We start from the raw sequence: 276,488 nt of genomic DNA on the forward strand, positions 1-276,488 counted from the left end.
AATTTCCTTCTATGACTTTGTTAAAAATATTTTCTGTACTTTTGACCTGTTTCTCCTTTTTTCTGTACTTATTTTTTCCTTCTTTTTAATGAATTAAATTTATCCGTTATTTTACATTCTGACTGCAGTTTTCTCTCCCTCCTCTCATCTCAGTCCCTCCCGGCCACCCCCCCCCCATCCACTCCTCTGTTTCTCTTCAGAAAGGGGCAGGCCTCCCATGGGTGTCAACTAAACATGGCATAGCAAGTTGAGGTAGGACTAAGCTCCTTCCCTCGTATTAAGGCTTGGTAAGGCAACCCAATAAGAGGAAAAGGTGCCTAAAATCCCTGTGCAAGATCATTTAATGATCCCAAACTCATACTAGCTATAGATTACCAATGAGTTTATCATCTAAAACATTGTGAGGCTACCAAAGAAGATGAGTTTCTGTATGGGAATCACCCACAGCAAGAATCATTCTTGTTTACAGACACCACGTTCTTCCTACTCCGAGACTCGGAAAACAGGAAATTCAGTTAAATAAGATCTTTGTATTCCCAAGAGGAAATGACCAAGTGGGTGACTTTTATTTTCAATTGAGGTAGGCTTGTTACGAGTGCGGTTCCTGTCGTCTGTCTTCTAACCAGTTCTAGAGCACTGCACACAAGTAGTTTTCAGAGCAGGACTGTGGGCCACCGTGGTTTGTTTGTTTGTTTGTTTGTTTGTTTTTTGTTTTTTCGAGACAGGGTTTCTCTGTGGCTTTGGAGCCTGTCCTGGAACTAGCTCTTGTAGACCAGGCTGGTCTCGAACTCACAGAGATCCGCCTGCCTCTGCCTCCCGAGTGCTGGGATTAAAGGCGTGCGCCACCACCACCCGGCTGCCACCGTGGTTTGTAAGTTGCTCTAAAACACGCTTTTGTTTAGGAAAGCTTCCTCACAGACACAGAAAAGAAAAAAAAACACAGTTGTCTGGAGGAAGAAATGTTTGCTTCACCAAACTATCACAAGAGAAAATTCACTGACTATGAAATAAACTACCAATAAACCTGTGAAAATGCTCGATAAACATGAAAGATATTTGCTAGAAATCTGAAAAGCAAATTAAAGCCACGTTAGTTACACTATTTCTTCTCTATCAAGTTGGCAAAATTTAAACTGTCTGACAATACCAATAACAGCGGCACATGCAATTCTTATAGAGTGAACTGCATGATTTTATTTTTTGTAAGAAATAGTGTATTGTGTAAGCCTCAGGCCAGAAAGAGCCTAAACAAATGCTTCATGAGATCAACAAGCTGATTCAGCCAGAGAGGGAGCAAGGGACGTGCAACTGAGGGCCAGAGCACAGGGGGTTTGCTGTGTGTGTGCTGGGGTTTGGAAATGCCTTAGGTAAGTAGAACACACATGGCTAGCCTGTATTAAATCTTTTTTGCCTGTGTTCTTTCATAATAAATGTTTTTGGTTGTTGGTTTCTTTTTTCTGATTTTACTAGTGGAAATTCATTGTCAGTTTGGGGCAAACTTAGCTGCTAGATAATATGTAACGTTCATCTCTTCGTTAAATATCTATCACACATATTCCATGTCGGCTGCTGTATTAATGTGCTAGGGTCATCATAACAGTGCCAACAGACAGAGCAGCTTCAACGTATGCTGTTTTCCCCTTGTTCTGGAGGGTAGACATCCAAAGTTAGGGTGTCCAGGGTTGATTTCCTCTGGGGTCTTTCGCAGGTGGTCTTGTCCTTGTGGCTGTGTGTGATTCTGTGCTCCAATGCACTCACTGAACACAAATCATATTGGTTAGGGCTGCTCTGATGACTGCATCCGAATTTGTCTCTTTTAAAGACTCCAGCCCCAAATACACCTACTGTCTAAGCATTGGGATTTTATTAGGAAAATAAATTACCCCATAGCAGATGTTGATGAACCCCTGCATCCCTGGATGGTACCCAACAGTACAGAAGCAGCTAGAGGAGGCACCAGAAGTCTCTGAGACACTGATGACAGAATTATTTCATTTTCTAAACCCCCAATTTAAATAAGAACTTGTGGGCACACTTCTGTCCTTTGTTTTTTATTGATTGCTTTTTTGTTTGTTTGTTTTTAGTTTTTCAAGACAGGGTTTTTCTGTGTAACAGCTCTAGCTATCCTAGTACTCTCTTTGTAGACCAGGCTGGCCTGAACTTACAGAGGTCCACCTGCCTCTGCCTCCCGAGTGCTGAGATTAAAGGCGTGCGCCACCACCGTCCAGCTGATTTGTTTGTTTTTGAGAGAGGGTTTTCTTTGTAGCCCTGGCTCTGCTGGAACTCACAGTTCCATCAGACATTTAAATATCACACCAGTTTGCAGATGAACGCAGCACCTAGTGTCATATTTCCTGTAATTAAACCCCAGTGTGTTTAAATAGTTCCTCAAGCACTCCCGTATTGAAGAAAATTACCCAGGGATCATGTTAATGCAAATCTCCGATTCAGTGGTTCTGCAAACTCTTGTATTTGTTACAAACTCCCAGGAATTCTGGTCCCCATGTTTCATGAACTACATTCTGGGTAGCGATAGACAGCCAAGATCATCTGGGTGAAGGAACTCCGCAGCAGTAAATGAGGTTTGCTCTCTTCCCTAGTTCGAACACTATTCTTTACTTCTACCTAACCTTCCTCCGGACTCACTTCTGCTCCCAGCTATTCTGAGGAACGGGCAGACTGTGCGTCACAGGTCTGTTCATCGCTCCCTGCCCGAGGTAAGATAGTCGGTGCTGAGCTGCACTGCTAGCGGTCAGTAAGTCTCCTGCTTACTCAAACTCATGACCTTTGCATGGTTTTTGCACTTTAGCAAGGATTAGTAAATTCAATGTATAAAGCAGTACGATAATGAAAAGTGTTATCTTCCTGACAATACCTTGTAATATCAAGGCACTAAGTTGGCAAGATGGCCCACTGGGTAAGGGCATTTGCTGCCAAGCCTGACAACTGTGTTCCATCCCTGGGACCCAGAAGGCCAGAGGAGAGAACCGACTCCTCACAGGGTGCCCTACACATGAATCATGCACACACAGGTGCATAAGCAAGCACACACTCATAAATGCACAGACCTACCACACATACTTGTACACACTTGTATACTCACTAGCACATACACTAAACAATAGTTTTAAAAGATGCAGAGTTTTTGAAATCATAAGCAAGAACTGTACTTCCTGGTTAAAGACACATATGTACTACTGAGAAAGGAAAGGTTCTTTGGGTCTTTTCATTCTGGAATACTTGGTGTTGCTACCCTAAGCATGGATTTTCTGTGTAATGTTATCACGTAGACTCTTTCCAGAAGCATGAGTGGATGGAGAAGGCATTTGATTCTTGGACGGTCACTCACTGATCAACTCGACTTTCTGAAAAGAGGGAAATTTGGAAAGCTTGAGTTATACATTTTAGGAAACTATTACATTTCAGCTTAGTATTTTGGAATAGTTTCAGACAGGAAGTTGTAAAAATAGAGACTTCTCTTGCAGCTTTTACTGAACTTCCCCAAATTTATCATTTCATGGACATGCTGGTGCGTAGTACCTAAACCAAAGCCAAGCGATTAACAGTAAAATCCCATGAACCAAATGACAGACTTCTTTCAAATGGCAGCTAGCAGCTTCTTAGTTAATAACCTTTAACTTTTTTCGAGTTCTGTGTTGCACCTGGCTGTCACATCTTCCCATTTTTCCAGTCTGTGACAGTTCAGGCTTTGATGGCTGATGGTTTTGAAGAGAGCTGGAAGCTGCTTTGTAAAAATCTCTCAATAAAGTTTAAGCTACTGCTTTATTTTTTTTAATATTTATTTATTGTGTATACAATATTCTGTCTGTATGCCTGAAGGCCAGAAGAGGGCGCCAGACCTCTTTACAGATGGTTGTGAGCCACCATGTGGTTGCTGGGAATTGAACTCAGGACCTTTGGAAGAGCAGGCAATGCTCTTAACCACTGAGCCATCTCTCCAGCCCAAGCTACTGCTTTATTATGGTTAAGTTGAGACTTTGGATTCTGGTAGGATGATCACAGAGTTCAGCACAGGGGACTCACTGTCTGTATCACTCATCGCCTTCAGAAACTTCAGTCACTTAGACAGTATCTGCCTGATTGTTTTTTCCTTGTAGTTAATATCCAATGAAGAAGAACACTCACTGAGATTATGAAAATACACTGTTTCTCATCACAATCTCACCAGTTAGTTTTTCTCAGCAACATTCAGGTTTTGTGTGTAACACATGATTCTTATTTAATTTTTTTCCTGTTGGGGCTAAGGTTTTACTGTGGAGGCCAAGTTGGCCTCTTAAATCCATTCCTCTGGCCTCCGCCTCCAGAGTTAGTGTTGGGATTATGCACAAGCACCACTATACCCAGCTATTTTTCCTCATTTTTTTCATTTATTTGTTGAAATTATTCTATAATGATGACTTTTTCTTCCTTCAACATCATTTATTTACTTGTGTAATATCAGTATAGACTCATGTGTACTCTGAAATATAGGAATACTGTAACACAGAGGTTAAAACTCTAGAATCAGCTTGGCATGGTGTTACACTTGGAAGGAAGAGGCAGGTGGAACTCTATGAGTTCAAGGCCAGCCTGGTCTACTTAGTGAGTTCCAGACCACCCATAGCTACTGAGTAAGACACTATCTCAAAACAAACAAACAAAAAAATCAAGACTCTAGAATCAGCTGTCCTGGATTAAATCTGCTGTTCACCAGCTGTGTGGACTTGCCCAGTTCCACAGCCTCTTCGTACCTCAGTGCTCTCATTTGTAAATGGAGAAAATAACAGCTACCTTAGATTAGAGGGGGAATTAAATAATGCAATCACTAGCCAAGCTTTAATTAATTTTTCTTAGCACATAGTTTATGCCATGACCAGTTTTATTATTTGCAAGCAAAGCATGTTGGTTACATTTTTAATTCCCGGAGAAGTTAATAAAATTTATAACATGAATTCTTAATTTTTAATTTATGCATATTGGTGTTTTGCTTGCATGCTTGTCTTGTATCACTTTCGTGCCTAGTGCCCATGGAGGCCAGAAAAGGGCATCAGATCCCCTGGGACTGGAGTTGACAGTAATGGCTATGCTTAGGGTGGCGGGAACCTGGGAAGAGCAGCCAGTGCTCTGAGAAGCTCATCCATCTCTCCAGCCCCTCTTAAGATGAATTTTAAATACCTTCCAGTGTTAAGGTCCTACATGAAAGTTCTTTATTTTTTAATGCATTTTATTTATTCTTTGAGAATTTCATGTGTTGAATTCTTATTTCTTAAAACCAATCAAATCATATTACTGCTGAGATCTCTTTTATGAATATAATTTTGTTCTTGAGCTGCTCATAGTATTAGATATTAGATGATCATAAATGTGATTAAATTATTCTTAATGTCTTAGACAATGCATCACAAAAAAATAGACAAACCATATGGCATATCAGAAAATTCATAGTCCTAAAGCTAATTAAATCTTGTTAGGTATAAAGGAGTCTAGACTATATTATTTTTATGTTGATAATGCTTCTTCAGGAATGACTCATTAGTGACTTGATCAATCATTTGATAAAGATCAGGTTTTTCTTTAGGCTGGAGCATATTATATTTCATGTTGTAAAAATTAGATGCAAAGAATTTTATCTACACTCTAAGTGAATGAAATGTCTTTTCTGTAGGATATTGTCACCTGAAATCCCCCTCAACAGCCCCCTTGGGATCTACGATTGTACCCCCTTTGCAACCTTTCGTGAGGTCACTGCAGCTCCCCTGAGGCTGGGAGGAGTTGAATTACCTTCCCTGAAGCGCAGGAAGCAGCGACTGGGGTGGGGGGAGACGGGATGGACACGGATGTGACACACTGCTCCTCCAGTGGGTGACTTACTATCTGGTTTTATCTTGTGTGTGTGCACATCCCTTTTACGCATTCCCTTTTAGACACTACATTGTCACTTCTTTGAGCACAGAGGTTTTATCCAGACTTTCCTCTTAGAGCTGTGTCCTGCCCTTAGAAGAGAGCCAATAAATATTTGATGTTGGTGAAACTCATTACTGGACACACTGCTACCACGGAATGTTAAATAAAGTATAGTTTTACACGGGCACAACAAGCAAAGAGATCAGCATAGTTATCTGAGTGGCTCGGGGCAATTATTGGAGAATATAGAATGCATTCTGAGGAAAATAAGGAACTTCTCTGCAAACCCCCAGGTAATCAACAGAGACGCTGATTTGATTGCTTCTGGGGTCTTGTTTGAGGCGATATATATATATTCCTGACCAACCTCTGGACGGATCCCAGAAGCTGTTGAGTAAGAATTTCCGTGAGGGCTGGTGGGATGGCTCCTCTGTTAGGGGTCTCGCTGCATCTCTTTGTTCTGCCTGTGTACAACTATACTTCTATCCCTGGGTCCCACCTGGTAGAAGGCGAGACCCGATTCCTGCAAGCTAGCCTCTGGTCCCCACGTGTGTACAATGGAACAAATACATTAGTACCGGCGCCCCCAGTAGATAAAATGTGTGTGTATGTGTGTGTGTGTGCGTGTGTGTGTGTGTGTGTGTGTGTGTGTGTTTGAGAAAACATCCGCTCTCTTTAACTTTGGATTTCTTTCAATACTCAGACAGAGGGCGCCCTTGGACTACAAAGAAGATAATAACAGAACTGGGTGCCCTCCCGTGACCCGTGCTCACATGAATGAAGGAAAGGCATTGTTTTAGTCAGAGTAGATTACATAAAGCTTGTAATATAATCTGTCTCTTGTTTTGCTCTTGCTCTTAGTCTTTACTACATTGCCCAGCCTGAATTTAAACTCTGGGGTTTAAATGATCTTCTAGCCTTAGCTACAGATGAGATGGGATTATAGCGTGACCTGCTCTGCCCACCTTCATCTGTTTGTAGCTTTGAATCCTATTGCTTTTTTTTGTTTTTGTTTTTGTTTTTTGCATTTATTGACGGCTATATATATTTTAGTTTCCTAAATGTTGGATAAAATAATTTCTGCGAGATTCTATCTAACCTAGAAGCGTTCTAGTTGGGAAGCTCTGTTTGATGAGGCCCATCTGAGAGACAGCAAGGGGCAGGCTGGTATCATTTCTGTTGTCCCTGGCTGCACTCGCTGCCCGCGTATCTCAGTGTGAAACTGTGTTGCTTAGATCTTCGCTAACTTGACCCAAACTAGAGTCATCTGGGAGGAGGGACTTTCGATTTAGAAGGTGTCTCCATCAGATTGGTTTACAGGCAAGTCTGTGGGGCATTTTCCTGATTGATGATTGATGGAAGAGGACTCAGCCCACTGTGGGAGGGGCCATCCCTGAGCAGGTGGTCCTGGGTTCAAACCAGCAAGGCAGCAAGCACCTTTCCTCCACGGTCTGTCTCTGCGTCAGTTCCTGCCTCCTCCATGTTTTTTCTTTGAATTCCTGCTCTGATTTTCCGTCCTGATGGACTGAGGGCTGTAAGTTAAACTAAACCTTTCCTTTTGGTCATGGTGTTTATCACAGTAACGAAAGCAAACAAGGAGACCTTACCAGGCCCTTTCCTAAGCACCTCAGACTTAAGTGGTCCCTTTACCATCTCCCGCCTCCCCTTTTTGTTTTTGAGACAGGGCCCCTCTATGTAGTCCTGGCTGGCCCGGATCGTTTTAGTTAGACTAAGCTGGCCTTGAACTCAAAAAGATCTACCTGCCTCTGCCTCCAAAACGCTGGAATTTAAGGTGTGTCCCCCCTGTACACCGAGATCCCCTTTTGTTTTTAAAATTTTTTCCTTATTTTTAGTTGACAAAATTATATGTATTTATTACATACAACCTTTTGTTTTGAAAATATATAGTTTTCTTTTTTAAGAAATGAAAAAATCGAAATGATGGAAAATAAAACAAAAATATATTGTATGAAAGTTTCAAATAATTAATAAAATTTTTATATTAAAAATGAGAATAGATGCTTGGACCAGCTAAGATGAAACTGAATTTTATTTATTTATTTATTTATTTTGGTTTTTCAAGACAGGGTTTCTCTATGTAAAAGCCCTAGCTTGTCTTGGGCTTTTTTGTAGGTCAGGCTGTCCTCACACTCACAGAGATCTGCCTACCCCTGCCTCCCTATTGCTGGGATTAAAGGCGTGCACCACCGTGCCCGGAGAAACTGGATTTTTCACCTGATACCAGAACTCTTAGGAATACCTGAGCGATTTTACTGCGAATGGCAGCTTCCTCTGTTCATGGTACAAACAGTGAATCTGAGTTTCTCTCCTTTCAAACTTTCAGTTACTGTTGAACGTACAAAGCAACGTTCAAGCTCGCCACGTTTGAGTTTAGGAAGGCTATTGGGAAATCAGACTTAATCCCCTGGTGAAGTGAGCCTGGGTGCTGGGTGTAGACTGCCCCCGCTCTGGTTGTGAGAGCACATTTATCATGATAGGGTGAAAAAAGGCTGAGCTGGGAGGTGGCCTGATGGATGGTCCATTCTGCGGCCATGTCTGTACCAGCTTTAGAGGAATTTATCTCGGTAGGCCTTTGCTGTTATTTAATTGCTTTAAAGTTGTGTGTGTGTGTGTGTGTGCGTGCGCGCGCGCGCGCTCACGCGCGTATTTGCATCTGCGTGCCTGTAGATGTCAGAAGAAGCCAAAGGCATTAGGTTCCCTTGAGCTTGAGTTACAAGGGATTTTGAACTGCCCAAGATGGGTGCTTGGAATCAAACCTACCCTTCAGAAGAGCAGCCAGTGCTCTCAACCACTGAGCTTCTCTCCAGCTCCTCTTCTTCTCTAATTCCTAGTGGAACTCATCATCTTCTTTTAGGGCTTTATGTAACCCAGGCTGGCCTCAGACTTACTAGCTGAGGAGGACCTTAAACTGAGAGTCTTCTGCATCTGCTTACTAAATACTAGGGCTATCCGCGTGTGCCACCGTGCCCGGTTTATGTGGTGCTGGGGACACAACCTGGGACCTTGGGCACGGTACCCTGGTAAGCTAGCATTCTCCCAACTGATCCCCGGCCCCAGCCCGAGTTTGTAGACTGCATGACTGTAGGACGGTGCATCTCCACTAGAGGCATATGGGGATTGCCTCTGCAGTTCAAGTTGGGGCAGGAAGACTTCAGCGAGTAAGGAACTGAAGAGCCGGGTTTGCTGATTCTTACACAAATGTTTAATTAAGTGCCACTACTTTTAATTAAACGAAGATGCGTAAACTGAGAGGAATTTTTTCTTTTCTGTTCTATTCCTTACATGCTTGTGTTACCTTGTGTTACTGTTGACAATGATTACCGGATTTGCAGAGGACGCTCGTTTATTCAGTAAGCATTGCTGAACACTGTGTGTGCTAGCAGCCATGGGAGTCTAACTGCGAACAAAATACAGACATGCCTAGCCCCACACAACTCCGTCTTGTGGGGGAAAGCAGATGATAAATAAAATATGTGCTAATTATATGGCGATAAATTCTCAGAAGGAAGCAGATTCATGGAGGGACATGGAGAGAGTATTGAATGAACACAGTTCCCAGGTATAAATAGGGTATTCAGTGCTGCCCAGGGCTATGGGGCTGCAGTTTGAGCTTAGGAGCCTGAAGCGGGGAAATGGCCTGAGCCCAAGAATTCCAGACTGTCTGGTAGCAACATAAGGGAGCCCTGTCTTGAAAAAAAAATTAATGAATTAAGCAAGTATTCACAAAGTCATTTGAAGCTATGTGGGCAATACCTACGTGGGTTCCAGATGGAAGCTTGCCGTGGTTGGTGGCTGGAGCAGTGAGCGGCTCTGTGGCTAAGAGCTCTTGCTGCTCTTGAAAATGACCCAGGTTGTTCTCGGCACCACACAGCGGCTCACAATCACCTGTAATGCCAATTTCAGGGGGTCCCATCCCCTCTTTTGACCTCAGCAGGTAATGCATGTATGTGGTGCAAAGACATACATACAGGCAAAACAACAATACGCTTAAAAACTAAAAATTAAAAAGCGAAAAGCATTCTGGGTGATCGGGTAGCCCCTAAAAAAATCCCTGCGGTGGGTGGTGTGGGCTGTTCGCAGGCCAGGAAAGTGGCCAGGACAGCTGCAGCTGAGTCCTCCAGAGCAGTAGAGGGAGTCCTCCAGAGCAGCAGAGAGGACACACCGGACTGTGCGAGGCTTCTGTGCGCGCGTTCGGGTTCAGAGAGAGTGACAGTGGAAGTCAGCGGCGGGGCTGAGCTGAGGGTGCGGGAAAAGCCGCAGACTTTACCGTGCTCTCAGTGGGAGATGGAAGGGTTAGCAGGCCTTTGGAGGCCGTGAGTAGGCAGATGTCACCGGAGGCTGTGACAGTTGGCAGAAAGGCAAGTTGTCTGGGGGAGACTGCCTTTCCCCTTCAGTGTTACTGTGAACTACTAATATATCACCCGGATGCCACCTGGCTGCAACTTTGAAAAGGCCAGTTTTCTAATTAATGATTTTTATCTTTTGAAATTAAAATATAATTGCATCATTTCTTTCCCTTCCCTCCTTCCAATCCCTCCCTCGTACCCTCTCTTGTTTTCTCTCAAATTTATGGCCTCTTTTCTTTCGTTGTGTACACACACACACACACACACACACTCCTAATTTATGAGTACAATATGCTCAGCGTGTATAACGTTACTTGCTTGTATGTTTTCAGGGCCAATCACTTGATGATATTGGATAGGACATTTGGGATCGCTTCTATAGGGAAGCCTATTGCTCCGGCTCCTAGAATTCCTTAGCTGCCTAAAGTTCTTAGTCTGGAGAACACAACTCCTGTATCTAAGGCTCAGAGAACATCAGACTGCAGGAGATGCCCCAAAAGACTAAGATCCAGAGGAACAGAGAGTCACTGTGAGATTGTGTCGGGGAAGCTACTTCTGTGAAGTCTCACCAACATGGCTGCCTAAATACGACCTGAAAGCTGAGGGGTGGCTGGATTTTAATTGTTTCCTTTTCTAATCTAGTCAGACCAATTGTTTAGAGAAGGACGGGAGAGGAGGGGCCGCAAGTATGAAAACCAGAGCAATCCAGGCTGACCTGGACTTTGGAGTTTATTGCTTGTGAGACAAGAATCTACTATGGTGGCCCAGCCTGGCCTTGAACTTGTGATCCCCCTCCTGCCTTTGTCTTCCAAGGGCTAGGTTTATAGGCTTGTGCCCTATTTAAATTTTTTTTTAAGTTTTGGAGGGGAGGGGTTGAGGTAGAATCTCTCCATGTAGCCCAGACAGACTATAGTTCACAGTCCTCTTGTCCTAGCTTCCCAAGTGTTAGGATTACAGGAATGCTCACAAAGCCGAGCTTAAAATTTTAGATTAAGGACAAATAAATGTTAACTCTTTTAAAACTGGGATTTGAAATCTGAACCTGGTAATACTTGATTTTGCATTAATCAGTTTTTTTATTTATGTAACAAAAGTCGGAGAGGATCAACTTAAAAATGAGAAAGGTGATGTTGACTCACAGTTCTGTAGGCTTCTGTCAAGGCTGTGAGCCTGTTAGCAATCCTCCTGCCTCTGTCCCTCCCCAGTGCTGGATTACAGGCCTGCCTCATGACTGGCTTACCTTGCTTCATATTTTAAACTCATCTCTCCCCTTGTGGAAAGAAGTATATGGAGTATATTTTAGAAGGCATATATTGTGTCATTGCCGTTTTCCTTGCCCACGTGTCCTTGAATTTCAAATAAGCAATGGATAAGTTTATTTTGTCATTGCAAACCTAACTTTCCTAAGACTTCTGTATTTTCAGCTCTTAGAGAGTAAGCCATCTAGGTGCAGAGACATTTGCTAAAATAAACTTTAATAGCTCTTAAGCTTGAAAAAATATGATTTTGCATACATTTTGTTAAATCATGAGTTATATCTGAGTCCTAGTATTACTATTCATAACTGTCGCTAAGCTCGTGCGTCTAAAATGACAGCATTTTAAGAGTGCTGAAGGTTGGAGGATAATATCGAGTCTAATATCTAATATCTAGCCTCACATATGCATCCCTTCTTAACACATCTGGTGAAATCACCTGGCCTCTGCTGGACTGTGTTGTGATAGTGCTGAATTCAGTAGCTGACAGGAAGCTTGTTCTGATTTGGAAGACCTAAAGTTGTTGGAAATTGATTTCTTACTTTAGAGCTGTTGTGCTTTCCTGTCGCTTTAAGGGACAAGCCACGCCCACTCCCATTACCTCTGACCTGCCCGCCGCCATCTTGGGCCCTTTTTTGCTTCCTTGATGTGCGTGTTTTTTTTTTTTTTTTTTTTTTTTTGAGACAGGGTTTCTCCGTAGCTTTTTGGTTCCTGTCCTGGAACTAGCTCTGTAGACCAGGCTGGCCTCGAACTCACAGAGATCCACCTGCCTCTGCCTCCCGAGTGCTGGGATTAAAGGCGTGCGCCACCACCGCCCCGTGCTTTTTATTATAAGGAAGACCTGGGAATGTTATGGTTTTGGTCCCTTTATGAGACAAGCCGCGTCCACTCCCTCCCCCATCCGCTGAGGCAGGCTGATCTTCAGCTTCCGGCCTGAGCTCACTTCTCTTTTCCATCTTCCTCTCGGAGAGGCAGCTTCGGTTCTGCCTCTCTGCCCACTTCTCTGCTTCCCCCCCTTCTCGGTCTCTCTCTCTCCCTCTCTGCCCCCCCTTCACCCTTCCTCCTCCATAACCCCCTGAATAAACATTCAACCTCACCCTGCATGTCGTGTCTATCCATGTTTCTGTCTTCTGCCTGCCTGCCATGTGTCTCCCTGCCTGGAACCAGCCATTGCTGGGGACCAGCAGCCGTCTCTGCCTGGGGCCCACTGCCTGCTGCCACATGGCCCGCCACCACTGCTCTGAGACCAGCAGCCATCTCTGCCTGGGACTGGCTGCTTCCAGGGCCCTCTGCCTGCCACCATATGGCCCGCCGCCACCCTTTGGGACCTACAGCATTTCTGCTGCCTACTGCCGCAGGAATCTTGCAGCATTTTTTAAAAAGAATAACAAGAGCCAAAGTTAATCTCTAGTTTTTTTTTTTTAACTCTTTGACCACACCATTTAAGAACTTTACTGACTAAATTGGGAGAATATTTTTACAAGAGTAGTTCCCTCATGTTTTGCCCACTAAGTCCTCTTTGTCAGCTTGTGTAGACTCTCACTAGCAATTGGACCCAGGAACTCAAGCATAAAAAGCAAAATTCTGCACTGGAGAGAGGGTTCAGTGGTTAAGAACGCTGACTGCTCTCTCATACAGAGGACCAGGGTTTGATTCCCAGCACACACCTGGCAGCTCATAGCAATCCATAACTCCAGTCCCAGAGGATCTGACACCCTATACTGGTCCCCACAGGCACCAGGCTTACATGCAATGTATATACATTAAATGCAGGCAAAACATTCATACACATAAATAAAACATAAATAAACTTAAAATATCCACAAGTTTTGTTTATTTTTTTGATTTATTTATTATGTGTACAGCCTTCCATGTGTGCCCGCATGCCAGAAGGGGGCGCCAGGTCTCATTATAGATGGCTGTGAGCCACCATGTGGTTGCTGGGAATTGAACTCAGGACCTCTTGGAAGAGCAATCAGTGCTCTTAACCACTGAGCCATCTCTCCAGCCCCACAAGTTTTATTATTGAACTGTACCTTCACCCCCAATACAGAATTCTTTTTCATTAATATTAAAAAAAAAACAATTCTTTTGAGAATTTTGTAGAATGTATTTAGATAATGATCAGCCTTTCCCCAGCTCCTCTCAGGCCACCCCTTCCCTTCTTACCCAATTTTATGTCCTTTCTCTTTTCTTTCCTTCTCCTTTTCTTCTTTCTCTCTCACATTCATCCATCCATCCATTCATTCATTCATTCAAGGAGGTCATTAAGTCCAACTTGTGCTACTCTTGGCTGCATGATCATAAGAAACGGCTGAATGCTCAGCCCTAAATGGGACATGTGTGCCACACCCCTCCTCTCAAGGCTCAGGGATCACTGTGGGAGAAGGGGCGAAAAGAATGTGGCAGATGACTAACAAGGAAACAATGACAGCATGCAGGAGACTGAGGCATGCTCAAGCCAGACAAATCCACCCAGGGTTTGTTTGCGTCTGTGCCCTTTCAATGCAGTTGGCTTCCTCTGACCATAACTGAAGCTTATCAGTGTGTCATTTAGCAGAGCTGTTATTGCATAGTACTAGAATGGACTTATCTTGGGGGTGCTTGTTAAAAATAGATGTCTCTGACCCCTGCTCCTAGATTTTCTGGCATAATAGATTTTCAGATGGTTCTAAAGAGCACGACTTTTATTAATACCACCGGTGTGCTCACTGGACCTCCCTTGGAAAACTATTGTTTCAAAATACCAGGATAACAGGTCTCCAAATGTCTTTTAAGGCATCAGCTGAGCAGGAAGGGCAAATGTGTAAAATGACCTTTACAAGACAGGGCGGTGTGAAATGAGTATCCAGAGATCAGCAATTGGGCAGGCGTGCTGAGCCTCAGCTCAGGAGAGGCAGGCAGGCTCTAGAGTGTGAGGGAAGAGGGTGGGGATGCATAGAGCTGCAAGAGGAAATAGAGCTCCTTAGGTTAAAGGCTGGCTGAAAATTAAAGCTGAAGACAACACTGAAGACATAACAAAACAGAATCTTTCAGCATATAGGAAGTGGCATAGCTGGGCAGTGGTGGCACACGCCTTTATTCCCAGCACTCAGGAGGCAGAGGCAGTTTGAGGCCAGCGTGGTCTACAGAGCTAGTTCCAGGACAGGCTCCAAAGCTACAGAGAAACCCTATCTCGAAAACAAACAAACAAAAAACAAACAAAACAAAACAAACAAACACACAAAAAAGTGGCATTTAAAAACAAAACAAGGACCAGTTAGGTGGTTCTGCAGGTAAAGGTGCTTGCCACCAAGCATGACCACCTGGGTTTGATACCTGGAACCCACCTAGTGGAAGGAGAGAACTAACTCCTAAAAGTTGCCCTCTGACCTTGACAAGCTTGCTGTGGCATGTCTGTGCCCCTTCACCTCACAATAAATAAGTGTAATAAATGGTAAATAAATAAAAATATGGGGGCTGGAGAGATGCACCCAGGAGCATGAAAGGCTGAAAAATCAATAAGGCAGATATTAAATCCAATAAGCTAGGCAAAAATAATCAATCAAGCAAACAAACAAAACCAAGCAACAAACAAAAACCAAAACCTGCCAAACTCCCTGGAAAAGAAAGGGTGACATAGCCTTATAACTTCAGGACTTTGTGGGCCAGTGTGTGTGGGGGGGGTGCTGGAAGGAGGAGCTTGAGTTTGAGGCCAATCTTGGTTACAAATCAGACATAGTCTCAAAAAAATAAAACAACAAAACAAACAAAAAACCCACTCCCCAAACCCCGGAAGTGTGTGTGTGTGTGTGTGTGTGTGTGTACGCATGTGTGCTTTACTACCTTATAGCAATACATTTAAAATCTAGCTGAAAGAAGAATTTACAGAGGAATACAAACCAAACTGAAAAAGAGGTAGAGAATCTAATGATCCAATAGATAGAGAAGCAGCTGAAAAGGCAGTACAATATGTTATTAAAATAAGGATGACAACAATATGGATATAGAGAATGACTGTGCGCTGTGCACCGAAAGGGGCTGACGTCACTGGCAGAGTGAGTGTGTCATCTGCACAAACTGCGGGGTTCAATCTCGGGATCTCCCACTTCAAAGATGGGAAATTTGGTGGCAGTTTTTCTTGAACCACACTCATTTTTTCTAAGGATTTTATTTTATTTTCAACTCTGTGTGTGTGTGTGTGTGTGTGTGTGTGTGTGTGCACGCACATTGGTTTGTTCAGAGCTGAAGTTACAGATGCCTGTGAGCCCTGAGACATGGTGCCGGGAACCAAACTCAGGGTTTTTGCAAGAACACTAAGAAACTGCTAAACTATCTCTCCAGCCCCTACTTAAAAACTGCTTTTTGTTTTTTTTTGTTTTTTTCAATACAGGGTTTTTCTGTATAGCTTTGGAGCCTGTCCTGAAACTTGCTCTGTAGATCTGGCTGGCCTTGAGCTCAGAGAGATCCACCTGCCTCAGCCTCCAGAGTGCTGGGATTAAAGGTGTGCGCCACCACTGCCAGGTCATACTTAAAAACTTTTTAAAGACATTTGGCCCAGGCTGGCCTCAAACTTACTTTGTAGTTGTGGATGACCTGGAATCTCTGATCCTCCCGACCTTACTTACCCCCAAGTACTGGGATTATAGGAGTATGCCATGACACACAGCTAAACTTTCGCTGCTACTGCTGCGAAATAATATTATTTATTAAAGTAAGGAAAAGAAGGGTTCCAAGGTCTAAATGATTTTTACGAATACATTATAGAAAACCTCTAGGGAAAAGATAGATTTCTCTGGGGACGTCGCACAATTAATGGTGTAGAACTGGTGTGGTGTAGCTCCTCCAGTCCTAGCCCTGAGGAGGTGGAGCAGGAGAGTCAGAAGTTCAAGGTTATAGCTGGCTTTACCTGTGCAGAGACTCAAAAATAAAAAACCAAAAAAGATAAAATCATTTGTTATGTGTCTATGTTTATAGCATAGAAAGTAATTAAATGCTCTCTTTATTTATAGTTACACTAACATTGAAAAGAAAGCAACAAATATAGCATGGAGAGAAAAACAAGTCAGCCTCAGTTATGAAGGTAAATATTCTGCGATGAATGGAAGAACGGTAGACCAAAGCTTATCTTTGGAGCCACTGCCAGCTCCCTAACACACGGCAGCTGTCAAGAAAGATGTCAATGATGGTACATGCATGTTTGTTGAACTAATTTTAATTATTTAGTTAGTTAAGCAGGAATAATAGCAGAAAGGTTAAGTGTGACTGAAATTAGGGATTATGTTCTCTAAACTGAGAAAGAGAGAGACAGAAAGAAACCGAGAACATATTGTAAAGATAATACAATAAATATTAAACTTGTATAAAAAGTAAAAGAGTAAAAAAAACTCATAAATATGGAAAATTCACAGAGTCTGGATTGTATATATTATTATGTTATCTTTTAATTTTTTTGACTACAGAGACATTTGAATCTGGGGACTGCTAAGCTAAGCCAACATATATTTATATATTTTAAAGATATCTTGAATTCAAAATTTGAGTCTAAGAATATGTAGCTTTGGAAAAGAGGTTCTTCTTTTGTTTACACAGAGGATGAGAACCTATGGATTCATTCCAGGCTAATGTGGTTTGATGGACCAAGAGTCCCTAAAAGGTTGCCTTGAACACCCCTCAAAAATTACTTCACCCAATAAACAGCAGGAAGACATTTGGAGAAGAACTATGCCCATATTCCCAAATATTGCCTATAAATATTTCTTTATGTTTAAAGGGTGATATGATATGGATTTACTATAGAGATGGATACTTTGCACTATTGGATATTGCACTATTGAACAAATTTAAGATTAATTTTGTTATATATGTTTCTGCTCTTGATTAAGGTATTGTGTTTGTGCAGCTTATTTAAAAATGTAATGTATAATTAAGGAATATAAGTTAACAGATAATCATTTATAATAGTCAAACATATAGTCATTAGTTAGGTTTTCTAGATATATAATTCAGTTAGATAAGTATCCTTCAAATCTTTCAGAGACCTTCAGAATATAGCATTTAAAATGTTTTAAGAAGTTAGGACTTTTCATGAAAGTGATACACATCTGCTCCTGGCAGCGCCAGTCTACTTCAAGAGGAAGATGGGCATTGAAGAGGCTCTTTATGGAGTTGGTTAGCCATTTGGGCAAGAAACTGCTCTTGCCTGGACTGCTTGATGAATTGGACATGCAGGAAATGACTGCTGAACTTGCCTAAAAGTAGGATGATCCTTCAGGTTCCTGCTTCACGAAAGAGTCTGCCAGACATTCTGCGGGACACAGAAGAAAGTGACTGACAAACTGCCAATATAGGCAGAACTGTCTTTGAAATTTCCTGCTTCATGGAAAAGTCTGCTGGATACTATGGTACTGTAGGCTGAAGATGGATGCCCCAATGGTACAGAAGAACTTTGGGTGACTGTCCAGGCAGCAAGATGTCTTTGTCAATTCTAGAGTTTTGGAAGTTACTTACAATAAATTTATTGTTTACTTAGGTAATATTATATTCTTCTGGTGTCTTTGATGGAGTTGAAGAATTTATAGTTATAATTTTCCTTAGTTATGAAAAAAGATAAAGTAGATACAAATATTGTAACTGTAATTCTTGCTTGATACCTGTTTTGGTATATGTAATTTTACTATGTTAAAGTTAAAACCTTACTTTTTATTTAAACACAAATGGGAGGTGATGTGAGATTTTTTTTCTTCTGTATGCTGTGATTATCATTAATGAATAAAGAAACTGTGTTGGACCTATAGCAGAGCAAAACTTAGGTAGGCAGGGAAAACTAAACTGAATCCTGGGAGAAAGAAGGGCAGAGTAAGAGAAAAGCCATGGAGCCGCCATGCTGGAGACAGACACGCTGAAACTTTGCTGGTACACCACAACCTCATGGTGATGCACAGATTAATGGAGATGGGTTAAATTAAGATGTAAGAGTTAGCAAATAAGAAGCTACAGCTAATTGGCCAAGCAGTGTTTTAATTAATACAGTTTCTGTGTGATTATTTCGGGGCTAAGTGACTGGGAACTAACTAGCGGCCTCCTTACAACAGGCAATTTTAAAAAAAGATGAAATTTAACTTATATCTCAATAAAAGCTATTGTAGCAGACTAAGGATGTTTCCTTAATTTGCTGAAGGCCATTTATTAAAAACTTTTCTCAAAAACCAGGTGCGGCGGCACATGTCTTCAATCCCAGCATTCAGGAGGCAGAGGCAGGAAGATCTCTGTGAGTTTGAGGTCAGCCTGGTGTACATAGGGACTTCCAGGACAACCAGGGCTACATAGTAAGATTCTCCAGTCTCAAAACAGAAACAACGAAATAACAACAAACAAACCAAACACAAATACAAAACCAGCAAAGCTTCCTTTAAATTTTCTTTCAGTTGTACACGTGTGTGTGTGTGTGTGTGTGTGTGTGTGTGTGTGTGTGTGCAGGTACCCTCAGAGGCCAGAAGAGGGTGTTGTATCTCCAGGAACTGGAGTTACAGGCAGTCATGACCTACTTGAGGTAGGTGCTGGGAAGTGAACTCAGGCCCACTGGAAAAGTAGAATGCACTCTTAAACTCTGATCCAGCACTCCAGTCCTATTTATTAAAAATGTAAATGTCATATTTGATTTTAAAACATTAGGCCAGGCTAAGACAAAAGTACCTGCTGTACCTGCTGCTGGCTAGAGGAGCTGTGGAGGCTGGGGGAAGGAAACAAAGCAGAGGCCATTTCAATCACAGCAAGAGAAGAACAATATTTCATACCACAAGGACACGTGCTCAGCTATGTTCATAGCGACATTATCTGTAATAGCCAGAACCTGGAAACAACCTAGATGCCCCTTGACCAAAGAACGCATAAAGAAAATGTGGTTCAGCCGGGCGGTGGTGGCGCACGCCTTTAATCCCAGCACTCGGGAGACAGAGACAGGTGGATCTCTGTGAGTTCGAGGCCAGCCTGGTCTACAAAAGCTAGTTCCAGGACAGGAACCAAAAAGCTATGGAGAAACCCTGTCTTGAAAAATCAAAAAAAGAAAGAAAGAAAGAAAGGAAGGAAGAAAATGTGGTTCATTTACACAATGGAAATAGAGTATTACTCAGCAGTAAAAAATAATGACATCTTGAAATTTGCAGGCAAATGGATGGATCTAGAAAACATCATATTGAGTGAGGTAACCCAGACCCAGAAAGACTAACATAATATGTACTCACTCATAAGTGGCTTTTAGACATAAAGCAAAGAAAAACAAGCCTACAATCCACAGTCCCAGAGAACCTAGATATCAAAGAGGACCCTAAGAGAGACATATATGGGAAGTAGAAAAAGACAAGATCTCCCTGAGTAAATTGGGAGCATGGGGGTCATGGAAGAGGGTAGAAAGGGAGAGGGGAGGAAGGGAGGGGGAGTGGAGAAAATGTATAGCTCAATAAAAATAATAAAAATAATGAAAAAAAGAAAGAAGAATGATATTACAACTGTCCTATCTGGATGGTAACAATGGTCTCATTCTCATAATTAGTACACTTTCTGCATTTTAATCTTTTGTATCTTCTTAATTAAAAGAACAGTATAATGAGGCTTGAATTTGAATGGTGAGGTAGCCTCTGTTAAAATAGAGATTCTTGGTCAAGCAGTGGTGACATGCGCCTTTAATCCCAGCACTCAGGAGGCAGAAGCAGGCAGATCTCTGGGAGTTCGAGGCCAGCCTGGCCAATAGAGTGAGTTCCAGGACAGGCTCCATAGCTACTGAGAAGCCCTGTCTCAAAAAAAACCAAAATACATAAATAAATAAGTAAAAATAAAAAAGGAAAACAGATTCTTGGGGGCTGGAGAGAGAGCTCAGTGGTCAAGAACACTGGCTGCCCTTCTAGAGGACCAGGTTTGGTTCCTAGCACCCACATGATAGCACACAACCGTCTATGATTCCAGTTCCAGGGAACCTGACAGCCTCTGCAGGCCTCTCTTGGCGCCAAGCAATGCATCATTCATGCATGCTTGCAGGCAAACACTCATACATGCACTCAAAAAAAAAATTAAAAGAAGGATGGAAGCCTACAGGAGGCCCACGGAGACGTGAAGCTGAGCGCGCAGCACGGTGTCATACTGCTCTTCTCTTTTCAGTTCTATGCTAGCGGCCATTAAGTGTTTTAAATGTCCTAATTTTGCTGGGGTATTCGTGCCACCTACACCCCTATCTTGTATTTCCTCCCTGTCCCTTAGCTCATCTGGCTGTCCACTCCCTCCTCATGCTCAGTTCATGTTGCTCATTAGAAAATCTTCAAGTACTAGGAGACGTCGAGAGTATAGTTTATGAAGAAAGCCACTCAAATTATTTATGCAATGAATTTTACTGTTACAAAATGCACTGACATTTCCTTAAAAATCCATTGCTAATTATAAAATAAAAACCGCGATATCCAAAGTGTATTATTTTGGAAAAATCAAGACACACTAATATATTCATATTTTTTGGCTTAATTTAACTACTAGAACAACAACTCAAAAAGCAACTAAAAACTCAGGCACTTCTATTTTAGCATTGGGAAAGAGATTTCTAGATTATTCTGACAGAGTCCTATCTGCCAACAGCCAGAGAGGGACGAGCCTTCAAATGGGTTTGCAGAAATGATTTCCTTTTTTAAAGTAGCTCTGTCAGCTGGGAGCAACAGCAGAAAAAGGCCAAGCTGGCTGAATGAGCGTGTGCTGGAGCCGTCCAGAGCCGGCCAGAGAGGCCGGCACAGCTCTGTGATTGGCATTCCTGCTCCAGCCAAAAAGCCTAAGCGAGCAGAAAATCTATAGTATTGTCATGTACATCTAGCTCAAAGTGCTTAGCGAAGCAATTTTACGTTCTAACGGCCTGTAGGGTACTGGTTCTGCCCTTAGTAGGATGCAGTGGGCTCCTGGTTTCGGTCTTTGTAATTTCCACAGTCTCTGGGAGCTTTGCTGCAGAGACCTAATCTATGAATTGGTTACAGTACTTCTTCATTATACACACAGACTTCTCAGGGGGCTAACCTAGTCTATATGGAGGCCTTTTGATAAACTGAAGTGCTAACTAAAGAAACGACCCAGCAGTTAATAACCTCTGCTGCTCTTGCAGAGGGTCCCAGTTGGTTCCCCAGCATGGCAGCTCACAACTGTCTGCAGTTCCAGTACCAGGGGATTAAAGCCCCTTTCTGGCTCCTTGACTACCAAGCATACACATGATGCGTATACACATACATACATTCAGGCAAAATATCCACACTCATAAAATTATTTAGAAATTTTTTTTTTCTTTTTGGTTTTTTGAGACAGGGTTTCTCTGTAGCTTTGGAGCCTGTCCTGGAACTAGCTCTTGTAGACCAGGCTGGCCTCGAACTCACAGAGATCTGCCTGTCTCTGCCTCCCCAGTGCTGGGATTAAAGGCGTGCGCCACCACTGCCCGGCTAGAAATCTTGAAAAACTGAAACACTAAATGAAAATGCCAAACAAAAGAGAATTAGAGGTACCTAGTATTGTGCTTTTAGCTTTCAAACCTGGGCTTGAATTTTGGCTCTTTTGCTTATGGTTATATATCTTCACACAATATTTTCCTCTTCTTCCCTCTTCTTTCTCCTTCCCCCCATCCTCTCTTCTTCCCTTCCTTTCTTCCTTTGATCGAGTCTCATCATTTTTCCTGGGCCAGCCTTGACATCCTCTCTCTGCCTCCTCAAGTGCTGAGATGACAGGTGTGCACTGCCGTATCCAGTTTTCCACAAACATCTTGAATGCATCTGATCCTCGGCTTTGTCCAATCTCATACTGACAGTAATGTTGATCTTACGAGGGACGCTGAGGGCGCAGCGAGCTCTAGGTGATACCTTCTGGTGTAACTACAATGGCAGTTAGATGCATGCTAACTTTGTATTTCAATGGCAGAGGTTAGCAGAGACTAAAGCTATTCAGTATCTTAGTTACTGTCAATAGTATGTTTGAGTCATGGAGATAGATACTTGGATAATCCTGGATGTCACCGAAGAACAGGCTTAAGATTCCGGGCTGGAGAGATGACTCAGTGGTTAAGAGCACTAGCTACTCTTGAAGAGGACCTGGGTTCAATTTTGGGTACCCATAAAGCAATTCCAAACCACATGTAACTTCAGTTACAAGATATCTGATGCCCTCTTCTGGACTCCTTGGGCCCCAGCCACATGACATGTGATGTACATACATACATACATATAACATAACATTTTAAAAAAGAATGTTCTTCCATGCATGATAGTGAATTAGATCACTTAAATGTCCAACAATAGAGAGCGGCTGAGAATAAGGGCTGGGGGTGGTAGAGGCGGGGAGTTGGTCCAGCCGTTAAATGCAGGTATTGATCTTTCAAGTGACCAGCATTTGGTTTCCAGCACCCAGATTGGGTGACTCCCACCTGCCAGTGACTCCAGCCGCAGAGGATCCCGTGCACTCTCCGCCTCTCAGGGCACCTGCATTGGTGTACATATGCTCACACGTAGACACACGGGCATACATACAATTAAAAATAAATCTTAAAAAAGGAAAGGAAAAGGAGTAGGGATGCACATTAATAGCCAAGTGGTAGATCACTCGCCTGGTGTGGTGAAGGCTCTGGGCTGATTCCCAGCAACACATGAATAAATGGGGGAGGGGAATGAAGAGGGGGATAAAAAAAAAAGAAAAAGAAAAGGGGAGGAAAAAGTAATACACAATGATTAAAAATCATGTTTGAGGCCGGGCGGTGGTGGCGCACGCCTTTAATCCAGCACTCAGGAGGCTGAGGCAGGCGGATCTCTGTGAGTTCGAGGCCAGCCCGGTTTACAAAGTGAGTTCCAGGACAGTCAGGGCTACACAGAAAAACCCTGTCTCGAAAAAAAAAAAATCATGTTTGATTGTAAAGAGACCGCAAAGGCCTTCAGGTGATTATCAAGTACACTAAATGATGGCACTGGGTAGGGGGGACTGTGATTGGCTGGAGAGCTTATGCCCCTCCCTCACTGAGGGCATTAAAGTTGAAATTCTAAATGGCAATGCAGTGCCAAGAAAAGTTGCAGTTAGAATTTTGCTTACATGGGTACTGTTGAAGATAAAATGCGGAAGGATGCTTACGGCGCATTTTTAAGTGATAAGAGCATGTAAGAAAGCTAGAACTTGGACCTAGGGATCCTGGTCGAGGGTGGAGCCTTCCTTGTCCAGTGTGCTTGGGGCCCTGGGCTCCGTATGGGTGGCACACAGAGAAAAGAAGGTGTAGGTGCAGAATTATCCCAGGGCTTTAATTTTTCATTATTTTATGTGTATGAGTGTTTTACTTGCATATATGTCTGTGCACATGTGTGTTCCTGGTGCCTGTGGAAGCCAGAAGAGAGTATTAGATGCTCCGGAACTCGATTTACAGGCTGTCATGAGCCAGCATGTGGGTGTCAGGAATCAAAGCCCGGTTCTCTGGAAGAGCAAGAAGAGCAACCAGTGCTCTTAACAGCTGAACTCCAGCCCCCAAAAGGAGTCATTTTTATATACAGAAATTGAAATAGATATTTATGTATGTATATATGCATATATACAGATATATGATATAATAACCATTTCTCTAGTACCATTTGCAATAAGTTCTAAAAGTATGTTTATAGGTAGAACCATTTTCTGCCCATTGATCAGTCTGTCTTAACTATCTGGAAGACTATTTGTTAAAATAATAATAGAAAATACAGAGACTTTACCACAGTCAAGGGTTGCTTTTGAGCGTGTATACTAATTAAATCTATATAGAACTAATAGGTATCATACTGTCCTTGTTTCTCCAGTGGTAGAGCCAAGACAGAGAGATTAAATAACTTCCCTAGGGCCAAGTGACTAAGAAGTGACGAGGTGAGACTCAGGCGTAGGCAGTAGGGACTGGCTCTGGACTGCTGCTATGCCATGTTAAAACAAAAATGTCATGATTTATGGCCCAGCTGGGGTTTGTGTGTGCCTTTTATTCTTCTTGTGGATTCTGGTGCTTCATTTTTCTGTGATAAGCAAGTCTCTTATGATCAGGCAAAGCACAATATTTTGTTTAAAAAATCCACATTTATTGTCCGTGCGTGTGCTGCTTTGGGCCCCTCTAATTGCTGTTCTCTGTTAATGAGAATAGTTTCTATGATTTGCTGCCTGAAAGCTCAGGCCCCGGAGGGATGAAAAATAGGACAGGTGAGTTTTATGGAGGTAGAGGGAGACGGACAGGAGTATCCAGGCCCGCAGAATCAGCAAGCGTAAGTTAACGAGCACAGTGTCAGGGCTGTCACTGAGAAAAGTCTGGAGTGGGCCTGGTGCCATGCACCTAAAATAGGGTGGCAGGTCGCTCTTTCAAGTCATTTGGAATTTTCTTTAGTTTATTTAATAACTATCCTTTGGATTCCCCCTGGCCCAGTGAAGCATACAATAATTTAATAAGGGAGGCAATAAAGAAATATAATAATTAACGATAAAAAGCTTTGAAAGGTTGAAGTAGCGAGAGCTTGTTCATCTAATTGGTGGAGGGGTGGAGTGGGAGACGTGATGAGGCAGAGTCTCACGACGTTGCCCTGGCTGCCCTGAACTCCTCAGTGTATACCAACATGGCCTCTGCCTGGTGATGATGCCGCTGACGGCTGGGAGTCCAGGCATGGCTATCACATACAGCATATCCTGTATCCTTACAGACACTGAGAAGCTCAAATGATGAGGCAGACACAGCTCCTACCTTTAGACAGTTTGTATTCTAAAAATCAAGACAACAAAACAATTAGGACTTAGCCGAGAAAAGGAAAATAACTCCCCGGGTCAGTTTACAACCAGATGAAGCCAGGATACTCACACTACACAAAATAACACCCCAAAAGAATATGATAGACAGTTCTTTCTTATGAATGCAAACACCAAGTCTTAAATATTACTATCACGTAAAAATAAAACCAGCAGCTCAGTGAAAGAATGACCCATTGTGACCAAGTAGGATTCATTCTCTGTTTTTAGAAATGTCTTTATATTAATCTTAGAAAGAATATAAAGAAAATTCAAAATTCACTAGATCCTTTATATAGTAGAGGAGGCAAGATACACAATCTTCTAAACAGAGGCATTAAAACAGGTTTGAATCTGGCTCTGATGGATCATGCCTGTAATTCCTGAACTGAGGAGGTGAATATGCAAGCATCATGGCTGTCAGGGAAACCAACCACATGAGGCAAGAAGGAAACTTAGTTCGACATGACTTAGTTAGCAGGTGTCTGTTCAAACTTCTGGCATCTGACACTGGCAGTTTATTTTAGATGTATTTAACTACAATAACAGTAATCCCAATCCCAAGAGCACAATAAAGCTTAAGGTATGACTGTATTAAGGTCACCAGGTAATTAACAGTATCCACTCCCAGTCTCTAGATGGCCAACAGGCATCCACCTCCATTATGGAGACAGCCCTGCTGAATAGCATCCGGGTTTTTCCAGTGCTTATCAGCCCAGTGCTTATCAGCGAGCACTCATGCCCTCTGCAAATGGACGCAGGGGACTCAGGATCAGGAGTTCAGGGTCAGAACCCACAAAGTAGCAAGTTGAAGGCCTGAGGAACCCAATACCCTGCCTCAAAAACAAGCCCAGTGCTGGGTGTGGTGTCACACGCCTTCGAGCCCAACACTTGGGAGTCAATGTGACAACATAGAGTGCACACACCGGAAACAAAAATGTCTATTTGAAAATGACATAATGAGGAGAAAGAGCGGCTAAGAGCACTGGCCGCTCTTCCAGAGGACCCAGGTTCAATTCCCAGCACTCATGTGGTGGCTCACAACTGTCTATAGCTCCAATATCTGACACCCTCACACAGACATATATGCAGGCAAAACACCAATGCACATAAAATTAAAAATAAATAAATAATAAAAGAAAAATAGCATGATCTACATGAAAAGAAAACTGATGAGCAAATAATTGAAGCCAATCAGAGTAGGATGACATAACAAAAATTAAATTTTTGTCTTTACTGTTCATATATGTACATAATATGGTTGGCTCAAATCTGCTCCCCATTCCTGTTCCTTCAATTCTTCCCTTATCTGCTACCACTTTCCCCTCTCACCTTCATGTTTTCTCTCTCTCCTTATCCCCCACTAAGTATATTTAATGTTCCCTGAATATACTTATTCAGAATATACTAATTATCAGTATGTGTCTGAATGTGGGACTGAAATTTTTTATTACATTGGATTGATTGTGTGTGTGTATGCATGTGTTTGCGTGTGCATGTGCGCATATGTGTGCATGTGTGTGTATGCGTGTGTGTGTGTGTATGCGTGTGTGTGTGTGCGTATGTTGTTTGAGGAGTCAAAGGGCAGCTTGCAGGAGTCAGTTCTCTTTCTCTGCCATATGGGTAGAGAGGTCACCAGGTCACCATGTTTGGTGAGATGTACGTTTACTCCCTGAGCTATCTCACTTGCCCCAAAATGTTCTGCTATACAGCAACTACTGTAAGCAGGAAACCACTCTTTGCTTTAGGTGACCCTCATGCCAACCAAATTGAAGAAGATCCAGAAACTTTGGGGCCACATAAGCTATGACCAGGGCAGCATTGGTGAACATTGGTTGCATCCAGAAGGCGGGATAGTGCCGGCTGCATGCTCCACCCACAGGGTCAACTTCAACAAATACTACTGGGTCGGTCACTCGGGGAAAGCTGACATGAGGCATTACCACTTAACTGCCAACCTGGATAAATCGAGGACTCTGGTCAGTGAGCAGACACTGGTAAGTGCCTCTGAAGAGGAGATCGATGCACAAACAGTTCGACTGTGGGGTCTGAAGCTAAAAGACAGATGTGGAGAACGTGAGCATTAAGACCGACGCAGTTATAGGAGACAGACAGTTACTGGTTACGGCTCTCGGGAGTTTAAGATTTCAGAGATGACAACAAGCTGAAACAGAACCTAGGCTTTCCAGACCCCATGCAGTTTTCCTGCAACGTGACCCGGGCTGAGTCACCTAAATCTTTCTGATTGTTCTCCTTGCATGGAAGATGGGAGACCAGGAGGAAGCTACCACAGTTGTCTGTCCTGAGGGCTATGGAACCTGAGAAAGTGAATGACGTCTAAAGGAGGCAGTTGCAGATGGATGTTCCGAGAGCTCTGAGTTAGACCTCGGGACTTCTACTGGACTCCGCAGGTGGTTCATTCTTGTTCTACTGGTAGTTCATGTCTAAAATGTCTGGAAGCCACGGAGTTCCTGCACACAGCAACCTGCTGGTGTCAGACCCTGGGCAGTGGGTTGAACAGCTTTTGCTGGATGATTCTAATGAACCAAGCTGGCTGCTGTTGTTTTTATCACTGAGAGTTCTCCTTTTCCTTACTTCCTCCTCCTTTTCTTCCTTCTCCTCCATCACATCCTCCTCACACTCTTCTTTGTCTTCTTTTATGGTGGTGGTTGTTGCTGAGCCCAGAACCCAGGGTCTTGTGCATGTAACAAAAGCGTTTTACCCGTGATGCAACCCTAGCCCATTAAAAGTCTTTTTATTAAACTAATAATAATGATCTGATCATCTGCATAAGCAAATATATTCTTTCTGACACCTTTGCCTATGTGTGTTTGTATGTGTATACAGGACAGAAGTCTACCTCAAAGTGCTGTGCCTAAGAACGTCTATCTTGTTTGTGACTTTTGTTGTTGTTACTGTTTATATGTTTTGTAGGGGGTGTCTTACATTTAAAAAGTGTTTCTTTATAAAAAAATTTTTATTTGCCAAGAGGTGGTAGTGCACACCTTTAATCCTAGCACTCAAGAGGCTGAGGCTTATGGATCTCAGTGAGTTCAAGGCCAGCCTGGTCTACAAGAGCTAGATAGTTCCAGGACAGGCTCCAAAGTTACAGAGAAAACTCTGTCTTTAAAAAAAAAAAAGTTTATTTATATATTATTTTGTATGTGCTGAGTGTTTTGCCTGCATGTATGTCTGTGCAGCGTGAGCATGCCTGGACAGTCAGAAGAGGGCATCAGAATCTCTGGAACTGGGATTATAGTCATAAATTGTCTTATGGGTGCTGGGACTTGAACCTGGGTCTTCTTCATGAGCATCAAATGTTGAGCCATGGCTCCAGCCATGTTTTTGAGATAGGAGCTCTCTCTGGTTTGGAGTGTGATGATTCATCTATGTTAAATGGGCATGAGTCCTAGAGCTCTATCTCTGCCTCCCCAGCTCCAGGATTTCAAATCAATGTCCCCACGCCCAGGCTTTTTCTGTGGAAGCAAACTTGGGTCCCCATGTTCCTGCAGTAAGTACTTTACAGCTACGTGTTCTCCCCAGTCCTCTGTCCATATCTTCCTGAGGCTCAGAACAAAGCTGAGCTCTTTAGCTTACCATCGATGCAAACATTTTTCTAACATTATTACAGAATAGCTAGTGCTAGAGGTAACTCGTCATAAAACAGTAGAGTTCCCTGAGTGTGTGCTGGCCGATGGACGGATAAGCATCTCCACGACAGATGGAGATGTCTCCGTGCCACCCATTATTATTGTTGTTGTCACTTGGCCTAGAAGAGGGAGGACAACACATACCCCCCCCCCAGGTTGATACACCGGAGGAAACAATATGATGAGGAAACAATACAGTCACAAAAAAAGGCAAACACTGTATGTGAGGAACTCAAGCCCTAAAGACCACGGTGACAGAAAGAAAAAGACATGGTGAAGGGTGCAGGGGATCCTGGGAACACTTGAGTCCTCGGCGACAGTCTTTCCTGAGATTTGTCCTATGTTTATCCTTCTTTTTTTATTGGTTTTTGTTTGTTTGTTTGTTTTTGTTTTTTGAGACAGGGTTTCTCTGTAGCTTTGGAACCTATCCTGGAACTAGCTCTTGTAGACCAGTCTGGCCTTGAACTCATGGAGATCCGCCTGCTTCTGCCTCTGAGTACTGGGATTAAAGGTGTGCACCACCACCCTGGCTTTCCTTTTTTAAAATGTATAGCCCAGGTTGGTCTCGTGATCTTCCTGCCTCTGCCTCCTTCAGCAAATCCTACTGGCATGTGCCACCACAACTGGCGTGTTTAGCCTTTTTAAAATTCAGCTAAGACCAGGTTGTGGAGGTTACACAACTTCTAAAGACTTAGGTTTAAAGAAGAGCTGTCAAGGAGATCAAGTGGAAGAAAGATCGTCCATCCTTCTTTTCATACAGCCTGTAGCATACTCTGTTAATACACACCTGGTAGCTGTTGATGCTTACTTCTATTTGAAGTTTTACTTGTTTATATTTCTACATGTATGTATAAGTGTCTGCATGTGTGTAACTGCACCAACCATGAGCCTGCAGTGTCCGCAGAGGCCAGAAGAGGGCGTTGGGCTTCCTAGGACTGGAGTTAGATCATTTTAAGTTGCCACGTGGGAGCTGATAATTGAATTCCAGTCTTCTGCAAGAGCAACAAATGTTCTTAGCCACTGAGCCCCTCTCCAGTCTCTATTCCCATGCGATTGTTGCAGTGAGGCTTTTGCTCTCAAACCTCTATGCCTGTGTTTATAATTCTTTTTTTTTTTTTTTTTTGGTTTTTCGAGACAGGGTTTTTCTGTGGTTTTGGAGCCTGTCCTGGAACTAGCTCTTGTAGACCAGGCTGGTCTCGAACTCACAGAGATCCGCCTGCCTCTGCCTCCCGAGTGCTGGGATTAAAGGCGTGCACCACCACCGCCCGGCCTGTGTTTATAATTCTTGTCACATATCTTAAGCTCAGCTTTTAAAAAGTCAGGAATAAGTTCTGTAGTCTTTGAGAACATTGAGGGTTGAGTCCAGAGGGACAGTGTTCCCTTGGTTAGCTTCTTCTGCACGCCATCTGTTCCCAGCCTTTATCACCTTATCATCCCTAAACCCATTATCCTCTTTACTGTTCTTCCTATTAGCGATAATGTCCCCTCATAAGTCTGTGGCAGCCTTTGTTCCCCAGAATGCAGAGGCAGTAAACAGGGTCACACTCCTGCCAGGAAAAATGGTTGCTGTGTTTTATTACATTATTGTTATTGTTATTATTATTATTATTCCTGGCCTCAGGAAAAAAAATGAAATGGCTCTATTGGAGAAGATTCAGAGTTTGTCATGTGTGATAGAACGCAGGTTCTTGTAAAGGAGAAGCAGGCGCTAGGCTTGACTTGTAGAAGGGAACGCTTATTTTGTTGTGCTGGGCGGTAAGTCCTTGCAATCCAGCGAAATAGCTGTCTATTCCATTTTAGCATCACCACAAGCTGCAGCATCACAGAGAGGAGGAAATAAAAGCCAGCTCTACTGAAGCAGTTAAATCCTGCCGCCACTCACTAACACGTAGAAGAGGAAACAAGAAGTGTTGATGGCACCATTAGATCACTACACTTTAAATATTTTTAGTTGAGGGCTGGAGAGATGGCTCAGAGGTTAAGAGCACTGACTGCTCTTCCAGAGGTCCTGAGTTCAATTCCCAGCAACCACATGGTGGCTCACAGTCATCTATAATGAGATCTGGTGCCCTCTTCTGGCATGCAAGCATACACGGAAGGAATGTTGTATATATAATAAATAAATAAATCTTTAAAAAAAATATTTTTAGTTGACAGAGAGTGTGTATCTATATGTATGGGGACCATGAGATAGTTTGATATTTGTGCTCACGCTAGAAAGACTGACTCAAACTGATGACACACATCTCACATCTTTACCACAGCTTTGTGGCAAGGGTGTGCAGCATCTGTTCTCTGAGCAATGACGTACAGGGACATCAAGCATGGCCATCGTGCTGAGCCGATCTCCGGAACTCATCCAACCCATCCTGGAGTAGAAACTTCTCACCTTCTCACCAAGTTGCTACTCTTGTCTCGGTTACCATGGATTCGGCCTTTCCAGACTGTAGAGTGAGGTCATACATTGTTGTCTTTCTGTATCCGACTTATTTCACACTTCACTCAGCACAACATGAGGCAGCTGCTCCCATGCACAAGTGACAGAATCCCCTCCTTTGAAAAGGTTGTATAGAAGTTTTACATAAGGGCAGGATCTGTATTGTTAAAAATAATTAAAGTAAAGAATTGTAAATGCTGTTCAGAGTTCAACACAGCGTACACCAGGAATCCTAGCACTCAGGAATCCCAGGCAGGAGAACTGACTTAGAGGTCACAATTAGCCTCTAATCCTGACATTATTCCAAAAACAAACAAAACAAAACAAAATAAAAACAACAACAAAAAAACCAAGCAAACAGTCTGGAGAGATGGCTCAGCGGTTAAGAGCACCTGCTGCCCTTGCAGAGGCTCTGAATTTGGTTTCCAGCACCAACATGGCGGTAACCATCTCCAGTTTCAGAGGATCTGGGCTCCAGGGACACTGCATGCATATTGTGTACAGACATACATGTAGGCAAAAACCACCCACATGCAGGAGAAGAAGATATACAAATCTTTAAAACAAACAAATAACCTCCAAATTAAAACCAAACCAAACCAAAAGCCAACCAAACAAAAATACCTAACACCCTAAATAAAGAAAAGGCTGTAAGGGCTGGAGACATAGCCCAGCAGTGGAACCCCTGCCTAGCATCCCGGGCTCTGAGTCTCCCTCAAGAACTAAGAATAGAGAAAGGTTATATAGTATTTCATTATGTATATAACCCATATTTTTCAAAGCATTTCATACATTGAAGGATAAGTAGTTTCTGTACTGTGACTTTGGGAACAGTGCTAAAATGATCATCTATTTGATGTACTGATTTATTTTTTGGATATACACAAATAGGATTGCTGATTATATGGTGATTCTATTTTAGGTTTTTGGGAAAGTTACATATTGTTTTCCAAAGTGGCCATACTAATTTACACCCCGTCGGCAGCATCCGCATGCCCACCAGTGCTGGCTAATCTTCCATCCTTTTGATAACAGCCATTTGGCTTGGTCTAGGGACTAAGTGTCCACACTTGTGTCTCTGTGTGTTCGAAATGATGACTTCTTGAGTCTGCTTGCAGAAAGCTGACCAGGTCAAAGGGATTCTCTACTTGTCTACTACCCTGTTCTCCACCGCCAGTCTGCATCTAATTGTGATCAACTTCTTGTCACAGCGTTGACAAACAATAGTGTCGTTGTGATGCTAATTCTGTTTGGTGCTGCTAGGCAGAGACTCTTTGGACTTTTTTGTTTGTTTGTTTTTCGAGGCAGGGTTTCTCTGTGTAGCTTTGGAGCCTGTCCTGGAACTCTCTCTGTCTGTCTCTGTCTCTCTCTCTCGACCAGGCTGACTCACAGAGATCCACCTGCTTATACTTCCCACATGCTGGGACTAAAGGTGTGCACCACTGCTGCCCAGCTATGTGTTTCTTTAATGGAATGAGGGTGAATGGCTACAAACTGCTTTGCCCAGAGGGGAAACTCCTGTGAGAAGCCAGCAGTGTGCAGAACATTGTTTGGAAACAGCACTGAGGTGTCTTCGTAGGCCTCTGGCGTCTGCGCCCGTATGTCTGCTGTCTTGTCTAGGGAGTTTTCACACAGCTGGGCTTCACACTCTGGAGTCCACGAGTTGTGAGCTTTTCAGCTCTGGAGGCAAGAGATGGTAGGGTGTTTTCACGGGTGACAGCTGAGGAACTAACAGCGGACAGATCATATTCCTACAGAGAGGGTACGTAGCTAGAGATGGTAGGGTGTTTTCACGGTGACAGCTGAGGAACTAACAGCGGACAGATCATGTTCCTACAGAGAGGGTACGTAGCTAGAGATGGTAGGGTGTTTTCACGGGTGACAGCTGAGGAACTAACAGCGGACAGATCATGTTCCTACAGAGAGGGTACGTAGCTAGAGATGGTAGGGTGTTTTCACGGGTGACAGCGGAGGAACTAACAGCGGACAGATCATGTTCCTACAGAGAGGGTACGTAGCTAGAGATGGTAGGGTGTTTTCATGGGTGACAGCTGAGGAACTAACAGGAACAGATCATGTTCCTACGGAGAGGGTACGTAGCTCTCCACAAGGAGAGAAAAAAAGCCTCTGTTTTTATTTATTTATTTTGAGAGATAGGGAAAAAGTTTGCTATTAAAGTTATTCCCCAATGACAGAAAAATCTTTCAAACTATATACTTAGAAACACATTGCTTTTGTGGGGACTGGAGATGGTTCAGTTGGGAAGTCTTCGCTGTGTGAACATGAAGAGCTGAATTCAGATTTCCAATACTCTTGTCAAAACTGGGCATTGTATACCTGTCGTCAGTGCTCAGATGGTGGAAACCGGAAGGTGCTCGGGGCTTGCTGCCCAGGTAGTCTAACCATACTGTGGTCTCCCAAATCAGAGCAAGCCGTTGTTTCAAAACTTAAGGTAAACAGGCCAGCAGGTAAAGATGCTTGCTGCTAAGCCTGATGACACGGGCTTGATCCCTGAAATCCACAGAATAGAAGGAGATTGTCTCTAACGTCCACATGCTGTGGTACATGCGTACACACACAACAAATCAATGTAAAAGAAATGATGTGGAGAGAAAGACTCAAAGTAGACCATTGGTGTTCACATATATGCACTCACATGTGAACATGTAGACACACATACAAATACACACACAATATATTCACACATATATTTATGCACATATATGTGCATTTTTGCTTTAGTCTGGATAGTGTAAATTAGGGAGAAGGAGAGCGAGGCCAAGCAGAGCAGAGACAGGGCAGGTTGCCTCAGCGCGGAGCACCATGTACTAGAGAGGCCCCTATGGCAGGGAGGCAGGGGTGAGGGTGTGGTGGGGTAGGATCTAACCTTTTGTTTGGGAACCAGGAAAGCAGCAAGGCTCACAATTATTTGGTTACAGCAAAACTTTTGGGGAAACGTGTAATTTTGTACACAGCTGTGATAGGGGTCTACTTCAAGAAAAATTTTAAGATAAATTAATAAACTTAAATAAATATTTAAGTTTTAACAAACTTTTAATAAATTGTAGGGTAACATTTTACTGTTAAGTAAGTAATTATCTAATCCTAAGCACTTTTTTTTTGTTTTAAAAAAGTCTACTCTCAACTTCTGTGGGTCTTGGGACAAGAGTAGAGGCCCATATATTATATATTTAAGTATTTGAAAGTTATACCCAAAATTAATAAGTTTTGTTAGATGGAGTATGTTCTGTCCTCTTACCGTGACAAATATTTCTCCATAACAACTTGTAAAGTAGAATTACTAGACCCCCAGAATACAGCAGTGCGGGCATACTATCTCATCAGTGTGGACACACCTTCTCACCAGCGAGGACACACCTTCTCACCAGCGAGGACACACCTTCTCACCAGCGAGGGCACACTTTCTCACCAGCGCGGGCACACTTTCTCACCAGTGTGGGCACACTATCTCATCAGTGTGGGCACACCTTCTCACCAGTGCGGGCACACTTTCTCACCAGCGTGGGCACACCTTCTCACCAGCGCGGGCACACCTTCTCACCAGCGCGGGCACACCTTCTCACCAGCGCGGGCACACCTTCTCACCAGCGCGGGCACACCATCTCACCAGCGCGGCACACCTTCTCACCAGTGTGGGCACACCTTCTCAACAGCGCGGGCACACCTTCTCACCAGCGCGGGCACGCCTTCTCACCAGCGCGGGCACACCATCTCACCAGCGAGGGCACACCATCTCACCAGCGCGGGCACACCATCTCAACAGTGTGGGCACACTATCTCATCAGTGTGGGCACACCTTCTCACCAGCGCGGGCACACCTTCTCACCAGTGCGCACACCTTCTCACCAGCGCGGGCACACCTTCTCACCAGCGTGGGCACACCTTCTCACCAGCGCGGGCACACTTTCTCACCAGTGCGCACACCATCTCACCAGCGCGGGCACACCTTCTCACCAGCGTGGGCACACCTTCTCACCAGCGTGGGCACACCATCTCACCAGTGCACACACCATCTCACCAGCGCGGGCACACCTTCTCACCAGCATGGGCACACCTTCTCACCAGCGCGGGCACACCTTCTCACCAGCGTGGGCACACCTTCTCACCAGCACGGGCACACCTTCTCACCAGTGTGGGCACACCATCTCACCAGCGCGGGCACACCTTCTCACCAGTGTGAGCTCATCCCTGGTAGTAAGGGCCTAGGGACCAGACTTGAAAAGGTGCTCCAAGCATGCTTTGGCTTTAGGGTTGGGGTCTCCAGACTCCTGGGCCCTCACAGTCTTGAGCTTCCTCATTCATGGGAAAGTGTGCAGCTGGGAAAGGCTTGGAATGAGAGCTTTTCAAGTGCAGGGTTCAGGGCAGGGAGGACCTTCCTGGAGGACCTCGGGTGGGCCCTGGGTTGTCACCTGGGACTTGGGCTTTATTATCTGAAGTCCACTACTAATCTGCCCTTATCCTTTGCCTTATTCTGTTTTCCCTCAGACCTCAGGAAGGCCACCTGTTGTCCTGCTGAGATACTAGTTTTAATAAATAGGACACCATGATTATGTCTCCCATTATTTCTTCTTTGGATCCAATTATTTCTACTAATTATGTGGAATCTTATTAGCAAAGTTTACTCACGGGAGGCCCGTCAGTGAAGAGTGGGGAGGCAATCAGGCTGGGAACAGACAGGTGTTTACTTCAGTGAGAACAAGGCTGTTCAGAGGGTTCACCCAAATTCCACCCTGTGGACAGTGGAACCTGACTTTGAGGAGCATTTGCACAGAAAAGGAAGAAACCCTGCTTACTGACCACAGCTGGCGAGGAGCAGAAATCCCAAGACCCAACAGACCTCTGACAAGACCATCGAAATGGGAAGTGAATGACGACATGCCTCTAGGTAAGGGTTAGTCTTCTAGGCAATGGTGGGAAATGGACCCCTCACAGGGCTCCCACGGTTTTCTCAGGACACGTGAGCAAAACAAAGAAGTCCCCACTCCTCATCCAGGTGGAGCCCATTCCTGTGAAGGAACTAAATGCTTTGAGATCCGGAGAAAGTTGCCTTAAACCTGCTACCTTGCCTGAGACAAGACTGTCCCTGTTGTGCTTTTCTGTCCCTTTAAGGGACAAGCCACGCCCACTCCCATTACCTCTGACCTGCCCTCCGCCATCTTGGGCCCTTCCTTTTCTGCTTCCTTGATGTGTGTGCTTTTTATTATAAGGAAGACCTGGGAATGTTATGGTTTTGGTCCCTTTAAGAGACAAGCCACACCCATTCCCCTCCCCATCCGCTGAGGCAGGCTGATCTTCAGCTTCCAGCCTGAGCTCGCTCTCTTTTCCATCTTCCTCTTGGAGAGGCAGCTTCGCTTCTGCCTCCCCACTTCTCTGCTTCCCCCCTTCTCTGTCTCTTTCTCCTCTTCTCTCTCTCTCTCTCTTTCTCTCTCTCTCCCTGTCCTCCTCTTCATCCTTCCTCCTCCATAACTCCCTGAATAAACATTCAACCTCACCCTGCATGTCGTGTCTATCCATGTTTCTGTCTTCTGCCCACCCGCCATGTGTCTCCCCGCCTGGGACCAGCCATTGCTCAGGGACCAGCAGCTGTCTCTGCCTGGGGCCCACTGCCTGCTGCCACATGGCCCGCCACCACCACCGCTTGGGCTGCCGCTCTGGGACCGGCAGCCATTTCTGCCTGGGACTGGCTGCTCCCAGAGCCTGCTGCCTGCCACCACATGGCCCGCTACCACCATTTGGGACCTACAGCATTTCTGCTGCCTACTGCCACAGGGGATCTTGCAGCATTTTTTAAAAAAGAACAACATTTTGGTGCCGTGACTCGGATTCGAACCGAGGGAATTGAGGGGGATGTATCTGACCTGTTTAAGGTGGATTCTTTAATTCAGCTCCTTGGAACTCACAAGAACTCCTTGGGTTTGTGAAAACAGAAGTTTTAGACATATAATGACTGTGGCATAAGAGATAAATTTGATTTGAAATTTGTTTGGTGAGGTCACCTTGAAAACCTCACCAGTTTAAAATATATGTATTATTATGTATAGAAAGAGTGAATAGGAATTGGGCAATGTGGATGACTCTGATGGGCCCTATCAGAGACATGCCATTGCTCAAAACACATGTAACAGAGTTAGCATGAGGAGTTTAGTGAAAACTGAATGAGAAGGCAGGGTAAAACCAGGAGAGTGTGGTCACGTGACCTGGCTCTCAGCCAAGATGGCGAAAAGGTCACATGTTGTCTGCTCTGTTGGTGAGCCGCCATGCCATAACAGAAGCCGCAGCGGGGAAGGGCAAAAGGCTGGAACTGAAAAATGGCCGTGTATAGTTTTAATGGGGCCATTTATTTGGACAGAGACGGATAAGTGTAAGGCATTAAAGCATGAGGCCGGAGTGATAGGTCTGGATGGCTTGGCTCCCATGGTCAAGGCCATGAAAACACCCGCAAAAACCATGGCACCTCAAGCCTACAATGAGAACGGCTCCCCGTTAAGGCAAGATGCAGATGGCACGAACACCCAGGCCCTGTGAACAGGCATCCGAGCTCACAGGGCGGGGTGTGTGCTATAACCTGGCTGAATCGACTCGAGTCTCCGACGGGAGAGGGATTCCCGGGCAGGAGGGATTCAGCCAAGGTCAGGCTGCACCGTAGTGGCGTGCTGCACCGTAGCAGCAGTTACGACGAAAAGAAGGAAGAAAAGGAATGAAAAAAGAAAAAGAGGGAGAACTGGAGACCCCGGGCCTCCAGGCGCGGGTGAGCTGAGGGGCTGGCTAAGGCCAGCCATCTCAGGCACAGGCTTAGCACAGGAGACAAGCTGAATTGAATGCCAGCGAAGGGAACAACCAAGGCCCTGAAAGCCCGCCGTTGGAGGTCCCCCATCCCTAAAAGCCGTGAAGTGTTGCTGGGAGCTCAACAGTCAATCCCTTGGGTTAAAAGAGATGGTTAAGCTGGCCGAGATGGGGACACTCATGATTAGTTGATTTGTTGTGTCCAGGCAGATGGAACAGTGGGTTGTTGTAGAGAAGGTCCTCGAGTCCTGATTCTGCCCCAGGAGGGAGCTCAGGGTCCCCGATGGCGCCTAAAGCCAGAACTCCGGCCCCGGGTAGAAGTTCGGGGCGCACAAATCATCCGAGTCACGGCACCAAAATGTTGTTCTTTTTTAAAAAATGCTGCAAGATCCCCTGTGGCAGTAGGCAGCAGAAATGCTGTAGGTCCCAAATGGTGGTAGCGGGCCATGTGGTGGCAGGCAGCAGGCTCTGGGAGCAGCCAGTCCCAGGCAGAAATGGCTGCCGGTCCCAGAGCGGCAGCCCAAGCGGTGGTGGTGGTGGCGGGCCATGTGGCAGCAGGCAGTGGGCCCCAGGCAGAGACAGCTGCTGGTCCCTGAGCAATGGCTGGTCCCAGGCGGGGAGACACATGGCGGGTGGGCAGAAGACAGAAACATGGATAGACATGACGTGCAGGGTGAGGTTGAATGTTTATTCAGGGAGTTATGGAGGAGGAAGGGTGAAGAGGAGGACAGGGAGAGAGAGAGAAAGAGAGAAAGAGAGAGAGAGAGAAGAGGAGAAAGAGACAGAGAAGGGGGGAAGCAGAGAAGTGGGGAGGCAGAAGCGAAGCTGCCTCTCCAAGAGGAAGATGGAAAAGAGAGCGAGCTCAGGCTGGAAGCTGAAGATCAGCCTGCCTCAGCGGATGGGGAGGGGAATGGGTGTGGCTTGTTTCTTAAAGGAACCAAAACCATAACAGTCCCCATCTCCAGGGATCCTGGCACTGAGGGTGGGCTGTGCACTTGCTCTGTTCCTGACTAGCCTCGTGAGTGGGCTCTACTGTGGCTGATATGTTGTCCTCATTCCGCCGGGTTGCACTGAGAGGGGACACCGCTTCACAGAAGATGTTTGCATGCATGTGTAGCTCTGCTCGAGGTTTGGAGGGGAATGGCGACACCTCATATTGCCATTTTTTGACCCGTTCTCTTCCTTTAATGGCTCCTCATCTTTCCATGTGGCTCCCATTTTTAATGTGCTTTGCTATGATAGTCAGGTATTATTTATTAAGTCTTGCTAGGTAATGAGAAGAACCAGTAGAGGCTTGCCAATGGCCGCCATTTTCTTCCAATTCTTTCACCTAAAGGAGGCAGTGTTGAGTCTTTTTTTTTTTTTTTTTTTTTTGTCTATACGGATCATGCCTTCTTCCTCATGGGTCAGTATTGATGTTGCTTTTCTTGTTCTACCACACATTGTAATCTATGCTGGGCTCCAATTTGAATTCTTCTGTCTCAGCCTCCTAAAGATTTAGATACAAGCCTAAGATGCAACGCCTGGTGACTTTGATTTTAAATATCCCAGTTACATGGAGATTCCAAGACAATATATCAGTCCCCTGAATTCATTTCATTCCTGAGATGGATAATGTCAATTATAATAACTATAACAGACATGATGATATTACTATTATTATTGGCAGGAGATAAATGTCTCTTCAAGGATAATTGAAGGCTTTTGAACATAGGAATGATATGACCAGATCAGGGTTTCCATCAGAGTAGATGAGAAAAGACCATCTCAGAGCAAGAGGCCCATTAGGAAGGTGGGAGGTCGTAAGCTAGGATGTGACACTGAGAATTGTGAGGAGGGCGGAGATGTGAGGGTTCAGGGCAGAGGCACTGACATTAGATTCAAACACTGAAAGCAGATGCTAATCTAAGGCAGGGACACAGGTACCAACTGTGTGCTGGGTAGATGTGAATATGGCTGGTGCTGGGAACCCTGCAGGAGTGGCAGGCATCACTCAAGGTTAGCCGCTGTATTCTCTTGCTAAGTATTAGAAGCTGTTTAAGGCTTGAGGGCATACAACAGGTACCAGTTATCTGTATAAAGAGAGGAAAAAGACTCGGGATCTAGTGGAACATCTCACGGGAAGCAGGAAGTCAAGTACAAGGGACTGACTGGGTGGGCAGCAAAGGCAGAACAAACATCTACAGTCACAGGATGCAGTGTGGCCGTGCAATCCACACCATTCCCCTGCACCCATAGGAGATGAAGGACATATGTCAGGCAGAAAAGAATTTTACTTCCAATTCCTGGGTTGGCCATGAAAGCTCTGTGAGAGTAGTGATGGATCTTTGCCTGTCGGACACATGGTGGGCACGGGAACGGCAACAACAATCAAATATGCCGCATCAATCTGCATGCTGTTGAGTACTTACTGTTTATGTAGAGGGTCTAGACCAAGGGGTAGATAGGCTGATCCTTGATTCAGCATCATTTATTGGCAGTAAAAGTGGAGCTGCCGCGCTTGGATTACCTGTGGCCCAAGGAGAGGAGTCCACAGGTGTAAGGCTGGCATTCCTGACTAGCACTTGGCGCCTCCTTCTCTCAGTCATCTGTCCATCCGTCCGTCCGTCTGTGTCCTCCCCCCACCCATGATAGTCACTGCTTTCCCATCCAATTGTCCTCCGTTCTTATCTATCTCTGGTCCTCCTACCTGTGGCGCCTCCTCTAGCTGGTGGTTTTATTCCATTAGTTTCTTCTGACCTGAGAATTTTATTTCTTCTTATGCTAGGAATGTTACCTAAATAATTTCTCATGTTCAGATCCTTATCTTTTTCTCTTTTTCCAACTGACAAGCAGCTCCCATTTCTTACTTCTCTGAGTGTTGGTAATGGTGTGCAGGCTTCTCTGCAGACCACCCGCAGCTTGGGACTAGCCATGATGCTTCAGTACAGAATCTGGAAAGTCACCGTCATATCCCCAAGACAGTACAGAAGGTGCCACCTAGATACAGTTCCTGTGCAGAAAACAAGGACCTGTTTACAATTTGGGAACACAATCTTAGTGTGCAGGGGCTTAACATCAACCACTAGTGACCTTTAAAAGGGAAAAGGGAACAGGAATGGGGGCTCAAGCAAGCACCCGGAAGCAGTAATCAGAGCTTGGCGTAGTCATCTGTCCTCTCCACCCCGAATGGGCTTGAATTTGGCTTGCTTCCCAGTGCTGACCTAGTTGGGGGCTGCCATTCCATTCCCAGGCCTCTCCTCATTGTCTTGGCTGATGTGTTCGCTGACTTAATTATTTGTTTCCTCCAAGCCTGAGGGGTGTGTCACCTGCGAGGTGGAGCTGGAGGTGACCCACCTGGTTGGCATTCCAATCAGGTAAGGCAGCACTTACTCTCCTCACAGCCTCAGGAACCGGCTTCCCTTCTCTACCAACCTGTTGGCCTCTTCCGGCCTTAAGAAGCCATCCTAATATCCTCAGGGGATTTGTCAGGCCCAGGATAAGAACACACCCAACTCTGCCAAGGGCTCTTCAGTTAATGTCCTCTCAAGGCTCACCCAGGGATTGTGCGAGCTGTAGCTGGCAGCTAACTTGAGTCTTATTTGCAATAAAGTACCCCCAGTTCATCTCGGGCCCTGGCAGGGCAGAGATGTCCTTCTTAGGGATTCCCCTAATGCTTAATCCTAGGAAGTCTTTAGAAGAACACATAGGTAATCTAGTGCCACTCATTGGCTCACTAGCAAACGCTTCTTTTTGTATTTTATTTCTTTTTTAAGAGTCAATTAAGCAGTCAGCTATGAACTAACCTTTGTGGAAATGAGCAATTCAAGGCGATTGTAAACTCCAATTGATGGGTGAAGACATTCATAATTTGGAGCATCACATAAAGGTTTTTAAAGGGAGTGATAGCGTTTACCTTGAGCTCTACATAGAGAAGGAAGAGGAGGAAGTTGCGAGTTACAGGGTCGGGCTAAGGCCACATCAAGCTGTCTCTTTTCCCAACTCCTTATTCAGTAAGTACCGTTATAATAGGAAATCATTGGTGCATAAGTTCACCATGGGAACTGACCAGCGCTACCAACCATAGCCTTTTCCCCTCTGGAAAGCCAGTTAATACTCACTAGCACTCCATGGGTGGCAAAAGACATTAGAACACAGAGGTAGAGGTAGGAAATAACAAGCTCCCTATTCGGGGGCTAGAACCAGACTAAGGTAAGGCTGTGTACGAAGGAGCTTGTAAAGGGAACTAAGAAGTTTGCATTTTTTTTTATTATACCAGGGAACTATTGCCATTTGATTTGTTGAGATGCTTTGGCTACAAGTCATAGAAAGTTTCATTCAAATGGCTTAAACAATAAGTAAGATGTATTAGCTTATGTAACAAGAACTTCCAGTGGGGCCATGCCAGTATTGGTTAAATCAGTCATTTACCAAGGGTCCAGATTCTTTTAATTGTTTTTCATCTGCTATCTTCTGGATATCAACTAGTCTTCCAGCTAGCATAACAGTTCAAAATCAACATTCAAACAACAGGAAAAAAATACTTTATTTTTTCTTCTTGTCTCTTTGTAAGAACGAAGACAACCAGCATGGCCCCCAAAAAGCCTCCAGCATATTTCTTTGCATTTCATATTGGTCTGAATTCTACTACCTGACTAAACAAAGCTGAAGAAAGGGGTAATGGAATTTGATGATCATCTGTGTTTCACCAGTGTTTCCCCCACCCACCTCCCTGGAACCAGCCTCCTCTGAGCCACACAGAGAAGGTTTGCTATTGAATGTAAAACCAAGGCTCTATAAGCAAAGAGGAAGGACGTGGACATTGGACAAGAGTCCTAGTTTGCTTTCTGTTGCCATGAGAAACACCATGACCGAAAACAACTTAGAAGAAAGGAGTTTATTTTAGTTTATAAACTATAGCCTATCCTCAGGAGAAGTCGGGGCGGGAGCTCAAGCAGAACCTGGAGGCAGGAACTGAGGCAGAGGAGTGCTGCTTACTGGTTTGCTCTGTTTCTGCTCAGTTAACTTCCTTATACAATTCAGGCCCACCCGCACCAGGATGGCCTGCCTACAGGGGGCTAGGTCCTCCTCCATCAGTCAGCAGTAACAAGCAAACAAAACATTGACTCCAAAGACATGATCTGGTGGAGACAGATCCTCTTTGAGGTTCCCTCCCCCCACATGTATCGAATTGACAACCACGAATAACTACCTTGCCGTATGTCCGGACTGCTTTGGTGAAGAGAAGTCATTGGCGTACATTAGGAGATAGAATCTAGCAATGATAGGGAAGCAGAAGAAGGTCTGGGAGTAAAGACAAACAATAATATTTTATGATGATGATGACAATGGGGACGACAACAGGGTCTTATTTTGTAGTTCAGGCTGGCTTTGAACTTGACATCCTTGGCCTCCTATGTACCGGGAATTAGTCATGAACCATAGTTCCTGGCTCCTGTTACACTTCTTATAACGACAAGTTGCCAAACCAATGGTTCTCAATGGCCAATTTGCTACCAAATTCAACTAATAGTGAATGAATGACTATCATAGGCCAAATATTGTCATTGTTATTATACTTAAAAATGGTGTGTTTACCTCATGGAGCTTTAGAATCTATGGGTAAAGCACAAATCAGATGGCTCACAAATAACATAAAGTTATAGCCCGTTTCAGCATCACGAAGGAGCCTGGAGTTCCTCGTCTTTCTTTACAGTAACGAATCCACCTCCAGGAAATCTCAAGTGCACAATGAGACCAGATGGGGCTGGAGCAATGGCTCAGCACTTAGAGCACAGGTCGCTCTTCCAGAGCACCCAGGTTCAGTTCCGTTGCCAGCATCTAGGGTGGCCCACGACCATTTTTAACTCCTGTTCTAGGGGACATACTACCCTCATCTGGCCTGCATGGGAAACAGGCGCATGGTGCATGGATATCCACGCAGGGAATATACACAAACATGTAAAGTAATAACTTAAAATTAAGACAAAAACCTCAAGTGACAGAGACATGTAACAGCTACTTTTAGTACGAACAGAATATTCCATCACGTTAGAAGATCCTTTTGTGTCTCTCTGCATTTAATTTTCTTTTCCTTGGCCTTGGCTGATACCTACTATTGTGTATTTCTGCCTGTCCTAAAATTCGAGTTTCATATAAATGAATGTTTCCCCCAACAAATTGTGTGTGTGTGCCCTCTCACAGTGCTGGGTTTCAAATCCAGGGCCTTGTGGATCCTAGACGAGGGCTCTACAATTGAGCAAACATCAATAGTCAAAAGTTTTTGAAGGGCTATAGGGAAGAATCAGTGGTTAATAGGACTTGCAGGGGATCCAGGTTCAGTTCCTAGCACTAGCATCTCACAACCATCTATAACTCCAGCTTCTGGGGATCTGACATCCTCTTCTGGCCTCCGTGAACATTGCACAAACATGGTGTACATGCATGCATGCAGGCATATTCAAATGCATAAAGTAAGATAAATCTTTTAAAAAGATGATTTTGAGTTTAATTGATATTATTGTGCTTAAAGGTAGTTTATATATTTTTTAAAAAAATTCTGTAGTAGACAATATAGATGTCCATTTTTAAATTGATTTATTGAGCTATACATTTTTCTCTGCTCACCTACCTTTCTCTCCCCTCCTCTTTAACCCTCTCCCTGGTTCCCATACTCTCGATTTACTCAGGAGATCTTGTCTTTTTCTACTTCCCATGTAGATTAGATATATGTGTGTCTCTCTTAGGATCCTTTTAGTTGTCTAGGTTCTCTGGGATTGTGATTTGTAGGTTGGTTTTCTTTGCTTTATGTTTTAAAACCACTTATGAGTGAGTACATATGATAATTGTCTTTCTGGGTCTGGTTACCTCACTCAATATATTTTCTAGCTCCATCCATTTGCCTGCAAATTTCAAGATGTTGTTATTTTTTCTGCTGTGTCGTACTCCACTGTGTAAATGTGCCATATTTTCCTTATCCATTATTTGGTCGAGGGGCTTTTAGGTTGTTTCCAGGTTCTAGCTATGACAAACAATGCTGCTGTGAACATAGTTGAGCATATGTCCTTGTGGTACAATTGAGCATCTTTTGGATATATACCCAAAAGTGATATTGCTGGGTTTAGATGTCCATTTCTGAAATCATGGTTATTTGAAAGGTTTCCATTGGGTGGCTATGAAAAATGAAGTCATTATGAACATTCATACGTAAACTCTTTGTAGACACATGTTTTCTTTTCTAGTAGGTAAACATCCAGGAGTAGAATTTCTGGGTGAGAGGGCAGGAATGGATTTAACTTAGAAAAAGTCCTGGATATTTTTCTTTTTCTTTTCTTTTTTCTTTTTTTAAAGATTTGTTTATTAAGCATACAATGTACTGCTGGCAAGGAAGGCACTAGGTCTTGATGGAGATATGAATAATTTGCATTGGTATGGATTTGACTTTACTGATATAAATTTAAGGTCAATCTTGTTATATGTATATGTATTTCTGGTATTGATTAAGGTATTGTGATTGTGTAGTTCATGTAAAAATGTAATGTATATAGGTTGTTAATAGATAATCATTAATAATAATCAAACTTGTAGTCATGTTAATTAGATTTTCTAGATGTGCATAGATATATTTTAGATAGACATTCTTCATATCTTTCAAAGACTACAGAATATGACATTTAATGTTTTAATAACTTAGGACTTTTCATGACAATGAGACACGTCTGCTCCTGGCAGCACCAATCTACTTCAAAAGGAAGATGGGCATCGAAGAGGCTCCTTATCGAGTTTGATAGCCAATTAGGCAAGAAACTGCTCTTGCCTGGACTATTGCATAAACTGGACACAGAGAACCCTCAGAGAGAGGACTGCTGAACTTGCCTAAAGGTGAGATGATCTTTCGGGGTTCCTGATTCATGAAAGAGTCTGCGAGACATTCTGCAGGACACAGCAGGTAGTGACTGAACTGCCTTTGAAATTTCCTGCTTCATGGAAATGTCTCTGGATACTATGGGCCTGTAGGCCGAAGATGGATGCCCCAGCTGCACAGAGGAACTTTGGGTGACTGTCCAGGCAGCGAGATGTCTCTGTGATTTCTAGAGTTTTGTAAGTTGCTTACTTCTCATTTACTTAGGTAATATTATATACTTCTGGAGTCTTTGATGGAGTTGAAAAATAGATAGATAGTTATAGTTGTTTTTCTTTGTTATGATAAAAGATAAAATAGATATAAATATTGTAACTGTAATTCTTACTTGATAACTGTTTTGTTATATGTAATTTTGCTATGTTAAAGTTAAAGCCTTCTTTTTTTTGTTTAAACAGAAAAAGGGGAAATGATGTGGGAGTGTCATATATCAACCTGTTGATTTCATTGGTTAATTAATAAAGAAACTCCTTGGCCTGATAGGTTAGAACATAGGTGGGTGGAGTAAACAGAACAGGATGCTGGGTAGAAGGAAGTGAGGTCAGACGCCATGCCTCTCCTCTCCAGGGCAGACGCAATGAAGCAAGCCGCCAGGTCAGACATGCTGAATCTTTTCCAGTAAGAGTGGTGCTACACAGATTACTAAATATGGGTTAGGCAAGATGTGAGAATTAGCCATTAAGAGGCTAGAACTAATGGGCCAAGCAGTGTTTAAAAGAATACAGTTTCCGTGTAATTATTTTGGGGCATAAGCTAGCCAGGTGGCAGGAACGCAGCCCACAGCTCCTTCAATAAGGTCTCATTACATTACAGATGGTTGTGAGCCACCATGTGGTTGCTGGGAATCGAACTCAGGACCTCTGGAAGAGCAGATAGTGCCCTTAGCCTCTGAGCCATCTCTCCAGTCCCCCTGGATATTTTTCTTAAAGATATATATTTTGGCCGCGCGGTGGTGGCACAGACCTTTAATCCTAGCACTTGAGAGGCAGAAGCAGGTGAAGTAAACAGGCAGCCTGGTCTACAAAGTAAGTTCCAGGACTGTCAGGACTGTTACACAGAGAAACCCTGACTCGAAAAACCAATATATAAATATATATTTATATATTATATTTTATAAATATAAGCTTATATATTTATATTTATATAGCCTTCAGCATCAAGAATTCTGAACTAGCCTAACATCCCTAAGCATGTACAGTACATAGTATTAAACGAATCCTAGAACCACTGGCCTAAATTATAGTATGGTAGTAGAGAGGAAGTCATTTTGGTTTGGTTTTGTTTTCTACCACAAAAACATATAAATGCAAATAATTTCTCCTTTTTTTTCCTGGTTAGCTGCAAAGCAGCATTCTCTGACTATTTCCCCTGCACCATACCCGCCAGCCACATGCCGGGTCTCCTTTGAGGCGCTCTGGTGAAATGCAAGTTCAAGCTCTGGGAGCTTCTAGAAGCTTGGAATCACTAAGACAAGGAAACAGGCAGTTGTTAGGGTGGAAAAAAACATCGAAGGGAGTAGCAGACAAGGGGCGTGGCCTTGTGTACACTGGTGGGGTTTCTTCGATGCCTTTCCATCGGTTCCTTACTATTCTACCTAGGAAGAAAAAAAAAGTCTCAGCTGTCCTCAGGCTGCTGTGACTGTTCACTATGAGATGGTCGCTTCTGAGCATCGGACACAGTGACAGTCAGAATGGCTGCACCCCACAAGAGCAGAGGCTCCTACTTTATAGTTTATAGGCAGAGAAACCGACAGCATAGGAATGGGAAGGGAGACACTTAATGGATCAGGGGCTGGCTGAGCGGGGACCAGAACCCAGGTGGCCTGGCTTCCAGCCCAGCTGACCACACTGCTACCCACACACAGGCAGAGCTGGCCAAAGACAAGCAGCCCATTGAGCAGTCGCACAAACAACAATGACTGATGGGCAGTCAGGGTAAGAAACAAAGCAACAGCAACCCCACCACTTCCTGATCCCTCAATTTTCAGGCAGGCCTACAGTGTGTGGTCACTTGCTCGACGCTGACCAGCAACTTGGCTCAGCTTTTGAATCAGGACCCCTTTTTGTGGTCCCTGCCAAAAGAAAAAGTCTGCTCAAGGTGGAGAGAACCTTTGGGCTCCAGACCTGGTCCCAGAGAGTCGGTGAGAGTGATGAGCAGAACAGACATCGTTGAGATGAGCGCCAGTGGGTCCTGAATTCCTTGGTGAAAACAGCCTTCAGTTTTGCACAGTTCTGCCTTCCTGCCTCAGACCTAGCTGTCAAGGTCTGGTAGGATCTACGGAATTCAATTAGAATCAACAGAAGTGACCAGATCTCATCCTGTTCTTTTCAAATTTGTCACTAAGTTGTAGCCACAGTCTGCAGTCCCTGAATCTTTGAAGCTCTGGCCCTAACATCTCTTCTTGTTGAGTTGTAAGTTCTGGTATGTTCCATGCAAGGCACCTTGCTCTGCTTGGCTGAGGTACATACGCATGGCTCTAGGTCCAGCCCTAAACCTTCAACTCTAAACTTAAGGGGATCTCTCAAGAGACAGAGCTGTCCAGCAGGTTTCATGTTTCAGGTGTCAGTTTGCTCGTCTGGAGGACTCTGTGCTCCATCCCTCCCTCCCCTTTAGAAACCAAAAGCCCCAGAGGGGAGTGAGGAAAATGAAAAGCTGACTGTAGGGTGGTGTACTGTCACATAAGCCCAAAGAACATAATTTTGACAATAAACCCTGCTTTGAATATGTACACTGGGCACCACGATGTTAAGTGTCTGAACTTAAATCTAGGATTCTTTAGGTTAGCGTGTAGCAGAGGCTGGCCCCATTTTGTGTTTGCAATCAATTGGTTCTTGTGGAAGCAGTCCATATTCTTTTACAGATACTGAAGGTTGAGACGGCTCGTCTATGCCCTCTCTGGGCACAGCTCACTGTAACCTACATGGCACATGTTTGTCTTGCCTTGCCTAAAAGTACGTTAATGCATTTTATTAATACTAAATTGTAAGACCGTTGATGCTTGGAATTGGTGTTCTTTGACTTTTCTATTTCCAGTATTACGGAGTGCAAGTGCCTTTACATAGTAGGGCTTCAATAAATTCTGGCGTCTAATTATGCTGTAACGTTGTAAAAACACATTAACCATCAAAAGTACTACATAACTTTTACCGACAGCGCTAGGTCTGCGGCCAAGGTGTCATTAGGGAGTCATTGTTATGCAAGTAAATACTGTACAGCAAAGGGTACGGCCAAGTGAAGGAACAAGGGGAACGCATAACTGGGCGGGACTGGTTTGTAAGAAGCGCTGTTTATTTTCCTCTGGTCGGTCCAGAAGGACTGCTTGGAGTAACTAGAATTTCAGCCCTCTTCTCAAATATTTTCATCCTTCTCACCTTTCGAGAACTACTCCTCCCGTTTCTATTTCTTCCCAAAGGGCCGGCGCCAACTGAGACGACCCCAAAGTCCTAAGAGTCCTCGCCGGGCTCCCAGCTCCCGGCTCAAAACTGCTTCAGCCTGGGGGCTCGGGCACGCGAGCCAAGAACGCGCGGGGTCACGCGCCGGGCAAGCGCCAAACTGGCCGCGGCCCCAGAACGGCCCTGAGGGCGGGGCTGCTGCGGGGCGGGGCGGGGCGGGACGGGGCGGGGCCGGCCGCGCCGGGCGGGAGGAGGCCCGGGGGCGGCTAGGGTGTCACCGCCAACCCGCTCCGGCCGGAAACGGGCTCTTGTTTCCGGCCGGACGGTCGAGACCCACCGATCCTGAACCAGCCGCTGGAGTCGGAGTGGCGACCCGGTGTGGAGCCGGCGGAAAGCCACTGGGGAGAGGCCAGTCTCGGCCAGTTCCCGGCTTGGCTCCGGCTCCAGTTCCTGTGGAGAGCAACAGTCGCGGTCGCAGTGTCCGCCTCCGCCTCCATCGTCGTCGGGGGAGGGGCCGCTCGGACCCCGGGGTCACTGCCGAGGAATGAGGAGAGGCGGCCGGGCCCCGCGCTCCGCCCCGGCCTAGAGCCTTGCCCTGAGAGTCGCGAGGGTAACGGAGCCCCCAGCCCTGACAACCCTCCCCGTCCTCCCCCGCCCCTCCCGCCTCTCCAGCGTCCCAAACTCTGCGCCTCGGAGCTCCACTGCTCCCTCTTTCTGACCAGACTTTACCTGAAGCCATCTCCCTTGAGCACCCGCTCCTCGCCTCGCCGTTCCCTGCTTGGTCCCCACCTTCCCTCTTCACGCCAGTCTTTTCACCTGCGTCCCGCGCTCCCAGCCCTGCCTGGCGGTTCCTGTCCTCTCCCGAGCTGTGCTGGGCAGTTTGGATGGTCCCCTCTTGTCCGCTAGGCTTTTGGGGAGGGATGGCGGAGTTTTAGGGGGGTCAAGATGCCGCTGACGGGCCCCCTCAAGCCAGTGGGATAAAGTTCTTTTGAAGTCATTATAAAAGTAAAATGAAAAGACAAGTTTGTGCTGCTTCTCGATAGCCAAAGGGAGGTGCGACCAGTGATGGAGGAAGGGTGAGGGGAGGGGGGAAGAAGGGAGGGAAGGAGGGAGAGAGAGAGAGAGAAAGAGGGAGGGAGGGAGGGAGAGAGAGAGAGAGAGAGGCTGTAAGTGTAGGTGTAGAAATTCTAGGGCAGGCTTATGGACTTTAGAAAAAAAGAAAAGTTGCTCTGAGCCGATGGAAACTTTCGAAGCTGCTGCTGAGTAAGCCGGGGGCTGCGTGATCTCACTCTTCTCATAATTACTAGGTTAACGGTGTGGCTCCTGTCGAGATGGAATGGGATTTGTTTACTGGGCCGGCGTATTTTTAGCCTGTCGGCTCACAAGGACCAGCCCTTAGAGTCTGTCTCTCCTCCCTGGTGATAGAGTGTCTATCTAACGTAGGTATCTTTTTCTGAGCGCAAGGCACATGTAAAAATGGGGAAATTGAAAGAAGTGGACGGATGAAATTTGATCTAAGAGGTTATCCCCTACCAAACACACACACACACACACACACTTCTAAGGGAATTTTCATGACTTGCAAAGCTAACTCGACTTTGGCATTTTCTTTCCTTATCTTTTGTGAGTACTACAGAAGATGTTTTATTTAGGAAACTAGAAGCTGGTAATTTGTCCGTCTTTGGCTTTTCCTACTATATACTTAGGAGGTCTTTCAGAAGGCAGGATCCCTTTGTCTCAAAACCTGTTTCAGAGGTGGAAAAGCAAAATAAGAAGTAGTAGTGGTGAGATGAATCCAAAAGAATAACTTATTTTAATTTTAGAAAATATGTTTCTTAATAAATGAGATTGTGTTCCTGAAGGGATGGAGAGCCAGACTTGTAGTTAAATGCTGGCCGTGCATAGCCGACAAATGAACACGCTCTAGGTAAACAATGAGGAATTAATTATGTTCTTTGCCCTCATTGTTTTCAGGCAGGTCTTTTCCGCTTACTAACCTGCTGTACTAGTCTATTGATATTTTGAAGACTGAGCAGAACTGCAAGATAAAAGAAATTGGCTGTTCCTCATGTGCAGAGCTGAATAGCAGTCTGTTCTAACTTCACTAGTGAGCTGGCATCTTCAGAACGCCTTCCTAACAGGCCAGTTTCTGTGTACTTAGAGACTGAACATGAACACAAATATTAGCTCATGCTACGAATAATTGAGAAGGCAAATATGCTGAAAAACATATATTCCAAAACCAAAATAGATTCTTTTTCGATTTTTCCCTCTCACTTTGGATTATCAGCACCTTTTGGCCAGTCATTATCCATTACCGTGAATAATTTAGAATTGAATAGATGTCTGCTTTGGACATTACACATTCAAATAGGAGGTAAAGATGGAAGTTTGTTTCCAAACTACTACTGATTTGTTTGTTTATTTTTGGTGGTCTGATTTGTCTTATTCCTTTCCTTTAGTACCAGGGACGATATCTGTGGAGGAGAAAAGAGTAAAACTTTGCCAAAGAAAACAGGCCTGTGCGCTGTATAAGGCAGGGTGGCAGCAGTGGGTTCTGGTGTGCTGTAGAAAGACAGACGACCAGCATGCACCGTGTTAGGTGCTCTGTGGTGGAGTTATATCACTAGTCTGAAAACTTCCTTGGCATAATCATTGCTTTATCTTTCTTTTCCTCTCCTACCCATTAGTGGAAAAATATCTCAATTGGAGTCTAAAATTGGATTAATAATCACATATATTCACTTGGAGTCTTGACTGTTAATAGATGTTTTAATCCTTGTGAATTGACTGGTGCCAATAGTAGTTATGACATATGGGTGATTTCTGTTTATAGCTGACTTCCTTTTGTTGAACTGTGTATATTATTCCACAGGGTGGGGAGTGAAGAGTTTGTAGAAACCTAGAAATAAGTGTAAAGCAAGCAGCCCAATAGATCCTCCACTATTCTTAGTTCTCAGAAGGCATTTTTAGAAATTTGAGGTACAGTGTGAGGTACATTGTGTAGCAGCCAAGTGAGCTATGATGGGACAATTTAGTATCACAAATGAATGTTCACATTGTTATGGGAGCATTGTATTGCTTGTGTTTCTGGACTCCCAGATGCCTCGAGTATTCTAACAGTACTGACTGAGACTATGAGAGAGAGAGAGAGAGAGAGAGAGAGAGAGAGAGAGAGAGAGAAAGTGTATGTCTGTGTCCGTGTCCTCCTTAGCACAAACACTTATCCCACCCAAGGGAAAAATCAGTCCTTGGGAATGTGATCTCAGTGATGTTTCCTATGTGGAATGGTGACTGGAATCTTAGTAGTGTCTGATAGATTCAGACAATTAAAATTCTGTGCAGGGCAGTTTTATCATGAACTGCTCAATTCACTTGGCTTTTTAAGATAATAGAAGAGAGGACTTAAACATTCCTTGCTGAATAATATTTGAGCACCCCTATGGATGAAGCAACCTGCAAACTCCAGTGGCAGCCTTTGGGGAGATAGATGTGAAACAGGTGACTTTTCCCTCGGAGTGGGAGGTGAGGGGTCAGGAGGTAATATATGGAACACAGAGCAGGGCGAAGGAGGATGGTGACATACATGGGAAGAGGCTTTAGTGTTTAAACACTTTAAAATGTCAGAAACTGTCTAAACAGTTATACTGGCATGTGGATGGGCTGGAGAAAACTTGAAGTAAGAAGGAATTAGTGAGATTAGACAGAGCTTTCTGAATCAGTATGTTGTGAAATGGACTTGGGAGATTATGGATTAGTCATATAAAACTATGGACTCTGGTTCTTCTTTATGACATGACCTTGCCCAGATCATTACCTATATAAGTGTGCACATTAAAGTCAATAAAAATCTTTTCTGTGTTAGGAATAAAAGAAAAAGATTTTCTGAGGGGCTGGGGGCTGTTGTCAGCCCTGCATAGATCGGTTGTGGTGGTGCATCTATGTGATCCCTGTACTTGGGAGGTTGAGGCAGGAGGATCAGAGGTTTCTGGGCACCCTTCCTTAGATGTGTAGTCAATTCAGACCCAGCCTGGGACACATGAAACCCAGTATCAAAAACCCAACAAAATCATTTTCCAAATAAAATATAGCATATACAGTGTGCAGCGATGGTCTGTATGAATGACTAAGTTATGTGTGAGAGTGACTGGGTAGAGTGTGGGCTGGTCAAGTCATGGGGAGTAAGAGGGTGGAAGGGACTGAGAGGCCAAACTGTTGGATGTGGATAGAAGGGTCAATAGAGTCATTGTAGGTCCTTGAACAAAGGATGGATTTAATGAGAAATATTGAGCCCTTTGGTCCAGGAACTCAGGGACAAGGAGTCAGGCAGGCGCCGGTACATTGTGACTCTTCTGCTTCTTTTCTGTACCATTCTGGCCCAAAGATATATAGCCAGTAGATGAACGATTCCATATAGAAGTTTTTGTATTTGTGTACCTTGCTGTCTGAGCTCTGCTTGTCCCTGTCCCATAATGCACCAGCCTGTGGAGAAATCGCAGGACTATGGCGGGGTTCTGCTCCAAAGCTTGTGGTAAGGATGACATCATATTTCCAGGGCATTTAGCTCTGCTAATGTTGAGCGTACTGGCATAAGAATGCAACGCTTTTTGAACAAATTTATTATTTTAAAAATGCATTATTTTGCTTGGTGGTGGTGGCACATGCCTTTAATTCCAGCGCTTGGAAGACAGAGGCAGGTGAATTTCTGTTTCAGGCCAGCCTGGTCTACAGAGCTAGTTCTAGGACAGCCTCGACTATCGAAGAAACCCTGCCTCGTAACCCCCACCCTGCCAAAAAAAAATTATTTTTAAAGCCAGACTTACTCTTTTGGGGGTTATACTGATGTTGAATTTACATTTCTAAACCTATATTATCTGATAGCAAGGAAAAGTCTGTAGGAATTTTACAATTGTAGAAGTACAATTGTACAGTTTGTACAATTTTGGCTTAAATATTTGGTTTTAGAAATCCACAAAATTGAAAGTCCATTTATAGGTAATTAAAACTAGACTATACTAAGTATCTTAATGTAGGCTAATTTAAAAAACTAAAGGTGAATGTGGCCTCTCAGGCTTTCTCCCTCATGCATAAGAACAGTTGGTCGATGATGTCTGTGTTCCAGCTAGACTGGATCTTCTTTCATCCTGTCTGGAGAACCCACTGCATTGTTAAAGACTAAGGTAGCTTTCTTGAAGGTCTTGGGCACTGAAAAACCTTCTCCAGCTATCTTAAAGGAAAATTCTCCGGTAATATGGCTAATTTAAAAAAGGGTGTGTATGAAAGAAAGGTCTCCATGTAACAGAAGCACACAGCTGTTCTTTAGTGGACTTGCCACTTGCCTTCATTCCTGCCAGCCGCCACCTTCTTGTAGTTATTACAAAACTATGCGTTTGTGATGTCATGAGCACAGGGTATTGCTGACCTCCAGTCAGGTAGTTGTACTTCTGAGTTGGAAACCAGAGGCAGCAAAGACAAGAATTTTATCATCTCTAGCTAGGTTGGGATTAAGTTCAACTGTGTTGTTTAGTGATATCTTATTCCTTTATTTCTTCTGAGAAATAGTTTGAAGTGAAAGGAGTTGGTTAAACTTGTTTTTATTCAGTTCTGTGCTAAGTGCTTGAATGAAGGACCAGGACAACATGCAGCTTCGTGTTCTTGAGTTTCGAGTTCGGCTGGAAGTCAGAGAAACGTTTGGATATTTTTTGAGCCTGTATTTACATGCGAGACACACTTTTAAATTGAAAGTATATTATGAATTGCATGGCCCAGGTCTTATGCCATAGACACTTTAGGAGAACAGTACTCTGGTAACTATGGAAGGTACACACAGGAATTATAAAGCATTTCAGATACTTTATAAAAGCACATTAGGGGAGCCAGGTATAGTGACACACACCTGTAATCCAAATCCTAGCACATGAGAGGCTGAAGACCAAAGATTGTGGGTTTCAGATCAATTGTAGCAGCATAGCAAACCATACACATGCACACACACACACATACACACACACACACCCCAAACGGAGGTGGCACACGCCTTTAATCCTAGCCCTTGGGAGGAAGAAGCAGGCAGATCTCTGTGAGTTCTAAGACAGCTACATAGAGAAAAACTAAAAACCAAACAAAAACCAAGACAGAACAACAGCAACAAAAACCAAGAAATCAAAGGGACCAAACAAAGTCCTAGAAACAAAATAGTATTCAAAATATTCTAGGAACGTTGATTAGATTGCCTGGAGTAGTAATGAAATGAGCATTATTTGGGGCTGTGTTTACAGGAAAAGGGAGTCTTAAAAGCTAGGCTAGTAAATTTATGTGTTAAAAGATAAAAAATAGGGAAAAGGGAACCTATTAAGTTTTTTTTTTTAATTAAAATCGTGATTGTTTTAAAGGGAATAGAGATTGATATCTGGAGTCTGAAGTGACGAGGCCTGAGAGTAATTTTGAAGGTTAAATACAGAAAAGAGTAGAAATGAGATAGTGAAAGACAAGTTGAGAACTGGGTGAGGGAGACCCAGGAGACGAGGAGTCAGATAGGACTTGTCAGGCCTGGGCTATAGGAGACACTGGCTGAGATAAAGTCATTAAGAAGATTTCTTTATTTTTACTTTTTAAAAATTTTTGTATGTATGTGATGTATATGGCAGGTCCTGCATGCATGTATATGTACCGTGGAAATTACTCTCTTGGCCAGGTTAGGGTGCCAGATTCCCTAAACCGTAGTTACAGTTGGTTGTGAGCTACCTAATGTGGGTGCTGGGTCCGCAACCCTGCTCCTCGGAGAAGAGCAGCAAGTGCTCTTAAATGCATAACCATCTCTGCAGCCTCATATTGCCTTATTTTTAAGGAAAACATGATGAGTTCAATTTGGGGTATACTTGATTTCAAATGGCACATGTTCGATGAAAGCTGATTTGGTTGCCAGAGTTGGGGTGGGGCAGTGGATAACAGGGTTATCACAAATATGCAATAGCTGTAGTTGTGTGAGGATGGGTTCAGAGAAAGCAGCACAGTGGATACTGGCAGGAATCCCGAGTGTTAGCATTTCTTCCTTTCGAGCCATCCCAGTTGCTTCTTCTTTCTCCTTTCCTGTTTATTTGGTTCTGTTTTCTAGTCTTTGCCCCGCCCAGTGTCTATTGGAGTCTCGCATCTTACAAACTTCTGTCCTAGGTGCTGGAGAGGTGGGAATGGGTCAGGAAAAATCTCTGCTCATAAGAAGCATAAGGGTCTAATTTAGTGGTTCTCAACCTGGTGGATCACGACCCCTTTTGGGGTTGCATAAATAGATATTTATAGTACTATTCATAACAGTAGCAAAATAAAAGTTATGCAAAAGCAAAAAGTTATGAAGTAGCAACAAAACAATATTTTGATGGGGGTCGCCGCAACATGAACTGTAGTAAAGGGTCACAGCATTAGGAAGGTGGAGAACAACGGGTCTAATTGAGAGATAGTAAATATATAGATGAAGTGTGGTAAAAGCTGTAATAAAGTTATGGGGTAGAGAACGGAGGCCCACACGTCATTTCTGCCATGGGTCTGCAACCACAGGACAAACAATTGGCCTCCCAGAGGATGACATTGGAAGGGAAGGTTGAGCTAAGCATGCAGCCTACAGGAGGCTGAGAGTAGCACACTGTATGCCGAGACTATAGCTTGAATAAAAAAGTAAAGGAATGAAACAGATTTATGTAGTGTCTAAGAAATTATGGATGGCAGACAAAATTGGGCAAGGCTGGATCATGTGGAGCTTTATCTCCTGTCAGTATGTCCATCCATCCATCCATCCATTATTTATTGAGATGGAGTTTCATGCTGTAACCTAGGCAGGCCTGGAATTTAACTACGTAACTCAGGCTGGTCTTGAACTTATGGCTGTTTCTTTGCCAGCCTCATAAGTGTTCCTAAGTACAGTTGTGAACCTCCATGCCTGACTTGTGTTTATTTTGTGGTGCTGAGAATTGAACTCAGTTTCGTGCTAGGTATGTGCTCTACCACTGGCGTGCTTTAACTGGTAGTGCCGTAAATGGGGGCGATAATAAGGATTATAAGCATATGGTGATAAGTTTCAAATCCAAGAAAGGTTATTTCAGTGGTGTCTAAAGTGTATTTGAAATGAACAAGGCAAAGGGCCTTTTGGTACTTTTCTGTTTAACCAGAGCATTTTTGTTGATGGAATTTATGGAGCTAGAGAATTGGAGGGATTACTATATTTTATTAATTTTCAAATTGAATACCTGAGGATTTAATCAGAATCACAGAGTAGTTTTAGTAGGTCAGTCTAGGATTCAGTCTTGTGACTGACCTTTGGCAGGTGATTAATAAATGTGAGGTCACCACACTGTTCGCCCTCTCTGCTGTCCTGTTTCAGTGTTTGTTTCATTCTCCCTCCTTGTGTTGTGCTACAAGACAGAAGGGCTTATTATTACCCCCATCCCACTGTCATTTTTAACCAAAGGGAACAATGATATTTCCCAAGATTTGATTGAGAAAATCCTGCTTTGAAAGTACTACTTAGGAGGGACTTTTGACTGGGTCAATTAGGTGTCTAGAAGGTATTATTAGGATATCTTTTAATTGTGGAAGGAGATTGGTTTTAATGGGAGTTTATGTGTCATTTTTTGCTGGGAAAAACAGGATCAGATAGGGAACGTTTTCAGTTTCCTGATTCCCTTGAGGAAGTTAAGACTCTGGGGAGTGTGGAAGGATGGGTACCTTCTGATGGCCTTCCTCAGATCTTGACTGACTTGCGATTTTCTTCTGTTTTCTGAGCTGTGTCAACATCTTCCCCAGAAAAGGGCTTTGGTTTGGAAGCTGTCCACTTCAGCAGATCTGCCAATTCTTGATTCTTTCTCAAGTGGGCAAGGGTACATTTTGTTTTTGTTTATGAGTGTTGGGGGAGGGGAGAAAGGAGGTACAGAAGAACTACTCACAGCCAGTCCTTGTCTGGATTCCTCTGTAGCTGGAAGTTTCCTTGGCTTTGTTTTGGGGGAGATGACTTTGCTCCACCGGCATTTAAGTTATTTGGGAAGGTGGTTCTCACTCCCCTCAGCTATCTGATTTGGGATGGCAATATAAAAACTTCATTCTTAACCAGTTTGTCAACCCTACTCCGCCCTGTTCTAGACGCTTCTTGTGTGTACTGTGTGAAGTATTTATGACTCCAGCCTAAAATGAAACCGATCACGTGTTCTCTCGAAACAGCAGTTCTTAACATGTGGGTCGCAACCCCTTTGGGGGTTGTTGAAGGACCCTTTCACAGGGGTTGATCAGATATCCTACATATCAGATGTTTACATTACAATTCATATCAGTAGCAAAATTACAATTATCAAGTAGCAACAAAATTTTATGGTTTGTTGGGGGTCACCATCACATGGTGGTGTATTATAGAGGAAGATTTGTATTAAAGAGTTACAGCATTAGGATGGTTGAAAACTACTGCCTTAAAAGTTTAGAGGAACTATCCCGCTTCTGAGTGTTACTATTGCATTAATGGCCCTTATTTCTGGCTTTCCTCTGTTGTGCGAGGCATCAGCCCCAGGGTCACCTTTGCATGTTAGGCGTGTGCTCTGCTGCTGAGCTCTATTCCCCAACCCATGATTCCCGGAGTTTGCCAGCTGCCTACCCATCCTTTTCAATTTTTTTTTTAATTTTATTTTGAGACATGGTTTCTCTTTATAACCCTGGCTTTCCTGGAATTCACTATATAGACCAGGCTGTTCTGGAATTTAGAGATCCACCTGCCTCTGCCTCCTGTGTGCTGGGATTAAAGGCGTGTACCACCACTGCCTGGCTGCTTTTCAGTTTTTCATGAGGAGCTATTTTAAACATTTAGGAAGTTTTAGGGAAAAAGCCCTAACATAATTTTGAGTCCACAACTCAAATCTAAAGAATATTACTATTTTATCATATTTGTTTTAGATGTCTTACACTCTTTAAAATATTTTACAAATATAGCTGAAGTCTAACCTACATCCATCCCCCTTCCTCTTTTCAAGAAGAGACTGTGGGCCTGATCATTTCATTTTAGAGTTTATAATTTTTTTCCTACATATTGTATATTCATAAACATGTTTATGTATATTGTATAAATCTTATGTAAGTAGTCTTACTATTGTCAACAGATGATACAGTGTTTGCAGTGTTCTCAAAATCGCTTTCTCAGATGTGTCTAGATGTGGATCTAGTTCATGCTGCCACTTAATCTTTAAGTTTACTTCCTCTTTCCACTGCTAAAGAGCCCCGACAGCCGTTAAGATCTGGGTTCAGTCTTTCACAGCATCTTTCTTGTTTTGTCTCCCAGTAGGATGCGACCGACTGTAGCACTGCTGATCTGTACTGTGTTATTGGTACTTGTCATATAGTATTTGTATGTTCTCATCCTTTGGCTTATTTGTGCCATTGGTATACCTCTTCTAAGCACGGTAAGTGCCTTAAAAACAGACAAGTAGTCCCTTATTTTTGTTTTCCTTGTGGGTCTTACCACAGTAAGCATTTAGTAACAATTAGTCATGATTAGTGATTAAATGGTCAGATTAATAAAAAATAAGGGTCTGTTGAGTTAGTGAACTCTTATTTTAATTTAAAAATTGGAGATGTCCCTATAAAAGTAAAATTTACAAAGAAACATCCTGCAATAAAAGTATATTGAAATATACATAAAGTACACTCAAGACTAATTTCCTGCAGGGAGTCAGAGCACAGTCCTTGGAAGTTGTATCAGAAATGGATAGGTGATATCATCGCAGTGGGGAAACTCTTGGGAATTGATCCTGGTGACTTTTGATCATTGTGTGCTCCTGTGGCCAGACTCACTTCAATAGCTATCAGATTCTGCTTTTGTCATCAAGGTCTTGATATCCTCATTAGAGATGAATATTCACACACACACACACACACACACACACACACACACCAACCTCTGTTTACTTACTAAATGCTGCTGAAGACCAGGAAATTTTGACCTAAAGAAGAAAACGTGGTACACACATTCCTACATACACATGTGTACAAGTATTTTTAACCATGTCTCCCACCTCCAGCACACATTCTTTTTTATTTATTTATTTATTTGTTTGTTTGTTTAGGTTTTCGAGACAGGGTTTCTCTGTGTAGCTTTAGAGCCTGTTCTGGAACTAGCTCTTGTAGACCAGGCTGGCCTCGAACTCACAGAGATCTGCCTGCCTCTGCCTCCCGAGTGCTGGGATTAAAGGAGTACGCCACCACCACCCGGCCAGCACACATTCTTACATACATGTGTGCATGTACTTTTAGCCATGTCTCCTCCCACATCCCGCTTCTCAACTTTTTTTTTTTTTTTTTTTTTGAGATGAGGTCTAACTATGTAGCTCACACTGGCCTGTTCCAGAATTCACAGTCCTGCCTCAGCCTACGCACTGTGGGATTACCAGAATTATTTTTGTTGTTTTTTGAGACAGGGTTTCTCTGTGTAGGCCTGGCTGTCCTGTAGACCAGGCTAGCTACTAACTCAGAGATTCACCTGCCTCTGCCTCTGGGATTAAAATCATGCCCCACCACTGCCCAACTCGCTCGCTTCCTTTCTCCCTCCCATCCTTTTTTTTTTTTTTTTTTTAAATTGAGGAGGCCTAGGTTGTTGGTTGGTTACACATCTTTAATCCCAGCACTCAGGAGGCAGAGGCAGAGAGACAGGTGAATCTCTTGAGTTCTTGTTTAGCCTGAACTACAAAGTGAGTTCCAGGACAGCCAGGGCTACACAGAAAAACTCTGTCTTAACAAACAAACAAATGAACAAACAAAATTGAAGGCAGGATGTTTCAAAAGCTACAGATGATTGTTTTAAAAGCTTCAAAAGCTACAGATGATTGTTTTAAAAGCTTCAAAGTCATACTAGTTCTGCAGCCTAAAGCCCTAACAAAACATTGTTTGGACCTCAGTGATTTGCCTAACCCCAAGTAAGAGTTAACTATTAAGCCGGGCGGTGGTAGCGCACGCCTTTCATCCCAGCACTTGGGAGGCAGAGGCAGGAGGATCTCTGTGAGTCCGAGGCCAGCCTGGTCTACAAGAGCTAGTTCCAGGACAGGAACCAAAAGTCACGGAGAAACCCTGTCTCGAAAAATCCAAAAAATAAAAAATAAATAAAAAAAATAAAAAGAGTTAACTATTAAGGTAACTGTATGAACAGTCAAATATTAGTAATTTTATCTACTTAAGTTTGTATGTTTAACATAAAGTTTAATTTCCTCTTGGAGTTCCGAAGCATAATATCATGAAGTTTTTGAAGTAGATAATCCCAAATTCAATTATATTTCTGAAATGTACTTCTGAATTTTACTTCAACTACTTTTTTTTACAGTTATCGTTAGGTCAAATTTTGGTGGAGTGTCTCTTTTGGATCACATGAAGGTTGTAAGGGAATGTGTGGGGCTAGAGTGGCTTCTATTAATGTCGTCAGAATTAAGATGTTAATAATTAGGGCTACAGAGATAGCTCAGTCGGTAACTTAGCTTTGGCCAAGAAGCCTAAGAGGTGCCGGGCATGGTGGTGCACGCCTTTAATCCTAACACATGGGAAGCAGAGGGAGGTGGATCTCTGTGAGTTTGAGGGCAACCTGGTCTACAAAGCGAGTTCCAGTACAGCCAGGGCTACACAGAGAAACCCTGTCTCAAAAAACAAAAACATAAACAAAACAAAACAAAAAGCCTGAGATGAAAAATATGCTGTGAGCTGGGCGGTGGTGGCGCACGCCTTTAATCCCAGCACTCGGGAGGCAGAGGCAGGCGGATCTCTGTGAGTTCGAGACCAGCCTGGTCTACAAGAGCTAGTTCCAGGACAGGCTCCAAAGCTACAGAGAAACCCTGTCTCGAAAAACTACAAAAAAAAAAAAGAAAAATATGCTGTGACTATATACATGTAATTGTGTTGGTTTAATAAGTTTACATAGTCCATAAATGATACCCGCCCCCTTTGACTGTCTCCATAGGGAGATTTGGTGTTGGAGAAAATTGCCTGTGGCCTAGACTTTATTTAGGAACTTGGGGAAGGAAGAGGGAAGGAGCTCTAGCCCCAGACTATTCTACTACCTTGTGGTTCCCAGAGTATTCTTAGGTTGGGAAGATGCTGAAGTCAGGGAAAGAGCAAAGAAGCAGAGGTTAGATATTGCAGAATAGGACTATGGACAGGAGCATAGCATCTTTCCCTAACTCTTCAAAACCTGGTGGAGGGTGTTATGGAAGTCTTGTAATTTAACTATCTCCAGGCTGTATACTAACAGTTAATTGGATAACATTATATGAAAAATATATCTGGAAAGGTCAATTTTGTGTTCTTTAGTAGGATTTCTTCCCTTCCCCTCTCTCTCTCTCTCTCGCTCTTTTTTTTTGATTTCTCGAGACAGGGTTTCTCTGTAGCTTTGGAGCCTGTCCTGGAACTAGCTCTTCTAAACCAGGCTGGCCTCGAACTCACAGAGATCCACCTGCCTCTGCCTCCCGAGTGCTGGGATTAAAGGCGTGCGCCACCACCGCCCGGCCCTCCCTCTCTCTTTCCTTCGGTCAAAGCTATTTTAAATGCGTTAATCCTTTTGTGCATTCTAAAAGTATTTTTATTTTATTTATTTATTTTATGTGCATTGGTGTTTTGCTTGCATGCATGTCTGTGAGAGGGTGTTAGATCCCCTGGAGCTGGAGTTACAGACAGTTGTGAGCTGCCATGTACTCGATGGGAATTGAACCTGGGTTCTCTGAAGAACAGCCAGCGCTCCTAACCACTGAACCATCTCTCCAGCCCCTTTTTTGTGCCTTTTGAATCATTAGCAGCTAAGAGCAAAGGAAAAGGAGCTTTCTTCTTTGAGACCATGATGTTAGTAAAGCTTGCTGTTCTGTGGAGCTGGTCTCCGTGGAGGAGCTGAGGTCCAGACGTGGGGAAATGTGTGTTGACAGCTACACGTGTTAGGCAGCAAGTTCTTGTCTGCTGTTAGAGCCCGCTGTGAACACCTGCTTCTGTTTCTTTTGATTTACCATCACTTACTAAGGGACAAGTCTCTGATGTCCTTTGTTCTTGCCTGCTATTGTTTACCTACTGACCAGAGATAGAGATTCCCCATTACTTTTCTCAGAATCCTGAAAAAGATATTGAAAATTAGACTTAAGTGTTGCCGTATCCTAGCTTCTTTCACATCATCTTTGTAATTTTTTTATAATATACTTGTTCATCATGGAAATTAAGATTGTGTAAATTTCCTTTGGTGTTTGCTGACTGGTGAAGATGATACATTCCTGTCTCCTGAGCACTGTCTGTGTACTCGGCTCTGGGCAGATGCACCAGAGTGATGCTAAGAAGGTGTTGTCCAGTAAATAAGAGTAAGAGGATAGGTCCTGTGGGAATCCACATTCTGGGTTAGATAGGACTCTCTCTCTCTCTCTCTCTCTCTCTCTCTTTCACACACACACACACACACACACACACACACATACACACACACACACACTGAGAAACAAATGCAGACTTTGTAGCATATATAGCATCATACAGCATTTTAGACCTAAAGGAACTTTACATGTTACTATCATTTTCTAGCTGAGGAAAACAAGGACCAGAAAATTTGAATTACTTGTCCAAGATGGTAATTAACAACAAACATTGTTTGTATATTTGCTTTCTGAAAAGTTGGGCCTCCGGTATAGAGTTATATGCATCAAGAAATTAATAATTAGGACTTGGGAGATAGCTCAGTTCTTAAAGTTCTTGTCAATCACAAGCATGAGGACGTTAGTTTGATCTCTGTTACCCATATAGCCAAGCTGTCTGTGGTGTTGGTGGTAATGCTGGTAATCCCTGAACTAGGGAGGGGGAGACAGGCAGGTCCCTGGGTTTCAGTGGCCAGTCAGACTAACATACAAGATGTGCTCCAAGCTAGTGAGAGATCCTGCCTCAAATAAATAAACAGTTGTAAGTGAACAAATAATAGTAAAAGTGAACTAACACCTAATACAATTCTCTGGCCTCCATGTACAAACCACATGTGCACCCACATTGTCTGTCTGTCCACAGTGTGCACGTGCGTACACATGAACATTTTGAGTACTAAGTATTTGCAAACATGGGGCCTGGAGAGATGGCTCAGTGGTTAAAAGCACTGCCTGCTTTTCTAAAGGTTCTGAGTTCAATTCCCAGCATCCACATGGTGGCTCACAACCATCTGTAATGAGATCTGGTGCTCCCTTCTGGCCTGTAGGCATGTATGCAGGCAGAATACTATAAGCACAACAAATAAATCTTTAAAAAAAATAAATATTTGCAAACAAGATAAATATTAATGCAAAGTCATGAACACTAAATATTAAGTGCGGAATCAATTCATGTAGCATTCTGTATAAGTATGGAAGGTAGAGGTAAAAATTTCCACTAATGAATAGTGAGGAATCTGAGTGATTTGGAGAGAAATACAATTTAGTAATTCTTATTGTGGGAAAGGGGTAGATAATAATGTGCATATTTTCAAATAGTTTAGGGCAATAGGAAAGCTTCGTTAGGTTGGTTTGGGATATTTTTCTTGGGAAGATTTCCCTCATGGGAACCTTTGGAAAACACTGGTTCTAGCCAGAAGCTTTCAGCTAATACTGAATTGAGAATTGAAGTCACTAGTTTGTTTGCTTCCAGTGAGCAATGGAGCTCAGCCTGGAGCTCTCTCGACTGTCTGTTCTTCAATGTTCTCTCTTACCGTATCATATTGCTTAGGAGGAGGTAGGTCGTGGCTAAAAGTGCAGATCAGAAGCCTGGGAAATGGAATGGGAAGTTAAAGACCACATTATGATGAGGTCTAACCACAGGCTGTTTCAGTTCTGGATAGGTTTTCTGTGCACTTAAACACTACTGTGTACTCACAGCTGTCATGCTCAACATGCACTACAACAAGTAATTAGTGTTGTCTTCTTTTGAGGCTCAGCTCTTTGTATTCAAAGGGAAAGATTCTTTTGGAATTTGGACTTAAATGTATATTCTTTCTCTCAGTTTTAAAGATGAAATAATTTTTCCCTTGCAAGTAGAATGGCTGCTTGGGTTAGCAAGCTGTAAGTAATGTCTTTTTGGAGGACGTGAGTCTGAAGTCAGCTCTTGCTGGTTTATGTTGTCAGCGATTGACAACTTACATAGGTGTTCTTCCCTACAGGGAGGTGAGTACCGTGAAGCTGTTAGTACTTTTACTAACAGATAAGAGGCTTGTATGTGTCTTTAAAATATGTAACCAGACTCATTAAGGTAGTGCTCCTTCTCACCTTCTTTTCTTTTTGGCCATGATTTTATCTACGTATTGACAGATGCCCAACGATTCAGAGTAACATTTTCTGTATCACCATTTGTTATTCTTCAACTGTAAAGGCCTAGCACTGCTCTTAATTTCATCTACGTTTGCTGGGGTTTGTGGCCAGATTTCTAGTAGTAAACAGCTTCCAGCACTTGGTTTCTAGGGCCCATACCCCATTTTGTTCTCTGCCAGGGTCTCTGTCATAACTTGTGACCTAGCTGGAGAAAAAAAGGAAGACGGTACTACTGTTTGATTGTAGATCCTATCCTGACTTCCACCTGGCACTTTATATCTCATTTAGTACAGCAGTCCCTTAAGGTAGCTATTCTTACACACAATGACAGATGAATTATTTAAAATAGTCATTGCTGTTGCTGAGGCACTGCGCTGAGTACTAAACACTAAGGCACTGAGCACTAAAGTGCTGAGAATACTGTAGTGAATGTCACAGGAGGTCTCTGCCAGGGTTACAAAGAGGCTGAACAACTTACCCAAGGTTACAAGAAGAAGAGGGATAGAGCTAGGATTTAGATAGAGCTTTGGTGGACTTCAGAGATAATGTCTGCAACCTTTATTACATTAGACTGTCATTTACATATATTGTATATAAATGACAATCTTTAAATACATAAGTAAGAGAAGTATGAAAATAGCTGGAATCCTGTGAATTCCTCTGTTTCAAAGGCTCTTGAATACAAGAAATGTGTCTGCGCTGACAGCCCACCTGCCCATAATACCTTTTCTTTTTCCCCCCTACTTATACCCGGGCATAAACTGGACACTGTGGCCTGCTTTAGACCACGTGCTTTGAAGACTGGGAAGAATTAGCATCCTAGGCTTCCTGAACGTTCCATGCACAGTCTCATGTTCTCACTTTTCACTTGGTGGTGAGTAATGCATTAACAGTGTCATGTAGTTATTCCAGTTGGGACATTTTTCTTTTACCTAGTTCTTCCTTTTGAATATGTGACCAGGAACACTTTGGTTAGATTTACCTTCTGCAGCTCATTCAATTAGAAAATGTTTTCTGTATTATAATTCTAGGAAAGAGTTTTGAGATGGGAAGAACATAAAGAATTGGGTATCCTTTGCCTAGCCATGTATCAGTTTTATTTGTATTCTAAGTTGATTCTTTAGCTCATGTTATAAAAGAGAGTACTCATTGTAGTTGTTATTATTATTATTATTATTGGTTTTTTTCTGGGGGGAGGGGACAGGGGTTCTCATGTAATAGCCCTGGCTGTTCTGGGCTGGCTTTGTAGAGCAGGTTGCCCTCGAACTCATAAAGATCAGTCTGCCTCAACCTTTTGAGTGTGGGATTAAAAGTGTGCACCACTACATGGCTTGAGAGTATTATTATTTTTTGAGAGTATTATTTTTAAATTATGGCCATTGTTACCATGTGTCAATACCTGGGATAAGTGATATTCAACAGTTTCAAAATAGGCACAAAGATTTCTTTTAGAAATTACTAGAAAGCATTACAGATGCTTAAGACTCAGAATCTGAATTCCATTTGTGTTCTAGAGTTTAGGTAGGACCAAAGTTATAGGTATTAGAAGTATTTAGTATTGAGGATGCTGTCAGTTTTATACTGGGTGTTGTATATAGCTTCTGCTGCTTTCCATGACTGAAGCTAAAATCCAATTGGAACTGTGCTCAGGTTGCTTTTGTCATAGCCACCAGCTGTAGCCTTCTGAATAACTGGTGACTTGTAACAGGAAGGACAGTAGTGGGGCACACAGCTGTCTAGCCTGTCCTACAAGGAGCTTAGCCTGCTCCTGAACCTCCTGCTCTTGAACCTCTCCATCCCAGTTCTATATAACACTCTTCATCAGGTTATACAGAAGACAGACAGCTTAGGCAGGACGGGACATGAAAATCTGCCAATATCCCAAGAATGCCTGTAGCTTTATATTTACAAGCAGGGGCTTTTGTAGGATTTTGTCAGTAACATTGTCAAGTATAATATGCATCTTACAGCTGTGCCCAGACCTTGCTTTTTGTGCAGACTGAGCCCCATCCACATACACATGTGTCTGTTATGACTTTCCAGATCTGCAAAACACTCAGGTTAGCATTATGTTATCTATATAACAAAACCTTTTCCAGAGGACGGGCAGGGCAAGGCATCCTGAACCACCGTTCCATAATAAATTGTGGGGTTACAAAGATACTTCAGTGGAGCACTCTGAAAGTCTGTTGTCATGGATTCTGAGCAAGTGGCAAGGTGATCCCAGAAGTTTACTACTAAGATACTAAAGGCACATATCAGTGAGGTCTAATATAGCACGGAAACGTTCCATCTATTTGTATCATTTTTTTCCTCCATAGATCAAGGGTGGGTACAAAGCATGGATGGGAGGTGCTAACTTAATTAGCTCCCTGTAGCCCTCAACTATTCTGCGCCATTACATCTCCATATCCTGGAGCTCTTCCATGAAGCCTCCTTACATCTCTCCACACCTGATGAATTCAGTGGGCCTGACTTTATCTGCTCAGACCTCCTACCCAGGACCACAGGGGAACATGGTCTTGCTGTACCTGCAGGCTTCCTGGGTCAGACAGGCCCTGTGTTGACACTGTACCTGCTGTTGAGGGAGTTCCTGGCTGGTCTTTTGTTGGAGGAAAACATGCTCTCCTCAATCTAGGGGATAATTACCCACTCCCGGGACAGGCTTGATGGTTTTTAACCTGTGTTCTACAGCAGATGTCTTCAGTGAACTGCTCTTTGGGCTTTAAAGCCGCCCAGAAAGCACTTTAGCACACAATTTGACTTTCTGTGAACTCTTTCCTTACAGACTCCAGCTCAACACAAATCTTGCCACATTTGTCTTTGAGTAATCCAGACAGACCTCTTCCTCTGCTTTTTTTCTTTCTTTCTTCCTTTCTTCCTTCCTTCCTTCCTTTCCTTTTTTAAGTATTTTTATTTTATGTACATTGGTGTTTTGCTTGTATGTATGTCTATCTGTGTGAGGATGTCTGATCCCCTGGAATTAGAGTTACTGACAGTTGTGAGCTGTCATGTGGGTGCTGGGAATTGAACTTGGGTTTTCTAGAAGAGCAACCAGTGCTCTTAACTGCTGAGTACTTTTTGAAGATCTAACATAAAGTAGAGTGGGCACAGGGGCGAATTCCTTTAACACCAGCACTGTGAAGGCTGGGAAGGAAGTTGAGTCCAAGGTGAGCCATCTCTCTAGCCCTCTCTGGTCTACTTTTTTGTTTGCTTGTTTTTGTTTTTCAGAATTGTTTCTCTCTGTAGCCCTGGCTGTCCAGGAACTCACCCTGTAGACCAGGCTGGTCTCATACTCAGAGGGATCCACTTGCCTCCGACTCCCAAGTACTGGGATTAAAGGCATGTTCCACCACCATCTGGCTCTGCTTTTTTGTTACCTAATTTAAGTTGTTCTCTCCCTTTAGGGTCTCTTTACATGCTGGGATAGAATGTTTCAATCTCCAAGGAGACTATTACCCAACACTGGGTACTAAGAAAATCTGAATATATCCTGTGAGATTAATGGGATAGTTGATGTGGGTGTGTCTGACCTGTAAGTAATGTGTGATATTTGGTAGGAGCATAGTCAGCGAGATAGTCTCCCGGTTCTTGTAGCCGTGGCTCACCTTGGACTGTGACTTCCTTCCCCAGCCTTCACAGTGCTGGTGTTACAGGCATGTGCCCCTGTGCCCACTCTGTGTTAAATATTCAAAAAGTACTCAGGTGCTGTGCTTTACCAGTGCCTTCTTCAGACATTTCAGTCTTTCTTCTTTGGAAAGTTATGTCCTGGGGCCGGTGAGATGGGTCAGTGAGCAAAGGCATTTGCACCACTTGTGCTGACCTGAGTTTGTTACTTCAAATGCACGTGGTGGAAGGAGAGAACTGACTCTCACATGTCGTCGTATGACCTCTGTATGTGCATTGTGGAGCAGGCCCCCTCCACTAACTGTAATCCTAAGCATTTACCTGTGTAGGTAAGCTTTTGAGGAAAGGGCGCAGTGACACAGTTCTGTGGTTTCAGGTTCTCACTGCGGGTCTGAGCCTAACACTTGCCGACTGGGTCAGTTTGGCCTATTAAGTGCATAATTTAAGGGGAAATGTGTGATTTTTATTTTGCTTGAGTTAGTCCTCCAGTTTTTTGATAGAAGTAACTTATTGGCCATCTAGTAGAATTGAGAGTACTTATTTGCTTTTGAATTCTCATTAAAACTAGGTTTGGTTTTTGAGATAATTTTCTATCGTTCCTTTTATGTCTTTTCTATTTTTAAAGCCAGTAATTATTACTACCAACACTACTACCACTGAAAACAATAATGGATAATAACTCATTCTTAAGATAGTTTTAGGTAAGAGTCAGAGGCCAGTGACTCAAATGCTGGGGTGATAGGCAGACACCACCACACTGACCTTAGACATTTTCAATATGTTCTTCTGAAAGCATTCATCTACATAGGAAACAGCTTATCCTGAGTTGGAAGTAAGATCAACCACTTTCTTCTAATATGGATCCTGTATAATAGATAGCAAACATTTTGGTCCAGATCAGTGTCTGTTTGACTCCCAAAGTAGTGAGATTGAGTAAACAATGTCTTTGACTGAGTATTTGATTAGGTATTCCATCAAAGGACTTCATAGATAGCTTCAAATGATTGGCATTCTTGAAGAGAAACTTGACTGTAATAATAATAAAAAAGCAATTTGTTCAGTAGATATTGAAGATCTTTCCCCCTTTTGTGGTTTCTTTTGTCTTTGTCTCAAATTTCTGATACTTGGTATATATTTATTCAGTAAAGGAAGTTAACTGATATCTTCCTGTAGGTGGAGTTTTCCTGTGCAGGGAGCTGCTCCTAAATAATCACTCAGAAACTTAATATTAATTGTAAAGGCGTGGCCAGTAGCTTAGGCTTGTTACTAGCTAATGCTTACATTTAAATTAACTCATTTCTTAACTACCCTTTGCCCCATGACTTGGTACCTTCTCTCAACATGGTATTTTGTTTAGGCTTTCCACTCAGGTAAACAGGAAATGTGTTAAAGTTGGTATTTTGTTTAGGCTTTCCACTCAGGTAAATAGGAAATGTGTTAAAGTTGGTATTTTGTTTGTTTCTGTTCAAAACTCAACAGTGATATTTAATTAGTACAAGAGAAGTTTTATTCAATAAAAATAAGTTTATTATGAAAAAGTAATCTAGCTTTAAACCGTCAATATAAAAGTAAAAAGAAAATATCTCTGTGATTCATAATTTTATCCCACCGTCTTGCTTTAGGTCTTAGGCATATGATGTTCCAAGTAGGATTTCTCTCTTAGTGTTGATTGGCACACAGAAGTGATTTTGCTCTGTTGCTCTGATATCTTTACAGGTGATTTCTTTTCCTGAATGGAGATTGCTTAAGGGTTGACTTTTAAAGTGCACATCTTTTTCTTTGGTTCACAGATGTTGAAGATGTTGTAGATGTTGTAGATTTAGCTGGGTACTGGAGGAAACTGAAAGTTAATGATATGTGATGTCAGGTAACAGCTACTGGAATCACTAGATTTATGATTTTTTGTTTGTTTTTTTTTTTTGAGGCAGAATTTCTCTGTAGCTTGGAGCCTATCCTGGAACTAGCTCTTGTAGACCAGGCTGGCCTTGAACTCACAGAGATCCGCCTGCCTCTGCCTCCTGAGTGCTGGGATTAAAGGTGTGAGCCACCATCACCCGGCTAGATTTATGATCTTGGAACTAGTTTTATCACTAGTTAGCTCTGTGTCTTTGGACAGGTGATTAAACCTCACTCACTTGGCTCTGAGTTCTTGTCATCTGTAACTTGAAGTATGCAATAAACTGGTCTCTGATAAAGCCAGGTGTGGTGGTGCATGCCTTTAATCCCAGCACTCAGGAGGTGGATGCAGGTGGATCTCTGTGAGTTGAGGCCAGCCTGGTCTACAAAGTGAGTTACAGGACAGCCAGGGCTGTTACAGAGAGAACCCTGTCTCAAAAAAGTCTCTGATATTTCTAAAAGTTCGTGACTCTAAAGTGTGACACAGGAAAACACTAACTTTCTGCGCCTCCCTACCTCTGTCCACATAGGATGTTAATTATGTGAATGACGAAAGCATGGAGTGCACTGCCCTAGACTAGAGCCATCAGAGTGTGTCGTATACTCATACCTAATCTTATGTACATAAGTGCAAGAGACTTATTTTTTAAGGTTTATTAATGTATGTATGTAGACCATGTACATGCCTGGTGTCTGGTGCAGATCAGAAGAGGATATCAGAACCCCTGGAACTGAAGTAACAGGTGGTTGTAAGCCAACATGTGAATGTTGAGAGCCGAACTGAACTCCTATGCAAGAGCAGGAAGGACTCTTTAACTGTTGGGCCATCTCTCTAACTCCCCAATTTGTAAAAATTTTGTCTACATGTATGACTGTGTGGTTTGTACGTGCCTGGTACCAGCAGAGGCCAGAAAAGGGTGTTGGATTCCCTAGAACTGGAATTATAGGTATCAATGTGGGTGTTGGGAATCAATCCCAAGTCCTCTAGAAGGGCAACCAGTACTTAACTCCTGAGCATTCCTCCAGCCCCAATTTGCTACTAAAAGTGAAACAAATACTGCAAGAGGGAGCAGCCTATTTAAGTGAAAGAAGTCCAAAGAGTGCTGGAGACAACCCGTATTAGAGTGTGCACTTCTAACTCCATCTGGGATACGTGTGACTGTGTGACTGTGTAGTTACTGGGAGGGATAGTAACAGCTGGGACAGTATCAATAAGGATGGATAGTTTTTGTTTTTTTTTTTTTTTTTTTTTTTTTTTTGTTTTTCGAGACAGGGTTTCTCTGTGGCTTTGGAGCCTGTCCTGGAACTAGCTCTGTAGACCAGGCTGGTCTTGAACTCACAGAGATCCGCCTGCCTCTGCCTCCCGAGTGCTGGGATTAAAGGTATGCGCCACCACCGCCCGGCTTAAGCTTTTAAAGTATAAAATAATAATAATAATGCTGACATCAAGGATATCCACCAAAATGCAATCTTCTCCTCTCGCCTCCTGCTGTTCTTAAAGATTCCACTTCCTAACTCTTGTAGGTAAAATAGTTGCTCTGTGTTTCCTACACTAGTGACACTAACAGGTGTACACTCCTCATCCAGCTCAAATGCCTTGAAGGTGGAATGGTGTCTCCTCTTCATCGTTTGTATCCCAGCCCTTAAGTCGGTATCTAGAAGACGGTAGTTCAGGTTGGCAGATCTTGAATGAATGACTGATAGTCAAGTTGAAGTTAGGATGGAAGTGTCTAAAAGACCAACTAATAACAATGGCAGGTGCTTTTTATAGAGCCTATAGTAGCTAAATGAGTTTTAGAGATGACCAGAAAAGATAGATGCAGAACTAAAAAGAAGAAAGTGATGAAAATCTTTGAGCTGAAGTATCTAATTTGTTGTTTTGTTGTTTGAAATAGTATCTCACTATGTAACCTTGGCTAACCTGGTACTCTGTAGCTTAGGGTGGCCTTCAACTCAGGCCAGTCCTGCTTCAGCCGTCTGAGTGCTGAGATTACAGGTACACACCAGTGTGCCTGGTTTTTAGGTATCTAATTTTATAAAAGGAAAACTTCTTTGTCTAATGAAGGCTAAAAACTATTAACTGTATGTGGAAGGAAATTAATTACCAAAAGAGATTTAAAATGAATTAATCTTATATGGATAACTAACACAGATAGTACAGTAGTTTTATTTTTCCCCTTCTATCTGATTTCTCCACCGACTAGATATTTCATAATCGATAAAGTAATGACCAATAATTATGAACCAAGTAGGGGAGAGGGTTGGTTGTTACTAAAAGTTAGAGAGTTGACTTTTGAGAGCTATTATGTTTTGCATTTAGTGTGGGCTGTTGATTTGTTGTTATTGTTAGTAGTGGTATATATATAAGGAATTCAATAGTCAGTCTTTAAAGAGCTCAAGTAGAACTTTTATTTTTGTAGGCTATTTTAAAAATTAACTTTATTGAAAATACAATCTTGGCTGAGTGTGATGGTGCATGCCTTTAATCCCAGCACTCAGGAGGCAGAGGCAGACAGATCTCTGTGAGTTCGAGGCTAGCCTCATCTACATAGTGAGTTCCAAGACAGCCAGAGCTATGTAGAGAGAATTCAAAAGACAAAGCAAAATGTAACAACAACTAAAACCTAAGAAAAGAAAACCCATGGGGACTGGAGAGATGGCTCAGCGGTTAAGAGCATTACCTGCTCTTCCAAAGGTCCTGAGTTCAATTCCCAGCAATCACATGGTGGCTCACAACTATATGTAATGAGGTCTGGTGCCCTCTTCTGGCCTTCAGGTATACACGCAGAGGGAATATTGTATACATAATAAATAAATATTTAAAAATAAAAAAAGAAAACCCAGCCCTATCTGAAAGGAAAAAGAAGAAAAGTATATAAATTACACATACCGTCTAAGTCTAAAACAATAGCAACAATAACAACCAAAAAACCCCCAATGCTTTAGGCACAGTAGTGCAGGCCTATAATTGCAGCTACTTGGGAAGCTTGGGAAGCTGTGACAGAAGGATTGCAAATTCAGTGCGTATTTGGGTTACAGAGTGAGTTCAAGGTTAACTTGGGCCATACAACGAGATCTGTCTTAAAAAACCAAACAACAAATCCCCAAGCAAAAATGAGCTGAGCTGGAAATGTGTCTCATTTGGTAGAATGCTTGCCTAACATGCATGAAGATCTGTGTTGGATTCCCAACATCACATAAACAGGCGGCATGGATGTGTTCTCAGTACTTGTCAGATAGAAGCAGGAAGATAAGCAGTTGAAGGCCATTGGCCACACAGAATTCAAGGCCTGGGCTATATGAAATCTTTTCTTAAAACACAAAACAACACCCCCCACAAAGCAAACAAATAAAAAAAACTTGAAAAAACAAGAGAAGATTTGTAGGACTCTTGGAGGGGTTGGTTTGAGAAGAGAGAACTTTGGAAGAAATAATATAGGCAGCTGTGTTGGGTACTGGTGGAATTAGTATTGTGATAAGGATTTGGGCACAAAGACAGCTGGCATTTCTCAAAGATCTATATTAGGTATTACTTTAAAGATTGTAGTTCAATTCCCAGCAACCACATGGTGGCTCACAACCATCTGTAATGAGGTCTGGTGCTCTCTTCTGGCCTGCAGGCATACACACACACAGAATATTGTATACATAATAAATAAATAAATATTTAAAAAAAGATTGTAAATATTTGTAATACAAACAAGATATCTGAACTGTGTATTTTCCTTTTTATATATTAGGTACAGAATAGTTGTATTCCCATGGTTCCCTAAAGTGTTAGGTTAGGGATTTGTAACAAGATGCATCTGAACCTAGAGTTGATTATTTGAATGTGGAGTTGAGAGGGTTAAGCAGTGAGTGTAGACTTTGTATGAATGGGTTGCCCATTTTCTTCCATCTTCTGCAGACACAGTGCGGTATAGAATAAGGACCAGGTCTCTGGCGTGCTGTGGGTTGACTTGTAAACATCTTTGTTCTGCTAGTTAGTTCTTGAGTAACATTGATGAATCACCTAACTTCTTTGAGGTTATTTGTCATTTTCATGTGTAACAGAAGGTTAGTGATACAAATCTCATCTCTTAGAGTTTGGAAATTTAAGATAATGTCCAAGCTTAGGCAAAAAAGGAAAAGAAAAATCTGGTAAGACTGGAGTTAAACTGGGGGCCATGTTCCAGCCCCAACAAGCATCAGGGCTTGAAAGCTTTGGCCGTGTGGTTCTGGCTTTAGAATTAAAGGTGGAGCCGGGCGATGGTGGCGTGCAGAGAAACCCTGTCTCGAAAAAGAAAAAAAAAAAAGAATTAAAGGTGGAAGAAATGGATTATAGAAGTTTCCTCCATACTTTAGAACAGCCAGTGAGACCAGGGATGTGTCAGGGGTGTCCCTGAATGGAGTCCTTAGAGAGGCCATTGTGTTAAAGTGTGAAGTTGAAGCCTGGATTGCTTTGGAGACCCCAAGATGTTAGAGATGCCAGAGTCATGGGATAGCTATGGAGGAGAGCTGCTAACAGGGAGTGAAGCAGCCCAAGAAAAAGAAGTGTGCTGCAGTCAGCAAAGCTGAATAGAGCTGGAGATGTGCAGAGTGTTTTGACATCAGACATGGAGATGCAGAGTCTAGAGTTTGCCAAGCTGATTTTGGTCTTGCTTTGGTCCAGTATCTCCTCACTATGCTCCCTTCCCTGTGTGTTGGAGTGCCATTATATGTTGGAAGTATGTAATCTGCTTTTTGATTTTGATTTTTATAGGTGATTGCAGTTAAGAAATTGCCATTCATCTCAAAAGAGACTAGACTTTCAAACATGTTTGAGACTGTAAGAAACTATCGGGACTTTTGAAGTTGGACTGAATGCATTTTTCCATTATGATACGGCTATAAGCCTTTGGGGTCTAGGCAGTAGAATGTGGTGGTTTGAAAGAAAATGGTCCCCAAAGGGAGTGGCACTGTTAGGAGGTATAGTCTTGTTGGAGGAACTGTGTCACTGTGGGGGCAGGCTTTGAGGTCTCTTTTCTTAAGCTGCACTTAATGTGAGTCAGTCAACTTCTTGTTGTTTGCAAGATGTAGGACTCTCAGCTCCAACACCATGTCTGCCTGCATGCTGCCATGCTCCCCTTCATGATCATAATGAACTAAACTTCTGAAAATGTAAGAGAATCACCACCAATTAAATATTTTCTTTATGAGATTTGCCGTAGTCATGGTATCCCTTTACAGCAATAAGAATCCAAACTAAGACAGACCAGATGGTGATAGATGTGGAGGGCAAAGTTCGGTTGGCACGCCAAGGGGAAAGTGAACTCCAGACAATACTTTGCAAATGAGGAAAGAGCTCACCTGCTGGACCAGCAATTCTTTGCAAAATGATTGAGGATGACAGAGTCATGATGTTGGGCCACAACAAGTATTTATGTGAAGTAATGATTTAATATTTTCCATTGAAAAAAAATCCATCATTCTCAGGAGTTAATTTTGTTCTATAGGACAGAATAAGAACCATTATGTGAACAGTACTGGGGGAGGGATCTGGTGATAGACTTGGTTTTTGTTTAGAAGAAAACAGTTTATAACAGTTGGAGCTGAAAGCATTGAGCTCCCTATCAAAGCTTGTATTCACTCGGGAACTAGATGACCTGCTAGAGATGTAATAGAGGAGTCCTTGCACTGGTCTGAGTAGTTGGTGATGGCCCCTTTACTAGGAAACTGGTTGATTTTGACGTTTGAATCTGTCTATACATATAATCAACAAAGATTTGAGTGCTGCCTCCCTTTATTTGAAAAGTTGAAGGTTAGTGTTTTGTTTTCTTGTTTGGGTTTTTCCTTCCTGTGTGCTGAGGCAGAGTCTTTGCCGTTGGCTTCGATATCCCCATGGAATTTGAGAACCTTTAGCCAGGTGTGGTGATGTAACAAGAGCTGCTGTCCTTACCTGTTGGGCAAAGGGCACAGTCCATGCCATGTACCTGGAGAATCAAATACAAGAATGTGCTGCCAAGAAGCTTGCTTTAGTGCTTCACATTTTTGCTGAAGAGCCAGTCTTTCCAGATATGAGTTATTTGTTTATCTTAGATGTTTGGAAATGAATGACCTACCTTCTGTTACCATGTAAGATCTCAGATGCCATAGCACCAATAGTTTTCATTTGCTTCTCGTGCTCAGGAGCCTGAATCTGGCTGGAAATTGTCTGCGTGCCTGTGGCTTAGTCAGGTCTTCTCCTTTCTGTTGAGTGCTGTTTCTGTTTTTCCCCCATATCCTCTCAGAAGGTTGTTAAAGTGGCTTGCTTTGTTTTGTTTCTTTACTTTTCTTGTCTGTCTATCAAGACAGGGTCTCATAGCTCTCATAGCTCTGAGCTCTCACTCTGTAGACCAAGCTGGCCTTTCCTCACAGAGCTCTGCCCTCTTCTACTTCTGAGTGTGGGATTGAAGGCCTGAGCCACCACACTCATCAGTCCTGTTTTATCTTTTGTTTTAATATTTATTTTTATTATTTATTATGTATACAATAGTCTGTGTGTATGCGGAAGGCCAGAAGAGGGCACCAGACCTTATTACAGATGGTTGTGAGCCACCATGTGGTTGCTGGGAATTGAACTCAGGACCTTTGGAAGAGCAGGCAATGCTCTTAACCACTGAGCCATCTCTCCAGCCCTCCTGTTTTATCTTTTAAGAACAGAGATTAAAGTTCATTTTGGAGCTAGGTTCTTGATTTTGCATTGTTTAATTATATGTTGTTACTGGGCAGTGCCCATGTCCTGTGACCAAAGTGCTGAACACCGTGGGCTTTGGACAGAATTCTCATGTGCGCTAGGAGATGAAAAGCCTTTCATTCATCTATGATTTCTGAAAGCATTTACTTTTTAATATTTTTTGAGATAGGGTCTTTCTTTGTAGCCTTGAATTCTCAATCCTCCTGCCTCTGCCTCTTGGGTGCTGGTATTATAGACATTACCACTTGCCTGCCTTGAAGTTAAGTTCTTAAGCACAGACTTCAAGGGGATTGATTGGGTCACTGTTTAGAAAGCTTGGTCAGAAGTTCTTCATGCAGTTCTGGGTTAGAGGGAGGTTAATAACCTCAGAGGAATGTTGACTTGGTGCTTAGTATGTTGAGGCAGATGAAGACGAGACATTTGTTTACACTGAGTTTATTCAGCAGGTATTTATTACTCCTGAAATATTGTAGATACCTTGCTAAATGTTGGCCTGGGATAAAATAAATCATGTCCTGTATCCACTGACTTCTTGTGTTGTTAGAGCACTAAAAGAAATAATAGTTTCTCTTTCTCAAAAAAAAAAAATATCAAAAGAGCTACCTACCACCACCAAGACAATGAGTTATCAGGTTAGAGAGTTAGAATTTTTATAACCCACAAATATTTCTTATTTGCCTTACAATATTCAAGGAATGAAGAAAATTGGGATCAGATCATACCACTAAACAAGTTGTATCCTGGGACAGAAGCGGGATGAAAAAAAAATGCTTGGGAGTCATCCTTAGGCTTTAGGTGTAGGAAGACTGTTCTGTCTGAGTCACCTGTTGTTTTCAAGAATTCTAGTTTTGGCTTTTCCAAAAAGATGGAATTAGTGGGTGTAGTGGGCAGTGGGTACCTGGGCACTTTATGAATGAGCCACCTTCTCTAGACCTGGTGAATTTGGTCAGAGGTTGTTCTCCATCCTATTTTTGCTTTCTCAACTGGGTCTGTTAACCACAGAGGAATGTTGGCTTGGTGCCAGTTGGTCAGGTCAGAGACATAGTTTCTGCTAAAGTCAAGTCTGAAAGAAAGGATTTTTTTTTTTCAGGTAAACTTACCTAGTACTCATCTATCCTGGAAGGAGAAAAGCATTTCTGATTCTGCCTGTTTCCTGAACTCCTGAAGTTGCTTTTATGATGAGCCTTTGGGCTCTACTCAGATGTGTAGAATAGTTTGCTGTTTTATTTTCAGTAGTTCTCAGTTTTTACTTTACACTTCCTGTCTACTCAGCCAGCAAGGGAATATTATTCAACCCTGAACTCCTCTGCTGTGTAGTACTCATTTGTTTAATAAGAGTCTGCTAAGGGCCAGTGTGCCATGTGTGTCAAGTGATTTGTTCTGCTGATACATCAGGAAAGAACACACACAACTTCCTATTTCCCAAAACTTGGCGTATGAAAATCAAGAGAGGTTAGACAGGGAATGATTAAATTAACTTCAGAGGAAACCCAGGGCATGATGGCATTCAAGATGCTGAGGCAAGAAGACTGCAGAATAAAGCATTGTCTCCAAAAATAAACTAAAACCCTTAATAATAAATATGTTTCAGGAAAGAAATGAACATGGGGCTATGTTAGGAAACATTGCAGGCTGGGGAGCTTTATTGGGCAGCATTCTACTGCCTCCTTTCTTTCAACTGGAGAAGCAGACTTGACGCTGGGGTGGGTATAGAGCACTTGCGCAGCATATACAAGCCCTAGGTTTAATACCTAGTGCCTCTTTCAAACAAGCAAATAAAATAAATAAATAAATAAATAGCGGAGAGAAAGCTTTGTTCACAGTGGTTTGTGGTTATTGTAGGCAATAAGACATTATTGTTAATGAGGAAATTAAGTGTGATTCTTTTTTTTTTTTTTTTTTTTTTTTTGGTTTTTTGAGACAGGGTTTCTCTGTAGCTTTGGTGCCTGTCCTGGAACTAGCTCTTGTAGACCAGGCTGGCCTCGAACTCACAGAGATCCGCCTGCCTCTGCCTCCCGAGTGCTGGGATTAAAGGCGTGCGCCACCACCGCCCGGCAAGTGTGATTCTTCAAATAATTTTAAACTTCTTTATTTCAAACTTCAACTAGAATGAAGGAACCAGAATAGTTTCCCATTTAGATAAACCTGTTGGAATTGGGCTGGGATGATGTTGTTCTAGGTACTTACTTGAGCCTTGTGTGATTATCTCCTTTTCAGGTTCAAGCCTGGATTTTGATCTATGTTCTGCTCACATCCTGCTGCCTGAGAGAACCTGATGATCCCATGACCCTGGACATGGATGCTGTCCTGTCGGATTTTGTCCGTTCTACAGGTGCAGAGCCAGGGCTGGCCCGAGATCTTCTGGAAGGTAAGGAGAGAGTGAGAAAAGAAAGCAAAATGCGATATTTACTAGGAATATTTAAGGTGATCAGAAAAGTATTCTGTATACCATAGACCTCCATTTAAGTTGCTTCTTATTACCTGCTTGGTGTGCCCAACTAGTTTTAAAATCCAAAATCCCTTCACCTTGTATGTTTTCAGAGCTTTCTTCATGAGTTTATATTCAGATAATCCAAGAAGAAAGTTAAATTAGCTCACTAAAATCATAATCATAAGTAAAAACACTTGATCTTGAGCTCTAGCCTCTACACACTTGTATATACACACCACACATATATACCACACACATGCTTTAACCTCTATACACACTTGTATGCACACACCACACACACATATACTACACGCAGCGCAACAACACACTCAAAATTAAGAAAAAAATTAAAAATGAAATCATCTTCTTATAAAATGTGCAGTGTGCCTAGCATATGCCAGGTACTTGAGATGTATTTTCTCAACTACCATGCTATAACTTTGAAACTGAGGTTTAGTGAAGCTACATAGGATTTGAACCTTTGACAATTTTTTATAATGTGTCTCTTAATGATTATGTTACAAATTACTTCTTATATGTTATAAACACTCATGTTATATATAAAAAAAAAGCTGAGCGTGCTATGAGAATGAAGATGGAAATCTGGTTCAGCTCTAGAGTTTGGAAGGCCTACCCAGGAGAAGTAGTTACAGACAACCCTAAGAGTAGAGAGAGATGGATGTAATGTAAAGAGAAATAGTGAGAGAGATGAGAGAATGATTGGGAGCTGGTTAGGTGGACAAGAAGCAGAATATGGGGCCTTTGTTGGCCATAGTAAGGGACTTCTATGTTCATTGGAAGTGAAGTTTTTAATAGAATAAGAATAGTTTTTCCAGTTTCAGTGTTCAAGCTATTCCAATAGGATTGTATTGGAAGTGGCCAATGATAAAACCAGCTAAGAATTGCCATAGTTCAGGTGAGAGATGATGGTGACTTAGACCACAGTGTGGGTGAGAGGGAGAGAAGTTGATGGATTTAAATATAAATTAGTGGCTAGAGAGATAATTCAGTAGTTGAGCATTTGCTGCTCTTACAGAGAACCTGAGTTCAGTTCCCAGTACTCACATAGTGGCTCATAGCTTTATGCAACTTCAGTTGGCTTACTTGAACACCAGGGAAGCATGTGATACACACACATACATGCAGACTAAACATTTATACACATAAAATAAAAAAATAAGTGACTTTTTAAAAAGGTACAATTTAGAAAAGAAATAAAGAACTTTGATGTTGTCTCCTTCTTTCTCATGCTGTTTTTCTTTAAAAGTTAACTCTTTCCGAGGCATAATGTCACATAATCACAGCACTCAGGAAAGGCAGGCGGATCTCTGTGAATTTGAGACTAGCCTTGTTCTCAAATCAAAACAACAAAACATTAACTTTGGTTGTAGTACAAAGAATAAATTAGAAAAAAGATTAGGAGCAGAGAGACTTAGAAAGTCTTATTAGAGAGTCTCCCTTTCAAAACACCAAAGACTAGGTAAGTATTATGAGGATTTGAGTCAGGGCAGAGATAATAAAAATAGACAAGAAGGAATGGATGTGAGAGATATTTAGACCCTGAGGATTAACTGCGATAGTGAGGGAGAAGAGAGTGTGAGGAGCTGAAACTGAAGGCTTGGGACTTTCAGGGATTGTGATTCTATTACTGATTTAGGGGTCACATGAGGAAGAGAGGGCACACGTGTTTTGGGGTGGAGATGGTTGGCATTCCGTGTTGGCCTGATGGTTTTAAGGTACTTTCCTGACAGTTGGAGATCCTGTTCTTAAAACAGGCTATAGATTAATAGATGAATCGATTTAGGGAAAATACTCTCCATTTATTCAGCAAATATTTATTGAGTCTCTTCTAGATGCTAGGTATTATTTTGGATGCTTGTGCCAAAGTTCCTATCCTGATGTTGCAGTAGGATAAACAGTAAACAAGTATGGTAGAGATACACATTGTAAAGTATGTTCTAGGGTATGGAGTGCATTTGGGAAACTGAGCAGAGTGATGGAATGCATGTGATTTTAAACTGGGAAGCCAGCGTAGGACTGACTAAGAATGTGATATTTGAACAGATACTTTAAGTTTACAAAGATTCACATATGTAGATACACTGGAGAAAAGTCTTCTATGCAGTAGAATAGGCAAGAGAGGCCTTGGTGGGAGCAGTCTTGGTGTGATCTAGGAACAGCAAGGAGACCAGAACACGAGAGGAGACTAGAACAAAGAGTGAAGAAAGAGAGTTGAAGAGTATTAGAATTAAGTCAGCAAGCATGGGTTAGGAGAGATGGCTCAGAGGTTAAGAGCATTGCCTGCTCTTCCAAAGGTCCTGAGTTCAATTCCCGGCAACCACATGGTGGCTCACAACCATCTGTAATGAGGTCTGGTGTCCTCTTCTGGCCTGCAGGCATACATGCAGACAGAATATTGTATACATAATAAGTAAATAAATAAATATTTTAAAAAAAAAGAACAGAGACTGTGGCAGCAGTAGTAAATGCATGTGGAAATCTGCATACAAGATACTGTTGTACGTGCTTTCGACTCGCTTAACCTTCAGAACAGCACTGTGCTTCAGGCACAGCATTGCATGATTTTTTTCTGGGGAAGGATATTTCTATCCATCCCTGATAGAGGGAGCAGATTATAAAAGCTACCTCAACCAAAATTAGCCTGCTGAACCAGAACTTATTGAGGTTACTTTAGGAGCATGGGTAGCATGCCAAGCATGTGGAAAACTGGACAGCTATACCACCAAAAAGTCTGTCTTTGAACCATTTCTTAAATTTTTATATATCCTTGAGCAAAGGAGGGACCTAATGAACGTCATTAATCTCATTACCATCTACCTACTAAGGGGGATTAAAAAAAAATTGGTCTTATTTTATGTCTGTGTGTGAGTGCCTGACATGTATGTATACTATGTGCATGCCTAGTATCTAAGAAGGCCAGAAGAGGGTGTCAGATGGCAATGATCATATCCAACCTGGAAGAAATGGCTACACAGCATGCTAGTATTATTATCTACATTTTCATAAATAAGTAAATTATAGCACAGAGAAAAGGCTAGGAAATAGGAGAGGTCATAGAAAGTCTCAAATAATGGGCAAAGGATTAGTGATGAGCCATTACATAAAGAATTTGAACAGAGCTAAAATGGTTAGAACGGTGCTTTAGAAAAACAAATCTCATGGGATTTCTTGGGTAGATTGGAGGTATAGGGTACTCGGTGAGAAGCTAACCCAAGGCTGCAGCAGCTAGAGTGCACAGGTGCAAACAGCCAACATGTATGAAATAATTTAGCTGCAGAAAACTGCGATCGAGTCTTTGAGATAGAGAGCTGTTTGTAAAGCAGGAGCAGTGCAGCTCCTTTTGGTGCTGTGATACCTAGAAACTCTTCACTGGAGAGTTTCACCGTTAGGTGGCTTTCAGACATCCTAGAATCTACCTCAGCTAATGAGCCCGGTGCAAACTAACTGTGACTTTGAACAAGTCATGGTACTTCTGTAAGCTCTGTCTCATTTATCTGTAAAAGGAGTTTCATTTTAGTGACTAAGTCTCTGAAGAGCCCTTTGAGTTTAGAGACAAAGTATCATTATATAGTTTACATAGGAAATAGACAATAAAGAAAATCAGTGCTTCAGATTGAAGAAAATTAAAGTAGTTGGATAAGAAAGTTGATAGAATTGTGGTGTGCATTATTAGTATGTTCTTACTTGGCTCATTTATTTGTTTGTTCATCTATAACTATATCTATCACCTAATCTATCTATCTATCTATCTATCTATCTATCTATCTATCTATCTGCTTTTTCGAGACAGGGTTTCTCTGTATAGCTTTGGCTGTCCTGTATAGACCAGGCTAGCCTCTCACTCCAAGATCCGCCTGCTTCTGCCTCCCAAGTGCTGGGATTAAAGGCATCTGCCACCACTGCCTGGCATTACTAGGTTTATTTTTGATATGAGGTGTTTTTAAACTGAGTCTGAGGTAGACCAGACTGGCTTTAAATTCTTTGATCCTCCTGTCTCACCCTCTCGAGTTCTAGCATTGTAAGCTTGTGCTGCCATACTTGGCCTGCTTGGTTGTGCTAGGGTGGTTAGAATGGTCTTCCTATGTCTCTCTCCAGTTTCATAATACTCTGGGTCTAAAATGGTATTTTTTTTCTTTTTTTTTTTTGTATTTTTTTTTCTATTAGGAAAGAACTGGGATGTGAGTGCTGCCCTCAGTGATTTTGAACAGCTACGCCAAGTCCATGCTGGGAACCTGTCTCCACCCTTTAGTGGAGGGAGTAGTTGTTCTAAGACCCCTGAAAAAGGGTGTTCTGATAGAGAACCCACTCGCCCTTCTCGACCAATCCTACAGAGACAGGATGACATCGTTCAAGGTATTGCTTGAACTGAGGACAAAGCTTTTGCATGTGGATTAGGAAGAGTTTGTGTGCTCCTTTAAAGGTGTTTTCATTCCTTAACTCTCTTCCCACCAAATTCAGCTGGTAATTTGTAGCTAGCTATACAATGGGCTGAGACAGTTCTTGCTTGCTTCACATCAACAACTGCATAGCATTAGAGCTCCCATCCCCTGTGATAATCACCCATGTACTTCAAGCTGTGCAAATACATAATATTATACTGACACATTTTGCTCATAATGTCACATGGGCTGGGGCATTGCAGGTGCCATGTACTTAAAACATATGAAATGAGCCGGGCGGTGGTGGCGCACGCCTTTAATCCCAGCACTCGGGAGGCAGAGGCAGGAGGATCTCTGTGAGTTCGAGACCAGCCTGGTCTACAAGAGCTAGTTCCAGGACAGGCTTCAAAACCACAGAGAAACCCTGTCTCGAAAAAAAAAACCAAAAAAAAAAAAAAAAACATATGAAATGATTTGGGGATGCAGTTTACATTACTGTTTTGCTCTCTGGCATATTAAAATTTGACTGTCTCTGTAAATTTATGATAAATATGAATACTAATAAAAGTTATAGTAAATAATATAGATGTTGGTGATGACATTGTCACTTTCTTTTCTATAATGGAAATCTTTTCTACATCCTCTAAGATGTAGGATTTACTAGAGTCATTATTTGGCTAAATCCAACCAAATGAAAGCCCATTTCTCTTACTTGTTCTTCTTCCCACTAGAAAAATGACCTAGTTGCTAAGTGAATGACTCACACTCATGTTGAAAAATGGGAGTCAAAGATGAGGTCATAGGAAAAGGAAAGTCAGGGAAACCTCAACAAGGTTAGGTGCATGTGTTTTTGTACTACTCTAAGTATCTACAAAAATACCATTTTGTATATTCTCCCCTTTGTATTTGGCTTAAGAAAAGAAATACCATGAGGTTCAGAAGTAGCTGGTTAGGTAGTTTTTCCTTGACTGGAAACGGTCAAGTGCTCTTACCTCCTTCATCTGTGGAGAGTTCTCAAAATGGGTTGCATATATTCTAAGGTGACTCCATTTCTCATTGCAGAAAAACGCCTGTCTAGGGGCATCTCCCACGCCAGTTCCAGCATTGTTTCCCTGGCCCGGTCCCATGTCTCCTCCAATGGTGGGGGTGGGGGGAGCAGTGAGCACCCCCTGGAAATGCCCATCTGTGCCTTCCAGCTTCCAGATCTCACTGTGTACAAAGAAGACTTCCGAAGCTTCATAGAGAGGGATCTCATTGAACAGTCCATGCTGGTCGCCTTGGAACAGGCAGGTCAGTGGGTGTTTCCTCTTCAGCGATGCCTCCTCTAGTCTCTGCCTGCAGCCACAGAAAGGGGCCAGTCTTCGTCAGCAACCTCTTTTTTAAGTGTGTTATCTGATAGCTGTCACAGATAGGGGTCAGTCAGATACGTGTCCTGAGATAATGAATGAAAATTAGCCAGGTGTGTGGTGAGGGGCAGGAATAAACATTAGATACTTTGGAAAGTTCCTATTTAATAGAAGGGAAACCAGATATATATGTGAAGGGTTTAGTAATTGATGCCCCCAAATCAACACATGAACAAATATGACTGATTATAATTGGCCATGGAGCACCTTTGCAAACACAGAGGACCAAGGCTATAGATGATGCACTGAGAGTCACATCTATGACTTTTATTTACATTTATTTACCTTTACAATTGAGTTCATTTTAAATTAGCATTAAAATTAGTTTGAGTCAGCAAGATAGCTCAGTGGATAAAGACATCTGCCACCAAGGCTTGATGACTTACTTTTGATCCTTGGGACTCACACTGTGAAGAAGAAAACTGACTCCCACCGGTTGTCCTCTCACTTCCACACAGGTGCTGTGACATGCACACATGTGCCATTGCTTACACACTCACACGCTAAGTGTAATTTTTAAAAAATTAGCTACTGTAAAACAGTATGGTAGTTGGCGGTTCTGGGAAGAACTTATGTGTTAGAATATCCTCATGGTGGTTGTGGAAATTGAAAAAGGCCAGGCTTAGTGGTGTGTTCTTTTATTTAATCTCAGCATTCTAGAGACAGAAGAGGCCCATCTGATCTACCTGGTCTACACAGCAAGCTCCAGGCTAGCTATCACTACCTATTGAGACCCTTCTCAAAAATGGAAAAAAAAATCCCCAAGGGGGCTAGAGATATGGCTCAGAATCTGTTCTTTCAGGGACACAGGTTTTGTTTCAGTACTCACATGTAAGCCTGAAGTTGTCTATAACTCTACTTGCAGGAGAGCCAGTGCCCTCTTCTGACCTCTGAGGGCACCAGGCATTCTTGTGGGACATAGACATACATGCAGATAAAACACTCATACACGTAACTTAAATATTAAAAAAGATTTTCAGTTCTAATGGAAGGAAAATTGGAGGTTGGAAGTGGGGACATGGAAAGGGAGTTTTTTCATTTCATATCCATCTATCTTAACTTTAACTTTCTTCAGAAGCTAGCAAGTTATCTAGTGAAATTATAAGCCGTTTTACCTTTTGTAAACTTTTAATTGCTCAAGGAAACACAATTTTAAGGGTCGTTTGTAAACTAGCTCCCTCCTGTAAGGCCTGACTTGGCAATTGTGAGATTGCCATTCACAGTTGAGTCTGATTTACTTGGATGCTTTATGTACTTTTTCTTTTTGATTATAACTTTAATGTCACACTGCATACCTGCAGAGTGCTGAATGATACAGACATATACCATACATAGTTTTTCTTTTGTTTATGATTCAGTTAAGTTGAGCTTTGCTTCCAGTGTATTTACCAGTCTTTTTGCCAGAGTGAAGGATTCAAACAAAGTAGCTAACAGTTTCAGTCTGAGCAATATTGACTTTTGGTGCCAGATTAATTCTTTATTGTACATGCTACCTTTAGCATTATTTTATGTTTATAATATAATATAATGTTCTCTCTGGTCTCTGTGTGCTAGATACCAGAAGTATGTACCTCTCTACCAATTGTGACAAACAGACATATCTTCATACATTGGCTAATGATCCCATGAGACAAAACAGTCCTTCCTTAAGACCACTGATCTAACCAGTCATCCCTATACATTCTAACTGTAAGAAAGACTATATAGAGAGTCACAGAGGCTGGACTTAATGTTGTGTTCCTATAATCTCAGCACTAAGGATGCAGAGGCAGATATATCAGTAGTTCAAGGCCCGTCATGTTTCATGAGATCATGTTTCAAAATCATAATAATAAATAATAACAACAACAGTAATACAGAGCATGCAGTATCTCTATTGGGAGGCTTAGGCAGAAGGGTCATGTGTAACAAGACACCCATCTCAAGGGGAAAAAGAGTAGTTTTATTCCGGGCTGTCTTCTTAATCCACTTCTCTCCTTTTCTCCTACTGTCATGTCTGTAGGGCGTTTGAATTGGTGGGTCAGTGTGGACTCCACCTGTCAGAGGCTGCTTCCTTTAGCAACTACTGGAGATGGGAACTGCCTCCTGCATGCAGCCTCTCTTGGTGAGTCTTAAAAATGGTCTTCCCTCCCCTGTAGAGAGAAAGCAGTTGAGCCAAACATCACGTGTAGGATTTCATCTCAGGTCAAGTGAGGCCTCACAGCAGACTTAGAGAGATGGGCAAGCCTTGACTTGGCTTGTTGTCCTTAGAGATAGACAAGCACAGGGCTGGTTTAGGCTCCATTCTGAGCTGAGCTCTAGGAGTAATGAGCATAGTAAGCAAAGTTTGTGTGGTTATATACATGTGTAGTGGCAACATTATACTTGATTATTCTTCTACTTGGTTCTTGTGACATTGACTTTGGACTCACAACTCCATATATTTGTTCTTAGCTTTGGAAGGGGTCCCCATTTTCTAGCTCTTTCATGAGCTCTGATACTGATAGTCGTGGTGCCATACCAGTCTTACTGGCTGTTGTGTTTGGTTTGTTAGATTTGCTGAGGAGTAAGGGCTTCCTTTCAGGAGTTTGGGGAATGTATTCTATCCTCCCCGTCCTTTTTTGAGGCCCTGGGTTTGATCCCTGTCATCACAAAACAAAGGCTGGATTAGTAAGTGGAGCTGAATTAATACAGTGTCCTGTGCCTTGCTTTCTCCCCACAGGGATGTGGGGTTTCCATGATAGAGACTTGGTGCTGAGGAAAGCTTTGTATGCACTAATGGAGAAGGGTATCGAGAAGGAAGCATTGAGAAGACGCTGGAGGTGGCAGCAAACACAGCAGAATAAAGAGGTGGGTGAGCTTGGGTGGGAGAACCCTGTTTCCAAAGTCTCCTAGTGCTGGATTGTGTCTTCCTGTGTACTTCTGAAACTCACAGAAAATGCAGGAAATGCCACAGGACAAGTGCCTTCTTATCTACTAAGATCAGCTAATCGAGGCCTGTACCTGCGAGAGAAACCTGTGGTTTCTAACATTGTGCCTTTTACAGATACTCAGTAGTTCTTAGTGGAAGGGTTTTTGTTTTGCTTTGTTGTTTTAATGCACTATGATAATTTCATAGGATTTTTTTTTTGAGACAGGGTTTCTCTGTAGCTTTGGAGCCTGTGTTGGAACTAGCTCTTGTAGACCAGGCTGGCCTCAAACTCACAGAGATCTTCCTGCCTCTGCCTCCCGAGTGCTGGGATTAAAGGCGTGTTCCACCACCACCTGGCTTCAATTTCATAGGATTTTTGTACTTCATTTTGTATTATTAGGCTAGATTATCCATCCATCCATCCATCCATCCATCCATCCATTTGTTGGGGGGCTGCATACATTACTACAATGTGTATGTGGAGGTCAGAGGACAACTTGTGGGAGTTGGTTCTCTCCTTCCACTGTGTGGATTCCAGGGATCAAAACTCAAATAATTAAGCTTGGTGGTAAGTGCCTCTATCTATGGAGTTATCTCACCTGCCCTAGATTAATTTTGAATCCTTCTTCTTTTCCCTTCCTTTTCCCTCCCCTCTCTTCCTTCACCTCCTGTTCTTCCCTTCTCACACTTCTCCTTTTTCCCCCCTCTTTCCTCTTCCCTTTTCTCCTTAGCCAGGCTCTTACTCTGGTAACCCAGGCTAGCCTGGGACTCACTACTTAGTCCAGGCTGGCATTGAATTTGCAGCAGTTCTTCTCCCTCAGCTTCCCAATTGCTAGGATATGGGTAAATCACTATTTTCAGCTTCTTCTTAATTCTTAAAAAAAAAAAAAAATGCCGGGCGGTGGTGGCGCACGCCTTTAATCCCAGCACTCGGGAGGCAGAGGCAGGCGGATCTCTGTGAGTTCGAGGCCAGCCTGGTCTACAAGAGCTAGTGCCAGGACAGGCTCCAAAGCTACAGAGAAACCCTGTCTCGAAAAACTAAACTAAAAAAAAAAAAAAAAATGTTTATTATATGTGAATGTGTGCATGCCATGCCACACATGTGGAAGTCAGAAGACAACTTGTATGAAACAAATTGCTCCCACAGTGTGGGGTCTGGAGATTGAACAGGTTTTCAGGGTTGGTAGCAAGTACCCTTAACTGCTTGCCACCCATGTTTTTAATTCTTGTGTAAATGCTTGAATGTTTTTAATAGTCTACAACTTTGTTCTTCATATACTTAGCTTTGGTTTGATTAAAACATGTAAAAAGATACTTGTTAAGTTGAATTTAAATATTACTGTTCAGAGATTTGGCTGATATTGTAATTACTTTTATATAAGAAATTAATGTTGGATTTTTGTTTTGTTTTTTGAGACAGGGATTCTCTATTTAACAACCCTGGCTGTCCTGGAACTTGCTGTGTAGATCTCAATTATGACTATTAAACCTATTATAGTTACTTTAAAGATAGAGTTAGATTCTGGAACTGTTTATTCAGGAGAAGCAGAAGTAGCTAAGTTCCTTTCTATGTTTTCTGCTCTTCCTTTTGGGGCATATGTGCATAGACTAGAGGCTAGTGAAGGAGCAATCCTTTTATTCATACTTTGGTGGCATAACGAAAGTCTCCCACTGGAAATGTGTCATTCATGATTGTCTTGCTTGAACTTTGATGACTTTATCCCTTACCTTGAGAGCAGGAAGGAGATGACCTGAGATACTTGAGTTTTAAGATACTCATTATTTCCTGTTTCTTCTTATATTGTGTTGAAATTGATGGTAAAACTTGTTGGGAGCGTCTGCCACCTAGTGGCTGTGTGTATTGAAACAGGAAGCCTAGGGGCTGGAGAGGAGCTCAGCTGTTAAGGGCACTTGCTCTTGTGGAAGAGCTCTGCTGACTCACAGCTGTCCATAACTCCAGTTCCAGGGAAACAGTGCCCTCCTCTGACCTCACTGATCACCAGCAAGCATGTGGTGCACGTACATACATGCAGGCAAAGTACATGCATAAAATAATTTATATATATATAATATTATATATAATTATAATTATATATATAATATATATAATAATATATAATATAATATATATTATATTATATATTATTATATATATTATATTATATATTAATATATATTATATTATATATATAATATAATATATATAATATATAATATAATATTATATATAATATAATAATTATATATATATATAATTATATATAATAATATATAATATAATATTATATATAATATTATATATATTATATAATATTATATATATATATATATATATATATATATATATATATATATATATATTGGTTTTTCGAAACAGGGTTTCTCTGTAGCTTTGGTGCCCATCCCGGAACTAGTTCTTGTAGACCAGGCTGGCATCGAACTCCCAGAGATCCGCCTGCCTCTGCCTCCCGAGTGCTGGGATTAAAGGCGTGCGCCACCACCGCCCGGCTAGTAATTAATATTTTAAAAAAGAAAAGCCAGACAATGGTGGCGCACATCTTTGATACCAGCACTCAGGAGGCAGAGGCCAGCCTGGTCTACAGGGTGAGTTCCAGGATAGCCAGGGCTACAGAGAAAGCCTGTCTCAGAAAGCCCAGAACCAGCAGAACTAGGTGATAGGGAGAGGAGGAATCAGAGCAGGTCCTCCTGGATGTGTATGAAAATGGCATGAGCATTCCATATATAACTTCTGTATTGTCCTCTTTATTTTCATCTGAAGTCTGTGGTAGTATTTTACAGTTTGCAAATTACTTTGCATTTTTATTAAAGTATTGTCAGCATAGCTCTAGCCCTCATTCCATTTGTTCTGGTGCTGCTCATGTGCCCACGGTGGCCGCATATGTGCTGTCAGGATGTAGCTGAGCAGTGAACTCAGTTTTTTCTCTTTATTTTATTTTATTTTATCTTTTTAATTGTTTTTATTGAGCTATATACTTTTCTCCGCTTTCCTCCCCACTCTCCTCTTACCCTCTCCCATGGTTCCCAATTTACTCAGGAGATCTTGTCTTTTTCTACTTCCCATGTAGATTAGATCCATGTATGTCTCCCTCTTAGGGTCCTATTTGTGGTCTAGCTTCTCTGGGATTGTGGATTGTAGGCTGGTTTTTCTTTGCTTTATGTCTAAAAGCCACTTATGAGTGAGTACATATGATATTTGCCTTTTCTGCGTCTGGGTTACCTCACACAATACAATGTTTTCTAGATCCATCCATTTGCCCACAAATTTCAAGATGTCATTATTTTTCCCCACTGTGTAGTACTCCATTGTGTAAATGTACCACATTTTCCTTATTCATTCTTTGGTCGAAGGGCATTTAGGTGGTTTCTAGGTTCTGGCTATGACAAATAATGCTGCTATGAACATAGTTGAGCACATGTCCTTGTGGCACAATTGAGCATCCTTTGGGTATATACCCAAAAGTAGTATTTCTGGGTCTTGAAGTAAGTTGTTTCCTAATTTTCTGAGAAATTGCCACACTGACATCCAAAGGGGCTGTACCAGCTTACACTCCCACCAGCAATGCAGGAGTGTTCCTTTTGTCCCCATCCTCTCCAGCATAAATTGTCATCAGTGTTTTTGATCTTGGCCATTCTTACAGGTGTAAGATGGGATTTAAGAGTTCTTTTAATCTGCATTTCTCTGGCTGAGGATGTTGAGCATTTCCTTAAGTTTCTTTCAGCCATTTTAGATTCATCTGGTGAAATTCAGTTTTAATGCGAAACAAAATATACTGATAAGATAAACTTAATCTCTCAAAATCAAATCATCACATGTCCTAAAACCTTTTCTTCTGTTTCTCTCTCTCTCTCTCTCTCTCTCTCTCTCTCTCTCTCTCTCTCATCAATACGGAGTCTCAATTAGCCCAGTCTGGCCTCCAACTTACTTTGTAGCTGAGAATGACCTTAAACTTCTCATCATCCTCTGAGTGCCAGGATTGTCCATAATTATTGGAGTATACCACTATACCCAGTTTGATACTGCAAATAAAAATCAGGGCTTCGTTAATGCTAGGCAAGCACTCTGCCACCTAAGCTGCATTCCCAACCCCTAAAGCCAATATATCTTAAAGTCATTTGGCTAGATGTTGAGGCATGTCTGTCAGGAGGTTTGCTGTGAGTTACCCAGTGAGACCTTGTTCAAAACCAAGAAAACAAAGCAAATTATTTGTATTGCTATACATAATCCTTTAATAAAAATTATAACTTCACTTAGCATGGATTTATTGATTATTGATCATATAATAGGCCCTGGGCCGTGTTGCATAAAACATGATTCTTTCTTGTAGAGCACTAGAATAAAATGGACATTTAAAGATATAGAGCAAAAGAGACATAGTGTAGTGTCTTGTTTCCTGTTGATTTTTCAGTCTCACTGGTAGCCTCAGTTGGTTTGGCACCCTCAGGGATCTGCCTGTCTCTTCTTCCTGCAGGTGGAGGTGTGCGCCACTACACCTGACTCAGACATGGTGTCTCTAATAGAGTTCTGTAGAACAGGTGAGGAGAGATCCACAGGAAGGAGGGACTGTCCTGGGGAAGACTCAGAGGAGAGCTTTGCTATGAAGGGTGAAGAATTGTTCACCAGGCACACTGGAAGTGGTCATTACAGGCAGGAGGAATACCTATGGTAAACAATCAGAGTGAGAAGCAGTGCTCTTCAGGAGCAGCCCTGATAGAGGGGAGCCTGTAGCTGGAGACTGTCTCTACCCAGTCCCTCTGGACTGATCCCCACAGCCACTTAGGAAATAATCATTCTGAGGCTTAATAGTAATTATAATTGGCCAATGGCTCAGGCTTCTTACTGACTAGCTCTACATAAAAATTAACCCATTTCTAGTAATCTGTGTATTGCTACCTGCCCCGTGGCTTACTAATAATGTTTTGGCATCTTACTCCTCCAGCAACTGCTGGCATCTCTCTGACTCCATCTTCTTTCTCCCTCTCTCTCTGCTTGGATTTCCTGCCTACCTATATTCTCCTCTGCCATAGGCCAGAGCAGCTTCTTTATTAACCAGTGGTAATAAAATAAAACATATTCACAATATACAGAGGGGCATCCCATATCATCTCCCTTTTCTATCTAATTAAAAAGGAAGGTTTTAACTTTAATATAGTAAAATTACATATAACAAAACAGTTATCAAGCAAGAATTGCAGTTAAAATATTTAGTCTATTTGTATTTGACAAAATTAAATACTCCATCATCTGTTTTATCTTTGTGAGTCTAAAGTTTTATATTTATCTTTTATCTTAACCAAGGAAAACTGTAATTATAACTGTTTAGTCTTCAACTCAATCAAAGACCCCAGAAGGATCTAATTTACCTAATCAAACAGGAAGTGCATTGTAAGCATTTTCCAAAACTCTAGAAATGACAGAGACTTCATGGACAGTTGTCCAAAGTTCTTCTGCAATGTTGGGGCCTCCATCTTCAGCCTATAGGCCTCGAGTATCTGGCAGATTTCTCAGTGAAGCAGGAAATTTGAAGGACTGTCCTGCTTATTTTTGCAAAATTCATCAGTCACTTTCTTCTGTGTCTTGTAGAATGTCTGGCAGACTCTTTTATGAAGCAGGAACCCTGAAGGACTGTCCCACCTTGTCTTGGCAAGTTCAGCAGTCATTTTCCTATGGGTCCTGCATGTTCAATTTATATAGCATCTTGTTAAACAGTCCAGTAAAGAGCAGTTTCTTGCCCAAATGTCTTGTCTCACCACATTGAAAGCAAACTCCATAAGGAACAGATGTTTCACATCCTAAGAATTCTAAGTTTATTAAAACATTTTAAATGCCATATTCTATAGGTCTTTGAAGTGTTTGAAGATTACCTATCTCTCCATCTCTAGAAAACCTGACTAATGTGACGTTTGACTATGATAGATGACTATTCATTTGTATTTTTTACCTATACATTATATTTTAAATGAACTACATAAACATAATACTTTAAACGAGAATAGAAATATACATGTAGAAATAAAGAAAATTGACCTTAAATTTATACCAGTAAACCAAAATATATACCAATGTAAAGTATTTTGAGGTTAACAGTTGTTTTTGTATTAAAGTAGATTTAATAATCTACCTTTTTAAAAATTGTTTTCATATCATATTCTCCTTTTTTTCTCTAGAAAGAGATTGACTATGATCGTTAATAACCAACCCCCTTTAAATGAAAACAAACTCATAAATAACATTTTGGGAATTTAGGCGTAGTTTTTTATACTACTTCTGGCTGATTGGGGGTGTTGGTAATCTCATGGGATACTTGAGAAAATTTAGAATACCCTGACTGGGGTATTTTGTGTGGTTGGTCCATCTCAGCCAGCAGCTTGGAAACTGTTTTGGATATTGGATCACCTGGGCCATCACTCCCATTGGAGACCTCTTGGGAGGTCTTGCTCAATCAAACCATGATAACTTGAAAGAAATCCACAGCCTCTTGTCACCTGTGGAAACAAAAGCACAACGTCTTTTCCCATATTTTGAAGTCAAGATATCTGCATGTTGCTTTAGCTTAGCAGCCCCCACAATCAAATGTCTCTCTGTAGTTAGCTCATTAACAGCCAAAATTTCAAATAAAATGTAATAGTATACATAATCCAGATCCTCTGTGATTTTCCATCTTTTTTTTTTTTTTGGTGTACTGAACTCAAAGATTTTCTTTTAAATTCGAGAGACAACAACATGTGGCAACATCAGAAACGGCATCTCTGACCAGACAGTGCTGACAGAGCAGAGTTCATCACCCATGGAAATATATGGCCATCCGGGTTCAGTCTCTGAGCTGATTGAAGCTCCGCTGCTTGGTGATTTTCCATCTTTATGTGGTTTATTTTTCTTTATATTATTTTTTACTGTCTCTTTAAAGACTTTAATTTTATTTTTTTGTTTTATTTTATTTTTTTTCGAGACAGGGTTTCTCTGTGGCTTTGGAGCCTGTCCTAGAACTAGCTCTTGTAGACCAGGCTGGCCTCGAACTCACAGAGATCCGCCTGCCTCTGCCTCCCGAGTGCTGGGATTAAAGGCATGCGCCACCACCACCCGGCTTTTAATTTTATTTTTTAAAATTATAACTGTCCCCATTTTCTTTCTTTCTTAAGCCTGTGTACATTGTTTAAACATGTTGTGACCTATTTAGAGGGTTTTTTTTTTTCTTTCTTTCCCTGAATCTGTTTTTATTGTGTATCTGTAATCATTTTCTACCTGGAGAATTTTTAAAATACTAAGCAGGCATGGCTAGGATCAACATGACAGCTTAGACTGTTGGCTCTGCCCTATTGGCTTTCCAACATGGCGGAGGTAAGGTCACCGCCAGTTCTGGGAGCCATGGTCACTGCCCGTGGGAAGCAGCAGGTCCATGCCACCATCAGGCAGCCTGTAGCATGCTGGCCATAAACATTTTGTCTGTATGAGTAAAAGCTAATTTCACCATGCAGTGCTCTCCGTGGCTTGGAGACACCTTTGTGTACTGTGGTGGGAATCTGCCATGCTGTGTTCCAGCCTGAATGCTGTGCTGTCTCTGCATCATGGCCTGCCTGCATGAGAGACACAAAGTCTATGCGTTTCAACCCCCCCCCCCCCCCAAGCTTTCTCAGGTCTTATGTGGAAACTTGAGAATTCCACGTTGGTACAACAAATATAGTTTTCCTTGTTAACAAATTCAGAAAAGAAACTTACAAATGAGGTGTTAAGTATATAAGGTTGAAAGATATAAAAAGATAACTTTGGGTTGGTAATACAAGTTAGGATAGATAGTGAATTAAGTACAACCGTTTGGACTCACCAAGATAGGATAGTTATGGAGTATTTTCTCTCAATTTGTCAATTGCTAATGGATCAGACATTGTTGTTATTGCCTGTATATATTGTATATAGTTATTATACTTATTGTATATAGTTTTTCTTATATTAGTTATAACCTTTTTATTTTAGACAAAAAGGGGAAATATGGTGATATTTTGTTTGTGCGCTAACAAATAAAACTTGCTTGAAGATCAGAGGACAACGCTAGCCACTAGTTAACCACAGAGGTCTGGAGGTCTGTACAGACAGACAGGAAGTGTTATGGCTGGACAGAGAGAGAAGTATAAGGTGGGAGGGGACAGGAGCTTGGCCTTTTTTGGCTGAGGAGTTAGCAAAGTAAGTGTTGGCTGTGGTTTGCTCCTTTGTTTCTCTGATCTTTCAACATTTGCCCCATATCTGACTCTGGGTTTTGATTATTAAGACCAATTAGACTTCATGCAACAGAAGACCCGTGCAGAGAAGGGGCAGGTACAGGAGGTAGGCTTTGTATACCACGGGCAGTAAAGATTCTTAGAATGTCTTCTCAGGAAACAAGGCATTAGATTTTGATCACTGGGGGGAAATGCAGTAGCCTAATAAGAATGGATCTGAAGAATTCAGAAAAGCAGAGAGCGCCGCATTGCACGGCGTGCTTAGTAAGTGTTGACAGAGGCATGCAGGTGTGAGGTGAGTGAAGGAAGAGGAACCTCAGCCTACTCTCTGGGTCTTAGTCTGGGTATCTGGGTGATAGTTGGTACTGTTCAATAGGTAGAAATATCGGAAGAAGGGCTGGAGAAGATGGCTCAGCCGCTAAGAGCACTGACTGCTCTTCCAGAGGACCTGGGTTCAATTCCCAGCACCCACATGGCAGCTCACAACTGTCTGAAAATGCAGTTCCACGAGATCTGACACCTTCACACCAATGCATGTAAAATAAAGTTAAATCATTTAAAAAAAATAAAAGAAATATCGGAAGAAGAATGAGTATGTGAGGAGACAGGACTTTAATTTAAATTCTAAAATAATAGAATTTAAAGTTGCTTTGGATAGGTTGCATTTTTTTTGTAGACAGGTATAGAACAAAAAATGAAAAGGATTTGGGAGAGGGCTGACTCTGGAGTCCTGAGCACCTAAGTGGAGTCATCAGAGGAAAGCAAGGCTCATATGGTTACCCAAACCCCAGTTTTGTGGTAAGGAGAGTTCAGAGAATAAGAGAAGGCAGTGGTGTGGAAGCTAAACTAGAACACTCAAAGAGGAAAGTACTCAGAGACTGAAAAGAGAGCCAGAGTCCACTGACTGTCAGTTTAGTCAGCCAGGTGATGTACCTTGTGTGGACAGGGTAGTAGCAGAGAGAGCAGAACTAGGAGTCAGATCGCAACACGTGAGAAAGGAACAGAAGATTAAGAAATGTGAGATTACTAGACATGGCAGCATGTGCCTCTAATCCCAGCATTTGGGAGACAGGTGCAGGAGGACCAGAATTGTAAGGCCAGCCTCAATATACAGCTAATTCAATGACAATACAAAAGATTCTGTTTCAGAAAGAAATGAGATAGGGCATGGTGACGTGCCTATAGTCCCAGCATTGCAGAGGCCGAGGCAGGCCAGCTTGGTCTACATAGGGAGTTCCAGGACAGCCAGAACTATACAGTGAGACCTTGTCTCAAAACCAGCCAACCGATTTTATGGGTCTTGACTCTGAAAAGGAGAAGAAATTTGCCTCTGTGTAAGTGTAAACCAAGTGCTCAGAGAATAGAGAGTGGATGTCACGCTGGGAGGGTTGGGATGGCTATTGCCTTTCGAACCTAACCTCTGCTTGCCCGGTGTGCCTTCATTACTGTACGATTTCTTTCATAGTCAGGACTGGTGTATACTGAAGATGAATGGCAGAAGGAATGGAATGAGTTGATCAAGCTTGCCTCAAGTGAACCCAGAATGCATCTAGGTACCAATGGAACCAGTGGTGGTGGGTAAGTGTTTGCAATACTCCAGGCCAGGAGTGTGGGAATACAATGGTAGGTAGACATGCAGGAGCTGCAAGAGCCACACAGGAGATGGAGTTGATCCAGCCAGTGAATAGGTGAAGCTAAGTAATAACAAGAACACATTTTATAAACTTTAGTTAAGCTGCCGAGTAGATGGAGGTCTCTCCTATGACGTGTCTGCTGTGTGGATTGTGGTGGTCAGGAAAGCAGGATGGAGCTGTGAGTTTATGTACTGGATCTTGGATAGAGAGACATGGGAGTTGAATATTAAGGGTGAGTATTAAGAGATGGGGATCACTTCCAGATTTTTGAATGTTTATTTATTTTGTATGTGTGTGCGTGGGTGGAGGAGTGGTGAGTGCTTACGTGCATCACAGCACAGAGGTCAGAACACGGTACCAGGAGCCAGCACTTTCCACTGTCTGCAGTGTGAGTCTCAGAGATTGAATTAGGTCGTTAGGCATGATGGCAAGCTCCTTTATCCTTGTCACCAGCCCCTTACTTCCAGACTGGTAACACCATTTGAACCCCATGCCTTTTTCTTGGACTTCCTGATTGGTAAAGTGGGAGTAGATTCAACCATGTGCCCCAACATAATCTGCAGGGCATTCCTTCCCCTCTTTTGGAGCTGGTCTCACGACTCTTGTTTCTTCTTCTCCCTTCTGCTGTGCCTCCTCCATTCTCATCTCCTGTAACTGTAGAGTGGAGAGTTCAGAGGAGCCAGTATATGAGAGCCTAGAGGAATTCCATGTCTTTGTTCTTGCTCATGTGCTCAAGAGGCCTATAGTGGTCGTGGCAGACACCATGCTGAGGGACTCCGGCGGGGAAGGTGAGTCAGCCGGCCAGTCCTGTCATTCTGCCTCCAGACTGTCCCGTTTACAGAGACTTTGGCTGGACAGAACAGAAAGACAGACAAGGAGATATTCAGACCTTTGGGGTGGGTGGGGGCTTAAAATAGTGGAAAATCCTTAAGAGATTCAAATGAAAGCTGTTGGGATTGGGATGGGTGCTCAATTCAAATATGGGATTGAGGGACTAGAGAGATGACTCCACAGTTACGAGCTTGAACTGCTTGTGGGGACCCACGTTGGGCATCTCCAGGGGACCTAGCATTCACTACAGTTGTGTGCATGCCCCCACACAGACACACAGGAAGTGGGGTAGAGAGACAACTGCACAAGGGCCTAACCTTAGTGACAACCTCCGTGGTTTCCTGCAGCATTTGCCCCTATTCCATTTGGAGGGATCTATCTCCCCTTGGAGGTCCCAGCCAGCCAGTGTCACCGATCTCCTCTGGTGCTCGCCTATGACCAGGCCCATTTTTCTGCACTTGTGTCGATGGAGCAGAAGGACAGTGCCAAGGAACAAGGTGAGGGTCCGGTTCTGTCTTGGTTTTGCTCTGTGTTATTTTTACTCAAAAGTGAAAATAGTAGCTAAGAAGGAGGAAACAAGTCCAGACAGTGCCAGCTTTTGTTTTTTAAACCAAGCTATACAATATTGCCAAGAGTTTTTAGCTTTAAAAAGTGGGGGTGGTTTGGTGAAAAGGTGTGTCTGTCCCTGTTCTGGAGTAAAGGTCTGTTCTAAGGCCTACATTGCTGCACCTGTCTGCAGAAAGTAGTCTGGTGCTCTGGCAGAAGTCCAGGAGATTAATAGGCTAAATTGTGTACTGAGTGGTGAGGGGAAGTCCTTCGGTGAGGGGAATGTACTTCACTTCTAAGGGTTGAGGGTGGATGAAATACAGTCTGTCACAGGCCTACATATGAGTCAGTGAAGTCAATGCGTGCTCATTTGCCTTCTGTGCTTCTCAGAAAGACTTCTTGACATGTGTTTTTCCCTCCCCAGCTGTGATCCCGCTCACAGATTCAGAGCATAAGCTGCTGCCCCTGCACTTTGCTGTGGACCCAGGAAAAGGCTGGGAGTGGGGCAAAGATGACAATGACAATGTCCGATTGGCCAGGTGAGGCGAGTTTAGCCTTTCCGTGTGCATTGTAGCTGCGCTTTCTTCCACGTGCAGTGGCCATGTACAACGCTAGGACAGTCACATCCTTGGTCTGGGCTTACTGGGAAGGGGGAGAGAAGACGGAAGGCATGCCGGGCATTGGTTCACTGGGCTTTTGCAGCTGCTTTTTCTTCCTTTTCTTAGAGCAGGACAGATGTTCCTGCTGATACATCCCAGAATCCTCAAACAGTGCTCAGAAAAGCAAGACACCCAAATTCCATTTGATTCTCCTCCCCACTTCGGTTTTTTGAGACAGGGTTTCTCTGTAGCTTTGGAACCTGTCCTGGAACTAGCTCTGTAGACCAGGCTGGCCTCAAACCCACAGAGATCCGCCTGCCTCTGCCTCCCAAGTGCTGGGTTTAAGGCAGGTGCCACCACTGCCCAGCTAATTCCTTTTGATTCTAAGCCAAAGCAGAGGAATTTTAAACAAGTGACCAAAATAGTCTGCTCCTAAATTTCTTTTTGGTGTTTAGATAGCAAGGAAGATGTGTTCTTTCTCATCTGCTTCTCAAAGCTGCCTCCTTGTGGTCTGGTAGCATCTTTTCCCACTTCCCTCCACACCTGCAGAGATGTGGCTGTAAACACAGGTCCCTTACATCTTACCCAGTGCCTCCCTTTGGGAGCTGCCTGGGAGGGTTTGATTTTAATTTCTAGTACTTTATTTTTTTTAAAAGATTTATTTATTTATTCTGTGTACAGTATTCTCAGTATTCTGCCTGCAGGCCAGAAGAGGGCACCAGATCTCATTACAGATGGTTGTGAGCCACCATGTGGTTGCTGGGAATTGAACTCAGAACCTTTGGAAGATCAGGCAGTCTTAACTGCTGAGCCATCTCTCCAGCCCCCAAGTCTAGTACTTAAAAAAAAAAGTTCTTAGAACTGAGCATTGTGCGTGGGCCATATCCCACATGGCACTCAGGAGGTTGAGGCAGGGGAATCACTGCAAGTTCAAGGCCAGCCCAGACTACATGAGTCCCTTCCGTTAAAACAAAAGGAAAACCAAAAGCTATAGTCCTCACTTGATTGTCAGAATCTGCCAAATGATGTCACAGCAGTGACAATGACTGCTGTCTGGTATCTGGACACTGTTGAGTCCTTTCCAAAGGACTGCTTGCCTTTGAAGTAATAGCTGTTTAATTTTCTTCCCTCCTTTTCACAGTATAATTCTGTCCCTGGAGGTCAAATTACATCTGCTGCATAGCTATATGAATGTGAAGTGGATCCCACTGTCATCTGATGCACAGGTGAAGGCTGCTCCCACCCATACCCTTTGTGTCCTCACTGTCAGTGACAGGAAGAACAAGGAGAGCCCGTGAGCTCAGTTAGAATCTGTTGTAGTACAGTTGATGATGACGTCAGAGCATGCCCTTCTCCTCTCTGTCTTCAGTCACTCTCTGCTTCCTTATTTACTTTACTCTTTGACTCCGTGGAGATTGAACCCAGGACCTCTACCTGCTGGTGTGTGCTTCACCACTGAGTGACATGCCTGGCTCCAGACTCTGCTTCCTAATACTAACCTACACTCCTTAAGAAACCTTTCTTCTTTTTCCTCTAAATAACTTGAGATTGTCATTTCTGTGTCCTGCCCCTCACTCCTTGGATAGATCTTTTTTGGGCACCAGAAAGAGAGCCAAAGATTCCTGGTCACAAGTTCAGGAGCAGAGGCAAAGCTGTGAACTCCGCAGATGGAATCTACAAAAGCAGTGCTCAGGCCTGGGCATTTGTGCTTGGCTAAGGCTTCCTTGAAACGAATTCTGAACAGAATTGGACATAGACAGACTTGTAATAATGAGCATACTGGTATCTGCAAAAAAAAATTTCCAGCTAGGCAAAGTAGCAGATACCCTTAGTCCCGGTGTTTTGGGAAACTGAGGCAAGGGGATTATGAGTTCTAGGCTACTCTGGATGGTGTAACAAGACCCCATCTCAAATGAAAGAAAGAAGTAAAGAGAGAGGAAGGAAGGAAGGAAGGAAGGAAAAAAAGGAAGGAAGGAAGGAAAGGAAGAGAAAAGGAAGAGAGGAAAAGGAGGAAGGAAGAAAACGCCCCTGCTCACCCAGAGGCCATGCATTACAGTGCCTCACTGCTGTGAAACACTCAGGTTCCCTCTTGAATCTCCTCATTACAGAAGGAAATCAGACTTCAGTGAGTGATGGAAAGTTAGATAGTAGATAAATATCTTTTCTTGGCCCATGACCATCTGGCTGAAGCCAGAAAAGACAGTGGCTTCTTGAGTGAACTTTGTCATACTAGTAACCTTCTCTGGAGCTAGACAGATGGGGTTCATGGTGCACTTGCCACCTGTTCTAGTTTGCTACCTGTTGCTGTGGTAAAGATCATGACCAAAAAGTTGATGCGGGGAGGAAAGAGTTTATTTGATGTATGTGTTCTGATAGCACTCCAGCATTGTTGTAAGCCAGGGCAGGAACATAGAGGCAGGCACTGAAGCGGAGGTCATGGAGGAACGCTGTTTACTAGCCTGCTTTCCTGACTTCTCTTACACAACCCAAGACTACTACTCAGAAGCAGTACCACCCACCGTGAGCTGGGCCCTCCAACATCAGTCACTAATCAAGAAAAGGCTCCTCAGACTTGCCAGCTTGCCAGAATGATGGGGCAGCTCTTTAACTAACATTCCTTCTTCCTGGATGACCCTAACTAATATCAAAGTGATAAAGGCACTAATCAGGATAGTACCCTTTTTTGTGTGTGGCCAATAGCAGAGGTGACAGGGAGCCCTGTAAACTGTTAGATAGGTTCCGTGCCTGTGGGAACTTACCCACACCAACCAGTGAGGTAACTGTCAATGGTGCTCTCTGTTACAGGCTCCTCTGGCCCAGCCAGAGTCCCCCACAGCCTCAGCTGGAGACGAGCCCAGATCCACTCCTGAGTCTGGAGAATCAGACAAGGAGTCAGTTGGCAGCAGTTCTACTGGCAATGAGGGCAGCAGACGGAAGGAGAAGTCGAAGCGAGACCGGGAGAAGGACAAGAAGAGAGCAGATTCTGTGGCTAACAAACTGGGCAGCTTTGGCAAGACCTTGGGCAGCAAGCTTAAGAAGAACATGGGGGGCCTGATGCATAGCAAGGGCCCTAAGCCTGGAGGACTGGGGAGTGGGTCTGGAATAAGCAGTGGTACCGAGACACTAGAGAAGAAGAAGAAGAACAACTCATTGAAGAGCTGGAAGGGTGGCAAGGAGGATGCAGCTGGGGATGGGCCTGTGTCAGAGAAACCCTCGTCTGAGTCTGCTGGCAATGGAGGGAGCAAGTATAGCCAGGAAGTGATGCAAAGCTTGAGCATTATGAGGATTGCAATGCAAGGGGAGGGCAAATTTATTTTTGTTGGAACTCTGAAGATGGGCCACCGGCACCAATATCAGGAGGAGATGATCCAGCGCTACCTTGCAGATGCTGAGGAGAGATTCCTGGCAGAACAGAAGCAGAAGGAAGCTGAGAGGAAGATCATGAATGGAGGGTTAGTTAGTGGGCCTCCTCCAGCCAAAAAGCCAGAGCCAGATGGTGGGGAGGTCCCCCCCAGTGACCCCCCAGCAGAGTCGAAGGCACTGGCATTCTCTGCTGGTTACCCTGGGGGCTTTACTATCCCGCGACCTTCTGGGGGTGGAGTCCACTGCCAGGAGCCCCGCCGGCAGTTGGCAGGGGGCCCATGTGTAGGTGGCCTTCCACCATATGCCACCTTTCCCAGACAGTACCCTCCTGGGCGACCCTACCCCCACCAGGACAACATCCCATCTCTGGAGCCAGGCAAAGATGGAGTTCACAGGGGTGCCTTGTTACCACCCCAGTTCCGTGTGGCTGATTCCTATAGCAATGGCTACAGAGAGCCTCCTGAGCCAGATGGATGGGCTGGAGGTCCCCAGGGCATTCCCCCAACCCAGACCAAATGCAAACAACCGAACTGCAGCTTCTATGGACACCCGGAGACAAACAACTTCTGCTCTTGCTGTTACAGGGAAGAACTGAGGAGGGGGGAACTGCTGGCGCATAGGTTCTGAATGGGTGGGACCTGGCGGGAAGGGGCTAAACAAAGAAAAGTTAAGCTCAGCTCTGGCTCATCAAGACCCGGCCCCTGTGTTGATGGGGCAAGTGCAGAGTGTTTGTGGGAGCTGGAGTGCTGGCAGGCTGGCGAGAGCAGGACAGGGCTAGTCCTACCTCAAGGGCTGTACTACTCTTACGCAGTTTGGCTTGAGACTGCAAGACAGAAGGGGAAGACTATCTCATAACCTCTTGCCCTATTCCAGGGCCCAAGGGAAAGTGGGGAAATAATTGGTGTGTGTGGGTGGGAGGTGGGTGGACATCTTGTGGGAGGAACCTGGAAAGAAGGTTTTCAGTCAGTTAAGGAAAAATAGACCAAAGTTCATTGACTTTAGAAAAAAAGCACATGATGATGGAATTGGGAGCATAGGGCGAACCTGAGAACAAGTTTGATCCTGGTCTAAATTAGGTAGATGTCAGGCATGTGTGCTTGGCCTACTTAGAAAGGGTATTTAAATCCCAGTGAGTGGAAATAGGAACCTTCAAGGGGGATTCTTTGCCTCGTAAGTGTTATGTTCTTCTAGATAGTCATCTGTCATCCGTTCTAGTTTTAGGGGAGATTGTCTATTGCCCCCATCTTTTCCTCATCCATTTTGAGGACTAAGTTCAGCTAAGTTTTAAGAAGTTGTGATTAAAAAAAAAAAAGTTTTTATTTTAAAAGCAAGTCCCTTTAGGGGGAGAGGAGGGTGGTAAGAGCAGCCTTGTGTGTGGGCTTCTCTTCAGGTGGGTGGGTACAGAGGAATCTATTTTTAACTACTTAGCAATAACTATATGTGGGGTTTGAGTGCACTGAGGAAGGCGGAGGAAGGCCAGACGCTCGGCCAGACTGTTTGAAACAATACCAAAACCCTATACAGAGTTCTCGTCCTCTGCGGCTGCCTTTCTAGAGAAAGCAGCTTAGTGTACTAATTTTTTAAAGAAAAAGAAATAAGATCCTGACAAAAAAAGAATTAAAAATTACTTACTCCCTATCCCCATTTAAGCGATTTTTTTTCTCCTTCCTGTCTATTGCTGGAGAATGAACTTAACATCCTGGCTTCTTTTGTTAAGCCATAGCTGACCTTAATCTATGGTTAGTTTATTAAAATAATAAAAATACTTTGTAAGAAGAATATTTTTGATATTAGGGCTGGTATTGAAGTGTGGGAAAGGGCCTTTTATAAAGGTAGCTAGAGAAATATATTTTAGTGAACCGTAGCCACAGGCCCAGATTAGCCCAGTGAGCGGATCTGCCTTTGGATTTCTCCCTTTTCCTGAGCCAACCCTGTTCTCCAGAGGGGTGGAGTGGCCCCAGTGGTGAGAGCGCCCTTGCAGTTTGCACAAAGCACAAGTCTGGACAGCTTATGCTCTGACCAGAGCCATTTCTAAGAGCTTTAAACCAGAAGACTATCTTTCACCAATTGTCCTTTTTCCTTATATTTTTTTTCTGGGGGAAAAATCATCTATGCAATTGTGTACACTTGTGGCTGCATATGACAAAGAGGTGTGTCCGGAGTGTTAACTGGACTGTGCTCTGGGCTTTGATTTCTTTGCTGAGTGAGGGATGTCATCACCCACTAATGGAATGTAATTCTCACATTTGATCTAAGTCACAAATGGCTCTGTGTGTGTGTGTGTGTGTGTGTGTGTGTGTGTGTGTGTGTGTGCGTGCGTGCGTGCATGCTTGAGGAACCCTTGTCTACATGCTTCTTCTGCCTGGTTAGGAAAATGGTCACACCTCGCCTTGATAACGAAGCTAGTCAAAAATTTCTCAGTGAAATTATTTAGTTTTTCCCCTCCAAAAATTTGAAAGTCACTCACTTCCATATCTACCATATCTGTTGATTTAATAATTTCCTATCGTTATTTTTAGGCAATTTTTTGTTTGTTTCTTTGATACTTAGTCCTGGCTGGCCAGCCTGGTACTTGCTACATAGACCAGGCTAGCCTTCAATGCATAGCCATCCTCCTGCCTCAGTCTTCTGAATTGTAGGATCTAGGCATGAGCCACCACGCCCAGGTTTCTTTAAGCTGGAACCTAATATAGGACAAGCATTTCTGACTGGTGTATAATTTAAAGGTCTATTCAAAAATTGAGGGGTTTTTGTTTTTTTTTGTTTGTTTGTTTTTTGATAGGGTCCTACTCTGTAGCCTAGGCTGGCCTCAAATGTATGACTCTCTTGCTTCAGCTTCCCAAGTGCTAGGGTCACACCGTCAAGTATAGAAACACAATATAAAACCCAGATTGACCAAAACATCAAAATCTTGGGATATAACAGGAATTGGTATTAAGGTAAAGAAGTGAGCCCTGAACTGAACAACTATGAGGACAAATCCTATTTAAATTTTGATACGTTCATAAAGTTTGTTCTTTTTAAACATTTTTTGATTTTTTAAAAAATATTGCATCAAGATAGTATTTATCTTGATTCCTGGGTTTTAAGCACTCCTTCAGTTTTTCTCCCAAGGTGAATGAATGCCTGTGCCTTGTTCTCATCCTTTTAGACTTGTCCCGGTTCCTGGAGTTTGAATGACACTGGTGAAGCCTTCACCAGATGAGCCTCTCCCTTCTGACACTACAGACACCATGGTGTCCACTGCTCAGTCATTCTCCCATACCCTGCATAGATGCCTGCCTAAGTGGATAGGAACAGAGAGCCTGGCAGGGGTTTTCCTATCAAGTAAAACAGGGGAGTTGCTCTCCTTGGACTGCTGTGTTTGGACTTGATCTGTTATTAGATTGTATTTACCACTCTTGTTTTTAAAAACTGAGGACAAATGAAGAGAAACAGAAACCTTGTATCATGTTTGTTTTTATTCATATGGTACCCAATCTTAATTGTTTGCCTTTCCAAAGCAAAAATAAAAGGAAGTTCCAGGGAAAGGGAAGGGTGTTCTAAGATGGTGTGGAAAATGGGTCTTAGGCCCTTTAACTTCTTGTTAAATCTGTTTCAATTGGGAGGATGACACCAAAAGGCCTCTCCATTCTCTGAAACATTCTTTTTTAAAATAAGGAGTGGTGGACTTTATTTTTCATTCTTTTTGGGGGTGAAGGAGGGGTTGAGTAGGATGGAATTAATAATGTCTAGAAAACAAAACCGATACGGACCGGCCTGTCTTTTGGGATAGACGAGCCCATGCAATTGCTGTGGTGGGGAAAAGGGAGGGAGGGCCATGTGGGGGCTTTCAAGTGAGTAGAACCTCCCTTGTTTAGGAGGTCACATGAGTGACGGAAGGCAGACCCTGTATCCTTAGATGAGGCATGGCCTCATCTCTCAGGCTTCCATTTAAGTGCAATTATTCCTGTCAATCCAGGGCATCTGGGCTTCTGCTGAAGTGGGATGCAGAGAGGAGATCTTCAGGGTTCTTATTTTTCTCCTTTCACTTAACATGGTTGCACTCTCCACCCTACATTCTGTGTTCTCAGCTTACAGCAAATACACCAGAGGGCCATCCTCCACATCCTTCCTCTTAACTCATGCTGGCTTAATTGAGAATTGCAAAAGATTTCCTCATACTGTTTTATAAATAATATAAATCGTATCTTTTTATTTAGTTTTTAAGATGCAATTTCTAAGAGTGACGGATGGTGTTAAGTTCCCTGCTGTGCCTTAAAGTAGAAGTACCTTCCTCGCTATAGGCTTCCAAAGGCCACAGACCAATAAAGCAAAAATTAGCATGATTTTATATTGTACACTTGGGAGGTGATCCTGAGCCCAGAGAATGGAGCTGGTTCTCTGAGATCTGGCTCTTGCCTTTCTTCCTTCAGTCACATGCCCAAGGTTCCAGGCACTTTGTTTTTCCTTCAATAAAGGAGCATTTGGAAATAATTGTGAGTTACTCAGACACCTCTGGACTGTGCCCTCATTTTCCAAGGAGGCAGTATCAGCCATATAGCCATAGGTGAATTGGAAGCCATTTTCTGGCTTAGAAACACATGTACCCCAGAGTCTCATAATTTTCTTCTTTCCCTCCATCTCCAGTTGCTGATTCAATGAGTCATGGAGGCACTCTGTCTCTTTTAATGTTTTGCAGACTTAAGCTGATTAACTACCACGCTTCCCTGTAGAATTCCTGTGTCTGCTTCCTCCATTGGCTGTCTGGGTTGGGGGCAGCAGAAGTGATGGAAGCTGTCTAAGGAGTGGGGTGGGAAGGACCTTGGCCTCTTTCTGTGTTTATAACTGGATCTGTGATTCATCCTCTGAGTCACTCAGCTCCACCTCCCTCCTCCGGCTGCCCCTCCCAACAGCCCTTGCTCCTGGCACAAACGTGTAACCAAAATAGGGGTCTGAAAATGAAAAACTGATAGAGCTCTTTGCCCCTCTCTGCCCTTTCCATCCCATGGGCTTCTGGGTTTGTGCTGCAATCTTCCGTTACCTAACCCACGGCTGCTACCCCTTTCGCATTTCTGGTTAGGTGATGATCCAAATCACCCAATTTATTTATGGTTTCTCCCAGTTCTGACTATTCCTTCCTCTGTATTCTGCTGCTCCCATACCTTGAGGTATTAAAAAATAGAATGAGGCTCTCTGAAGGAAGAAGGTGGGGTGAGGAAAAGTGGATCGTGGGATTTTAAACCATGGGGGTGGGGCACACCTCTCTACCTGCTGCTTCCCTCTTACAGCCCGTACTGTATTCCACAAGACATTGAGGTGTGGGGCGGGGTGGGGGTGGTGGTCAGCGGCCTTTTGGATTCCTACAGTCGGGCTTCTGGGGCTCTTGCTAGCAAGTACATACCTGTTTGTTCCAGACTGACTCTGCTCGGGCTACCTTCACTATTTCCACAGTTGCTGCCAACCCTGGGAACTTGGGAAGCTGAGGCTGGAAGGATGTGTGCTGTGGGGAGGGGAGTATTGGGTGTCACGGCCCCCACCTTAGGATTGCTGCCTCTGTACAGACTCAGAAACAATAAAACAGCAGCTCATTAACATCAATTTTGTGTTCATTTCCTGTCTTTTCCGTGTTAAACATGCTGCCCTCGAATTGCCTTCCCCACCTCCATCTCTGTTCCGCGTCTCCTAGCACCCCACCCCCATCTTTGCTCCTTGAGTTAAGGAAGGAGGGGGCTATGTGATCCTGGAGCTGAAAGAAGGTTTCCAACCCTTAGCTTTCAAAGTCCAGAACATGAATCATTCATTAGGAGATCTGGTGACTGGGTTGGGAGGGGAGGAGGCAGGGCTTTCCAGGGGAATAGGTGAAGGCGGGAACAGGGAGGTGCGCTTGCTGTGCGTAAAGGCTGGATTAGATACTATGAGTTTTTCCTGTGCTTTCTACCCGCCTCCCCCCTCCTCCGCCCCACTGCCGAGATTTGCACGCCAAAATACCTGTACTACGTCTGCATCCTAGACGCACCAACTTCCGCCCACTCCACTTGCCCCTCGGCCTGTCACGCTCTCCGGAAAGGACACAAGGTCCTGTTCCCATTTACATCCTCTTCTCAAGCCCTGTCGTTAGCTTGTCGGTGAAGGTTGAAAATCAAAACACAGGCCAAAATAACATAATCACAAACCCATAAATAAACCAAACAAAACACTTGAGTTTCCTAGTGTTTCGTTTCCACTGAAACAGTAGAGCTAGCACAAAATGTTTCTATCTAATAATTGTATTACTGCCTCCACACTTCTAATATTCATGAACAGAAAAGGGACTAAAGGGACTAGAATGTGGGATTGGGTGAAGGGAATTTGGGTATTCCCCAGTTACCCCATTTCTCCCATCTTTCTTAAGGTCCTCCATTTCCTTTCTACTTTCCAAAAAATTGTGCGTATTCTCCTTTAAGGGGTTGGGCATCTCGCCTGTCCTCTTTAGACTCACCGAAGTTTCCAAAGAGCCTCCCGTGTCTGGGCAGGACACACCTTTCAAGTAAGACCACCGGAACTGTGCTCTTGGCATCCCAAAGGCTGTTTCCCCTGAGTCCTCCCTGGCCTCTTTCTCCCCACCTCTAGGATTTAGCCTCTCTCCAGAGAGTGAGCATCTTTGAGAACTCCCACCCTTAGCTGCTCCACTCCCGGATGGAGCCAGGGAAATGTGGTGGGGGGGCCGGGGCCAGAGTTTCAACATTGCCCCCCGGAAGGAGGAGCCAGAGATGGTAAGGAGAAGGAATGGGGGGAGGGGGTGGCAAGACGGTATGAATAGGGATGCTGTGGAAATTAAGAGGGAAGCAAAGGGTCCAGAGGAGGAGGGTGTATCTTTTTATCAACTGCCATGGAGCTTGCTCTGCACTTTTCAGTCTCGAGTTGTCTCATTATCCATTAACTAGCCCCTCCCTGTCCTGTCTGCCAGTCCCAGGCCTGAGCTCCTGGCAGTCACTGGTCTCAGTTTCCCTGAGAGGGAGAGGCTCAGTGTGGGTCCCTGCCAGCAGCTGCTGAAGAAATCCCAGATCCTGAGGTTGGGAAGTCCCAGATTAACTCTCCCCTTCTCAGCTCTCTGGACCCAAGTCTGGCGGAGGCAACAGGATGCCGGAGCCCAGCAGTCATCAGCTTGGCGGTTGCCTGGCCTCTGGGTGTCTCCCAGGTAATAATTTGACTTCCCAAGACTCCATCAGGATTCCTCCTACCCCAGCCTTCGTATGTTCTCACCAGACATAGCTCTGGATTCCTTTCGTCGGAGTTGTTCTGCCTGAGGCTTGCTCTCCTGTCTCCCCAGAGCTGCTGGGGAACCTTAATGTTCCCTCTTGTTTTCTTGCCTTGGTTAGCCCTTTTCTTATTAACTAGTCCATGATCATTGCGTGTCTACTATGTGCCCTGTTTTGTACACTGAGTTTTTAGAGGTTAAAAAATGCAAACCATAGCCAGGTGGTGATGGCAGTGCACGCCTTTAATCCCAGCACTTGGGACACAGAGGCAGGTGGATTTCTGTGAGTTTGAGGCCAGCCTGGAGCCTGGTCTACAAAGTGAGTTCCAGAATAGCCAGGACTGAGGACACAGAGAAACCCTGTCTGGAGAGAGAGAGGGGAAAAAAAAAGCAAATCATTTCCCTTCTATCTTCCATTCTAGAAAGAGGAGTAGAGATGTAGACATGTGGGCAGCATAGGGAACAGTTAGAACTTTGCTTCCTTTTTTCCCTTTTAGGGGAGAAGATCCTAGCATGGGCACCAGGGCTGAGGAAGGGGCAAGAATTGGAACTGCCTGGAACTCTGATCTGCACTAACTTTAGGGTCACCTTCCAACCTTGTGGATGGCAGCGAAATCAGGTGAGATGGTTAGGATAATAGACAAGACAGAAGCTGGGCATGGTGGCAGTGACCTGTGACCCCCCCCCCCGGAGGCTGAGACAGGAAGACCATGAGTGTTCCAGGCTAGCCTAGGCTACATAGCAATACTCTTGTTACTGGACAAAATAAAGGACAGCTAGAGTGAACAGCAAGGGAATCTGGATTCGGACAAACAGGATTAGGGGTTTTCTTTTGGATGTATCATTGATAGTAGGAATTATTTCTAGGGAAGTAAGTTGCCTTCTACTGGGGAGGGGAGAGAAGAGTCACCAAGGTGGGACAATGATGGCTGTCCGAGGTCAATAACACCAGTCTTGGCTTGGCTTCCTTTAGGACACTCCCCTGAGCAGTGAATATGATTTTGCCCTGGTCAACATTGGGCGTTTAGAGGCTGGTAAGCCTGAGGGTTTTATAAAAGGGGCGGGGCAGGCTGGACTGCAGGGAGTCCTCCCAGAGTGACCCATAGCTATCCTACTTGGACTCTCGCTTCAGTGAGCGGCTTGTCCAGAGTGCAGCTCCTCCGTCCGGGGTCCCAGCTTAAGTTCATCCCAGAGGAGATTCTCATTCATGGCCGAGACTTCCGTCTGCTTCGAGTTGGTTTTGAGGCTGGAGGGCTAGAGCCTCAGGCCTTTCAGGTAAGAACCCTTTCATTTGAAGAACTCTTTTCACCTTAGGAACCCAGCCTCTTCTCCATGCTCCAAGCTCTCTCATCAGTCCACTCCACTCTAGAAGCTAAAAGACTGGAGTGATAGTCTCATGAGTGGGAGGGGCCTGAACTGTAGTTTGCCTCTGTCGGTTGCGGGCAGTAACTATGGGTAAGTTTTTACCTCTGAAAATTGTGGAGAGTTGGATAATAGTCCCAAGGTTCCTCCCCCAAATTAATGTTCTGAGTCTGTGGTTCTAAGCTTGTCCCTCTGGTCCCAGTACCCACTTGTGGAGGCCCCCTTCTCTGGGGCCTGCCTTAGCTTCTCTGCGCTATTGGTGGTAAAGATGGTGGAGCAACATGTGCTCCGTTTCATTCTTTTTCCTTTCGTCTGGGGCTAAAGGATGGAATATGTTTTCCTCTCCAGGTAACCGTGGCCATCGTTCAAGCCCGAGCTCAGAGTAGTCAAATGCAGCACTACAGAGGAGTAACCCTGAGCAAAGTTGGTGAGTGAGGCCTTAGCTTAAGGAGATGGGAAGAGTTTGAAACGGAAGGGGCTAGTTGGATAAAATATTTCTTCTTCCTCTGTGTCTCACTCCTGCTCCAGGCAAGGTTACTGGCTCCAGAAAACCACCTATTCTTCTCTTGGAGACTTTAGAAGACTGGGAAGCTGAGCGGAAGAAGCAGGGGGCCAGAGGCTGGAGGGTTAGCACAGTCAACGAGAGGTTCGACATGGCTACCAGGTGATGTCCCCATCCACCCACTCCTGCTGCCTTCCAGGTCTTCCCAGAGTCCCTTGATCCTCTAAGCCAGAACTTCCCATAAACTCCAGGCTCTGTTACCTCTGTTTTTAAAACCTGAGATCCCTTGGAATGGTCTTTCCAAAATAACTTCCTTGTCATACTAGCTCCTATTAGCAGAGGTCACTGACAGGCTGTGACATCACTCTTTGTTTTGTCATACTAGCTCCTATTAGCAGAGGTCACTGACAAGCTGTGACATCACTCTTTATTTTGTCATACTAGCTCCTATTAGCAGAGGTCACTGACAAGCTGTGACATCACTCTTTATTTTGTCATACTAGCTCCTATTAGCAGAGGTCACTGACAGGCTGTGACATCACTCTTTGTTTTGTCATACTAGCTCCTATTAGCAGAGGTCACTGACAAGCTGTGACATCACTCTTTATTTTGTCATACTAGCTCCTATTAGCAGAGGTCACTGACAGGCTGTGACATCACTCTTTGTTTTGTCATACTAGCTCCTATTAGCAGAGGTCACTGACAGGCTGTGACGTCACTCTTTATTTTGTAATACTAGCTCCTATTAGCAGAGGTCACTGACAAGCTCTGACGTCACTCTCTGTTTTGCAGCCTCTCGGGTTACTTCTGGGTCCCTAATCGAATTCTGGACAGTGAGGTCAGAAGAGCATTTGCCCACTTCCAGCAGGGCCGTGGACCGGTTAGTCTGAGATTAGAGGGTCAGGGGAAAAGGGATTGGAGGGCTTCCTGTGAGGTCATTGTCGGGACAAGGGCAGCTTAAGAATAGTTCTTCTACAATGACCCTCTTCTCACCCTTATGAAGCGCTTGTCCTGGCACCACCCTGGCGGCAGTGACCTTCTCCGATGTGGAGGCTTCTATGTAGCCAGCGACCCTAACAAAGAAGATGTCAGGTGAGGAGTTGTGATGACACTTGGGGCTAGGTATTCTTAGGAGATGCCTTGCCGTAATTCCTGACTCCTTTCCTTCCCTGCAGAGCAGTGGAGTCCATGCTACAGGCTGGGCACCCTGATGTTGTCTTGGTAGATTCTATGGACGAGATGCCCAGTCTTGCTGATATCCAGCTTGCCCACGTGAAGCTGAGGGCCCTTTGCCTGCCTGGTGAGAATAACCTGTGAGCCCCCAATTCTACCCTGGTTTACTATTTTGTATATTATAGATGAATGGCCCTTTAGCCCATGAACCTTCACTTTTCTATCCCATCTTCATCACTTACAGATTACCAATAGCCTGTTTTCCCCCAAATCTTTTTTGTTTTGATTTCTTATTCTTTAAGACAGAGTCTCACACGTAGCCCAGGCTGATCTGCAGCTCACTATGTAGACCAGGCTGGCCTCAAACTCACTGACCCACCTGCCTGCCTCTGTCTCATGAGTGCTGGGATTAAAGGCATGCACCACCACACTCTGCTCCCCAACTTTAAAAACAAAACTCCACTGCTGGCTGAATATGGGTCCAGTGGCACACACACATACCTGCATGGGCTCTGAGACACTATCTCAGAACAAAAATGAAAAAAAAATCTTTATGAAATTCACTCTACCCATCTTAAGTATACAGTGAATTTTATTTACTATATTGTATACTCAAAAACCTTTTTTAAACGCTCAGGATCAAACCCAAGGCCTTCCTTTATATTTAATCATGTGTACACATGTGTCTGTATGCCGTGTATTTAGGGGTGCCTGTGGAGGCCAATGGAGGTAACCCTAGATCTGGAGTTACAGGTGGCTCTGAGAATCAGTCATCAGGAAGAGTGATGTGCACTCTTAACACCAAGTATTCTATCTAGCCCCCACTACTAAACCATTTTATTTTGTTTTGCTTTTTTGAGACAGGGTCTTATTGTGTAGCCCTGACTGTTCTGGAACTCATGCTGTAGACCAGGCTGGCCTTGAACTCATAGACGTCTGTCTGCCTCTGCCTCCCAGGTGCTGGGATTAAAGGAGTGATACCCTTTATGTGCATTGGTGTGAGGATGTCAGATCTCTGGAACTTGAGTTATAGCTGTGAGCTGCCATGTGGGTGCTGGGAATTGAACCTGGGTCCAATGCTCTCAACCACTGAGCCATCTCTTTCGCCCTCTCTATCAGACTTTAACCCATTAGGGTATAGACCTGGATCCTTATCTCTTTGCCTTTCTTGATCCCTCTCTGCTAGATTCTTCTGTAGCTGAAGATAAGTGGCTCTCAGCCTTGGAAGGAACACGATGGTTGGACTATGTCAGGTATGCTCAACTTTCTAATTTTGATTAATAATTCCAACCTGTAGCCGAATGTAATGGTGCATACCTTTAATCCCAGCACTCAAGGCAGCAGCAGAGGTAGAGGGTAGAGGCAGGTGGATGTCTATGAGTTCAAGTCCAACCCGGCCAAGTTTCAGGATAGCCAGGGATACTAGTAAGACTCTGTCTTGAAACAAACAAAATATTCTCCAGCCTTCTCTTGACTTGGACTTTCCAATGGCCTTCCATAAATTATCCCCTCAGTTTCCCAAGAAGACTGTACTACTGTTTCTTAGAAGGATCAGGTGTTTGGAAATCTGCCTCTCTCCTAATCTATTACTCCCTTCCTCATATGCCCCTCCAGGTCTTGTCTTCGAAAGGCCAGTGACATCTCAGTATTAGTGACATCTCGGGTCCGTTCTGTAGTACTTCAAGGTGAGTTCCTTGGGTCAGCTCCTTGCAGTCCTGACCTTTTCCTTCATGTGAGTGGAAGATCTGTAGAGCTTCCTTACGCCCTTAAATTCTAGCATCTTTGTGCTCAAGGAAGCAGTTGTGCCAAGGCATCCTTCAGAGCTATGTAGTCTCCCTGCTGTAATAAGATGCTCTTAGTCCCTCTGGCCCCTTCATCAGTGGATGGGGACCTGTCCCCATGCAGGTCCCCAGGAAGCGTGGCTCTGCTTCCTCTGTGACACTGGATGTTTCTAGAAGGGAAGTCTATAAAGTGATTCATTTGAGCTTTGTTTTCTCTTCACTTCTCTGTGTCCTTTCAATCCTGCTTTCTCTTCCTTTCCTTTCCGTGTGCCTTCTGTCCTCTCTCATGTTTCCTCTTCTCATTCCCTCCTGCCCTAGTTTCTCGGACCCCCTTTTTTGTTCCTTCTTCATCGCCCAGAGCGTGGGGATCGTGATTTCAATGGCCTCCTCTCTTCACTCGTCCAGCTGCTTTTGGCCCCAGAAGCCCGGACATTGTTTGGTTTCCAGTCACTAGTGCAACGAGAGTGGGTGGCAGCTGGACACCCTTTCCTGACCAGGCTTGGGGAAACTGGGGGCAGTGAGGAGGTGAGAACACTTTAGGTTTTGTTTTGGGGGGGGGCAGTCATTCCAAAGAAAACGAGAGAGAATGGCAGAGGCTGACCCACTGGAAGTGAACACAGTCTGAGTGGACACTCAGATGGCCAGGCTCACATCCTGGTGCTCTTAATTCTGACCTCCTTAGTATCCTGCTCCTGGGCCCTTTGTTCTTGTATTTTGCTATCCCCTTCTTTAGATCCCTGTAGACTCTCCAACCTCTTTTTCCTGTTTTAGGCCCCAGTGTTTCCTCTCTTCCTTGACTGTGCCTGGCAGCTTCTCCAGCAGTTTCCAGCTGAATTTGAGTTCTCTGAGTTTTTCCTTCTTGCTCTGCACGACAGCATCTGGGTTCCTGACACCCTCACCTTCCTGAAAGACACTCCCTGGGAGCGTGGGAAGAAGAGTGGGCAGGTCAGTGACCTCTATAGTTTTGGTTTTTCTTCCCCTGGTAGAGTATTCAAACTTTGAGATTTGGTCTTGATTTATAAAAATTGAGGTATATGGAAGGGGTTGGGGGAGCTCCCTCTTGAGATTAGACTTTTGTTCTATATATGATGCCTGAAATAGGAAGTAAGGGGGTTTGTAGATGTAGGACAGGTGGATACACACACACTGGTTTAACAATCCGTTTAAAATTTGTGTGCGTGCGTGCACGTTTATGTGTGTGAATGTGGATGTGTGCATGCCATAGGAGTCCTGCGGTGGTCGGAGGGCAAGCTCCGGCGTCAGTCTTCACCTTCCTCCTACTGCTTGTCTGCTGCATACTCCAGCCTTGCTGGACCTGCGCTCTCAGGGACTCTCTTGTGTCTGCCTCTCGTCTTCCTGTGGAAGCACTGAGGTCGCCGACCCTGAGCTGTGTGTCTGGCCTTGTGTGGGTTCTGGGCATTCAAATTCACATGGCAACTGCTTTTCTCCACGAAGCCACTTCCTGAGCTCTAACCAACCCCTTTTCTTGCTTCCGTTGTCCAGTTCAACTCCTATACACAAATTTACCCCCCTGAGGACTCCCAGTCCGTAGCTGGGAGCTCTGCTAATCTACATCTGTCTGTCTGGGACTGGGATTTACGCTACAGCAAGGAACAGATATCACAATTCCTTAATCCTGGCTACAGTCCGGAGCACTGCCCAGATTCCTGGCTCCCCAGACAACAGGTAAAATGCCTACCCTTCAATTTCCCTGACTTTCTCAGGCTCACACTACTAGACGATGTAGAAAGACAGGATATCAGAGATCCTCAGAGAAAGCTGCCATGTCTTTCAAAGCTGTCACGTGTAGCCTGTCTTCAGCAAGACCGCTATCCCAGAATAGCAGACAGCATCCTTTTTGTCTTCATTTCTGCTTGCTAGTCCTCTTGTTTCATGTCCATATATTACAAGCTTCTCTAAAAATGAACCTAGCCAGCGGTGGTGGCGCACGCCTTTAATCCCAGCATTCAGGAGGCAGAGGCAGGTGGATCTCTGTGAGTTCGAGGCCAGCCTGGACTACAAGAGCTAGTTCCAGGACAGGAACCAAAAAAAAGCTACAGAGAAACCCTGTCTCGAAAATAAAAAAAAATAAAAAAAAATAAAAATGAACCTAATAACCCTGAAGCCCTAAGCCTAGTGAGATGGGAGCTCAGAGGCGGCTTGGTGTTTCGCCCACGAGTGGGCGGCAGCTGGATACCCTCCCACTTCAGAAAGCAGTTGTTTTCTCGGTTGTCTGTTGACTTCACTTTCTTTTTTAGAAAAGCTTCATGGTTCCTGGACCCCCCAGTTCTGTGTGGCTGTTCTCTCGAGGGGCCCTGACACCCCTAAATCAGCTCTGTCCTTGGCAAGACAGTCCCTCCTTGCTGGCAGTCTCTTCTCATTGGCTCCCTCGACCTGCTAGATCCTCCGAAAGCCTAGCTGATCAAGAATGGGGGCTCCCCTCACATTGGGGAGCTTGCCCTTTACCTCCTGGGCTACTGCTGCCTGGGTATCTGGGACCTCAGATCAGATTCTGGAAACGTTGTTACCTGAGGGGAAGGCCTCAGGTCCAGGTGAGAAGGGAAGACAGACAGGAGGGGGAGAAAGAGCTGGAAAGGCAACAGGCTGGAGGAACTGGGGGTACTCTATCTATCAAGCTGGGATACTGTTTATCTACTTGGGCTAATCGGTGGTGGGAAACTGCCTCTGGCTTGAGTCATGTAGAATGTAGGGCACGGGCAGAAGAGGAAGGAGCATTTAAGACTCTAGAAGTAGCAAGGATCTTAAAAACAGATACTACTCCTTTGCCAGGCAGTGGGGCCCATGCCTGTGTGCAGACCAGGTTAGCCTGGTTTACAAAGTGAGTTTCAAGACAGCCAAGGCTACACAGAGAAACCATGTCTTGAAAAACACAAAACAAAAAAAAGCAAGCAAACCAGCGAGACTTGCAACAATATACCTTTGTGCCCTTCTTTCTCTCCTCCCCAGATGGGCTCCTCAGCAGTTACAGTCTCTGGCCTCCAGGAAGAGCTCTCTTGTCTCCAGGAACTATTAAGAAAATTGACACCAAGAGTATCTCCTGAGGATCACTGCAAGAAAAGAGATCCAAATACCATGCTCTCTCAGATCCGTTGAAACTGCTAGCATTCTGGAAGGCAGGGCAGAGGGGACGGAGGGGGCGGTTCTGCCAAGCTTTCTTTGTATCTGACTTTGGTGCTCAGTTTTCACATCCCAGCCAATAAAGGAGCTAACTCCCTGCGTGAGTCTCTGTAGCAGAGGCGGGCGCTTCCAACCTCCAGCTCCCTCCAGCTTGCATGTCGTTTGGTTACTAGAGCTATTTTTGTTTCTCTTGATTTGAAGAATAAGAAACAAAACCAGTTCAGAATGTGGTTGCCTTCCCCCACCCAGCCCCGCCCCCGAGGTAATTCCATACCTTTTAGATCACAAACAGTCAAAACTGTGAGATCAGTCCCTAGATGTCCTAGAGACCTCATTCTCAAGCCTCGCCGCGGCTTTGAAACCCGGTCTTTTAGTCTTCTACCGGAACGAGGTGAATAAGGGAGACACCCTCCCCTCCCACTGTGTATTTTTGTAGTGGTATTTCTATTTAAGGAATTCATTAAAGTACAGTACTTCTACGCACTGCTGGTAGCATTTCTTGTGTTGAATGATGATCTCAGAAAAGCGGTTGGAAGAAAAGTATGAACTGAGAGAATAGCACTCATGTTATTGATAAGGAAATAAAGGGCACAAGTCAGGTGGGGCTGGGCTGAATTCACGTGAAATGTGGGGACAGAAGGGTGCCCCCCCTTTACTTTTTTCCTTTTTTTTTTTGGAGACAGGTCTCTCAGTGTAGTCCTGGCTGTCCTGAAACCTCTGTTTTGTTTTGTTTTTCTAGACAGGGTTTGTGTGTGTAGCCCTAGCTGTCCCGGGACTAGCTCTGTAGACCAGGCTGGCCTCAAGACCCACCGGCCTGAGTGCTGAGATTAACAGGTGCCATCACACCCACCACGCCCAGGGAAAGGTTCTCTTTGTGTCTCTTATATAGGCGATGGGACAAGAGCGTGAAGCTGCTGAGACCAGAGTGTGTTGTGGAAAGCTTCAATACTGGCTTTGGGTCTCTGATTTCCCAAACATTAGTGGAGCTCAGACACTTCAGGCGCAGAAAACAATCTACCTGGAGCTCAAGCCAGGGCTGAGGGCGGATCTGCACGAGGGGCGTGGACTGAGGTCCTAGGCTGCTTCCGAAGGCAGACCTGAGGGAGACCCCGTCCCCCCAGCACACTTCTCTGCGTCACGGAACATATAAAGCTCGGCTTAGCACTTGAGTTTGCACTTGGGGAGCAGTGTGATCCTCTGACAGTCGAGAACTACATCAAGAGGGGCTGAGTGCGTCTGTTCCTCCCCGGTGTTGTAACAGCTCCAGAGCATCTTCCTAGACAATCCGACTCCTAAAATGGCCGCGATCGCTTCCGGTTCCTCCCCTGCCGCCGGCCCCGCCCAATGTGAGCCTTGGCCCGGAAGTGGAAGTAGTAACTGAGGTCAGAGGGCGGTGCTGCTGCTTAGAGACGGCGGGAGCCTTTTCGCCATGGCTGCCGGACCGATCTCCGAACGGAATCAGGGTAATTGAGAGAGAAGAGCCCAACATGGGCGCAGGGGAGGCGGAGGGCGGATTAGTGCCAGAAGCGTGTCTGCCAGGGTGGGGGACTAGATTCTCCCGGTGTGAGGCCAGCCTCTGGGTGCTGGGTCTGGAGGCCGGGTGCAGGCCGAGGCCTGTAAGGGGTGATGCTTCTAGATCCAGTCCCTTCGGCACTGCCATCCCCAAACAGACGGAAGCCCACCAGGAAAGAGCACTGAATTAGACTTCAGCGGACTTTCTCGACTAGGCAGGCAGAGGGAGGCTTCAGCGCTTTAGGTAGCGTTTTTCATTTTTGTTTTCCTTCTCTAACTCCTGACCTTGCCTTTACCTTCTGCTCCCTCGCTTTAGATGCCACGGTGTACGTGGGCGGTCTAGACGAGAAAGTAAGCGAACCTCTGCTGTGGGAACTCTTTCTCCAGGCAGGGCCAGTGGTCAACACCCACATGCCAAAGGACAGAGTCACTGGCCAGCACCAAGGTGAGTGGATGGCAAGAAGGAACTCCACGTAGGGTTAACGGCCCCTGAAGAGTCTCAACCCTAGTAATCCCAACTGTTTTGGAACCCTAAAGATTTCTTTTCCTTAGGCTTCAGTTCGTAGTTTGTTTCTGGAGTATTCTCTTAGCTTTAGTTTGAAGTTACTGGAATTGTTCTCAGCTAAAGCGAGATTTCCCCTTCCGTCCTGGTCCTTGTTTGGAGGCTGGTGAGTTAATGTTCGCTTCCCTTCACCTGAGTAGTCAGTAGTCCCTTCTCTGCTCCATTTCTACAGGCTATGGCTTCGTTGAGTTCTTGAGCGAGGAGGATGCCGACTATGCCATTAAGATCATGAATATGATCAAGCTCTATGGGAAGCCGATCCGGGTGAACAAGGCTTCCGCTCACAACAAAAACCTGGACGTAGGGGCCAACATTTTCATTGGGAACCTGGACCCCGAAATCGATGAGAAGTTGCTCTATGATACTTTCAGCGCCTTTGGGGTCATCTTACAAACCCCCAAGATCATGCGGGACCCGGACACGGGCAACTCCAAGGGCTATGCCTTCATTAACTTCGCTTCATTTGACGCTTCGGACGCAGCAATCGAGGCCATGAATGGGCAGTACCTGTGTAACCGTCCTATCACTGTGTCCTACGCCTTCAAGAAGGACTCGAAGGGCGAGCGCCATGGCTCAGCAGCTGAGCGACTTCTGGCAGCCCAGAACCCTCTGTCCCAGGCTGACCGCCCTCATCAGCTGTTTGCCGACGCACCCCCTCCACCTTCTGCCCCCAACCCTGTGGTTTCATCCCTGGGTTCTGGACTTCCTCCACCAGGTAAAGCTTTTAGTTCAAACTACACCAGGGAGGCCCATAGGAGGGGGAGGGTCAGGGGGCAGAAAAGGCCCTGAAGTAGTGAGCCATTAAATCAGTGGGCAGTGAGAATAGGGAGCGGTGGTGGAAGGGACGAAGTTGTTGGGTGTCTTCAGGAGGCTGGAGTTCAGTGTGCTGGGAGGAGGCTGGACACTAGCACTAACTCTCCCTTCTTACATAGGCATGCCTCCTCCTGGCTCCTTCCCACCTCCGGTGCCACCTCCTGGAGCCCTGCCTCCCGGGATACCCCCAGCCATGCCCCCGCCCCCGATGCCACCTGGGGCTGGAGGACATGGCCCCCCAGCAGCAGGAACTCCAGGAGCTGGACATCCTGGTCACGGACATTCACATCCTCACCCGTTCCCCCCAGGTGGGATGCCCCATCCAGGTGAGTGCTCTTTGCTGGGAAGAGGAGCTGAGCTTGTGAGACTGCCTTGGTCATTGCCCGGCCGCTGCTCTTTGTCTTGGGAGGAAGTAGTCCAGGGTCCCCCTTTCCGTCAGAAAACAATACTTCTATACGCTCCCACTTCATCTCCAGCTTTTCATTTTCTGCAGAATAGGCTGTACTTGCTGTTGTTTTTACTCTTAGCCTCCTCCCATTCCCAGGTAGTAACTCAGTTGCCAAATCTAGGTGATGTTTCTGCTTCCTTTTTTTGTTTGATTTTGTTTTGTTTTGGGAACTTGCATTGTAGACCAGGCATGCCTTAAGAGATCTGCCTGTCTGCCTCCCAAGTGCTGGGATTAAAGATGGTGCCACCACCAACCAGCCGTTTCAGCTTCTCAACCACTGCTATGCATGTGACTAGCCATGTCTTCCTGTTTGAAATTATTGTGTTTTTCTGTTTTTCTTTATTCTCCATGTGACTTATCAGCCTTAGCAACCTGGACCAGCCCTCCCCCCCTTTCTTTCTGTGTAGACTTTATGTTTGGTTCTCTTTTCAATGTTTATCTGTAGTGCTAAATGTGCAGGTACTGATTCCTTCTAGGACTCTGGTCCATGGATCTTGATGACAGGCTAGACAAGGCTGCTCCTCAGCCCACAGGTTGCTTTTCTTTCCTTCCTGAGCCTTCTTCCACAGCCCTTGTTTGTAGCCGCTAAGTTCACAGCTCTGGGAGTTTGTCTGTTCTGTCATCCACTTGCGAATCTAATGCGTGTTCTGCCCTTGGCCACAAGCCGGCACCCTGCTCTCCTGCACCTGTAATGACTGCTGATCTCCTGTCTCTTTGGCTCTAATTTTCTCTGTCTTTGATCTACTTTTTCCTGAGTGATTTTTCTAGGATGTTCATAGACGTGTCCTTAAAATTCTTCTGTTCCTGTCACTTATGAAATTGCCATAGCACTCCGTACTCAGGTTCTCCTGATGGCCTAGTTATTAGTATTTCCGTGTTTGCCGTTTGGCGATTTGCGCGCGCCAGACTTTCTGCCGGGAGCCGTTGATGTCCACTCTGCTGTCCTCTTAAGGAACCTTTTTTCAGTGCTGGTGGTGGCTTTACAGTATATTTCTGGCTGGCCTGGAACACTGTAGAGCAGGCTAGCCTAAACGCAACAGATCTGCCTGTTTCTGCCTCCCTTGTGCTGGGATTTAAAGTGTGCATTACTATGGCAAGAAAAAAGTTTATTTTATTTTTTGGTTTTTCGAGACAGGGTTTCTTGGTGTCCTGGAACTATCTCTGTAGACCAGATCCGCCTGCCTCTATTTCTCAAGTTCTGGGGTTAAAGGCGTGCACCACCACCCACAGGCATTTATTTTATTTTTTATAATTTAGTTTCTATTGTTTTTTGAGCCAGAGTCTTATGTTGCCCAAACTGGTCTCGACTTTGCTAGGTAGCTAAGGTTGTTCTTCATCTGCTACTGATCCTCCTGCCTCAGCCTTCAACATGCTGGAGAATGCAGGTGTGAGCTTCCTGAGTCAAGGTTTCTCTGTGTATAGCTCTGGCTGTCCTGGAACTAGTCCTTGTAGACCAGGCTGGCCTCGAACTCAGTGTGTGGCATCACCTTGCTGCTGGGAGATATCATTGGCCTTGTAGAATGAAGCCTTTGCCCTGGGGTATGACTGCCACCATCCCAAGTCCTGTCTTAGAGCAAACATTCTGCTGTTGTATACGTGCTGTCACCGTCCCTGTGCTTGAGTCATAGAAGAAAAACGAGTGCACATTTCATTGTCTTTTTTCTTCACATCAAGAGAAAAGATATTTCTGATGTGCTAAATAAACTTGGAGGTAAATTAGCAGCGTGGCTACTTTGACCACTGCTGTCAGTCACCTTCAGACAAGTATTGATATAAAAATAAAATCATAGAAGGAAAGTGAAGAGCCTACAGAACTGGTTGAGCCTTACTGTTGACAGGTGAAGGACAGTGGTAGCCCTGTTTTAATATTCTCCGTGTCACTCTTGTCATTTTGTTCTTTCTTTGCGCTTTGTTCCTTTTGTCTCCTTTTCCTTTGTTTTATTTTCATAGGGATGTCCCAGATGCAGCTGGCCCACCATGGCCCCCATGGCCTAGGACACCCCCATGCTGGGCCTCCAGGCTCTGGAGGACAACCACCACCCCGGCCACCTCCTGGAATGCCGCATCCTGGACCTCCTCCCATGGGCATGCCCCCCCGAGGGCCTCCTTTTGGATCTCCCATGGGTGAGTGGGCGCTAGCCCCTTTATCCATCCTCACATACATTTCTCTGTGTGTGAGAGAGACAGGCTCTACCCCCCTGGGTAGCCTTGGCTCCTCCTCCTGCCTCGGTGCTGGGGTTATGGGGCCTGTGTGGCCGAGCTGGCAGTTCTGCGTGTCCTCTTACAGCATTTTGTCACTGCCCTGTCCCCTGTGGCTTCTCGCATTTCTTCTGTTCCGTCAGCATCAACTGCTACTTGTTTTCATTTTTATTAACTTTTCTTTTCTCTTTCTGCAGGTCATCCAGGCCCCATGCCTCCGCACGGTATGCGCGGGCCTCCTCCATTGATGCCTCCTCATGGATACACTGGTCCTCCAAGGCCCCCTCCCTACGGCTACCAGCGGGGGCCCCTCCCTCCACCCAGACCCACTCCACGGCCCCCAGTTCCCCCTCGTGGTCCACTTCGGGGCCCACTTCCTCAGTAAATTGCCATCCTTTGTTTCCCTCTTACACCCTCCCAGTACCGCCATTTCTTGGACCAATCAGAGTTGCTACAGCTTGTCAGGGCTAGTGCACTGCCCCTCAGCAACTCTGTCCCTGTTTCAGTGTCATTTTTCCGCAGGGGGGGGTTTTTCATTTCTGTTTCAAAATGTTGGTCCTAATTGTTTTACAGATGTATAGAGAAAATAAAAATATACTTCTTACTCTTTGGTGAAGTAACTTTTTTTTTTTTTAAATATTTTATTTATTTATTATGTATACAATTTTCTGTCTGTGTGTATGTCTGCAGGCCAGAAGAGGGCGCCAGACCTCTTTACAGGTGGTTGTGAGCCACCATGTGGTTGCTGGGAATCGAACTCGGGTCCTTTGGAAGAGCAGGCAATGCTCTTAACCACTGAGCCATCTCTCCAGCCCGGTGAAGTAACTTTTAAGAGCGGTCGGGGTACTGTGGGGGAGTGGTACAGAAAGAGGGCGTTCCCCTTGTAGAGGTCATGTGTGCCGCTGCTAGATTACAGTGGCTCAACCACCAGACGCCTGTACCAGAGCAGTTGTTCTGGAGTAGACCTTAGCCTCTGGCTCATGATGGGGACATTAGCAGCAGAAATAACATGGTGATATATCACCTTTAATCCCAGCACTCGGGAGGCAGAGGCAGGCGGATCTCTGTGAGTTTGAGGCCAGCCTGGTCTACAAGAGCTAGTTCCAGGACAAGCTCCAAAGCTAAGAGAAACCCTGTCTCAAAAAACTGAGGGAAAAAGAAAGTAACATGCAGAAAAGTATCCATTGTAAGGCTATATGGAGTTGAGTTGGAAAGTCAGTAAGGGACTGGGCACGGAAAAGCCACACACTAGAGCGCTGTGACTGAGTGGTGGAGTGTAAGTTATAGTAAATGAAATTACACATGCCGTGTATTATGTATTAATACAATTTGCCTATATATGATGTGCTGCTACCTTATCTAAGGGGTAGCACGTATGTGTGTGTTTGCTTTTATTGGAAAAATAGATAACCAATGGAAATTATCACTGGGAAGGTAGGGAATATGGAGGAAACTTCTTTCCTTTTTTTAATATGGAGATGGTCTTTGTAGCCCTGACTGTCCTGGAACTCATGTAGATATGTAGACCAGGCTTGTCAGCAACTCACAGAACTCTTGCCTCTCTGGGATTAAAGGCATACGCTACCATGCTTAGCTGAAGCTTTGTTTACCGAGTGTACTGTTAACATGGCTTTTCATTTGGAGCAATATAAACGTCTTAATTGCTAGACAAAATGAGTAAGGACAATATAACATTTCCACGGTTCCTCCAGAGCCTCTGCTAGTGGTGAGGATGCAAGCTCAACGGGTAACTGCTGTCAGAACTGGCACAGCACAGTACCGAAACACGCTTTGGGATAGGACAAAAGATGCCTAGCTTAGTCTGGAAGTTCAGGAAGACTTTCCTAGAAAAATACTGACGTCTGAATGTAGTCTTTTTTTTTGTCAAAGATGGTCTTACTAGCCAGGCATGGTGGCACATGCCTTTAATCCCAGCACTCAGGGGGTAGAGGCAGGTGGATCTCTGTAAATTCAAAGCCAGCCTGTTCTATACCATGAGTTCTAGGACAGCCAGGGCCATATAGGACTTGTTTGTCTCAATAAAAAAAATGGTTTATCCCTAGCCTAGCCTCAACCTGCCTTGTCTTTCTGCCTTTACCAGTAGGATGCTGGCATTATGGGGTTTCCACAGCTCCTGGCTGAACGGTAACTTGAAAGGTGGGATCGCCGTGCAGAGGGGTGGATACTGCACTAGAGCTGGGCTGTTGGGCGCTGGCTGAGGTCAGAGTTAGGTGTGGAGACTCGTGGAGGCATTAGTGCTTCTCAGCTCTTTTCACTTGGTGACCACAGAGCCCTTCAGAACAGCATTGGGTAAAAGGGAGGATGCTACTGCAGCTCTAGGCTCAGGAATTCCAGCTGCCCCGTGACTGTTTATCAGACATCAAAGGTGGTCGTGTTGACTCGGCGCTGGATTGGAGATGTAAATGTGGGATCACCTACGCAGACACAGTAGCAAGAGAATGAGTGAGAAGGAGCTGGAAGGGCCTGGTACCCAACTGAAGAAGCTGGAGTTGATGAATCCAGTTCAGGGAACTCGGGAAGTGTAGGCGGTGAAGTGCGTGATTGAAGTCTTCCCTCGGAATCTAAAGAGAAACTTCATTTCCCTGTTTCATTTGCTTGTAGTACTGGGGATCGAATGTCCCGGGCCCTTTTTACCGTTTTTATTTTGATACAGGGTCTTACTAAGGTGCCCTTAAACTCATTTTGTAGCCCAGGCAGGCGTGTGACTTGTGATCCTCCTGCCTCAGCTCCCTGACTAGCAAGGACTACAGGCTTGTAGCACTCTTGGCTGGCGAGTACAGTATTTCTTCTGGGAGGCTAACATGTCATGCAGAGTGTGCAGAATTGCTTGAAAGAGAAGCAGCTTCCTGCTGGCCAGCATTGGCTATAACCGAAGATGGGAAATAATGTATTTAAATTAAAAGATGTATTGACCTTAAGAAGTTTCATCAATGAAAGTCCAGGAGAGGGCGAGTTCCTGAGGCCCACGTGGGCGGCGCTGTTGCCTGTGCCATCCTGGAAGGAGTCCTCCAGCCAGCAGATTTAGAGTACTTCTAGAGCATTGGCAAGGCTTCCCGAGAGGTGGGGCAGAGGACTGGTGCCAGGTGTTGTTGGATTCATTGGCATCCTACAGGGCATGGCCAGATGCCATTAAAGATACAAACCCTCTTGTTCAGTATTGCCACTGTGCAACTATGCAGTGACATGGTTGTGATTTGGCTTTTGGGGGAGATGCACAGGACACAAGCATTTTCAGGCTGGGTAAGAGTAAACTTTTAGGGTAAACTGGTGTCTATTGTGACTTTCACTAAACTGTGAAACTTAGGTCCCCGTTCCTCGCCTAGTAAATTTAACAGGTCCAAGCAGATCTGGAAATCTCTCAGTACACAGACCTCTGGCCTTTGGTATTTAATAGAGCTCAACATTCTGAACCCACATTTAACCAAGCAGACTCATACAGTATTGCATCTAAAAACGACTTGATGTAGTACCCAGTCCAAAACACTCCACTTTCTAAACAAGAAACTTGAGGTTTACGGAGGCCGGGGGCTTGGCTAAAAGCCAACAGAATGTCAGAAGAGGACATCTGAGCCAGATTTTGGATTGTGCTCTGTGCAGACAGTCCCATGGGCTTGCTGGAGTAGACTGGTTCAGGGTGTGCACCTTCAAAACACCTGACTTCTGGAGCAAAGCCACACCAAGTGATGTGTGCCACCAAGTGATGGCTTTTGGATTTGTCAGGGTCCAGGTCATCTGACAATGACATGGGGAGAGACACAAGAAGAGCCCAAGCCAGTTCATGCCCTCCTCTGGAAGAGGTTTTTTTTTTTAATTTTTTTTTTTTAAGTCACTGGAGAGAGTGGAAATAATGGAAAATGTCCATCTAGTCAGACTTGCAAACAAACAAATCCCTTCTCCAGCACTGGCTTCTGCTCCCAGCAATCGAGTGGAGAAGGAAGGGAGGAGGTCCGCCTTGTGGTAAACAGTCTGGACTGGTTTTGGAGGAGACAGATGACAGGGACCCAGGAGTCACCGACTCTGGCTCCTGGGTACTGAAACCAAGAGTTATCTCTTGATATGAGTTATCTCTGCTTTCACGTAGTCAGGTGAACCTGGGCTCTAAGCTGTGTGGCCTTGGGTGGGTTCTTAATTCCAGAGAGCAGCAGAAAAGGAAAGCAAGAGCGTCTGGGGCTGGGAGTCTTGGGCTCTGTCATCCTGGCTTGGGTGCTAAGGAAAGGGCTGCTTCATTCATCACCGCCTTTCTGTCTCCCCATTTGCTCTGCTAACCACTCTTAGCGTCTTCCCTTAGTTCATCTCGTGCTAGGAGGAAGGGACTGAGAAAGACTGTCATTTCCCGCTGTCGCCCTGACAATCCCCTCCAGTGCCTTCATCATCTTTTTTTTTTTTTCTGTGTCCTAAGTCCCCTCCCCATCCTCTTTTCTTTCGCCACCCCCCCCCAACAATGGTCTCTCCCGTTGCTCACTGGAGCGGGGGAGGGGGGCGGGAGGCGGGGCCGGAGCGCGTGCGGGGGGCAGGTCTGCAGTGCTGCTTCCCCTGGTAGAGGAGCAGTCGCTGCTGCTGCCTCAGCCCTGCGGCTGGACCCCTCCCTCACCCGGGGACTCCTTGACCCCGGGAACCCAGCTCAGGTGAGACCCCTCTCCTCTCACCTCCACCCCGCCCAAGGCAGAAGCATCCTTGCCTAGCCTTGCAGCCATTTTATTTCTGATGCTTTGCTTATGAGGAGGGTGACTGTCCCTGCTGTAGGGGTGAGGGTGGTGGTGGTATCGGTTTGGGGACTGGGTCATTTATTTCAGTTGCTTTGAGAATATACTTGAATAAGTAAATATATATGTGCATATACACATATATGTAAATGTATGTATATACACACATACATACATGCACACATATTTTTGAGGATTTTTTTTCCTACCTTAGCCTAAGTCCCTGTTACACTCTTTGGAGATAAACCTGGTGAGGTTTAAGCTGGGGTTCCCTCAGACTCCAGTCCCCTCCTCGCCTTGATGTATGCCCCCCCCCCCCAGTCCCATGATAAATGACCTTGGCTGGGGCCTGAGAATGGGTGCTGTCTCTCCTGCCTGGGCTGGGGTGGCTTAGGGGCAGAGGGGCAGGGTTGGTGAAGGATGGAAGGGAGGCAAGACTGGAGAGACAGTGATGGGAAGCACCCAGGTGGGGGGCTTGGGGCTGGAGGCAGTTGCTGAGGGGGGCAGGAGAGGACCGCAGAATGACAGTGGGCACTTGTCCAGCAGCAGGACCAGGGATGGGGGTAGCAGTGGAGTCACCCCTAGGGCCTCGTGCCTTGTGCCAGAGCTGAGGCTAGGTGAGGTTGGGGGGTCTCCGCAATCCTGGAAGAGGCAGCCTCTAAACCTGTGCATGCCGGGAACCTTCTCTCTGCATCCCTGTCCTCTCTGTGAGCATTCTTAGCCGACACTGGATGCTCCCATCTCCCGAACCCAGGGGTAGATTGTAGGGGTGAGGCTCAGCCTTGCTGGTCCTGCGGAGGAGTAGGAGGGTCAGTTATCCAGCTGGATGTGGAAGGGTGCTCTGGAACCCCCACACCCTACCTTCTCTGTCCCTTGTCCTTTGCCATGAGACCCTTTTGATAAATGACTGCTTGCTGACGACCTTGTCACTTCCCAATGACCCGGGATAGGATGGGCTGACCTCGCTAGCCCCCAAATCAAAGGTTTTGATGAGGGGCCTGGTCTGGACCTGAACAGTTGTCCTGAAAGGAATGGTTTGCTTCTGAAGTCCTTTCCATATGCCCTTTGCACCCTCTGCAGAAAATCTGGACCCGTTTCTTCCGGTCAGGTGAAGCCAGTCAGCCTTAAAGGACTCGGTGAATCCCAGTCTGTTCGCCTTTAACTCCACCTCTCCCGGTGCTGTCTCTCTTCCTCAGGCTCAGCCACTCCGTGCTGCTCTGCAGGCTAAATATAGCACCACTTCCTCACCAGCTCAAAGAATTTGTCTTCTTTCCCTCTCTCCTGGGTCTGCTGGCCGGGTGGGGAGGGGGCTGGCTGTTGAGCCTCTGTCTAGTGTTGTGGGAGCCTTCCCTACCCCCACAGTCACCTGTGAGGGACAAACAGTGTCAACAGGCACGGGAACAGCTCTTGCTGGGTCCAAATGCTTCCTTCAGGCTTTGAGGGGAGACCGTGGTTGGGAAAGAAAGCAAGGGGTGGAAATTACCTGCACTGAGGACGGTTGGTCCCTGAGCTGTGAAGAAAAGGTGACACAGGGGTCACTGCTCTGGTCACTGTTGGACAGCCGCTTACATCTGTCCTTGCCAGTGCTTCATCTGTGAATGACATAGCACTCCTTACCTTTCTCCACTAGCACACGCACGTGTGTGTGTGTGTGTGTGTGTGTGTGTGTGTGAGAGAGAGAGAGAGAGAGAGAGAGAGAGAGAGAGAGAGATTAGTCAAGGCTCCGGCTGGGTGGGAGCAGTGGCTTATTTTAGGGGAATGATCTTGCTCAGAGTCTAGGCCTGTGTCCTCCGTTGCCACGAAGGAGGTTATCTTCTACCTCGCTTTATGGGGTGTCTTTTTTAAGGGGAAGTCCTAGGCCCCCTTCATTTCCCACCAGCTGCCTACGCAATGCGGTATTTGTGGACTCTTTCTGTCACCGACTCAGGAAGGATCCGAGGAATTAAGGGGGATTAGGAAGGGAGACCCTGGAGGAGCACGGCACCACTATAGACCTTAGACACTCACTAGAACTGTGACCTCCCACCCCACAGGCAAAAGGGGGCCTATATGTGACATTCTGAAGGAAGGAGATAGCAGCTGTGTCTTCTTAGCTCATGATTTCCCTTTTTGTCCCTTCTACCCAGGTTCCAAGTCTCCCTTTTGGGATCCTTATCCTGTTGGTCTACAGAGGCTCTAATCATTCCAGCTGCTGGAATTAGTTTAAACACAGAGTTCTGGGGAGGCTCCTGGGCATCAGCAGCCGAGTATGGACCTCTGCTGACTGCACCTCCCTGCTTTGTTTGCGCCTTCTCACTATAATAGGGATGGCGGCAAGCTAATATTCATAGGCTATACTGTGAGGTTTAAGTTTTTCAACTCTGAGAAATGGATTTTCCCAAGTTAATTATCAGCAAGTTAAATATAAGGACATTGAGGTTCAGGTGAACTGGGGCAACCCGCCTGCCCATCTGCAGTTAGCGAGTAGGGGACTGGGGACTTCAGATGCCACGTGCTTTAGTTCCGGCCAGCATTCTTCTTGATGATGTACCTTTCTGCTGTTCACCCTACAGAACATGCAGAGGTGGCTCAGCTGAGGATTGCAGGGCGTCCCCCTGGGTGCCTTTTATCTCGGCGACACTAGAGCTAACATGTTCCCTCTGCCAGGGCCTGAGGTCAGCACATCTGCACTGAGCTGCTAAACCCTTACTTTCCCCATTTAAGTAAGAGAGAGCCCAGGCTTGGGTGCTCGGAGACAAGTCATACTCGTGTAATCCATGCCAAACCCAAGTCTCTCCTACTCTGGAGGCTGAGCTTTACTACTAGGCTAAGTTGGGGGAAATCCCTCCTGAGGAGACCTCCAGGGAAGAACTGTGGAGGACCCACCTGCAGAGCCACCAGTGGCATGAGCAACCTGGGAGGAGGGCTTGTCCGTCCGCACTTTATCCTAAGATCTGTCTCAAAGGGAACCTCTCATCAGACCAGAGCAGGGAATTCTAGTTTCTCCTGAGTTTTCTTTGCAGAGGGTCTGAACTGAGTGTGGGCAGAGGTTAGGCAAAGGCTGATTCCGGAGCAATTCTGTAGAGCTACCCTTCAAGGTCAAAGTCAAGGGGCTTGTCTGTTGGGTGGCCCACAGTTGGCTCATCCAATCATCTCTTTGATGGCTGGTGGCCAGAGGTAGAGGCATTTCCTGTTCCTCATGGTCTACGTCAGTTTCTGGGTTGAAAGGGGTTCCATATTGGCCTTCCTTCACTAGCCTAGTGAACTTCCTTTTCCTCTCTTTTTTCTAGGTCTCCAGAGGCTCCAGGAGGAGAAGTAGGCAGCCCTCTCTGAGATATCTTGGCTCCTCAGTTTAGCCTCTCCAACCCGGCTCCCCCTTCCCATCCCCCCCCCTGCTTCCCCGTCCCTCCCCTACTCCCCCTATTGAACTGGGTGCAGAACCAAACTCTCCCTTTCCTGCACCTTTGATGTCACTGGCCAGGCCCAACTTCCTCTTGTTCTGAGCCCAAAGATACCAGATCACATTTCTTCTGGGGAGAGGGTCTTCTTGACCCCTCAAGTCGTTAAACAAAAGGCTGTAAAAGAAGCTGCGAGGGAGGTAGATCAAGTGAGGTGCGCCCAAGCCCCATCATGGAAGAAGGCTTCCGAGATCGGGCAGCGTTCATCCGCGGGGCCAAAGACATCGCCAAAGAAGTCAAGAAGCACGCGACCAAGAAGGTGGTGAAAGGCCTGGACAGGGTCCAGGATGAGTATTCTCGAAGGTCTTACTCCCGATTTGAGGAGGAAGATGATGACGATGACTTCCCTGCCCCTGCTGATGGCTATTACCGCGGAGAAGGGGCCCAGGATGAGGAGGAAGGCGGCGCTTCCAGTGATGCCACCGAGGGCCACGACGAGGATGATGAGATCTACGAGGGGGAATATCAGGGCATTCCCAGGGCAGACTCTGGGGGCAAAGGCGAACGGATGGCAGACGGGGCACCCGTGGCTGGAGTGAGAGGGGGCTTGAGTGATGGGGAGGGGCCTCCTGGGGGTCGCGGGGAGGCCCAGCGGCGGAAAGACCGGGAAGAACTGGCTCAGCAGTATGAAACCATCCTCCGGGAGTGTGGCCATGGCCGCTTCCAGTGGACACTCTACTTCGTGCTGGGTCTGGCGCTGATGGCAGATGGCGTCGAGGTCTTTGTGGTGGGCTTCGTGCTGCCCAGTGCTGAGAAAGATATGTGCCTGTCTGACTCCAACAAAGGCATGCTAGGTAAGAGCCCTGTGCACACCCTGCAGCTGGGGACTGCCCAGTTCTTCCCAGTAAGCTGGACATGATACACCTAGAGGACCCACTGACCCTCCGCACCTCCCCCCCCCCCCACACCTTCTTCTGGAGGTTGAGCAAATGAAGTTGTGTGTGGAAGAGAGGGATTGTAGCTGGGTTGGGGCTTTCACTAATAGTGCCTGAGTGGGTGGTAGTTTGCCTAACTGCTGGATCTGGCCATAGTGGGCGGGGCTACTGTGCAGTGTATTTTCAAAGCCTTCTACCCTGGTACTGAGTTGGCTTTCCCTGCTGCAGAGCAAGAACAACAGCTTTGAAACGCGTTGATATCCACGGGAAGGGTCTGTTTGGAGTGGTGCAGGAAGGGACATCTCAGACATAGGTGTGTCTAGGGACGGGAATGTCTCCGACGGCCTTTCCTGACAGGGATCTAGAAGAAGGAATCCCATCGGCTCGCTGAGAAATTATAAAGGGCTGGCTTTGCCATGAACAGGACTCTCTCTTGGGGCTTGGTTTGGGCATTGATAAAATGCAAAATTTGGAGATGATTTAAAAAATAAATTCCAATGTTTTTTGGAAAGAAACAATAAACTGGGGGAATCTTAGGACCCCAAGTATTGGGGCTAGAAGGATAAAGGAGAAACGCTGTATTGAAACCCCTTTTCCAAGGAACAAGAAATCTCTTTGAGGGCATCACAACTGGGTTGCGGGGAAGGGAGGCCCCAGGGGCGATGCATATGAACCCCATTAGTCCCTGCACTCAAGGAGGCAGAGGCTTGTAGATCTATGAGTTCCAGGTAGCCTGGTCTACATGGTGAGTTCTGGGACAGCCAGGGCTACAGAGTGAGACACCATCTAAAAAAACAAACAAACAAACAAACAAACAAAAAACAACCCACAATTTAAAAAAAAATCAAACATACTGGGAGGGTAGAGTGGATGGGGACGCGTCTAGAAATCTAGGCAGATCCATTTTACTTCTAGGTGAGCTGGGGGGTGAGTGTTCTGTGTGATAGAGGAGAGAGAGGAAGGGGATTAGGAGGGGGAAGGGGAGGAAAGTGAGGGAAGGTTTTTCTTAAATATTTGCCTTTTTGCCTTTGAACCCTGGTCTGCAGTAATGACGATCCGTCTTTGTTCACCCATCTCTCCCAACACCCCTATCTTTGAGTAGACTTAGCTTCTAGAAGGCTCTTCAGAGTTTCTGCTCCAGGAGTTTTAACCCCTACAGTGCTCAGCTGATGGGAGAGCCGAGGCATATGGACTCATGTCCCTCCTGGTTCTTCCTCTCCACAGGTCTCATCGTATACCTAGGCATGATGGTGGGAGCCTTCCTCTGGGGCGGCCTGGCTGACCGGCTGGGTCGGAGGCAGTGTCTGCTCATCTCGCTCTCAGTCAACAGTGTCTTCGCCTTCTTCTCGTCCTTCGTCCAGGGTTATGGTACTTTCCTCTTCTGCCGCCTCCTTTCTGGGGTTGGGTGAGTGTCCGCATCCTAAACCCTTAAAGACGCTGCTGTAATATACACTTAGTATGGTGTTAGGCATATGTGTGAATTGAGGAAATGAACCCCTTTCCCACTCCCCACCCCATCTTCAGGCCAGCTCTGTCTGCCCAAGGCCTGTCTGGTAACATGCAGAATCCTATGCCTGGCCCATCCCTGAGTCCTCCAACTTACCTTTAACTCTGTCTCTGAGTTCCAGTGGGCCTCAGCTTTGCCCTCTCCCGAGTCTTGGCCACCTTCAAGGCTTAATGCTTGCTCTTTTCTTGCCCTGAGACCTGCTTGCCTGTTTCCTGCCATCCCAAGAATGGTGACTTGGTGGCAAGAAGAGTTTGTAGGACATAATGTCTGAGGTGGAGATGAGGGGATGGGACTGAGGGCCCAGAGTGCTGGGATAGGGGCTGGGATGATGGCTGTTTTCTAATATTAATTTCTGAACTGGACAGGATTGGCGGTTCCATCCCCATTGTCTTCTCCTATTTTTCGGAGTTTCTGGCCCAGGAGAAACGTGGGGAACATTTGAGCTGGCTCTGTATGTTCTGGATGATCGGTGGAGTGTATGCGGCTGCGATGGCCTGGGCCATCATCCCCCACTATGGTAAGCAGGAGTCCCCCAGAGTCTCCATCCTCCCACCTCTGCTGTGCTCCCCATGATGGGAGCACTCAGCTTCCTGCTTCTCTGCTGATTCTGTGACTGTCTGCCAGGGTGGAGTTTCCAGATGGGCTCGGCTTATCAGTTCCATAGCTGGAGGGTCTTCGTCCTCGTCTGTGCCTTTCCCTCTGTGTTTGCCATCGGGGCTCTGACTACTCAGCCAGAGAGTCCCCGCTTCTTCCTAGAGGTGAATGGATTGCTTTGGTGGTGTGGGGAGGGGATAAAGATGCTAGCTGTGGGGTTGCTTCATTCGTGGGACCGCTTCCTCCTTTGTGTGCCCATGACTCTAGGGGACCTTATCTTGCTTCCTTTGACTTAAACTGAGTCTCCAGAGTGGTTTGGAGAGGTCAGGAAACCTGCCCATCTATGGGTGGCTTAAGATTCTGCAGGCTCAGGATGGGATCCACCCCCCCCCCCCCCCAACTGCACCTGTCTCTAGTACAGATTGGGATGTGGCTCCGTCTTGGGCCATATACTCAACCATCATTTTCCACATTGTAGGTTTTCCCTTTCTGTTTTACTGAAGAAATACTTAGGACCTATGCTGGCATCTGTTCCCTTGCAAACCCCCACCCCAACTCTCGCCTGAGTCTGACCATACCTTGCTGTACCCCAGCTCGGGCTGATGTGTATCCCCATAGGTTAGGGTTGCAGGGGAGCTGGGAGTCTTTTTGCATCTTGGGATCCTAGAAGACGGACTGGAGGGATAGGCTCTGAAACACTGCATCTGGGAGCCCTGAAGGGCATGTTGGGAATCACACTTGTGGTTCTAGAATGGGCTCTGGGAGCCCTGAAGGGCATGTTGGGAATCACACTTGTGGTTCTAGAATGGGTTCTGGGAGCCCTGAAGGGCATGTTGGGAATCACACTTGTGGTTCTAGAATGGGTTCTGGGAGCCCTGAAGGGCATGTTGGGAATCACACTTGTGGTTCTAGAATGGGAAGCATGACGAGGCCTGGATGGTACTGAAGCAGGTTCACGACACCAACATGCGAGCCAAGGGCCATCCCGAGCGGGTCTTCTCAGTAAGTGCTGCTCTTCCCGCTGTCCTGACTACAAGCCCCTCTCAGACCCTTTCTGGATGTCCGTTTTCAGTCTCAGCCCGCACTGTAGTGCAGCGATACCCCCACCCGTGGGCATTATGTCACTCCCTGCCTCTCACTTTGCTTCTGCGAGAGACCCGCGGAGTGGGGTGGGAAACAGTGTATGATAACTCACTTCTTTTCTTGACCCAGGTCACCCACATTAAAACGATTCATCAGGAGGACGAATTGATTGAGATTCAGTCTGACACAGGGACCTGGTACCAGCGCTGGGGAGTCCGGGCTTTGAGCCTCGGGGGTCAGGTAATGGCGGATTGAATGGTGGAGGAAGATAAGGGAGTGGGAGAAATGGAGGGCGGAGGACTTGGCCGTGCGATGGTGAAAGTGGGCTGATGAAAAATGGGGGTCTGTGAGACGAGATGGCAGTGTGGTCACCCTCGGCGCTCCCTGTGTCCCTTGTAGGTGTGGGGAAACTTCCTCTCCTGCTTCAGTCCGGAGTACCGGCGGATCACGCTGATGATGATGGGTGTGTGGTTCACCATGTCCTTCAGGTGAGAGGGCTGTGTGTGGACCGGAGAGCCAGGAGACTGGAAATGAAGGACAGATAATGAGGGGAAGATGCTGTCTGTCTGCATCCTCGCCATGCCTTATCCAGGTTCCCCCTTAACGAATTCATCAAGCTTGTAATTCAAGCTGGCAGGTATCCATTTTTATCCCGTGCGGACAATGCAGTAGGATGAGTCGATGTGCCACTCCAGTCCTTATAGTTTATGTTCTAGATAAAGCTAGCTCTTGAGTCTGTGCGGTGGTGCCGGACGCAGCGAGGTGGGGCATTGCATTGTGGAGACACGTGGGACTGGGTGGCTGGGGATCTAAACCCTCAGAGAGACTGGGAATAAGACAAGCTGAGGGGCTGGAGGTGGCAGAGGAAGAGGGAATACCTGGGAAGCAGACCTTAAAGCCCCCAGAACCACAGTCCTGGAAGGGGTGTGTGGGGGTGAGGCTGGGGGTAAGCACACAGGTGAAGGTGAAGTGTCCATCCCTCCCTCTGATAGGGCTCTTATCTGTCCTGTCTGACTCCAGAACCACAGTCCACAGGGGTGTGTGGGGGTGAGGAGGGGGTAAGCACACAGGTGAAGTAAGTGTCCATCCCTCCCTCTGATGATAGGGCTCTTATCTGTCCTGTCTGACTCCACGCCTTTGACTCCCCAGCTACTACGGGCTGACTGTCTGGTTCCCTGACATGATCCGCCATCTCCAGGCTGTGGACTATGCGGCTCGAACCAAAGTGTTTCCAGGGGAGCGCGTCGAGCACGTGACATTTAACTTCACACTGGAGAACCAGATCCACCGAGGGGGGCAGTACTTCAATGACAAGTACGCGGGGTTTCCAACGCCTCTCTTCCCTGTCCCTGTTACTTCTGTCACTGTGACGAGTCTGAGCCCAGGCAAAGCCTGTGTCTTCTCAGTGCTGATGATCTCTGTGGGGGAGTAAAGTCAGTGAGGGGCTGAGGGTGAAGGGGCGGGTCTCATCATATTGGTCCCGCAGGTTCATCGGGCTGCGTCTGAAGTCAGTGTCCTTTGAGGATTCCCTCTTTGAGGAGTGTTACTTTGAAGACGTCACGTCCAGCAACACGTTCTTCCGCAACTGCACGTTCATCAACACCGTGTTCTATAACACTGGTAAGGTGGCCAGCAGGTGTCAGCCCAAGGACTGGGACCTGGATGAAGGGAGAAGGAGGCTTCCTTAACCTGTAGTTTACAGTTGTCAATCTGAAAGTCCCCTGGAGCCTTGGAGTCGCTTACTGGCTACCATCAGTGATTTAGACATATAATGAACATTGGGTATTTTGATCGACTATCTGAGGAAAATGTCACAATTCTTTACCTTTAGCCGTGATTATAAAAGTTCAGTGAGGTATTGTTAATGGGAGTATGAAGGGGGTAAACTGGGTTATTGGGAAAAGGGAAGACAATGAAAAGGGATTTTCAATAAGGAAGAGACTGGGGATCAGGGCATCCATCTCTTTCTTAGCCCAGCTAGCACCACAGGCCTGTAATCCCCCTCTGTAGAAGGCCGAGGCAGGATGATTGAAAGTTGCCTGGGCGACACAGAGAGTTTAAGGCCAGCCCACACCTTTATAAGATCCTGTCTCAGAATGAAAACAGATAAAAGGGCCGAGAATGTGGCTGAGTGGTGGGTGGAGCACTTGCCCAGCTAGTGTGATGCTCTCTGGTTCCAGTCCCTAGAGAGAAACAAACAATCAAAACAGCCAAGCTGAGGATGGGGGTGCACCCTAGGGGTGGAGGCAGGAGGATCAGGAGTGCAAGATTACTAAATAGTGATTTTAAGACCAGGCCAGGTTACCTGAGACCTTGTTTCAAAACCAAATCTTTAAGCGTGCTGGAGAGATGGCTTAGCAGTTAAGAGCACTTGGTCTGGTGGAGGATCCAAGTTTGGTTCCCAGAACCCACATCACGCAGCTCACACGTGCCTGTAACTCTTGTTCTAGAGATGTCACATTGTCTTCTTGCCTCTGAGAGCTCATGGCACACACACACACACACACACACACACACACACACACACTAAGATAAATCTTTTAAACATATGTAAGAAAAAAAACCCTCCGAATCTACTTTTTAAACAATGGTCTTAGCTAGATGGCTGTTTTGTGTGGTAGCTTTGTGAGATTGAAGCATCTCACCTCAAAATAGAGTACTGTGCAAGTTTTCCCCACCTTTCAGAGAAAGAGAAAGAGAGAGAGGGTAGGACTTTAAAATTCATGTCTAATGTTTTCTTTTGAAGCAGTTCCTAGGCCAGCAGCAGGGCTCCTGTTTGTAGCCAGCTCAGGTACACAAAAGGGACAAGCAAGAAACAAAGACTAGCAAAGCCTCAAACATGCCATGCTTCTTGAGTACGGTCTGCTGAAAAATTGCTAGTTTCCATGGTGATCTTATTTGATGCTTTGCCATGGGTGCCAGGGATAATGCTGAGAGCCCCTGACTTCTAACTTCCACAAATGCAGCAGATCCCTAAGCCATCAGTGGGAGCTGCTTCCACCTCACCATCTGCTGTGTCTTGACCTCCTAGACCTGTTTAAGTACAAGTTCGTGAACAGTCGTCTGGTGAACAGTACATTCCTGCACAATAAGGAAGGTTGCCCACTCGATGTGACAGGAACGGGTGAAGGTGCCTACATGGTGTACTTTGTCAGCTTCTTGGGGACGTTGGCTGTGCTTCCTGGCAATATCGTGTCTGCCCTACTCATGGACAAGATTGGCAGGCTCAGAATGCTTGGTAAGGCGATGAGAGCTGGGTGCTGATCAGCATGGAGGCCGCTGGGGCGGGCTCTCAGTAGGCTTCTCACCTCCTGCTGCAGAAGAGATCTCATGTTTTGTTTAGGGGTGCTGCAAAGTGGGGGCGGATCTTGCCTAGAAGTTACTCTAGGGGGTTAAACAGAATGTCAGGAAGATTTTGAGGTTATAGGTTGGAGATTCAGCTCTGCCACTTACCTTGGGCAGGCTTGCACCACCCTGGGTGAGCTTGCACCAGCAATGTAGGAAAGGAAAATAGACCTCTCTCAGAGGGCTGTTGTCTCAGGTAGGTACATCTGAGTCCTCCAGTTACTTGTCTCTAAATTGGTATTGAATAAATGGCTGTCACTGTTACCGGTAGTAACACAGGGGTTGAGGACTACCCTGGAAACAGTTCCCTGGAGGTGTCACAAAGCAAGCTGATGGTAAGCTGGACCACGGCTGGGTCTCATTGCCTCCCTTCTGGTTCCAGCCGGTTCCAGTGTGATGTCCTGTGTTTCCTGCTTCTTCCTCTCTTTTGGGAACAGCGAGTCAGCCATGATCGCTCTGCTCTGCCTTTTTGGGGGGGTCAGCATTGCATCCTGGAGCGCGCTGGACGTGCTGACTGTTGAACTCTACCCTTCGGACAAGAGGTAGTGTGCTGGGGGTAGGGGAGGAAGCTTAGGAGCTGCAGGATGGGGGAAGTAGGGTAAAGTGGGGGACTGAATGGGAAGAATATCATTAGGGACAGGACACACATCCCTGCTGAGCTTTCCCCTAACAGTTGGGAGCTTCTCTGTTCATTCCTTGTACTCCTAACTACTAACATCATGCTTCTGTCTCCTTCTCTGTCTCCCGGTTTGTCTGCCTTCCCACCTTCTCCCCTCATTCCTCCATCCTTTCTCCCCTCTCCTGAACGCTGTTGGCCATCTTTCCTGGCTTCACACTTCCACCTGCCTGTCTTCCTTCTTCTGGGCCCTGATGGCCATGTGGCTCGGCAATGGGGCCTCCTGAGCAGGACCACCGCCTTTGGCTTCCTCAATGCCCTGTGCAAGCTGGCAGCAGTTCTGGGGATCAGCATCTTCACATCCTTTGTGGGAATCACCAAGGCTGCTCCTATCCTCTTTGCCTCCGCTGCCCTTGCCCTTGGTAGCTCTCTGGCCCTGAAGCTGCCGGAGACCCGGGGGCAGGTACTGCAGTGAGGAGAAGGGCTCAGGACTTTAGGGACGGCAGGCACACTGTGAGACCAATAATTCCTTTGATCCCTTCCCTGCCCTGCCGTCCTGGTCCTCACTCCCCTGTGTTTGGTGTCTTAGCTGTGTGTGCCAGTGTGCATGTGTGTGACCCTGATGGGCAGGGACTACAGGGAAGGTCCCTTCATCCCACTTTTGGGAGGAGGCACCCCCCCACACCTGCTGCCACCCTTGACTTTGCACCGGAGAAGGTTGGGTTGCATCCTTCTCTCCCCCAGTGTTAGTGGGGAGCCCTTGTTTCCCTGCTCTAGGGGTTCCAGAACTTCTGCCTTCCCCTTCATCCCCTCTGCCTAGGCCCTGGTGAACCACAGGTATGGAGTTATGTTGGGGGCTGAGGCTTGGACCAAAAGGACTCCTTGAGTGGGGAGGGCCTTGGGTGCCGTCTAACCTCCCAAGGACGCTGGGGCGTAGCAATAAACCTCAGCCCTCTGGCCTCCATTTTCACCTCAATTCAGGCTACAAATGTGAAGCCTGGATTTTACGGAATTAGTTTTCTGATTCTTATTTATATATAAGTTCTGAGGCAGCTTAGCAGGACTCTGTATGTGTGCATATATATATATATATGTGTGTGTGTGTGTATGTGTGTGTGTGTGTGAATGTGTGTATATGCCATGGGGCAGGGGTACCACTATACTGTTCACATATAAGCCAAGGGTGATAGTGTCAGTGAACACACACACACACACACACACACACACACACACACACACAACACTGTTCTTCTCTATTACCTCCCAGAGTCTTCTGTGTTGGAGCTGGGGGGTGGGGAGGAGGGAGAAGCACTAGCCAGGCTGGAATGAGAGTCCTGCGATCTAGGGAGACCTGGGGGCATCTGACAAGGCCTCACTCTCCTTCCTTCTCTAGAGAGGTTCCAGCCACTAGCCACAGCCCTCCCACCTGACCTGTCCTCCTAGGCCGGGGACCAGAGGAAAGAAAGGGAAAATAACCAGGTATAAGGTCAAACCAGCAGATCCAAAAGCACAAGGAGTTGGGGCAGGGGCAGGAAACAGGGGTCCTCCCCTCGACCCTTCTTAAAGAGGTTGGGCAGTGATGGACCCCCTAATGCAGGGACCAGAAGCCTCAGTTCCCCCATCTCGCCCTTCTACAGAACAGCCTCCGTAGGTAGAGCTGCCTCTCTATTCCTCCCAACCCCGTGTGGCTGCTTTCTTTGGTATCCCCCTCTCCCACGCCCCCTCTGTAGCTGTGCTGTGTTCGAGTTTTTAGCTGTTTGTACAATGTTAAAAAGCTAACAGGAAGTTAAAATAACCACAACAAAGAAAATCCAAACGCGCCCTCCTCACGCTTCGTCTGGTGCCCTCGCCCCCAAGGCCATTCCCTGATTTTGTAACACTGAACCAGGTGGGTGACTGTTTAACTCTGGTGTCTGCTCAGAGGACTGCCTTCTTCCTCCAGTGCCCAGTGTACGTGTGCCCCTTCTCTCACCATTCCGTTGCTGGACGTAGCCCTCTCCCGTACAGCCCCAGGGGAGACACATCCACTTTCTCGTCTCCTGGGGAACCCTAAACCTGATTCATTGATGTGAAAAACAAAATGAAAAATACTGCTGAAAAATAAAGGGTACAAATCCTTAAAACTCCAAGTGGCTCTGTCAGCTTCTTGGCCTCTCCACTCACGTTTGACTGCTCCCGGACAGTCTGGGGAAGGTAAAGTAGTGTTGGTGAAACTATTCCTTCTCCAAAGCCAAAATAAACAAACCCCTCTATCATTAGTCATGACTTGTGGAATAGGGTACCTCAAATCTACATTTTGTTTGTTTAAAAAAACATTTATTTATGGTGGCTGGAAAGGTGACTCTAGGGCTGGAGAGATGGCTCAGAGGTTAAGAGCATTGCCTGCTCTTCCAAAGGTCCTGAGTTCAATTCCCGGCAACCACACGGTGGCTCACAACCATCTGTAATGAGGTCTGGTGCCCTCTTCTGGCCTGCAGACATGCACACAGACAGAATATTGTATACATAATAAATAAATAAATAATAAAGATCCCTAAGCTGTTCTTTTTTTTTTTTTAAAGGCGACCCTATGGGTTAAGAGCCCTTGTTATTCTTGCAAAAAGTAACACAAACATACATCTATGTGCTCAAGTGTTTTGCTTGCACATATGTATATGCACACGTGCCTGGTACCCATCAAGGCCAGAAGGGGGCATTAGATACCCTGCGATTGCAGTTGTTAGGTGGGTTGTGGGTACTGGGAAGCAAACCTGGATTCTTGAAAGAGCAGAAAGTGCTCCAAAGTGCTGACCTAGCTCTCTAGCCCCCAGATTTAAGCTGTCTTTCGGGAATTCCTACTCCCTGCAGCTTGCTCCTGTTTCCTTTACTCTAGTCCATTGCAACTTTAATCAAACCACATAATGTTTTGTTTCTTTTTTTGAGGCAAGCCTCACTATTTAGCCCTGACTGCCTTGAATTCAAGGCGATCTGCCTGCTTCTGCTCATCATACTGGGACTGAAGGCGTGCACCACTACATGGGGCTCTGAAACCTTTAATAACTGCCCCCAATAGGTCCAATCTAGATAAGTGCTTATAGTTAGAAATGGTCAAATTATATACTCAGACACATCATACACATCTGCTTTGCTGGGATTAAACCCAAGGCTTCAGAGGAGCTAGTCATGTGCTCTGCCACTGAGCCTCATTCTCGGTCCAAGCTATGGTCAGCAACACCTTTCTCTGACAATGTCCACATACAGGGCATTGAAAGGCTGCTTCTAAGCATCGTCTGAACTTCCCATGAAAAACCAGGTTGTGTTTGTTTCGGTTCTTTTCCTGCTTCAGATGCAGGGATTTCTTTCTTTCTGGTTTAATCTTTGTATCCTTGTTTTTTTTCCCTCGAGACAGGGTTTCTCTGTAGCTTTGGAGCCTGTCCTGGCACTAGCTCTTGTAGACCAGGCTGGCCTCGAACTCACAGAGATCTGCCTGCCTCTGCCTCCCGAGTGCTGGGATTAAAGGCGTACGCCACCACTACCCGGCCTCTTGGTATCCTTGTAAAAACCAAATACTTCACTTCTTCATGAATCCCTTCTCTAGTCTACACGTAATTTTCTTCTCACAAAAACACCTGAAGGGGCCTAACAGCTGTATAAAACTGATGACCTCAATTCCCCAGACTCCCAAGAGTTGTCCTCTGACCTCTGCATGAGGGCCCTGGTGTCATGTACTCCATGACGTACACTACAACAACAGATATCAAGAACATGGCTTTGACCCTGCGAGGCAGCTTCTCTTTTATTTTCATGGCCCTTTCCGACTCATCAGACCGGGCAGCCCTTCTTGACTAGCCCAAACAAGGGCAGTTGTGAGTAGCTACTCTCTCTAGCTTAGCTTTCGCTGGCCAGGAGCTTCTTTACCCCTGCATGGTGTATGTTAGCAGAAAGGGTAGCGGTCCATACAAATCAAGGTATGAGGTAGTAGTGATTTAGTGGTTTATTTTCATTCGGCCCATTCGGATGGTTGTTCTCCCAATCTGGTATTAGGAGGTCCCTCGAGTTTTCTTGCTTCCACCTAGGCAGGGGGGGCTAGTGTCCAACTGTGGGTTCTCCCTCCACTGGGCGGGGGTCTTCGCCTGGATGGCCAGTGCGTGTACCGGCCCAGCCAGTTCCTCCGACAGCGCCGCGTGAACCAACCGGTGCCGTTGCAGGGGGCTCAGACCCTCAAACTGAGAGCTCACCACCGCCACACGGAAATGCGTCTCGCTGCCTGCCGGGACGGCGTGACCGCCGCTCTCGTTGCGCAGCTCCAGTACCTCGGGGCTCAGGGCTTGCTCCAACTTGGCGCGGATGGCGGCCTCCACTGGCCCGCCAGCCGCCGATCCCGTGCTGCCCCGCGACACACACGCGCGCGTGGCCATGGAGACCATGCACCGGGCCAGCTGCGCCCTCAGCATCCGCTGCGGAGAGACCAAGGGCGCAGGGCCGAGAGCTGGGTCCACACACCCTCCCCACGCACCCCAGATGGGCACATCCCAAAACCGCCTCTGCACTGCGTGGCGGGTTAACGCGGCTTCTACGCCGGCAGCGGAGGGACAGGGGCGATTGTTCTAACGACCGGAGCGATGGGCACTAAGGGTACTGGGAAGGCATGGCTAGGAGCTGCAAAAATGGAGGATGTGCAACCTCATCCTTTTGGCTGAGTCAGAGCCCTAACACCCACTTCAGACCCTAGGGCGGGGGGGTGGGGGGGTACCTTTGTACTCGCTGCGGAGCCTGCGTTACCTCAGTTTTACGAAGCGTCGGAAAGGTAGCTAGGAAATGCTGTACCGGTTACGTACGGCGGGAGTTACGTAGTACCCAGATGATTCATGGGAATTGTAGTCCTTTCTCCTCCCAGCAGGCCAAGTCCTGCGATGTCTGGAATTTGAGCAAAGCAATGCAAACACAAGGATAAAAGGATTTCCAGCAAATTTGGGATCGTTGCATCGAATTTGTTGTTTCTTGGTTTTGTAACTCAAATAGTTTTATTCCTTTATAATTGATTATTTAAAAACAAGGTCTCATGCAGCCCAGGTTGGCCTCCACCTCTCCAGAATGCCCGTTATTTCCGGATCCTCCTGCGTCTACCTCCTACATGCTGGGATTACTGTCCCGTGTCAATGATAGAGTGCCTCCAAAGTAAAAAACAGGATTCCTATGCGATGACATCTGACTTTGCTCAACAGGTCAGTCACAACTCAGAGGCTATGTCTGCTGGGACAGCCTCTTTTCCATGGTAATCTGTCTTGCTTGAAGTAAGCAAGTCCAGGAAGAAGAAACTGAAGACCCTCACGTAGCCCCCTACAGCTACATCAACTTCCTCATTCCAAAACCTCTCAGTCACCCCTATACAGAGACCCAAGCAGCATTTTTTTTCTCTCGCAGACCCCTTCATACCTGAGAGAGATAGGAATCTCTCTCGGCGTGCACTGATAAAGAGGCTCACCTGTTGAGGTCAGTTTCCGGTCTCGTTCTGCCTTCTGTCTCTGTACTTCTAAATCTAACAGTCACACCCGTGGGTCCCAATCATTTATTAGACATATAAGGAAATGGAAGCCCGTTCTATATCTTAAGCACAGAATCATGTGCCAGACCAGTGCCGGAGGCTGGAGAATAAAGACAAGCCCTGCTCTCAGAGTTTACAGAGCACTGGGGAAATAGTGAGAGGGACACCGTGGGTGTCTTAGTTAGGGTTTTTTTTTTTTTAATATTTATTTATTATGTGTACAGCATTCCTTCCATGTATGCCCACAAGCCAGAAGGGGGCGCCAGGTCTCATTATAGATGGCTGTGAGCCACCATGTGGTTGCTGGGAATTGAACTCAGGACCTCTGGAAGAGCAGTCAGTGCTCTTAACCACTGAGCCATCCTCCAGCCCCTTAGTTACGGTTTCTACTGCTGTGAAGAGACACCATGAGCATGATAACTCTTAGGAACACATTTAATTGGAGTGGCTTACTGCTGTAAGAAATCCTGCAGCCAGTAGCCTTTAAGTTACCCGCCCACTTGGGTGTGGTCTTATACTATAAATGCCGATGTAAAAACAATAAAAAAAAAAAAACAAAAATGTGCGTTCCCTCTCTCTTCCGGCTGCAGGAATCGGTGGGATTCGGTTGCTGTTACCCATTCGAGCAGAGGACTATGAGCCTACCCCTAAATAAATGACTCTTTATTACACTCAATTCTGAACTAGTGTGGGATGTCTTTTTAGTGTCCATCTTCAGCTTATGGTTCAAAGAGGTTTAGTCCATTATCATCATGGTGGGGGGCATGGTGGCATACAGGCAGACATGGTGATGGAGAAGGAGCTATGGTGTGGGAAGTCCTTCTGTCTATGTGTTGCTTTTATTGGTTACTGAATAAAGAAAGCAGACTTGAGCCTCTAGCAGGGCAGAACAGAGATAGGCGGGAAAAACTAAACTGAATGCTGGGAGAAAGAAGGCTGAGTAGAGAGAAGACATGTAGCCCCGCTGGAGATAGATGCTGGAACTTTATCTGGTAAGCCACAGCCACATGGCTATGTTAGCCAATAAGAAGCCAAAGCTAATGGGCCAAGCAGTGATTTAATTAATACAGTTTCTGTGTGGTTATTTTGGTAGTCTGGGTGGCTGGGAACACACAAGTGGCCTCATACAACAAATTGGTGCCCAACATGGGGTGCCAATCTGAGGTGCCTTTTAGCATACCAAAGCTCACGCTGGCCTCCAGGCTCCCTCCAAGTTAGCATCCCAAGTCTTCTAACCTCCCCACTACCCTAAACTCCCTCCAGCTGGGGACTTCCCTCCCCCCAACAGCTACTCATTCTCTTTGTTGATATCTCTCTGCTCTCTCATCTCCTCCTCCTCTCTCTGCTCTGCTCCGGCTTCTCTCATTGCCAGGACCACTCTGTTGGCCGTGTTCAGTCTACTTCTCCCTTTGTCCTGGACTCTTCCCGTTGGCCTGGCTGTTCTTTCTCATGTCTCTAATAAAAACCTCCCCCTAAACCATTCCATGGAGCAGTCATGGTGTCAGTTTGTACACCAACACAACCTCATGGCTACTAGTCGGGACCGTCCTGGGTGTGGTTATTAATTTAAAAATGGCAGAGGAGAGAGTCACGCCATCCAGGAGGGCTCACATGGGAGGTTTATTGGAAGAGGAGAGAAAAGGGGGAAAAAGGGGACAGAGAAGAGGCATAGACTGGTCCCTGGGGACAAGAATGGTGAGAAGGAGGGGGGGAGAGAGAGAGGGAGAGAGAGAGAGAGAGAGAGAGAGAGAGAGAGAGAGAGAGATGGGAGGTGGGCAGGGCCCTTTTAAAAGGGAACGTAGTGACTGTGCACCGGAGGAGCTCTAAGTGGCTGCAGATGAGGATGTATCCTGTCAGGACCCCAAGAGCAGGCCAGTACAGATGCCTGAATACTAACACTGGTGTGTGTGTGTGTGTGTGTGTGTGTGTGTGTGTTGGAGGTAGAGGAAGGAAATATATATCATCTCATTAAAGAGACAGTTATTCCACCTATCTCTTTAAGAAGGCTTAAGGTGAACCTGACTTTTTTGTTTGTTTGTTTGTTTGAGACAGGGTTTCTCTGTGTATCACTGCCTGTCCTGGAACTCACTCTGTAGACAAGGCTGGCCTTGAACTAAGAGACCTCTCTCTGCCTCCCGAGTGCTTGGGCTAGCATTGCCCAGCTGAGCCTGGCTTTCTAAGGGTGGTTCTGCCTCCCCAGGATCCACTGACCAGGTGGTGGAATAGCCTAACCGGATTCTCAGTTCATGTCTGAGTAGTTCAGAACGTTGGGGCTCCACCCAAGACACAGGTTCCATCTTCGTGACCAGAGGTGCCAATTTTTCCTTGATGGGCCTTACTGTTGCTGTACCGTTTGAGTGAGTGTAAAGAGCCCAGAATATAAAATTACAAGCCTTAACATATTTTGGGGAATTGAAGCTGACAGGTACTGTTAACTTTTAACAATCGTTTTCCGCCTTAAAGGCAGACATCCTGGGATGCACAGTGGTGGCGCACGCCTTTAGTCTCAGCACGCGGGAGGCAGAGGCAGGTGGATCTCTGTGAGTGATTTTTATTATAAGAAGAGGCTCAAAACCTGTTTCCATTGTCACAGTGTCAGAAGCCCGAACTCTGACCTGTGCCCACAGCGAACTGGAAGTTTCTTGTTCCCCATGGTGATTGGAATAAAGTTTGCTTCTGGTTTCTAGACTCCTGTGGTCTGCTCCCCATTATTTGCACGCCCTATGGGACGCAACAAGTGGGAGTAGTGGGGAGAAGAGGCAGGGGTCAGGTCCTGCTAGATGCCTTTCCTAGGGTGCTTTTATCTCTTCAGCCCCTAGGTGGCAGTTGAGAGCTAGTGGTTTTAGTTAGAAATGTAACAAGGTGTTACTTTTTCAATATGCTATATAATTTAAGCTTATTTTATGTCATACAGATGACATAAATAGATGACCTAAAATATATAATTGAAAGACCCCAGTGCTGGGCAGTCTTTCAGGCTGAGGAGACCCTCCCAAGGAACAGCGAGTCACTCTTCGGATGCAAATAGCAAGAGGCTTTATTTAATACACAGGTACCTGGGGCGGCTTAGTCTCTCGGAAGACAAGCGCGCGCCTGCAGACTGGGGGAAGGTCTTTTTATAGGAAAGAGGGCAGCAGAAGCAGATTACAGAAGCAAATGCATCGTTAGTGGTCAGTTGGAATGGGGCAAGGGGCACAGGGGGTTTTTCCTCTCCCAGCACAGATGTATGGGAACAGACATCCTGTTAATTGATGTCCTGTCCTAATCTATGGATATAAAGATCCTGTTTTGCAGCCAGGGACCCTGACCTTACTCTGCACTTACAGTCGTTCGTCAAAAGCTTTGTGAAATGACGTTACAGCAGATAAGCTGGGATCTTTCATAGGGGGAGTTGTCTTCTTCTGTGAATTACTGACATTCTAAGTTGGGCACATGTGCTGACTATAGGCATCCCGTTTCCCTAAGCAAACGGGATGTTCTCATTAGAGCAGGCCAGCTGCGGGTTCCTTATCGCTTGGGGCCAGGTGGCTGACCGGCTGACCGCAGATATCTCGCCTGGCTTCTCCGCCCTTGCTTTTAAGTCGAACTTCCCTGCTCTAATTACTTGCGTTGCTCCAAAGTTTAAGCCTTGCAAAATGGCATTACTGCTGCTTAGTGAGTGGGGGTCTTTCATAATAATATTTAGAATATATATATATATATTTTCCATTTTGAAAAATTTCAGTCCTAGGCCTGGAAAGCAGCTCAATGGTTAAGAGCACTTTCTGCTTCCAGGGGACCTGGTCCTGTACCCAGCCCACAGCAGGCAGCTCATGGCCACTGCTTCTGGCCTTTGCAGGCACCTTCATTTACATAACCCACCCCAGACACATAATAATGATAAAAAACAAAAGCAGATGAGAGAGAAGGTAGGGAGAGGGAGGTATGAGTCCTAAGGGGGAGGGTCAGGAGATGGGAAGATAGAGAACACAGGAAGCTAGGATTAGGTGGTCGTGCACAGACCAGGTCTCATGCCAAGCCAGGTCATTAAGAAATACAGCATCTGTTTGCAGAAGAAAATGGCCAAGGCCAGCAGAGAGCTAAGTCAGACAACGTTGGCTAAAGAACACAGGATACTTCAGACTCATCTGCCTCAGGACGATAACCACTGCTCTCGGTGGGGTGGGGCTGGGAGGAGCCGTTTTTCCCAGGAACTGAAACTAACTCCTTTGAGACCCTGGCTCCGGTCTAGATCAGACCTTGACAAGTCTGCCCCTCGGCAACACAACTTCTGTTTCCCTTTGCCTTTCATCTGGGCCTTCGAGAAAACCCTGGATCAGTCTGCTTTCCAGCCCAAGAAGCAATGCCTTCGTTTTACTAGATTTGCTTTTTGTTGTTGTTTTGTTTGTTTTGTGGATTTCTGTGCAGTCTGAGCTGGGTGTGCTGGGGGCCTGGAGCCTGATACTTATAAAATAACCACAGGTGGCTGGCTGGGTTTGAACTCACAATCTCCTTCCTCACCTTCCTTGGATGGGTTGACAGGCATGTGCCTCCATGCTCAGAGCCACTATGCGGCCTTAGACTTGCCGTTTCTTACATTTGTACACGTACACATGCATTTACATGTTTACGTACTTTAGGTGCACCTCAGACATGTTTTTATAAATTTGTTTTGCTAAAGTCATTTGAAAAAAAAATTTACAGACCTGATGTGGTCTAGCCTGGGTGTCCTGAGGGCACCAACATTCCGCTATATAATCATATTGCTGCTTGTTAGACTCACAATATTTAACACGTAATAACATTTTCCCTAGCCTCTGAGACAGTTAAAACTTTTAGAAAAATTACAGTACTGGCATAGTAGCAGACAATATCTCTACCTTTTACCTAGGTCCACTGATCTTTTATCCCCACCGACTGCGCCCCATACACCCTTTGGAGACAGTCTCACTATGCAGTCTTGACTGGCCTGGAACTCTGCATAGACCAGGCTGGCCTTCAATTCACAGACATCCTCCTGCCTCTGCCTTTTAAGTGCTGGGTTTATAGGTCTGAGGCACCACACCTTGTTTTTTTTTTTTTTACCAGCAACATTTTGCTAGAATTGTTTCATATCTCTCTTTGAATGTGTGTATTATGATGATAAAATAATTATTTTTGCTGAATCACTTCCATTGCAAAAAAAGTTTTTTTGTTTTTTTTTTTAAATTTATGTGTACAAGTGTTTGCTGAATATGTGTAAGTGCCTGGTGCCTGAGAAGCCTAGGAGAAGCTGGTGGAATCTTGCAAGCTAACGTGTGTGCTGGCAACTAAAGCCAGATCCTTCACAAGAGCAGTACTAACTCTTAACTACTGAGTCATCCACCTCTCCAGCCTCTGGGTGTAAACTATTTTCACCTGTAAGTGCTGTAAATATACCCACTTGTCCTCTAAGAACCAGGTGCCATCCTAAAATACTGCTATCACGGTTCCCGCAATGAAGATTCGTACAGCCTGTCTATCTAGTACCCAGCTGGTGGTCTGGGTTACCAGTCCCTCACCAGTGTTTGCCATGCTTTCACTGTGCCCTCAACACTCGTGTGGTATCTTAACGTTTGTTGTAGTAGTGACCCTGGGTGGGGCTTTAGGAATGGTGAGGCCAAGATGGCATTGCTCTCAGAATGGACTAGTGCCCTAGAAATGGGCTTGAGGAAGCAAGGCTACTCCCTTATCCCTTCTGCAAAGATATCTGGACAGCGTCATCTCTGAGAACTGGCCTTCACCAGACTTAAGTCCATTGGCAATTTGATCTTGATCTTCTGTCTCTAGAACTTAAAAAAAAAAAGTTCTTTCTACATTCCCTAGTCAGTGCTATTTTGGTGTGGCAGTACAAACAGACGAAGACAGCGTCCCTGCAATGCTGAGTCTGTGGAAATGCGGCCAAGGATCGTGCGGTAGGTACACTTACTGGGCTCCAGATCCCCATTCTGTGGAGATCACTGTGTAAAAAATGGATTGCAAGAGAGGCAAGAAATGAAAGTGGGAGGCCAGCGGGGAGGTTAATGCAGCTGCCCTTGTGAGAGAGATGGCCTTGTCAGGGAGCGTGGGCACGGCCTCTGCTGCCTTCTTTTCAGGACCCTTCCCTCCGATTCAGCTGGGATTCTTCTGTGCCTCCACAGACAAGAACTTCAGGGTGAGCTAGTCTGAGGGGAGTCGGAGTTCTAAAGGAAGAGCTTTGACACAGCTTCTCAACATCTGTCTCTTCCGTCTAAAAGGAATGTTGATCCACGTAGGCGACCTCCTCACCTGCTCAGAGACTTCTGACTCCTCCTCCTCCTCCTTCTTTTTGGTTTTTTGAAATAGGGTTTCTCTGTAGCTTTTGGAGCCTGTCCTGGCACTCACTCTGTAGACCAGGCTGGCCTCAAACTCACAGAGATCCACCTGCCTCTGCCTCAGTGTTGGGATTAAAGGCATGCGCCACCGCCACCCGGGCCTCCTTTTCCTTCTTACGTCCCCTGAATTTTCCCTTTTTTACCTGCCCTATCTCAGCCTGGGCCCAGGTGGTGGTAGAAATGGAGAGACACTGTGAGCCCCAGCCATCCCAAGGGGAAGACACACCCGCTGTGACGATGGCCTGTGAGATGGAAGTGTTACAGGGATTCCCGTCTGTGCACCTGCAGTTACAATCCCTGTATGTCCCCTACCCTGCCATTTCTCTCTCTCTCTCTCTCTCTCTCTCTCTCTCGGTTCTATTTTTCTGGAGGTTCTAGGGTTTTACCAATACATTTAAAAACCCAGACATTTTGGTACACAACAACCAGAAGGAAAATGATTAGACAGAGTCCCACAATCCTTACCCCCTACCAGCAGTTGCTCTGCTGTTGTTTCTTTCTCTTCAATATTCCGAACTGGTCCTTCAGCTTAGTCTTTGAGAGCATGACTATTTTCCTTGAGCTGGAGCTTTGGGTTGCTGCTCAGGCTAGTATCAAACTCCTGAGCTCAGAGCAATCCTGTTTCAGCCTTCTGAGTGGCTGGGACTGTCAGTGGGAGCTGGAGACCCAGCCTTATGTTGCCACCTGGAGTGGTCTGGGGAGTTCTAACTTTTACTCATGTTTGTTTGGTTGGAAGTGTCACCCCACCCCCTGGCACCCCTATATCCAGAGTCTGAAATGTTTGGTCCAGGTGTCACCCCAGCTCCCTGGCACCCCTATATCCAAGGAGTCTAGGATGTTTGGTTGGAAGTTTTACCCCAGACTCTGGTATCCATTCTAAAATGTTTGGGTGGGGGGCTGGAGAGATGGCTCAGAGGTTAAGAGCACTGCCTGCTCTTCCAGAGGTCCTGAGTTCAATTCCTGGCAACCACATGGTGGCTCATAACCATCTGTAATGAGGTCTGGTGCCCTCTTCTGGTCTGCAGACATACACAGAGACAGAATATTGTATACATAATAAATAAATATTAAAAAATTAATAAAAAATAAAAAAATAAAAAGGTTTGGATGGAACTTTCTACCCCAAGCCTGCAGTCTAGACTCTACCTCCGAGAAAGCCTGCCAAAGGGTGACCCCTCCCCAGAGTAGTCTTGACCGACTACTCCCATAGGCTATTTAAACTGCCCCCCGAGAACAAACACATGGTCTTCCTGGTTATCCTTTTCCCTCTCCATGTTTTCCTGGTCTTGGCCCAGGAGCGCTGCCATCCATTAAACCTGGGCTTTTTCTAATTTGGTTTGATTTGTTCTGATTTGGATATTGCGTCGGCAGAGAGGTTTATCAGGGCATAAAAACCTTTCAATGTTAAATTAGGATATTTGATTTATGCTGTAGAAAAGAATTTTGGGACCAGTCAGAAAGAAACAAAAGTTGAACTTTATTCAAGAAAGGCTCTGTGTGTGTGTATAAGGCTGGGTATGGTGGCAGACCTTTAATGCCAGCACTGGGTAGGCAGAGGCAGGTAGATCTCTGTTAGTTCAGGGCCAGTTACCCTGGTCTATGTTACAAGTTCCAGGCCAGCCAGGGCTATACAGTGAGACAGTGAGAGACTTTTCCTCTGTGTAACCTTGACTGTCCTGGAACTTGCTAAGTAGACCAGGCTGGCCTTGAACAGAGATCAACCTGCCTCTGCCTTCCCAGTTGTGGATTAAAGATGTGCGCTACCATATCCTGGCAGTGAGAGACTTTGTCTTGAAAACAAGCGAACAAGCAAACAAACAAAAACCCAGACAAACTAAAAACTATATTCATATTGACCAGTTACAGATTTTTTTTCTTCTCCAAGCAACATAGTATAACAGCAGTTTCCATGACACTTACGTAGTATTAGGCATTGTAAGTAATTTAGAGATGACTTAAAGTAAACAGATTGCATCTAAATCTGAGAACTGGGCCTGGTGACTCAGGCCTAGAATCCCAGCTACTCAAGAGGTTGAGGCAGGAGGATCTCAAATTCAAGGCTTGCCTGACTTACATACTGATTTCAAGCCCAGCCTGGGCAACTAAGGAGTTCCTGTCTTAAAAATAACAAAAAGGGTTAGTAATACAGGTCAGCTTAAAGTGCTTGGTTAGCTGCTCTGTGACAGGCTTCTCCTGCCATAGCGGGGGCTTCTCCTGCCTTAGCGGGGTGTCTTAGTCAGGGTTACTAGTGCCGTGATGAAACACATGGCCCAAGTAACTTGGGAGGAAAGGGTTTATTTGGCTCTTGCTTCCACATCAGTGTTCATCATCAAAGGAAGTCAGGATGGGAACTCGAACAGGGCAGGACCCTGGAGACAGAAGCTGGCGCAGAGGTGGCGGAGGAGCGCTGTTGACTGGCTTGCTTGCTTCTCATGGCTTGTTCAACCTGCTTTCTTACAGAACCCAGGACCACCAGCATGAGGATGGCACCACCCATAATGGACTGGACCCTTCCCCATCCATCACTAATTAAGAAAACGCCCTACCTGCTTGCCTGTAGCCCAGTCTTACGAGGCATTTTCTCAACTGGAGCTCCCTCCTCTCTGATGGATGACTCTAGCCTGTGTTAAGATGACATAGAAAGTTAGAGTTGAGAACAAACCAATCCCACGGCTGTCTGATAAAAGCAAGCCACATTTAAAGGTGCACAAGGGACTGGTCACATGACTGCCTCCCCCTAAGTCCAGATTTCAGAGTACAGCCCTTCCCTGGCTTTTGAGGTCCCTTTTATGAGGAAGAGTTAAGGTTGACAGACAACAGCTGTCCAGATATTTGGCTGTTAGCACCTGGACAGAAGAGTGGGGGGACTCAGGGCTCAAGGCTGCCTGTGGGGCAGATAAGGGGGATAGAGAACAGGTACAGGGATCGTTGGTTAGAAGGGAGACAATAAAAATGAGTGCAGAGGGCTGGAGAGATGGCTCAGTGGTTAAGAGCACCGCCTGCTCTTCCAAAGGTCCTGAGTTCAATTCCCAACAACCACATGGTGGCTCACAGCCATCTGTAGTGAGGTCTGGTGCCCTCTTCTGGCCTGCAGGCACACATGCAGACAGAATACTGAGAATATACATAATAAATAAATAAATTTAAAAAAATGAGTGCAGAAAGATGGTGGTTATTGCGCATGCCTTTAATCTTAGCATTTGGGAGGCAGAGGCAAGCGGATCTCTATGAGTTCAAGGGCAGCCTGGTCTACAGGGCTACACAGAGACACCTTTTGCCTGAGGGGGCAGCTTCCAGCAGCACAGGACTCAAAAGGCCTTTTTAAAGGGAGGGTGTAAGGGAAAGGACACTCACACACTCTCTGGATGGTTTCATTCTTCTGCGGTCTTTATTCTGTGTTCTGTATTCTATTTTTCCTCTACAATTTATATACCCCAACAATTTCTTTCAGGCAATATGGAAATTACAGTGTGGTACATTCTATTTTTCAAGTGAATGATTACAATGAATACACGGTTTCGTTTCCCTTACATGATTTAACATTTTATGTAGTACAAGCTAAAAACAAGTTGTCCTAGGAACCCACAAACACACTCAAGCAACTTGTTTAGATTAACAGAATGTAAGCAAGCAAGATATTCTTTTACTGGCAGGCTGTGTTTTTATGGTTACAAAAAAAGGATCAATCATCTTATTGTTTATCTTGAAAGATAATCTTATAGGGAATCTTTTAAAATTAATTAATTAATTGATTGATTATATTGTTTTATTGAGCTATATATATTTTTTCTCCATTCTCCTCCCTTCTTTCCCTCTCCCCCTCTCTCCTCTCACATGATTCCCCATGCTCCCAATTTACTCAGGAGATCTTGCCTTTTTGTACTTCTTATAAGGAATCTTAAAGGAATCACAGACCTATTTTTTTTCTTAAAAAATTTATTTCTTACATATACAGTGTTGTGCCCATATGTGTACCTGCAGACCAGAAGAGGGCGCCAGACCTCATTACAGATGGTTGTGAGCCACCATGTGGTTGCTGGGAATTGAACTCAGGACCTCTGGAAGAGCAGGCAGTGCTCTTAACCACTGAGCCATCTCTCCAGCCCCAAACCCACATTTTGTCAATGAGAAACAATCAGCTCTGCTCTACGTCTTTAGCGTGCACACCCACTCGTCATTGGTTTTTATGTCAGGAGACTGAGGACAGAAATGGGTACAAGGAATTATTCACCATCTTTTTCGCCCCCTAGATAGGGTTTCTCTGTAGTTTTTTGGAGCCTGCCCTGGAATTAGCTCTTGTAGACCAACCAGTCTGGCCTCGAACTCACAGAGACCCGCCTGCCTCTGCCTCCCGAGTGCTGGGATTAAAGGCGTGTGCCACCACCACCCAGCATAATCATCATCTTTGATTAACGAATACTCTCAAGGAAAGTACTCCAGCTAGTAATAATTGGGCTGCTTTGCTTTTTAATCCCTAACCTCAAAACTATTATCAAAAAAATACTTTTTTTCTATACAGGGTTTCTCTGTGTAGCTTTGGAGCCTGTCCAAATATCTTAATCTAACCTGAGGTCGTTCTAAGGCTTTGTTTCAGCTGTGATGTACACCCAAACCCATGAATACATCTTTCAACATAAAGATTAAAAGAGTTCGACCCAGCCTGGCTCCTAGGACTCAACTCTTTTCCTTAATATTAACCCGAACTGCCATCTATCCAGCTCCTTAGGTGAACTCATAGGCCCAGCTGTATGACACTTCCCTGCATTTATTTTCAATCAGGGAGCCCAAGACAGACCAATGTGGTGATATCACCAAAGTACAACTTAGTGAACCAATGAGTTTTATTGGGGTTACTTATAGGAATGTGGGTGAGGAGTTACTTACATGAGCAGAGATGACTAAAGACAGCTTCATCACCCAAGCCGCCCCAGCATGAATGACAGCTCAGAAAGCGGGGACCTGGAGCACATGCACAGCTTATAGGAAGTCCAAGAGGTTGGAGCATCTTTTCCAAGTGACTCCGTTGTCTACACTTCTTCCAGGCAGCTTGGCCAGTTTCTGCCTCTTCCAGCGATGTTTCAGGTTTCGTAGCTGGGCATCTCTGAGAGTCCACTCTGCAGTCTTGCAGTGTTGGTACCCACACGGGAACCCATCCCTTGAGGGATGACTGGGTACAGAGGGTTTGCATTATCTGAGGTCGCAGGTATCAGCTGAGTATCTTGGGATGCTTTTCTTTTAGGCTAGGAAGGACCACTGTATTTTGAGTGTAAGCAATGCTTTTGTTTCTCATTAAAGTTTTGTCCACTAATTTTAGCACTTGGGAAGTATACTGGAGGTGTCTCTTAGCCAGGGGTTATTGAAGATGAAACACAATTACTGGGATAGGTGAGTGTGCATGGGGTGTGTGTGAAGTCACACGAAGAGAAAGCATATGGTTAAAAAGGAATTGTGATGCCAACTTTAAAACTACTGTGCTTAAGAGACCTATAAAGCAAAACTGGAACTTTCTAAATGCTAAGGGCTGCTAAGGGTTGTTTCTGTATTTGTCTGGACTTGTAATAAGGTTAACTATGGTTTCTGCTTCTGTAAACAAAAGCTTGTTTTGTTCCAGATAACCAAGACCTTGCAAATCAGAATGCAACCTTCTGCTTGCATGTAACCAGAATGTAACATTATGTTCTTTGATTATATATGTAGTTGAAATTTTCTTTGGGCTGCCAACCAGCTCCCAAATAAAGACGTGGAGACGACTTATTAATTATGAATTCTCAGCCTTAGCTTAGGCTTGTCCCACTAGCTCTTTTAGCTTAATTTAACCTGTTTATATTCATCTGCATTTTGCCTTGGGACTTTTTACCTTTCTCTGATTCTGCATGCTCCACTCTCCTGCTTCTTCCCTCATTGGCTGGCCGGCCCCTGGCATCTCCCTGGCATCTCTTTTTCTTTCTTCCCTCAAGCCTAAATTCCTCCTACTTACTCTCCCCATCCAGAAGTCCCTCCCATACCTCCTCCTTCGCTATTAGCCATTCAACTTTTTATTAGACCAGTCAGGTACCTTAGGCAGGCAAGGTAAATATCAACACATCTTTACATAGTTAAACAAATATTCCACAGCATAAACAAATGCAACACATCTTTTCATTGTCCAACAAAGGCAACACATCTTTGCATAGTTAAACAAATACTCTGTAACATCTATAAAGCCCTGACTAAAGTGGCTTTATAAAGTCCTGGGTGTAGACTTGGTGCAAATATTTGAATAAAAGCATTTTTTTTTTGTCAAAATTTATTAACGGTCAGACTGGTCAATCTCTGGATGACCCCAGACTTATAACAGAATCACAAAGAGGAAAATAAAAAAAGAATGAAAATATTTACTTCAGTGACAACTCTAGCTTGTGTGTGAGGAGTGTATTTGAAGCCACAGAGGACAAGAGGAGCCTTTGTCCATATTGTGGGTGAAAAGGACGGGAGTGAAGGCCGGACACACTCTAGGTTGTCATGGAATCAAGGCTCATGGGTCATGGCCTGGAGACTTGCTAATCCACTGTGTTGGGGAATATTGGGAAGCTGTGTCCTGAAGAGATGGCGTTCAGTGATCTGAATGGGTGCAGGTAATTAACCCGTGGAAAGAGGCTTCCAGGCAGAGGGCATGGCGTTTACTGTATTCTAAATGTGTGAGGCCAAGTTCATGGTGAATACTCAGCTGTTCAGGGGCTGGAGAGCTGGCTCAGAGGTTAAGAGCATTGCCTGCTCTTCCAAAGCTCCTGAGTTCAATTCCCAGAAACCACATGGTGGTTCACAACCATCTGTAATGGGGTCTGGTGCCCTCTGCTGGCCTGCAGGCATACACACAGACAGAATATTGTATACATAATAAATAAATAAATAAATATTTAAAAAAATACTCAGCTGTTCAGTACGATGTATTAGATGGAATGTCTAGGGCATGGAGGTACCTCTCTATGATTCTAATGAGTAAGAAAGGCAGGGGTAAGACCGGGCAATACAGTAAGGTCTGTATTAAGAACCAAAAATTGCATTGGGTGGATAAACAAACCACAGTATGATGGGAAGAGGCCAACATTATTATTACATCTGCAAAGAGAGTTTTGTGGAGCTTCTACAGTGCTTTTCATGTCTGAAGGCTTAAGATACGGATCATTTTAGCACTTTAAAAGGTCAACTTAACTTTTAGGATGACCACAAATAAAAATAAATGAGTAAAAGAAACATATTAAGGTAAGTTAACTAGAACACAAAGATGTATCAAATATGTCCAAAGATGAACCCTCAGCTACTCATGGTCACCACGTACACATAAAGAGACTGAACTTGACAAGCAAAAATTGTTATTTTTATTTTTTGTTTATTCATTCCTTTTAGAAGAGAAAATTTATGTGTAAGCTGTATATAGTTAGCTATTTTATTTTCAATAAAATCATAGTTGCAATAATATCTCTTATGTGTTGAAGGGTCTATCTTGGGCAGATCCAGATTTTTGAGGCATTAAGTCCTGAGAAATTATGGTGGCCCCGTTGTGTGGCCACAACACAAAATAACACCTGTAACTGAGGGCCGGGTTGCCCAACGAGCCTCTCGCTCTCACCCCATGGTGTGACGTCACTTTATTGTTTGTCCACTGACCTCTGTGTTCATTGAGGTATAAGTCACACACACAGAATTTAGGCATCTTAACTGCGCAGCTTAGTTTTGTGCGAATGCACCCATATAAAGAGAGAGGAAATTTCTCTGCTTCAGAAGGCACCCTGGGGAGTCGATACTACTGACCCACAGGTAACTTATTCAAATCTTTCTTTTGTAAATGTTTATTCTGGTTCAAATCTTTCTTACTATTTTTTCTTGTCTTTTTTTTTTTCTTTTTGTGACCCACTGAGTTTAATTATTATGGGTGAGGGGTTATTTGCAGGAAAATGAGACTTACCAGTGGCTTCAGACTAAAGAAAATATCTCTCCCCCATCAACCTTTAAATAATTACAGATTTTTTAGGGCAGGGCGACTTTCATTAGCCCCCACCTCCAATATTTGTTTTAGAGACAAGAGTCTCATCTATCTCAGGCTGGCTTCACACTTGCTTTGCAGCCAAGGACGACCCTGAACTCCTGATCATCTGCTGCCATCTCCTAATTTGCTACGACTGCAGGAATGAACCCCATGCCCGTTTTATGGAGTGCTGGAGATCCAGCCCAGTGCCTTGCACATGCTAGGCGAGCATTCTACCAGCAGAGCAATAGTCCAGCATTTGGAGGCTCTTGGAAAGTGTTGTGGAGTAACACAAATAACCATAGAAAAAAACCTCATGAATTCTCTCAAAGTATTGTTTAATTAATTTATATCCAAATAGTTACCGACTATAAGCCAGGTAGAAGGAATCACTATCGTCACAAATCTAAAGAGGACTTGAAGGTGAAATAAGCATTAATAAAAGGTGGGGGCAAATGCTGCCAGCAGGATGTGAACGGAGCTGTGTAGACACTGCCGTGCGGAAGTGGGGAACCCCTCACAAAGGATGTGGGGCTGAAACTGGAAAGGCGAGAACTCGCTGGCCCAAGAGGAGAGGAAGCACACAGCCAGGCACCTGGAGGCTCCGTGAGGAGAGCTGTGGAGAGTCCTGGCTCATCTCCCGAAGGGACTGGCATGCAGTAGGGAGAGCGGGGGAGGAAAGGGAAGGGGAAGGGACTATGGTTGGAATAAAGGCAGAGCACAAAATAAATGTTTGCTTAATTAAATTGTCTGGGAAGGAACTCAGCGGCCTTCGGCAAATAATCCCAGAGGCATCAAAAGAAACAGTCGGCAGCCCGTGAGCGATGGTGTGTACTTAGCAAATGTTCCAGGCAGACTTGGACTGGGAGGGGAGTTCTAGAAGGCAATAAACAGATACCTCCTGGCCTTTGTAGACTTATCTAAGAAAGTTTTGTATGAAATTTAAAATAAAATATTCTCTTTTTTTAAAATATTCATTTATTTACTTATTATGTATACAATATTCTGTCTGTGAGTATGCTTGCAGGCCAGAAGAGGGCACCAGACCTCTTTACAGATGGTTGTGAGGCACTATGTGGTTGCTGGGAATTGAACTCAGGCAATGCTCTTAACCTCTGAGCCATCTCTCCAGCCCTAAAATACTCTCTTTCATACAGGAGGGAAGTAATGGCAGACAAGTGCCTTCTGTAAGTCCCTTGAGGCACACAAGTGGCCAGCCCCTCCCCTCCAGGACCTCTAACTGCCAGGTTCCACCCAAGAATACTCTAACTACCCTAACTGCTGAACCCTTGTCCTATTTTACAGAGTAAAAAAAAATCCAATCTCTGGACATGAAATCCCACCAAGCGCCACCCTGGAAAGCATCACCCCGAAAAGTTCCACCCCTTCCCTGGAAACTCCATATAAGCCCTGTATCCAGTTCAGTTTCCTGCTGTTTCTCACGGGAGCAGAGGCAGCCAACCTCCTGGTTTTATCCCTCCCAATAAATCTCTTGTGTGGGGTTGTTGTGCCGTGTGACTTAGTGGGATTCCTTGGGCTCTCAGCCGCCAGGACACCTTTCCATCCGAGCTGTAACGCTGACAACATTCTGTCCAGGGTCTGGTGAGTGAAAGATTATGAAGCCATGAGGAGCATGCTCTTCGAGTCAGAAAAGCTTGGGTTAGTGAATAACTAATGTGACCTGCAGCGAGTGCCTAAATCCCCAAGCCCCATTTTCTTTATCTGTGAAACATTAAGTTATACCCATGTTGTAGGTAGCCTCTAGCATGGGACTCATCGGGTTCAGCTTTCCCTTTAGCCTTCTTCATAACACAGGTCACTGAAAAGAAATCCAGAGGTCCAAGGAATGGGGTTCACTGGCCCATCAAGCAGGGCCTTATAAGGTACCAGGGCTCTGCGGCGTTCCCTTTATCTAGGTTTTGTTCTTAGCCCCCAGTGTCTTAAAAGTTGATACTGTTAGAACTTGCATAGTGAAATGGTTTTCTATGCTAACAAAATACTCCGGAAATTTATGAACAGTTTGGAAAGAAAGCATGACCCCAGCATTAGGTACATTCCCATAGCAGGCTCTCCTTTCTCAACCTCTGAGTTCCACTTTCCTGAGACAAGGTCTCTCTGTGTAGACCAGGCTGGCCTGAAACTCATCCTGAGATCCACCTGCCTCTTAAGGGCATGCATCCCACTGCCCAGTGATTTGTTTATTGTGTAGACTGTTTTGTTTGCTTGAATGTATCTCTTGGTGCCCACAGTCAGAAGAGGGGTGTGTGGATCCCCTGGTACTCGAGTTACACATGGTTGCAAGTCACTGTGTGGGTGCTTGGAACTGAACCCAATTCTTCTCCAAGAGCAGCGAGTGCTCTTTCTATATATTCTTTCTTTTTTATTAGATTTTTAAATTGATTTCATTGAGCTCTACATTTTTCTCTGCTCCCACCCTGCCTCTGCCGCCGCTTCAACCCTCTCCCATGGTCCCCATGCTCCCCATTTACTCATGAGATCTTGTCTTTTTCTACTTCCCATGTAGATTAGATCCATGTATGTCTCTCTTAGGATTCTCATTGTTGTCTAAGTTCTCTGGGATTGTGAATTGTAGGCTGGTTTTCTTTATGTCTAAAAGCCATGTGTGAATGAGTACATATGATATTTGTCTTTCTGGGCTCTCTATATATTCTTAATGTTGGAGAAATACAACATATTCCCATCATAAATGCCACCTGCAAATTCTGTGAACTCATTCACTTTCTAAAATGAAATGAAATCATAAAAAAAAGGGTTAGGATTATTTTCTGAATTATGTTACATTTCACTTACTGAGGAAACACCTTCATTGACTTTTTTTTTTTTAATTTTGTGGTTGGGTGGTGGTGGCACCCTTTAATCCCAGCACTCGGGAGGCAGGGGCAGGTGGATCTCTGTGAGTTTGAGACTAGCCTGGTATACAGAGTGAGATCCAGGACAACCAGAGCTGTTATGCAGAGAAACCCTGCCTTTTGTTTTCTTTGCTTGTTTGTGATTAGATTTGGTCATTCCTCAAGTATGTGACATCTTCCCTAGGACTAATTTCTGTATATAGCTAACATTAACTGACTTAATTCGCATAATTAACGAGCCCGCTGCCATTTCTAGACATTTCATTTGTACTAGTGTTAATGACCAGTATCGTTCATTGGCCAGTGGCGCACATTCAATAAACACCAGTGAGGGGCTGGAGAGGTGGCTCAGCAGTCACTGAGAACACTGCCTAGTCCTCCAGAGGACTTAGCTTCCATGCTCATCACCCACAAGATAGCTAACAGCAGTCTGCAATTCTAGTTCCAGGAGATTCGAGGCCTTGCCCATCACTAGCACCAGGTACAGACAAAACACCCACACACATAAAATAAAAATAAATAACCCTCCCCAAAAAACAAGGATGAAAATGAATATTAGAAGAGCGCTAAAAAGGTAGAATTGAACTCTATTGTTTTCTTCATAAGCATACCATCTTCACAGTGTTATCAAGAAAAGGGCAAGGTTTTGCTAGGTAGGGGCTGGAGGAGACACTAAGAAGAAAGAAACAGAGGGTTTCCAAAGAGTTTAAAGGAAAAGTGCTGGGGTAGAGGTGGGGATGGGGACGATTGTTCAAGCCAGAGTCTGCAGACAAAACTATTCATTCGGGCTTGTCGCTGGAATCCTAGGGAGGAAAACGAAGTGGAAAAGGGTGGATTGATGTTAAGGAAGTAAATGACAGGATACAGTGTTGTGACAAAGACAAGATCAGAGTCTATCATAATACCTGAAAGTCTGTGCGTGCAATTCTTGGGGAAGGGCAAAATAAGTGGAGTTCACGTTCAGATGCCATAAGATGCTCGTTGAGACAAACGGGCTAAATAATGGTAAGCGTTGATTGATACAGCCGTCTGAGGTAAACGAGTCTGGATTAGCAGGAAGCTTGTCAGCCTTCTTTCTCAGAGTTAAGAGCTGGGGATAGGATAGTCCTGCTAAACTCGTGAATTTAGACGAGGGGAGAGAACAGGAGCAGGGTAAAGAAAATGGGATTAGAGATCAAAAGAGGGAGACATCTTGAAAACTGGGGGAAACAAGTCTGGTGGCGACAGACGCCTCCTAGAGGTCAAAGAGAATGGCAATCTCGTGTAATCCTCGGTCAAACGATTCAGAGCAAAGAGATGGGGACTGGGTAGCCACAGACAAGGCTAAGGAAGGGGAGGGAGGCAACTTCGTTAGTTCTTTTACGGAGCCTGCCTATGAGAGACAGGGAAGAGTAATTTAAAGCTGAAGGGGGAAAAATCCAATATTTTCGAGGGGAGTGGCTTTCTGTGCTCTTGAAGGGTGATGGTGGTGGTTTCTCTAAACCTTTATAAGTGACCACACTAAAATAAACAGCTCCGCGAAAGCCTTCTGCCTTTAAAAATTCTTTGGTGTAAATAGGGAGCTTTAATGTGGCGTTCATCGATTGGTAAATTAAAAAAAATCCGTCATTTCCGGTACTGCAGGATGTAAAGCATGGAGCCTACCTTCTGCTCTCCCATTGGCTATTGGAGGCAGCTCTGCTTTCAGCCAATCAAACTACTTTTCCTTCACCCCTCCCGACACATCTTATAAATTACCCCAAATTGCTTCACCTTTCCTTATCCTTTTCTTGAAAAAGCAGCAGTTATTGCTTATTCCGCCATAATGTCTGGCCGCGGTAAGCAAGGAGGCAAGGCCCGCGCCAAGGCCAAGTCGCGGTCGTCCCGCGCTGGCCTGCAGTTCCCGGTGGGGCGCGTGCACCGGCTGCTGCGCAAGGGCAACTACGCGGAGCGCGTGGGTGCGGGCGCGCCCGTGTACATGGCTGCCGTGCTGGAGTATCTGACGGCCGAGATCCTGGAGCTGGCGGGCAACGCGGCCCGCGACAACAAGAAGACGCGCATCATCCCGCGCCACTTGCAGCTGGCTGTGAGGAACGACGAGGAGCTCAACAAGCTGCTAGGAGGGGTCACCATCGCCCAGGGCGGCGTCCTGCCCAACATCCAGGCTGTTTTATTACCAAAGAAAACGGAGAGCCATAAGCCCGGCAAGAACAAATAATTCGTTCAATATCCCTTCCTACGCAAAAAGGCTCTTTTAAGAGCCACCAAAGAGTCAACTAAAAGAGCTGATCACGAACTAGCGCATTAGCTCATTTTAATGAAGAGTTGGTGGCTCTAAAAAGAGCCTTTTTTGTATTGACGTCAGTTTCACTTGCTCTTAGTCTTGTGGCTCTCGGTCTTCTTGGGCAGCAGCACGGCCTGGATGTTGGGCAGGACGCCGCCCTGCGCGATCGTCACTTTGCCCAGCAGCTTGTTGAGCTCCTCGTCGTTGCGGATGGCCAGCTGCAGGTGGCGCGGGATGATGCGCGTCTTCTTGTTGTCGCGGGCCGCGTTGCCCGCCAGCTCCAGGATCTCGGCCGTCAGGTACTCCAGCACGGCAGCCATGTACACGGGCGCGCCCGCACCCACGCGCTCCGCGTAGTTGCCCTTGCGCAGCAGCCGGTGCACGCGCCCCACCGGGAACTGCAGGCCGGCGCGGGACGACCGCGACTTGGCCTTGGCGCGGGCCTTGCCTCCTTGCTTACCGCGGCCAGACATGACTTTACAGTAAAACTAACTTTTACAGACTTTACTACAAAACTAGGTTTTGGCGTCTTAAGGCCTTTATACGCTTTCCTAGGGGTGGGGTCAGGAGCCAGCTTTTCATTGGTCGTAATTTGGTCGCCGAGAAGTCCAATGAAATCTGAAATTTAGAGTCTTTGTTACGTAGGCTTGTACTGAAAACACAAGCTTCATGTATGAACCAATGGAAATAAAAAGTATTTTGAGGCCTAATTTACATAAGGTGGTTATAAAAGGCTCAGGTCCTCGGGAGTGTAGCTTATTTTCTCACTTACTAGGCAACTCTCCTGTGTTTTGCAATCATGCCTGAGCCGGCTAAATCCGCCCCGGCTCCCAAGAAAGGTTCCAAGAAGGCAGTCACCAAGGCGCAAAAGAAAGACGGCAAGAAGCGCAAGCGCAGTCGCAAGGAGAGTTACTCCATCTACGTGTACAAAGTGTTGAAGCAGGTGCACCCCGACACTGGCATTTCGTCCAAGGCCATGGGCATCATGAACTCATTTGTCAATGACATCTTCGAACGCATCGCAGGCGAAGCTTCGCGCCTGGCGCATTACAACAAGCGCTCTACCATCACATCCCGGGAGATCCAGACGGCCGTGCGCCTGCTGCTGCCGGGGGAGCTGGCTAAACACGCCGTGTCGGAGGGCACCAAGGCGGTCACCAAGTACACCAGCGCCAAGTAGAGGATGAGGCACTCGCTGCCCCCTTTGCTCTTGCAGAACCACCCGCTTAAATCAGGAAAGAGCTTTGTCCACTCGCATTAGTTTCTAGTTCCTATTCCAAAGTTAAACTTTAAGGGTCTTGGAGAAGGTTCACTTCACAGTTTTAAGCATTTGTAATTGTGAGGTTCTCTGAGCTGGTTTGTAGTTGGCTGTTGAGCTCCTCGCACCCATTTAGCTCCTAGGAGTTACTTTTAAACTAGGGTAATGGAGGTTGGCCTCTCGGCTGGGTTTCTTCCGTGTTCTAGACTGTGTTCGGGCACTTTATCGACCTAAAGTGAGATGACTGACTTGATTACTTTGGCAGTTAGAGGGCTCCAGGACACACCTAAACCTGTGGCGACGAATGCTGTGTACCACTCAAAAACTGAAGTCGCTCGGTTCAGTTATATTATGTGTCCTGGGTACAGGCGGTTTCCGGTAGTTGAGGGCGGTGTCCTCGCCTGTAACTGATTAATTTACCAACACGAACGTGCGGCGTTGCTGCGAATTTGGTAGAAGACGGTTGGGGTTCTCACTCAAGCTTTAGATCCCTCCCTGTTCGTGGTTTGTGATTACCCCCTCCCTCACCCCTAATTTATGGTGTCCTTGCCCTTAACTGATTGGTTTACCAATGCGAACGTTCAGCGTTGCTGCGGCTTTGGTAGAAGTCTGTTGGGGTTCTCCCTCAAGCTTTAGATTCCTGTCCATGGCTTATGATTTTCTTTTTTTTTTTTCTCCCCCGTTTAATACTTTGCTGTGCTTTAGTACCGCCGCGGTGCCGGGTTGCCGCAAAGATTGCTCATTTCCGCTCTGGACCATGAAGCGATCTAATTCACCAATCCAAGGAATTAACTTCTTCCTGGTTGTCACGTCTACACTGTCTGAAGTTTGCTTTCCTGTTTACACTGTGGTCAAGCCGGCCAGATGTTCTGATAAGTCCAGAGCCCGCAAATGCCTGACATATTCCAAATGCTCAAGTATTTATTACTGAATTAATTTTCGTATCATTGCTTTTGTAATTGCTTCCGTGGCTTGGGAGGGGGACGCGGTGTCTGTTCGATGCAACAGAAGTGTTTGAAGATTCTTTCTCCCAATTCGTCCTTATAATTAATGCGGTGGCTGTTCTTGGTTGTCAACTTGACTGGAAATAACTGAAACGGAAGTGACACTACACCTGTGCGGGTTTTTTTTTTTTTTTCTGAAATAATTTGAAATGAGAAGAAGCACTTTTAGTCTGAATCTTTTGAGATGGGAAGACCCACCTTTAGTCTGGGTCACACCTTCTGCTGGCAGCCTGTATAAAGGACTAGAAAGAAGGAAGCTTGCTCTCTCTGGCTGGTCTCTTCCTTCATTGGCGTTAGAGCCTACTTCTGGATTCTGGCATATACTGAAGAGGAGCCATCCAGCCTGGTGGACCCAACAGCTACTGGATTCATGGGCCTTCTGTTGGGAGGCTGCCACTGTTTGTTGGACTAGATGGACCCCAGCCTGTAAGCCATATATTTATGAAAAAAGTACATATATATTTCACTCTGTAAGTTCTGTTCCTTGAGAACCCTGGTTAATACAATTACCTTAGTGTAATTGAGGCAGAGCCAGAGGTGTTAAGTCTGTATGTGTGTATGTGTGTGTGTGTGTTTGCCAGGGGCTGGCCATAGTAGGTTCCTTATTTTTTTTCCAATTTAGAGCAAACTCTTGGATTTTCATTAAATTGAGGGCACTGGGCTTTGGGGAAAAGCCTCCTTCTACCTCCGCCAACATCCCCATTCCTAATTCTTCTATTCCCTACTGAGATGAACTTTCAGTTTACACTCTTCCCTCTCTTTTACCTTTCAGAGGGTTCTGTAAGATGGGCCCCAGAGTTACTAGTGAAACCGATGGAAGCTAGGTGGTTGGCCCCAGGGCCATGCCCAACACTGTTCACTTTCGTCTCTGTCTGAAGTCAGCTGCCTGCTTGCTTTTGTGAAGTTTCCCCCCACAGTCTTGATTTTGCTGGTGAGGGCACTCGATGCTCTCTGATTGCTTTCTCGGTTCTGTGTTAGGCTAAGGGTTTCTGGAGCTGACTAAGGAGCTTTGTGAATCCAGAATGAGCTCCAGACATTGGCAGAGATTGACCAAGTCCTGCTTACCGCCTGATCATTTTTAAGTGCGCAGACGCTGTTATTATTAAATCATATTACCAATTAGTTTCAAATTTTTGTTGGATTGTTTTATGTGCAACCCATTTTCTCAAAAAATAAAATGAACAGATAGAACTGTTTGTGGTTGGCGCTGTGGAAAAGCTGGGGGTGCCTCGGGTTTGAAACATTTCTAAGCCATTAGCCAGGGCTTAGGGGTGTAGTTCAGAAGGTTTGCCCAAAATGCAGTGAGGCCCTAGTTTCAAAAACACACGCACAGGCACACACACACACACACACAGACACATTCATGCTCGTGCATGCACACACACCCTCCTCCAGCCAAACTTCTTCCTCAGAGGTGCATTGGGGTTGAAATACCCTACAACAAGGCCATTGCTGATGCCTAGTGGTTGAGAAACATATGACCATGTATAAAAGGTATTATAAACAGGATGCGTGAAATAAAACCCCTGTTAAAGTTTAGCTAAAACCTGCAGAATCCATGGATGGGATGTACTAGGGAGTATTCTATGCTCTTTGTATATACTGGCTTATTTTATCTTCACAGAGAACTTTAGGCAGCTGGTCCCCTTATCATCTCCCATTTTACAGCTATGGAAACAGAAGACCAGCGCTGCCATTCCTCACAAACTGTCGGAGGTCAAGTCTCCAGTTTAGTTTTATGGGACTTGAGAAAGTTGGACTACTCCCTAAAAATCTGGGCATTTGGGAAAACGCTCTGCATTTGGGAAGAGGGATTGAAATTTCCATACTTAATATTCAACTCCCCCATCCCCTTCCGAATGCATCCTGCATCGAAATCCAGAAGGGTGGTGGCTAACCTTGGGAATGGAATTGAGAGACTGACTTTCCATCCCGGAAGTCATAGCTCCAGCCAATTTAGCTTGTCCCGGCAGGAGGAAGGGGTTGTGGGGGCATTTGGGGGAAGGGTTTTACCAACTCACATCCTTTCACCAGCATAAGAGACCTAGTAGCTTGTTTGGGGCACCCCCAAGCCCCCGACCCTAGGCTCTTCTGATAGTCTTGCAGTAGACACAGATGAAGAAGGAAGTGGTAATAGAACCCGGTACTTTAACCCCGAGGGGAAATTAGTGCAGCGAGATTAACCTTGCATTAAACTCCTGTTCATTTGTTTACTTTAGGTTAATAATAATTGCTGCAAAAATAATTGTTGCTTCTACTTACTGATCACTTGACTGCTCACCAGGTTCTCTGCTTAGGGGTTTACACATGTCATGTCACTATTTATTATTATTATTATATAATGTTATTATTATTATTACTCTTCACAGTCACTGTTAAAGGTACATTTCAGTATCGTTGTCTTTATGCAATAGATCATGGGGAAAGCCTTAGAAAGCTTAAATGACTCGCCTGGGATCATTGAACAAGTTGTAGAACTACAGCCCAGCGCACACCTCTTTGTTATTGTGAGGTCTCACTGTGTAACCCAGGCTGGTACCGATTCTGCAGGGATCCCTCCTTCTCAGACATCCGAGTGCTGGGCTGCAGAAGGGAGCCACCACACCTGACTTTGACATATTAGAAATCTGTTCACCTTGGTGCACACATATCAGTATTTTTTTGACTACAATGTAATTATTAGTCCACTTACCTGTTAATGTACAATGGATTGCCCTAGTCCTTACCCCTCTCTTGTATTTTTTCACGCCTTTTCCTTCCCCTACTTTTTGAATGTTCTCCAGCTTTGGGCCATGATGATTCCATAGAGAAGCACAGTAAAAGTCCCCCCCCCCCCCCAGTTGAACAGGAGCACAGAGGGAGAGATGAAACACACACAAGTATTTATTCTGTGCAAGTGGGAGCAGGGCCACCTCTGCTCTCCTCTAGGCTCCAGTCTGGCTCTGTTCCTTCCGCTCCAAGTCCTCTCCAGCACAGATCTGACCCCTCCCTCTGCTCACTCACCTCCACTGCCCTGACCCCTCCCTCTGCTCACTCACCTCCACTGCCCTGACCCCTCCCTCTGCTCACTCACCTCCACTTCCCTGACCCCTCCCTCTGCTCACTCACCTCCACTGCCCTGACCCCTCCGTCTGCTCACTCACCTCCACTGCCCTGACCCCTCCCTCTGCTCACTCACCTCCACTGTCGTGACCCCTCCCTCTGCTCACTCACCTCCACTGCCCTGACCCTCACTCTACATGCCTGCCTCCACAGTCAGTTCACGGCCTCAGCTTACAGTGAAGCAGAAAACAGCAGACCACGTCAGCTTCACACGTGATCAGTGGATCCTGGGCCTTCAAGAGGAAGGCCATTATGCTACTGGGTCTTAGGACGTGAGAAGCACCCCACCCTGTTGCTGAGACCTTGCCTGTATGTCACTGTGTGACCATGTAGGTGACTTTGTGTAGGACACAGAGAGAAACCTTGCCTGTTGAGTGTGACTGTGTTTGCTTTCAATAAAGTTGCCCTGGGACAAAGGCACAAGCAAACAACAGAGCAAACAAACCAAAAAGAGGGCGATTGTCTGAGGTCATACTTCTCAGCAAAAAGGCCTGAGGTCTAGCTTTATTTGTGTTCCAGGAACTGACATTTATTCTTTGTTTATCTTCAGAAATTGACTTTTTTTTTTTTTTTTGGATTTTCGAGACAGGGTTTCTCCGTAGCTTTTTGGTTCCTGTCCTGGAACTAGCTCTTGTAGACCAGGCTGGCCTCGAACTCCCAGAGATCTGCCTGCCTCTGCCTCCCGAGTGCTGGGATTAAAGGCGTGCGCCACCACCGCCCGGCAGAAATTGACTTTTAACCAAGAGATTGTCCTTGTGATTAGGATGATTGAGAACATGTACTTTTATAAATATCTATTAACATTAAGAAAAGCCCTCACCCGGTGGTGGTGGTGCACACGCCTTTCATCCCAGCACTTGGGAGGCAGAGGCAGGTGGATCTCTGTAGGTTCGAGGCCAAACTGGTCTACAAAAGCTAGTTCCAGGAAACCCTGTCTCGAGAAACAAAAAAAGAAGACCCTCTAGGCCACTTCTTCCTCTCAGAGCTTCATTAGGTATAGCATCATCCATTCATTTACGAATCTTTGGAGTTGGGCCTGCTGGTATAAGCAAGCCTACAATTGGCTTCTCTGTGGGCTGAGGCAGGAGGATCACAAATTCAAAGCCTATCTGGAGAACTTAGTGAGCCCTTGTCCCAAAAAGCAAGAGGAAGGTTGAGTATATATCTTAGTGGTAGAATGCTTGCTTCTCATGTTTAAGATCCTAGATTCAGTCTCTGGGGACAAAGGAAAAAACAATTCCAAGCTAGTGAGGTGGTGCAAACCTTTAAAAATTCCAGCAGAGGAAAACAGAGGCAGGAGGATGTCTGGGTGTTTGAGTCCAGCTTGGCCTACACAGGGAGTTCCAGGACAATCAGGATTACATTGTCCCTGTCTCAAATAAACAAACAAATTCCTGTCTGTTAGATGGCAGACAATTGTCTAGGCAGTGACAATACAAGATTAAACAGAACAGAGTGGCTTCTGGCTCCCTAGACTTTTAGTGCCTAGAAAGAAAGATGTTAAATCAGTGATGATAATAAATAATGGAAAGTCTTAAGATAGGGGAAGTATGATGCAGGAAGTGTGTTGCGAGGTCTCCTGCTCACCACTGGAGGGTTGTCCTAGCTACTTTCCTATTGCTCTGGTGGTGGTTTGAATAGCAATGGCCCTCATAGGCTCACATATTTGAATGCTGTTCTTTAGGGAGTGTTACTCCTTGATGGGGATTAGGAGGTGTGGCCTTGTTGGAGGAAGTGTGTCACCGGGAGTGGGCTTTGAAGTTTCAAATGCTCAATCCAGGCTGCATGCTGCCTGTGAATCTGTATGTAGAACTCTCAGCTACTTCTCCAGCACCATATCTGCCTGTGTGCCACCATGCTCCCCTCCATGGTGATAATGGACTAAGCCTCTGAGCTGTAAGCCAGCCCCAGTCAAATCTTCCCTTTAGCTGTCGTGGCCATGGTGTCTTCACAGCAACAAACAGTGACTAAGACAGCAGGGAAGAGACACATGGCCAAACATCTTATAAGAGAGAGAGAGCCTCTAATTGGGGGCTGGCAACTTCAGGGAGAGTCCATGACCACCGTGGTGGGAGGCACGGCTGCAGATAGGCAGGCGAGAAAAGCCACCATGGTGACAAACCTCCACATGCCACGCGCCTTGATCCTTTTCAAACAGTTCCACCAACTAGGAACCAATTGTAGCATGATTAATAAAAACCCAGAGACAGATATTGGGGTTCAACCTGAAGGTCAGAAAAAGCAAAACCGCCAGCCACTGGCTCTTCCCTCTCTCTACCTCAGTTTGAAATGGCGGTCCTGCCTCCAGGAATCTCAGAATGAGACTGTGACTGAGAGCTGTCTCCTCCCGTTTTATATTCCTCTCTAAGGCTAGGGTTAAAGGTGTGCACCACTACTGCTCGGTTTCTATGGCAAACTAGTGTGGCTACTGGGATTAAAGGTGCATGTCACCACTTCCTGGTCTGTAAGGCTGACCAGTGTGGCTGTTTTACTCTCTGATCACCAGGCATGCTATATTAAAATACAAATGAAATATCACTACAACCAATCATTCAAATATATGAGCCTAGGGTGGCCATTTGCCATTAAAATCACCCCAGAGGAAGGCAAGGTAGAGGCGTGTAGGCCAAGAGCTGGGAAAGTTCAGAAAGAATGCTCCAGGCAGTAGGCAGCATGGGCAAAGGCCCAGGGGATTGGGAGAGAGGGTGATGAGGAGGAGAGGTGGAGCCGCAGTGTGCAGAGGGCAGTATAGACAGCCATGCCTGCAGATTAGATTCGAGATAGCTGACATGGAAGATCTCGGTGAGCTCAAGCTAACCTGACTGGGAACAGAGAGTAACTGCATGGCACTAGAAGCAGGGAACTCAGATTCTCAGAGGCCACATGATGTGTCCTGGCCCAGCGCTCTAAGATGCATGGCACCCTGGTCCTCTGACTGTTCATTACAATGGAACTTTCTTTAAAGCGGAAATGGTGCTTCAGGCTAATCGGGCTGGCAATAGACAGTATCCTGCAAGCTGCTTTCTTCTGATATTTTATTATTTTTTGTACATAGGTGTTTCTCCTGCATGTATGTCTTTGCACCATGTGTGCAGTGCCCACAGAGGCCAGAAAGGGACCTTGGGTTCCTTGGAACTGGAGTTATAGACAGTTATGAGCTGCCATGTGGGTGCTGGGAACAGAACCTGAGCCCTCTGGAAGAGCAGCCAGTGCTCTTAATCCCACGTCCATCTCTCCAGCAAGTGACTTTCTTATTGTAGTTTGGTTTTCTTTGAAGTTTGACCTTTGCTGAACAAGTGAAAGATCAGCTGGACCCAAACAGGTACATTTTGGATACTTAGTAGCTTCATCTCCCATTAGAAGTTGAGAGCACAGGATCTGACTCCAGACTGCCTTGCACTGAATCTCAATTCTTCTCACTCAGTAGGTACATGTGATGGTCAGTTTTAATGGTCAGTTTTACAGGATTTAGAATCACTATGGAAACAAACCCCTTATATATAGATATAAGAGATTTTCTTTTTTGAAGATATCTTTAAAAATTTATAAGTATGTATGCATGTATGTGTCTGTCTGAGTATATGCCAAGTGTGTGTGTGGCCCATGGAGGCTGGAAGAGGTTGCTTGATCCCATGGAGCTGGAGTCACAGGTGGTTGTGAGCTGCCACACGAGGATGCTGGGAAGCATTTTTTTAATTGTCTGTATCTGTTGGTGTGTGGTGTGCACGGTGTGTATGAGTGTCTGCACGTCAGCATTTGTGTGAAGGTCTCACACTTGTGGAATAAGTTCTCTTCCACCAAGTGAGTTCCAGCAGTTGGATCTGGGGTGTCCAGCTAAACAAAACGCCTTTACCCCCTGAGCCATCTCACTGGCTGTAGAAGGAGGCCATTCCCGCTGCCCGACTAGCTTAGATCCGGAATAATCACACAGAAACTATGTTATTTAAAACACTGCTTGGCCCATTAGCTCTAACTTCTTCTTCTTCTTTTTTTTTTTTTTTTGGATTTTCGAGACAGGGTTTCTCCGTAGCTTTTTGGTTCCTGCCCTGGAGCTAGCTCTTGTAGACCAGGCTGGCCTCAAACTCACAGAGATCCACCTGCCTCTGCCTCCCGAGTGCTGGGATTAAAGGCGTGCGCCACTACCGCCTGGCACATCAGCGATATTTAAGAGAAGTATATTATCAGAACAGGTGTTAGACATAAAGCATTCTTAGAAGAGGAAATCTTGTCCTTGGGAATGTAAACCTCAAACAAGTGGTTTCATCCTCTGAATAGAAAGTTTCTGTCTCATTATCACTATCATGGCCCTTCCTCTTCCTAACTCTTTATTTCATCTAGTGACCAAATATACCTAATCAGTTCTCTGCACCTGTTGAAATATACTTTTTAGTACCTTCTTATGCAGCAGACACTATGGGGGTTGGGATCTAGCAAGCCTATCCATAAAATTCAAAGCATAATATAACAGTCTTTGTCCATCAACATTAACCATCTATTCCCTTGCTCATCATACACCCAGTGTATGACAAAGGTTCGGCTGTAGTCTTCTGCATTCCCATACTGTGCTTCCCTATCCCAGAGCTGTTCCTGAAGAGAATGATCCTTGTCTTGTAGATATGAAGAATATCATTATTATAAAAGGGATTGTGCAAAGCCCATATCCCTCTTAGCCAGCTACTCGAGAAACACGTCTATGCCTCAGTGGCATATACCTGGCCGTCTACCATTGACCTCCAGGAAGCCTAGTTCCATAGGACACGTAGCTCCCATCTGGCATAATGACATATGTCATGTCACACAGACGACACTGGAGTTGGTGTGGCAAATGACCTATTGTTTTAGATGTGTGCTAGCTCCACAGCCATTATCTCTTAAAGATACCCAAAGAAACATTTCATTGAGACATAATATGGCATCTGGAATTTCCTTCAAAATGACCCGGGGTGGCCTAGTTGAGTTATAGCATGTGAACATAAAACACATTATATTTATTTTGGAGAAAGTTCTCACTATACAGCCCTGGCTATCTAGAAATTCACTATAGACCAGGTTGACCTCAGACATTTTGGCATCCTCATAACTGTGTTTCAAGTTCTGGGATTACAGGTGTGTGTCACCATACCTAACTGAATGCATGTGTTTTAAAGCTACTAGCTAACATCTCTGAATAAATACCCCACCATTTTTTAACTTAGAGATTTTTGTTTTATATTTATATGTGAAAAACTAATCATTGGTGGGTATGGTTGTATGCCCCCAACACTCAGGCACAGGAGAATCTTAAGTTCAAGGCCAGCCTTGACTACAGACTGAGACTTTGTTTCAAATAAACTTTAAAATGAAACAAAATCAACAAAAATAAAAACTTGGGGCCTGAGAGATCCCTCAGCAGTTAAGAACGCTTTTTGCTGTCACATAGGGGTTTAGTTCCCAGGTCCCCTATTACATCCATCTGTAACTCCAGTCCCAGGGGATCTGACGCCCTCTTCTGGCCTCCTTGGGCACCAAGCAAGTATGCTGTCCACAGACATACATGGAGGCAAAAGCATTCATACACATAAAAATCAAAATGAATTAACCTTAAAAAATAAAACAAACCTCTAACTTGAAATTGAGGAGTCCTGTACATAACATGATGGAGTGTAATGTTTTCTAATCTATGATACTGTGTATCCTCTTGGCCTTTCCCTTGTAATTCCTTAGTTGAAGCAACTGGACTGTTTCTGTAGCAGTTTTTCCATCTTGGTTCTATTGGAGGTTTTCCTTATCATATGGTGTCTCCCAGTCTCTCTCCTCTGTATTTTCAGCGGAAATCAGTAGAAGTTTGATTAGGTTTAAGTTCACATTTCACCTCTTGGTAAGTGGTAGGATCCCTCTTGGTATAAGTAGGAAAGAAAATGTATACATATATGCATACATATATATATACACACATACACACATATATGTCATTATAAAAATCACTGTTATATACACACATATATATGTCGTTATTATATAAATCAGATATATATATATACATATATATGTTTTTATTATATAAATCACTGTTTTGGAATTTTACATTGAAAACAACAATGATGGCTACTTGTACGGATTTGGGGGAGGGGAAAGCTTTTTCTTGTTCATTCTTATCGTTTATAATTGTAGTTTACTGTGCATGTGCTCTTAAAAATATTGTTAGTAAGGAGTGCTGGCTGGTGGATGGAATCCCAGCAATGTTGCGAGCATAGCAAATCCTTGAGCCCACAGATCTCCAGAGAAACCAGGACTGTTAAGCGTGTGTGGTTGTCTTTCCAATAGGAAAGGTGAAAGACCTGCTTTTCCACGCAGAAGGCTGGGAGTTGGAAGTGATTGATAGTCCGATGATCTGGATTATCTGTTGGGCCCGGCCGGCCGTATCAAGCTCCTACAACCAGGACTGGAGATGGAGGAATCTAAATGACCCTTACAGTCAGAGGTTCCCCCAAGCTACCACAACCAGCACCAGAGGTGATTGATTGCCCAAATGCTCTCTACGCTATCTGCATGACTGAGACCAGCCCGGAGTGTCCCTAGGCACTGCAGCTGGTACAGGCAGCCTACCTCTAGAACCCGTCTTCTTGGAAGAAATCACATCTACTCAGTTTCAATGCAATTACACTTCTTTGGGCACTGGGGATTGTATTACACCAGGAAACTTTCCCCAAATTATACTGGGCTTAAATATATTCGGAGTAAACTGCCTGATTTCAGACGCTTTAGACGTCTTGATAAAGGTTGCTTAAGTCAGTCTGCCCTAGGTTTTCATTCTCATCTCTTCTTGATTTGCTTCTCTGCCTGACATCTGCAGAGACCCCCTCACAGCACAGGAGTTTGAGGCAGAGACTGTTGCAAACCTGAGGCCATTTTGGACTTTATAGTGAGTTCCAAACCAACTTGTGTTACAGTGTGAGGCCCTGTCTCAAACACAAACAAAACCAAATAACTCCTAATCTTATTAAGTAAAAACAAACAAGACAGACCTATACAAAGTAGCTACCAGGTTTATTGGTACATACTTGTAACCACACCTTGTGGAAAGCTGAGGCAGGAGGATTTGGGGCTTGAGGTCATCCTGGGCTAGAAAGTGAAACCCTGTTTCAAAACCCCACTACCAAAACCAAATAAACCAAACCCTAAATAAAACACAATAAGCCAAAACCTAAACAAACAAAACTTTACCACAGGATTTTGTGGAAATAATGTGTTTCAAAACACCTAAGAACCTACTAGACTCTCAAAGCGTTGCAGTTAATTCTGAGTAATAGCTGAGAAAAATCTCAATAACACAAACAGCAACCAATTTAAATTAAGGGCAACAATAACGAGAACAACAAAAAGTCCAGAAGTCCCTGGGGTTAGAGGGATAACCTACAGATCTGGGACTGGGACTCCACTATCCCCAGTCTCATTAAAAATATAATCACTTGAAATTGTGAACGCCGAGGTGGTTCTGGTGGTGTAGGCCTGTGGTGGTGCACTTTGTTACCCCAAGGAAGGCTTGAGGCTTCTCCAGTTACCACACCCTACCTCCCCACCCTCCACCACCCCCACACTCCACCCACCTACCCCCACCCCAGCAGGCACACCTCTGCCTTTCTTTTTTTCTTTCCTTTTTTCCCCAAAGGTAAGATCTTGCTATGTAGGCCATTTTGGCTTCAAACTCCCAGTTATCCCACCTTAGTGTGGTGGATTGAATAAAAATGGCCCCCTAGGCCCTCATTATTTGAATGATTAGGGAGTGGCCTAAGGAGGTGTGACCTTGTTGAGGTAGGTGTGGTCTTGTTGAGGTAGTATGGTCTTGTTGGAGGAAGTGTGTTACTGGATGTGAATTTTGGGGTTTCAAATGCTCAAACCAGGCCCAATGTCTCTTTCTGCTGCCTGCTGATTTGGAAGTAGAACTCTTAAGCCTGCATGCCGCCATGCTTCCCGCCATGATGACATTGGCCTAACCCTCTGCACTGTAAGCCAGCCCCAATGAAATGCTTTCTTTTTATCAGAGTTGTCCTGGCCATAGTGTCTCTTCACAGCAATGCGACAGCGACTCAGACACTCAGTTTCCTAAACCCAGCCTGGGAGGGATACAGGAATGTTCCACCACAACAAACTGTCATATTTTATAAAAAATATTTGTTTTTATTTTGTGTGTACTAGTGTTTGCCTGGATGTATTTATGTGCACTACATGTATGCCTGATGTCCGTGAGGCCAGAAGAGGGCCAGATCCTCTGGATTTGAGTTAAGCCTATTTTAGGCTCCACATGGGTGCTGGGTGGGAACTGAACCTGGGTCCCTTGCAAGAGCAGTCAGTTATCTCCCTGATGGGTCCAGGGTTGCACAGTGATGGGGAACAGAGCCTGAAGTCTATGAAATCAGAAGCAAACTTCATTCCAGGAAAACAAAAATCACTATGGGTCCCAAAAAGCTTATCAGCTACCTGAGACCACAGCCAGAGTTCGGGCTTCTGAAACCATGGCAATGGGGGTGGGTTCTGGCCCCCTTTTAGAGCAAGAAGTAAGCATTCGGCATGGACAGAGGAATTTTTACAAATTCCAGGTTAATGCTTAGAGACATTTTGAATTTTAAGATTTACAACTTTCGACAACAAGGTTTTAGCGAAATTGAGTTTACATAAGCCTACAGATTTTCTTCTCAGTTAACAATGTGTGCAGGGAACTTTACAGCTTTTTCTGGCACAACCAGTTTCCCATTGCACTGCACTCCCCAGCCCCTGTCATGTTTTTCTTAAATACAAATAAGTCACAGATTCTACTTTTCCTGAAAGGAAGGGGATTAAAGAATACTAGAGGCTAGCAGGCACTGAGACCGCTTTAGAATTCTCCTTACCATAGAAGCATAAAGAAAAATATTTTATCTCATCTCAGCTGTTTCTCTTTGATTGATAATATTACTTTTAACATAAAATAGTGAAAGCAAAACAGAAAAAGGAGGTCGAGAAAGCCTGCTGTGTTCCAGGACTCTCAACGCAGCGTTTCAGCTCCTCGGAGTGAATCTGGAAGGTGGATGCTATGATTCTTAGTTTACAGTGGAGTAACCTGAGCTCCAGACAAGACAGATAATCCAAACTTCTCCTTCCAGCGTGTTGCAGAGTTTCAGAGAGTCTCTGCCCAAAGGAAGAGCATCCCAGTTCACAAAGGAAGCCGATGATCACGTAGGTGAAGTAACTTGGAGGGATGTTCTGATGCTTTGGAGTTTTATTAAAATATTTATCTAAAATCTGCATGGGGGCTGTGGCCGTGGCTCAGTGGTAGAGCGCTGACCTCACATACAGGAAGCCCTAGGTCCATGGGGGCTGTGGCTGTGGCTCAGTGGTAAAGCGCTTACCTCACATACAAGAGGTCCTAGGTTCAGTTCCTAGAGCTTCCTTTAAATTGTTCATCATGTCAGGTGTGTTGGCAACACCTGAGAGGGGGAGGCAGGAGAATCACAAATTAGAACCCAGCTTGAGCTATAGATAAAAGTCCTATCTCAAAAAACCAAGGCTTTGAGCTATCAGGATGTCTCAGTGAGTGACACTTGCTGCTGCAAGCCTGACAACCTGAGTTAGATTCCCAGGGCTCACACGACGAAGGAGGGAACAGACCTGAAAGTTGTCTTCTGCTCGCCACACACGCACTGGGGTACACGTGCTCACACATGCACACACAAATGCACACACAAGAAATTCATGTAAAAACCCGGTGATAAGGCCTGGCGGTGGTGGCGCACTCCTTTAATCCCAGCACTCGGGAGGCAGAGGCAGGCGGATCTCTGTGAGTTCGAAGCCAGCCTGGTCTACAAAGGGAGTTCCAGGACAGGCTCCAAGGCTACAGAGAAACCCTGTCTCGAAAAAACAAAACAAAACAAAACAAAAAAACAAAAAAAACCCCCGGTGATGTGGAATCTTACCGGTGGGCTACAGCCTCATGGTGACACAGAGATGAACAGAAATGTGTTAATTTAAGATGTAAGAGCTAGCTAGCCATGGGCCAAACAGTGGTGTAGTTAATATAGTTTCAGTGTGATTATTTGGGTCTGGGTAGCTGGAAATGAAAGAGCAGTCTCTGTCTACAGCCCAGGGTTTGATAGAGTATCTGTCTAATTAGTGTGCAAGGTTCTGAATTCAATCCAGCAGCACCACAACTAGACAAATAAGTAAATAAATAAGTGCAAAATCAAAAGGGAAAAGAAAACCGCACACAATAATTTGAGGTCTGTTAATACATGCGCCTCGCCCTGCAGGGTTTAGTCATGGAAACCCGACTGGGGAATGGAGAAATCGCAGACACACACAGGAAAGCTGTGACAGGGTAGACTGTACTCACGGTGAAGGAGGGGAGCTGCCACACAGAAGATGCACAGCAAAGGAGACAGGATTAGCTAGTGCTGGTCTCTGTAAGAGTGGTTTTGGGCTGCTACCTTCCAGGAGGAGCAAGCTATGGTTGAGTTTCTACACACACTGACCAATCCTTCATAAACACTCACATTTAGACCATATTTGCCTCGCCTCTGAGCCTCACCTGAGGAAGGCTTTGCCATGTCCATGGGTTTCAGGCATTGAGGTCCTTGATGTGACCAAGTCCATGTCAATAATAATAATAATATGTCAATAATACATATTCACTCAGGACTCCATCTAGTCCCCTACCTATATTTTTATTTATTTTTAATTTTATTACATTACTTGTTTTGTGTGAAGGGTATGCACATACCATGGTAGAAGTGCGGAAGTCGGACACACATCTTTAACAGGAAAGAAGAATATTGTGATGAGAAGCACATAGAGATCATATTTCCTTATTTTCCCCTTTGGTTTCACTATAAATATTCTTTACCTTCCTTTCCTGCCTCCATCAGATTTGTAAGTGACGGTGCAGGTATTCCCCAGACAACAGAGACTATCCTGGGGAAATCTCACCCCAGGGATGCCCAGAGCCTGGTGCTTGTCCTCTGGGTGGTGGAGAGAAGCCAGCTGAGCCTCTAGCTCCCTTTCCAGCCACAGTGCCAGCTGCCTGAAGAACAGTTCTACTTGTGCTGCCATTCAGAGCTGGGCCCTGACACAACCTGGAACTTTCCCCAAGCCAGGCCCTTTGTTGGGAACCGAGCCAACACTTTCTGGGAGGCCCTGATGAAAGTGCAAACAGGGCTGGCCATGGCGGTGCACGCCTTTAATCCCAGCACTCGGGAGGCAGGGACAGATGGATCTTTGTAAATTTGAGGCCAGCCTGATCTATAAGAGCTAGTTCCAGAACAACTAGGACTGTTACACAGAGGAAACCTGTGTAACAGGTTTGTAAGGAAACAAAACAAAACAAAACAAAACAAAAAAAAAAAAAAGAAAGAAAGCTAAAGAGAAAAAGAAAGAGCAAAGGGAACTTCTGTGTCCTTGTTCAGATTGCCCAGAGCAGACTTGGCAAGGTACCATCTAGGCTGGAGCGAGAGCTACCAAGGAGTTAAGGTTTTGGTTCCAGGCTTCCCCCATGAAAGGCTATAGTTAGCAGTCCGAGAGCTCCTGTGTCTGAGACATCCTGTTTTCTCTTTGCCAACATTTTTTTTTTTATATATAGTTTCCTGTTGACCTTGGCCCATTTCCCTGCTGCCAACAGTATATAAGATGATGCACTTCTCAATAAAATTGTTGGATATGAGCCATCAGCTCATGCAAGACCTTCTGGTCCCCAACTTTCTGTCTTTATCTTTTTATTCTTGGTCATCTTCCTTGACCCCTCATATCCTGGGACCCTGTGGGCTCAGATCATTCTCCCAAACTCCTGTCATGGTAAAGTTTGTGCCCTCTTCCCAGGACTCAGGTAGAGAGACCCAGTGGTACCTTTAGTTCCTCCTCTTGTTCAAGAGCTCCTTTCCCCTCGTCCCAGTCCAGACTCAGGCAAGCCTCTGTGTGCAGTACTGTGAACAGTTTCCCCCTGGCTCTCAAATGCTTTGGTCTCTAAGGCCTCCCACTTGATCTCTTGCCTTGAGGGCAATATATATGTATGTATACACACACACACACACACACACACACACACACACACACACATATATATATATATATATATATATATGTACCACCTACCTCAGGTAAGCTTTCTTCATATTTAGCTTAACTCTGTTGGGCCAATTAAAATCCACTGCAGTGTGTCCATTGATACTTCGTTTTTCATTTGGAAACAGTATTTTCATGTATGTAACGAGGCATAGGTTTTAAAATGAAATCACCCTTAAATTTAGGCCTTGTATTCAAATGTGGTGTAGCACAAATAATAAAAACCCAGAGACAGATATTGGGGTTCAAGGTGAAGATCAGAAAGGCAAAGGAGTCAACCACAAGGGACCTTTTACCTCTACCAAATTTTCAGACAGAAAGGGCGAGATTCTGTCTCCACAAATCCTCAGACTTCACACTCCAGTGTGTTCCTGTCTTTTCCCTTTTATATTCCTCTCTTTGTCAGCCACATCGCTCCTGTCTCCCTGGGGCTGGGATTACAGGCATGTGACTCCCAAAATCTGGGATTAAAAGTATGAGCTGCCACCACCTGGATCTGTTTCTGGATTGATCTTGTGTAGCCTAGGGCTGCCTTGGAACTCACAGAGATCCGTCTGCTTTGTCTCTTGAGCCCTAGGATTAAAGGTGTGTACCACCCCTGCCTGGCCTCTAGTGGCTTAGTTTTGGACTCTTCAGGCAAGCTTTATTTATTAAAATACAAGTAAAATATCACTACATATTGGTGTTATATAAGAGAAAGAAGGTGGTGTTTGGGTCACGGAGACATAGGGAAGAAGTTGGCGTGAAAAAGAAGGCGGGGCCTGGAGTTCTGTCACTCTATGCCAGAGGATTCAAGAGTCACTGGGAACTGAGAGGGGCAAGGACAGATTATCCCCAGAGCCTTGGAGGGAACATGGCAACTTGATTTCAGCCTGCTTTCCAAACCTGTGTGCCTTAGGGTTGCTATTGCTGTGATGAAACACATGACCAAAGTAACTTGGGTTTTGGAAATGGTTTCTTCGGCTTACACGTCCACACCAATGTTCGTCATCAAAGGAAGTCAAGACAGGAACTCTAACAGGGCAGGAACCTGGAGGCAGCAGCTGAATCAGAGGCCAAGGAGGGGGACAGCTTACCACTTTGCTCCTCGTGGCTTGCTCAGCCTGCTTTCTTATAGAACCCAGGACCACCAGCCCAGGGGTGGCACCTCCCACCATGGACTGGGCCCTCCCCCAACAATCACTAATTAAGAAAATGCCCTGTAGTGGGATCTTATGGAGATTATCATTTCAACTGAGGTTTCCTCCTTTCAGATAACTCTAGCTGTGTCCGTTGGCCCGAAACTAGCCAGCTCTGTGAAAGAGTAAATTGGTGCTATTTATAGTAACTTGGCAGCCCTAGAGAAAGCAACTCCCAAATGCTTTCGGCAGGAGGTGTGAGCTTTCCTCACCACACAAGCAGCCCGCAGTCCAGTCACAAACCCACAGGAAAGTCAGTTGTTGGCCTCTCTGCCTAGAGTGGTTCTCGGGGAGCCCAAGGAGGTGCACTGCTGGGGGAGTCTATACCTCATCAAGAATGTCTCAGCACCACCTGCAGAGACAAGTGCTCCCCTGGGAAACCCGGGCTGAGCTAGTCAGGGATGTAGGGCTGGCCCCTCGAGGAGTGACCCCGTCCCTTGATGTAGGGCTGGCCCCTCGGGGAGTGACCCCGTCCCTTGGTGTAGGGCTGGCCCCTCGAGGAGTGACCCCGTCCCTTGGTGTAGGGCTGGCCCCTCGGGGAGTGACCCTGTCCCTTGGTGTAGGGCTGGCCCCTCGAGGAGTGACCCTGTCCCTTGGTGTAGGGCTGGCCCCTCGGGGAGTGACCCTGTCCCTTGATGTAGGGCTGGCCCCTCAGGGAGAGACCCTGTCCCTTGATGTAGGGCTGGCCCCTCAGGGAGAGACCCTGTCCCTTGATGTAGGGCTGGCCCCTCAGGGAGAGACCCTGTCCCTTGATGTAGGGCTGGTCCCTCGAGGAGTGACCCTGTCCCTTGGCTCTGCTGCTAGACACCAAGCAGCAAGCAGGCTTCGACTGCTGGACACAATGCTCTACCCTTTGCGGCCGTCACCACACCACCTTCTTCACTGGCCCCTTGCCTCCCATTAATAAAAAACTCTATGATTGCAGTGGGGGTCCCACTGATGATCCAGGGTAGACCACCCACTTCGAGGTCCTTCATTTATTCATATTTGCAAGATCTCCTGGCTATATAAGATGATGCCTATATATTCCAGGGACTGAGATAGGGGTGAACTTGGATTTGGGGAAGTGGGCTTCTTTTCAGTCCCCTGCAAATGCATACCCCTTCCTAAACTATCTCCGATTGGTTCAGTCTGGTCAGAAACTCCGCCCTGAGCTAATGCTCCAGCGTGCACTTCAGCTAAGTGTGAGTAAGGCATGCCAGCCCAAGGCAGCTGCTGCTTTTCCCAGCCTTGGGCCACCCTGGAAGAAATTCTTTCCTGGCCTGCAGATTCCTGAGAGCAAGGAAGGGCTGGCATTTTGTCTCCTTCTGGGTTACAGTTTAGAAGCCAGTGGAACTGAATCTTTTGCTTCGTTCCCCTGGCCAAGCACGCTCAGGGTGCTGATTTGCTGAGACACAAAGCAAAACACGCACCCTGAAGTTTAGGATCTAGCAATACAGTTGAATCAATCCAGGAGGAAACGATACCGCAGAGCAGGGGTGCAGGTTGTTTTGGAACTTGAGACTGTAGCCTGTTGTTCTGTAGAGCCCACGTAAGTGATGGTGGCCATGGGATGTGTTCTGATGATTATAAGGTCAGCCTACCAAGGAGAGAGCAATACCTGAACATAAAAAAGGATCTTGCCACATCAGGGGCCTAGTGAGATTCGCAGAGACTGGACAAGGCCAGGTCAAACTGTGTCAATAGATGTGTGGACAAGGACACCTGAAGCTGTGTCTGTAGAGGTGACTTGTCAGAATTCCAGTGTTATGGAGAGATGGGAAGGCTACAGACCAGGAGACATTACCTTGTCTTGGGATAGCTTTAGCCTCTAGGACAGCTGTTCCTTGCCCATCTGTGTCAGAGCTAATGTCCCATGACTGGTAGATTAAAAACCTTTGTACTCTATTGATTTAATAGATCAGCTGACTTCTATCAGCCCAAAGGTGAAGACTGTCATGAGACAATATCTCGTGGGCCTAGAGAAACGCTTCCCATCCTTCTAAGCACCTCTCAGATGCATTAACCAATGTCTTTTAAACTCGCCTTGATTTATGACTTTATTTGTTCTGTAAACTATAAAACTTCATGGATCTGTTTCCACTTTGGGATATGGACTTTGGGGTTACCTAAATCTGTACTCCTGGGTCATGGTCACTCAGAATGAATCAAGAATAAACTATCTCTTGTTGCCTTTAAGATGAGAGATGTGGGTGTTACAATGACAGGTGAATAGCTTGTGAATTTAGTCAAAGGCCAGGGTAGGGAGTCAGGGGTGGAGCTAGAGAGGGGGTAATTTTGCAATTCAGGGTTGGAAATGAAGCATCCTTTGTAACTGTGCTTTGTTTTTTTGAATATTCAACAGCGAAATATTTATATTGTTTAAGACAACACATACTTGTCGTTGTGCGAATTATTTCCTTAAATGCCTCCAAACATCACTGGCCCATCCACCATCTCCACGTTTGAGATGAGTGGCATCTTTAGAGTGGACAATTCAGCTTCTGTCCCAGCCTTGCAGTGGTAGGAGGCAGAGCCAGGAACGAGAGCCTGTGACTGTAACATGGGGGGCCTTGCTTGTGGGTGTTTCAGTCCTTCCCAGTTCCCACAGCCGGCATTTCCCAAAGAAAATCACACAGAGGTCTCCACAAGTTATAAAACTGATGACCCATTAGCTCAGGCTTCATATTAGCTCTTATAACTTATGTTAACCCATCATCCTTATCTATGTTAACTACGTGGCTCAGTACCTTTTTCAGCAGGACAGGTCACATACTGCTTCTTCGAGTCTGGAGAGGACTGCGGGGAAGAGCTTCTTTCTTCCCAGAATTCTCCTTTTCTCATTGCCCCACCTCTACTTCCTGTCTGGTTTTCCCCGCCTATACTTCCTGCCTGGCTACCAGCCAATCAACATTTATTTAAAATATAATTGATAGTATACAGAATTGTCCTGCACCATGCGACTGTCCCCTGAGTTTCTGATTCTCTGTGCTCGGCACGTAGTGTAGATTTTATCGTAAAGGTGAAGGGGTAGGAAGAGAGCCTGGAAGGGTTTTAAAGCATAGGAGTGTCAAACTCATCGCTGGTGTTGGGTAGAGGAGTCTGTCCCCTCATGTTTATGGAGCTGCCTGGTAAGCAGAGTCACCTGATGCAGTGGGCACGGAGCCCTGGCATCCATCACGTACTTCCTGTCAGGTCCCCTCTGAGCTTCCTGTATGAGCCCTTTGACGTTTCTCTTTAGGTGTATGAACTTTGGGGTTCCTTTCATTCTTTTGCCTTGACACTAGTCATGGGAATTTGGGTAAAATACTCAAGTGTCCTTGCCTATTTTGTGAGGTTGCTGTGATTCTACCTCAACTGTCAGCAGACCCTGAGCTTAAGAAATCTGCTGTTTTGATTTCCAAACGTCACTGCCCAATGTGACACTGCCCAGCTGAGACCACCTTTGTCTCTTTTGGCCACATTCTCTCCTTTCTTCTTCATCTCTCTCCAGCTGTCCTTTCTGTTTGGATGGAGGCTTCACCCCAGCCCCTGGCATCCACATATCCAGATAGTCTGGAATGTTTGGATGGAGGCTCCAGTCCAAGTCCCCTCCTCTGGAGATGTCTCAGTCCAGATTCTGCCCCCCGAGAAAGCCCCCCAAATGATGACCCCTCTCCAGACATGCTCAAGACCACTCCCACAGGGTATTTAAACTGCCCCCCCCCCCGAGAATGAACACGAGGTTTTCTGGTCTTCCTTTCCTGTCTCTTCTCTGGGGGACTGGAAAGACATACAAGTTTGTATCCATTAAACCTGGGCTTTTACTAATTTGGTTTGATTTGGTCTGATTTGAAATATTGCTTTGGCAGAGGGGCTTATCGGGATGCAGAAACTCTCACTTTCTAGATTAGGAGTTCTCCCATCAAATTTTTTGTGGGCCAGGCGGTGGTGGCACATGCCTTTAATCCCAGCACTTGGAAGGCAGAGGCAGGCAGATCTTTGTGAGTTTGAGGCCAACCTGGTCTTCAAGAGCTAGTTCCAGGACAGTCTCCAAAGCTACAGAGAAACGCTATCTCAAACAAACAAAAATAAAAACAAAAACAAAAACAAAATTATGTGGACTGAGTTCTTAAACCTTAGTTCTCTCCCCCCCTTGTGTGTGTGTGTGTGTGTGTGTGTGTGTGTGTGTGTGAGATGAAGGTGCCTGCAGAGGCAGAAGAGGATGTTGGATTCTCTGAAGCTAGAGTTGCAACACCGGGCATGTGCATTGGGAACTGAACTCAGGTTCTCAGGATGCTTTCCTAACTGCTGAGCTGTCTCTCTAAGCCCGTCTCTTCTAATGCATGGGTAGATCTGTTATCCTTTTAGCTATCTGTCTAGAGCTTCCCCACAAACACGTCTGATTGAGCCACCTCAGTGAACAGGTTAAAATTCCCAACTGCCAGATGAGTGTTCCCTTAGATACAAGGAATCTCAGTTTCTGTGTCAGGAGGGACTTGGTGTAAATTTTTGGCTCTAGAATCAATTGCTTTCCTTGGCCCTCATTTTCTACCTTTCTGAAATCTACCATTATCTTCTAGTTCTGCGGTTTCCAGCCTTCCTAACGCACTGACCCTTTATTACCGTTTTGTAGCAGGCTTTCTTGGACCACCAGCCCCCAAATCATGACATGAAGACTTATTATTTTATATGCTCAGCCTTGGCTTAGACTTGTTTTGTTAGTTTTCTTTTTTTAACTTAAATTATCCCATTTCTATTCATCTGTGTGCTGCCCTAAGATTCATTTGCCTCATCTATGAACTGTCCATCCCGCTTTCATGCTCCCCCTGTGGCTGGCTGGTGCTGGCTGGTGCCAGCTCCCACCCTCACCCTTCTACCCTCCCACCCCTGTTGCTGATCAGCTCCCCTTTCTCTCTGTCAGCCTCTGCCTAGCTATTGGCTGTTCAGTCTTTTTTATTAGACCAATCAGATGCCTTAGACAGGTAAGTAAGGTGAAGGAGTAACACATCTTTACATAGACAAAAATACTTATTCTGCAACACAAACAAATGTAACACATCTTTACAAACTTAAACAAATACTCTATTCCACAACACAGTTTCTTACTTTGTGGTGACCCCAACCATAAAATTATTTTATTGCTATTTCATAACTGTAATTTTGATGGTTTTGAATCATAATATAAACATCTGTTTTCTGATGGTCTCAGGCAGTCCCTGTGGAAGAGTCACCCAAGACTGAGAACCACTCCTTGGGCCAGAGGTCCTTCCTTTTGCATGCTCCAAACGCCAAGCTACCATATGTTTAACTGTGCCTCTGGCCTCTTTCAGCCAGCATTCCACCTGTGTCCACTTACACCTTTGTCCTTGCCAAGGCCACAACCCGTGAATAATACCAGTTTTGTGACTGACTTTTCCTGGAAACACCTGATACTGAGAATATTCAAATATTCTTTCCTTTAAAAGTTTAGTGTGTGTGTGTGTGTGTGTGTGTGTGTGTGAGCACCGTGACCCAGGTCAGAAGACAACTGTCAGAAGTTGATTTTCTGCTTCCACCATGGATACTGGGGATTGAATTCAGGTTCTCAGGTTTATTAGCAAATGACTTTACCTCCTGAGCCATCTGGCCAGCTCTGTTAGGAGAATTTGAGAGACTGAATTCTTTGTAGCTATTTTGTGTGTGTGTGTGTGTTGCCTGATCTGAAAGTGGAGCACTCCTTTTATACTTAGCTCATTATTACTTTTTATTTATGTGTGTGTGTGTATGTCTGTGTAACGATATGCCACACGTGTGTGTCCGGAAGCCAGTAGAGGGCATTGAATCCTCTGGAGCTGGAGTTACAGGTGGTTGAGAGCTTCCTGATGAGGTTCTTAGGCGCTAGGAACCCAGTTGGGTCCTCTGGAAGAGCATCCCTGAGCTATCTCTCCAGGTCCTATGTTTTGATATTGACATTAAAAAACCGTTACTACTTTGTCCTGGTTTCTCAAACCAAAGCGACATTGCAAAATGCCTGTCAAAGGCCGTGGTAAGAATGGGAGCAGTGGCAGGCATGGGAAGTCAGAATGGGGGCAGTGGCAGGCATGGGAAGTCAGAATGGGGGACAGTGGCAGGTATGTGAAGTCAGAATGGGGAACAGCGGCAGGCATGGGAAGTCAGAATGGGGGCAGTGGCAGGCATGGGAAGTCAGAATGGGGGACAGCAGCAGGCATGGGGAATCTGAGTTCAGTCATCACCTTGCCTGAGGCAGTTGAGGAAGCCCTAAAGCTGTGGACAATTCCTCCTGGTCTTCCCAGGCCACAGTAAGAGGCACATTCTGTCGCCCCAGCTCTGGGATGTTTGGGGTTGGAGAGTGTTGTGTGCGTGTGTGCTGTCCCTAAGGTGGCTGCTATATTAGGCAGCAGTGTCCTGGGGAAGCCTGGTTCTAGGCTGGTTGAGAGGAATTTGGTCAAATCATCTGTTATTTCCTCCAAAAGTAAACACACTCATTTGTACTGTCAACTCTTTCTTTCCCCTGTGAAAGACCAGTCTTAGGGCGGCTGAGTGGAGAACTGGCTTAACTCATTCATGGCCAAAGTCCACAGCTCTTGGGTAGCAGCCTAGGAAGAGACATTGTGAGGTAAGCAAGTCACTGACCTCAAAAGCTCACCTTCAGTAGGAAGCCAGAAAAGATTAAAAGGAGAAGGCTTCCAGTGTCCCGTATCTGCCAAGAGGCCAGGTCCTGCACTGCCCAGTAAACTGCACCTCCCCCTCCCCTTCCTTTTCCACTCTCTCCTGCATCCTGTGGTCTGAGTTTGGCAAGCAAGTTTGACTCAAGTCACAGAAGGGAGTGCAGTGGCCCTACGGTGAGAAAGGCAAAGGCAGGTCATAGCTGTTCCGACTAAGCTAGGATCCCTGACTGCCTTAGGACATGTACACACTGTCACCCAGATTTCTGGTGTGGGTGGAGCGATCTTGGCTCTCTTTGCTATCTAAATTGGTTGGCATTTTGCTGTTAAATCTGCCTTAGTTTCATGTCATGGTGCAAATCTGCACGCGTATGGGTCTGCTTAGCCACTGATAGTTTTAATGTTCCAAAAAGTCACTCATTCTGAGAAGTTTGGGGCTCAACCTTTGAAGCAAAGTCCAGTAAGATGACGGGTGCGAAGTGCTGTCTCTCCGCAGCTCTAAGCCTCTGCTAAACTTTCTGCTTATATCTGAACGCAGGTGGGAAGGACCCAATCATCCATCCACTGTGGCTGAGCAGGAAACGAGGCCCTGAACAGAAACGAAGTGAGCTGGATAAGTTGGCCAGGATTCTGTCTGTTTATAGTCTGCTGCTATAACAAAACATCCAAATTCTCTATAAAGCTGTATATTTGGCTTGCAATTCTGGGGACTCAGTGGTTCAAACAGCATGGAACTTGACCACAGTAAAATACAGCGCAGAAACAGAAAGAGACCTTTTGACATGCAGAAAGGCCAAGCAGATAGGAAGGTCTCTCTTTTAGGATAACCAGCTCTTTAAGAACTATCTCCTAAGGGCATGCATCAATTGATTCTGAGAATGATGTCCTCACGCTCTTGATAAGGCTGTACTAGACCACCGATGTAAGAGTCCCCCACCCTCAACAAAGCCATACTGCAGACTTTCGAATGACATAACCTTGAACACAAGAACTCGAGGAAACACATCTCAGACCATATTCAAACCAAAGCAGGCCCACAGCAGGCCCACAGCAGGCCCACAGCAGGCCACTCCAACAAATCATCACATTTTGGGTAGTTTAATCGGAAGACAATTTCTCATGACTCTGGAGACTGGACACACAAAGCCAAAGTGGGGACAGGATTGGTTCTCCGAGTTTTTGTACCTGGCTCGCAGCCGGCACCTTCTTACTGCATCCCTGCCAGCCCTGTGTGTTCTAATACACACCTATATCACCATTGTGTAATAGGCACAGTGTTGTAATACTTTAATCACTGATTTCAAGGTTCTAGTTCCATATTGAGGCACTCAGGGTAGGGCTGGAAACTGTCACTGTCATGAGTGAGTGACCAGAGCCCCAGCCCTCAGTTTCCCCCTTTATCCACTCCTTTCAAAGGCATAGTGTTTTTAAAAACTATTTCTGCATCAGTTTCTCCGCTTATCAGTGAGTCTCAGGTGCCAATGATTGAAGGGATTACGGCACCTTCTTACTGCATCCCTGCCAGCCCTGTGTGTTCTAATACACACCTATATCACCATTGTGTAATAGGCACAGTGTTGTAATACTTTAATCACTGATTTCAAGGTTCTAGTTCCATATTGAGGCACTCAGGGTAGGGCTGGAAACTGTCACTGTCATGAGTGAGTGACCAGAGCCCCAGCCCTCAGTTTCCCCCTTTATCCACTCCTTTCAAAGGCATAGTGTTTTTAAAAACTATTTCTGCATCAGTTTCTCCGCTTATCAGTGAGTCTCAGGTGCCAATGATTGAAGGGATTAGGAATGGGATGGAGTGCAGGCTAAGACCCTGACCCGTACCCCAGTTAACAGGCTGGCTTTGGAGCAGAGCTAATAATCTTGAATCCTCCTCCCAGCTCTGGGGGCTCTCAGATGGCAGAGAGGTGAAAAGAGGAGTCATGGCGCTTCCCTGGGTCACTGACCACCAGTATCTTGAATTCAAAGAACCTTGGACTGGTAACTTCTCAAATATTTAGGCAAAGCTCGAGTTTGCTTCCTGGAAGATTTCCTAGAAGTTTCAGGCAGTAGACAAGAGGGAAGGTCCCTGATAATGACCCGAGTTATTTACTATGATCTTTGAGTCTCAGGTGCAACATTCACCCCTGCAGAAGACCCTCCTCAGGCCAAGAAATAGCAAGTCCTTCCTTGACATTCAGAGTCTGTTTCTGTACAGAAAAGTCTCTGATATATAATGCATATATTATATCATATTGCAGTTGGGTTGGCATTTTAAAGTAAATTAAATGGAAATAAGGGGGAGAAAGAAAACCAATTGCCACAGAATAAGGTCAAACAAGAGTAATACATATTGAGTTCCAAGAGGCTACAAGAGGTCTAATTCCTCAACTCCACAGGAATAGGGGGAAGGCGGGTGTCACTGGATATTACTGATAGTGGCCCACTTACCACCGATCATGAGCACATAGTCAGTCCCCAGACATTGCCTAGAAGTAAAGGGAAGAAACAACAATTATCTTCAGAAGTCTAGGAAGGTTATAAGGTAGCTGAAAGCTAGGTGTCCGGAACGTTCAGCTTCTTTAGGAAGGCCGGTTCCCCGCTAGAGCAGGGTCCCCGACATGCTCAGGCACTGGGTGCACTATTTTTCCCACCCAGGTCATAGCACACCCAGGATTGGACAGTGGTGGGCGTGGCACTCATCAGTAGAGGATACTTCCTGTCATGCTTACACAACAGATCCTTTAACTCCTGGACTGCGATGCTGTTTCCTTAGCGACTGCCTTATGGCAGGGTCGCTCCAACCCATCTCAGCACCAACGATATCATTAGAAATACCAGTTGAAATACAGCACAGGTTTAAGATGCCCAGGCAGACAAAAGGCGTTGCAGACTGATTGAACTAGGGAACTAGACAAAGAGGTTAATAAGAAAACCCAACAATCGCTTAAAAAAAAAAAAAACCAATTCAAACACCCCTTAAAGGGCCACAATAGAACACTTTTGCAAGGCGGCTGTGAAAGCATTTGTTCCCAGAGCATGCTACTGGGTTACTTCAACAGGTGTTTTGGGAAACTTCCTGCAAAGAACCCTTAAAGGGCCACAAGTGCAACAACTGAGAAAATTAGACCACCCATAGATGCTCCTCGACCACCCCGAAACCGACCTCTCCCCATGACCGTAGTAGACAAGGACCGAGAGGCGAACAGCTCCTTCGGGCGCACGTGGTGGCTCTGAAAAGAGCCTTTGGTGGGATGGAACCGACGCGTAGTGCTCAGGCCCGCTCCCCGCGGATGCGGCGGGCCAGCTGGATGTCCTTGGGCATGATGGTGACGCGCTTGGCGTGGATGGCGCACAGGTTCGTGTCCTCGAACAGACCCACCAGGTAGGCCTCGCTCGCCTCCTGTAGCGCCATGACGGCCGAGCTCTGGAAGCGCAGGTCGGTCTTGAAGTCCTGCGCGATCTCGCGCACCAGGCGCTGGAACGGCAGCTTGCGGATCAGCAGCTCGGTCGACTTCTGGTAGCGCCGGATCTCGCGCAGCGCCACGGTGCCGGGCCGGTAGCGGTGCGGCTTCTTCACGCCGCCCGTGGCCGGCGCGCTCTTGCGGGCAGCCTTGGTGGCCAGCTGCTTGCGCGGGGCCTTGCCGCCGGTGGACTTGCGGGCGGTCTGCTTCGTGCGGGCCATGACGGGGATGGGACACACCGAGACGAGAAGCGCGGAGACCTGAGCGGGGAACGAGCCGGCCGACTTTATAGGCGCCGTCTTCCCCGCGGCGGGGCGGAGACAGCGACTTGAAAGTCCCGCGCTGCCGGGCCATTGGCCGTGGCGTCACCGGCCCCGGGCCGGCCCATTGGCTGGGGCTGCCCCGCCCCTGGTCGCCCTGCTGCCTTGTCCAGCCTGCGGCCAGCTGACTGGACAACGCGACAGGGGGACACCTCTGTTGGCTGCAAATCCCAACTCTGGACGTCTCTTCCAGAGAGGCGCGCGAGCTCACCCGCCCGCCCGTCGTCCAAAGTCCCAGAGCTAATAATGTTCAGTGTCGCCCAGTGATCGCCCCGTCGCGATCCCGAGAGCTGGCCGCGCCCCGTCGTCCCGATACACGTCCCTCTTGTAGACTTTGCCGGGGGATCGGGCGAGAGCGGGGCTAGTTGTGCTTTGCATCTGCCCTGGGCTCGACGTCGGGGTTAAGTCCCAAGCCCGGGGGAGGGGCAGGAAACGTTCAGGAGACTGGGGCGGGAAGCAGCGCGCGGGACAAGTTATGCAGGGTGGATGTGTAGGACCGACATATGGCGCCAAGTGCTTAGGACAGTGCGGGGTTCGCTCCGGGACAGGAGCACTTAGGGCGACCGCACAGACGACCACCTGGGGGACCTCGGACACAGTGGGAAGGGCGCTGGGGACGCCTAAAGCGAGTGGCCCACGCTACATCTTACACTTTGGGAACGGGCCGCCAAAGGCCACGACACCGGCTACCGTGACACAACTCTTTAATCTGAAGGAGTGGGTGGCTCTGAAAAGAGCCTTTGAGTTCGCGAGCGTCCCCGAGACGCGAGCCGCCAAGATGCGGGCAGCGGCCTCACTTGCCCTTCGCCTTATGGTGGCTCTCGGTCTTCTTGGGCAGCAGCACGGCCTGGATGTTGGGCAGGACGCCGCCCTGCGCGATCGTCACCTTGCCCAGTAGCTTGTTGAGCTCCTCGTCGTTGCGGATGGCCAGCTGCAGGTGGCGCGGGATGATGCGCGTCTTCTTGTTGTCGCGGGCCGCGTTGCCCGCCAGCTCCAGGATCTCGGCCGTCAGGTACTCCAGCACGGCAGCCATGTACACGGGCGCGCCCGCACCCACGCGCTCCGCGTAGTTGCCCTTGCGCAGCAGCCGGTGCACGCGCCCCACCGGGAACTGCAGGCCGGCGCGGGACGACCGCGACTTGGCCTTGGCGCGGGCCTTGCCTCCTTGCTTACCGCGGCCAGACATGACGGAACACACAAACTCACACGCTCGCGCAAACAGGAAACTGGACCACGGCGCCGCCGCCTCTTCCATTTATAGACACGGCCCCGATTGTCCGCCTGACGCGCTCATTGGCTCACACGCGTCCTCGCTCCTTGGCCAATAGGAGCGCGCGCTCACAATCCGCTCATTTACATAAGCCGGGCTCCTTCGCCCCGCCGCGAACGCCGAATCACGATGCGCCTGGCCAGAGCCCTCATTTGCCTGTGGCCGTTGTCAGTGCCGGGTTCTCGGGGGCGCCCCGGCCTGCCGCACTTCGGTTCTGCCGGCGCGGGAGCGGGCCGAGCGCGCCCCGCCTGTGACAGGGAGTGCGGCGGTGTGGAGAGAGTTGCCGGGTGGGTGTAGGTGAGCCGCTCCGTCTCCGGTGCGGGCTTCTCGTCCCACGCCGGGTTCCCCGGGAGCTCGATCGTCCACTTGCTTATTTGTGTCCATCGCGGGAGAGCCTGGCGGCCCTGTGCCTGCTGCTCTGTTTCCTGGGCAGCTGGCAGGTCACCAAGTACTGCTCGTCTCTTTAACAATTCGAAGGCTTTTTGCCTTCTCTAGACGCCTACCTTTTCTTGTGATGATGATGGATTCTGGTTTATTTTTTCTCCTATTACCCACAGAGCTTATTTCTACTCGAGTTTCATGTGTGTTTGCGAATGAGGAGTGTAAGTCTGAAGAGGTATTTTAAGAATGGTGGCTTACACCACTGTATTTTTTCTTTTGATGGGAAATGAAGTCAAATCATGCTAATATAAATATTGTCAGAGTGGAGAAAAGCATTAGGCTACCCTTCAGACCTGGCAGTGAGGTGGTCTGTGAAGTAAAAGTCTCTACTGAAGTACAGTTCGGAAACTGCTCCTAAAACATTTGGACACTAAACCTACACAGTTGGTTTCTTTTGGGTTTTTAGTTCAGTTTCCAGTTTACACACGGCGTCTTAAGTTTTAAGTTTCCTGTTTCAGGTGACAGGATTGAAGACATCTGTACCAGTCCTTAAAGATCGAAGTCTTATTTGTATCTAGATTTGGATACTGTTTTCGTGCTAGTTTGGCCTATTCTGGAATATAGGTCAGTGTGCTTTCCTAGCGTATGTGAGGGTCTATCCTCAGCACCACACAAGGACGTTGACCGTAATTATTTATCCACACAAATATTGTTTTTTTTAAATATTTATTTATTTATTATGTATACAATATTCTGTCTGTGTGTATGTCTGCAGGCCAGAAGAGGTCTCCAGACCTCACTACAGATGGTTGTGAGCCACCATGTGGTTGCTGGGAATTGAACTCAGGACCTTTGGAAGAGCAGGCAGTGCTCTTAACCACTGAGCCATCTCTCCAGCCCCCCAAATATTGTTTTTAGTGTTCTTTTTGCCTTAGTTTCCATTCGCGCTGTCACCCTCCTTTAGGGCGTCTCCCCTCTGGCTCCACTGCTCTGTGGCGAGTCAGCCTAATCATCTACCGGCCAGCTGTTGCACTGTTTCTGGCTCTCCTCACAGTGTTGCTCTGGTGTTGGTCCTGCACTCTTTTCCCACAAGGTCCCTGCGGATTGGGTCCCAGGGCACCATGGGTATTTTTGCTCCAAGTAGCCAGTGCTTCTTAAAATTCAACGGAAAGAGATACAGCCGAACCAGACCCTTGTATAATTAACCCCCAAGGAACTTCCTAAACAAGAGTCTGACTACCGAAGGGCATAGAAGTGCTGTATAGAGGGCGGCTTGACTTCAGCGCTGAGCTGCTTCACAAACCCAGTCCCTAAAGAAGCAGGCACCTGTGCTTTTGTAAAAAAAATAAATAAAAAGGCCTCCCTTGTGGCCACAGGGTAACTGAAAACTGGCTGAGAGCCTGGCATCGCTGCCTTATTGTGTGTTTGTCTTCCTTTCTAAGGCTGAAGGGGCAAAGATAAGTTACTGCCCTACCTTTCTCTTACATCACAGTAGCTGAGAGCAATTATCCATGAATTCACCCTAGAGCTGAAATGACCTTTCTGTAGGAGTGAGAGGGATGATCTCACGTGATGACAGCAATATGGACTCCCCACCTTGCAGGATCAGAATTGGAGCAATGACCAGACAGACCACACATCTAGCAAGACTGCTTAGTTATGCCTACTTCCTGCCTGCCCCAAGGGGGTTACAGTTTTTCCTCTTCCCAATACAGTCACCTGACTAATTCTCCCCTTTGATTTTCCCTTGAATTTGGACAAGCAACTGAGCCTAGCCCGGGTTTCTAGGGCTTTACCCTAACACCTTTGGTTACTCTAAGGAGTCTGTCTCCTAACTTGTTTGTTTTGTTTCATATTCTAAGGACACTGGCATAGGTTTATGACTTTGGCTTTGTAGAACAGGCTGAAGTGAAAGGTGGTGTTGACAAGGAACAAACCTTGGAAATAAGTTGAAATCTATGTTTAGGAAAATAACTTGCATTGGGTTGTGAAGCAGCAGGCAGGGGTGGAATGTGGTGGCTCGGGTGGGGCATCTACATAGTGAAATCTGACGCACCAGCTGTACTTAGTCTGCAGCTTTGGAACTGGGTTTGCTTATTTTACCAAACAGAATGGCTTCAGTGCAAGAAGAGTGTATTTCCAGAAAACATGACAGACCTTTAGACGAGTCTCAGATGAAATATTTAGTAAAAGATTGTAGTGATATTTCATTTGTATTTTAATAAATAGAGCTTACCTGAAGGTCAGAGTAAAACAGCTGCACTGGTCAGCCTTACAGACCAGGCAGTGGTGATACACACCTTTAATCCCAATAGCCACACTAGTTTGCTATGGAACCAGGTAGTAGTGGTGCATGCCTTCAATCCCGGCACTAGGGAGGAATATACAATAAAAGATGGGGAGACAGCCTTCCGGCAGTGTCATTCTGAGGATTCCTGGAGGGAGGATCACTATTTTTGGACTGAGATAGAGGTAAAAGCCAGTGGCTGGCTGCTTTGTTTTTCTGACCTTCAGGTTAAACCCCAATATCTGTCTCTGGGTTATTAATTGTACTACAAAAGATGGAATATAACAAGTAGCAATGGAATGAATTGTCCAGATCACCCAAATGTTAAGGTCATGCTACACAGCACAACTGGCAATGGTAACATGAACGCTGGTCCTACATCGAGAGTTATGCCCACGTCACACAGAACCCCCAAACGAGATCACCACAGAGCCAGTATCTCATGCAACACACTGGGGTTTATGGATCATAATCCAACACACTGAGGCAGCAAGTGGGGGAGACAGCCCTGAGTCCTTGGGTTAGGGGTTTTTAAAGGGAAAACCGCAAGCAGGGTGGCACGAGTGTTGGCGTTTCGGGGTTGAGTATGGGTACACAATCTCTGAATCCGTTGGTTGGGGTATAGAGGAATTTCAAAACAGCAGTTAATCAGATACCAGTAAGGATGTCTGAAGCAAGCAGATGTACACAGCTGTTGTCTGGACACCCTGGTGGGTCATTCTGACCAGGGCTGGCACAGTTTCTTGGTGATGTTTATGACTTTTGTTGGGCTGCATTCACCCGCCCCCCTTAGGCCCTGTCTAACATGGAGTTCTTTCTCAAAATGGTGTTTGTTCTGCTCCTTCACAGGGAGCCAAAGGAATCTTTTGTAATGTGCTAAGGAACTCGATGCCCAAAAGTTGTGGTTAAATTTCATGTTTTAAGTGCTTGCCAAGAACCTCGTGTATTCCTCTGTGCTCTGTGTTTAACATGGCAGTGGACTCTGGCTTAATGATAAACATGTTAGATATTGGTGGGGGTGTCACAGAAACCAAATTTCAATTAAAAGTTTAATCCAAAAGGCTAATCGTGTTATCATTCTTCACGGGACATCTTTCTTGAAGTCTCTGTATTGTATAGTTGTTCCCTCCAAATGAAATTATTTTCTCCTGCAAAGGATGGAGGCTTAGAAGACCCAGGAAATAAAACTTACAAAGCTCAGAAAACTTCTGAAACAAAAGTCACAAGACCTCTCCCCAGGGTTTTACAAGGAATGTGGTATGATTATCAGGGGATGGATAGGCTAAACTCTTGGCAAATTGAGGGGGTTTCAAGGATGCAGTCTTCAAGAGTCCTTTCTTGTACCCAAGTAGGTTTTTTAGTGATGCAGCTGCCTCTGGCTCACAATGCTTCTTTAACACTTCACCCATACTCATAGGTAACCCCAATAAACCTCGCTGGCTCACTAAGCTAGTCTTGGGTGCAACGGTTTCTTTGTTGGTGGTGCCTTATCTGAGGTGAATAGATTCTTGTACACGCAGATAAGCACAGGAAAGCAGGAACAGTTAAACATTCATGCTCACCTCAAAGGAAGGTGATGCTTCCCTGCCTTCCACCATGAGCACTGGGAAAGGATGTAGTTTATAACCTAATGACCTTTGCTGTCCTCTGGGCCAGGCTCCACCTGAGTCCCCCAGAATATTATGTCCCTTTATCCCAGACTCATCTCCCTACCCCCACTAAATCTTGAACCTTGCTTTTCAGTGCATAAACTCATCCTTATGAGGGACATCACTCGTACTTTACAACAGGCTCGGTGACCTGTTATCTTGGGGCCAGCCCAATCCTGACCCCCACAGGCATCAGATATAGCTCAGTCATTCTCCCTAGACCCTTACCTTGAGCACTGTTCGAGTCACCAATACCTATCCTTATGAAAGAATCCATATGAACTTGTTAAATAACTTCAATGTAAACATGTCTTAAACTTTGTTGTACACACAGGACTGAGTTAATTATCATGAGGTAACTTTTCCCCAAAAAATTTTGCTGCTTAAATATGGCTAAAATAAACCACTAGGTGCCAGACTTCAGAAGTTTGGCCCAGTCCTGCCTAAGTTGGGCTGAACCAAGTTTCATTCTTCCCTCACCCATTTTTTTCCTGCCAGCCATGACACAAGCAGGGTCCTCACACACATCTCTCTAGGATCAATCACACAATACTCTGGTATTGAGATGGCTTCAGAAGCTCAAACTACGGTGTGTCTTTTGTATTCATACTTGAGCTTAATGTTGTTGAAAAAAACCTCTGGAGATGGAGTAGGAGCTGAGGAATAATGTTTATGGATCTCTTACATAATCTCAGCCCTGGTTTGAAGTTAGGGGTGGGACCAGACAGGTCACTGGGGACTGCTGGCTAGCAAGTCTAAGGGAAACTAAGCTCTCGGTTTAGTAAAAGATCCTGCCTCACATCACAATCCTGACTTCAAACTCTACTACAGAGCTACAGTGCTGAAAACAGCCTGGTACTGGCATAAGAACAGATAGGAGGACCAATGGAACCAAATCGAAGACTCAGATATCAATCCATACATCTTCGAACACATGATATTTGATAAAAAAGCAAAATATTTCAAATGGAAAAGAAAAAGCATATTTAACAAGTGGTGCTGGAATAACTGAATATCAACATGTAGAAAAATGAAAATAGGCCAGGTGGCGGTGGCGCACGCCTTTAATCCCAGCACTCGGGAGGCAGAGGCAGGTGGATCTCTGTGAGTTCGAGACCAGCCTGGTCTACAAGAGCTAGTTCCAGGACAGGCTCCAAAGCCACAGAGAAACCCTGTCTCAAAAAACCAAAAAAAAAAAAAAAAAAAAAAAAAAAAAAAAAAAAAAGAAAAATGAAAATGGACCCATATCTATCACTATGCACAAAACTCAAGTCCAAATGGATCAAACACTGGTTCAGCCACACTGAACCTCATAGAAGAGAAAGTGGGAAGTACACTTGAATATAACCCCTGCAGCACAGATACTGAGAGAAACAATTAATAAATGGGACCTTGTTGAAATAGGAGCGGTGGGCTGCTTCCCCGGCACCGGGCCGCCCGCATGGCTAGCTTTACCCGAAATAATTACACGGAAACTGAATTCTTTTAAACACCACTTGGCCCATTACATCTAGCCTTTTCTCGGCTAACTCTCACATCTGGACTAGCCCATTTCTAATATCCGTGTAGCTCACGAGCTGGCTTACCAGGAATGATCTTAACCTGTGTCTGCCTGGAGTGGGAGAATCATGGCGACTCTCTGACTCAGCTTCTTTCTCCCAGCATTCTGTTCTGTTTACTCCTCCCACCTATGTTTTAACCTATGAGGGCCAAGCAGTTTCTTTATTGCTTAACCAATGAAATCAACAGATTGATATATGACACTCCCACATCAGGACCTCCTGAAACTGAAAAGCTTCTGTAAAGCAAAGGGCATGGTCAACCAGACAAAACGACAGCCTACAGAATGGGAAAAGATCTTCAAAAGGTCTGATCTCCAAAATATACAAAGAACTTAAGAAATTGGACACCAAAAGATCACATATTCCAATAAACAAAATAAGTACAGACCTAAACAGAGAACTCTCAACAGAGGAATCTAGAATGGCTGAAAGACACTTAAGGAAATGTTCAACATCCTTAGTTATCAGAGAAATGCAAATCAAAACTCTGAGACAAGATCAAAAACACTAATGACAACTTATGCTGGAGAGGTTGTGGGGAAAAGGGAACACTTCTGCATTGCTGGTGGGAACGCAAGTTGGTACAACCCCTTTGGATGTCAGTGTGGCAATTTCTCAGAAAATTAGTAAACAATCTTCCTCAAGACACAAGATAGATACTTTTGAGTATCTATCCAAAGGATGCTCAATCATGCCACAAGGACATGTGCTCAACTATGTTCATAACAGCTTTGTTTGTCATAGCCAGAATCTGGAAACAACGTAAATGCCCCTCGACTGAAGAATGAATTAAAAAAAAAAGTGGTACATTTACACAATGGAGTACTACACAGCAGAAAAAAATAATGGCAGCTTGAATTTTGCAGGAAAATGGATGGAGCTAGAAAACATTATTTTGAGTGAGGTAACCCAGACACAGAAAGACGATTATCACATGTACTCACTCATAGGTGGTTTTTAAACATAAAGCAAAGAAAGCCAGCCTACAAACCACAATCCCAGAGAACTTAGACAACAATGCGGACACTAAGAGAGACTTACATAGATCTAATCTACATGGGAAGTAGAAAATAGAAAAAGACAAGATCTCCTGAGTAAATTGGGAGCATGGGGACCTTGGGGGGAGGGTTGAAAGGGGAAAGGGAGAGGCAGGGAGGGGAGCAGAGAAAAATGTAGAGCTCAATAAATATCATGGGAAAAAAAAGATCCTGCCTCAGAGGAACGGAGTTGGATAACAAAAGCTGACCTCCTGCTGTGCGGAGAGAGCACATCCCTGTGTGCACACAGCTTAATCTTACGTCCTTCAAATGCCAGTGGAAAGTCAGCGTGTGTGAAATGGAGACCGTGCTTTTGTTTCCCAGCCACCCAGACTCGAATAATCACACAAAAACTCTATTAATTGGGGCTGGAGAGATGGCTCAGTGGTTAAGAGCTTTGCCTGCCCTTCCAAAGGTCCTGAGTTCATATTCCCAGCAACTACTTGGGCTCAAAACCATGAGAGAACACTGAATACATAATAAATCTTCTTTTAAAAAAACCTCTGTTAATTATAACAGTTTGGCCAACAGCTCAGGCATATTTCTAGCTAGCTTCTTACATCTTAAACTAACACATTTCTATTTTTATATTTTACCACTAGGTTTGTGTTACCTCACATCTTGCTTCTTGGGTGGCTACATGGCATCTGCCTGATTTCGCCTTCTTTCTCCCTACATTGTGTAGTTTTCCCACCTAGCTATATTCTGCCCTGCCATAGGTCAAAGCAGCTTCTTTACGAACCAATGGTAATAAAACATATTCATAGCATACACAGGGAATCCCACATCATCTATGACTTCATTAGATATGTTTAGCGTATTTAGAATGTGTAAATGTGTTTAGTAAATGTAATATTGCATCATAGTGTATTTGACCTAATATATGACTCCTACATTATTTATTGCAATACAGTTTTTTTGTTGTTGTTTTTTATTATTATTATTATTATTATTATTGTTTTGTTTTCAAGACAGGGTTTCTCTGTGTAGTTTTGGCTTTCATAATTTTTGTGTAGGTTTTACTGTTTTTTTTTTTCCAGGATGAAACTCTTGGAAAAGAGCTAGGTAGCAGATGTAGTTTGTTATGGTGTTGTGATGACTATTCTTGGTTGTCAAGTTGACTACATCTGGAATTAGCTAAACCCAAGCAACTGGGTGCACCTGTGAGGCATTTTCATCATCTGGGCGGGGAGACCCATTCAAGTCTTTGGAGGTGGAAAGTCTACCGTAAATCTGGGCCACACGTTCTTGCGGCAGCTCATATGAAGGTCATGGAGAAGGGAGTTCTTGCTCTTTGCCTGCTTGCCCTCACTAGCAAGTTCATTCCGTCACTGGCATCGAATCCTTCGGATTCGGGGACAGTATGTGCATGCCTGCTACTAGCTTAAACCTTGGCTACCTGGGACCAGGATGCTGGTAATAAGCTCTCAATTTTAGAATCTAATAGGCAAATCCTTTTCCCCACTTAAGAAAATATTGATAAGTTCTGAAAAACTTAGGCTACGCACAGCATACAGGAGCCACCAACTACTGGTATGTTTTGAACTGTATCCACACAAAAGATATATTAACGTCTAAACCACAGTGCTTTAGTATTCTGTCTTATCTGAAAGCGTTTGGGCAGATGTAATCAAGTTAAATTAATTACAGTAGGATTTCATCCAGTGTAATTAATAGCTTCATAAGAAGACAAATAAGGGTTAATGTCAACTGAATATGATCAAAGTACATTACCTAACTACATGAAATTGTCAAAGAATAAAATTTAAAACTTGCCAGGGAAAGAGGTGAAGTAGAACATCCAGGGAGAAGATGAGGCTGACTGGAGTTATGCTACCACACACAAACATCCCGCTTCCAGGTGCAGAGGGAGAAAGAAGCATCCTTAGATAGCGGAGGGGCCCCGGCCCTGTCACACACCTCCACTGCAGGCTGCTGGACAGCACAACCCTGGGAGAACAATGTGGGACCTTACTATGTCGTACTAAGAAAGCAACTGCCAAAAAATTCAATTATTGAAATTTATAAATAAAATTCTACATGAAAAGAATGTCAAACCATGTTTGGCCCTGATCAAATGCTGATATTTTAACATTTGCAGACTGTGAGCCAAGTAACTCTCAGAAGATTTTATCAAAGCAACAGAAAAAGAAACTGGCACCGCTCCTGCCTATTATCTTGACTTCACAACAATTTTATCTTTTTGACGTCAAAGCTTTCCCCCTAATAACATTCTACACTGTCCCTTCCATGTTTTTTGAAATGGTAAGCTTGATACAGATGTCTGAAGGAAGCCAGGGCAATTTTTAAACCAATTAGGTCAACCCTAAGGACTGTGTGTATGATGGGGGTGGGGGAGGAGGAGCAGGGCAGATGCTCTGCTTCCTGAGACAGGCAGTCCTAATACTGTGTTCAGTCCATACATGCAGAGTTGTGTGGTCTTTGCTGAATCCTAGATTCACCGCACAGTCTCTCAAATGTGAGTTCACATATCCATTTGAATATCAGTTTATCAAATTGAATGAGAATGCTTGACAGATATTCAACTTCTCAACTTACTTGCTTCTCCATATTCCATCCTAATAACACTGTCTACCCAAATAGTTGTTCAAGCCAAAACCCTGGGGCCTCACTTGTTGGACTAGAAGTCCAAACATCAGGGAGGAGTTGCTTCAGACACCACTCACACAGCCACAATTGATGCAAAAGCAAGAGGATTTTATTCTGTCATGACAGGGCCCTTCAGGTTCAGGATATGAAGGACCTATGATAGCTGTTACAGTCCATCTTTTAAAGCGAACAGCCACAGACACAAGGGGGCACCTGTAGGTTGTCTTCCAACTTATTGGATTGGCTTATTCAAAGGGTTACTAGTAGTGATTGGTCTCTTCCAGGGCAGGAGAGGAGCTGCATGATCGGGTAGATAAGAGGAGCATCTTTGGGCCATCCTGACCTCGGTCCAGTGACTAAATCAATACATCAGGAACTGAGTCAACATCTGTGGGTTGTCTTTGCCTCAATTCCCAGAATGGAGTTATGTTTGAAGATTATTCACAAGGACACAGGAGGATAAGCAGTCCAGCATGTGTGTGTGGGGGTGACTGTCCCGTTTCCAAGAGAGAGTGTAAGGTTTTAGAAAAATGTCTTAGGGTTGAGGGGGCTTAGAAATGCATTTAGAGTCTTTCATACTCTTGCCTGTTTCACCAAAAGACTTATAATTCTACCTCCACAATAGAATTCTAGCTCAGTATTTGTCTAAGTTACTAAGACTATGCTCCAATTGAACATGTCTATAATCTACCAGTGGTTCCCACTGATAGTAGAATCATCCACAAGCTTAACACAAATTACAGAGAGTGGAAGATGCTGGTTGTGATATTTTTCTGGGTGTTGCTGATGCAATGCTAACATAATGGCAGTCCAGAGATGGCACTTTCAAGGGTCACTCCAGCACCAGACACAGCAGAAAGTTCTTAAACGGAGCTTCGTAGCTTCTGGGTAGCCATTGTGCAAATGATTGACAAAAGCAATTTCCTTTCCTGCACAAAAATCAGAGTTGCCAAAACCAATAATCTCAGTAAATGCACACCATGGGTTCTATATGGTTTTCCTTTTAAAGCGCTCCCAGATCTTTTCAGGTCTTTTGTTGCCATTTTGTATGAGAGTAACCCTTTAATCCAAACACTTTGAAGTAAGGCTCCTAGCAGTGAAACACCAAGTATGTAACAGGTAGGCTTTACAATGTTTCAAGTAGAAGGAATAGAGGGTATCAGAATTACCGGCTAATTCCTAGGTATCACGAATTATGCTTCCATCTTCCTAAAAGGAAAGCCTCCGCATACATCAGCATGTGCTTGAAAAAAGCATCAAAAGATTTGTAGAAACTTAAATCATAAAAATTGGATTTTCTAATTAAACATGAATGGAAAACATTCATTGTGCTTAGAAGGTAAGTTTGCTTACTTACATCCACTTTCATTGCCTGCATATAAATTAATCAAAGTAAAGTTAAGCAATTGCTTGGCTAAGGGAATCAGATCGGACAAAATGAAAGCTGAAGACAAGTAGAGAAGTAGCCGCACTCTAAAGAAAGATACCCGTGTTCTGTCTCAGGATCATTCTCCGGGTACTGTGTGTCATAAATCAGAGAGGACTAAAGGAAGCGAGACACTGGTAAAGGGTAAGAGGAGATGGACAAGCCTTGATCCGAGATGGAAGCAGCATCTGCCCTAGAAAAGGTTCGAACTGTTCAAAAGGCAAAGAGTACTTGGTGACCTGGCCAGCTGCCCAGGCAACAGAGCAGCAGGAGCAGGGCCGCCAGGCTCTCCCGCGATGGACACAAATAAGCAGCGGACGATCGAGCTCCCGGGGAAGCCGGCGTGGGACGAGAAGCCCGCACCGGAGACGGAGCGGCTCACCTACACCCACCCGGCAACTCTCTCCACACCGCCGCACTCCCTGTCACAGGCGGGGCGCGCTCGGCCCGCTCCCGCGCCGGCAGAACCGAAGTGCGGCAGGCCGGGGCGCCCCCGAGAACCCGGCACTGACAACGGCCACAGGCAAATGAGGGCTCTGGCCAGGCGCGTCGTGATTCGGCGTTCGCGGCGGGGCGAAGGAGCCCGGCTTATGTAAATGAGCGGATTGTGAGCGCGCGCTCCTATTGGCCAAGGAGCGAGGACGCGTGTGAGCCAATGAGCGCGTCAGGCGGACAATCGGGGCCGTGTCTATAAATGGAAGAGGCGGCGGCGCCGTGGTCCAGTTTCCTGTTTGCGCGAGCGTGTGAGTTTGTGTGTTCCGTCATGTCTGGCCGCGGTAAGCAAGGAGGCAAGGCCCGCGCCAAGGCCAAGTCGCGGTCGTCCCGCGCCGGCCTGCAGTTCCCGGTGGGGCGCGTGCACCGGCTGCTGCGCAAGGGCAACTACGCGGAGCGCGTGGGTGCGGGCGCGCCCGTGTACATGGCTGCCGTGCTGGAGTACCTGACGGCCGAGATCCTGGAGCTGGCGGGCAACGCGGCCCGCGACAACAAGAAGACGCGCATCATCCCGCGCCACCTGCAGCTGGCCATCCGCAACGACGAGGAGCTCAACAAGCTACTGGGCAAGGTGACGATCGCGCAGGGCGGCGTCCTGCCCAACATCCAGGCCGTGCTGCTGCCCAAGAAGACCGAGAGCCACCATAAGGCGAAGGGCAAGTGAGGCCGCTGCCCGCATCTTGGCGTCTCGGGGACGCTCGCGAACTCAAAGGCTCTTTTCAGAGCCACCCACTCCTTCAGATTAAAGAGTTGTGTCACGGTAGCCGGTGTCGTGGCCTTTGGCGGCCCGTTCCCAAAGTGTAAGATGTAGCGTGGGCCACTCGCTTTAGGCGTCCCCAGCGCCCTTCCCACTGTGTCCGAGGTCCCCCAGGTGGTCGTCTGTGCGGTCGCCCTAAGTGCTCCTGTCCCGGAGCGAACCCCGCACTGTCCTAAGCACTTGGCGCCATATGTCGGTCCTACACATCCACCCTGCATAACTTGTCCCGCGCGCTGCTTCCCGCCCCAGTCTCCTGAACGTTTCCTGCCCCTCCCCCGGGCTTGGGACTTAACCCCGACGTCGAGCCCAGGGCAGATGCAAAGCACAACTAGCCCCGCTTTCGCCCGATCCCCCGGCAAAGTCTACAAGAGGGACGTGTATCGGGACGACGGGGCGCGGCCAGCTCTCGGGATCGCGACGGGGCGATCACTGGGCGACACTGAACATTATTAGCTCTGGGACTTTGGACGACGGGCGGGCGGGTGAGCTCGCGCGCCTCTCTGGAAGAGTCGTCCAGAGTTGGGATTTGCAGCCAACAGAGGTGTCCCCCTGTCGCGTTGTCCAGTCAGCTGGCCGCAGGCTGGACAAGGCAGCAGGGCGACCAGGGGCGGGGCAGCCCCAGCCAATGGGCCGGCCCGGGGCCGGTGACGCCACGGCCAATGGCCCGGCAGCGCGGGACTTTCAAGTCGCTGTCTCCGCCCCGCCGCGGGGAAGACTGCGCCTATAAAGTCGGCCGGCTCGTTCCCCGCTCAGGTCTCCGCGCTTCTCGTCTCGGTGTGTCCCATCCCCGTCATGGCCCGCACGAAGCAGACCGCCCGCAAGTCCACCGGCGGCAAGGCCCCGCGCAAGCAGCTGGCCACCAAGGCTGCCCGCAAGAGCGCGCCGGCCACGGGCGGCGTGAAGAAGCCGCACCGCTACCGGCCCGGCACCGTGGCGCTGCGCGAGATCCGGCGCTACCAGAAGTCGACCGAGCTGCTGATCCGCAAGCTGCCGTTCCAGCGCCTGGTGCGCGAGATCGCGCAGGACTTCAAGACCGACCTGCGCTTCCAGAGCTCGGCCGTCATGGCGCTACAGGAGGCGAGCGAGGCCTACCTGGTGGGTCTGTTCGAGGACACGAACCTGTGCGCCATCCACGCCAAGCGCGTCACCATCATGCCCAAGGACATCCAGCTGGCCCGCCGCATCCGCGGGGAGCGGGCCTGAGCGCCACGCGTCGGTTCCATCCCACCAAAGGCTCTTTTCAGAGCCACCACGTGCGCCCGAAGGAGCTGTTCGCCTCTCGGTCCTTGTCTACTACGGTCATGGGGAGAGATCGGCTTCGGGGTGGTCGCGGAGCATCTATGGGTGCTGTTTAATTATTTTAGGTGTTGCACTTGTGGCCCTTTAAGGGTTCTTTGCAGGTAGTTTCCCAAAACACCTGTTGAAGTAACCCAGTCGCATGTGCTTAGAACAAATAATGCTTTTACAGTCTTGAAAATTTGCTTTGAAGATCATATCTATCATAGCATAATTTTACTAAAATTTTTCTTTAAGCCCAAACCATTATCTACTTTCAGGTGGACATTTGTTTCAGGTTTAATTATTAGGATGATGAGATACAGGGGTTGAGTGTAGAGGGAAACTGTAGAAGGCTGACCACTACAAAGAACTCTGCCTTCCTCCATTAGTGTTCCTTCTCCTCCATGCTCCACCTTGTGAGCCGCACACACCAGAATTTCTAAGTCCTTTCATGTTTCCAGATCATACCATATTGCCCCTCAACCCTGTTTGTTCCTTCTCAGGTGCCTACACTACTGCTAGATAGCCTTCCTTTCTCCCTGTCATCTGTTAGAAGTTCCTTGTCCTCATCACTATTCATCTGTCTGGGACCTTTGCCTTAACTGACCCCTCAGCAGCCCTGGTCCAAGCAGCTTACACGTTCAGGACACCCTCTCTGCCGCTCGCTAAATTAGCAGGAGGAGCTGCATCTACATTTTTAAATTTAGATTTATTTTATGAGTGTTTTGTCCACACTCATGTACACGGTACAGGAGTACATGTACCGTGCACATGTACCGTGAGCCTTCCTGATGCCTGAGGAGTTCAAAAGAGGCTGATGGATCCCTTGAAACTGGCATTATAGACACCATGTGGGTTCTGGGAATTGAACCAGGGCCCTCTGCAAGAGCAGCCTGTACTCTTAACTGCTGAAACATTTTTTCAGCCACATAACTTTAACTTTTTTAAAGATTTATTATGTATACAGGTGTTCTGTCTGCATGCATTCCTACAGGTGAGAAGAGGGCATCTGATCTCACTACAGGTGGTTGTGAGCCACCATGTGGTTGCTGGGAATTGAACTCAGTTCCTCTAGAAGAGCAACCAGCTCTTAACCACTGACCCATCTCTCCAGCCCTACCCCACCCTACCCTGCAGTAACTATTTTGTTTTGATTTTAGAAACAGTTTCTCTTTGTAGCCTTGGCTGTCCTGGAACTTGCTCGGTAGACCAGGCTGGCCTTGAACTAATAGAGGTCCCTTGCCTCTGCTAGGACTACTGGGATTAACAGTGGGCCGCCACCACCACCTGGCTACAGGAGCTATTTTTTAATCCCAATAAAAATTTGATACACATCTATTTCCTAGGGTTTTCTGTTGCTTCCTAGGCTTATTCTCTGGCCGGCCTCATATAGCTCCTGCAAGTATAGTATCTTCATGCTGCTTCTTCTGTCCAAGACGCCCTCCTTTGGCAAGCTCATCTTGAAGTATAGTATCTTCATGCTGCTTCTTCTGTCCAAGACGCCCTCCTTTGGCAAGCTCATCTTCAAGATCCGTCCCCACACGTCTTCTCTTCCTTTTCCCTCTTTGGTTTCTCTTTGGGGCGTCCTTTCCTCCACTTTCTAATATCTCCTCTCTTTCTCTGCCCTCAGCCTGGGACCAGCAATATTCCTCACTGAATAACTCCTAGGCAGTGTCTGGGACACCACAGGAAAGGGTTACTGATGGACTTGATTTGCCTGATCCATCTTTGCATTGGGCGGGCTCAAGGGGCCAGGTTTTTTGGAGTTAAGAGCAATTAACTCTGGACTGGAATTCTGGGAAGATCTTTTAAGATCCTTGAAGCAGGTCCCAAATCAAGGAAGCAGAAAACTTCTCATAAGCAATGTCTGAGAAGTCCCCCAAAGTGACGTCATTAGCTTGTTTCAGATAGAATAATTGAGAATCCTGACAGCTGTACCCCTACTAGCTCACCCCCATGAGCACTCTCTGAAGGCTGATGACCAAAGGTAAGGCCTCTTAAGGATGGAGTCCTACTGAAATTTCTTTGGGATGTGGGTGGAGCTCAGGATGGGACCTCCCAAAAGTACCAGCAATGACTGGCAGGGAGGAAGGAAGATGGACAGGAGATGGAGTGGGACACAAGCTTTAGGAGCCTTGTTACAGACTGAAGAGATGGCTCGGTGGTTCAGATCACTGTCTGCTCTTCCAGAGGACCCGGGTTCAACTTCCAGCGCTCAAATGGCAGCTCACAACTGTCTGTAACTCCTGGTCCAGGGGATCCAACACCGTCACACAGACACACATGCAGGCAAAACACCATATCCCCCCCCCACAAAAAAACCCAAAATCCTGTTGCTATGACTTGGGACTTAAGGCCCATGGGAAGGTAGGACCAAACTCCAGACCCTTTTTTTTTTTTTTTAATTATTATGTACACAGTGTTCTGCTTGCACAAATGCCTGCAGGCCAGAAGAGGGTACAAGATCGCATTCCAGATGGCTGTGAGGGAATTCATCTGAGCACCACGGAAGAGCAGCCAGTGCTCTAAACCCATGGTGAGCCATCTCTCCAGCCCTTCAACTCCAGACTCTTTACTAGAGAAGGACCACAAGAAAAGATGTGGGTCTTCATTTCTTTGTCCCGAATAGACTTGTATCCACATTGCTTTCTGTTAAGAATGAAGATAATTTAGTTTAGCTGGGCAGTGGTGGTGCAAGCCTTTAATCCCAGCACTCGGGAGGCAGAGGCAGGCTGGGAGTTCGAGGCCAGCCTGGTCTACAAGAGCTAGTTCCAGGACAAGAACCAAAAAGCTACGGAGAAACCCTGTCTCGAAAAATCCAAAAAAAAAAAAAAGATAATTTAGTTTGCACAAAAATGCTTAAAACAAAGGCTCTCATGTGGTAATTGTTACATCCAACATGGCCCCCAGAATGGCAGTGTCAGTGACAATAGCCTAAACAGAAGGACTTTGGCCTGGGTAAACAGAGGATTGTTACTGGGTAAACAGACACAAAAGCAGGTTTGTAGGCCAGGAACCTCCCTTAATCCATTCCAAAGGTCAACTACCTCAGGCAAAGGCATCTAGTTCCCAACTAATCCAAACAGCTTGTTGAAGCTTTAATCTAATTAATTTGATTCTTTCCTGCGTCCAGAAGGGGCAAGAGCCTGTCTCTGCCCTGCCTTATCACTTCCTCTCTCCATTCCCAGTGCTGGGATTAAAGGTCTGAGTCACCACTGCCTGGCCTCCAAGGTTAACTAGTGGCTGGCTCCACCCTCCCATCTCCAGGCAAGCCTGATCCGTCAGAGCGAAAACAAAACATCACCCAACAGTTTGTAAAGGCTGAGAGACCCCAACCCTGCTAACAATCATAAAGTCTGCCTTTCCACCATTTTGCTCTCCTCTCTGTCCACCCGGCAAGAGATAGTCTTATAGTTTGATCCCGAATAAACCTCTCTACCCATGGAGTGATTCAGTGTGGCGGTTTCCCTGAATCCTTGATTCCAGTAATGGCACTAATGGCATCGTTAACATTAATGACATCAGAATTGTATTACTAACTTTTCTTGTTGACCTGAGAAATGCCCAACAGAAGCAATTCAAGAGAATGTGGAGTTATTTTGGTTAAGAGGGCACAGGGAAGTCAGTTGTGACATACAAAGCACTCTGGAGGCTAAGGCAGGGGGACCCCTGAGTTTGAGGCCAATCTGATTTACATAGTGAATTCAAGGACAGCCAGGGCTACACAGAACTATTTCTCAAAAACCAAAATCAAACAGTGCCCAGAAGGGGTGTGGTGAAGGGCTGGCAGTGAGGGTGGTGGCCATTGACCACACTGCAGCAATGGTCAAGCAGCAGTTAGCTGCCCATGCTCTGCTCACTGGTCTAGCCTGGGACCCCGGGCCACTGGACATACTGCTGACATTTGGAAGTGGGCTTCCTCCTCAGTTAGGAATCTCCCTGAGGAATCATGGTGTCTCCTAGCTTGTTTGAATTCCATTCAGCTTGACAATAAAGACTAACCACCAGCCATAAGTATCATTGTAAATCTTGATTATGACTGTCATGAAAAAAAAAAGATACCAAAACAGTTTGTGGATAATTTGAAGTATACGAGCAGTTTGTGCTCTAGACACGTCTGTGGTCCTGAGTGCTCTGCAGCTGGCTTTCCCTAAGCTCATTTGGTTTCCCAGGGCTTCGAGAGGAAAAGACGGTTTCATTTCTGCTGAGACAGAAAGTGTGCCCCTGCAGCCCAGGAGCCAGGGGCTTGTGTTTTGCTCTTCCTTTGCCCTGATTTGTTGTTGTTTTTACTCTTTGACTCTTTTGGCTTTTTTAAGGGGGTGGGGGGCACCACCTAACTCCCAAGTAAATCACACACGGAGACTTAGTCTTACTTATTTGTTATGGTTTAAGTAAAAATGCTGCAGGTCCCCAAGTGGCAGCAGTGGGCAGTGGGCCATGAGACCACTCCACAGGTCCCCCAAGTGGCTAGGTGCTTGATGCTGTCCTGGTAGCATGTGGGGCTAAGGCAGCCATCATGCAAGGTAGCCACTACTTCTTGTTTTGTTTTGTGTTTTTGTTTTGAGACAGGGTTTCTCTGTAGCTTTGGAACCTGTCCTGTAACTAGCTCTTGTAGACCAGGCTGGCCTTAAACTCACAGATATCCACCTGCCTCTGCCTGCCTGGTGCTGGGATTAAAGGCATGTGCCATCACCTGGCTGCCACTACTCAATACAAGTTTACATAGTTTAAGGATCCAGAAATTCTATTCCTGGATGGTTACCCTAAAGAAACTCTCATGCAAGTTTATCAGAAGACACAATAAAGGTGCTGAGATGCTAGAGATAGTGTGGGTAATCCTCACCAAGAAAAAGGACACATGAAATCTTCATCCTGTCTTCCATCTGGGCTGTTCTGTAAACTGGGAGGCCCAGGTGCTGGCAGACTTAGGTCTGGGGAGGGCCTTTCTCAGAAGTGGTCCTTTAAATGCATCCTGGACATGGTGGGAGGGGGAACAGTTCACTGGCTAATCCCATTGGTGACGGCTCTGCTCTCATGACCTAATTGTCTCCTGTGCTGTCTAGGTTTTGTGCCAACTTGACACAAGCTAGGGCTATCTGGGAAGAAGGAGTCTTTTTTTTTAATATTTATTTATTTATTTATTATATATACAATATTCTGTCTTGTGTATGTCTGCAGGCCAGAAGAGGGCACCAGACCTCATTACAGATGGTTGTGAGCCATCATGTGGTTGCCGGGAATTGAACTCAGGACCTTTGGAAGAGCAGGCAATGCTCTTAACCACTGAGCCATCTCTCCAGCCCCCAAGGAAGAAGGAGTCTTAATCAAGAAAATGCTTCCATTGTATTGGCCTGTAGGCAAGTCTGTAGTGTGTTTTCTTGATTATCTGGAGGACCCAATCAGTAGTAGGTAATGCCATCCCTGGGCAGGTGGTCCGGGTTATAAGAATGCAGGCTGAAAAATCTTTGGGAAGGCAGCTGTTGGACTCTAGCGTCTTTTTTTGTTTGTTTGTTTTGTTTTTTCAAGACAGGGTTTCTCTGTGGTTTTGGAGCCTGTCCTGGAACTAGCTCTTGTAGACCAGGCTGGTCTCGAACTCACAGAGATCCGCCTGCCTCTGCCTCCCGAGTGATGGGATTAAAGGCATGCGCCACCACCGCCTGGCGGACTCTAGTGTCCAAACACCGAGGAGGAATCGCCCCCAGAGACCACCTCACACACCACAGCCGATGCAAAAGCATGAGGATTTTATTAATTCTGTCATGACAGGGTCCCTCAGCATTCGGGAAGCTGAGAGACCTCGAATAGCTGGCACAGGCTACTTTTAAAGGAGAAGGCCACAGAAGCAGGGGGGGTTGTGATTGACTTATTTGAAAGGGCTATTACCAATAATTGGCTGAAGAGCTGTTGCCGGATCAGATGAGGTAAGAGGTCATTTTGACCCCGTTTCCCAGGGGACTGAATCAAAACATACGTATATGGGTAATTGTTCAGGAACTGAGTACGTGCATGGGTAGCTGTTAGGTCCTTGGTTCCCAGGGGAGGAGGGGAAGCACTATGGCACGGAGGCCGAGAGGATTCAGAATTGCCAGAAATGGCTTCAGAATTGTCTTAAACTCTTACACAGCCAGTAAGTTTTCATGGCTTCTGCTTAAGTTCCTGCCTCCAGATACCTGTCCGATTTGAATCCTGCCCTGATTTTCCTGTATAAAAACAAACAACAACAGTTCCGGGCTGAATGTAGTTGTAATCCCAGTTCTCTGGAAGCCAAAGCAGGAGAATTACAAATTCAAGACAAGCTGGACCACATTGGCAAGCTGGTCCACCTTACGGAGGGGAGCAGAAAATTGGTGGAATGAGATCAACATTAAAAACAATGTTTTAATTTTAAAAATTCTTTTTATATAATTTTAAAGTATAAACCGGGTGGTGGCACACACCTTTAATCCCAGCACTTGGGAGGTAGAGGCAGGAGGATCTCTGTGAATTTGAGGTCAGACTGATCTACAGAGCTAGTTTCAGGACAGCCAGAGATACCCTGTCTGGAAAACAAAAACAATAACAGCAAAAAGACTTATAAGTGAAAGAGGTTGTGAACAGAACCAGAAGGAACTCCTGAGGCAGGAGGCCCAATCTCAGTCTTCAGTTCACAGTGGATTGTGGGGGGGGAGGGGGAAACAGCCACAGAACCTCTTCACTCTGAAGCATGTAGAAGCTCAGAGCATGAGGGGAAGGGAGGAAAGTGGCTTGGGTTAGTTAGGGTTCCTATTGCTGTGATGAAACACCATGATCAAAAGTATCTTGGGGAGGAGAGGGTTTGTTGTACATATTACTTCCTTGTAACAGTTAATCACTGAAAGCAAGGAAGGTAGAAACTCAACAGGGCAGGGACCTAGAGACAGGAGCGGATGCAGAGGCCATGGAAGAGTGCTGCTTTCTGGGTTACTCACTTCTTTTTTTCATTTATTTTTATTTATTTATTTATTTTTGGATTTTTCGAGACAGGGTTTCTCCGTAGCTTTTGGTTCCTGTCCTGGAACTAGCTCTTGTAGACCAGGCTGGCCTCGAACTCACAGAGATCCACCTGCCTCTGCCTCCCGAGTGCTGGGATTAAAGGCGTGCGCCACCACCGCCCGGCTTATTTTTATTTATTTTTGAAGATGGGTTTTTCTGTGTTACAACCCTAACTGCCCTAGAATTCACTTTGTAGATCTGCCTGCCTCTGCCTCCCAAGTGCTGGGAACTAAAGGCGTGTGTCACTTCTGCCTGGCTCAATCTTATTTCTTACAGAAGCCAAGACTACCGGCCTGGGGGAGATCCCGCCCACAATGGGCTGTGCCCTCCCCCTCAATCACTAATTAAGGAAAAGCCCTACAGGGTTGCCTACAGCACAATCTTATGGAGGCATTTTCTCTATTGAGGTTCCTTCCTCTCAGATGACTAAAGCGTGTATTAAGTTAAAACTAGCCAGCACAGTGATGTTAAGGTAAAAACTAAACAAAGCTGATGAATCTATGACCTTTGATAGCTTCAGGGCCTGGAACAGGGGCTGCAGGTGAGCTCACATCAATGCTGGGGGCTGGGGCCATTTTCCATGGCTGCTGTCCTCAGGCAGCAAATAATTTATCATTTTGTGAAGAAATTCATTCATGCGTATTGTAAGAAATTAAAAAAAAATTCAGAAAAAGTCAAGGAAGAAAAATACCAATACTTACAAAGTGTTGTTAAATTTTTCTGACTATTCCTAGCAATTCTCCATATATTCATACAAATGAGCATGGTTAGTCACAGTCTGTCTGGATGTCAGCGCGGGTCTTTTGGCTCAAGTAGAGAGAAATAAATAACATCTAGATTAACAGCTACAATGAAGTGGAGGCTTTCAAAGGAAGGGGTAGAAGGAAAACAGTGAAAGGTGACTCCAGAGTCAGTGGCACAGTCCAGGCCAGCCTGGCTGACACAGAGTTCCCAGACAGCTGGGGTTACTAGGGAGACCCTCTCTCAAAAGGCAAAAGATAAACTATGGTGTAAAGGCTGGATCTTGGAAAATTTGGGGAATAAAAAAAGTCTTACTCATTGATTATAAAATTCAATACTGCACTATTAAAAGCACAAAGCAGTAATACTTAATAAAACAAGCCTGTACCCTTTTCATTTCTATGGCCTCGATGGTTGCTTGAGGGTTAAAGCAATTGGGTCTTTTTCCACCTGTATCTTTTACTTAACATTAGGATTCGGGTCTGCTTTCTTTTCCATCAAATAAACCAAAATCTAATATTATGGCAAGCAGGGTGCCACGTATTTCTTCTAAAGGAAATCTGGAGGTGGGGTTCTAATTTAGTGATAGAGAACTGGCCGGAATGCCTGGCCTGTGGTGCCCAGCACCATCACCATAACAACCAAAACATCTGTCACCTGGGTCCGTGGTTGTTAAATGTGGGTTAGAACCACCTGGAGAGCTTGGCATTGTGCCACAAATTGCTGGGCCAAACACCCAGAGTTCCCAGTTCAGTTGGTCTGCAGCGAGGCTCAGGTGATCCACACTGAGAACTGGAATTCCCACTTTCAGAACCACCGACTTCACCAGAGAAAGGTTTCCTGCTTCCTTTAGTGGCTGAGTTAGTTCTCTTTAAACCTTTGTAACTCAGTGATTCAGAGCGCTTCAGTGAGAAGCAGATGTTTTCATCTGGAGGGCCCCAACAGGCGGAGTCACAGCATTCATTATCTGAACTAGAACTGTAAATCGAGGGCGAGGCTTAGAAGGAGAGTCCATTTCTTCCTCAGCGCAAATGGTCACACAAGCTGTCCTTGCTATCCCCGCCCCCACCCCAGCCCTCAGGGAATTTCTATCATGAAGGAAGGCATTCTGGATTTGCCAAAGACTGACATAGACACTATCCCTACCACCAAGCTTCCCCAGTTTCTCCAAACATAGTAATTTCTGTAGTTTTGAGTTTCTGAAAATCATCTACATTCCTCATTCTACTCAATATGGGCCGCCTTGAACTGTTCGTGTGTGTGTGTGTGTGTGTGTGTGTCTGTAGGGCACACACATTAGTTACCTAAAATGTATTTTCTTTAAAGTGACCATTACAAACACATGGCTAAGATGATCCTTACAGCACTCCTGAGGTAGTATACACTGAAATCCAGTTTCTCGAATTGGAAGTTCAGTCCTTATGTAGGATCATGTAACTGAATATGGAGATTGTATAATATTCCAAAGTAAAAGATCAATGCACAATTAAAATAAAAATAAAACAGCCTATAACATGCTCAACCCAAATCTGGACTGTAGGGAAAGAGAAGTGGAGAGGCCCAACATTAGCACAGCCTTGGCATTCTGCAAACTAACAATCCAATCCTGGAACTAGACCTCAACACTACCATAACCAGGAAAAGCCACAGACTGTACCCCGCTGGAGACCAATCAGAACTGAGACAATTAAGGATAGGTTACCTAACTTCTACATAAGCTGCCAGTTTCCTTGCAGCAACGCCAGTACCAATCCCTGTTTGACAAGACTTCCGTTACCTCACTCCTGCCCAACCAGGAGCCCCCCCCCCCAACTCCATCCCTTCCTCCTTAAAAGCGCTGTGCCTGCCATAGCTGAGCTCAAGGCCTCCCCTGGTCTAGCTGTGCTGGAGCGGAGCAGAGAGCCTGAGCTTGAGCCTGTAGTAAAGGATTTTTGCTGTTTGCATGTTGTAGCACGAATAATAATAACCCAGAGATAGAAATTGGGATTCAACCTGAAAACCAGAAAAGCAAAGCAGCCAAGTCACTACAGAAATCTTGCCTCTACCAAGGTTGGGCTACTGCAAACTAAGTCTCTCCCCTCATTTTATATTCCCTCTAGTGCTGGGATGAAGGGCACACGACTCCCAAGGCCTGGGTTAAAGGTGAGCCACCACCACCTGGGCTTGTTTCTGTGTTGACCTTGTATAGCCCATGGGGGCCTTGAATTTACAGAGATCTGTCTGATTCTGTCTCCCAAATCCTGGGACTAAAGGTGTGTGTCACCAATACCTGATCTCTAGTGGCTTTAGCTTTGCCTCTGGTCTTCAGGCAAGGTTTATTAAACTACAAATAATATACCACTGTATTAAGTGAACTCGGAGTCCTGGTGGTCTCTGGGGGGCTCATGGCGCAGGCATAATAGAAGCATAGAGAATAGCTTACTGCATTCTTGGCCGTACTGAGAATTTGTTTTTGCCTTATCAAAATTAAACTGCTCCCTCTGTACTGATGGGTGGTGGACATGTTCTGACAGATCTTCCTAAACAGGTCTCAACATACCACACACCTGAGCGGCTGCCACTAGGTTATATTATAGTTCATAGTTCGCCTCGGTCTCTTGTCCATGGCTTTCTTTGTGGCAAGGTCCCGTGCAGGTTTTCCTCAAACCTGTGTACAAAGCCGGTGGTGGTGCACACCTTTATATCAGAACTCAGGAAGCAGACAGATGGATCTGTGAATTCAAGGCCAGCCTGGTCTACAGGAAGATTTCCGGAAGTGCCAAGGCTACACAGAAACCCTGTGTCTAAAAACAAAGCAAAAGAAAATACAAAACAAAAACCAGAAATTGCCTCTGCATCAGCTCCTTAGAAGTTCCTGCCACAACGGCTTTACAAGAAAAAGTGGACAAGTGGACATTGCTTAAGCATCGAGACTATAGTCCTCATAGTTAGTATACTTGCAAAGCTGCTAACTCTACTGAAAATCCACTATTTTCTATCATTACCTAAACTGAGGGGACTTTTCTAAGGCAGTTCTGGTGACAGACTTCTAAAAATCCTTAACCTCTTACCTGCAGCCACCTCATCCTGTCGCTGCAGACTAAACAGCTGCCTGTATGCAGGCCCTGCCCTGGATGTTAACCGCTAAGGGAAATCAAACTTTAACAACATTAAAGCCCGACTCCAAACCCAGTGACTCCATTTTGACGAGTCTTTTCCCCTACCGAGTCTAGAGCTACGAACGTAATTTGGTTACAATAGTCAAGTGTGTCAGCTCTCCCGATGAGGCTGTGGTTGGCCCTAAAAAGGGCCGTTAGGGATGGGTGACGAGGCAGTGGCGGTGCAGTTCAGCCCCCAAAGCCATACAGGGTGCGGCCCTGGCGCTTGAGCGCGTAGACCACATCCATGGCGGTGACGGTCTTGCGCTTAGCGTGCTCAGTGTAGGTGACGGCGTCCCGGATCACGTTCTCCAGGAACACCTTCAGCACACCGCGAGTCTCCTCGTAGATGAGGCCGGAGATGCGCTTGACACCACCGCGTCGGGCAAGGCGGCGGATGGCGGGCTTGGTGATGCCCTGGATGTTGTCGCGAAGAACCTTGCGATGGCGCTTGGCACCACCCTTGCCTAGACCCTTTCCACCCTTTCCTCTACCAGACATGGCGACTGCAGTCTCAAGACACTAGCTTGTGAAGCAGTGGAAGTGGCGTCCCTCTAATATATGAGAAGATCGGACCAGATTGAAAACCGAAAGCGCGCGGGCGGGAACCTTTCTAAATAGTCCCGGCTCTGGCTATTGCGTCATTTTCCTGTTTTTTCTTCTCTCTTCTCTGCCCTCTACCGGTCCCTCATAGTGCCTTGCCTTTCTTTTTAATTTTCCCTAAACTGTAATGCCGTAGTCCCTGGGATAATTCAGAATCCCAAATAAAATTTAGAGATACCGCAGTCTTTTACGGCTCTGTTTCTTCTAGTTTGTGGACTTCTGGACCACACGGGCGCTAAAAGAATAAAAGATTGGAGAAAAACGGAATTCAGAGATGCGAAGGGGAGAGAACTGCATCGAAGGACCCAGAGCTGCATTTAGATAAAACCACTGCAAAAGAAGTTCCAGTAGTGTGGGTACCATAACCCGAAGCTGCGGAGCCAGGAATATGGAAGGGGAGGTTCTGAATAGTCACTGTTTTGTTGATATAGACGGTTCTCAGCTCACGCGGAAACTAGGTCCTAGGAAAATCCGTCTGAGGATGCTGCAGGGCTTTCTCGCCACGATCAGTGGGTCCGCACGCACCTCTCCCCCAAGACCTGCTGGCTACCGAAGTCTGGGAGAGTCGCAACGTTCGTTTGCACCAGTCCCTTGAGGTCTGCGCGTGATTCCCGCGGGGAATGGTTCCAGACTGAGCCCCCCTGCAGCTGGCTAAATTCACTTTTGCAAGCATGTGTCTGCTTCACAGAGTGACGCCGTAGCGAATGACCTGGAGTCTGGATTGTTGGCGTGTTCGTCGTTCCCAAGGCCCTCCATGAAGAATCATAAGAAAATATTCTGCATCAGAGTTGTGGTGGGTGGTTTTGTTTGTTTGGGGGAAACCCTTTATTCCTTGTCTTACATGTACTGGTGAGCGCCTGGTTTTTTTCCCCTGTCCGTATTTTCTCGTTCCAGGCTTGTAGGTAGATGTCGGAGATTTTGAGTCATGTTAGGCTCAGAGCTCAGCAAATAAATAAATAACCTCAAATGTTTTAATTCTAAGGCCTGTGAAATGTGTTGCTTAGGGTGTGGGGGGACTTAGCCCCTTTCCCCGTAAATCTAGACACTTGTACTTGACTGACGGATCCCTCTGTGGGTCACTGCACGGACATTCCTACATGCCCCAACCAGCACCCTAGAAGTCACAGAGCTTCGGTTCAGGAGCTTCCTGGCAGAGAAACAACTTGCTGTTTTCTGATTTCCCGGATGACGTGTTAACTCCACACCTCTGTATTTTACCGGCTCCACACCATGCCCCTTATAGGGAGGGATTTCTTTTTATTCTTTTTTTATAAATCGAAGTGCAGCAGAAGCTCATCAATGTTTATGAATGGACGGGCCTGCATTTGACCCTTTAGACACTAGTAAGAAAGGAAGACATGATCAGATTGCAAAACAATCGCATGCCCAGGCTGACGGAGCTTGGTACCCAGGGCCCTAGGCATGATCAGAGACAATGTCTGCCCTCTTCTGATTTGAAGGGGATGAAGAATATGTGCCCACTTTGGGCATGAGAATCATTTTGAACTGAAGAGTTGAGATCCTGAAATCCCTTCTCTGTCTCAAAGTAGAATCTGCAAAAGAAAAAGAAGCCAGCATTTTATTCCGTTTGCTGAAAATTACCCCGCCCCCCTGGAAGGGGGGGGGGGAATGAGCAACTCCATTTTTCTCTTTTCAGAGATGAGACCTTAGGTCATTTCTAAGAGACATTGTCTCAGGACTATCCCGGCTCCATCTATTCTCCTAAGACCTATTTATTTTCTCAAAAAGTCATTTGAGTTTTCTATGTGTCCCTCTTCCTTTCCCTGTCCCCTCCAAGGACCCTGAATTCTGCCCACCCCATTTGAATATCACTCATCTCTGGAGAATTCTCATGTCTCCGCTCAGGGCATGTATTTTAAAGAATAACACCATATTTTTTTTATTTATTATGTATTCAGTGTTCTGTCTGTGTGTATCCCTGCAGGCCAGAAGAGGGCACCACATCTCATTACAGATGGTTGTGAGCCACCATGTGGTTGCTGGGAATTGAACTCAGGACCTTTGGAAGAGCAGGCAAAGCTCTTAACCACTGAGCCATCTCTCCAGCCCGAAAACAACATATTTAAAGGAAAACAAATTGTTTTGACTATCTGTCTTTGTAAGATTCAGGTCCAACCAAGAAACTATGAAAATTAAAGCAAAGTAAAGCAAAAAAAAAAAAAAAAAAAAAAAAAACCCTGCAATTTAAAAAAAAAAAAAAGCCCTTAAAATATCTGTTAACATTTATTCAGGTCTCATGAGGATAGCTATTGGAATAAAACAACAACACTTTATATAGCTCTGAAATATTGTAACACATTACTAGATTCTAGAACATTCCAGAGAAATATAGCTGTTGTCTATAGGCAGTACCTGTGACTGATTTCCGTTCTTGAGAATGCCAGAGGCACTGGTCCATCTGAAAATGGAGTAAGGAAAGAAACCCAAATTCCCGTGATTTCTTAATTTGGTCCTGGGTTGCAGACCAGACAAAATAAAAGCAAATCAGGTATACAGCCTGAGCAGCCCACAGATCAAAACTTAAATTGTCCCAGTTGGTGTTCCATTATAACTCCAGAGGCACTTGAACCCAAACCCAAAACTTAATCCATACTTCTGAGTGCTGGAATTAAAAGGGTGTGCCACCACCGCCCGGCGCTTATTCGAAATAAAAAAAAAAATCAGACATGCTATTTAAAGTTTTATATTAGTTAGCACATCTGCATATAACCATTATAACATGCACTTTCCAAAACATGTCAAATAGCTGTAAGGTTAAAAAAAAAAAACTTCACTCTTCTTGGGAAGAATATAATAAAACATTTAATCTTTGTGGATGAAAATGTTAGCACCTTAGTCGTCAATAAATAAATCTTTGATTTGAAAGTTATTTTATCGTGTCACTTGAATGAAAAAGGCTTGATTATTTAGCAACTATTGTCTACTAGAAAGGGGTTATTAACACTTTCTAATCTTATCCTTCTCTGAAATATACTCATTTCACCTGCAGGACTTAATAGGTCTTTAATGTAAGGATGAGGACGGTGCACACTAGAGAGGGAAGGCGGGGGAGGGGCGGGCAAACAGAACGTGGGTGTGTGGCTAATGTAGGCCAGCTTTGGTCGGGTTTAGAAGTAGATAAAAATGTAAGTTTGATTTTAGTTCCTTTCACCATATATTGCGTTGTCATTTTTCAGCTACGGTTATAAAGGCTTCCAAACCTCGGGACACAGTGCCAGAGGTAAATAAACGCTAACTCTGGCAGAAGAATTACAGTAACTGGTGATTTGCAACAAACTGAATCGCAGCGTAGGAAAGGGGCACGCTTGTTTCCGAGGGAACCTCTTACAGCTCACAGTGCGCGGAACACTATACACTGCTTTCAGAAAAGTTACATCAACTGAAAAGAACCATCTTTTCAAAACACTCCGTGGTCCGTAAATTCAGGAAGAAGGAATCAGGAAAAAAGGGATAGTGTAACCATCTTGCGATTCTTAGGATCGAATTCTACCCAATCAGACTCCAAGTCCACAAACTCCTGTTTTTCTGGTCCAATAAAGACGAAGATAAGTCTATAAATATGGCCGCTAGGCGCCCGCAAGCCAAAGTCGCATAAAACATGGCTCGTACGAAGCAGACCGCCCGCAAGTCCACCGGCGGCAAGGCCCCGCGCAAGCAGCTGGCCACCAAGGCTGCCCGCAAGAGCGCGCCGGCCACGGGCGGCGTGAAGAAGCCGCACCGCTACCGGCCCGGCACCGTGGCGCTGCGCGAGATCCGGCGCTACCAGAAGTCGACCGAGCTGCTGATCCGCAAGCTGCCGTTCCAGCGCCTGGTGCGCGAGATCGCGCAGGACTTCAAGACCGACCTGCGCTTCCAGAGCTCGGCCGTCATGGCGCTACAGGAGGCGAGCGAGGCCTACCTGGTGGGTCTGTTCGAGGACACGAACCTGTGCGCCATCCACGCCAAGCGCGTCACCATCATGCCCAAGGACATCCAGCTGGCCCGCCGCATCCGCGGGGAGCGGGCCTGAGCTGCGTTTCCAGAAAGTCGACATAAAAAGGCTCTTTTCAGAGCCACCTACGTTCTCATAAGAGCAGCTGTGCCAACTTGCACTCGGGATCAGGCGATACCTGAACCCAAGTTTCAAGCATATTCCCAAATGTGTTACCTCGCATCTGCAAGCGACCCCAAGTCAGAACTGTTCCCCCACGTTTGTTCAGTTTGGGTAGGCCAAATCCAGGAAGAATTGGAGGGAAACATGAGCTGAGCTAATCAGTGAATCTCAACCACCAAGCATGACGGCCCAAAAGGGTAAACTTGTCTAACCTGGTGCTTACGAACTCGCCACTGAAAGGCAGATAAAGAACAGGTGAAGGGAAGCTGCAGCTCTTACCGGCCAGCATGAAATGCAAGGCTGCGATTGGTTAGGAAGACTTTCCTCTAATCACTGCCAAGGCGCGCAGCCAGAATCTATTTGCGTAGGCTCCGCCTCCTTGACGCTAACGCTAGTGGAAAGTAGCCAATAAAAACGTCGTACTGAAAGAGCCTTCATTTGCATACACGCTCTATAAGTAGCGCATAACCAGCCGTTCTCCATCAGTCCGTCTTCGCCTCTTCCATTTTGTGGTGTTTCTTTGAACGTGGAGGAAAATGCCGGACCCGGCCAAATCCGCTCCTGCTCCAAAGAAGGGCTCGAAAAAAGCTGTTACAAAAGTCCAGAAGAAAGATGGCAAGAAGCGCAAGCGCAGCCGTAAGGAGAGCTACTCTGTCTACGTGTACAAGGTGTTGAAGCAAGTGCATCCGGACACGGGCATTTCGTCCAAAGCCATGGGCATCATGAACTCCTTCGTGAACGACATCTTCGAGCGCATCGCTGGCGAGGCTTCCCGCTTGGCGCATTACAACAAGCGTTCCACCATCACTTCCCGGGAGATCCAGACGGCCGTGCGCCTGCTGCTGCCGGGGGAGTTGGCTAAACACGCCGTGTCGGAGGGCACCAAGGCCGTCACCAAGTACACCAGCTCCAAGTGAAGCGCAGCCGAGACGTGATTGATCGACTTTACCCCAAAGGCTCTTTTCAGAGCCACTTCAGCTCTCGAAGAAAGAGCTGTAACCACTAATGGCTTATGATCTCTTGTTTAGGTAAGGTGGGGCGGCAAATCTGTCTCCCTGCAGGGCTCTGGTGCAATACACCGACATTTCGAAGAATGTTGGGTGGGCCGGGTGCGGCGCAGCCTGTCGCATCACGTACATGATACACAACGTATTCCCTTTTAGCTATTAGTGCTGCTGTAGTGTGAGCCGCTCTCAAGTGTACCTCACCAGTTTCTGTCACTTCAAAGCTGTAGTCCCTCACAGCCCTGGGGCATCCGGAAATAATCGGGTCGGCTTAGCCCATAATATGGGAACAGTTCCTGTCATCACGCAGTTCCAATGCCGCTGAGCAGGAAGATCTTCAGAAACTCTGTTCCTACCCAGTTTAGGTTATTGTGAGTTGTTAAAGATTGAATGTCCCGTTAGACTAAGTTATATGCATGTATAGAAGTCAAGTGCTGGAGTCTCGTCCATCCCCTTGTGGTTAGGGGCGGCGGGAGTGGGGCGAGAGAAGATTGGGTGCAAGTCCTGCCCGACTCCACGCGTGTTTTTAACGTCGGCATCAGCCCTAGGTGCCGTTTTCACAGCAGGCTTTTATGTGAGCGCCAACCGTGGACAGCGAGAATGAGACTAGTCCTAACCCTCACCAAGGACTGGATGCTCTTCAGAAAGGTTTTCTTTTTCTCTGATTGTCTTCCTGTCAAAATGAGACGATCGAGCCCTTTCTAGTGGGTTAGGGTTAAGTGGTTCCACTTAAAGCTGGAACCAGGTAAGTCGTCATCAGTGGGTCGTGGGTAGGAAGCAGTGCAGGCACCATTGCGCCTCCAGCTCTTTTCTTTCCCAACAAGTTCTCTTGTAGATATTTTAGCGCTCTAAAGTAGCTTCCCTAAGCATAGTGCTTTGAACTCCTTACTGAATAAATCATCTTTCCAATAAGGCATCGAGGCCTCTGGAAGGACGTGATTCTGTAGAAACTAAAATTATCTCTTGTGTGGCCTAATAGGGGAAAGTGGGCTTTAAAATTTGATAGTGGCTCATGCCTTTAATCCCAGCTCTCTAGAGGACAGCTTCATATGTAGGGCAGCCCTAGTGAGACTCTGTCTATATAATCTTTGGCAAGTTTTTGGTAATAACTTCCTCAAATGATGATGTAAACTGGGCAGTGGTGGCACACGCCTTTAATCCCAGTCCTCAGGCAGACCCCTTGTTAGTCCAAGGCCAGCCTGAATACGGAGCAAGTACCAGGCAGCCAGGGATACACAAAGAAACCCTGTCTCGGAAAAACAAACAAAACGCATGGTGTAGTACTTCAAGTCAGCGGTGGGGAGGGGACTTAAGAGTACTCCTATTAAACACTCCCTGCTTTCACACAAAAGAGAGCCAGGGGAAAAGAAAGCACCTACAGCTCATCTCCACTATTGTCTGCTACAAGTCATTTCATCTAGCTAGGCTACTTAGGCAAACTTAGTAAACAGGAAAAAGGTGTGCTGATGAATGTATGCACTCATGAACAATGGGGTTAGGCCAGCCAAAGGACTAACCTTGTCTCTTTTTTTTGGTTTTTCGAGACAGGGTTTCTCTGTGCCTTTGGAGCCTGTCCCGGAACTAGCTCTGTAGACCAGGCTGGTCTCGAACTCACAGAGATCCGCCTGTCTCTGCCTCCCAAGTGCTGGGATTAAAGGCGTGCGCCACCACCACCCAGTTTAACCTTGTGTTCTGAGGTTTCTGCACTATGAAAATCTGAAGGATTTGCTTGTCAATTCCTTTTTTGGAGTTTTTATTTTCTCTGAGTCATTTTAAGGATCTAAACCCTGATTGCCACATTTTCATACTGGTTTCCAAACACTAGGTGATAGAAATTGTTCTAAATAACCATTCCCTACCCCTATCTCCCTGGAAAAGAAAAACCAAAAAAAAAAAAATGTTAAGAATACAATTTTGGGGCTGGCAAGGAGGGCTCTGCATGTAAAAGTACTTGCACAGTGCCCCGAGTTTGATCCTGGGGACAAAGGCAATTGATGGAAGGAGAGAAGAGTTTCAGAAAAATCACCTTCTGCCCTCTGCGTGCTCAAACACAGAAATGCAGTGAATATATAGGATTTTTACAAGATTAGTAGGAGAGCTCATCACAGTAAAATGTGAATTCCAATCATTTGCCTACAGAAAAAAAAAAGATAATTTTCCCTTTAAAAGTTTATCTTATTTGTGATGGTTGGAATGTGTTTATAAAGGTCCATAGCTGTCACAACCAACTAAGCAATCTTCCTGGCTCAGTTCGTTCTGAGGAGAAAGTTAAGTTGCATAGACTGTAAGACAGAGCAAAACTAAGAAACTAACAATCTTCCTAGCATGAAGAAATGACGTTTGCCTGACGTGGTGACACACACCTTTAATCCCAGCACTCGGGCAGAAGCAGGCTGGTCTCTATGTGTTCAAGGCCAGCCTGGTCTATGTAGGGTGTTTTAGGCTAAGCAAGTCTACATAGTGACATCCCTACCTCAAAAACAAAAATTAGGCTGGGTGGTGGTGGCACACATCTTTAATCCCAGGACTCGCGAGGCAGAGGCAGGCGGATCTCTGGGAGTTCAAGGCCAAGCCTGGTCTTCAAGAGCTAGTTCCAGGACAGAACAGATAGGACTGTTACACAGAGAAACCCTGTTTTGAAAACCAAGAAAAAAAAATTGTATTTGAGCCGGGCGGTGGTGGCACACGCCTTTAATCCCAGCACTCAGGAGGCAGAGGCAGGCTGATCTCTGGGAGTTCGAGACCAGCCTGGTCTACAAGAGCTAGTTCCAGAACAGGCACCAAAGCTACAGAGAAACCCTGTCTCGAAAAACCATAAAAAAAAATTATATTTGAGATGAATCGGAGTCCCTCAGATTCATGAGTCATGTACACTTTGGGGATGTTGACAAAACCACATGTGTAGACCAAAGATGGTGTAGATGCGGAAGGGTAATTCCTAAAACCTCTGGGTGTGCGAGTGTACCATGTGTGTACTACTGCAACAAGCCAGTTGCTGTGTGACTTACTCTGAGGTCACACAGATTGGGATATTTCCCACTTAACATTGAGAATAATAGTAATATTTATACAATCTTCAGTAAGTGACCATGGTGACTGGAACCTCCTTTGTGGATATAAGAATTTTGGAAAACCTATCTCACAAGACTAAATCATAACTCATACCTACAACTATATTATATCCAAAGTTTACATTATTTTCAAATTCACACAGAACATTGACCAAAAGTGGTCACCACTCTTGGGAAACTAAAATCATAAAGGACACACTCGCTGACAACAAAACAAAACAATCGATGCTCTGCAGAGAAGTCTGCAGGTCCAAAGGAATCTCAAAATAAAAACTGCACAGTCTTCTGAACAACAATGGGATCACTGTGTGCTTGAATCTCCGCAGGTAGCAGGGGCTAAATCACAGGTTCAGAGGATTGAAGGAAAGCAGGTACGGTGCAGGCCTCCAACCCAGTGCTCAGGAGGCAGAGGCAGGCAAAAAGGATGGACTTAAGGGAAAGAGAGAACCAGGGAAACTCTTAACTGAAAGGAGAATAGAAAGCATTAAATCTGAGCAGGAGCAGAATCCTTAGGATAGCAAAGACTACCCTAGTCTACCGAGACTGAACTAACCAGTAAGACCAGACTGTTCCCGACAGTGCTCTGTAGCTCAGCATTGAAGAGCTAGGGACATAGCGAACGTTGTTAGATGCAGAAGATATGCTATATGCTTGGGGCTTGGGCTCTGTTTTGTTGTTTTTATTATGGGTATGAGTGTGTTGCCTGTATGTATGGTTGATATATGTTCACTACAGCCATTCCTGGAGCCAGGGAGTTCAGAAGAGAGTGCCAGGTCTCCTGGAACCAGAGTTACAGATGACTGAGTTACAGATGTGTGGTTGCTGGGGACTGAACTCGGGTCCTCTGTAGGAGCCACCAACTGCTTTTAATCACTGAGCCATTTGTCCAGTTCATTGGTGTTTGGTTTTGATTAATGTAGCAGGCCCTCAGACCTTAGCACAACTGACTCAGTGATGGAAATGCTCTTCGGGCCATGAAACTCAGCTCATAGACAGTACTGTGTGTCAAAATAAAAGCAAAGACCTAGGCCATCCAAGTCCATAGTTCTGGGAAAGTCTCACAATGTGCAAACCTTGCTTTTTGGCTTCTGTAGTTCTGCTTCTAGCTAATTGTTCTTGTTAATTGAAGTATATCAATGGAGAATATGATTTTTGTGCTTAAAAGTTCAGCCTCTAAAGGCTCAGTGCTAAGTATAGTTGCTAGCTGGCTAATAAAGGCTGCCATTTGACTTCAGCAGTGTTCTCTGACAGCTACCCCACAATAACAACAAGGTAAATTGCTCAGACTAATTTCAAAATCTCAGTCTTTCTGCCTTAGCCTTTTAAATGTAGAATTACAAATCTGCATCACCATGCCTAAAGTAGCTTCATGAAAAGGAGATGGTCTGAATTAAACAACAGAAACTGGGGCTGGAGAGATGACTCACTGTTAAAGCACCAGTTGCTCATTCAGAGGATAAAGGTTTTGGATTCCTGGCACGCATATGGCCACTCACAGCTTTTGGTGTTTCTAGCTCCAGGAGATCTGACTCCCTCTTCTGGCCTCCTCAGGTACTGCACACACATGGGATAGATACACATGCAGGTCAAACTTCCATACCCATAAAATGAAAGAAGTCCTACAATAAATGCATATGTATTGGAGAAGCTGAAAAGATAGTCAAAGATCTAATTCCAGCAGAATGAGAGAATTAAGAACGAAGTTGCACATAAAAGAGCTATGAACTCTAGGGTTAAAATCTGAATTCTGTTTTAGGACTAAACCCTGGAAAGTCTCAGGATATGACTCAGTTAAAGTTAGAAATTGTTATTTTTTTAAAAAATAAGTGTGGTACTTATAAGCCATGAAATGCTTATTCATTCGACTGTGTCTTTCCAGTGGGCTCTCAAAATCATATCCAGGCTAAGACCAGGCCATTGCTAGTCAGCAAACATTACATATGAAAAACTGATGAGGTTTTTTTTTTTTGTTGTTGTTGTTGTTTTTGGTTTTTCGAGACAGGGTTTCTCTGTGGCTTTGGATCCTGTCCTGGAACTAGCTCTGTAGACCAGGCTGGTCTTGAACTCCCAGAGATCAGCCTGCCTCTGCCTCCCAAGTGCTGGGATTAAAGGCATGCGCCACCATTGCCCAGCTTTGCTGGTCTTCTTTAGCAATTTTCTTCCCTGTTACCTCCCAGAGCATGTCTGCCAGTCTTTCCTGTGAACACATATTCCCTCTTCACAAGTTTTAACCTTCATAAGTCTAAATGGCTAAGGAGTGTGTCCTCTGTGTAACGGTAAGAAGGGAAGGCAAGATGCAGAAGAACAAACAATTTCACTGGCTGTGAGTTTTGTACTAACCACACTAATCAACCTGTACTATACTCAATGAACTTTTTTTTTTCTTTTTTGAGACAGGGTCTCATGCTCTCCAGGTGGGCCTCAAACTCCTTAAGTATTGAAGGTGACCTTGCCTTTCTGATCCTTCTGCCTCGTCTCCTGAATGCTGGAATTCCAGGCATGTGTCTCTATGTATGGTGTTATGCCATACTGAGGATTAAACATGCGGCTTCATGCATACTGGGCAAGCACCCTATGGGAGCTACATCTCCAGTACTCCCCAAACTCGAAAGATCTCATGGAGTCCCAGACATACTAGTGTTTGGAGGAGGGTATTGAAGCAGGGAGTAGGGAGGGAGGAAGTAGAATCTTGCTTTTCATTGCCAGCGTTAATTACCTGAAGATTGGGTTTCATACCATTACAGTTATAAGACGTAGCCATTGCTTAAGGTTCATACACAAAGGAAAGATGTAGGCATGGGCCTAACAATGCTTCTAGAAGCAAAGATCTAGCACCACCTAAGACAGAGACAATGGCAGAAGTGGAGATTGTGCCTTGTCATGTTAGGAAAGTCAACATCATCATGCCTGCCTTCCTTCTTTGACCCCCACAGAAACACAGATCCACAGAGTTTAATACAATCCTTCTCCATATTAAATATTCTCATGAAAACTGGGTGTGCTTTTCAATCTTTCTAAGACTTTTTCTTCCCCTCCCCAGCAGTTTCTTATCAAATACCCCCTATTTTATTTATATTTTTTGTGGTCTTTTGGAGGACAGGATCCCCCTATTAGAAAGCTCTGGCTGTTCTCTACATCAGGCTGGCCTTGACCTCCCTGAGATCACTCCCAGGTGCTGGGATTAAAGGTGTGTGCATTCTATCTAGCCTCTAAATTTTGCCAACCGAACAGCTTAGACTCTTTCTCTATGCACTTGTCCACTTACACTGACGATGTCACATATTCTGGTGCCCAACATTCTAGATTCAACAGTAATGCTTAATTTTAATAAGAATCTTAAATAACGGAATTGGGGTGCAGCTCGGTGTGGTGCGTGCCTGCCTAGCCTGTAGAAGTCCTGGGTTTTATTCCCAGCGCCTGTCACATGGCTGTGCGCACTGTAATCCAGCACTAGGTAAGTGGTCTGTACAGAGCAAGTTCCAGACCAGCCAGGGATACTTGAGACTATGTCTTACAAGAGGGCACCAGATCTCATTACAGATGGTTGTGAGCCACCATGTGGTTGCTGGGAATTGAACTCAGGACCTCTGGAAGAGCAGCCAGTGCTCTTAACCACTGAGCCATCTCTCCAGCCCCAAGAATCATAAATAATATATTTATCCAAAATTCTTGCTGCTTTCTCTGCCTTCTGTTCTACCACCTTGCGCCTCGGATCTTTAACTGGAATGTTTAATGTTCCGTGAGCTCCACCACCACCCTTTCCTCATTTCCTGCTAGTGAACAGGAAAGTTGTGTTGACCCTTCCTCCAAAACAGTGTGTATGTGACCTTCCTCAAAGCTCCACTGCCACTCTGGTTTCCTACCTCCCTGACTTAGTCTCACCCCTAAAGGCCACCTGCCAGCAGTATCTCCGTTCTTTTGTGTGGTGGCCTACAGTGACTCGGTTTCCAGCTGGAGTCTACTCGCCTGCCCCGGGATCCTTGAGGGCTGTGAGAAAGTTCTGATTAAGCCCATGGGAAAGTACATTTTGCCCCGGAGAAAGAACGCATTATCTACTCAGCTACAGGCCAGTGAGTGCCAGCCCAAGGCACATCCAGATAGAAAAAGAAACTGTTTGCTGCTAGCAGGACTCCCGTGACAGCTGAGACTCTTTGCTCCTCTCTCTCAAGGACAGTGCAGGGAGGCGGTTAACTTATTATGCTGTTCTTCCATCTGTCTTTTGCCTGTAATTAGTATATATTCTGGCTGAGAAATAAACTAGTGGCCGTACCATTTCCTTAGCCTCGCGCCCCCTCCAGGTACTCAGGTTGATCTCGCTGGAGCGGTCTCCAACACCCCCCACCCCGCGCCCCTTTAGAATCAGTGGGTCTATCTGGGCTAATCGTAGGCTTCTCCTAGGGGACAATCTGTACATTTTGAAGGTACTGAATAACGGGAGGCCCTGAATGGATTCGGTTACTCCTATTTTATCTGCAAACAAGTCTAGAAACCTCTGAGCATTCTGAATGGGCCTAGATTCTCCCCCACACCCCATATGAGTGTGGTTCTCCATAGCAAGCCTGGAAAACGATTACACCTGACTGATCCATCTTGCTAACTGCCTGCTTTGTACGCAGGCTTGGAAGGCCTGGTAAGTCATTACAAGATTAAGCCAAGACCCTCTTGCACTGGTCTAGCGATGAAGACTCCCACCACCTCACCGCACCTCCCCCAAAGGGCAGGCTGGCCCACTCTCCTCCCCACCAGCTGCATCAGATCCCTTCGGGATAACTCTTTCCCTGTTCTGGAAACTTCTCATTAGGGATCCACTGGGGTCTCTGCCTGCCCGCTCGCTGGCTCGGCTGACCCAGGTTTCCTTCCTTCCCATAATGCTGGACCCAGCGGGGAGGCGGAGGTCGCAGTCTTCTGCTGGTTCCCTGGCGTCTCCCCTCTGGAACCGGGGGTCTCCCGGAGGCAGCGGCTGCGAGCCCCAAAGGTGGCCACCAGGGGGCGCCATGTGGGGCCTCGAGCGCGCAGATGCGCCTGGCCCGCCGGGCTGGTTAGTTCTGCGGCTGCGCACTCCGGGAGACGACCAGCCTCCGGTGCTGTTGCGCTAGCGCGGCTGCTAAGCGAATCATCACCGCGAGAGAGGGCCCTTCACGGTAACCAGAGGGAATCGGACACGCACGACCCTCTTCCTCAGGCTACGCATCTGGGCCTTAGGCCCAATCTAGATCATTAGCTCCTGACGCCTGGGGGAAAACAATTAGTCACAAGGTTCCAGTCACGTGGGTCCGCGAGCATTGGCAAAGGCGATCCAGCTGCGCGCCGGCTGCAATGTACAAAGATAACCACGGGACGGCGCCAGCAAGTCACACCGTCCCCCGAGGGGTTTTTTGTTGTTGTTGCTGTTGTTGTTTTGTTTTGCTTTTCTCTTTTCTGTTACTATTAAGGAGTCTTGATTGAGTTTGTTTTCTGTACCAGCTAAAGAATTAAAAGCAGGAAAAACGTTGTGGGACGGGAAGCAAAAGGGTAAATTTCAGACACAGCAGATAGAATCAACCGTTGAAGAAAGGTTTTTATTAGGATGGGGAAAAACACAGCAGGGCACACGGATAGATTGGGGGTGATCTCATAAAGTCGGCCTTGCCAGGAGGGAAGGAGATTTAAGAACCTTTGAGGGGTCTTCCCCTAATACAGGACTGGTCAGTTTCAATAAACATAGAGAAACGGAAAGGCCCACAATTCTGGATAAACGCGTACTAGTCAGGCCTTAATTTAGACGGCATTGCCTGGCTCTGTTGGCAGGAGGAAAAGCCCACCAGGTCACTAGGCCTTTGTTTCTGGTCAGGAGTATGAGAGAAAAACAAGTGATTTGCCATATTTATTATCTATTACCTCCCCCTGTGTGTCTGTCTAGCAAGGATTTAAATCCTCGTCCGTGGTCGTCTCCTTTCTGTTCGGTAACTAGATTGGGAGGTGTCACGCAATGTCGAGAGGGTCGGGGAGGGTACCCGGTGAAGGAATTTATCATTTTTCAGCACGCTATTGTTTCTAATGATAACCAGAGAAATTCTAAGTCCAAGAAATAAGATGCTGGTTCGTATGGTGGACTAGGAGTTAAGAAAGACTTAAAAGCAAAAGCAAAACGAGGGAAATTCTGGCTTCCTTTTCATCCCTCTGACCAGAGATGAAGACCTGGCAACCTGAGACAAAAGGCTCGCAGGCTTTCTCTCCTGCAGTAGTTGCACCAGAACCTCCACCTCCACCACCTCCACCACCTCCACCTCCACCATCACCACCACCTCCACCATCACCACCACCTCCACCATCACCTCCACCATCATCACCACCTCCACCACCTCCACCATCACCACCACCTCCACCATCACCACCACCTCCACCACCTCCACCACCACCACCACCTCCACCACCTCCACCACCACCACCACCTCCACCATCACCACCACCTCCACCTCCACCGTCACCACCACCTCCACCACCATCATCACCACCACCTCCACCACCACCTCCACCATCACCACCACCTCCACCTCCACCACCACCTCCACCATCATCACCACCTCCTACATCACCACCACCACCACCATCACCTCCACCTCCAGCATCACCACCACCACCACATGCTGTTCAGGTAAGCCTGGATGTATTTACCCAAGGCTGTGGACTTATATCAGCTTCCCTTTCTTTGTCTGAACTGAGCAACCCTAAAAAGAGAAAGGGGACCCCCTTCCCATCGAAGACCCTGAAAACCCCTAGTCCTCCAGGAGAGGAAGTGCCCCCTCTGCTTTATAGGAGGTCTTTGTGTGAGCCCTAGCTGCCTTGTTGGTGTGTGTGTGTAGCTGTGCTGGTGGGTGGTCTGTGTGGTCTGTGTGTGAGTTTCCTCCCCTTTAATAAAAATGGTTTTCCTCCTTTGCTTCTGCAGCTATATCTGAGATTCTCCTTGCCATCCTCTGTTGTGCTAGAGATTTGCCTTTTAATTCTTTAGTTGACAGAAAAAACACCTTGATCCAGACCCCTCGACAGTAACATGTAGTTCCCAAACCGCAATCAGAAGCAAAGATGTTCCCTTGCCCAGTTAGAGAAGGATAGTTTGCTTTATAAACATGTACAAAACCGCTGATATGGCAAGCTATTGAATGCACCATTCAAGAATATCAGGCTATCTTTCTGGTGCCAGATGGTGTCAGATGTGAATTATTTATTTATTTATTTATTTTTTTGAGACAGGGTTTCTCTGTGGCTTTGGAGCCTGTCCTGGAACTAGCTCTGTAGACCAGGCTGGTCTCGAACTCACAGAGATCCGCCTGCCTCTGCCTCCTGAGTGCTGGGATTAAAGGCGTGCACCACCATCGCCCAGCGTGAATATTTTTTTGATATTATCATTTTTCCTTTATTTTTTCTTATTTTTGTTGTCATTAAACTAAATGGTTGTCTCTCCCCCTCCTTCCCTCTCTCCTTCCTTCCCTCTCCCTCTCTCTCTTCTCTCTCTCTGCCTCCAGTTTGCCAGTAAGATGTACACTGCCTGTCTGCTGCCATGCTCTCTGCCACGATGGCATGGCCTCACCATCTGAAACTGTAAGCAAGCCCCAATTAAATCCTTTCTTTTGTAAGTTGCCTTGGTCATGGTGTCTCTTCAGAGCAGTAGAAAATTAAGACTAGCGGTGTGTGCTCTTTAGGTGCTGAGCCATCTTTAATTTTGTAAAGAGTTATTTGTATTATTTTTTTACATGATGTGTATCTTATTCCCTTTGAGGTAAGAGCTGTGGTGTTTTGGGTTTGTTTTGTTTGTTTTTTGTTTGGTTGAGACAGGGTTTCTCTGTGTAGTCCTGACTGTCATGGACTCCTGTAGACCAGGCTAGCCTCGAACTCATAGAGATCTGCCTGTCTCTGCCTCCTGAGTGCTGGGATTAAAGGTGTGCACCACCATGGCCAGCTTGTTTTGTTGGGTTTTTTGTTGTTGTTGTTGTTGTTGTTGTTTTTATTTTTCGAGACAGGGTTTTTCTGTGGATTTGGAGCCTGTCCTGGAACTAGCTCTGTAGACCAGGCTGGTCTCGAACTCATAGGGATCCGCCTGCCTCTGCCTCCCGAGTGCTGGGATTAAAGGCGTGCGCCACCATCGCATGGCTTGTTTTGTTGTTTTAAGATTTTTTTTTGTGAGTTCGAGACCAGCCTAGTCTACAACAGCTAGTTCCAGGACAGGCTCCAAAACCACAGAGAAACCCTGTCTCGAAAAACCAAAAAAAAAAAAAAAAAAAAAAAAAGATTTTTTTTTTTTTAATTGTTTTTGATCTGAAAGCCATGCATATGTAAGTTCCTGGAAGAGGCCAGAAGAGGGCACTGAACTCCCTGGAGCTGCAGTTACAAGCAGGCACAGAAATTGAATTCAGGTCTTGTGGAAGAACAGAAAACGCTCTTAACCCCTGAGCCATCATCTCTCCAGCTCCAAGACTGTTTTTCACACTGACAATTTCTGCGTGTATTCTGCAACAGAGTGTATCTCTTCCAGGGACCAAGGACTATTATCCCCGTGCCTCTTACGCCTATTGGTCCCTGGCTATAAGCCTCAAAGTCCCCTTGATTTCCACTAATGGCTCTCACCGGATGAGACTCATGCTATGCCACACGCTCTCTGAGGACCAGGAGCCCTAGCCCAGCAGAGTCCAGAATTCTAGAGATGAGCAGCACCAAGACCTTCAGTGGGTCCTTAGAGTGAGCGTAAGTGGAGACAGGATCTATTCCTTGTTTCTAGGATTCAGTCTTCCTATGGTCAGAGTACGCTGGAGGCATACACATGTGAGCTGTGCCTTCCAAAAGGTATTCCTTCCAGTGTTCCAACCCTATTCTAGGCTCCAGCTTCCAGGCGGTACAGGAAGGAGAACACTAAAGCAGCCCTGTGGGGTCACAAGAGAGTGGCGATTGCTTGTCAGATGGTCACTCATCTCACCCCAAACCTTCATGCCACAGCCCCATGTGTAGGCTGCCGGGAAAGGCTGCTCGCATGAGGGGCTACCTGCACCCAAGGGAGGTTAGATGGATGAGTCCAACCTCGGGACACTGCCGATCTTGCTCCTGTGGGGGGTGTGATAGCAAATATGGGCAGGATGCAAGAAGGGAGACAGTGAGGAAGAGAACACAAACTTGGGGGTGGGGCCCTGTAGCTTTGAAGCCTGTCCTGGAACTAGCTCTTGTAAACAAGGCTGGCTTCGAACTCACAGAGATCCACCTGCCTCTGCCCTCCCCCCCCCCCCCAATGCTGGGATTAAAGGCGTGCGCCACCACCGCCCAGCAAGAACACAAATTTTGATGATGTGTCCTGGTGACTGGCCTTAACCCAGCTTCACCCTAGGCTGTGATATCTGTGTCTGCTCCTCTAACGCACAGGTTGTCCCGGGGACGCCTTTCCCTGAAAGCACCCACCCTGTGAGGGGAGGCGCAGCTCTCCCTTCTGGGGAGGAGTTGTGCCTGCTCTAACTCCCAACTCCTCAGACTGGAGTCCTCAGAGCTGGTTCCTGTTCACAGGGGCTGTGAGGTTGTTTTCCCTGTGAGAGTCACTTCCTCCCATTCCCATTCCTCCTCACTGTAAGGCACAACATCACGTGCATACAACAGAACCCCGCTATGACAGGGCTCCATATTTCGCAAGACTCCTTTAGAGTAGGTCTGCCTTCAAAAGTCTGATTACCAAGTTTGTCTCCACTAGAGTCAGTTTGTACGTTTGCTTTATTTGAGCGCCATGCGCCAGGGTCCCACAGTCTGAATGTCAGTCCTCTTTTGGAAGTTTGTGCCCAGCGCTGGCACAGGGAGGGAGGGAGTCAGCTGTCCAGGTCCACGGTCGCCCACTGAGCTGCGCGGCTCTTGTGGTGTGGTCTGCCTCGCAAGGTCTCTTTCTTCAGACACATAATCGCTTCTAACTTGCTAAGCGGAAGTTTCTTTCTTCTCCTCATCAGAAACCAAACGGACTTCTACATTGTAGTTTTTCCTTCTTGGCAACATTTTATGTATTTTCACACAGAGAACTGTGTCCACCAAAAGCATTATTCCCATTGCCAGAGAGAAAAGGATGTGAAACCAGTCAGGGGCAGATGACGGTGGGTGACCTGAAAGAAAAAATCCTTTGACATTGGAGTGATCCAGTCAAGTTGTTTAAGAGACTGAGGAAGGCTGTCTGTCCCCCAGAAATAAGTTCAGGGGACAAGAAATTTGCAGCCATTCCAGATGGGCCCTTCAGGTGGACCAAGCTCCTCGGGAATATTACACTGTCCTTAACTTCAGAGACAGCTGCTATTTCTGTATCTTTGATGCTTAAAGCAGGTTTCAAGAGTCCTCCCTGCCAGAGCCTTGGTTCTGGAACTCATGAACCCTCCAACTCAGTCAGATACAGTCAGGAGAGTGTGTTGTCCATGAAGGCAAACTGTAAAGCCATCATGGGAATCCATCATCAAAGCCCACACCTGTGTCCTGGCTAGTTTTACGTCAACTTGTCACAAGCTAGAGTTATCTGAAAGGAGGGACCCTCAACTGAGAAAATACCTCCATAAGATCCAGCTCAACTGCATTTTCTCAATTAGTGATTGATGGGGGAGGGCCCAATCCATTATGGGTGGTGCCATCCCTGCTCTGGTGGTCCTGGATGCTACAAAAAAAGCAGGTTGAGAGAAACTCTGACTCAAAAAAAAACAAAAGACAAAAAGCAAAAGAAAGAAAAATAAGGCAGGCTGAGCAAGCCACGAGGAGCAAGCCAGTAAGCAGCGCTCATCCACGGCCTCTGCATCAGTTCCTGCCTCTAGCTTGCTGCCCTGAGTTCCTGTCCTGACTTCCTTCTCTGATACGCAGTGCTCTATAAATGTAAGTCAAACAAACCCTCTCCTCCCCAGCTTGCTTTTGGTCATGGTGTTTCATCACAGCGCTAGAAACCCTCACAGAGACACCCCTAATGTCGTCTGCAGTGGGTGAATTGGGGGGGGGGAGCAAAGGGAAGTTGAGAGAGAGCAAAGGGAGGAGAGACAAAAGATGAACGAAACAGACAGAAGGAAGAATGGGATGAAGGAAAGAAGGAGAATAAAGAAAGGGAAAGTGACAGACAGGAAAAGAAAGAAGGAAATTCAGGGAAGGCGGGAGGGAAACGGTGCAGTTCTGACACATGGCGCTCTGCTCGTGAAGTGTGAAGTGTTCCCCTTCCCCGTCAGCCCCACGGGAAGAAAGAGACCCCCACTTCCCGCACACTCACCAATTGTTCTAAGCTCCAGCTCAGGACTGTGCTTAAGGACACTGCCGTCCTCTGTGGCTACCTCACACCAGTACAACCCAGAATCTTCGCTTCCGGCACTTGGTATGTGGTACTCTGAGGATGTATTCCTATCCTCCAGGATCTTGCTGCCCACGTAGAAGGAGAAGTAAAGCCGCAAGCCAGGACTCTGTACGAGCAACTTTGTCTCACAACTCAGGGTGACCGGACTCCCCTCCAGGAAGGGAGAAGACAAGGATGCTCTCAGCACTGGAACTGCAAACAGTTCTAAAGAGAAAGTCATGGGGGGCAGAATGTCCCGTTCAGTGTCAGTGCCTCCAAAAGACTCCCCTTTGTGAATCTCGCCCCAACAGAGAGTCATATTTCTAGTAGACCCGACTGGTTGCCAGTGTGTGTGTGGGGGGGGGGGGGGGCTCTGTCTACTAGGAAACATGGACTACACTGGCAGGAACCCAGAGTCATCACTAACACGCACCTGCCAGCTAAGTCACTCATTACCTGTGCTCTTCAAATGAGAAGCTGGGACAGTAATTTCTTCCCCCACAGAAATGAACTGTTTTTCACATAGGAATACCTTGCCTTAGTTTGAACACTAAGATGGCAAGCCATGGAAAGAGTTGAAACAAAGACCGTGTGCAAATTGGACAGAGAAAACTGTTTGGTTTGCAGAAGCTTAAGGAGAAGTGAGTTCAGAGGTTACATGATCCCAGACACACAAATGGAAAGCAAAAGCAATTCCTAATGTCTTTCTGGCTTCTAGGAAATTTCTATGAAAATTTCATGAGCTTTAACTGGAGTGTTTTCTAGCAACTCTGGCTACCCTGAGTGAGTGAGTCTCAGGCCTTAGCAGCTAAAATAAATAGACGAAGTATATAGGCCGCTGTCCCCTGACTTTGACATGTGCCCCTGTGATCACTGATGGGCCATTGGGGGTGCTGAAAAGAGCAATGGATGGGGACTCGGAGACCTCAGTTCTGGTGCGGCCCAGAAGGTGGTCACTGGGTGGCCTTCGGGGAAGCCATTTGCTTCCCTGGAACTCAGTTTCCTCCTTTGTAAATTGAGGTTTCTCTGGTCCTTTTGGCTGGGACTCTCATCTAGACCGGATACCTTTCACAGTGACAGCCATTCTGGCAGACTCGAAGCGGAGGTTTCTTCCCATTCCTGAGCAGTGGTAGATGCCATTGTGACTCAGGTTGGTTTTCAGAATTTTGACCTCAGAACCTCGAGAAAAGTTAAAGGATTTTCCATTTTGATAGAAAATCACATTGTACACCAGCTTATTCTTCCATCCATGACATCGCAAGGCCAGAGGTTCTCCTTCTGTGAGGACTCTGTGGGAGGCCTGGAGTAGCAGCAATTCTGAAAAGGGAGGACCACAGTGGTTGCAAGCACAGGGGAAGAACAAGGAGGCCGAGTCTTGGCCCTGGAGACTTTTATATCTTACACTATTGCAACATTCCAACTTCAGTCTCTGCTGTGGCCCACACCTTAGTCGCGCTTTCAAATCTCTTCTGCTTTGGTAGAAAGAAAAATGACCTTTCCCAGCAGCTGTGCACACTACCCAGTCCCCCATCATCCTCTCCAGCAGCTGTGCACACTACCCTCTTCCCCATCATCCTCTGCAGCAGCTCTGCACACTACCCACTCCCCCATCCTCTGCAGCAGCTGTGCACACTACCCACTCCCCCATCATCCTCTGCAGCAGCTGTGCACACTACCCACCCCAGCACCCTCTCCCAGCAGCTCTGCATACTACCCACTCCCCCATCATCCTCTGCAGCAGCTCTGCACACTACCCACTCCCCCATCATCCTCTGCAGCAGCTCTGCACACTACCCACTCCCCCATCATCCTCTGCAGCAGCTGTGCACACTACCCACCCCAGCACCCTCTCCCAGCAGCTCTGCACACTACCCACTCCCCCATCATCCTCTGCAGCAGCTCTGCACACTACCCACTCCCCCATCATCCTCTGCAGCAGCTCTGCACACTACCCACTCCCCCATCATCCTCTGCAGCAGCTCTGCACACTACCCACCCCAGCACCCTTTCCCAGCAGCTCTGCACACTACCCACTCTCCTATCATCCTCTGCAGCAGCTCTGCACACTACCCACTCCCCCATCATCTTCTCCAGCAGCTGTGCACACTACCCCTTCTCAGCACTGAGAAACTGGCTGGGACAAAGTTTACTTTGCATGGAAGACAGAATTCTTAGATGACCCCAATGATTCATGCATACAAAACCCCTTGAATGTGTTGTGCCCTTATGTCCAGCTTCTAAAGTCAAGAGAATATGACAAAGGCCAGACACACATTTGCTATATATGGCTTTATTCTTAGCAGGCTGGAGAGGGACGCTCCTGGTGGCCTTGAAGCACTAAGCTGCTGTGACGTGAGGTTACATGCCAAGGGCCTCTGGGAGCTGAGCTTGCCTCCCCACCCCCACCGGTGGACAGTTAATTAGAAAACGAGGACACCAGTCCTGTAACCGCAAGGAACTGAATTCTGCCAACGACTTTGTGAATCTGAAGGACCCAAAGGAACACAGTCCAGTCAACACCCTGACTACAGAGAGGCTGTGGAACCTGAACCGTGATTGTTCTGTGTGTTCAGGGCTTTAGCTTTGTGATGCTTTGTTATGCTGCGCTAGAAAAGGAATATGTTGTAACCGCTGACGTGTCTGTTAGTGAAGATGAGGCGTTCAGGGAAAGTGGGCCTTCCACTCTCCAGAACTCATCTACGGAGAGCAAGGGTGCGGTCACTGCCATGCGGAGCAGGGTCTGTGGACTCGGTCCTCTGCCAAGTGGGACAGAGTCTCTGGTCTCAAAAACTGCCACGTTCCTTCTAAATGCAAGTAAGACCCAAAACTCAATCCCACACTGCCCAGACAAACAGATGTCTTGGCTTTATGTCTGAAACACAGTAGATTTTGATCTATCTCCATATGAAAAGATCAAAACATGAATATGAGAAAATTGCACACTGAAATTAGCCAGACTCGAGGTCTGTATATCTCAGTGGACTTTTGCATAGCTAAAATCACATCCAGAGTGAAGGCTGTCGGCCTTCATCTCAGGGTTCTATACTGTCACTGTGGAATATATTTCCATGCTCTTATCTATCACCAAAACTGAAAAATCCACGACAGAGATAGACCCAGGAAAGTAATTAGCTTTCTGTCCTCTTTCATGGACATGTCCCTTACCTGTGTTCTGTCCTTCCTCCTCATCTGACCTTACCCTTCTCTTCTCTTTCCTTATGCTACACTCTACCCAAATGTACATTTGTTTACTTATGGTTTTGGTAGAGTCCACGTAGGAGGAAAAATGTAGTTTTTTAGCCCTGAATGGGGTATTTCATATCAAAACACAATAGATACAGCTTTTAGCTGTGTCATATGATATATAGACACCGAGCTTACTAATATCTAGTTCTAACGTCACCCCTTATCTTCACTGCCTCTGAGTAGGAAAGTTAGCCTCATTCTGAGTTCCATGACTAGAACCTGGACCCAACCAGCAGCATTTTCTTGGTCCTAGGGTCTCTGCTGTTTTTTTTTTTTCTCTGCCAGTCAAAGATTTAAAAAGCAAGAAAAAGTCTTGAGTGAAACAGATGGCAGCAGGGAAATTCCTGAATACAGCAGACAGCATTAGCTGGTGAGAAAGAGGTACTATCAGAGGTAAGGAGATGCACACACAGCAGGCACACAGAGACCTCTGCACACACAGCAGGCACACAGAGATCCTATGCACACACAGCAAGCACACAGAGACCTCTGCACACACAGCAGGCACACAGAGACCTCTGCACACACAGCAAGCACACAGAAACATCTGCACACACAAGCACACAGAGACCTCTGCACACACAGCAAGCACACAGAGACCTCTGCACACACACAAGTACACAGAGACCTCTGCACACACACAAGCACACAGAGACCTCTGCACACACAGCAGGCACACAGAGACCTCTGCACACACACAAGCACACAGAAACCTCTGCACACACAGCAGGCACACAGAGACCTCTGCACACACAGCAGGCACACAGAGACTTCTGCACACACACAAGCACACAGAGACCTCTGCACACACAGCAGGCACACAGAGACCTCTGCACATACAGCAAGCACACAGAGACCTCTGCACACACAAGCGCACAGAGACCTCTGCACACACACAAGCACACAGAGACCTCTGCACACACACAAGTACACAGAGACCTCTGCACACACAAGCGCACAGAGACCTCTGCACACACACAAGCACACAGAGACCTCTGCACACACACAAGTACACAGAGACCTCTGCACACACAAGCGCACAGAGACCTCTGCACACACAAGCGCACAGAGACCTCTGCACACACACAAGCACACAGAGACCTCTGCACACACACAAGTACACAGAGACCTCTGCACACACACAAGCACACAGAGACCTCTGCACACACAAGCGCACAGAGACCTCTGCACACACACAAGTACACAGAGACCTCTGCACACACAGAAGCGCACAGAGACCTCTGCACACACAAGCGCACAGAGACCTCTGCAAACACACAAGTACACAGAGACCTCTGCACACACACAAGTACACAGAGACCTCTGCACACACACAAGTACACAGAGACCTCTGCACACACACAAGCACACAGAGACCTCTGCACACACACACAAGCGCACAGAGACCTCTGCACACACACAAGCGCACAGAGACCACTGCACACACACAAGTACACAGAGACCTCTGCACACACACAAGCGCACAGACACCTCTGCACACACACAAGTACACAGAGACCCCTGCACACACACAAGCACACAGAGACCTCTGCACACACACAAGTACACAGAGACCTCTGCACACACACAAGCACACAGAGACCTCTGCACACACACAAGTACACAGAGACCTCTGCACACACACAAGTACACAGAGACCCCTGCACACACACAAGCACACAGAAACCTCTGCACACGCACAAGTACACAGAGACCTCTGCACACACAAGCACACAGAGACCTCTGCACACACAGCAGGCACACAGAGACCTCTGCACACACACAAGCGCACAGAGACATCTGCACACACACAAGCGCACAGAGACTTCTGCACACACACAAGCGCACAGAAACCTCTGCACAAACAGCAGCCACACAGAGACCTCTGCACACACAACAGGCACACAGAGACTTCTGCACACACACAAGCACACAGAGACCTCTGCACACACAGCAAGTGCACAGAGACCTCTGCACACACAGCAAGCACACAGAGACCTCTGCACACACAAGCACACAGAGACCTCTGCACACACAAGCACACAGGGACCTCTGCACACACAGCAAGCACACAAGGACCTCTGCACACACAAGCACACAGAGACCTCTGCACACACAAGCACACAGAGACCTCTGCACACACACAAGCACACAGAGACCTCCGCACACACAAGCACACAGAGACCTCTGCACACACAGCAGGCACACAGAGATCCTATGCTCACACAGCAAGCACACAGAGACCTCTGCATACACAGCAGGCACACAGAGATGACTGCACACACACAAGCACACAGAGACCTCTGCACATACAGCAGGTACACAGAGACCTCTGCACACACAGCAAGCACACAGAGACCTCTTCACACACAGCAGGCACACAGAGATGACTGCACACACACAAGCACACAGAGACCTCTGCACATACAGCAAGCACACAGAGACCTCTGCACACACAACAGGCACACAGAGACTTCTGCACACACACAAGCACACACAGAGACATCTGCACACACACAAGCGCACAGACACCTCTGCACACACACAAGTACACAGAGACCTCTGCACACACAGCAGGCACACAGAGATCCTATGCACACACAGCAAGCGCACAGAGACCTCTGCACACACAGCAGGCACACAGAGATGACTGCACACACACAAGCACACAGAGACCTCTGCACATACAGCAAGCACACAGAGACCTCTGCACACACACAAGTACACAGAGACCTCTGCACACACACAAGCACACAGAGACCTGTGCACACACAGCAAGCACACAGAGACCTCTGCACACACAGCAGGCACACAGAGATGACTGCACACACACAAGCACACAGAGACCTCTGCACATACAGCAAGCACACAGAGACCTCTGCACACACACAAGTACACAGAGACCTCTGCACACACACAAGCACACAGAGACCTGTGCACACACAGCAAGCACACAGAGACCTCTGCACACACAGCAGGCACACAGAGATGACTGCACACACACAAGCACACAGAGACCTCTGCACATACAGCAAGCACACAGAGACCTCTGCACACACACAAGTACACAGAGACCTCTGCACACACACAAGCACACAGAGACCTGTGCACACACAGCAAGCACACAGAGACCTCTGCACACACAGCAGGCACACAGAGATGACTGCACACACACAAGCACACAGAGACCTCTGCACATACAGCAGGCACACAGAGACCTCTGCACACACAGCAAGCACACAGAGACCTCTTCACACACAGCAGGCACACAGAGATGACTGCACACACACAAGCACACAGAGACCTCTGCACATACAGCAAGCACACAGAGACCTCTGCACACACAGCAGGCACACAGAGATGACTGCACACACACAAGCACACAGAGACCTCTGCACATACAGCAAGCACACAGAGACCTCTGCACACACAGCAGGCACACAGAGACCTCTGCACACACAGCAAGCACACAGAGACCTCTGCACACACAGCAAGTGCACAGAGACCTCTGCACACACAAGCACACAGAGACCTCTGCACACACAAGCACACAGAGACCTCTGCACACACAAGCACACAGAGACCTCTGCACACATAAGCACACAGAGACCTCTGCACACACAAGCGCACAGAGACCTCGCACACACAAGCACACAGAGACCTCTGCACACACAGCAGGCACACAGAGATCCTATGCACACACAGCAAGCGCACAGAGACCTCTGCACACACAGAAAGCACAGAGAGACCCTATGCACACACAGCAAGGACAGAGAGACCCTATGCACATACAGCAAGCACACAGAGACCCTATGCACACACAGCAAGCACACAGAGACCCTATGCACACACAGCAAGCACACAGAGACCTCTGCACACACAGCAAGTACACAGAGATCCTCTCCAAACAAGGTTGGGCTGAGAACTGAAAAATCTCATCTCTAGGCAGTGGTGGCATACACCGTTAGTCCTAACACTCAGGAGGCTGGGGCAGGTGGATCTCTGTGAGTTCAAGGCCAGCCTGGTCTACAGAATGAATTATAGGACAGCCAGGCCTACACAGAGAAACCCTGTCTCAAAATAAAACAAAACAAAATAAAATAAATCTAGTCTCTTCTCAATGGCTAGGGTTTTTTTTTTTTTTTAAGTCTTTGGTGAGTCTTTCTTCCCTGATTTAGGGATGGTGACTGACTGGTCCACAATTGTTACGTAAATATCTACAGATTCTGTTGAATTCCTAGGCTGGTCCATCAGCAGAGGACCCAAATTTTGTTTTTTTGTTGTTTTTTTGTTTTGTTTTGTTTTTTTGGACCCAAATTTTGGAAGAAAATAACTAAACAAATAAATAAAGCTCTCCAGGCCTATTTTTTTTAAGCTGCCAGGCTTTTGTCTCAGATCAGGGGGGTGAGGAAGAAGCCGGTCATCTTGGAAGTTTGCCACCTTTATTCCCTAGATGGCCTTCTTTCTATCTTCCTGCCATGCCAAACAGACAGTGTCTTAGTGTCTTAGCATCCCCAGACAGACGGAAGGTGACTGAGCATCAGCATAACCTCAATGGAGTCCCCACTGTTGCACAACCATGGCAAAACATTTTATAAATAGGATAGAGGGAGCAGGAAGCAGAAAGCCTGGTATATTAGATGACAGTCAAGAACTTCTGTTTCTTTTGTGGGGGGAGGCAAGCCACAAAGAAATTACCAACACTTGAGGAACCCAGAATATATAAAGAGTTCCGATGAGCCAATGGCTTTGGGAGAAGGAGCTAGAGAGATTTCTTAACAGGATCAGCAGTTAAGAAAGAGTGCTTGAAAAAGAAAGAAAGAAAGAAAGAAAGAGTGCTTGTTATTCTTTTAGAACCGTGATTCTCAACCTGTGGGTCACAACCCCTTTGGCAAACCTCTATCTCCAAAAAAAATTATTTACAATATGATTCATAACAGTAGCAAAATTACTGTTATGAAGTAGCAATGGAAATAATGTTACGGTCTGGGGTTACCACAACATGAGGAACTGTATTAAAAAGTCGCAGCTTTAGGGAGGTTGAAAACCACTGGTCTAGAAGACCTGAGTTCAGTTCCCAGAACTTAGTCCTGCTACTGCTAATGACTCCAGTTCTAGGAGGTCCAGCACCCTCTTCTGACCATCAAGGGTAGGTCCTTGCACACATGGCATACAGATACACACACACACACACACACACACACACACACACACACACCTAAAATGCAATACCATTTTAAAAGAAAAAAAAACATTGGCCAAAAGGCTAATCAGGTACTTTATAAAGACAAGTAATAAACACACTAAAAGAGGTCAATACCACAGTCACCAAAAAAATTATAAATTAAAACCACAATGTGAAGCCACTATACACAATCAGAACGATACAATGAAAAACACACAAGAGAGCTGCCATTGAGGAAATTAAAGATGTGTTGCCATAAATTTTTGACAAAGATAAAACACAAGAGCCTGAAATTTTTCTTGAGACATTGTACCCAAAACTGGTCCAATCTAGAGCGCTAGGAGTACGTATGATCTTGATGTAATGTTTTAATTATACTGACTTGATTGGACCTAGTAGGTCCTTAGAGCTGATACGTTCACTCATATAAAGTCTCACATACACTCTCAGAGAGAAAGGGAGACAGACAGACAGACAGACAGACAGCATTCTGGCACCCGCACAAAAGAAGACCTTGGGATCCCCAGCCCTCCTGCCCCGTGCCATGTTTACCTGTGTGGATTTCCAACTGTACAGGGTCACTTGGCATTGAGAGACCGGTCTGGCACCTGTATTCACCACTGTCCTTGAAAGTGGCCTCCGTGATCCTGTAACTACGCGTGGAGACCTGAAGGACTGTGTTGTTCAGAAGCCACTGTGTGGAACTGTCTCCAGGCAGGTGGGGCCCCTCACACCATAAAGTGACATTTTCCTCCTGGAAAATGCTGACCCAGGGAGGCTGCAAGGTGATCACAGCCTTCCTGTCACTGACTGTAGGAAAAAGAAGAAGAATGGAGAAGATCCTAAGTGGAGCTAACGCAAGGACTGGGAGGGATTGGTAAAGTATCGCTTGCACAAGGCGAAAGTATATGTAAGTCAGTTTGAAAAACTTAGCAAGAGGAATCCCAGGAAGCCAGCCGGTCCGTAAAAGCCCCGCTCTGCAATGGGAGCCTTTGGAGTTATTTGATCCCAGTACAGGTGTTAGGATTTGGTAGCTAGTGATGAAATCATTGGTGTTTAAGAAAGTGGAGTTTTAAACCAGAGCAAACTGCCTTGAACCAGATTCTCTACACTCAGTGCTAGGCTGTCTTTGGGGGGAAACTGAGGCTCAAGCCCGTGAAGCCTTTCCGTCTGAGGAGAACCACCTATCTCTGCTTTCTTATAAAAGAGACAAGTTGGGTGGTGGGGGGGCTAGAAAAACCAGTCGGACAGGTTCCCACAATTATCTGCTTTTCTGAGCTCACTAGGCTAGTGGTTCTCTACCTGTGGGCCACAACCCCTTTGGAGGTCAAAATGACCTTTTCACAGGAGTTGCCTAAGACCATCGGAGAACACAGATGTTTACATTACAGTTCATAACAGTAGCAAAGTTACAGTTATGAAGTAGCAATGACAATAATGTTATGGTTGGGGGTCACCAAACATGAGGAACTATATTAAATGGTCGCAGCTTCAGGAAGGTTGAGAGCCGCTGATCTAGGGATTTAGTTCAGCAGCCAGGGCTCACTCAGAAAACCTTTTGTAGAAAACCCCCTCTAAATACAGAGACGGTCACTAAGAAATCTTTCTCTTGCTTGTCTTCCCCCTGTGCTCCTCCCTCCAGGTTAATGGAAGCCACCCTTTGAAAGCAGGGAAGCAGCAGATGAGAAATTGATCGAGAGCCCACTCACCCACTTGTCCACCGCCTGGAACTGCAAGAGACCAGAGACACAGATGTCAGTTGGGGACTAGAAGATACTGGTGACGAAGGGAGAATTGGGAAGAGCTCACATCGACTTTGAGGACCCAGCTGAAGTCTCTTGAGAGACTCACCATCACCATACCAGGGATGGGTATTCATGATACCCTCTTTATTCTGATGGAAGCTTGCAGGTTTAATGCCACCAGAGGATCCCCTTCCCATCCTTTGGAAATAAGCACCAATAAATGATTGGATCCTTGATACAGCTGTCTTTAGACTTGAGTTCTTAGGCTAACCAAACAATGACGTAACGTCTTGATCGCCATGGTCAGAGCCAACTCCCCCGACAAGTCTCCCTGAGCCTAACTTACCCCAAAGGAGCAGGGTCGTTAGAAGCCACATGTCACCTCCAAGCTGGTAAAAATCTGCACTGTGTGAGACATTGAAGAGACTCTAGTAAAGGCTAGGAACCAAGATTAGAAAAGAGGAAGGAAATGACCACTTCTGTCCACTTGCATTATGGTTGTGTTCCTTTTTTCTGGGAAATACATCCTTAGTTCTTTCCTCCTCTATAACAGGGTCTTCTGTAGCCCAGGTTATCCTCAGATATACTATGTTGCCAAGGATGACCTTGGCTCCTGATCCTCCTGTTTCTACCTCCCAAGTGCTAGGATTATTATAGCCCTGTACCATCATGCCTAGCTGCATGCCCCTCCCACCTCTCTCTCCAGGGTGATGCTGTAGCCCTGACAGCCTGAGGCTCACTTGTGGACCAGGCTGGCCTTGGCTATCCAGAGCACCACCTGCCTTTGCCTCCCACATAGTAAGATTGGAAATGTGGACCACTGTTCCTGCTTTCCATCCCTGATGTTTAGAACCTTTCTTCTCCATTCTCAAAGCCCATAGCCCATCTCTCTCCGTTTAAACTCTGTCTTTAGTTTGTTTACTCATTTTGTTTTGTGGATGCTCAGAGTCTGCTGGAAAGGCTCAAGTTTTAGTGGTGGTACTCCCTTCCAACTATTTTCTCCCTCTACTGTTTATATTTCTTTTTTTTTAAGATTTATTTTATTTATTTATTTATTTATTTATTAAGTATACAGTGGTCTGCCTGCATATGTCCCTGCAGGCCAGAAGAGGGCAGAATATTTCATTACAGATGGTTGTGACCACCATGTGGTTGCTGGGAATTGAACTCAGGACCTTTGGAAGTGAAGCCAGTGCTCTTAACCTCTGAGCCATCTCTCCAGCCCCCTGTTTATATTTCTTAAGGAACAATTATGACAAAACTCTATTTTAAGATTGGTTCACAGATTGGATAATTTTACCATTTGGATCCAGAAACTTCTTACATCAGCCTCTCTGAGAGTTATGAAAAGAGTCCCCCTAGCACAAACTGGCCTCTGTTCCTTGAGACACATAGGAAGAATCAATCATCCATAGCAGTAAAAAGTGAAGTCAGTAATATATAAGCCATCGTCCTGAAAGATACTATGGATTTATAACACTTAGGTTAAATCCAAGGAGACGAAATGCTTACTATAAATATCACAGAGACAGTTAACTTAGGCCGGTAGACAAGAACATCCTAGGAAAGGAGGTTCAAGGTTCAAGTTAGCAGCTCTGTGCCCTCAGTCAGAGTGGGGTCCTTAGAGAGCTGTGAAGATCTAATGATTCCAGGGATTCTGTTAGGAGAGAAAGACAGTTAAACAGAAAGAAGGGTGGTTCAATGATGTGGTGGTTACTTTGTAGACAGAAGTTGCTGTCCTGCCCAGTCCCACAGCCATTCAGTCCCAAAGAAACACACAGAGGTTTATATTAATTATAAACTGTTTGGCCTGTTAGCTCAGACTTATTATTAGCTAGCTCTTGCAACTTAAATTAACCCATAATTCTCACCTATGTTTAGCCACAGATTGGTACCTATTCTCAGTGGGGCATTCTCATCTTACTTCCTCTGCATCTGGCTGGTGACCATGCCTCTGCCTTTCCTCTTCCCAGAATTCTCCTAGTCTAGCTGCCCTGCCTGTACTTCCTGCCTGGCTACTGGCCAATCAGCATTTTATTAAGCCAACCTGAGTGACAAATATTTACAATGTGCAGAGCATTGTCTCACAGCAGGGACTTGACTAGCAATCTCACTAGCAGTGGGTCACCCCACGCTTCTACAGCATCAGGAGCAGCTAAAGATGCCGTCTTGACTCTCCACTGTGGCTCATCCACTTGGTTTCCATTGGCCATGAAGCCATCTGCACTAACCGTGCACTACTCTGAAACAGAGCTTGCCATGAGAAGAAACGAATGCTCCCTGTTGTGGTCCCCTGAGATTCCAAGACTGCTTCAGTGAGGTAGCTGGCTGACACACAGGAATGCAGAAACTCCAGAAAGAGCTCTGAGTATCCTGAGAGATACAGGCAAGCCTCAATTCACTAAGATTCCATCAAATAACATTTTCATAATCCTCACACTATTTTCCTTCTGTGGTTTTCTGCTGTATGGATGTACCATCATTTGAGTTCATCAACTTCTCTTCAGGCACATGTAGGTAATCCCTAACCATTATGACCAGAGCTGCAGCATCTTTAAATTTTGAGTTACTCTTTCCTTAGGACACATTCTAGACTCGGATAAAGGCTGCCGGAGCTGAGAGTGGTGGTGCCTGCTTACTATAGTCCCGTGCTTGGGAGGAGACGAGAGGATTGTGAGTTTGGGGCTAGCCTGTGCTACACAGCAAGGCTCATCTAGAGTGGTGTCTAGGAACATGGGAACGTGGGACACATCTCATAATTAACCAGACAGTAGTGTCTAGGAACATGGGAACGTGGGACACATCTCATAATTAACCAGACAGTAGTGTCTAGGAACATGGGAACATGGGACACATCTCGTAATTAACCAGACAGTAGTGTCTAGGAACATGGGAACGTGGGACACATCTCATAATTAACCAGACAGTAGTGTCTAGCATTTAATGGACAATGAAAATCATGACGCTCGCAGGGTTCATGAAAGAATACACAAACATCTGTATCATGGATATGTCCACATACAGATGATCTGTAATGACGGCCTCACTTTTACACATGTCACGGTTTTAAAATGACTTCAGGGCACTTCTCAAACATGAATAGAAAAAATTATATGCTAATGTCTTCTCTACCGTGGGAAGTTACCCATGGCCAGTTGTTGGTCCAGCTCTAAATGAAGAAAATTTAAACCCACAAAGAACTGACTAAAACTGCTTTAGTCATTTAAAGAAGCAGCAGCCTGTAATGCCCTCTCTCTCTCTCTCTCTCTGTCTCTGTCTCTGTCTCTCTCTCTGTCTCTCTGTCTCTCTCTGTCTCTCTGTCTGTCTCTCTCTCTGTCTGTCTCTGTCTCTGTCTGTCTGTCTGTCTCTCTCTCTCTCTCTCTCTCTCTCTCTCTCTCTGTGTGTGTGTGTGTGTGTGTGTGTGTGTGTGTGTGTGTGTGTATGTTCCAGGGTCTCATACATCCCGGGCTGAAGACGACTTTGAATTTCTAATCCTCCTGCCTCCATCTCAAGAGTACTAGGAGGGCACACCGTCTGCTACCATGCCCGTTTCTACGGTGCTAAAGATGGAACCCAGGGTCTCACGCATGCTAGAAAGTACTCTACCAACTGAATTACACCCCCAGCCCCACAATTCCTCCTTTAATGACCATATCTTTCAGGAACTAAATGGAAGTTGTGCATAATTGGGCTGGGGAGATAGGTAACTCTACAGTTGCAGCACCTGCCAGGAAAGTTTGGAGGCCAGGGTTTGAATCCCCAGACACCAAAGAAAATTACAGACAGGTGTGGCTGCCCTTAATCCCAGCCTCAGACTGCACAGACCTGGATGCCTCAAAGGAAGCTAGCTAGCAAGATTAGCTGTATCGGCAAAGACTGCGTTTGATTGAGAGACTCTGATGAAGTCTTTAAAGAGACTCCCAAATATTGTTTATAAATGTTTGTTCACATTTAAAGGGGGATATGCTATAGAGATTTGCATTGGTATGGATCTTGGTTTATTGATGCAAATTTAAGGTAAATTTTGTTATATGTATATTTCTGCTCTTGATTAAGGTATTGTGTTTGTGCAGCTCATTTAAAATGTAATGTATAATTAAAAAGCAGGTTAATATAGTCGTCTATAATAATCAAGCTTGTAGTCAAGTTAGTCAGGTTTTCTAGATGTACAAAGATATGTTTCAGATGAATAGTTATTCTTCAAACCTTTCAAAGACTAACAAAATATGGCATTTAAAATGTTTTAAGAACTTTTCATTCCTCGTTTGTATAGTGGTTAGTATAAAAAAAAAAGAACTTTTCATGACAATGAGACACATCTACTCCTGGCAGTACCAATCTACTTCAAGAAGAGATGGGCATCGTAGAGGCTCCTTATGGAGTTTGCTAGCATTCGGGCAAGAAACTGCTCTTGCCTGGACTGCTTGATGCTATGCTGTATGAACTGCACATGCAAGACCCACAGAAAAATGACTGCTGAACTTGCCTAAGGTGAGACAGTCCTTCAGGGTTTCTACTTCATGAAAGAGTCTGCCAGACATTCTGCAGGACACAGAAGAAAAGTGACTGACAAACTGCCAATATAGGTAAAACTGTTCTTAAAATTTCCTGCTTCATGAAAAGTCTGCCGAATACTATGAGCCTGTAGGCTAAAGATGGGTGCCCCAATGTTACAAAAAAAAAAAAAAAAACTTTGGGTGACTGTCCAGGCAGTGAGATGTCTCTGTCAATTATAGAGTTTTGGAATTGCTTACAATGCACTCCCTGTTTACTTAGGTAATAGTATATCCTTCTGGAGTCTTTAATGGAGTTGAAGAATACATAGTTATAGTTTTCCTTAGTTATAATAAAAGGTAGATTAAATATAAAACTTTAGACTCACAAAGATAGGATTGATAAGAGTATTTTCCTTAATTTGCCAAATATAAATAGACTAAGTATTGTAACTGTAATTCTTGGTTGATAACTGTTTTGTTGACTGTAACCTTGCTATGTTAAAGTTAAAACTTTCCTTTTTAATTAGACAGAAAAGAGGAGGTGATGTGGGATTCCCCTCTGTATGCTGTGAATACCATTGGTTAATAAAGAAGCTGCAGAATAAAGTCACGCTGGTAGAGATACAGAGTCAGGAAGATGCCATGTAGCCCCTGGAGGAGAAAGACTCGAGCCACCAGCCAGAACCTTCTCGGTAAACCACAAGCCTCGGGGTAAAATATAAAATAATAGAAATGGATTAATTTAAGATTGTAAGAGTTACCTAGAAATATGCATAAGCTATTGGCCAAACAGTATTGTAATTACAAGAGTTTCTGTGTGATTATTTCGGGTCTGAGCGGCCAGGAAATGAACAAGCAGTACCTCTGCCTACCGTGAAAGAGTAAGAGAAGATCAGCCTCTGGCCTGAATTCACATACATGCAATACACACACCACACGCAGTCACAGACATGTGCAAAAACATGCACACAGACACCTGCATACACATGAAAACTGGAAAAAAAAGAATTGGGCATAATTATCAAAGTTACAATTATATTAAATAAGCATCGTATATGCCATTATTTTTTTAAACAGTACTGAGAATTAAACCAAGTTTGGTGCTCTGTCTCTGAATTATAGCCTCAGCCCCATAATAGTTTTAACCCGGTGAAATCGGCAGCTTTGGCGCATTTACTAAGGCTAGAAGAGGAAGCAGAAGATTCACATGAAGCAGACTTGATATCTCCCTTCAAATACCCTTCATGGTAATAAAAAGTCCCACCAGAAGCCACTGATGTCTCGATTCTTAGTCATTCCTATCTCTGTATCTAGCTGCCTTTCGGTTTGGGCATCTTCGGGATGAGAGCGACTTTAGACTTAAGTCTTCACTATGCTGTTGTGGTGGCCTTTAGAGATTGCGGTGTTGTGGTTCCTTTTCTGGGCTGTTCATTCCTAGATGAGCTTGTCATTTCTTCTGACTCCACCTCTGGTCCTCATGAACACTTCATCAACCATTTTAATATTCCTATGCACCCCTACACTTCATCAACCATTTTAATATTCCTATGCTCTCCTGAAATGGCCTAAGCTGCATAATGGTGAATTTCGTTTTACTGTTTACTATTACATACATACTATTACATACATACCATTAATACATACTATTACATACATACCATTAATACATACTATTACATACATACCATTACATATATACTATTACATACATGCCATTACATACATACTATTACATGCATACTATTACATACATACCATTACATACATACTATTACATGCATACTATTACATACATACCATTACATACATACATATTTTCCATTATCAGAGTGACATGGTCACTGTGCCTTGCTTTCTTTGTCGGGAAACAGGAATGCCACACAAATCTCTCCTCCAGCTTTTAACTTCCTGAAGGTTCAGGGCAGGAGCAGACGTGGAGGCCTGACTCAAAGACTGTCGTTGAGACCTGTACCCAAGGAGGGCTGCTGGATCAGAGAACTCAATGTTCCTGGTCCTCTTTGTCCCTCCAGCAACATCATAGGATTTCATTAAGACGTCTTCAAAATCACAGCAACAGTCCAGGAGGACATTATAGGTAAAAAGAGTAGAGAAGGGATGTAAGACGTTGGCCACAGATTCTTTCACAGAGTATTTCAAGTATGTCCCAGATGGAGCACACAGTGGCCTTGGGACTGATGACTAAGGTAACGCCATCTTCTTCTGACTGTTTTGTGTTTGCTTAGGTAATGCTCAGCCCTCTCCCTACGTCCCCACAACAGTCACATCTGCCTTGACACTGCTGATCCCATCAAGCGAGAACGGAAACCACCATCCAAATTAAAGTCAGTTGTGCAGGCTTTGTTTACTGTGCACAGGACTGGCTCTCCAAAGCGGGATTTGAGAGCACAGTGTGGATCACCTTTTCAGGCCTCCTTTTATAGGGAAAAAGTGTAAACTGGGGATTTCGTAGGTTCTATTTATTATATTTTGGCTTCTCTGTTTTATTTTCTTATTTGCTAGCGTCTTTATTACACAGTGAATTTCTGTGAAATTGGGGGGTCTGTTAAATATTATTTGCCTTAGCTCCACAATTTGAGGATTATTTGCCTTAGCTCCACAATTCGAAGTGACAGGCTTCGTCATATTTCTACACACACTCTCTCTTCCCTCCGTGCCTCCCCCAGCCCCTTTCTCCTCCTGCTGGGCCCTTCCCTTCCTGTCCCACGCTTCTCCTTCCCCCTCCCCTCATCCTCCACCCCCTCTTCTCTTCCAAACTACACACATGCCGTCCCTCTCCATTCCCAGCCCTTACTAAACCCCTACTTGAGACCCCTGTGATCCCCTTTCTAGTTTTATAACCCGTTTTTATTAATTTTGCCTTTATCTTTATTGTGCTGTCCCTGCTTCTTTTTGGGGTTCTGTCCCAATCCTTTCTTGTGTTTGGTCTGTGACAGGGTCTTACTATGTAACCCAGGCTGGCCTCAAACTCATCATTTCCCCAGTCCCTTGAGTGACTGAATAACAGATACACAAACCCCCCTAACCCCCTGTTCTTTTCCATTTTAACCATTTCTAATATAATACTAAATTTCTCTTTCTTTCTTCCTTCCTTCCTTCCTTTCTTTCTTCCTTTCTTTCTTTCTTTTTTTCTTTCTTTCTTTCTTTTTCAAGACAGTGTTTCTCTGTGTAAGTATTGGCTGTCTTGGCCTGACTCCTGGAACTCTTTTTGTAGACCAGGCTAGCCTCAAACTCACTGAGATTCACCTGCCTCTGCCTCCTAAGTACTGGGATTAAAGGCCTGTGCCACCACCATCCAGCTACTTATGATCCCTTACCAGTTTTTTTTTATCTATAAACACTTAAAACTTCGTTACTTTTTAAGGGTTTTAGCCAATCTGTGGGTCCGGCTGAACCTTCCTCATGATCTGAGTCATTCCTTACTAGCCCAGCTCAGTTTCTCTTCCCTCTGGACTGATACTTAGCAGGAAATGAAAATGAATCTCAATGGAGAATCAGTCACAGAAATGAAAGTAAATCCATCCGAAGGAAGCTAGAGTACCGGCAGTTTCCTCTTGCTACATATTATCATTGTATCGGTGTCACATGTGACATAAATAAAAAAGCCAGTGGCTTCCTCAGGGTCCAAAGTGAAAGCTGCCAAAGGCCCTAGAAACAGCGTCCCTGCTGATTATTAGCCCCAAGGTAAAGAGCATCTCTGCTGATATTAGCTCCAAGCTGCTGCTTCTACACTGAGGGTCAACGAGGAGGCTGCAGGCAACCAACAGCTTTGCTTTACAGACCCGACGGGGCTGAAATTTAGTCAAAGCTGGCTTCTCTCTAGAGACAATTAGTCTTTAGCGGTAGGGGTGTGACACGGATCCAGAAAAAAGACATTGCTATCTTCCTGGTGGCTGAGCTCTTGGTAAGGATGGTAGATGTTGTATGTCTTCTGACTTTCCAGGAGTCAAGTATGGCCTTCTTGAACTCGGTGGGGATGTTCCTCTTCACAGCTATAGTTTAAGACAGGGTGGTGGAACTCACTAGAGATTGTCTTCGACTGTACAGTGAGTGCTCCAGGCTGCTGACTGTACAGTGAGTGCTCCAGGCTGTCAACTGTACAGCTTGTGCTCCAGGCTGCCGACTGTACAGCTGTGCTCCAGGCTGCCTACTGTACAGCTGTGCTCCAGGCTGTCAACTGTACAGCTTGTGTTCCAGGCTGCCGACTGTACAGTTGGTGCTCCAGGCTGTCAACTGTACAGCTTGTGTTCCAGGCTGCCGACTGTACAGCTGGTGCTCCAGGCTGTCTCCTCAAACTTCTTACCTGCTTCCAGGAAAATGTAACAGTATTGGTATAACGTAACACACAGTTAATGTCAAAATGAAACACCACTCCTGGTTGGTTTTTTTCTCAAGTCAGAATTATCTGAGGAGAGGCTTCTCAGTTGAGAAAATACTTCCGCTAAATTGCCTATAAGGAAGCCCATAAGGCATTTTATGATTGATCGATGTGGGAGGGCCCAACTCACTAGGGACAGTGCCACCCTGGGCATGTCACAGGCAGAACAAGCTGTGAGGACCATGCCAGTAAGCAGCTCTCCTTCATGGCTTCTGCTTCAGTTCCTGCCTCCAAGCTCCTGCCTCGGTTTCTCTTCATGAAGAGACCACAACTCTAAAATGAAATAAGCCCTTTCCTCCCCAAGTTACTTTCGGTTACCAACACAAGGCAAACTAAACTAACACAGCCACCTAAGGTAGACTAGAGCAAGGGCTCTGCCCAGAAGGAACAGGGTAACTGTGTCTGTGCCTCCTGCTCACACACAGTGCTTGGGTGGAACCTTTCCTTTCTTCCTAGAGCAGCACCCGTGGGAAGGGGTGGGAAGAGGAGCGCAGCCATGGTCCCTAAGTTGTAATCATATTCTAGCCCACGGGACCGCTCACCCTCAGACCCAAGTCTTTCTCCCTCGGTGGTAGAACCATCAGTAACACACCCCAGGCTCCTCTCCTGTCAACACCAGCTGCCAAATAGACAGATGAGATTAGCAGTCTGTGAGAACAAGAGCTACCTACATCTTTCTTCTTCCATTGGTTATGACAATCGTTTCAGCTCGGACATCTCTCACGGAGAGGCTATTTCCTAACCGTAAGAACTTCGATGCCCCTCTCCTTCAAGCCACTGGGTTTGAGTGATTTCTCTCTCATACTCATATAGACAGACTTCTTTCTCCTTTCCGTGGCTGGACAATTGTTGTTTAGTCAAGGCTTCTGAGATGAGACCTAACTGGGGGATCAACCACTCAGGTTCTCTTTATTTCCCACCAGATTTGGGTGAAAGTCAAACATTTAAAAAACAACAAAAAACGAAAATCAAACACACACAAAAAAGAAACCAACCTCTGTGGGGTGTTTAGAGGAAATAGTGAAGATACCAGAAAGGGCATTTGCTTCTGTTGCTCAACTGAATCACACGTTTCCCCATTTCCAGGTCCTTCTCTTTTTCATAAATTTCTTCATGATGTGGTTTGAGAAGACACCCTGGCCTCTTTTTCAGAATATGAAGATCACTCTTTGCTGTGTTTGCACAGAGCTTGGGCCCACGTACACACACGTGTGTGTATGTGTGTATGCATGTGCGTGCGTGTGCACGCATGTGCGTGCGTGTATGTGTGTGAAGGGTGCATTTGTTACACACTCAGCATTTTTCACTTCCATCGTGCAGTCCACACGTTCAAAGAGGAAGAGTCACTGTCCTGATTCATTCGTGTGTTGCTTCAACAAGGACGCTCATATGATGTCATGGGCATGCTTGGTGGTGGTGAACCCAAGAGTAAGCACGGAGCTGATCACCAGCACTTCCTTCAGTCTGTGGCAAGCCAGAGGACGCTCTGGATCTACAACTCAAATATTAGCAGTTTCGGGCTAATATAACGTGTGTACAAATGTTTACTTGTTGATTTGTACTTGAAAACACGGCCTCTAGACTAAAATACATTAAGTGTAGCTTTAGAGACCCGGCTGTCCTCCAACTCACGGACATCTGCCTGACTCTGCCTCCCGAGTGCTGGGATTAAAGGCATGGTGTGCACCACCACCCAGCGATTCCATTATTTTAATAGGAAAAATTAACTTAATAACCTATGTAAATAAAACAGATTAAATAGACTAAATTCATATAATAAATAAAAGTTAAATAGGTATTTTTTTCATTATAGAAAGATTTCTTACCAAGGAAGAAAAAAGGATTTTGTCTAGACCATGGTCAGTGGGGGAGAGAATAGAGACTCCGTGTCCACAGGTATTTGTCTCATGTTTAAACATGATCAACATCTTCCTTCTCCCTAAGACTTTCTTCAAATAAAAACCTGACGCAAGAAGGCTCTCTAGGACCCTGAGACAATGATCATGCGTGACAGACTGAGACTCGAAGACAAGATGGCCTTGTATGCAAAGCACTTTGTTCAGAACTCATCTAAGCATGGCTCAGGCTATAACCCCAGCATTTGGGAGACAGAGGCAGGAAGATCAGGAGTTCGAGGCCAGCCTGGACTTCTCGAGGCTCTGCATGTGCATATATTTTAACACATATATTTTGTTTATTTTGGTGTGAAAATCATCATGTTAAACATAAAGAATCACCCAAAAGTGTATAACTTCTCAGCGCCCATTATTAATTGAGCAGTCATGTGACGGGGGCAACTACTAGAAGTTAGTGCTCGTTCCAGACATACTACAGACATTTTACAGGAGTTCCCAGGCCCATTGTCCGTTAACAGAAGAGGCCTGAGACCTAGAAACAGAAACTGGTCGAACCCAAGATTTGAACTGTATCTCTCTGAAGCAGTGGTTCCCAGCCTCCCTAAAGCTGCGACTCTTTAACACAGTTCCCCATGTTGTGCTGACCCCCAGACATAAGATTATTTTTGTTGCTACGTCGTAACTGTAATTTCATTGCTGTGATGACTCACAATGTAAATATGTGTTTTCTAATGGTCTTGGGGGTCGCGACCTATACGTTGAGAACGGCTCCCCTAGAAAAATCCGTTTAGTATATTTTGAGTTTTCAAAAAATATTACCCACACTAAATTAAAAAGAGCTAACTACTTTTAGTTTCAAGAGCTTACAGGTCAGAAAGGAATTGAGGCAGGCTATTATTTCAGTTTGCCATAATTCATTTTTCAGTTTGATAATTCCATTGCTAGAGGCCCTCAGTTAACTCCTGGGTAAGTAGATCAGAGAATTTCCTCCCGCTTAGGATGTGAGGATCAAATCATTTCAGCTGCTCCTCACTGCCATTGTTCCAAGTCTCAAGGAAACATCTTCACGGTTTATTTTCCAGCGGATGCAATTCACCATCTAAGGGTTCTTCCTACGCTGGTAGCTCAAACTCAGCTTGCCTTCAACATTACGGGATTAAACAATGTCCGTATATATTTTTAACGTCTGATCCCTGAAGGCAGCCTGCTACTTAAAGACAAGGATGCAAGGAGCTGGAGAGATGACTTGGGGTTCAGAGCACATCCTGCTATTGCAGAGGGCCCAGGTTCTGTTCCCAGTACCCACATTGGGCAGCACACAACCACCTGGGACTCCAGAGGGACCTGATGCCTCTGTGCTCCGCGGGCACCTGCACTCATGTGTAGATGCCCACACAGACCTACACATAATTAAAAATAAAATTAATTATTTCTTAAAGATTTATATACTTGTAATCTCAGCACTCAAAAAACAGGATGATGGAGGGACCAAGAGTGTGGGCTACATAGCAAGAAACAGGCCAACAGGGAGCAATCACAGTGACCATTGCCAGAGCCAGCATTAACTTACCCATGAATCTGTAGTGTAGGCGCCAGGAGGGCTGGGGTGCCCCAACATCAGCATCTTAATATGTCTTAGCTGAATTATTTCTTACAGTTAGAATATCTACAGATATTCGTTACACAATCCCTGGATTATGACATGGTCCAGCCATACCCCCAGAGCATCGGGAGGGTATGATGGTGGAGAATTACTCTGTTCATTAGAGTCCTTGAGTAAGCCGTCTTCCCCTGCTTTTGCGCAAGCTCCGGAGTCGCTTTGACAGCAGGGCCAATGTCCTGTGCTGGCCCAGCTCCCACCCTGCTCTGGGGAAGATGAGCACCTGCTGAGAAGCCTCGCGTTCACTTGGTTTATTTTCTGCAGCACAAAATCAGAGATAATAAACACCGAGGGGCTAGGAATTGATTCTCAATATGTCAGGAGTATGGAAAATTTCAGAAAAGCCATAAGATATGGCACCTAAAATTGCTCGGGAAACATTAAGGATCTGGAAGACTTTTGCCTAGAAAGAGGATTTCTTAGCGTCAGCATTCAGGATTCTAAGAGGCTCATGAACCACACGTGATACCAGTCAATTAGAAGGGTAAGAACCACAGTTGGCTTTAAAAGTGGGGGAGGACCGGCATCAGGAGCTGCTTCCAGGGTGGCAACGGTGGGGGGCTGGTGGTGAGGTGGGGGCCACTCATCCGCCCCTCACCAACCACATGGGGGGTGACAGCTGACTGCTTGCTTGGAAGCTGGTTTAGAAAGGCCTGGTCCCGTGGGAGCCATAAGCTCTTAAAGGGACTTGGCAGAGCAGCTTCTAATGCCCACAGAGGTGCATGCAGCTTCCCTGCATCTCATACCCAGAAACTCTGAACGTACCCTCTCACCAGGGCGCGGGCCTGTTCCCCTGAGCCAGGTGCAATCCATCAGTCAGGAGGTAAGGTGTCCATGAATAAAAACTGGTGATAAACTAGATTGCTTCCATCTTAGACTTGAAAGCCATATTACTTCAGGTGAAGACCAGCCAGGCTAGTGCCTGTTTGTGATTAGACCTCTGTTTCTCAAGAATTGGGCCATACCCCATCTGTAACTTTAACTATGAACGGTTCTGTTCTGCCGTTACAGGGAATGGCAACCATGCCTTTGTTTCAAAAAGTTATTATAACCATCTTGCAAGCCTACCTTTGTTTCAAAGGGTTATGTGACTACCCTGCAATCGTGTCTTTGTTTTAGGAGGCTATTCTGATCAACTTGTTATTTTTATGTTCTGCTCCTGTAACCCTACCTATTTTGCCCAAATTTTCCATTTAGAAGGCCCCTACCCCTGAGCTGTAAAAACCCTTGTCTCCCTCACATCCAATGCTGACCTCTTGAACCCCATCTTAGGGAGAGGTAGCTCATGTACACAAATAAAAAGCTTGCTTTAATCAATTGCTTGCTTTATAATTAATTACAATTAATAACTTTCTTTAATTAATTTGACCACAGTGATTTGGGTCAGTGGTCTTTCTCCTCCAGTCTTTGGGATTGATACTGTACAAGTCAAAGGTCTGGTTATCATGCAGAGAAATGAAAGGGCTTTGTTAACACTGCACACACACATTATTGGGAACAATAAAAAGCAGATTTAGAGGGTCAAATAGTGTTGTAAAGAGCGCAGCAGGCTGCGTCCAGCAGCCCAGCTAGCTGGCATCCAAAATAATTACATGGAAATTGTATTCACTGCCTGGCCCATTAGTTCTAACCTCTTATTGGCTAACTCTCACATATTAATTTAACCCATCTCCATTAATGTGTATTGCCACTTGACTGTGGCTTACCGGCATGAGTCTAACTAGCGTCTGCCTCAGAGAGGAAAGCCATGGCGTCTGCCACACTTCCCTTCTTCCCAGCATTCTGTTCTGTCTACTCCGCCCACATAAAGGCTGCCCTATCAAAAGACCAAGGCAGTCTCTTTATTCAACCAATGAAAGCAGCACACAAAGAGAAGAAGGACCTCCTACACCAAAATAGAAATTACTAAATGAGCACAATCCCATAGAACCTAGACAACAAAGAGGACCCTAAGAGAGATATACATGGAGCTAATGTACATGGGAAGTAGAAAAAGACAAGCTCTCCTGAGTAAATTGGGAGCATGGGGACCATGAGAGAGGGTAGAAGGGGAGGGGAGAGGAAGGGAGAGGAGTGAAGAAAAATATATAACTCAATAGAAACAACTTTTAAAAAAGAAATTACTAAATGAAATAAAAGTAATAAAATCAACAACTCAGTGGAAGAGTTTAACAAAAGAGCAATCACTCCTGAGAGTCAGTGGAGTGGAGGATAAAGAGATCCAAGGTGCAAAGAGCAAAGCAGAAGACACGGCCAAGCACACTCTGAGAAGTAGCCAATGGGGTGAGAAGGGGGAGAGAACAGAGGTGTGTTTAAGACGTGCTTCTCGGCTTTTCAGCCATGAGAGTATATGTCGGACGACAAGATCATTGCAAGCTTGGCCATCTGAGTTCAGTCCTCAGAACCCATGGGAAAGCTGAAGGAGAGACCTGAGCTCACAGAGTTGTCTGCCCTCTTACCTCTGCAAGTGCACACGCACACACATGCACACGCATGTGCGAGTGTTAGAGCAAATTTAAAAATTAATGAAAATATAAGTCAACAGATTTTACAAACAAGGTAAATAGAGGTAAACAGATAAATAGAGAGAAATTCATGACTCTGCCCACCACAGTAAAACCTTGTAAAATCAAAGACAAAGAAAAAAAATAGTGAGGAGGGCAGGCAGGAAAAAAAAAGGAATCTATTTCAATCAGTAGCAGGTAGAGAACCACTGACTTCTGAAAGGCAAAAATCAAACGCAAGTGTCTTCAACGTGCTGAAAGGAAGTAAGTGCCTCTGAGGATTCTGTGTACAGTAAAGGCAGGCTTCGGTGATCAATGCAAATTAATGATACTTTGATGGAGCTTGGGGAAGACCTGAGACAATTCTTCACCAGCAGACAACAGATCAACATGAAGAAAAAACCTCAATGAATGCTACTTCTCACACAAAAATAATGGAGGGTGAGGGTGGTCTCAAATGGAAAGATAGAGCCAGAATGAGTGAGGGGCAAGAGAGAAGCAAGTCCATGAGGAGAAATCTGAGTGGTGTCGTAACTTTGTTAGGGTTACTAATGCTGCGATGCAACACCATGACCCAGGGAAAGCTGGGGAGGAAAGGGTTTATTTACTTACACTTCAGTATCAGTTTGTCATCAAAGGAAGTCAGGACAAGCACTCAAGCAGGGCAGGAACCCAGAGTCAGGAACTGATGCAGAGACCATGGAGGAGTGCTGCTTCCTGGCTTATTCTTCACGGCTTGCTCAGCCTCTTTTCTTATATAACCCAGGACCACCAGCCCAGGAGTGACACTGCCCACAATGGGCTGGGCCCACCCCTTCAATCACTAAGAAAATGTTCTACAGGTCTTCCTACAGCCAGATCTTATGGAGACATTTTTCTTTTTTTGGTTTTTAGAGACAGAGTTTCACTGTAGCTTTGGAACCTGACCTGGAACTAGCTCTTGTAGACCAGGCTGGCCTCAAACTCAGAGATCTACCTGCCTCTGCCCTCCAAGTGCTGGGATTAAAGGTGTATGCCATCACTGCCCAGCTCAGAGACATTTTTCTTAATTGAGGTTCCCTCCTCTCAGATGACTCTAGCTTGTGTCAAGCTGACATAAAACTATCAGCACATATTAACTGTGTAAAAATGTGTGAATACTTTTCCGGTGTCTGTTAGCTTTTCCTGAGGTAAACAACTAGGAGGGAAGAAAAGAATATTTTGCCTCAGGGTTCGAGAGGCTTCCATCTGTAGTCACTTAGTCTTGCTGCTTTGGACCTGTGTTGTGGAATAGAGTATTTGTTTGACTATGTAAAGATATGTTGCTGTTTTACCTTGCCTGCCTAAGGCACCTGATTGGTCTAATAAAAAACTGAATGGCCAATAGTTAGGCAGAGGAATAAGTTGTGTGTTGTCGTTTAGACAGCCTGAACTCTCAGTCCTCTTCTTCTGCCGTCCAAGTGGTAGGATTACAGGTATGTGCCATTATTCCCCCAAGAGCCCAAGTTTTTAACCGCCTGGCGAAAACCATGAGAAAGATCCCCTGACGGCATCACTTCTGGTGCAAAGATGGATGACGGTGCACGGGTGAGCTTATTGTCATGGTGACAGTACCCAAGAGACACAGTTTGGAGGAGGCCGTGTTTCGTTGGGCTCACAGTGTCAGTCCATGGCCCGCTAGAGGACTTAGTGCTGTGGCCTAACACGAGGCTCAGCGTCATTGTGGGTACTGTGCGGTGAGGCAGACAGGAAGCAAAGAGGAGGGGTAAATGCTAAGAGGCTCCTTCAGAACACAGCCCGGTACCTTCTTCCGGTTAGGCCCCATCTTCTAAACATTTCAACACCACCCAAAGTAGTGTCACCATCAGGGAACCAAGGCTAAGACACCTGAGCTGGGGGCGGGGAGGGTATTTCATATCCAAACCACAACATGTCCAAACACTTAGGCTTCGGACGCTCACGGCTCTCCTGCTCATCTGTCTCCTCCCTCCCACTGTATACCAAATGCTCATCTATATGGATTCTTTATGCAAACTACCTCCCTCTTCACGGAGCCAGCAGTATCCAGAGGCAGTGGAACCTCTAAGAGGCAGTTCTTAGTGACAGGTTTTCAGGGCACTGGGGCATGCCTTTGAGTGGGATAGTGGAGCCCCAGAAACTTCCTCTTTATCTTTTCCTGGTTGTGTGGTAAAGGATTTTGTTCCATAGATGCACAGACCATGATATCTGGCCTCACCACAGGTCCGAAAGCAACAACCAATCAAAAATGAACTAAAATTTCTGTGCTGGTTTCTTTGTCAACCTGACACAAGCTAGAGTTATTTGGGAAGAGGGAACCATGAGTGAGAAAATGCTTCCACAGCATTGCCCGTAGGAAATTCTGTGGGGCATCTTCCTGATTACTGATGGATGCTGGAGGGCCCAATCACTCCGGGACAAGTGCTCCTGGGCTATATACGAAAGCAGGCTGAGCAAGCCAGTCAGCAGCATCCTTCCCTGATCTACTTCAGGCCCTGCCTCCGGGTTCCTGCCCTGACTTCCCTTCATGAAGGACTATATGCTGCAAAATAAAATAAACCCTCTTCTCCCCAGGTTTCTTTTAGTCACAGTGTCTATCACAGCAATAGGCACCTAAGACAACTTCTAAAACAATGAGTTAAAGTAACACAGATTCTTTTTTTTTTAAGTCCACCCTATTGTTTGTCTTTTTTTAAAAAAAAAAACTTATTTATTATACAGTGGTCTGTGTGCATGCAGAGGGCACCAGATCTCATTACAGATGGTTGCGAACCACCATGTGGTTGCTGGGAACTGAACTCAGGACTTTTGAAAAAGTAGGCAGGGCTCTTAACCACTGAGCCATCTCTCCAATGTATAACACAGCTTCCTTATGTTGAACTTTCTTCTGTGTTTGTTAGTGTTGGAAGCCGAGTAACAGACACTGTATCAATAGATAATAGTTTTGTTTTGACTATAGATGTGTCCATATTTCTATTGCAAAACAGTCACTTGGGATACAGTGTTGCAAATGGAGCAGAATAGGTGAGACTGACTGTAAGGAAGCCAGTGTTTGAGCCGTTTATATTTAATGGATTTAAGAAGTAGTGTATGAAGGATGCAGTTGATGATGAGTCTGGAGAGTCCAGCAAATCCAAACAACTAAGCTGGAAACAAAGTGTAGTGCTGAGAGACTGCGAGTGTTTATCTAAGGGAAATGTCAAATTCTGGGTCAGGCAGTAAGATGAATGTTAATGAGGGCACATGGACCAGGCAGGGATAGGGACAGACTTCTGTGATGGACTGAAACTCAGAACAGCGCGCTGCTCATAGGGAGCTCACTGTGCTGACGTGGAGGGTGGCATGGGCTACCGACCTTGGATTCACTGGAGTGTGGCAGTGCAGAATTTGTCACTATGTATGCATCTGAGGCTTTCTGGGAGTTAGGAGTTGAGAGGAGGAAGTGCAAGTTTGCAGGTTGGGAAATAAATGCACGTGGCCCTCAGACAGCATGCTTGCCAAAGCTGTCTGTGTCTTCGCGGTTGGGCAAAGGGCAGCTAGACGCAATCACTCTGCAAGGTCAGTATGGAGCTGAGGTTTCTTGCAGATCTCAGGTTTGTGATTTAATCTGCACCCGAGTCCAGAACCTGAGGCCTGTGTTTGTCAAAAACAGAAGCACAATTGTCAGAATGACTCTTGTCTTTTAAAAAGTTAGGAGGACTCCTGGGCTCAACCCCCAGGGCAGCTGTTCTGTTCTGTTTTGTTCCCTCCTGAAGGACTGGAGAGACAGATCTCTCCAACGTCTAAACTCTGCCAAAACAAAAATAAAGCGAAAGCACATCCTGTAGTTACAATAATTAGGAGACTGATCACATCAACAAACGTCACATAACATGATCAACTACCAAAACTAACTCTGCAACCCAAAATTTGATTATGCCCGTCTGCCCCTATTGTTCCTTTAATTTTAATTTTTCTCATTTCTTCCTTGGTTAGACTAGGTCCCCACAGACTGGTCACCTAAGAAACACAGAAACAAACACCAAGGCAACCATCTGAAATTAAAAATTGAAGATTAGGGATCAGAACTAAGAGATGCATGCAGCCTAAAAGCTATTTTTTCGGGTAGAGTTGGGTCAGGCAAAACAGACAGGGTTTCTTCTAGTACAATGTTTGTATAAAAGCAACTGTTTTGGATGCATTGGCTACTTTTCAATCAATGCTGAGACCAAATCAAAGCACGCACCTTTGTTGAAACACTAGGTCTTTCCACCCTTCAAAACTCAGTGTACAGGGAGCATTGGTGGTTCAGTGGTAGAATTCTCGCCTCCCACGCGGGAGACCCGGGTTCGATTCCCGGCCAATGCAAGATTTTCGAAATTCTGTTTTACATTTCTAGCTCATTAGTAGAAACAGCACACAGTGTCTGAAATTCTATTATACCGTCCATTACAATTCGCAGTCTTGCCGTTCTCCGACCGCACCAGAGTTAAACACTGAAAATGGTGGAGCTACGATACTGCGTGTCGGTGCCTAAGATGACTGTTTCTGTTACAGAACCTTAGAAACCTCAAAAGCCAGCAGGTCCCCAATTCCGGCTGGACCTTAGGCTGACCACTGGGTGCGGTTCCCTATAGAGAAAGGAGAGCTGCTGGAGGGGGTAGGCCCTGGGTCAATCCATTGATCCCAGAAAAGCGTGAATGGGGGACGGGCGAGGATGGGGGACGACTCAACCAGAAGACCCGGGTGCGTATCCTGAGTTTAGGAATCCAGTTTGTCACCACCGCTAGCGGCTGTGCTCTCCGGGTGTTCCACAGGCCCTTCAGAGTTCGAAGGAGGAAGCAGTCCATATCCCTGGCAATGTGTGTCAACAGAATCAGCCCCAAAAGCTATTCTTTTAATAATAAATAAATAAATAAATAATAAGAACTGTACTTTTAATAAGAAAAAAAAACAAGTTTGGTTTTGTTTCTTAGCACTTGAGGAGGCTTCGGGAAAAGTGTACAACAGAAAATCTGTGTGGGCACAGGTGAGGTGGCTCAGCAGACAAAAGAGCTTGCTGCTAAGTGTTGATGACCTGAGTTCGATCCCAGGAACCCATGAACAAGGCCAGAACTGACCTCTGCCCTCATGTGCCCCCAAATAAACACACACAACAAATTAGATAAAACTTTTTTTATTTTAGAAAAGTAGTGTGAATGCCACTGTGGTGCAAAGATGATGATTCTCCAAATTCTCTCTTATCCAAGAATAGCTTAATCTAAGTTTTTTTTTTAAAGAGGGGTTTTAGACAATAATCCTTCTATTTATTTATTTAGACACAGGCTAGCAGTGAACTCAGTCTCCACTCCCCAAGTGCTGACATTCCTCAATGTTCAGTCAATCTCAATCTCTCTCTCTCTCTCTCTCTTTTTATTTTTCAAGACAGGGTTTCTTTCTGTGTAGGCTTGGCTGTCCCAGAACTCACTCAGTAGTCCAGGCGGTCTTCCAACTCAAGGCTCAATATTTCTCTTTTTAACAATGTATTACAGCTGGTGGTGGTGGCACTCACCTTTAATCCCAGCATCCAGGAGGCAGAGGCAGGTGGATCTCTGTGAGTCGGAGGCCAGCCTGGTCTACAAAGTAAGTGAGTTGCAGGATAGCCAGAGCTGTTACACAGAAAAAAAAACTGTCTCAATAAAACAAAACAAAATAAAATAAAATAATGTATGTACTTCTTTGCATTCAAGTTTCTTTCTTCTGCTAGTATGCCTTTGTGGGTTTTTAATGGCCATACTGTGCTGAAAATATCAGAGTTGTTTTTTTTTTTTTTTTTTTTGGTTTTTCGAGACAGGGTTTCTCTGTGGTTTTGGAGCCTGTCCTGGAACTAGCTCTTGTAGATCAGGCTGGTCTCGAACTCACAGAGATCCGCCTGCCTCTGCCTCCCGAGTGCTGGGATTAAAGGCATGCGCCACCACCGCCCCGCTTATATCAGAGTTTTGTTATTGTTTTGAGATTTGGCTTTTTTGTTTTCTTTTGTTTGAACTTGTTTGGAAATCTCTGAATAGAGACTGTCACGTGCTGCATAGCTTCTTGGTTGGTTGGTGTTTGTTTGCTTCTAACACTTTGCTCTGCACAGGGAGCAGGCTTCCAGGAGACTAACCCGGGAGAGCTTTACTGGTCAGTTCTTGTCAACTTTTCACCAGCTAAAGTCATCCAGGAAGAGGGAGCCCCTGTTGAGACACTGCCTCCATCAGATTGACCGATAGGCAAGTCTGTGGATGTTTCTGGATTAATGATTGAGGTGGGGAGATCAGATTTCTGTGAGCAATGTCACCCCTGGACAGGTGGCTCTGGTGGTAAGTAAGAAAGCAGGCTGGGGAGAGATGGAGGAGGGTGCGAGTCCCACAGTGTGTCCTCAAGCAAAGGCACCGGGAAGCCATAGTCAGCCTCCCCGGAAATCAGATGCCCCCAAAGGCTGCTGAGCTGAAATCTTGCCTCCCAGGCCTGACTTCCCAGGCAGATGGTCACAGCTGGGCAGCACCTGAACTTGAGACCTCCAGTGAGAAATTAAGTCACGTAGTCAATAACTTTGGTTCCCACAGTTTAACCTCCGCTTCATCCCCTGAGCTACGGTAGAAGCTACTTTCCTGCAGTTATCTTCCACTTGGCAGGACGTGCAGTCAGGAAAGGAGTCTTTCATATAGATCACATTTGGGACCTTCGAAGATAAAGGGTCGTCCAAGCTCAGAGGATTGCCTTTGTTTGTGTGTGTATATGAACTGGAAACTTTACAGAATTAGAGGAGAACAGAAGGGGAGGAGATCAGCAGGGGAAGAATAAAGAAACTGATGCAGAGAAGTACGGAGGGGAGAGAGTTCATTCCACCCTCAGATCTAAGTCCCGTGCTCGCTGTGAGTCTTCTGAACCCTGAAGGGAGGAACAGTGAGGCTGGCACTCAGAGATCCCGGATAGAGAGGGATTGAAAGCTCGAGTCTAGCTTCAATTATAGAGAGAACCCCTGTCTAAACCAGAAAGAAAAGGGCAGGGAACGCACCCTTTTAACCAGTACTGGGGAGGAGGGACAGGCGGATCTTTAGGGTCTGAAGATCCAGCTCCCAAGCTTCTACCCAGGGTGACTCAGAGAAGGCGTCTCAGGAGTGAGAGATTTCTGTAATAACCTCACACAGGAGCTGAGGTCATTCTATTATTCTGTGGCTCTAATTCCCTTGTTCTAATTGTCCCTGATTCTCTTTAGTTCCGGTTTTCTCTGTCCTAAATCATTGGTTCTGATTTCCCCTGCTTCCTTGTTCACCTAGCTTAAGTAGACTTTTTGCAGGAGGCTTGAGGCAACAAGGAAAAAAATGACGAGTTATATCTCACTGGTCACGGTGCGTTCCCTGGGTAAACGATAAGGACAGAGCCATTTACCATGGCAACGTGAGGGTTCAAGGTTTCTGGTGTAAGACTGTGACCAGAGGCTGAGGCCATATCGCTCAGTGAGACAAGCTGGGAGACAGATTTTTATCAACCAGACTTGGCAAGTGAAGAATTTTTTAGGTTGCTTTGTGGTAATAACCTTGGTTAGACATCTGCAACTCCTTGTGCATATCTGTAAAGTTTTAAACTTATGATCCATTTACAGAAGCATTCAGTCTAGTTTGAACTTGCTCTGAGGTAAAAATGAGCTGATTGTGTGTCGCTCTTCTTAGATTAGGGAGAAATTGCTGTTTTCTTGTGTTAGTCTAAGTAAAGGGAACAAAACATGCTTTTAAATGTCTTACAGTCCTTGTGGGACAATAGATCTAGTTATGAAGCAAATCCTAATACGTTTTCTACGTGTCAAAATTATACAATTATACAGTTTAATGAGAAGTCATCTTCCTGACCACCCTCTGATCTGTGCCCATAAGATTAAGATGCAATCACAAGATTATATATATGTGTATATATATATATATATATACACACATATATACATCATATAAAATTGCACACTACCGTGCAGGTATTAAAGAGACACCATAGCTGCTTTAGCAAATGTGTAACTGCAGACAGGAGCACAGTTTCTAGAGTCGGTGATCCCATAGGTCCTGCCTGGACAGGATTCTCCTCCATCAGAGAATCATTCCTCAGTGGGTTGATATCTGGATTCTAGTTGTCGGCTGCTGTAACTCTCATGGCCTCTGACACCAACCTCTGACTTTAAGACCAGCCTGGTCTACACAGTAAGTTCCGGACCAGCCTCACTTACTTAGTGAGCTCTGCCAAATAAAAAACAAGAACCTGGGCTGGAGAGATGGCTCAGAGGTTAAGAGCATTGACTGCTCTTCCAGAGGTCCTGAGTTCAATTCTCAGCAACCACATGGTGACTCACAACCACCTGTACTGAGATATGGCGCCCTCCTCTGGCGTACCGGCATGCATCGAGGCAGAATGTTGTATACATAATAAATAATTAAAAAAAAAAAAAAAGAACCTTTGCCCCTTGACCTGCAGCCACCCACCGAGGCAAGCAGCCCTCCATCTATACAACTCAGACACCTCAGCAGAGTTCTGTTGTTATAAGTAGTCTGAACATTGTCCATTTGTACATTTAGTTTCTTAAGAGGACGGACTCATAGTCAAAATAATCCTGAGCGAAAAGAGCAGTTCTGGAGAGATTACCATTCCAGATCTTAGAAATATGGCGGAGCCATGGTAATAAAGACAGCGTGGAAGCGGCACAAAACCAGACGTGTGGACCAGTGGGAAAAAGTCAAGATCCAAACATGACTACTAATGACTTCAGTCATCTAATGCTTGACAGTGATGCCAAAGCCATATGCTGGGGAAAAGACCGCCAACAAATGGTGCTGGGGAAACTGCATGTCCACCCTGCAGATTTCTGAACTGACATCAGGCAGGACAATGCACTTGCTAGACGTCCTTTGAAAACAAGAGGATGCTTTGCCCTCACACTCCAAAAGTACTTCCTTGGTCGGGCATCATGGTCTTCACATTTGTCTTCTGAGAAAAGGTTCCATTAGTACCATATAAAAAGCTGATCTTTGTCCAGTAAGGGAACAGCAGACATTAGCAGATACTCCCCTCCCCAGAGAAGCTGAATCCCTGGCTGCTCTCCATTGTATGTCTGTGCTCCCCTTGACCCTGATTGTTCACACCAAATGCAGGAGAACAGAATTAGACCTCTGTCTGCCACCTTTCACCAAAACTAACCCTAAACTCACTATTAATGAGATAGTGAACTGGTCTCACCACTCTGAAACCGGGGCAGAGATTCTCAAACAGTTAAAAATAAGTCTACCATATCATAGGGCCGAGCTGTCTCACCCTTAACAGATTCCCAAAGGACTTGGCATCCTCCTCTACAGCCAACTCAGCATGTTCCTCAGCGCTCTCTCTACTCCCAACAACCCCAGTGTCCTTCGACCAATGGATGGAAAATGACAATGTGCTGCATACGCATGATGGAATAAAACTCCGCTGTAAAGAAACATGGAACCGTGAACTTCGCAGGTAGATCAAACTTCAAAAGAGCCTATAGAATGAGGCAACCCAGACCCAGAAAGACAAAAGTTGTGTGTTCTCTCTCTTCTGAGACTCACAACCCCAAATCCTCAGATGTGAGTAAAATCCTGGAGTAACTGCAGAAACCAGGGAGGTAAAGGGACCATTGCCAGGGTTGGGGGATGGGGGAGCAAGAGAGAGGGAATAGCAGGACACAATGATGGGGGGGGGGACAGAAAATGCAAGAGATGATAATTAGGGAGCAGGAGGGAGATAAACTCAGAAGGAAAGAGGAAGCAGAACAACAGGAAGGGAGTATCAAAAGGTCATAAGAAATCATTAACTAGCCGGGCGGTGGTGGCACACTCCTTTCCTCCCAGCACTCGGGAGGCAGAGGCAGGCGGATCTCTGAGAGTTCGAGGCCAGCCTGGTCTACAAGAGCTAGTTCCGGGACAGGCACCAAAAGCTACAGAGAAACCCTGTCTCGAAAAACCAAAAAAAAAAAAAAAAATCATTAACTAGCTACCCCAAAACAAAACAAAATAAAACAAAAAAACCCTCTCCTCTGTGTGCGTGTCTTCTGGTGTGTGTGTCTGTCTGCCTGTGTGTGTGTGTGTGTTTGTGTCTGTATGTGTCTTCTGTTTATGTGTTTGTGTGTGTGTCTGTGTGTCCCTGTGTGTGTGTTTGTGTGTGTCTGTATGTGTTCAAATGAAATTTTTCCCATCTGGTCTGACAATGATCCCTCCAAGAGTCAGAGACCTCCTAACAAAACAAGAAAACAAGAAGGAGTCACCCCCAGAGACCATCTCACACACCACAGTCAATGCAAAAGCATGAGGATTTTATTAATTCTGTCATGACAGGGTCCCCCAGCATTCGGGAAGCCGAGGGACCTCAAATAGCTAGCTGGTACAGTCTACTTTTAAAGGGGCCACAGAAGCAAGGGGGGTTGTTCTTTGACTATTCTGATTGGCTTATTCGAAAGGGCTATT

At 45.7% G+C, this 276,488-nt stretch overlaps 14 protein-coding genes, 2 non-coding genes and 2 pseudogenes across 17 annotated transcripts; 12 read left to right on the plus strand and 6 right to left on the minus strand.

Moving 5' to 3' along the window:
- The first annotated feature begins 49,791 nt into the window (after positions 1-49,791).
- LOC121450484 (OTU domain-containing protein 7B) lies at positions 49,792-109,885 on the plus strand. Its single transcript, XM_041655410.1, has 12 exons — positions 49,792-50,078; positions 80,198-80,348; positions 84,597-84,785; positions 85,874-86,101; positions 88,220-88,321; positions 88,919-89,046; positions 98,805-98,917; positions 99,634-99,761; positions 100,152-100,301; positions 100,775-100,889; positions 102,091-102,175; positions 103,755-109,885. The coding sequence occupies exons 2-12, from the start codon at positions 80,264-80,266 to the stop codon at positions 104,937-104,939; spliced, it is 2,508 nt and encodes an 835-aa protein (XP_041511344.1). The 5' UTR covers positions 49,792-50,078; positions 80,198-80,263; the 3' UTR covers positions 104,940-109,885.
- A 923-nt stretch (positions 109,886-110,808) lies between these two features.
- Positions 110,809-120,026, plus strand: LOC121450742 (myotubularin-related protein 11-like). The gene is made up of 17 exons (XM_041656009.1): positions 110,809-111,046; positions 111,381-111,471; positions 112,029-112,150; positions 112,505-112,565; positions 112,664-112,806; positions 113,242-113,320; positions 113,422-113,557; positions 114,188-114,275; positions 114,399-114,487; positions 114,571-114,695; positions 115,755-115,821; positions 116,183-116,253; positions 116,708-116,874; positions 117,121-117,294; positions 117,853-118,035; positions 118,608-118,901; positions 119,317-120,026. Exons 1-17 carry the CDS (start codon positions 110,984-110,986, stop codon positions 119,461-119,463), a joined length of 2,100 nt encoding a protein of 699 aa, XP_041511943.1. The 5' UTR covers positions 110,809-110,983; the 3' UTR covers positions 119,464-120,026.
- Positions 120,027-120,840: 814 nt separating this feature from the next.
- On the plus strand, positions 120,841-125,625 carry LOC121450718 (splicing factor 3B subunit 4). The gene is made up of 6 exons (XM_041655962.1): positions 120,841-120,950; positions 121,316-121,444; positions 121,734-122,276; positions 122,494-122,700; positions 124,773-124,946; positions 125,219-125,625. Exons 1-6 carry the CDS (start codon positions 120,917-120,919, stop codon positions 125,404-125,406), a joined length of 1,275 nt encoding a protein of 424 aa, XP_041511896.1. The 5' UTR covers positions 120,841-120,916; the 3' UTR covers positions 125,407-125,625.
- LOC121451141 lies at positions 124,462-124,588 on the plus strand. The gene has a single exon (XR_005974674.1). It is a non-coding gene; the product is annotated as a small nucleolar RNA SNORA19 (small nucleolar RNA).
- Positions 125,626-129,529: 3,904 nt separating the features above from the next.
- Positions 129,530-143,165, plus strand: LOC121450858 (synaptic vesicle glycoprotein 2A-like). Its single transcript, XM_041656200.1, has 13 exons — positions 129,530-129,667; positions 133,015-133,976; positions 135,282-135,462; positions 135,930-136,081; positions 136,189-136,322; positions 137,071-137,160; positions 137,371-137,481; positions 137,641-137,729; positions 138,391-138,555; positions 138,728-138,861; positions 140,273-140,479; positions 140,969-141,128; positions 141,494-143,165. Exons 2-13 carry the CDS (start codon positions 133,355-133,357, stop codon positions 141,675-141,677), a joined length of 2,229 nt encoding a protein of 742 aa, XP_041512134.1. The 5' UTR covers positions 129,530-129,667; positions 133,015-133,354; the 3' UTR covers positions 141,678-143,165.
- A 1,956-nt stretch (positions 143,166-145,121) lies between these two features.
- LOC121450983 (bolA-like protein 1) lies at positions 145,122-146,052 on the minus strand. 2 transcript variants are annotated; one of them, XM_041656414.1, is made up of 2 exons: positions 145,964-146,052; positions 145,122-145,638 (listed from the first exon to the last, which is right to left on the minus strand). In XM_041656414.1, exon 2 carries the CDS (start codon positions 145,633-145,635, stop codon positions 145,222-145,224), a length of 414 nt encoding a protein of 137 aa, XP_041512348.1. In that variant the 5' UTR covers positions 145,636-145,638; positions 145,964-146,052; the 3' UTR covers positions 145,122-145,221. The 2 variants fall into 2 exon arrangements, with proteins under 2 accessions (XP_041512348.1, XP_041512347.1); XM_041656413.1 differs by having other exon boundaries at positions 145,134-145,638; positions 145,935-146,022.
- A 19,682-nt stretch (positions 146,053-165,734) lies between these two features.
- Positions 165,735-166,148, plus strand: LOC121450550 (histone H2A type 2-B). Its single transcript, XM_041655578.1, has one exon. It carries the CDS (start codon positions 165,756-165,758, stop codon positions 166,146-166,148), a length of 393 nt encoding a protein of 130 aa, XP_041511512.1. The 5' UTR covers positions 165,735-165,755.
- A 133-nt stretch (positions 166,149-166,281) lies between these two features.
- LOC121450549 (histone H2A type 2-C) lies at positions 166,282-166,707 on the minus strand. The gene has a single exon (XM_041655577.1). The coding sequence runs from the start codon at positions 166,685-166,687 to the stop codon at positions 166,298-166,300; it is 390 nt and encodes a 129-aa protein (XP_041511511.1). The 5' UTR covers positions 166,688-166,707; the 3' UTR covers positions 166,282-166,297.
- A 287-nt stretch (positions 166,708-166,994) lies between these two features.
- LOC121451041 (histone H2B type 1-J) lies at positions 166,995-169,653 on the plus strand. Its single transcript, XM_041656516.1, has one exon. It carries the CDS (start codon positions 167,014-167,016, stop codon positions 167,392-167,394), a length of 381 nt encoding a protein of 126 aa, XP_041512450.1. The 5' UTR covers positions 166,995-167,013; the 3' UTR covers positions 167,395-169,653.
- A 25,060-nt stretch (positions 169,654-194,713) lies between these two features.
- Positions 194,714-195,568, minus strand: LOC121450793 (annotated as a pseudogene).
- Positions 195,569-195,941: 373 nt separating this feature from the next.
- Positions 195,942-196,439, minus strand: LOC121450794 (histone H2A type 2-A). The gene has a single exon (XM_041656087.1). The coding sequence runs from the start codon at positions 196,407-196,409 to the stop codon at positions 196,017-196,019; it is 393 nt and encodes a 130-aa protein (XP_041512021.1). The 5' UTR covers positions 196,410-196,439; the 3' UTR covers positions 195,942-196,016.
- An 11,739-nt stretch (positions 196,440-208,178) lies between these two features.
- Positions 208,179-208,909, plus strand: LOC121450936 (histone H2A type 2-A). Its single transcript, XM_041656330.1, has one exon. It carries the CDS (start codon positions 208,209-208,211, stop codon positions 208,599-208,601), a length of 393 nt encoding a protein of 130 aa, XP_041512264.1. The 5' UTR covers positions 208,179-208,208; the 3' UTR covers positions 208,602-208,909.
- A 145-nt stretch (positions 208,910-209,054) lies between these two features.
- LOC121450496 lies at positions 209,055-209,945 on the plus strand (annotated as a pseudogene).
- An 11,049-nt stretch (positions 209,946-220,994) lies between these two features.
- On the minus strand, positions 220,995-221,702 carry LOC121450497 (histone H4). The gene has a single exon (XM_041655442.1). It carries the CDS (start codon positions 221,360-221,362, stop codon positions 221,051-221,053), a length of 312 nt encoding a protein of 103 aa, XP_041511376.1. The 5' UTR covers positions 221,363-221,702; the 3' UTR covers positions 220,995-221,050.
- Positions 221,703-225,077: 3,375 nt separating this feature from the next.
- LOC121450498 (histone H3) lies at positions 225,078-225,794 on the plus strand. Its single transcript, XM_041655443.1, has one exon. It carries the CDS (start codon positions 225,084-225,086, stop codon positions 225,492-225,494), a length of 411 nt encoding a protein of 136 aa, XP_041511377.1. The 5' UTR covers positions 225,078-225,083; the 3' UTR covers positions 225,495-225,794.
- Positions 225,795-226,080: 286 nt separating this feature from the next.
- LOC121450621 (histone H2B type 2-F) lies at positions 226,081-226,553 on the plus strand. The gene has a single exon (XM_041655781.1). The coding sequence runs from the start codon at positions 226,115-226,117 to the stop codon at positions 226,493-226,495; it is 381 nt and encodes a 126-aa protein (XP_041511715.1). The 5' UTR covers positions 226,081-226,114; the 3' UTR covers positions 226,496-226,553.
- Positions 226,554-239,519: 12,966 nt separating this feature from the next.
- Positions 239,520-251,511, minus strand: LOC121450949 (high affinity immunoglobulin gamma Fc receptor I-like). Its single transcript, XM_041656363.1, has 6 exons — positions 251,466-251,511; positions 251,084-251,104; positions 249,927-250,184; positions 242,009-242,260; positions 240,884-241,168; positions 239,520-239,753 (listed from the first exon to the last, which is right to left on the minus strand). Exons 1-6 carry the CDS (start codon positions 251,494-251,496, stop codon positions 239,572-239,574), a joined length of 1,029 nt encoding a protein of 342 aa, XP_041512297.1. The 5' UTR covers positions 251,497-251,511; the 3' UTR covers positions 239,520-239,571.
- An 18,793-nt stretch (positions 251,512-270,304) lies between these two features.
- Positions 270,305-270,375, plus strand: Trnag-ccc. The gene has a single exon. It is a non-coding gene; the product is annotated as a tRNA-Gly (tRNA).
- Positions 270,376-276,488: the final 6,113 nt, after the last annotated feature.

The sequence above is a fragment of the Microtus oregoni genome, unplaced genomic scaffold (assembly GCF_018167655.1).
Source record: "Microtus oregoni isolate MIOR12 unplaced genomic scaffold, Mior012 000007F_ref0000211, whole genome shotgun sequence".
Lineage (NCBI taxonomy): Eukaryota > Metazoa > Chordata > Mammalia > Rodentia > Cricetidae > Microtus > Microtus oregoni.

Bases quoted from the DNA above. Each gene is read 5' to 3' on its own strand.
- LOC121450484 (XM_041655410.1), top strand. From the start codon at position 80,264: ATGACCCTGGACATGGATGCTGTCCTGTCGGATTTTGTCCGTTCTACA. The intron at 88,322-88,918 runs GTGAGTCTTAAA...TTCTCCCCACAG, and splicing joins CCTGCATGCAGCCTCTCTTG to GGATGTGGGGTTTCCATGAT. The intron at 100,302-100,774 runs GTGAGGGTCCGG...TTCCCTCCCCAG, and splicing joins GGACAGTGCCAAGGAACAAG to CTGTGATCCCGCTCACAGAT.
- LOC121450742 (XM_041656009.1), top strand. From the start codon at position 110,984: ATGTGGTGGGGGGGCCGGGGCCAGAGTTTCAACATTGCCCCCCGGAAG. The intron at 113,558-114,187 runs GTGATGTCCCCA...TCTGTTTTGCAG, and splicing joins AGGTTCGACATGGCTACCAG to CCTCTCGGGTTACTTCTGGG. The intron at 118,902-119,316 runs GTGAGAAGGGAA...TCTCCTCCCCAG, and splicing joins GGGGAAGGCCTCAGGTCCAG to ATGGGCTCCTCAGCAGTTAC.
- LOC121450718 (XM_041655962.1), top strand. From the start codon at position 120,917: ATGGCTGCCGGACCGATCTCCGAACGGAATCAGG. The intron at 120,951-121,315 runs GTAATTGAGAGA...CCCTCGCTTTAG, and splicing joins GATCTCCGAACGGAATCAGG to ATGCCACGGTGTACGTGGGC. The intron at 122,277-122,493 runs GTAAAGCTTTTA...CTTCTTACATAG, and splicing joins TTCTGGACTTCCTCCACCAG to GCATGCCTCCTCCTGGCTCC.
- LOC121450858 (XM_041656200.1), top strand. From the start codon at position 133,355: ATGGAAGAAGGCTTCCGAGATCGGGCAGCGTTCATCCGCGGGGCCAAA. The intron at 133,977-135,281 runs GTAAGAGCCCTG...TCCTCTCCACAG, and splicing joins CTCCAACAAAGGCATGCTAG to GTCTCATCGTATACCTAGGC. The intron at 141,129-141,493 runs GTAGTGTGCTGG...CCTCCTGAGCAG, and splicing joins CTCTACCCTTCGGACAAGAG to GACCACCGCCTTTGGCTTCC.
- LOC121450983 (XM_041656414.1), bottom strand. From the start codon at position 145,635: ATGCTGAGGGCGCAGCTGGCCCGGTGCATGGTCTCCATGGCCACGCGC.
- LOC121450550 (XM_041655578.1), top strand. From the start codon at position 165,756: ATGTCTGGCCGCGGTAAGCAAGGAGGCAAGGCCCGCGCCAAGGCCAAG.
- LOC121450549 (XM_041655577.1), bottom strand. From the start codon at position 166,687: ATGTCTGGCCGCGGTAAGCAAGGAGGCAAGGCCCGCGCCAAGGCCAAG.
- LOC121451041 (XM_041656516.1), top strand. From the start codon at position 167,014: ATGCCTGAGCCGGCTAAATCCGCCCCGGCTCCCAAGAAAGGTTCCAAG.
- LOC121450794 (XM_041656087.1), bottom strand. From the start codon at position 196,409: ATGTCTGGCCGCGGTAAGCAAGGAGGCAAGGCCCGCGCCAAGGCCAAG.
- LOC121450936 (XM_041656330.1), top strand. From the start codon at position 208,209: ATGTCTGGCCGCGGTAAGCAAGGAGGCAAGGCCCGCGCCAAGGCCAAG.
- LOC121450497 (XM_041655442.1), bottom strand. From the start codon at position 221,362: ATGTCTGGTAGAGGAAAGGGTGGAAAGGGTCTAGGCAAGGGTGGTGCC.
- LOC121450498 (XM_041655443.1), top strand. From the start codon at position 225,084: ATGGCTCGTACGAAGCAGACCGCCCGCAAGTCCACCGGCGGCAAGGCC.
- LOC121450621 (XM_041655781.1), top strand. From the start codon at position 226,115: ATGCCGGACCCGGCCAAATCCGCTCCTGCTCCAAAGAAGGGCTCGAAA.
- LOC121450949 (XM_041656363.1), bottom strand. From the start codon at position 251,496: ATGTGGCTTCTAACGACCCTGCTCCTTTGGG. The intron at 251,105-251,465 runs GTAAGTTAGGCT...GGTCTCTTGCAG, and splicing joins AACGACCCTGCTCCTTTGGG to TTCCAGGCGGTGGACAAGTG. The intron at 239,754-240,883 runs GTGAGTGTGCGG...TTTTTCTTTCAG, and splicing joins GCTGGAGCTTAGAACAATTG to GTCACCCACCGTCATCTGCC.